The sequence below is a fragment of the Oncorhynchus mykiss genome, chromosome 17 (assembly GCF_013265735.2).
Source record: "Oncorhynchus mykiss isolate Arlee chromosome 17, USDA_OmykA_1.1, whole genome shotgun sequence".
NCBI lineage: Eukaryota > Metazoa > Chordata > Actinopteri > Salmoniformes > Salmonidae > Oncorhynchus > Oncorhynchus mykiss.
This window is the reverse complement of record NC_048581.1, coordinates 52,167,523-52,455,880: the sequence shown is the minus strand read 5'-3', so window position 1 is coordinate 52,455,880 and position 288,358 is coordinate 52,167,523. Positions and strand designations below refer to the sequence as shown.

General features: G+C 42.8%; 11 protein-coding genes across 18 annotated transcripts; 2 read left to right on the top strand and 9 right to left on the bottom strand.

The window, feature by feature from the left end:
• Positions 1 to 1,017: 1,017 nt before the first annotated feature.
• Positions 1,018 to 11,166, bottom strand: zgc:113307 (uncharacterized protein LOC553753 homolog). 2 transcript variants are annotated; one of them, XM_021568766.2, is made up of 8 exons: positions 10,844 to 11,166; positions 10,248 to 10,320; positions 9,643 to 9,855; positions 9,244 to 9,385; positions 8,563 to 8,887; positions 8,213 to 8,363; positions 7,740 to 7,906; positions 1,018 to 1,808 (listed from the first exon to the last, which is right to left on the bottom strand). In XM_021568766.2, the coding sequence occupies exons 3-8, from the start codon at positions 9,834 to 9,836 to the stop codon at positions 1,657 to 1,659; spliced, it is 1,131 nt and encodes a 376-aa protein (XP_021424441.2). In that variant the 5' UTR covers positions 9,837 to 9,855; positions 10,248 to 10,320; positions 10,844 to 11,166; the 3' UTR covers positions 1,018 to 1,656. The 2 variants fall into 2 exon arrangements, with proteins under 2 accessions (XP_021424441.2, XP_021424442.2); XM_021568767.2 differs by lacking the exon at positions 10,248 to 10,320 and having other exon boundaries at positions 10,844 to 11,165.
• Positions 11,167 to 31,797: 20,631 nt separating this feature from the next.
• On the top strand, positions 31,798 to 36,127 carry LOC110494069 (fibromodulin). Its single transcript, XM_036950115.1, has 6 exons — positions 31,798 to 31,941; positions 32,871 to 33,300; positions 33,591 to 33,713; positions 34,271 to 34,411; positions 34,657 to 34,924; positions 35,312 to 36,127. The coding sequence occupies exons 2-6, from the start codon at positions 32,929 to 32,931 to the stop codon at positions 35,461 to 35,463; spliced, it is 1,056 nt and encodes a 351-aa protein (XP_036806010.1). The 5' UTR covers positions 31,798 to 31,941; positions 32,871 to 32,928; the 3' UTR covers positions 35,464 to 36,127.
• A 17,330-nt stretch (positions 36,128 to 53,457) lies between these two features.
• On the bottom strand, positions 53,458 to 57,326 carry LOC110494068 (acidic mammalian chitinase). The gene is made up of 11 exons (XM_021568764.2): positions 57,241 to 57,326; positions 56,795 to 56,824; positions 56,448 to 56,649; positions 56,007 to 56,063; positions 55,757 to 55,922; positions 55,454 to 55,578; positions 55,192 to 55,315; positions 54,849 to 55,034; positions 54,514 to 54,636; positions 54,043 to 54,181; positions 53,458 to 53,885 (listed from the first exon to the last, which is right to left on the bottom strand). Exons 1-11 carry the CDS (start codon positions 57,278 to 57,280, stop codon positions 53,602 to 53,604), a joined length of 1,476 nt encoding a protein of 491 aa, XP_021424439.2. The 5' UTR covers positions 57,281 to 57,326; the 3' UTR covers positions 53,458 to 53,601.
• Positions 57,327 to 62,742: 5,416 nt separating this feature from the next.
• LOC100301636 (gastric chitinase) lies at positions 62,743 to 66,655 on the bottom strand. Its single transcript, NM_001160474.1, is given in 11 exon segments — positions 62,743 to 63,178; positions 63,343 to 63,481; positions 63,802 to 63,924; positions 64,139 to 64,324; positions 64,467 to 64,590; positions 64,727 to 64,851; positions 65,134 to 65,299; positions 65,388 to 65,444; positions 65,824 to 66,025; positions 66,172 to 66,201; positions 66,618 to 66,655. Coding segments are annotated over 11 exon segments (1,440 nt in total). The 5' UTR covers positions 66,643 to 66,655; the 3' UTR covers positions 62,743 to 62,915.
• Positions 66,656 to 74,756: 8,101 nt separating this feature from the next.
• On the bottom strand, positions 74,757 to 78,716 carry LOC118936244 (acidic mammalian chitinase-like). Its single transcript, XM_036950114.1, has 11 exons — positions 78,644 to 78,716; positions 78,209 to 78,238; positions 77,859 to 78,060; positions 77,423 to 77,479; positions 77,169 to 77,334; positions 76,740 to 76,864; positions 76,480 to 76,603; positions 76,152 to 76,337; positions 75,815 to 75,937; positions 75,356 to 75,494; positions 74,757 to 75,191 (listed from the first exon to the last, which is right to left on the bottom strand). Exons 1-11 carry the CDS (start codon positions 78,681 to 78,683, stop codon positions 74,929 to 74,931), a joined length of 1,455 nt encoding a protein of 484 aa, XP_036806009.1. The 5' UTR covers positions 78,684 to 78,716; the 3' UTR covers positions 74,757 to 74,928.
• Positions 78,717 to 86,038: 7,322 nt separating this feature from the next.
• LOC110494065 (zinc finger protein 570) lies at positions 86,039 to 88,255 on the top strand. Its single transcript, XM_021568761.2, has 2 exons — positions 86,039 to 86,357; positions 86,691 to 88,255. The coding sequence occupies exons 1-2, from the start codon at positions 86,171 to 86,173 to the stop codon at positions 87,896 to 87,898; spliced, it is 1,395 nt and encodes a 464-aa protein (XP_021424436.1). The 5' UTR covers positions 86,039 to 86,170; the 3' UTR covers positions 87,899 to 88,255.
• On the bottom strand, positions 87,531 to 91,786 carry LOC110494066 (gastrula zinc finger protein XlCGF48.2). The gene is made up of 2 exons (XM_021568762.2): positions 91,219 to 91,786; positions 87,531 to 90,019 (listed from the first exon to the last, which is right to left on the bottom strand). Exons 1-2 carry the CDS (start codon positions 91,442 to 91,444, stop codon positions 89,136 to 89,138), a joined length of 1,110 nt encoding a protein of 369 aa, XP_021424437.1. The 5' UTR covers positions 91,445 to 91,786; the 3' UTR covers positions 87,531 to 89,135.
• Positions 91,787 to 91,887: 101 nt separating this feature from the next.
• zc3h11a (zinc finger CCCH-type containing 11A) lies at positions 91,888 to 113,824 on the bottom strand. Of its 6 annotated transcripts, none has more exons than XM_021568759.2 (19): positions 113,694 to 113,824; positions 112,935 to 112,981; positions 111,600 to 111,670; positions 109,230 to 109,350; positions 108,992 to 109,111; positions 108,461 to 108,584; positions 108,051 to 108,233; positions 107,588 to 107,677; positions 100,937 to 101,017; positions 100,725 to 100,832; positions 100,527 to 100,601; positions 100,068 to 100,166; positions 96,393 to 96,455; positions 95,685 to 96,215; positions 95,485 to 95,552; positions 94,802 to 95,381; positions 94,516 to 94,685; positions 93,816 to 93,994; positions 91,888 to 93,690 (listed from the first exon to the last, which is right to left on the bottom strand). In XM_021568759.2, the coding sequence occupies exons 4-19, from the start codon at positions 109,281 to 109,283 to the stop codon at positions 93,462 to 93,464; spliced, it is 2,754 nt and encodes a 917-aa protein (XP_021424434.2). In that variant the 5' UTR covers positions 109,284 to 109,350; positions 111,600 to 111,670; positions 112,935 to 112,981; positions 113,694 to 113,824; the 3' UTR covers positions 91,888 to 93,461. The 6 variants fall into 6 exon arrangements, with proteins under 6 accessions (XP_021424434.2, XP_021424432.2, XP_021424433.2 ...); XM_021568757.2 differs by having other exon boundaries at positions 111,600 to 112,190; positions 113,694 to 113,823; XM_021568758.2 differs by having other exon boundaries at positions 111,600 to 112,153; positions 113,694 to 113,823.
• A 43,795-nt stretch (positions 113,825 to 157,619) lies between these two features.
• On the bottom strand, positions 157,620 to 164,655 carry LOC110494062 (acidic mammalian chitinase). Its single transcript, XM_021568755.2, has 11 exons — positions 164,580 to 164,655; positions 164,002 to 164,054; positions 163,598 to 163,859; positions 163,341 to 163,397; positions 162,585 to 162,750; positions 160,566 to 160,690; positions 160,309 to 160,432; positions 159,775 to 159,957; positions 159,501 to 159,617; positions 159,189 to 159,321; positions 157,620 to 158,967 (listed from the first exon to the last, which is right to left on the bottom strand). Exons 2-11 carry the CDS (start codon positions 164,024 to 164,026, stop codon positions 158,723 to 158,725), a joined length of 1,437 nt encoding a protein of 478 aa, XP_021424430.1. The 5' UTR covers positions 164,027 to 164,054; positions 164,580 to 164,655; the 3' UTR covers positions 157,620 to 158,722.
• A 10,981-nt stretch (positions 164,656 to 175,636) lies between these two features.
• Positions 175,637 to 181,627, bottom strand: LOC110494061 (acidic mammalian chitinase-like). The gene is made up of 12 exons (XM_021568754.2): positions 181,559 to 181,627; positions 178,951 to 179,017; positions 178,776 to 178,805; positions 178,309 to 178,513; positions 178,151 to 178,207; positions 177,754 to 177,919; positions 177,416 to 177,540; positions 177,078 to 177,201; positions 176,690 to 176,872; positions 176,432 to 176,548; positions 176,197 to 176,323; positions 175,637 to 176,053 (listed from the first exon to the last, which is right to left on the bottom strand). Exons 2-12 carry the CDS (start codon positions 178,973 to 178,975, stop codon positions 175,845 to 175,847), a joined length of 1,368 nt encoding a protein of 455 aa, XP_021424429.1. The 5' UTR covers positions 178,976 to 179,017; positions 181,559 to 181,627; the 3' UTR covers positions 175,637 to 175,844.
• A 262-nt stretch (positions 181,628 to 181,889) lies between these two features.
• On the bottom strand, positions 181,890 to 265,282 carry LOC110494060 (contactin 2). 2 transcript variants are annotated; one of them, XM_036950110.1, is made up of 22 exons: positions 264,977 to 265,282; positions 207,165 to 207,302; positions 200,745 to 200,886; positions 200,452 to 200,624; positions 200,074 to 200,169; positions 199,091 to 199,303; positions 198,580 to 198,682; positions 197,936 to 198,117; positions 196,255 to 196,391; positions 195,971 to 196,100; positions 195,692 to 195,842; positions 195,296 to 195,423; positions 194,928 to 195,103; positions 192,529 to 192,649; positions 192,104 to 192,262; positions 191,775 to 191,995; positions 191,413 to 191,647; positions 191,091 to 191,206; positions 190,188 to 190,374; positions 189,165 to 189,277; positions 188,548 to 188,716; positions 181,890 to 186,955 (listed from the first exon to the last, which is right to left on the bottom strand). In XM_036950110.1, the coding sequence occupies exons 2-22, from the start codon at positions 207,229 to 207,231 to the stop codon at positions 186,846 to 186,848; spliced, it is 3,129 nt and encodes a 1,042-aa protein (XP_036806005.1). In that variant the 5' UTR covers positions 207,232 to 207,302; positions 264,977 to 265,282; the 3' UTR covers positions 181,890 to 186,845. The 2 variants fall into 2 exon arrangements, with proteins under 2 accessions (XP_036806005.1, XP_036806007.1); XM_036950112.1 differs by lacking the exon at positions 264,977 to 265,282 and adding an exon at positions 208,001 to 208,090.
• Positions 265,283 to 288,358: the final 23,076 nt, after the last annotated feature.

Genomic DNA, 288,358 nt, shown 5'->3' with positions numbered 1-288,358 from the left:
GACAGGTAGATTCCGACAGGACAGGACAAGGTTGCAGCCAACACGATGATAGTCTGGTTCAGGCATGAGACACACAAACAAGAATCCGACAAAGACAGGAGCAGAAACAGAGAGAGATATAGAGGACTAATCAGAGGGAAAAAGGGAACAGGTGGGAAAAGGGGTGACGAGGTAGTTAGGAGGAGACAAGGCACAGCTGGGGGAAAGAGGGGGAGAAAAGGTAACCTAACAACGACCAGCAGAGGGAGACAGGGTGAAGGGAAAGGACAGAAACAAGACACAACATGACAGTACATGACAATTTTGGTATGTAGTTAGATTGGTCAAAACAAATGTATTGTTTGATCTGAAAATGTAACCCCAAAAATTGGTATCGGCATCTGCCCTAAAAAATACATATAGTCATTTATCACAGGCTTTCCATAAACACACTTAGAGACACAGACACACACACACACAGTCACACAGACACACACTCAGCCACAGTTTCCATTGCATGTATGCTGTTGGTCCAGATGTAGTACCCCTTGAACGGCTGGGTCTGCATTGTGCAATGTCACCGGTAAAATGTTGGTATTGACATTAGTACACACACGTGCACATGCACACGCACACACACTTTCCCCTATAGGTTCAGAGGTATGGTAAAGTCATTGGAACACGGCATGTTAAAATTCCACTCATGGGGCAACCTATACCTCTATTAATCTGTGTCTAGGGATAGGGTTATATTATGTGTGATTTCTAGGTCTATGAAACTGATATTCAGGAATAACAAACCTTGTGTTACCATGAATATAACAGCAGGCCGTTATGGGCTGTGTTCATAGTGAAGGTATAGTTTTGTGTCTCTCATACAGAGCGCTAGCTACCCATAGAACAACAGGAACAGGATCTAGCCTAATGAGACCAATCTAGGTTTATAGAGACTAATGCTCTGGTTTGACAAAGGTTTTGTGTTATATGAAACAGATAGTATTTCATTTCTACATCACTAGTAAAAACACAGTAAAAATAATTGATAATGGTGAAGATTTTATTGTTCTGTTCATATTCAAAAACATTGCGTTACAGTCATACATCCAATAAAGCACATCATTTGACCTTTAGCAAAACATTGACGATATTGTAAAACGTTACAGTAACAAAACGCATACAATGTGCGCATTAACACGTGTGTGTTGGATCAGTTCAACTCCAAGTTGACTCTACAGTACTGTGATGTATTAACAAGCCTTGGTGGGTGATGTTTGTGGATGATTTGAATGAATACGTGCTTCATACACTGATCAGACTGTGTTACAGTATAAAGTGGTTACAGTGAGACTAGCAAAACAACATTAAATGAGACTCAGCTCTACTCCTGGAGGATAAAAAAATAACAACAAAAAATACATGTATTGAGTATTGAAGACCTGTTCTGAGAGCATGTAAGCGTTTGCTTGCGTTTGTGTGTGTCCAAACGTGCGTCCGAGTGGGCATGAGTGATGTGTGTTTGAAGGATGTGCGTTTGAATGACCTACTTGTGGGCATGTGTGTGTGTGTGTGTGTTAATTTCTGAATGTTCGGACCTGTGGAATCTTGACAGAATCTTTCCAGGTAAGCTTCAAAGCAGGGTTGTGGCAGGGTCAGGGGGTTAGAGGTACGAGGTCAGGGTTAGATGTATATGTGGTGCAGGACTCGTAGGCAGTAGACCCATTCAGGTGGTAGTAGATGATAGGACATCTTGTTCCCGTCCAGACGAAGGATCCTCATCCTGGAGTACGACAGAGGACCCACCTCCCGACAGAAACTAGAGACGTTAAACTCTGCAGAGGACAAAGAGCAGAGCGAGGACAGAGAGAATAAAACGGATAGAGGACAAAGAGAACAGAGGACAGTATGGTTTTTACATGCACTCACACCCTATACCCAGTAATGACATTCCCACTCATATACTCTTTCTTCACAAAGTATATTTTTACAATATGTGAACATAACTTAAACCCAATTCCTCCAATTGAGAGTTGTCACAGTATTTTGAGTGTACTGCCATCATTGTTCCTGAAATGGCAGACTGTATGAGGAGGATTTGCCTGATCAGAAGCTGGATACAGCTACAGTATCCTATTCTATTAGGAGCAGAAACCACAACATGCTACAGTAGTTGATGCCAAATCCAAAAAGCAGCTACAGCTATCTTAAAAAAGAGGAGGAGAGAAAACATAATCTCCTCTCTACCTCCTGTTCCTGCCTATAGCTATTGGCAGAAGGGTACGTTTGGCAGAGGGTAGACAACAGTAGCTAGCTGTCGGGATGCTAGACAGTGAGGTGAGTGTTTTTCTCTCGGTGAATGTCTTGTGTTTAGCTCTCTGTCAGACCAGACCAGACACACATACCAGGTTATAGTGCTGACTCATGTCTCCTGGAGAGCCTTGCGGAAAACAAGCTCACACTCCATCTTTATTTCTCTTGCTTTCTCGCTCTCTTTTTTATTTCTGTGTCTCTAACCCCACCTCTCTGTCTGTTCCTCTACATTGCCTACAGAATGTTTTCACACCCTTGACTTTTTCCACATTTTGTCGTGTTACAAAGTGCCATTTTTGTCAATGATTGACTTAGAAATACTCTGTAATGTCAAAGTTGAAGAACATTTTTAAAATGTTATTAATGGAAAATAAAATACTAAAATATCTTAATTAAAGGAGTATTCAACCTCTTGAGTGAATACATGTTAGAATCACCTTTGGAAGCTGTCTTTCTGAGTAATACCTTGACTACAGCGCCCGCATCGCATGCGCGAGCATTGCAAAATAAATGTAGAAATCCATATTAATCAATTATTGCACCCACACTGCTTGCGCGCGCCAACGAGCGTCTGCGTTGCCAAGGGCTTAGAAGTCAGTTCTAATTGTGACGCAGATCGCACTGCAAGTCCTGCCACTCCCATCTCCTCATTGGTTTATAGAAGCAGGTACCCGCGTGCCATCTCCTCATCGGTTATACCCACATGGGTGACTGAAAGACGAATGAGGTAGGTGGTGGTAATGCACCTAATTTATGAAAGTTGCCAATCGCAATATAAAATCAAGAGAAGAAAAAGTCTGAAAGGAGGAGAGATGACAGGAAACGATTCGGTTGACCGTTTTATGTGTGGATTAATTTTTGGAGTAGAGGACCTTGTGCATTTCAGGTAAAATAACAACTTAATGTTTATGTCCCAGGACAAATTAGATCGCAACAGCAAGCAAGCTAAATAGTACAAATTATCTAGCAAGTGCAAGCTAGCTAGATAAATTGCCATAAATATTTAATGCTTTTTGACCTGTCCCCAAATTAATGTAATTGGTTGAGATTTTGTTTTGATATTTTAACCTGCGTGTCGTGATCGCGTTTAGTGTGGTTGGGACAAAATACATTTACGCACGATGGAGCACGCGAGCAGCCGGTTTGGGTTCCGTGTAAGTCTCTAAGAGCTTTGCAAACCTGGATTGTACAATCTTTAAAAAATCTTCAAGCTCTGTCAAGTTGGTTGTTGATCTTTGCTAGACAGACATTTTCAAGTCTTGACATAGATTTTCAAGCCAAATTAAGTCAAAACTGTAACTAGGCCACTCAGGAACATTCAATATCACCTTGGTAAGTAACTCCAGTGTATAGTTTGGCCTCACGGTGAAACCCCTGAGTGGTTTTCCTCCTCTCCGTAAACTGAGTTAGGAAGGATGCCTGTATCTTTGTAGTGACTGGGTGTATTAATACACCCTCCAGAGTGCAATAATAACTTCACCATGCTCAAAGGGACATTCAGTAGATACAGTATGTTTCCATGAACTTCTCCCGTGATTTTTTTTGTCGACATTTAGAAAGCTTGCATGGAAAGTAGATGTGACAAATGCTTGCTAGGGTGCATTTCCATGTATCTACCTTGTGTCGATATAAACAGCTGGATGTAACAACGTCACAGCTGGACGTAATGATGTTGAATAAAACTGTAGTGTTTCCACTACCCATTTAGGCAAGTTCCGCATTAATAAATTGGGAACAGCCTGTATGCCCTCCCATCTATCTGTTTCATGTCTCAGGTAGCCGATGAAAGCCAGCATGGGATAGAATTCAAGAATAGACTAGTGTGCAATATAATGTGCCACAATATTGCCACGGTCCGTGCCATTGTGAAACTTGCACAGTAAATAATTGGATGGTGAAACTTGCATCCAGCCAACCAGAAAAGCAATTTGAAGCAATTCAACCATTCTTGAAAGTCAGGACAAGGATCCTGCAAATAAACATTATTTTGATAGTTAAAAAATGGATTTAGCAGGAATTTAGAATGAAATGTGGAGTGGAGACTGTGATGACATCACGTGCCGCGCGTATCTTCAAAATTATTCGGCAATCATCATTTAATCGAAAAAAACAGTTTCCATCATTATTATTGAGCACAGAGTTAGTCAAGCAGCTTATTATCAGTGGTGGAAAAAGTACCCAATTGTCATACTTGATTAAAAGTAAAAGTTAATAAAAAAATGAAAGTGAAAGTCACCCAGTAAAATACTACTTGAGTATACTACTTGGTTTAAAATATACAGTGCCTTGCGAATTTATTCGGCCCCCTTGAACTTTGCAACCTTTTGCCATATTTCAGGCTTCAAACATAAAGATATAAAACTGTATTTTTTTGTGAAGAATCAGCAACAAGTGGGACACAATCATGAGGTGGAACGACATTTATTGGATGTTTCAAACTTTTTTAACAAATCAAAAACTGAAAAATTGGGCGTGCAAAATTATTCAGCCCCCTTAAGTTAATACTTTGTAGCGCCACCTTTTGCTGCGATTACAGCTGTAAGTCGCTTGGGGTATGTCTCTATCAGTTTTGCACATCGAGAGACTGAATTATTTTCCCATTCCTCCTTGCAAAACAGCTCGAGCTCAGTGAGGTTGGATGGAGAGCATTTGTGAACAGCAGTTTTCAGTTCTTTCCACAGATTCTCGATTGGATTCAGGTTTGGACTTTGACTTGGCCATTCTAACACCTGGATATGTTTATTTTTGAACCATTCCATTGTAGATTTTGCTTTATGTTTTGGATCATTGTCTTGTTGGAAGACAAATCTCCGTCCCAGTCTCAGGTCTTTTGCAGACTCCATCAGGTTTTCTTCCAGAATGGTCCTGTATTTGGCTCCATCCATCTTCCCATCAATTTTAACCATCTTCCCTGTCCCTGCTGAAGAAAAGCAGGCCCAAACCATGATGCTGCCACCACCATGTTTGACAGTGGGGATGGTGTGTTCAGCTGTGTTGCTTTTACGCCAAACATAACGTTTTGCATTGTTGCCAAAAAGTTCAATTTTGGTTTCATCTGACCAGAGCACCTTCTTCCACATGTTTGGTGTGTCTCCCAGGTGGCTTGTGGCAAACTTTAAACAACACTTTTTATGGATATCTTTAAGAAATGGCTTTCTTCTTGCCACTCTTCCTTAAAGGCCAGATTTGTGCAATATACGACTGATTGTTGTCCTATGGACAGAGTCTCCCACCTCAGCTGTAGATCTCTGCAGTTCATCCAGAGTGATCATGGGCCTCTTGGCTGCATCTCTGATCAGTCTTCTCCTTGTATGAGCTGAAAGTTTAGAGGGACGGACAGGTCTTGGTAGATTTGCAGTGGTCTGAGACTCCTTCCATTTCAATATTATTGCTTGCACAGTGCTCCTTGGCATGTTTAAAGCTTGGGAAATCTTTTTGTATCCAAATCCGGCTTTAAACTTCTTCACAACAGTATCTCGGACCTGCCTGGTGTGTTCCTTGTTCTTCATGATGCTCTCTGCGCTTTTAACGGACCTCTGAGACTATCACAGTGCAGGTGCATTTATACGGAGACTTGATTACACACAGGTGGATTGTATTTATCATCATTAGTCATTTAGGTCAACATTGGATCATTCAGAGATCCTCACTGAACTTCTGGAGAGAGTTTGCTGCACTGAAAGTAAAGGGGCTGAATAATTTTGCACGCCCAATTTTTCAGTTTTTGATTTGTTAAAAAAGTTTGAAATATCCAATAAATGTCGTTCCACTTCATAATTGTGTCCCACTTGTTGTTGATTCTTCACAAAAAAATACAGTTTTATATCTTTATGTTTGAAGCCTGAAATGTGGCAAAAGGTCGCAAAGTTCAAGGGGGGCGAATACTTTCGCAAGGCACTGTACTTAATAAGTATCAAAAGTAAAAGTATAATAATTTTGAATTCCTTATATAAAGCAAACCAGACGGTATAATTTTCTTATTTTTTTAATTATGGATAGCCAGGGGCACACTCCATCACTCAGACATCATTATAAATGAAGCATGTGTGTTTGGTGAGTCCGCCAAATCAGAGGCAGTAGGGATGAACAGGGATGTTCTGTGTGAATTAGACAACTTTCATGTCCTGCTAAGCATTCAAAATATAACAAGTACTTTTGGGTGTCAGGGAAAATGCATGGATTGAAAATTACATAATTTTCTTTAGGAATGTAGTGACGTGAAAGTAAACGTTGTCAAAAATACAAATATTAATGTGAAGTTCAGAAACCCTAAAAAATTACTTAAGTAGTACTCTAAAGTATTTTTACTTAAGTACTTTACACCACTGCTTATTATCTGACTTTTTAAACAAATTTGTATTCCTGAAGTTATTTAGGCTTGCCTTAACAAAGGGCTTGAATGCTTATTGACTCAAGTCATTTCAGCTTTCCATTTTTTTTATTAATTTGTAAAATGTCTAAAAACCTAATTCCACATTGAGATTAGTATTGTGTGTATGCCAGTGACACTAAATCCACATGTAAACCACTTTAAATTCGGGTAGTCACACAACAAAATGTGAAAAAAAGTTAAGGGCTGTGAACACTTTCTGAAGGCACTGTACCTCTACCTCTGTTTTTCTCTCTTGTCATTCTCTCTCCCTCTCTCACTCTCTCCCCCTCTTTCCCTCTCCCTCTGTAGCCCAAACATCCAAGCCAGAACAGGAATCCAGGAATCCTAACAGTGTTTTGTCAAGGAGACACGGCTGAGTGAATGAGTGGCCAATTGTGAGATTCACAGGTTTGTTATTGAAGATGAGGCAGGAAGTTACATCCACTCCTCATGTGCTGATTTGCAGTTCAAGAGAAGCATTCAGGTGTTCATAATTTGATCAGCTTCGTCATTTGGAAATATTTGGAGGCACAACACAAGGATTGTTTTTCTCAGAGAGAGATGGAAAGAGCATGATATTTGGCTGATCTTACCATCTAGCTCTCAAAGTCTCATGTCAGAATTAGACGTTCATCCATGTGTCTCCAACGTCAAATTCTGCAGTTGTTCCAAACGTCAAATTTTGAAGAGTTTAAGGTTAAGTTTAGGCATGAACTCAAAATTTTAAGTTTAGGGTTAAGTTGAAGCATTAACTCCGAAATCTTGAGGTTATGCATTAACTCTGAATGGTTAAGGTACGTTTTAAGGTTTGGGATAGGCTTAAAACAAAAATCTCAAAATAACTTTCGATCGCTGGATTCGAACAAAAGATGCTTACGCCCCTAGTGGCCGGTTTCCACATCATCTCCCTATGTCCTTCAACATGGATGGACGTCGAATACTGACTTGTTTCACGGGTGACCCTGCTGGATCTTACTCCCCTGGTCAACCCCTCACAGATGTTTTCTCCACTCCTTAGATTGTGTGTGTGCGCGCGTGCACGTGCTCGTGCGTGTGTACGGGAGTGTATGTGTAGTCTTACCTTGTATGTGGTTGGCCTCCAAGTATAGGTACTGTAGTGTGAGGGGAACCAGGGGGATGGTTGTCAGCTTGTTGTAAGAGAGATCCAGCTCCACAAGGGAAGACAGGTTGAAGGATTGGGGGTGGAGGGAAGGGCTCACTAGACCACAGCGGCTCAGACGCAGGTACCTACACACACACACACACACACACACACACACACACACACACACACACACACACACTACATTTACATTAAAGCCACCTTCTTATCCAGAGTAACTTTCAATATTAGAGAACAAAATAACCACAATTTGTGATAATATCAGAGAGGTGTGATGCATATCAGACTGAAATAATGTGTGTGTGTGTGTGTGTGTGTGTGTGTGTGTGTGTGTGTGTGTGTGTGTGTGTGTGTGTGTGTGTGTGTGTGTGTGTGTGTGTGTGTGTGTGTGTGTGTGTTTGCATGCTTGCATCTGTACGTGTGTGTGTTACCTGAGATTAGTGAAGCCCTGTAGACTTTCCTCCCCCAGGCCAGACAGAGAGTTGTTGGAGAGATAGAGCTGCTGGATGGAGGGAGGAAGGTGGGAGGGGAAGGAGGAGAAGAGGTTCCCGCTCAGGCTCAACAGGTTAAGAGACACCAGGCCTGGTGGGCGAGGAGGGAGAGGTGGAGGGAGCGGAAGAGGGGGAGAGAGAGGGGGAGGATGGGAGAGAGGGTACCAGAACAAGCATGTTCAGAGCTGTTACCTTTGAGGCTGTTATTTTTAACATATGTCAGAAAAGGTGTCATATGTTTTGGCATAAAATATAATATCTCAGAATGGAAGCAGAGCGAAGGCACTTACCTGTGAAGTCAGTCTCTGTAATCACGTTCAACCTATTCCCCTGCAGTAGCAGCAATGTAAGATTATGTAAGTTCCCAAAGGTTCCCGGGGAGATGCTGGTGATGAGGTTGTGTGCCAGTCGGAGCTGCCGCAGGCTCCTGGGCAGGCCAGAGGGCACGACAGTCAGCTTATTGTGGTTGAGGAACAGGTATTGGAGCTGGGTCAGGTTCTGCAGCGTGGAGGTCTCCAGCCCGTCTGTCTGCAGACGGTTATCATCCAGGATGAGCCAGCGGAGTCCTGAGGAGTTGGTGAGAGAGGAGGAGGGCAGGGACGAGATGTTGTTGCCCTGAGGAAACACACACACCCATAAACTGTGTGTTACCTATAGATGTAGGATCTTAATTTTGTTGCTGAGAATTTTACTGCACAGCAGTGTATTCAAGGTTTAATAAGGCTTCTAAAGTTTGTCATTTCGACTTTAAAATGTCATATTTGATTTGCTCTAACGAAAAATGTATCTAACCCCTATAAAAAATGTCCATGACTTATAATATACATAATAATTTAAATGTTCTCTTGCTGCAGGATTATTGGCTCAAATTAAGATCCGACACCTGTATAGGAACCGTGTGGTGCCTGGCAGTCTTTCAGACAGGTGTCTCAGACCCCTTTGTGCATGTGCTTGCATGTGGTGTGTATTACCTGCAGGAACAGGTATTGTGTATTGTAAAGCATGCTGTCCGGCAGCTCTCCCAGGTCTCTGTGGTCACAGTACAGAGCTGAGGGCCACTGGATAGGACAGTCACACAGGTCAGGGCAGGACTGGGGGTTGTTGGCTCTGTACCTGGATCACATACAGAGAAATATCTGTCTTTACTCGGATATTACATATGTAAATAAAGTAGGAAATACATGTGATACTTTGCCAGCACAAAGTGTGTGAACTTTCCTTTGAATGATGTTTAAACATTACCCAATCCCGAAGCACCAGCTAAAGCAACTCTCGGATTTGCAAGTGCATTTCATTTATAAATGATTTAAAGTACCACAACCTTCAGACTCTTGTCACAGTAAATTAATGTATCAATGTTTTATTTGTACCATGCCCGGTCCATTCGGCCCCTCAGGCTGAATACAGAGGGTTCCCCCAGAAGACGGTTGATCCAGAGAGGAACCCCTCCATAGTCCAGGTCCTGGGTTGTCCCTGGGGTGCCACACACAGGCCTGCAGACACTCAGCATCAGGCCCAGGGCTAGAGTGAGGACTAGGGACAGCACCGACACTTGTACCGCCATGGTGATACTGTAAGACAACCTGGGGATAGTGATAATAGTTGATATATATTGTTTATCTATATACAAATACAAAGAACCAGTGCAAGGACCAGACCCGACCCACACCACAGCCATGAACACAGCTACTTGGATAATTCCATCGCAGGATCCGAAACACAAGTTTCGATCAAAACAATTCGATGAGAAAAAGAAGAAACCAAACACAGTGCTCTTGCTAGTATCACTGCTCTTTATTGCGCTTTACGTATAGGCCTCAAGGCTTTTTCACAAAAATTCGAAACACTCTGAGCCATAGAAACTTTGAGAGCTAGAAGCTACTGTAACTTGTCACTCCTGGAGAGTCAGTTGACTGGGTGACGCCACAGTGTGAGACAGCGACTAACTTTCTTTGCTTAATTAACATCTTAATACCTTAATACAGCTGAGGAATTGAGGTATGAGTTTGCCCTCCTGCCATTTGTTGTTGTAAGTTGCAGACACACATCTGTGTTGGAGAGAGAGGAATGTGTATCCATATTTTTCCACATGCACAGCTGCAAACTTAATAATACACAGTGGACAAAAATGTCACACATGCACATATTCACAGACACACGCACGCACACAGGCAGCCAGGCACACACACACACACACACACAGACAAAATACGAATACACAAAATAAGCATGCACACGCATAGATGACAGAGACTACATCATCAGGGTGTCCTTAAACTGTAAGTCAACTGGACTTCAGAATGGTAACATTCACATTCACAGTCGCATGATAAACACTTCTCTCATTGAGGTAGGGGCAGTTTGGATTATAGCACAGTCATACACATCAACATTATTCTGCCTGTCAGTAACAACATAAGATACAGACATGTATAGCCTGCAGTAACTGCAATTATACATTTGCCAGTATATTAATCAACGCATTTATTTTCCACTAAATCTCACTTAACACTCACAAAAACATTCACAAACACCACATGTACATGAAGGAAACCGACAAAGCACACATACCTTCTTTATGGGTTCAGGTTTGTGGTTGTTAGTATTCCTGAGCTGTGGTTCCATGTACAGTAGCAGTAGACAGTAGTAGTGGTTCACTGTCTGCACAGATGAGCATGTGGCACTGAATGGGCGTGAGCGTGTGTGTGTTCAGGCTACCTGCAGTATTTACCCACTGCCAAATACATTCCTGAGGCATACACCCCAGGCCTTAGACATCCTCCATATTCGTCCCTCTCTCCCGGCTTTCTCTTCTCCCTCTCTCCCTCTTTCTCTTCTCCTTCTCTTCCCTCTCTCCTTCTCACCCTCTCTCCTTCTCTCCCTCTCTCCCTCTTTCTCTTCTCCCTCTCTCCCTCTTTCTCTTCTCCTTCTCTTCCCTCTCCCTCTTTTTCTTCTCCTTCTCTTCCCTCTCTCCCTCTTTCTCCTCTCCTTCTCTTCCCTCTCTCCTTCTTTCTCTTCTCCCTTTCTCCCTCATTCCACTCAGACACAACACCCTATAGTAACTGTTCAGCCTGCAACATTTGGTGGAAACATGTTCTTCAAAAACAAGAGAGAGTGGGGGGGGGGAGAAGGATCAAAAGGATGAGGGAAAATAGAGGTCTGATATCAGGGCATAGGGTTTGAATTATAATCTGGCAAAGTTTTCAAAGGCTGCATGCCGTCAGGATCACATGGTCTTTGGTCAATACTTTATCTGCACACACTGTACTTTATCAATACGCAAAGGGCCAATGTGATTATGATCCAGGCGACAGCCCAAAGCTTTGTCTGTGTGCGTGTGTGTGTGTGCTTGTGTGCATCTTTTGGGCATTTGGGGATGCATCTCAGCTGAGTACACTGGAAAGATTCCAGGGTTACTGCTGAAAGTTATGGGGACAGAGAGAAAGAAAATAACACAGTAGGAGAGCTGGAGGGAGAGGGAGGAGTGTCGAGAAGAGGGAGGCAGTGGGGACAGAGAGTAGAAGGGAGGGTTGGAGAGAGGGAGGGACTGGAAGAGCGGGATCTTGTGGGAGATTGAGGGAGAAAGGGAGGTTGGGAGGACTGAGGGAGAGAAGGAGAGGGGATGTGGGGACTGAGGGTAGAAGGGAGGGTTGGAGAGAGGGAGGGACTGGAAGAGCGGGATCTTGTGGGGGATTGAGGGAGAAAGGGAGGTTGGGAGGACTGAGGGAGAGAAGGAGAGGGGATGTGGGGACTGAGAGAGAGGAAAACACAGGAATAGCTCCCCCTAGCACAAACAGATGTCATAAGACCATCAGTTCCAAAGTGTTTGTGTGTGCGACTGTGTGTGCACACGGACACATGTGTGAACACTTTCCCCTACCTATTAGTGTCACCCAGGCATGTTTTTTCTGTGTATGTTGACAGAGGGAGAACCACAGGGTTTTACATGACAGTATCCTCGGGGGAGCTGTGTAACCATAGGTCTGACATAATGCCACCCAGGCTAGCCATGACTCACAACAATAAGTGGAGACTAAAATGGGAACTATTATGGGTACTGCTATTAGGGGACTGAGAGAGGGAGCTAAAATAGGGGGTTGTTAATAGGAGACTAAATAGGGGAATATTATTGTGATATCTGATTCCTTAGCACTACAATGATATGTTTAGGTATAAGCTTGTAATGTCATTGAGGGAAAGCTTGATGAGAAAACAACAAGATTGAATAACTTCATAGGATGAGGGAAAATAGAGGGAAAATAGAGGTTTTGAAATCATTTGTCTCATCTTTTCCATCATAACAGAACGTTGGGCCCATGATGGTATTGTTCTTCAATAACATTTGTTATGAAATAGGTTTGGCGCTCTGATTCATAATGGAATGAATGAGGAACTTGTTTCAGAAAGATATTTGAAAAAGATTGACTGAGCTGTGACTTATTTTAGGACAGACTGAGCCTACAGGTAGCACATACCATTCTAGAGTACTACACACACACTATCGCACACACACACATGGACACACACGCGCACTTACATAGACAAGCACGCATGCACTGTTACGCACACACACACACACACGCACACGCACGCATACACACACACTGGCTGGCTGATGGCTTTTCCATAAACAGAAGAAGGAAATGAGGAAACCTTCCATAGTCTCTTGGCCAGGTTCTCTCTGCAGCAAAATCTGTCTTTTCACCAGCAGGCAGCCTGTGAGAGCCAGCAAACCACTAGAATGTATCAAAATCGAATCAAATGTAACTATATTTGTCAAACGCACCGAATACAACTGGTGTAGACTATATAAACAGGGAGTACCAGTACCAGATCAATGTACAGAGGTACGAGGTATTTGAGGTAGATAAATACTGAAGGCGGCATCGGGACAGTGACTCGGCATCAGAATAGATAATAATAAGACTAAAATAAAGAACAGAGTAGCAGCAGCAAATGATGCGTGTAAAAGTGTGTGTTCGTGAGTAATGTGTATGTATGTGTGTTTGTGTTGTGTAGGTATGCGTGTGCGTGTGCGTGTGCGTGTGCGTGTGCGTGTGCGTGTGTGTGTGTGTGTGTGTGTGTGTGTGTGTGTGTGTGTGTGTGTGTGTGTGTGTGTGTGTGTGTGTGTGTGTGTGTGTATGTGTGTGTGAATGTGCATGTGTGTGGGCTTGTGTGGGAGTGTCAATGTAGCGTGTGTGTATATGTTGTGTATATATAGTGTAGTGAATGTGCGTAGGGTCAATGCAAGATAGAGACCAGAGAGTTCAGGTACCATTAATTGACTACTTAGCAGTCGGGCTAAATCACTCCGTCAAACAACTACATGAGTCTACAGCAACAGTAGCAGGCAGTAATATTCACTTTTTTACAACAACAACATTCCTAAATTTGAGTACAGTAACCGTGTATGTTCCAGGCTCATTTTCAAGCAGGACTTGAACCATCAACCTTGTCATTACATGAGACAGGGAGCTAGAGGGCAAAGTCATAAAGAAGAACAGTATACAGTGAAGGAAAGTTAGGACACGCTAAGAGAGAACCAAACCTTGTGAATGTGGGAGGACAAAGTCCATAGGTTTTCTCCAGGCGGACAGTGAAAAAGTGAAGTCATGGCTATCTGCTTAAATTAAAAACGATCTTTCCTCTCTCCCTCACTCTTCCCCTCTCTCTCTCTCTCTCTCGCTTGCTCTCTGTATCTTTCCCTCCCTCCCTCCCTTCCCTCTCTCCTTCTCCACTCTCTCTAAGGCCGGGTGATACCTATCTCCCTGCCCAGACACTCCTAAACCCCACACTCTCCCCGTCTCCCCTCTCTCCCCCACTCTCTCCTCAGTCTCCTATTTCCCTCCATATGTCCCCAGCCAACCCTCCCACTATCTCCATCCTCACCAGACATATCAGATAGTTGGGTGAGTACAGTATGTATGTAGGAGGATGTGTAGTGGTTGCACTACGTCTCTAGAACTCTGCTTATGAGGTCATACATAAAAAAAGAGATAGATAACTGTCTGTGATCTGATGTTAGAACATATTCGCTGACACCCAGAGGCACACACGCAATCCAGATGTACTTCTCTCGCAACTGCTGGGTTGCAGAAAGACAGACCTACCTGCCTTATACAGTGCATTCGGAAAGTATTCAGACCCATTGACTATTTTCAAATGTTATTACATTACAGCTTTATTCTAAAATGGATTAAATACAACATGTTCCTCGTCAATCTACACACAAAACCCCAAAATGGCAAAGAGAAAACAGGTTTTTAGAAATGTTTGCAAATGTATTGAAAATAAAAAAACAGAAATACCGTACTTGCCTAAGCATTCAGACTCTTTGCTATGAGACTCGAAATTGAACTCAGGTGCATACTGTTTCCATTGATCATCCGTGAGATGTTTCTACAACTTGATTGGAGTCCACCTGTGGTAAATTCAATTGATTGGACACGATTTCGAAAGGCACACACCGGTCTGTATAAGGTCCCACAGTTGACAGTGCATGTCAGAGTAAAAACCAAGCCAAGTCGAAGGAATTGTCCGTAGAGCTCTGAGACAAGATTGTGCCGAGGCACAGATCTATGGAAGGGTACCAAAACATTTATGCAGCATTGAAAGTCCCTAGGAACACAGTGACCTCCATCATTCTTAAATGGATTCATTTCGGAACCACCAAGACTCTTCCTAGAGTTGCCCGACCGGCCAAACTGAGCAATCGGGGGAGAAGGGCCTTAGTCAGGGAGGTGACCAAGAACCGGACAGAGCTCCAGAGCTCCTCTGTGGAGATGGGAGAACCTTCCAGAAGGACATAGATCTCTGCAGCACTCCACCAATCAGGCCTTTATAGTAAAGTGGCCAGAAGGAAAACACTCCTCAGTAAAAGGCACATGACAGCCTGCTTGGAATTTGCCAAAAGGCACCTAAAGGACTCTCAGACCATGAGAAACAAGATTCTCTGGTCTGATGAAACCAAGATTGAACTCTGAATGTCACGTCTCATGTGTGAAGGGAACCTGTCACCATCCCTACGGTGAAGCATGGTGGTGACAGCATTATGCTGTGGGGATATTTTTCAGTGGCAAGAACTGGGAGACTAGTCAGGATCGAGGGAAAGATGACCGGAGCAAAGTACAGAGAGATCCTTGATGAAAACCGGCTCCAGAACGTTCAGGACCTCAGACTGGGGCGAAGATTCAACATCCAACAGGACAATGACCCTAAGCACACAGCAGTGGTGTAAAGTACTTAAGTAAAAAATACTTGTAAGTTCTACTTAAGTAGTTTTTGGGGGTATCTGTACTTTACTATACTATTGATATTTCTGACAACTTTTACCTTCACTTCACTACATTCATAAAGAAAATGATGTACTTTTTACTCCATACATTTTCCCTGACACACAAAAGTACTCGTTACATTTTTAATGCAGGTCAGGAAAATGGTCTAATTCACACACGTATCAAGAGAACATCCCAGGTCATCCCTACTGCCTCTGATCTGGCTAAACACATGCTTTGTTTGGAAATGATGTCTGAGTGTTGGAGTGTACCCCTGGCTATCCGTTAATAAAAGTATTTACAAAATGTATACTGTCTGGTTTGCTTAATATAAGGAATTTGTAATGATTTATACTTTTACTTTTGATACTTTAGTATATTTTAACAATTACATTTACTTTTGATACTTAAGTATATTTATAACCAATAAACCAAGTATTATTAAAATCAAACCACACTTTTGCTCAAGTAGGATTTTACGGGGTGACTGTCACTTTTACTTTTTCTATTAAGGTATCTTTACTTTTACTCAAGTATGACTTTTGGGTACCTTTTCCACCACTGGCACACAACCAAGACAACACAGGAGTGACTTCGAGACAAGTCTCTGAATGTCCTTGAGGGGCCCAGCCAGAGGCTTGAACCCGATCGAACATATCTGGAGAGACGCTCCCCATCCAACCTGACAGAGCTTGAGAGGATCTGCAGAGAAGAATGGGAGAAACTCCCCAAATACAGGTGTGCCAAGCTTGTAGCGTCATAACCAAAAAGACTTGAGGCTGTAATCGCTGCCAAAGGTGCTTCAACAAAGTACTGAGAAAGGATCTGAAAAATTATGTAAATGCAATATTTTCGTTTTGAATATTCAATACATTTGCTGAAAATGTATATACTTTTAATATATATTTTTTATCATTATTGGGAATTGTGTGTACATTGTGTGTAAAAAAATATTTATTCCATTTTAGAATAAGCCTGTAACATAGCAAAATGTTAAACAAGTCAAATGGTACGAATACATTCCGAATGCATTGTGCAAGAGCTTTGTGCTGACTTCTGGCTGATTCCCAGTCTTTTTGATTCCAGTTCCTGTCACACCCTGATCTGTACCACCTGTCCTTGTGATTGTCTCCACCTCCCTCCAGGTGTCATCCATCTTCCATATTACCCTCAGTGTATTTATACCTGTGTTCTCTGTGTGTCTGTTGCCAGTTTGTCTTGTCTTGCCAAGTCAAGCAGAATTTTTCCAAGCTCCTGGTTTTCCTAGTCTCTCTTTTTTAGTCTGAAGTACAGATTTTTTTCTAGTCAGAAGTAGCTCTTCATGTATTTTAATGGTGTCTCCCTGCAGGGAGACAACATGACGGACAGGGAGACACCATGACGGAGCTGGTCTGAGTCTGCTGGGTCAGTCATGGCCAGTTCGTACTATAATGACACAAGGCGAGACCCAGATGCAGACACAGGAGGCAGATGGTTCGAGTCTCTGATATTTATTGAACAACGAAGGGGCAGGCAAGAGGCAGGCTGAGTACAGGCAAGAGTTCCTAACCAGGTCAGAGTCCAAAAGGTACAGAGCGGCAGGCAGGCTTGAGGTCAGGGGCAAGCAGAATGGTCAGGCAGGCGGGCTCAGTGTCATGGCAGGCAAAAGGTTAAAACCGGAAGGACTAGAAAAGAGAGACTAGGAAAACCAGGAGCTTGGAAAAACGCTGGTTGATTTGGGAAGTCAAGACAAACTTGCAAGCTGTTGTCATGGAGGAGTACATTGAGGACTCTCTGGCTGCTGGTAGCATTCGTCCTTCTGTATCCCCTGCCAGCACAGGGTTTTTTTGTGGGAAAGAAGGACAAGACCCTGTGTCCATGCATCAGCTACCGGGGCCTCAATGACATCACAATTAAGAATCGTTACCCCCTGCCAATCCTCTCCTCTCCTTTCGAAACTCTCCAGGGGTCTTCCATCTTTTCCAAGTTAGACCTTCGGAATGCCTACCATCTTGTTAGGATACACGAGGGGGACGAGTGGAAGACGGATTTCAACACGGCCAGTGGACACTATGAGTGTCTGGTCATGCCGTTTGGGCTCACCAACGCTCCCGCTGTTTTCCAGGCCCTGGTTAACAATGTGCTGAAAAGCTGAATTGCTCTGGGTTTGTCTACCTCAACGAAATCCTTGTCTTCTCCCGGTCTGACCAAGAACACATCCTCCATGTCTGACAAGTCCTAAGTGCATCCTGGAGAACCATTGCTTGTGAAAGCTGAGAAGTGCAGTTTTCCCCGCTCTACTATCTCCTTTCTGGGATACGTCATCACTAAAGGAAATGTCCAGATGGATCCTGAAAAAGTGAGAGCGGTGGTGGATTGACCCCAACCCACGTCCAGATTGAAATTGCAATGTTTCCTGGGGTTTGCTAATTTCTACCGCCACTTCATCTGTGGCTACAGCACCCTGGAAGCTCCCCTCTCTGCACTCACTTCTCCCAAGGTACCGTTCACTTGGTCCCCAGCTGTTGACAGGGCTTTTGTGGATCTGAAGCATCAGTTAACTACTGCCCCCATCCTTGTCCATCCGGACCCGTCCCGTCAGTTTGTGGTTGAGGTCAATGCTTGGGGGGGCCATCCTGTCCCAGCAATCTGCCCAGGACCAAAAGCTCCATCCCTGTGCCTTCCTGTCCTTTTGTTTCAACTCCACTGAGAGAAACTACGACGTAGGTAACCAGGAACATCTGGCGGTCAAGATGGCACTGGAGGAACTGTCTGGAAGGAGCGGAACATCCATTTTTGGTTTGGACCGACAATAAGAATTTGGAATTTCTCCACACAGCCAAGAGCCTTAACTCTAGGCAGGCCCGTTGGGCTCTGTTATTCACCAGGTTCAACTTCACCATCTCCTAACGCCCAGGGTCTAAGAATGTGAAGCCAGACGCTCTCTCTCGCCTGTACAGTTCCGCTGCCACATCCTCTGACTCTGAGAACATCCTCTCTACCTCTCTATTTTAGAGACACAAGAGAAGAGTGCTTCTTAGGTATGTAGTTAATCCATGAAGTGCTCTTTAATCATAGAATGAGATACAAAATAATACAAATAAGTTGTCGGACACCACTATTGTTTGTCACCCTGATGAAGACTGTTGTGGCCGCAAAGCGTCGGTGTATTTTTATTCTTGCCATGCATAAGCGGGTATAACAATGAAGGCTTTTAAATGTTTTTACTACATGAAAGTGCCTTTTTCGTTCGTTTTGCACAAAGGCTATTTTTGCATTGTTCATTATCCAGCATCAACTTATTTTTATTCTGTTTACTCTATTTTAGTTCCAGCACATTTGATTCAAATAATATTGGCCTTGGTTATTTGAATTGATTAGGTGGTTGATTTGGTTGATTTTTTGAATCAGATGTGTTTGTGATGTGTTTGGAATAAAACGTATTCAACAAATTGAGAAACAACACTGTAGACAATTTGGGTTAGTTTATTGTTTGGCATCACACATCCGAACACTCCCTCTTACTTGGGCTAGAGGGCATCATTTCATCATGAACTATCACTGTAGTCTAGCATAGAACGTGGAAAGAGAAAGGGGATACCTAGTATCCTGAATGCATTCAAACTCAACCCCTCTGAATCAGAGAGGTGCGGGGGGCTGTCTTAATCAATGTTCACGTCATCAGTGCCCGGGGAGCAGTTGTTGTTGGGAGTTATGGGTCAGTCCCATTGAGTGATGTTACATTCAGAGTAATAGTTGTTCTATTCAATGCACTCATATGATGTGGCACTCTACCAATCAGGAAGAGCTTCCATGAGTACACTGTTTAGTGTTTCCAAGAGAGGCTTTTAATCACAAACATCTGTGTGTGTGTGTGTGTGTGTGTGTGTGTGTGTGTGTGTGTGTGTGTGTGTGTGTGTGTGTGTGTGTGTGTGTGTGTGTGTGCATGCATGTTTGCGTACATTCAATGTGTGTAAATGTATGTGTGTCTGGCATGCATGTGTGCTTAAGTGCCTATGTGTATAAGTTTGAAATTGTGTAACATAACTATGGAACATGGCCTGACTCAGTCAACCACACTTCCTCATCGTGTGTGTGATTTTTGGGCTTGTGTCGTCTAACGCTACTTCCCAAACAAAAACGTGAACTGTCGACAGCTCTGCAGGACCTCTGGAACGTTCTAGACACTCTTTTTTTATACTGTTTTTGTATCAATGGATGTCATACCCAGGTCATACGTTAGCCTCAAGACCACTTGGCCCACTGAACTAAAACCTATAGGAATTCATTTGCAGGCAAACACCAGCCTTCAATACATTGTGAAATATGAAATTAATTATAGATCTAGCAAAGATATTATATCACTGGTCTAGGTTTATCCATTGCCATTATTACAGACCGCAGTGCATACCGTTACACTTGAGTTCCTCTGCAACAAGAGCACAAAAGAGAACGTTTAGGGATTCAGACAGTGAAGTTCCTGCAGAGAAGGTGAAGCAGTTGTGTGATGTGATGAACAGACATTTTTGGGGAGAGAGAGGTCTGTCTGACCCTCTGGCTCGGGTTACTACAGGAGCCACTCAGTCCACCCCTTTGTACCCTTAAGGTGTGTGTGTCTGCATTTACGATCTGGTAACCTAGCAAGTGAGAATAGAGGGAGGTACAGTAGCAAAGTAAAGAGGAAGGGGGAAAGAGAAATAAGAAAATGAAAGGGAAGGGAAGAAAAAACAAAGAGAGGGAGGAAATAGAGAGAGAGGGTACAAATGTCGTGTCTTAATTTAATCATCCTGTTGTTGCAGGAATTGTCCTGTACAGCAGGAAATGTATACTTGTTTTGTTTTGTAATTTCCACTTAAAAATGTCAGCCTTGATTGCCCTAGTGAAAAATATATCAACCCCTACAAAAAATGAACATGACGTCTACCCTACAAAACAACTTCCTGTTGCTGCAGGACTTTCTTCCTGCTGTGCGAAACTGGCTCAAAGATACGGCATCTGTAAAAGAAAAAAAGAGGCAGACAGAGAGACGGCGAGAGATAGACACACGCGTGCACGCACGCACGCACACATGCTCACAACAGTCACACACACACACACATATATACATAGACAGAGAGTCTTAGTTGTGTATTGATGAGGGTGCAGTAAAACCAAACAGCCACAAAAAGCCCCATAAAGCTGTAACACATTCCCTGCTGTCCAGAGTGGGTCAATGACACCTAGAGGCAAACACCAGGGGGGCAGAGGGAGGGGTGCTAGTGGCTTTGGGGTGTTGTTTAGGGTGAGTATTTTGGATGGTGTGTAATGTATGTTTTTTTGGGGGGGGGAGTTGTGGTGTTGTTTGGTTGGGTGATTTGTTTATTTTTTCATAAAAAAGCAAAGATGGGTGGTACAGGGAGAAGCGTTGTGTAATAATATCTGTGTATGGACATCTTGAGGGGGAACCCATGTGAAATGGTATATGTGGTTCTGAATGTGTTTCAGAAGAAAGAATGAATTCTAAATTCCACTGTGGAACTGGACGTGTCTCAGCATCACAGTGATGGGATAAAGACCTGTGGAATGAGATGGTCATTGAAAAAGAGAGGAGAGAACGGTCACACACTCTTACCGGTACTCACTCACGCGCACAAACTAGCGCTCTCTCTCTCTCTCTCTCTCTCTCTCTCTCCCTCCTTAAATCAGCTGTCAGTTTTAATTTCATAAAGGAAACACACACACACACACGCACGCACACACACATACACACACACTTCTGTATTTCAGAGCCCTACCCCCTCATGCCCCCGGCCCTTAATACAGAGAGACAGGAAGGAATGTAAAATGTTTCCTGATGCTGCAGAGCCAACTTCAACTCTAAATACAAACACACACACACATACACACATGCAAACACAATCACACACACAGTCCTTCATGCTAGTCTTTCATGCATGACGCATATTTCAGCGTGCAGTCCCCCCTATGGCAGTTCAACACAAACCTAACCCAGTTCAACAAAACCCGAAACCTGTGTGTGCTGGATATGAATACTAAAGTACTGGTCCCCTTGATATAAAAATAAAATCCATCTCCTCCCCAGTATATTTACAGTAAGGGCGAGCATCTACAGCCTATAGCATTCTCCCTCAGAGGTGCTATATAATGTGCGTACAGTGTATAGGAAAGGTTTATGTTCTGATTATACCCCCAGCCAAGTCTTTATCTACACCAGGCCTGTGTCAGAGGACCTGTCACAATCAGCCCTCACAGTTTTATAGGCCTGACGTATTAATTTATCAATGCACTTTAAAATAAATGTAAAAAATGTGTAGAAATGACTGTGTCCAGCACTCTAATAATCACTGAAATGAAAGCTAGACAGTCAGAGAGCATCTAAAATCAAATAAAAACGATGGACATTTTGACAGCGAGGAAATGAAACATACTTTCAGTGCGGCCCTCCGGACCTTGATGAAGACTGAATGCAGCCCAAGGGGCAAAATAACTTTGACACCCCTGCTGTACAGTTTGCTGTGTGTAACCCTGTAGCTAGTTCCAGAGGGGCCTAGTCTTAATAAGACCCGTGGCTAGCTTTATGGACTGTGGGTAGCACAAGGGTACTGAACGGATGTGGATAGCATCTATTTCATTCAACCTTCTTGTATGCAGCACATGCAGCATGTATGCTATATGCATGTAAACACGTACTGTATCAGAGGGCAATGCTAACTAATTTAGCTTCATGGCTTATGGGCCTTGTGAAGGTCTGTGGTTTTGTATTGGACTGTTATTTCCAGTCATATTCTATGTTGTGTTTTCCATGTACAGTGAGATCCAAAAGTATTGGGACAGTGACAATGTTTTGTTGTTGTTTTGGATCTGTACTCCAGCACTTTGGATTCGACATTATACTGTGAAGTGCAGACTTTCAGCTTCCCTTTGGAGATTTTCATCCATATCGGGTGAGCTGTTTAGAAATTACAGCATTTTTGTAATAGTTCCCCTGTTTTAGGAGACTAAAAGTATCGGAACAAATTCACTTATACAGTACCAGTCAAAAGTTTGGACACACCTACTCAATCAAGGGTTTTCTTTATTTTTTACTATTTTCTACAATGTAGAATAATATTGAAGACATCAACTATGAAATAACACATATGGAATCATGTAGTAACAAAAAAAGTCTTAAACAAATATATTTTATAAATAAAGGTGAAATAAAAATAAATACATTTTATGTTTGAGATTCTTCAAAGTAGCCACCCTTTGCCTTGATGACAGCTTTGCACACTCTTGACATTATCTCAACCAGCTTTATGATGTAGTCACCTGGAATGCATTTCAATTAACAGGTGTGCCTTCTTTAGAGTTAATTTGTGGAATTTCTTTCTTCTTAATGCGTTTGAGCCAATCAGCTGTGTTGTGACAAGGTATGGGTGGTATACAGAAGACATCCCTATTTGGTAAAATACCAAGTCGATGTTATGGCAAGAACAGCTGAAATAAGCAAAGAGAAATGACAGTCCATCATTACTTTAAGACATGAAGGTTAGTCAATCCAGAACATTTCAAGAACTTTGAAAGTTCCTTTAAGTGTAGTCGCAAAAACCATCAAGCGCTATGATGAAACAGGCTCTCATGAGGACCGCCACAGGAAACGAAGACCCAGAGTACCTCTTCTGCAGTTCATTAGGGTTTCCAGCCTCAGAAATTACAGCCCAAATAAATGCTTCACAGAGTTCAAGTAACAGCCACATCTTAAAACCTCTTGATACTACCCATCCCGGGTCCGGGAGCGTAATCATCATCTGACACTAATTAGCATAACACAACGGACATAAATATTACTAGAAAATATTCAGATTCACGAAATCACAAGTGAAATATATTGAAACACAGCTTAGCCTTTTGTTAATCACCCTGTCATCTCAGATTTTGAAAATATGCTTTACAGACAAAGCAAGACAAGCATTTTTGTAAGTTTACCGATAGCCTAGCATAGCATTTTGCCTAGTTAGCAGCAGGCAACCTGGCCACGAAAATCAGAAAAGCAATCAAATTAAATCGTTTACCTTTGATGGGCTTCGGATGTTTTCACTCATAAGACTCCCAGTTAGATAGCAAATGTTCCTTTTTTCCCAAAATATTATTTTTGTAGGCGAAATAGCTCCGTTTGTTCTTCACATTTGACTGAGAAATCGACCGGAAATTGCGGTCACCAAATTAGCTCCATAATATCGACAGAAACATGGCAAACGTTGTTTATAATCAATCCTCAAGGTGTTTTTCAAATATCTATTTGATAATATATCCACCGGGACAATTGGCCTTTCAGTAGGACCGAGAGGAGAAATGGCTACCTCTGAGAGCCATCAGGTGACCACTTACGCAAGATAGTCGCTTACGCTCATTCTTCAACATAAATGCGTAAAACTACGTCAAAATGCTGTAGACACCTTGGGGAATACGTAGAAAAGGGAATCTGGTTGATAGCCCATTCACTGCTCAATAGGGACGCATCGGAATGTCGAGCTTTCAAAACATGAGTCACTTCTGGATTGGATTTTTCTCTGGCTTTCGCCTGCAATATCAGTTCTGTTATACTCACAGGCAATATTTTTACAGTTTTGGAAACTTTAGAGTGTTTTCTATCCTAAGCTGTCAATTATATGCATATTCTAGCATCTTGTCCTGAAAAATAGCCCGTTTACATTGGGAACGTTATTTTTTCAAAAATTTAAATACTGCCCCCCCAAGAAATTGTAACATCAACTGTTCAGAGGAGACTGTGTGAGAATCAGGCCTTCATGGTCAGTTTGCTGCAAAAAAAAACACTACTAAAGGACACCAAAAAGAAGAGACTTGATTGGTTGGAAATCTGTCCTTTGGTCTGAAGAGTCCAAATTTTTGATTTTTGGTTCCAACCGCTGTGTCTTTGTGAGACGCAGAGTAGGTGAACGGATGATCTTCGTATGTGTGGTTCCCACCGTGAAGCATGCAGTAGGAGGTGTGATGGTGTGGGGTTGCTTTTCTGGTGACACAATGACACAATGTGTGTGATTTATTTAGAATTCAAGGCACACTTAACCAGCATGGCTGCAACAGCATTCTGCAGCGATACACCATCCCATCTGGTTTGCACTTAGTGCGACTATCATTTGATTTTCAACAGGACAATGCCCAAACATACCAGGCTATATAAGGGCTATTTGACCAATAGTGATGGAGTGCTGCATCAGGTGACCTGGTCTCCACAATCATCCAACCTCAACCCAATTGAGATGGTTTGGGATGAGTTGGACCGCAGAGTGAAGAAAAAGAAGCCAACATTGCTCAGCATATGTGGGAACTCCTTCAAGACTGTTGGAAAAGCATTCCAGGTGAAACTGATTGAAAGACTGCCAAGTGTGAGCAAAGCTGCCATCAATGGAAGGGTGGCTACTTTGAAGAATTTCAAATATAGGGTATATTTTGATTTGTTTGACTTTCTTTGTTACTTCATGATTCCATATGTGTTATTTCATAGATTTGATCTATTCATTCTTATTCTACAATGTAAATAAAATAGTAAAAATAAAGAAAAACCCTTAAATGAGTAGGTGTGTCCAAACTTTTGACTGGTACTGTATGTGTAGTAAAAAGTATTTGGTCCCACTACACTTTTGTTGGATGCATTTGCTGTTTATTTTGGTTGTGTTTCTGATTATTTTGTGCCCAATAGAAATTAATGGTAAATAATGTATTGTGTCATTTTGGAATCACTTTTATTATATATAAGAATATAACAAACTGGTGTGCCTGGCAACTACTACCATGCCCCTTTAAAAGGCACTTAAATATTTTGTGTTAACCATTCATCCTCTGAATGGCATACATACACCATCTGTCTCAATTGTCTCAAGGCTTCAAAATCGTTCTGAGTGTTTGGGGCAGTATTTTGATGTTTGGATGAAAAACGTACCCAAATGAAACTGCCTATTTCTCAGGCCCAGAATCTAGAATATGCATATAATTATCATATTAGGATAGAAAACACTCTAAAGTTTCCAAAACAGTAAAAATATTGTCTGTGAGAATAACAGAACTGATATTACAGGTGAAAACCTGTTTTTCCTGAAATCTCTCTGTTCCATTGCATGTCGTCACTCCATTTAAAGGGATATCAACCAGATTCCTCTTCCTATGGCTTCCACATGGTGTGAACAGTCTTTAGACATAGTTTCAGGCTTGTATTTTGAAAAATGATCGAGAAAGATCACATTGCGTCATTGGATGACTGGGTGCCAGCAGCGTTTTGCATGCGCAACAGCTTGGAGCAGACATTTTCTCTCTCTCTCCTATTGAAGAAGCTACAGTCCGGTTGAAATAATATTGATTATATATTGTAAAAACAACCTGAGGATTGATTATAAAAAACGTTTCTACGAACTTTACGGATACTATTTGGAATTTTCGTCTGCCCCGTCGTGACAGCTTGAGCCTGTGGATTTCTGAACATAACGCACCAACCAAATGGAGGGAGTTTGGATATAAAAATAATCTTTATGGAACCAAAGGAACATTTATTGTGTATCTGGGAGTCTCGTGAGTGCAAACATCCGAAGATCATCAAAGGTAAGCGATTCATTTTATTGCTTTTCTGACTTTCGTGACCAATCTACTTTGCTGCCAGCTGTTTGTAATGTTTTGTCTGCTGAGAGAGATGTCCTTACATAAACGCTTGGTATGCTTTTGCCGAAAAGCTTTTTTGAAATCTGACACGCCAGGTGGATTAACAACAAGCTACGCTGTGTTTTGCTATATTGCACTTGTGATTTCATGAAAATTAAATATTTGAATTTGAATTTGGCGCTCTTCAATTCAATGGATGCTGACGAAAATGATCCCACTAACGGGATGGGTGCATCAAGAAGTTAACCGGTCTCCTCCCCTTCATCTACACTGATTGGAGTAGATTTCACAAGTGACATCAATAAAGTATTGTCACGGATCCCCCGGTACTGCTGCTCATTCCGTTCACCAGTTCCGGAGGTCTACGTCACCGTCCTTCATACTTAATTTTGCTTGTTCATGTAGGCTATTCAACCCCATTTTCAAAGAACTTTCCTCCTCCGATTACCAACGACACGGTCCTCCAAACTATTTAGTCCTCCTACAATGTCATATCAAGAGTGTCCTTTTTTAGAATCTGCCCCACACATAGACTAAGATACAATTGACAGAAGCCTAGTATTTTATATAGATGTACGGATGTTAGGCGTAAAGACATTATGGCCTATGTGAGCTATGGAACAAGAGATGGAACAAGAGAAGCGATTTATGATACCATGCTGACCCCATCCTATTTACAAATATTGGCGTTATAAAAAAAGAGATTGCTTGTTTTACGTTTTTTTATTTTTATAAATGCCTTCTGCAACATGTAAACTTTCTTGTGCCTTTATAACAAACCTGTATGCCATCTGTAAATACAAATAAAATTATTAAATTATGATCCTAGTTGGTTTAGCCACAGAAAAATATGTCAAACTTCCTGCTAGCAATGATTGGCTGAGATAATAAGTGGGCTGGGCATGCCAAGAGATGAGTTCGGATTGGTCGGCAATGTAGCATGCTTCGATCTATAATATGAGCTGGTCAGTATGTGTAGGTAATTCTTTCTAACGCTGCTTTTTTGAAAGATATCGCGTAGTAGAACTGCATAAGTGTTGCTCTCCACTTTCTGGAGGACAGAGTTTTTTAAATCAGTGCAATAGAGTATGAAAGCTAAGGAGATGGATACTATTCTGCCTTTTGATTGCAAATATGCCAACGGAGTCAGCGAGAACACACAGAAGGCCGTTGTATTAAACAACTGTCTCTGGATTACATCTTCAAGCTAAGGGCAACCATGGCATCCGTGACAAAGAGGGAGAAGCGTCCATCCATGTATATGGGTAAGAGAGTCTAGCTAGCAAAATTTTCAGATGTTACATGTTTCACATTTTGTCAGAAAGTCACTTTCATTTCAAGTTAAATTGTACTGTTAGGAGCTAGAAAATGTTAGCTGTCTGGCTAGCTATCTAACGTTACATGTATGATCTGTGTAGTAATATTATTTGTATCTCAGAACAATTTGCATTGCTAATTATAGCCTAATGTTAGCTAGCTAACATTTAACTTTGTTAGTTAGCTACCTGAAGATTAATGGACGGTAGTAAAATTATGAGTTGGGATTATGGTTCATTGTTTAGCTAGCTAAGCTACATGTCTCAACAAAAGACGCAAGTAACTATTTTAATATAATGTTTATGATCTTACTGTGACAACTGTCGATAGATGTAGCTTGTAAATTTGAGCGCAGAATAACTGATGAATTCACAACACCAGTTGAATATGGCTTTTGTCAGTAAAAGTTGGCAAAAAAGCTTCAATAAATTGTTGCCAGCAGCGCAGTTGCAGTCACCAACGCTCTGGATAACATAAAATCAGCAACCAGCTCTGCTAGGGTGAGTAAAATGGTCAGAGTGAGCTGTTCTCTCATTTGTGTCCGGAAGTAGCTAGCGAGCTAGCCAATGTTAGCCAGTTATTTTGGGTGCTTGACTGCTGTTGTTAGGCCAGAACACTCAGATCAGATACTTTTCAGCCAGAGCATTCAGTGTGTGGTCTGAATGCTCCGAGAGTGAAACGCTCTGAATTTACAAATGGCCAAGTGACAACGTCCAGATTAAATTTACAAACACACCTGTAGTACGAGCCAGCCTTTAGTCTTGAAATCTTTGGTTGTTTAGTACATAGCCTCACATGTGAATCCTTAAAGAAATGGGTGGGGCTAATTATTAAAAGGGTGTGAACGATGCTGAATGGGTGTAGACAAAGAAGAGCTCTCCAGGAGGTACCAAAACATTCAAGGGCCATTTTCGCAAAAGTGAGTTGCAAGTTTAACTTTCAAAGCAGAATTACTTTCCCATTGTTCCTTAATTTTTTAAAAAAATTTCGCCTAAAATAACATACCCAAATCTATCTGCATGTAGCTCAGGCCCCGAAGCAAGGATATGCGTATTCTTGATCCATTTTAAAGGAAACACTTTCAAGTGTGTGGAAATCTGAAAGGAATGTAGGAGAATATAACACGTTAGATCTGGTAAAATATAATACAAAGAAAAAACCAACAGTTCTTTAGAATTTTTTTGTACGATCATCGTCAAAATGCAAGAGAAAGTCCATAATGTATTATTCCGGCCCAGGTGCCATTTAGATTTTGGCCACTAGATGGCAGCAATGTATGTGCAACGTTTTTGACTGATCCAATGAACCATTGCATTTCTGTTCAAAATGTTGTATCAAGACTGCCAAAATGTGCCTAATTTGTTTATTAAAACTGAGCAATGGCATGGTATTCTTTCACTGTAATAGCTACTGTAAATTGGACAGTGCAGTTAGATTAACAAGAATATAAGCTTTCTGCCAATATCAGATATGTCTATGTCCTGGGAAATGTTCTTGTTTCTTACAACCTCATGCTAATAGCATTAACCTACATAAGCTCAACCGTCCTGTGAGGGACCCACCAATCCTCAAGAAGTTGATATACCATTTATATATACCATTGAGTCCATAGAGTCCATATACCATAGAGTCTCTACTTTAATCCAATGTAAAAAAAACAGCATTTCAAATGTTGTTATGTAAGACCGAATCGAGCCAGTCAGTCAAAATTGATCCAAAGCCTATAGGCTATAGTCTACGAAGTGCATGCTCAGAGAAGCATAGAGCCAAGTTATATTTCTAAGATAGATGCTAGAATGATCTAAATAAAACTAGGCTGGTATTCCAACACTGAGCCCGGCCTGCTCTGCTCTTGCTGATCCCCAAGAAAGGTGTGTGCTGCCTAACCAATGGTTGCGCTGTCTGGGCCTACGGTGGCAGTTCAGGAGGAGAGTCAAAGGCTTCTTCTGAAATTAATTTTAGTTTAGTCTAAAAATTGTACTCTGTTGTGCACGGACTATTCTATAGCCTATGTTCTGTTCAGCTTGAGAAGAAGAGCACGAAGATGAGAAGGAGGACCGGAGGTCAACTTTGATAGCTTGCTACTACTATGATTTTATGAAAAACATTATGTTTCTTGCCCATGATGTGTTTATCAGAGGTATTGACCTCACAGTAAGTCAGATTTTAGTAACTTACATTGTGGTGCTGAAACTTGAAGCTGCAGCCACAGCACAATCAGTCAGAAATGGAGAGCTCATGGTGCTGAAAGTAAGCAAATTTGAGTAGGCATCACTCATTTCAACCATCTTCATTTTAATTTACTAACAACAAGAGGGCTTTGTATTGGATCCTATTTCTTCTTATTTAAGAAATAGGAGGTAGGCCTACCTGTTTGACAGGCTAAATTAGGGTATAATGCTGATATATCGTAGATTTGTTGGTCAATTCCTGCACCCAACATGCACCCTGTAAATAGCTTACCTCTGTGCCATAGGCCTACTTTTTATTTTAAAAAATTTCAAAAAGCACAGGTATTGACAGTTTAAGATAAAAAAAAAAAGGGATTTGATTACATAAAGTGACCTATAACAGCACTTTGATCCGCAATGCTTTATGCTAGAAATAAACTGTAAAATACCTGTGAAAGACTCCAATGCATAATGGATATATTTGACTTTCTATAGCAGAGGAGACCTAAATTAGACTTTGCTTGGGAAGTCATCTTTTTTTTTTTACTATCAATTGATTAAGCTATTCACTTTATGTACAATAGAAGATGCTTAAACCCAGGCAGCTTTTAGGGAAACACTTGAGACCGTCTCTCTTTGGGTTAAGCCACGGAAGAAGAGTAGCCAGCCGCTAAAAAAAAAAAAATTCTGCGTCGGCACGCATACTCTGTCTGGGGTGGAAAGGTAGGCCTAACTTTTGCTCAGATTCCTAATGACATCTCAGATTTAATTATTTGCAAACAGGGACAGGTTAGATGGAGATATATGATATGACAAACACATAGTGTAGGCCTATCTCTCTGTCTATTCTAATTTAGGTCATTTGTGTGGAATTAAAAAATATTCTGCTAATATGTAAAATGATGTAGAATTGCATGACATTTTTATAAAAGGCAATTTTTTTCGGACAAGCAAATACAATTATTGATTCATGCAATGCTTTTAATATAAAGGAAATATTTCCACCTCTGTTCCACCTCTACTCCACCTCTACTCCAAAGTAGTCTGCGAACCCTCAACCTTCTGGTCCGCAGCCCTGTGCGCAATCAAAATTCCTGCGTTGCATTGTAATGCTTACTGGACGGAGAACAGTTTCTAAAACTGCATATCTAAGACTCTGGTCTGTCCAAGAATTGAGGGTAAACAGTAAACATGTTCTCCTCTATCCACTTGTTTTCTAAGCATTCAGGGAGGATTTAGGTCAAATATATTTTGCTGAAGGTGGGGCCATCCATTTTCATTTCAGAGAGGTCAAATTTTCACCATGTAAACCTTATAAATAATGTTCATTCCCTAAGAGGAAGGCCATGTTGGTGTCAGTTATTTTCAGTTTATCGTCCAAACTCTATTGCAATGCACTTCATTATTACAGATGTGAGTGCTACAGGGTGGTAGTCATTGTGGCAGGATGCCTTAGAGTTATAGCTCTACCACCAGCACTTAGATTTACCATTGTAAATTTGTTGAACCTTCAGCATCTACGAGGTCAATTATAACCTAGGTGTGTTCTTCAACCTTCAGGATAGGTTTATAGGGTAAATATCAACACTTTGGAGAGAGAGGAAGGTTGGGCTGAAGGTGGGACACCTCAAGCAGGTAGGTAAGTTAATGTAAGCCCCTGGGTAAGGGCAGGGGGAATGCCTTTAGAGCTGTTATGAACCTGTAATAAGAACAGAAATGAGGAGATGGGAGGACAATTTGGAACTGACTGTTTAGTACAGGTACAGATGGGGATGTTTAGCGGGGACAGGGGACTGAGGGCCTTAACATGCTCCATAGATGAGAGCAATACCACAGGCACAGCCATCTCACAGCAAAGCACTCCATCACTCTCTTTCCCACACTCAACCTGGAGGAGAAGGAGACCCCGGTACAACTGGGTTTGACAAAGGGAAGGAGAGAGATGGAAGGAGGGGAAAAAACAAGAGCTGGGCAGGTTTGAAGGGGCTGATAGGAGAAGAGAGGAGGGAGCAGAGGGGCAGGGTTGTGTGAGTAGTAACAGGAAAGGGTGAGGTAGGAAAGAAAAGGGAGGGGGAGAGAGGGGGAAGCTAGCAAAGTGTAGAGTGAAGGGGGGTCGAGAGGGAAGGATCGGTGGAGAGAGGGATGGAGGAGGGAATGAAGTCTTGGAGAGAGAGAGAGAGAAAGAGAGAGAGAGAGGTTTTCACAAAGTGTTTGGCAAAGTCCCTCTCAGTCCTGCACAGCCTCTCAAGAGGAGGGACTAGTTCTCACTGATCAGGTAGGTAGGTGTGTGTTGTGTGTGTGTGTGTGTGTGTGTGTGTGTGTGTGTGTGTGTGTGTGTGTGTGTGTGTGTGCCAGTGCAAGTTTGTGTGTCTATTTTAAATCACCACCTAATGTTATAGAAATGGAGAAAAACAGAAGATAACGTCTTTTGTTTTTATTGGATTATTTTCTTTCTTTTTTGCATTAAAGGACACTTGTTCATTAAAGGACACTTGTTCATTAAAGGACACTTGTTCATTAAAGGACACTTGTTCATTAAAGGACACTTGTTCGACATTTCTCTGCAGAGTGTGCTGGTTTGGCACCAGCGTGAATCCTTATATAAAGACTACATTCATGGATATATTCTTCCCTTTTTTTCCCCCCTCTCTGGACCAATTACTTGATGGAGAAAGAACCCTAAATTCTGTCTCTGCAGTAACATACAGTATTTAACATGCAGTATATCCAGTGTTGAGTCAATATTGCCTGTTGTTTGGCTGATCAGCTGCTCTTTGACATGAGCTCTGCACTGGGATACCTTTGATTATGGTTAGTTATGATTGGTTATGGTGTTTTGATGTTTCTAGTCATGTTGCAATAGACTGTCAAAAAATGACAGTATCTTATAGTGCAGAGTCCAGTAGTACATTATGGTGCAGATTCCAGTAGTACAGAATGTGTTGCTTTTACAAAGAGGGGCAGAGAAACATCTATCTATTTAATGGAAATGTATGTATTCAAACTCCTAAAAGGAGAGTCCATGGGTCTTTACAATGTGCTCTCATTTCTTTGGGGCCCCTTTCTTGTAGTAGGGCAAGGTTGGTTAGAATTTTCCACTAATATTTGGAGTATTTACCAGTTTGTTCAGGTATGTTTTACTCACATTTCCGAACTCTGGGTAACTAATCTGTCTCCTCTCTTTCTCTCCGTCTCTCCTTCAAGCTGAGGTAGACTTGTGTGTAAGCTCTTTTCTGCGTGTGTGTGACCTGCGTGTGTGACCATGAGTGGATTGTGTGTGTTCCTCTTGGCGTGCGTCCTGCCGCTGTCCCTCGCCTCGCCAGGCAGGCAGGACCCGTTCCTTTGGCTGTCCGCCCTGCGAGGTCGTGGTTATGTCGAGGGCTCCCTATTGGCTGACACCACCGGAGGGGAGTGTCCTGCAGAGTGTGACTGCCCGCCCTCCTTCCCCATCGCTATGTACTGTGATGGGCGTGGCTTGACAGCCATGCCCAATGTGCCTTCCAGGATGAAGTATCTGTACCTGCAGCACAATGAGATCTCCGCCATGCCAGACTCTGCCCTGGCCAACGCCACCAACCTTGTCTGGGTCATGATGCATCACAACGCTCTGTCTACGGACAAAATCGGCAAGAGGGTAGGTTCTTCTACCCAACACAACATGACACTGGACTTCACAAAAAGTCACTAGGATTCATTACAGTACTGTACACCAGGGTTTTGTTTTTTGCCACATTTTGTTTTTTTGCCACGTTTTGTTTTTTTCCCCTTAGCACTACACCACTGATTCAAATAATCAGTGTGGGTGGGGGTTGGGTGGGGTGGGGGTGGTGGCGGGTATGTTCGGAAACCTGGCTCTGCACTGCACTAGGCCTTGACAAATCAAACCTAATTTTATGTTTGAACAAACATATCCTTATATTCTAGGTGTTTGCCAAGCTGCAGGGGTTGGAGCGTCTGTACCTTCAACATAATAACCTGACTCGTGTTCCCCCCAACCTGCCAAGCTCACTACGGGACCTCAGACTCAACAACAACAACATCAACAAGGTAACAACACTCAGACTTCTCACCACTACTGGCCCTTCAAACACTTTCATTCATCTTCATCTGTCTCCAGATGTTTTTATGTTGTAAAGTGGATCCAGAGGTTTTTCTGTTGATTGTAAAGTGGATCCAGAGGTTTTTCTGTTGATTGTAAAGTGGATCCAGATGTTTTTCTGTTGATTGTAAAGTGGATCCAGATGTTTTTCTGTTGATTGTAAAGTGGATCCAGAGGTTTTTCTGTTGATTGTAAAGTGGATCCAGATGTTTTTCTGTTGATTGTAAAGTGGATCCAGATGTTTTTCTGTTGATTGTAAAGTGGATCCAGATGTTTTTCTGTTGATTGTAAAGTGGATCCAGAGGTTTTTCAATCAAGTGTCCAAGCCACATGTAAAAAAAAAAAAACACAGTCTTGGAAAGACAACATTCGTCCTTGTTTCAAGTATGACGGCACCAGGACTTACTGTTTCTATCAATAATTTAAATACAGCTTGTTTTGTTGTTGTTTTTGCCTAGATGTTTTAAATAAAGTGAATAAAGTTTGTATTTTTGTGAATGCCTAGATAACACCAGCGGCCCTTGATGGCATGGAAAACCTGACCATCCTGTATCTCCACGATAACGCTCTGACAGAGATGGGCACATCTCTGAGGGGTTTGAACTCACTCACTCTGCTTGATGTCAGCGGCAACAAGCTGAAGAAGGTATCGTAATGTAGAGTGTGTGTGTGTGTGTGTGTGTGTGCGCGTGTGTGTGTGTGTGTGTGTGTGTGTGTGTGTGTGTGTGTGTGTGTGTGTGTGTGTGTGTGTGTGTGTGTGTGTGTGTGTGTGTGTGTGTGTGTGTGTGTGTGTGTGTCTGTTGATTGAAGCCAGCAATGGCAATTGAATAGACTTGCAAGATTGATTAATTCATCGAATGATTAATTGATCGACTGACGATCCATGTCCAGGTACCAGATAGTCTTCCAGAGCGCCTCCACCAGCTGTACCTGGAGTCCAACGCCATCAGTGCTGTCCCAGAGGGTTTCCTCAGTAAGTTCTCCCAGCTGCAGTACGTCCGCATGGCCCACAACCAGCTGACCGACAATGGCATCCCCCCCAACACCTTCAACGTGTCTGGCCTGGTGGAGCTGGACCTCAGCTTTAACCAGCTGGAGAGGATCCCCCCCGTCAGCCAGACGCTTGAGCACCTCTACCTGCAGGCCAACCACATCAAAGGTGTGTAAAGTGGGCCTGCAAGCAGTAAACACACTCGTGCACGTACACACGCACACCGTCTTGGCTATTAATCGAAGTCGATGATAACAATTTTTTGTTGGAGTTAGTGGAGGGGTCAGTGACTCTGGTTCCACTTCATGTGGCTGTGGGGAGTGATGTGGCTGCTGCAGGTGGGACACGTTTTGAGTGATTCGTATGACGTGATTTCAGCAACACTTTGAAGTTAAACAAACAAAGTTCCTTTTTGTTTAAATGCCAGAATGTAAACAATAGCTCCTCCCCCTCTCTCACTCCCATTCGTCCCTTTTATTTTTCTGTCTCCCACTCCTTTGTCTCCCTTCCCTCTCTCTCCCTTCCTCGCCATCTCTCCCTCCTCTCTCTCTGTAGAGTTTACACTGGGGAGTTTCTGTGATGTCGTGGACGTAATGAATTTCTCCAAGCTAAGGACACTGCGTCTGGAGGGGAATGAGATCAGCATCGGGGATGTCCCCTCGGAGTCGGCCCTCTGTCTGCGTCTGGCTAACACCATTGATGTGTAAAGCACCAATTTCACCACCGGGCGGCAGCATCATCTCACCATGACTCGTGCAGCAGTCCTTATTTTAGCATAACATTTAAATTCCCCAATCTCACCAAGAAGGGGCAGTAAAGGGCTGTAAAGGCACAAAGGCCCAGGTGCTCCAAGTTAATCTGTTGTTTTATCTCTTATCATTCAAAGGACATTATGATAGATCTCCATATCAGGTCATTTTTCTTTCTCTAAGCTTTAGATGCATAGATCGTTCAAAGCATGTTGAAAGTGCTTCTTCCAAAGTCAACTCTGGAGGAAAGATAACTTTATATAAGCTACGTGAATATCGTATACTTCTGTGGTGATGATTTCAAAGCCACAATTGTTGGTATATGTGAGTGTGGATGCTCACATTTCTAATAGGATGTGTGTACCAGAGGAAGCAGGTGGGAGGAGCTATAGGAGGACGGGATCATTGTAATGGCTGGAATGGAATCAGTGGAATGGAGTCTAACGTGGTTTCCATTGGCTTGATGTGTTTGATACCATGCCATTGATTCCATTCAAGCCATTACAATGATCCCGTCCTCCTATAGCTCCTCCCACAAACATCAACTGGTGTGTACGTTGTCTGTGTGTATGTGTCCCCATTTGACAGTTACTGTCTTTTTACAATAAATGTTATAATATGATGATGGTATGTATGAATATGTATGCAGTTTATTCTGCATAAGCCTTACTGTAAAGAGACTAAGACCACACAAAGGCAGATGAAATGCATGAAGAACGCACTACGCATTCATCTATCCGCCAAAAGTTTAACTTTTGACACTCTTATGGACAAAATTATGGATGAGTGGCGGTTGACTGTCCATCATTTGAAGAGTTTCATTCCAAAACACTATACATCCATTTTCAGAAATGTTAATAAATTATCTTTTATAGTTTAACAACACATTTTTGGAGTGGTTAAAAAAATAGTTTTAATGACTCGACACGCTGCAACTCCTGCCTCTCCAATCTCCTCATTGGTTTTTAGGAGCATATGCCCACATGCCATCTCCTCATTGGTTTTTGCCATTTACCCACGTGGGTGATTGAAAGACGAACTGAGGTTCACTCTCCATTCCAGTTGGTTGTGATAATGCGCCTGCGCCTTAAAGTTGGATGCCAACCGCCATATAACGTCCAAAGAAGAAGCCTGTAGGAGGAGAAATTACTAGAAACAAACTCAGTTTACCGTTTTATCTGTGGATTAATTGTTGGAGTAGAGGACCTTGTGCATTTCAGGTAAAATAACAACTCAATGTTTATATCCCAGGCCAAAGTAGTTGGCAACAGCAAGCTAGCTAGCTAAATTGCCATAAATCTGTAATGCTTTTCGACCTGACCCCAAATTAATCTAGTTAGTTCAGAGTTAGTTTTGATTTTTCAACCTGAGTGTCCTGATCGCGTCTGGTGTAGGGGGACAAAATCAACATGTGCTCGATGGCGCACGTGTGTCTGGTCAGCATCTAAGGTCCAAGGGGAAGGGGTAAAGATTTAATTGGGACTGGCTGTAATACTGTTTTTTTGCTTCTCTCTATGTGTTTTAATTTTGTGTGAGCAGCCAGCCCATTATACCACTGAATCAATCCTATTGACCTTAGGGGAGATTGGTCTCACGTTTATTTAAACAGTGTAGTAATGACTAATGGCTATTAACATCTGCTAACCATGTGTGTGACCAATTATTTATTTTTTATTTTTATTTGACCTGAACCTAAACTCTTTATGGGCAGGAGTTCCGGGAATCTATCCGTACAGCCACAGGGCTAACCCTAACTCTAAGGTTGCCAGTCCATTTATATACCCAACCCCTTGGTTAACCAGTTGCATCTCTAGGGGCGCTATTTCATTTTTGGATAAAAAACGTTCCCGTTTTAAGCGCGATATTTTGTCACGAAAAGATGCTCGACTATGCATATTCTTGACAGTTTTGGAAAGAAAACACTCTGAAGTTTCAGAATCTGCAAAGATTTTGTCTGCCCCAGAACTCATTCTACAGGCGAAACCAAGATGATACGTCAAACAGGAAATTAGCAGAATTTCTGAAGCTCTGTTTTCTAATGTCTCCTTATATGGCTGTGAATGCGACAGGAATAAGCTTAGACCTTCTGCCGTTTCCCCAAGATGTCGGCAGCATTGTGACGTATTTGTAGGCATATCATTGGAAGATTCACCATAAGAGACTACATTTTCCAAGTGTCCGCCTGGTGTCCTGCGTCGAAAACTGGTGCGCAAAGCCATGTGCAAGCATTTTTCCATTTGATTGAGAGGGGAAACCATGCTTCCACGAACGATATATCATCGAAGAGATATGTGAAAAACACCTTGAGGATTGATTCTAAACAACGTTTGCCATGTTTTCAGTCGATATTATGGAGTTAATTTGGAAAAAAGTTCGCGTTTTGAGGACTGAATTTTCGGGGTTTTTTGGTAGCCAAATGTGATGTACAAAACGGAGCTATTTCTTATACACAAATAATCTTTTTGGAAAAACTGAGCATCTGCTATCTAACTGAGAGTCTCCTCATTGAAAGCATCTGAAGTTCTTCAAAGGTAAATGATTTTATTTGAAGGCTTTTATGTTTTTGTTGAAATGTTGCGTGCTGGATGCTAACGCTAATGCTAACGCTAAATGCTACGCTAGCTAGCTACTTTTACACATGGTTGAGAAGCATATTTTGAAAATCTGAGATGACAGTGTTGTTTACAAAAGGCTAAGCTTGAGAGATGGCATATTTATTTCATTTCATTTGCGATTTTCATGAATAGTTAACGTTGCGTTATGGTAATGAGCTTGAGTCTGTATTCACGATCCGGGATGGGGAGATCAGAAAGGTTAACATATGTAACCCTAAGGCCATCCATTTCATTACCCAGCCCCAGATTCAGTGGGTCACTGGGTCACTCTGTCAGACTGGCCTCTACAGGTAAACTGCCAAAATAAAGGAAACATTTGAATAAATGAGGGATACAAATTATATTGAAAGCAGTTGCTTCCACACAGGTTTGGTTCCAGAGTTAATTAAACAATTAACATACCATCAGGCTTAAGGTCATGTATAAAAATGCCCAGTTTCCAATTATTTTGGCTACCATCGCTAGAAGAAAAGGGAAATGGACTGTTGTGCTTACTCAAGCGCCATGGAATTGTCGACCCATTGGCCACCCGTCTTGGAACACCTGATGGTAAAATGTTGACTCATCCACCTCCTGAGGGAGTTTTCAGCTGTTATATTGACTGCTGTATACATTTCACCGCAGGACAAGAAAAATAACAAGCTGACACTTAACGAACTGTACAGGGCAATAAACAAGCAGGAAAACTTACATCAGGAGGCTACTTTTCTGGTTGCCAGTGATTTTAATTGTGTCATTAAGACATGTGATGCCCAACTTCCATCAACCAGTCTCCTTCAACACTAGGGGCGAAAAAGTCCTAGACCACTGTTGTTCTACCCACAAGCAAGCATACAAGGCCCTCCCTATTCCGCAAGTCAGCAAATCAGTTCATGACTCTGCAATCCTGCTTCCTGTTACCAAGCGGAAGCTCAAACAGGAAGTACCCATTACTCGCTCCATTGAGAAATGATCACCAGAATCTTAGATTATGCTACAGGACTGCTTTGCTAGCACTTATTGGAATATGTTTCAGGACTCCGCTGATAACATAGACGAGCTAGACACCTCTGTCACAGGCTTCATTAGGAAATGCATCGGCGACATTGTCCCCACAGTGAAGGTTCAATGCTTTCTCAATCAAAAGCCCTGGATTAACAGTGAGGATGGTGCTAAACTAAAGGACATGGAATGATATTACACAGGCTGCGACGCCCACCGCATGAGGCAAGGGCAACGATGCCTCTCTACCACACAAACCCAATGCATTTTATACACACTTCGACAATAACAACATTGTGCAAGGTGAGGGCCATCACCGTCCCAGAGGACTGGGTGATCTCGCTCTCCGAGGCCGACGTGAGCATGCCCCCATCCACGGGGATGCAGTGGAGCCGGTCTAAGGCTTCAAGTTCCTCGAAATCCAAATCACTGAGGGCTTAAAATGGTCCACACACACTCGTACAGTAGTGAAGAAGGCACGACAGCACGTCTTCCCCCTCAGGAGGTTAGAGGTTTGGCATGGGACCTCAAATTTCTACAGCTGTACCATTGAGAGCATCTTGACTGGCCGCATCACTGCTTGGTAGAGAAATAGCACTGCCCTCGATCGTATGGCGCTATAGAGGGTGGTGAGGACAGCACAGTACATCACTGGGGCCGAGCTCCCTGCCATCCAGGCCCTCTAAAATCAGGCGATGTGAAAGGAAGACCTGACACCAACAGGCTGCTGAACAACTTCTATCCTCAAGCCATAAGACTGCTAAATAGTTAACAAAGTGGCTGAGTTTGCCATTGTAATTTATTTTTGCACTGGCTATGCACACTCACGTGGCCCTACACACTCACACATGCTGACACAATTCATAAATTCCTCACACACACAAAATATGCACACACCTTTATACTGATTACACACACGCACACCCACCATTTATACTGCTGCTACTCTGTTTATCATATGTCCTGATGCCTAGTCATCTTACCCATATACATATCTTCCTCTATCATTCCAGTATCCTTGCACATTGTCAATATGGTACAGGAACTGACTGATCCTGTATATATTATGCTTACTTACTTTCTCATGTTCTTCTTATTTTATTTTGTGTGTATTTTTGTTCTACATGATCTTATGTTTAGTATTACATTGTTATTGATCACTGCATTGTTGGGTTTAGAACTTGCAAGAAAGGCATTTCATTGTACTTGTGCACATGACAAAACATGAGTCTTGATCTCAGTCACTGTAACGGCCGTCGAAAGAACTACACCAAAGCGCAGCGTGGTGAGCGTACATATTCCTTTTATTTAGGATGACGCCGACAAAAACAATAAACACCACAAAACAACCGTGAGGGCTATGTCAAATTTCAAATTAATTTCAAATTTATCAAATTTATTTAAATATAGCCCTTCGTACATCAGCTGATATCTCAAAGTGCTGTACAGAAACCCAGCCTAAAACCCCAAACAGCAAGCAATGCAGGTGTAGAAGCACGTTGGCTAGGAAAAACTCCCTAGAAAGGCCAAAACCTAGGAAGAAACCTAGAGAGGAACCAGGCTATGTGGGGTGGCCAGTCCTCTTCTGGCTGTGCCGGGTGGAGATTATAACAGAACATGGCCAAGAGGTTCAAATGTTCATAAATTACCAGCATGGTCCAATAATAATAAGGCAGAACAGTTGAAAGTGGAGCAGCAGCACGGCCAGGTGGACTGGGGACAGCAAGGAGTCATCATGTCAGGTAGTCCTGAGGCATGGTCCTAGGGCTCAGGTCCTCCGAGAGAGAGAAAAAAAGAGAGAATTAGAGAGAGCACACTAAAATTCACACAGGACACTGAATAGGACAGGAGAAGTACTCCAGATATAACAAACTGACCCTAGCCCCCCGACACATAAACTACTGCAGCATAAATAGTGGAGGCTGAGACAGGAGGGGTCAGGAGACACTGTTGCCCCATCCGAGGACACCCCCGGACAGGGCCAAACAGGAAGGATATAACCCTACCCACTTTGCCAAAGCACAGCCCCCACACCACTAGAGGGATATCTTCAACCACCAACTGGGGGGGGCGCCAACCCAGACAGGATGACCACATCAGTGGTCTTGTCCAGTATTTTCAATTTTACATTGCTAAACATGTAAAAACATTTTCCATTGTGTGCTTTAATGAACATGACCCAGGTGAACCAGGAAAGAGTGCCCAGTAACTCTGCCACTTTGACCAATGAGTTCTGACCTCTACAGAAGTGTGCAATGTTACAAGAGTTTCCAATTGGAGTGTGCCAGTACTTACAGCCAACATGACGCAGTGGGACCTGCCCAGAGGGAAACGTCAGCATTCCAGTACAGAGTCCCAGCGAACAGTACTGGGAGTGAGTATCAAACCCACACACACACACACACACACACACACACACACCTCAATTCTATTTCATTTTTGCTCGCAGTCGAAAATACTTCAGTGGGAGCACAGGTTGTGTTGAATGCCAGGTTGCCTGTAATGCAGTGGGTAAGCTGAGCCTGTCTGTAAGACAGGTTAGTGTTTTTCACCATGAATCTTGTTCTGGAGGTAGCTAGCTATACAGAGTGGTCAATAGTTGACACAGCCACAAAGTCATACAATTAGATTGTATACCTAACCCTAACCTTAACCACACTGCTAACCCTAAGGCCTAACCCTAACCTTAAATTAAGACCAAAAAGCACATTTTAGTTTTTATGAATTTTTACAATATAGCCAGTCTGTAAGGTGGTCTATCTGTCTGTATGTCCCTCCCCAGCCTGGTGGCCTTACAAAGATCTAGTAGTCTGGATGAGACTGGTCCGGTGGTCTGGCATCTGGCTCTCTGCCTGCTGCTAGGATGGCTGCTCATTGCTGCTGCCCTATACAAAGGCATCAAGTTCTCAGTATCACCCAGATCCATTTTGTGTGTGTGAGTTGGTCCTGTCTTTCTGATGTGTGTGTGTGTATCTTGTCAGTCTAATAATTGTTTGTGTGTCTGTCCCCAGGTAGTGTATTTCACCGCTACGTTTCCATATGTGGTCTTGCTGATCCTGCTGATCCGTGGAGTGACACTAGAGGGTGCCAGAGACGACATTGTGTTCTATATCGGCTCCCAGTCCAACCTCGCCAAACTGTGTGAGGCAGAGGTCAGGGACTAAAATAATAGAGACACTTCAGATCTGTCAGCAGATCTCAACCCAATTGAACACTTATGGGAGATTCTGGAGAGGTGCCTGAGACAGCGTTTTCCACCTCAATCAACAGAATATAAAATGTTGGAATTTCCCGTGTTAGAATGGTGCCCAATGCCGAGCTACCTAGCGATGGAAAGCCCACCTGACGAGCTAAATGCCTTCTATGCAAGCATCACTGAACCATGCATGAGAGCACCAGGCTGGTCATGGCTCACATCAACACAATCATCCTAGACACCCTTGACCCAACAAGTCTAGAACCAACAGGACCCTGAACAGCTTCTACCCGCAAGCCATAAGACTGCAAAACAAGACTGCTAAATATCTAATCAAATGGCTAAATAGCTAAACAAATGGCTAAATAGCTAATCAAATAGCTAAATAGCTAAACAAATATCTAAATAGCTAATCAAATGGCTAAATAGCTAATAAAATGGCTAAATAGCTAATAAAATGGCTAAATAGCTAAACAAATATCTAAATAGCTAAACAAATAGCTAAATAGCTAAACAAATAGCTAAATAGCTAAACAAATAGCTAAATAGCTAAACAAATGGCTAAATAGCTAAACAAATGGCTATATAGCTAAACAAATATCTAAATAGCTAAACAAATAGCTAAACAAATAGCTAAATAGCTAAACAAATGGCTAAATAGCTAAACAAATGGCTAAATAGCTAAACAAATATCTAAATAGCTAAACAAATAGCTAAATAGCTAAACAAATGGCTAAATAGCTAATCAAATGGCTACCCGGACCACCTCCATTCCCAGCTAACAATTCTAGGATGAGATAAAATAAATGTAAAATAAAGTGTCCAGTTTTCCATTTGTTAGCGGAACATTCTCTCTATGCTAGCAAAATCCTTCTGAGAACCTTTTGAACATGTTTGTGTTAAAGTTGGAATATTCCCTTAAAGCCAAACAGAGTGGATATAATGTTCTCAGAATATACAGCACAAATGTTCTATGTGTGTTTTATGGGACGTTGCAAGAACATTCATGTGTCCAGTCTTCTGAGGATTAGGAGAATATTCCATCAATGTCCCACCAAACATACACAGAACATGGTTGCCATATTTTCAGATTATACAGTATTAATGTTCTAGATGCGTTTCATGGAAATGGTGCAAGAATATTCCTGTGTATCAGTTGTCTGGCCGTCGCCATGGAAACGTTCTCCAAAACTATGCATCATGCCTTGTTACTGTTGCCAAGCACATCAAGGCCCTGATTGGTGAACCACTGATCCGTCCACAGTTCTTTATTTTTGTTTGGCAAGTTTACGGATACACACACACATTGATTTTAACATTGTCTTTTCAATTTACATATTTGACACACTTTGACATACACGATTACATTGTGCATGTTAATTTATACATTATTATTGAACATGTCCTCACCTGGGATTTGCACTCAAATCTTCCTGCTCTGCCTCCATGTGTCACGCTTGTTAAAATGGATGGACCAAGGTGTAGCGTGATCGGAGTTCCACATCTTTATTAAAAGTGAAACTTCTTAACAAAAACAATAAACAAATAACGATACGTGAAGTAACGTAGTGCAACAAGCACATACACTAACAATATCCCACAATTGCAGGTGGGAACAGGGACACCTTAAAACTTGTTGAGGCCAGGGGAACTCCCCCCCCCCCCGTTCAGCTGAAAAGGTGGCGCAGGGAATGCAAAAATATTATTTAGAAATAGTTAACCTCCACACATTAACAAGTCCAATACCTCAAATCTACCCAACATGTCAGATTTTTTTTATGTTTTACGGCGAAAACACAACATATATTTATGTTAGACCACCACCAAACTAAAGAAAAAAACGTAGCCATTTTTTCCATCAAAATATAAAAATCACAAAAGCAGGATAAAAAAAAAATCAATCACTAACCTCTTGAAAATCTTCATCAGATGACAGTCATATGACATGTTACACAGTACATTTATGTTTTGTTCGATAATATGCATTTTATATCCATAAATCTCGGTTTACATTGACGCCATGTTCAGAAAATTCTCCAATACATCCGGAGGAATTATAGAAAGCTACGCCAGATAACAGAAATACTCATCATCAACTTTGACTAAAGATACATGTTCTACATATAATTTAAAAGATACACTTGTTCTTAATGCAACCGCTGTGTCACATTTTTTTTTACGTTACGGAAAAAGCCTAACATTGCAATAATCTGAGACGTCGCTCAGACGTAACAATATTTCTCCGCTATGTTGGAGTCAACAGAAATACAAAATTACAACATAAATATTCCCTTACCTTTGATGATCTTCCATAAGAATGTAGTGCAAGGAGTCCTAGTTCAACAATAAATCGTTGTGTTTCATAATGTTCAATTCTAGTGTCCAAGTAGTAGCATTTGCTACCACTTTCAGCTCAAATGCCCCAAAAATTACTTCTGGTCCAGGATAACTTTGCATCAAAACTTCCAAATTACATATTACAGGTCGACGAAACTGGTCAAACTAAGTGCAGAATCAATCTTCAGTATGTTATAATCATACAGATCGAATAGCATTCCAACCGGACCATTCATGTTCATCTGGGGCTGATTGGAACAGCCGAAGCACTCGAACGCAAACGCGCCTCAAGCACATGGAAATCTTTTGCGACACATACTACTTTCCTTCCCATTAGGTCAAAGTTCACAGCAAATGCTCCATTACACTTTCTACAGAATGAGGACATCTAGTGGAAGACATAGGAAGTGTTTCCAGATCCATAACTTGTTGGGAAGGGAGGGGGCGATGACGTCAAAGTTGCCCCAACGTTCAGGATTCCAAAACTAGTTTGGAAGATTGCCTGCCCTGTGAGTTCTGTTATACTCACAGACATAATTCAAACGGTTTTAGAAACTTCAGAGTGTTTTGTATCCAATAATAATAATAATAATATGCATATATTAGCAATTTAGGACAGATTTTGATGCAGTTCACTATGGGCACGCAATTCATCCAAAGGGGAAATACTGCCCCCTTCGCCCCAAGAGGTTTTTAAGTATGATCCCCAATTAGAGAAAACGATAAACAGCTGCCTCTAATTGGGAACCATACTCAATCCCAAACATAGAAATTAATTGACTAGAACACCCCCTAGTCACGTACTGACCTACAACACCATAGAGAACCAAGGGCTGGCTCTCTATGGTCAGGGCGTGACAGTACCCCCTCCAAAGGTGCGCACTCCGGCTGCAAAACCTGAAACCAAATGGGGAGGGTAGGGGGGGTGACTAGTGTTGGTGGCGGCTCCGTTGGGTGTCGTAGCCCCCGCCCAGACTCCCGGATCTGGCCATGGCGTCGGGCTGAACGCCATGCCTGGACTGGGCATCGGTGCAGAGGAAGGCTCCTGCCATGGAGTGGGACTGGACACCCTAGACCCAAACTGTTACAGACCTATATCCATCCTGCCCTGCCTATCTAAATTCTTCGAAAGCCAAGTTAATAAACAGATCACTGACCATTTCGAATCCCACCATACCGTCTCCGCTGTGCAATCCGGTTTCCGAGCCAGTCACGGATGCACCTCTTTTTTTAGTATTTATCACTGATGTCGCTCTTGCTGCGGGCGATTCCCTGATCCACCTCTACACAGACGACACTATTCTGTATACATCGGGCCCTTCCTTGGACACTGTGCTAACTAACCTCCAAATGAGCTTCAATGCCATACAACACTCTTTCCGTGGCCTCCAACTTCTTTTAAACGCTAGTAAAATCAAATGCATGCTTTTCAACCGTTCGCTGCCTGCACCCGCCCGCCCGAGTGGCATTACCACCCTGGACGGGTGGTACATAACTATAAATTCTGGGTGATACCTAACTATAAATACCTAGGTGTCTGGTTAGACTGTAAACTCTCCTTCCAGGCTCATATTAAACATCTGCAATCCAAAATCAAATCTAGAATCGGCGTTCTATTTCGCAACAAAGCCTCCACTCATGCTTCCAAACTTACCCTAGTAAAACTGACTATCCTATCGATCCTCGATTTGTTACCAAATCACCTTATACCACCCACCTCTGCGACCTGTATGCTCTAGTCGGTCTGGCCCTCGCTACATATTTGTTGCCAGACCCACTGGCTCCAGGTCATCTATAAGTCTATGATAGGTAAAACTCTGCCTTATCTCATTTAACTGGTCACGATAACAACACCCACCCGTAGCACACATTCCAGCAGTTATATCTCACTGATCATCCCCAAAGCCAACATCTCATTTGGTCGCCTTTCCTTCCACTTCTTTGCTGCCAGTGACTGGAACGAATTGCAAAAATCGCTGAAGTTGGAGACTTTTATTTCCCTCACCAACTTTAAACATCAACTATATGAGCAGCTAACCGATCGCTATATATATGTATATAGTATATATGTATATAGTATATAGTCCATCTGTAAATAGCCCACCCAATCTACCTACCTCCTCCCCATACTGTTTTTATTTTATTTACTTTGCTGCTCTTTTGCACACCAGTATCTCTACCTGCACATCATCATCTGCTCATTTATCACTCCAGTGTTAATCTGCTAAATTGTAATTTTTCGCTCCTATGGCCTATTTATTGCCTACCTCCTCATGCCTTTTGCACACACTGTATATAGACTTTCTTTTTTCTACTGTGTCATTGACTTGTTTATTGTGTTATTGGCTTGTTTATTGTTCACTCCACGTGTAACTCTGTGTTGTTGTCTGTGTCACACTGCTTTGCTTTATCTTGGCCAGGTCGCAGTTGTAAATGAGAACTTGTTCTCAACCTGCCTTCCTGGTTAAATAAAGGTGAAATAAAAAATTAAATAAATTAAATACAAAATCTCTCAACGTGTGTGCGATCAACTTTCCAGGTGGTCCTATCTCTATGGAGTGGAGACTGCACCCCTCGGTTGGGAGCCGAGATATGGGATCGGGCCCAGACAACCCTGGTTCCCGGAGATCATCCGCCTGGTTGGTTCCGTTTCTTCCTGATGTATTGTCCCAGGCGCACGTGAGGATTTGGCACCCATGAAGGTTGAAGATTTTTATGGCAGCCATTTTGGCGTTTCATGTAGGGATGGCTCTACCCTGGGTTCTCATCCTCTGGTGGTGTGGTTCCTGAAAGGCCCGGACTATAGAGTCTAGGCGTATGACACCGACCTGGGACCTGCCGTTGGTCCTGGACACTTTGTATGAGCCTCCGTTTGAACCATTGGAGTCTGTGGACCTGAAAGTCCTTTCCTACAACACTGCCCTGCTCATGACCTTTGCGTCGGCCAAGCGCGTTGGGGGTCAGTACACTCTTCCTGTTCAGAGATTGCATCTGTCTACTCCAAAGTGTGGTTAAGTCCTAATGCAGTTGCTCCTAAGTTTATGCCTATGAGTAGGGTGGCTCCTGTCTAACTATCTTTCACACCTCGTTGATTTATGAGGGGGGCGGGACTTCTCTCTATGATTTGAATATCACAACCAGGTGTGATTTCACACCAGGATGTAGTAAATATCATACCCATTGTTCTGAGTGGATGGGGCATAACCACATGTTCTATATAAACATCACACCCCACTGTTCTGATTACAGTATTGTGGATGTGAGGAGGGGTGCTAGTGTCTATGTGCAGACATGTTGTGAAATGTGTAGGTGGGGTGACAGAGACTATTGTGTTGATCAAGGGGCTATTGTATTGGGGCCTATGGTGACACCATAGGGGTTGATGTGATGGGTTAGTTAGGATGAGGGTTCCATGTCTTGGCATAACACTTATACTCCTTTGTCCACATTTCTTAAGTGAGAATGCTTGAAGTTGTGATGGGCTAGTCAGGATGGAGGTCTGTGTGTTTGTGTGTATTGGTGTATTGGTGGGGAGAGGCTGGTGATGTGGGTCTGGACAGTTCAACTCTAAAAATGCTTGGTTGACAAATCTTGTGATTTATTAGGGGGTGTGAGGTCATACCAAGATGTACATTTCACACCCATTGTTCTGAGTGGCCGGGGCTTCACAATAGGATGCAAATATCTCACCCATGTGACTTCCCATGAGGATGTGAATATCACATCCTCACGTTTTGAATTTATTTACCACGATTTGTATGTAAATATCATACCCCACTGTTCTGATTATTATAGTCTGGATATGATGGGTTAGTTAGAAGGGGGTCCATATGTCTGTGTGTGACATGTTGTGAAAGGTGTTGGTTGGGGGACCGAAACTATAGTGTTGATCAAGGGCTAATGTATGCATGCCGCGTCTGTGCATGAACACTGTACATTTCTATATTTTATAACTCATAAATGTATCAAATTGACATCAATTTATGTTTCCATTTCCATTTGAGTCATTTAGCAGACACTCTTATCCAGAAAGACGTACAGAAGCAATTAGGGTTAAGTGCTGTGCTCAAGGTAATCAAGTCATATATGGATGTGGCTGCACTACATCATCATTCTCCATCTGCCAGTGTTCTTCAATAGGACAAAGTGGCAAGAGTCACTCATGTGCTACCATTTGGAATTGTAGCGTACTATAAACTGGGTGGTTCAAGCCCTGAATACTTATTGGATGAAAGCTGTGTTATGTCAGACCGTATGCCACAGGTATGCCAAAATATTTATTTGTACTGTTCTAATTATGTTGGTAACCAGTTTATAATAGCAATAAGGCACCTCAAGTGTTTGTGGTATATGGCCAGTACACCACGGCTATGGGCTGTGTACAGGCATTCCGTGTTGAATTATAAACTTGATCTCCACTATAAAAAAACACATAGACTTTCAATCTCCAGCTGTCCCATAGTAATGAATTTGTCAGGAGTCGGGACAAGACAGACAGGCAGACAGCTTTTCTCAGCCATTCGAAATCATGAATCAGCTGGCATTATTTTTATGGATTTAAACAAAGAAATGTCAATAGAAAACAGGTAAAACCAAACGACATGTAGCTAGTTTGCAGTCTTTCCAGCTTCAGTTTGAAGTGATTGTGTTAGCTGTGCTGTTGGCTAGCTCCTCTGAACAAGTGTCCTGAGGAGAGAGCACATTTTCTATGCCAGGCGAAATCGTGCATCATTTGCTCATTGTTATGGATGTATCCAAATAAACGTCACTAGAAAACAGCTTAAACAAACACAAATGCAGCTACTTTGCTCTTATTCTGGCTGCACTGTATGATGTGACCAGCCAGTATGACAATGGAACATTTAGAACAAACGACTGGGTCATGTTCATAGATACAGAACAAAAATAATTAACGACTTTGTCCCATCTCTGGCAACTGAACCGATAGAACGAACGACTAGCCAACTTGGGTAGCAATCTTAGATTCATGTCAGGACTATATCTCATGGAAGGATGAAGTAGTATGAATAAATTCATCTAAATAGTGTTTTTTATTTATCTTAATTTAACCAGGCAAGTCAGTTAAGAGCAAATTTAAATGTACAATAACGGCCTAACCCGGCCAAACCCTCACTTAACCAATTGTGTGCCGCCCTATGGGACTCCTGGTTGTGACACAGCCCGGGATCGAACCCGGGTCTGTAGTGACGCCTCCAGCACTGTGATGCAGTGCCATAGTCTGCTGCGTCGCTCGATCCCCGAGTTAAAATATGTCAATCATTATTTGAATATGTTGGTGACCCGGCTTCGTCTTGGGCCTATCACCCGTACCAATATATCCTCCAAACACCGGCTTCGAGGGAATTATCACTTAAATGCCACACCCCCTCGTGCTTTATTTCTCAAGTGTTAAATTGCTTAAATTACCTGAGTTATATAAACTCTGCTTAAAAAGAAACGTCTCTTTTTCAGGACCCTGTCTTTCAATGATAATTCTCAAAATCCAAATAACTTCACAGATCTTCATTGTAAAGGGTATAAACACTGTTTCCCATGCTTGCTCAATGAACTATAAACAATTAATGAACATGCACCTGTGGAACGGTCGTTAAGACACAGCTTACGGACGGTAGGCAATTAAGATCACAGTTATGAACATTTAGGACAGTAAAGAGGCCTTTCTACTGACTGAAAAACACCAAAAGAAAGATGTCCAGGGTCCCTGCTCATCTGTGTGAACGTGCCTTAGGCATGCTGCAAGGAGGCATGAGGACTGCAGATGTGGCCAGGGCAATAAATTGCGATGTCTGTACTGTGAGATGCCTAAGACAGCGCTACAGGGAGACAGGATGGACAGCTGATCATCCTCGCAGTAGCAGACCATGTGTAACAACACCTGCAAAGGGTCGGTACATCCAAACGTCATACTTGTGGGACAGGTACAGGATGACAACAACAACTGCCCGAGTTACACAAGGAACGAGGAATCCCTCCATCAGTGCTCAGACTGTCCGCAATAGGCTGAGAGTGGCTGGACTGAGGGCTTGTAGGCCTGTTGTAAGGCAGGTCCTCACCAGACATCATCGGCAACAACGTTACCTATGGGCACAAACCCACCGTCGCTGGACCAGACAGGACTGGCAAAAAGTGCTCTTCGCTGACGAGTCAAGGTTTTGTCTCACCAGGGGTGATGGTCGGATTTGCGTTTATCGTCGAAGGAATGAGCGTTACACCGAGGCCTGTACTCTGAAGCGGGATCAATTTGGAGGTGGAGGGTCCGTCATGGTCTGGGGAAGTGTGCCACAGCATCATCGGACTGAGCTTGTTGTCATTGCAGGCAATCTCAACGCTGTGCGTTACAGGGAAGACATCCTCCTTCCTCATGTGGTACCCTTCCTGCAGGCTCATCCTGACATGACCCTCCAGCATGACAATGCCACTAGCCATACTGCTCGTTCTCTGCGTGATTTCCTGCAAGACAGGAATGTCAGTGTTCTGCCATGGCCAGCGAAGAGCCCGGATCTCAATCCCATTGGGCACGTCTGGGACCTGTTGGATCGGAGGGAACTTGCAGGCGCCTTGGTGGAAGACTGGGGTAACATCTCACAGCAAGAACTGGCAAATCTGGTGCAGTCCATAAGGAGGAAATGCACTACAGTACTTAATGCAGCTGGTGGCCACACCAGATACTGACCGTTACTTTTGATTTTGACCCCCACTTTGTTCAGGGACACATTATTTCATTTCTGTTAGTCCCATGTCTGTGGAACTTGTTCAGTTTATGTCTCAGTTGTTGAATCTTGTTGTGTTCATACAAATATTTACACATGCTAAGTTTGCTGAAAATACACGCAGTTAACAGTGAAATAACCTTTTTTTTGCTGAGTTTATAACAAAATATTCTACTCATTATCTGAATTTCATTCATACACATATGATGTTCTTGTCATTTGTTAACAATACAATTAACTATCACTGGCCTAAACCCACTCTAATTCACATACCGCCCCAACAGATCCACAGATCACGTAATCAATCGCACTCCGCACTGCCCTTTCCCACTTGGACAAAAGGTACACCTATGTGAGAATGCTGTTCATTGACTACCAGTCAGCGTTCAACACCATAGTGCCCACAAAGCTCATTACTAAGCTAAGGACCCTGGGACTATACACCTTCCTTTGCAACTGGATCCTGGACTTCCAGATTTGCCACCCCCAGGTGGTAAGGGTGGTAAGGGAAGCCAAAAACACGTCTTCCATGCTGATCCTCAACACTTGGTCCCCTCAGGGTTGCATGCTTAGTTCCCTCCTGTACTCCCTGTTCACCTACGACTGAGTGGCCAAACACGACTCTAATGCCATCATTAATTTTGCTGATGACACAACAGCAGTAGGCCTGATAACCGACAACGATGAGACAGCCTATAAGTAGGAAGTCAGAGACCTGGCAGTGTGGTGCCAGGACAACACCCTCTCCCTTAATGTGAGTAAGACAAAGGAGCTGATCATGGACTACAGGAAAAGGCAGAGTGAACAGGCCTCCATTAACATTGACGGGGCTGTAGTGGAGCGGGTTGAGAGTTTCAAGTTCCTTGGTGTCCACATCACCAACAAACTATCATGGTCCAAACACACCAAGACAGTCATGAAGAGGGAGCGACAACACATTTTCCCCCTCAGGAGACTGAAAAGATTTGGAATAGGTCCCCAGATCCTCAAAAAGTTCTACAGCTGCACCATCGAGAGCATCTTGACCGGTTGCATCACTGCCTGGTATGGCAACTGCTCGGCATTTGACCGTAACGCGCTACTGAGGGTAGTGCATACATCCCAGTACATCACAGGGGTCAAGCTTTCTGCCATCCAGGACCTGCATACTAGGCGGTGTCAGAGAAAAGCCCAAGAAATTGTCAAAGACTCCAGCCACCCTAGTCATAGACTGTTCTCTCTGCTACCGCATGGCAAGCGGTACCGGAGCGCCAAGTCTAGGTCCAAAAGGTTCTTTAACAGCTTCAACCCCCAAGCCATAAGACTGCTGAATAATTAATCAAATGGCCACCATGGACTATTTACATTGACCCCCCTTTACCCCTACCTACATGAGCAAATTATCTTGACAGTACCAGTAACCAGGAACCCTGCAAATTGACTCGGTAAAGGTACCCCATTTTTATAGCCACGTTATTATTTTATTGTGTTACTTTTAACTTTATAAATATTTTCTTAACTCTTTCTTGAACTGCATTGTTGGTTAAGGGCTTGTAAATGAGCATTTCACTCTAAGGTCTACCTACACCTGTTGTATTCGGCGCATGTAACCAAGAGTTTGATTTGATTTGAAATAAAACAATGTGCATGTCAAGTTATATTCAAATTCTGTAAAGAAAATAACATTTACCATATATTCTTTCTTTTCAGCATTTCAAAAACAACAGTTTTGAAATGTGTGTCTTGTATTTTTGAATTTGGATTAAATGGTAGTTAAAAAGACAAATGGTGAGCCTATCATTACGTCATGTTAATGATGAGTCAGTCTAAGCACTGCGCGGTTTATACCGTGTCTGTCAGCCTGGTAAAGTTTGACTGCAGTAAAGGACTTATATTTTACTGCGATTCTCTGTGGTGGAATGAATTGTATAAAAACGAAACTGACAAAAGGTGTTTGAGGGAATCAGTTTGAGAACGGCGAGGAGCAGAATTTCTAATCTTGTTCAGATAATGACTAGCTATGTGGGATACAAGGTGATTCTGCTCAAAGTGCATTGAAGTTGACCTCAAACCCACACAGAGCGGAATAAATACAATTCATGAAACAATAGGATGCATTCATATGTTGGGAGTTTATTAGAGTGGATTTGACATGTTACATGGAGCTGATGTTAGAATAGGACATGACAACAGTGGCCCTAACAAACACATAACCTTCAGACCCAGCTCCTTCATTAATAAGGGGAATTCTGGTTTCTTAGGCCCAGTTGCAGCACTTGCAGCTGGCGTCGAACACCAGGCCGGCAGCACACTGCTGGTCATAGGTCTTGCCCTGGCTACAATTGTAGAAGTGGTTGGAATTGGTGGGGTCAGGGTATATTCCGTCAGCCTTCCCGGCGCAGAAGCCAGATCCGCTGCTACTACTGCCACTGCCACTGCTGCCACCGCTGCTGCTGCCACCTTGACCGCCGGGCTGTGGGGGGTTAAGTGGGTGCTGGGTAGGGGTTACTGGGGCGATGGGGACCGTACGGGCGGCACAAGCTGGGAGAGATGGAGGACATAGGAGTGGGGGAAGGGGGTTGAGAGAATTTTTGATAATTTCAACTACATTTCTACTACTATTTGAGAGAGTGATAGAGAGGATTGCTGTTGAATGTTTGTGTGTGCATGCAGGCATGCATGTGTCTGTGTCACTCACCGGCTCCGGTTCCCAGTCCAGACTTGAGGGTGTTGATCAGTGGGTATCTGCCCTGTCCACAGAAGGTTCCAGAGAAGTCATCCAGATCCAGACTCCACACCATGGCTCCTCCGAAGCCAGTGTTCTTCAGCCACTCGATCTGTAAGGGAGACAGAGAGGGGAGAGGAGGGGAGAGGAGGGTTTACTTAACGGGGTGAAATTGGATAAATATGTATAGGTGATAGAACTTCATCATTTGCCCTATGTTGCTCAGTTGGTAGGGAATGGATCTTTCATTGACAGGATGGTGGATTCGATTCTCACTGGGGTCACCTATAACAAAATGTATGCACTCACTACTGTAAATCACGAAGATAAAAGCTACTGTTTAATTCCTTATATTATTAGGCTTATTGTACAGAGTAGGATGCTACGCCATTACCTGCTAGTTATATCTTTCCTTCAACAGACAAACACCCCACAAACACAGACCTTGTCCTGGTAACTCTTGACGTTGTCATATCCAACCCAGATGTTCTGCTGGGTGTAGGCGTAGGGCACCATCTGGGCAGAGTCCCAGGCCTGGGTAGCTCCCTGCTTCAGTAAGGTGCAGATCTAATGACACACACACAATTACGTTAGGGTTGCAAGTTGCATGATTCAGGAAGCTGCAGATGTAATCACTCAAAAACATACACAAGGTTTGTGTCCAAAATGACACCCTGTTCCCCAGGACAATACCTTTGACAAGAGCACACAAGTAGTGCACTGTGTAGGGATTGGAATAGGGTGTAATTTCGGACCTATCTTAATCCTGTGTCAATTACCTCGTAGTAGGCCAGGAAGCCAGACTGTCTGGTGAATGGTCCGGCCGGGCCGGGGCCATTGGCGGGAGCGCCCACTCCAGTGTTAGAGCCACTGGCCAGCTGGAAGGTGTGGCCGTAGGTGGGGAATCCAACCAGGAGCTTCTCAGCGGGGGCACCACTGCTCTTCCAGTACTTCATAGCATAGTCCTGAGAACACACAGAGTATGTTGTAGTGAGAACTGGAGCGAGAATAATTATTAAGAAATGTGGAACTCACTCTCAGCTCAAAACTAAATAGGCAGGAAGAGATAAATGAGCCGAGGAAGAGAGAGAGGAAGAGATGGGCACGGAGAGAGAGACTCACCACATCGAAGTAGATGTAATCTCCCTGATCAGCTGGTCCTCTGTAGAGAGGGCTGTTTTCTCCAGTGCTGTGTTCCCAAGATCCATGAAAGTCATAGGTCATCACATGCAGGTAGTCCAACACACTGAGAGGGAGAGAGAAAGAGAGGGAGAAAGAGAGTTTCCAATATAACAAGAAGTATTTGATAGATCATGCATGTTTTAATGTACACATTTTTCCTAAGAAATAATATATGAATGAGATCCAGTGTGTATGTACTGACGATCCAATCTCGGCGATCTGGTATCCGGAGTCGATGGTTCCCTTTCCGGCAGAAACAGCTGCAGTCAGCATCAGACGAGGACGGTTGGTGTTCTTTCCTTCAGCCTCAAAGGCAGCCATCAGCTCCTAGAGGGAGACAGTGCACAGAGGGATGTTTGTGTTCATTTGGGAGTTCAGGTGTTCATTCTTGTCTGTGTGTTCATTTGTGTGTGCATGAGCTATTTTGTGCGTGTGTGTGTGTTTATTCATGTGTTTGTTCATTCGTGTGTGTGTGTGTGTATGTGTATGGGTGTTTGAGTCTAACCTGCAGCAAGGTGGTGAATCTGGCCTTGTCTGCGGGTGGGGAGCCTCTGGATCCGGGATACTCCCAGTCAATGTCCAGGCCGTCAAACTGGTACTGTCTCAGGAACTTGATAACGCTGCTGATGAACGTCTGACGGTTGGCTGCACTGGACACCATTGCTGTGAACCTGGGTACACACACACAGCTCAGACACAGGGTGTGTGTGTAAATGTGTGTGTGCACTTGCATATTTATACGCATCTCCACTTACGGCTGAGTGCCAAAATTCCATCCTCCAATGGCTAGCAGAGTCTTCAGGTTGCTGTTCCTGTTACCAAATACAAGACTTAGGGTTATTACTGGCTTAGGCGTGCATGTGTGTACCACGGAAGGCTGCTGAGGGGAAGAAAGCTCATAAAAATGTCTGGGATGGTGGAAATGGAATGGCATCAAACACATAGAAACAATGTGTTTCACATATTTGATACCATTCCACTAATTCTGCTCCAGCCCTTACCACGAGCCCGTCCTCCACACTTAAAGTGCCACAAACCTCCTGTGGCGTGTACATGCCTGAATGAGAAAGTGTTTGCCTGCATTTGTCTATGTGTGTGCGTGCCTGCATGCATGCATGCGTATGTGCATGTGTGCATGCCTGCTTGAGTGTGTGTTTGTGTGTGAGTGTTTGTGCATGTGTGTGTCTCTCTCTCACTGGTTCTTGAGAGCCTGGAACTGTCCGTAGAGTTTCTCATCGTCCCATTCGTAGGTCTTGATCTCGTTGTTGGCCATGCCGGCAAAGGCATAGATCAGATGGTCACAGAGACAGGGGTCCACGTTGGTGGGGAAATACTTGCCTGCTCCTGGCCGGTACTGGCCCCAGTTAGTGAAATAACAGGATAGGATGTAGGAGGATCCTATGGAAGGGTAGTAGTAATGTTAGAGTTTGGAGTTAGGCAGTTTTAGTCATGGTTGTCATGCTCTGTAAGTTGAGTTATTGTTCTCTGATTGGCTATTTAACTAGCTGCTAGCTAAATGTAAATGAAATGTACTTAAACTTACCTAGCTGTGCATGCAGCAGGAGAGCCAGTCCTAGAGAGGGAGAAAAGGAGAATGGTGAGAGAAAGCGAGAGAGACAGAAGTAAAGAAAGGAGAAAGACAAAGGGAGAGATTTTATTTTACTTTTTAAAAAGTCAACATAATTCAGAACTGTAATGATCATGATATAAAGTGCAGTTCTTCCCCTCAGACATGAATATAGATGGGTCATGGTGCTGGCAACCTCAGTCCTTAGAAACAGACATTGAACACAGTAGCATTGACAAAATGCATAGCTAGAGGACATTCGTCAGTGGCCAATTCTCTCCACAGGGAGCCAAAGCCTTAGCATAGAGCATAGTCTCTGAATGTTGCTAATTGTCATTACAATGAAAATGTAAATAACATGTTTGAAATAAAGACCAATAGTACAGTTATACGCTAAGTAAGTCAAAATAAATTCCACTTACCAACGCAGATGAGTAGTTTGCCCATGGTTGCTCTGTACATTGCTCCTTGGGCTGCTGAACCCTTTTATACTCTCAACGACCACTCCTATCTCACTCATATATCTATGACTTTCCCATTCCGCAGCAAAACTCAATCAATCTCAGTCACTTGTTTGAACAAGGGTTTCCACTGCCTTAACAAAAACACTGATAAACTTCATATGTCCTTGTTTTAAGAAATGATAAGCTGACAATTATTATATACTTGTGGAGATTGCTTATTGTTCCTCTATATATTTGTATATGTATATATTCTTATTCGAATCCTTTACTTAGATGTATGTGTATTAGGTAGTTGTTGTGGAATTGTTAGATAACTTGTTAGATATTGCTGCACTGTCAGAAATAGAAGCATTTTGCTACACTAATAATAACATATGCTAACTATGTGTATGTGACCAATACATTATAATTTGATTGAGATTGACCTAGATAGATGTAAAGAATATGGTGACCATTCTACCAAGTCAAGCGCAAGGTTGAGATGTCCCCATAATTCATTTCTCTATACTTTGTTTCAGTTGTACTAGCAGTGGGCTGAAGATTGGGGGAAGTGAGAGATATTGTTATCCACGTCGGCACCAACGATGTTAGGATGAAACAGTCAGAGGTCACCAAACGCAACATAGCTTCAGCGTGTAAATCAGCTAGAAAGATGTGTCAGCATCGAGTAATTGTCTCTGGCCCCCTCCCAGTTAGGGGGAGTGGTGAGCTCCACAGCAGAGTCTCACAACTCAATCGCTGGTTGAAAACTGTTTTCTGCCCCTCCCAAAATATAGAATTTGTAGAGAATTGGCCCTCTTTCTGGGACTCACCCACAAACAGGACCAAGCCTGGCCTGCTGGGGAGTGACGGACTCCATCCTAGCTGGAGGGGTGCTCTCATCTTATCTACGAACAAAGACAGGGCTCTAACTCCTCTAGCTCCACAATGAAATAGGGTGCAGGCCAGGCAGCAAGCTGTTAGCCAGCCTGCTAGCTTAGTGGAGTCTGCCACTAGCAGAGTCAGTGTAGTCAGCTCAGCTATCCCCATTGAGACCGTGTCTGTGCCTCGACCTAGGCTGGGCAAAACTAAACACGGCGGTGTTCGCCTTAGCAATCTCACTAGAATAAAGACCTCCTCCATTCCTGCCATTATTGAAAGAGATCCTGATACCTCACATCTCAAAATAGGGCTACTTAATGTTAGATCCCTCACTTCCAAGGCAGTTATAGTCAATTAACTAATCACTGATCATAATCTTGATGTGATTGGCCTGACTGAAATATATAAAAAAGGCTGCGTAAGTATGATCCCCAATCAGAGACATCGAGAGACAGCTGCCTCTGATTGGGAACCATACCCGGCCAACAAAGAAATAGAAAAACTAGAATGCCCACCAAAATCACACCCTGATCTAACCAAATAGAGAAATAAAAAGGCTCTCTAAGATCAGGGTGTGACAACTAGAGGGTAAGGGGCAAGGGGTCTATTTAAAATTGAACATCAGGCTTGAGACAAATGTCACGTTCTGACCTTAGTTATTTTGTTATGTCTTTGTTTTAGTATGGTCAGGGAGTGAGTTGGGTGGGTTGCCTATGTTTGTTTTTCTATGATTTGAGATTGCTGTGTTTGGCCTGGTATGGTTCTCAATCAAAGGCAGCTGTCAATCATTGTCCCTGATTGAGAATCATACTTAGGTAGCCTGGTTTCACTTTTGAGTTGTGGGTGTTTGTTTTCAGTGTCAGTGTTTGGTCCACACGGTACTGTTTCGGTTTAGTTATTTCACGTTGTCGTTTATTGTTTTTGTTTCAGTGTTCACGTTTCTTATTAAATATCAAGATGAACATTTACCACGCTGCGCTTTGGTCCTCTCCTTCATCCAACAGCCGTTACAACAGACATGTATAACCTCATGGTCTGCCTAGCAAAAATGTTGGTCCTTGGTGTAGCGTAATTGATAATAGTAATAATGTACTACAATGCAGCCATATAACAAGTAATTATTAAGAAATCAAGTGTACTTTTCAGCATGTTACCATATTTGTTTTAGTGTGTTGGAATCTGTTATTATTACTAATAGTTATGATTTATCGAAAAAGTAAAAAAAAACAATTGTCAGAAAAAAAAGAAAAAAAAATCATTACAGTCACAATCAGGTGAACTTGTTTGTGCTGGTGTTGCTGTAGCTATACCATGAATTGTTCAAAAGGAGTTAAGTGCTCTGATATCTACCTTATCACATTTAACGCAGTGTATCAGTCCTTATAAGTACCTAGAATCCAATCAATGCCTAAGTTGATATCTTGGTTGAAGGATAGCATGTGCACAGCATACTCTGAGTAAGCGTTTTGCTGTCTGCAAAGTTTTTAACACATACAAACTCTGCCTTCTTTGCCCAACGCAGGAAATGAATCAGGAAATAGTCCATGTCAAAGCATTGCCTGAACAGCGATGTGAAGCCTGAAAAGTCAGATTAAAAGTCTGATGACATACCGATTACACAACAGCTGTCTCTGATTCGTTGGTGATGGGAATTCTTAGTAATGTATTGGTAGCAAGAAGTGATATGATTGGTTGTCGCAACCCAAAATATTATAGGCTCAACATTGTCAGTGGGTGCCATACGGGCTCTGGATGTGCTGTCACATACCTTTTGTGCCAGGGGGGAAGCACGTTCCGATGGCGAGGAATTGTCTCATGGATAAGTTCAATTAAATCATGCCTCCCCTGCACATCTGGTGGTCAACCAATAACTAAAACTGACTACAGATTAGAAGGTTGCATATTCAAATATGTTGGGGTGAAGGTTTTTATAACCTCCGCCCTGGCTTAAGCTATGTAGCTTTTATTCCTTTTATTGTATTATTCTTGTTTTTGTTTTATGGTCTTTGCTGTAGGACAGTGTCCTTCAGTTTTTTGAAGGACAGTGTCCTACAGCTTCCATCTCAAGGTCATCAGACTGTTAAATAGCCATCACTAGCCGGCTACCACCAGGTTACTCAACCCTGCACCTTAGAGGCTGCTTTCCTATATACATAGACATGGAATCACTGGTCACGTTAATAATGGAACACGAGTCACTTTAATAAGGTTTATATATATATATATGTACACTGTATTCTATTCTACTGTATTTTAGTCAATGCCACTCTGACATTGCGCGACCTTATATTTTTCTTAATGCCATTCTTTAACTTTAGATGTGTGTGTATTGTTGTGAATTGTTAGATACTACTGCACTGTTGGAGCTAGGAACACAAGCATTTCGCTACACCCGCAATAACATCTGCTAAATATGTGTATGTGACCAATAAAATTGGATTTGATTTGATGGCACTGTAAATCCCATGTATTGTTTTTATTAATCTTACTATTATTTAGGAGTTAGGGACATTAGATCACAGGTGTGGAGGACAGCACAGATGTGGAGGACAGTACAGGTGTGAAGGACAGCATAGGTGTGGAGGACAGCACAGGTGTGGAGGACAGCACAGGTGTGGAGGACAGCACATGTTTGGAGTACTGCACAGGTGTGGAGGACAGAGGTCTAGGTGGTGGAGTAGAACGTAGAGGAACGGAGGACAGCAGACTGACTGATGCGTGTTGAGGTGTGGACTGGATGCTGGCAGATGGGGTGGGAGCTCCAGGTGCTCCTTGAAAGTAATATTATTGGCAGAATGTTTTTTTGTGTTACTCCTAGCTGGCTGAGAGACAGATTCTCAAGTTTTTTTCATGTTTTTCATGCTTTTGTATTGCGGAGCGCTGTCCTCAGATAAGAAGTTAACTTCATTAGGGTAGGGTGCACTATTTTCACCGGATGAAAAGCGTGCCCAAAGTAAACAGCCTGCTACTCAGACCCAGAAGCTAGGATATGCATAATTTGTAGATGTGGGTAGAAAACACTCTAATATTTCTAAAACTGTTAAAATGATGTCTGTGAGTATAACAGAACTGATTTGGCAGGCGAAAACCTGAGAAAGATCCATCCAGAAAGTGGGATTTTTTTAGCGCTGGCAGCGCTGGACTAAGGAGCTCTGGCGCCTCTGGAATGAGGGGCTCTTGCGTCTTTGGACTGAGGGGCGGGAGCTCTGGCAGCGCCGAACAGGCGGGAGACTCCGGCTGCGCTGGAGAGGAGGGAGCACCTGTAGGGATGAGACGGAGAGACAGCCTGGTGCGGGGGGGCTGCCACCGGAGGGCTGGTGCGTGGAGGTGGTGACGGATAGACCGGACCGTGCAGGCGCACTGGAGCTCTTGAGCACCGAGCCTGCCCAACCTTACCCGGTTGAATGCTCCCGGTCGCCCTGCCAGTGCGGCGAGGTGGAATAGCCTGCACTAGGCTATGCAGGCGAACCGGGGACACCGTGCGCAAGGCTGGTGCCATGTAAACCGGCCCAAGGAGACGCACTGGGGACCAGATGCGTAGAGCCGGCTTCATGGCACTTGGCTCAATGCTCACTCTAGCCCAGCCGATATGCGGAGCTGGTATGTACCGCACCGGGCTATGCACCCGCACTGGGGACACCGTGCGCTCCACAGCATAACACGGTGCCTGCCAGGTCTCTCTCGCCCCCCGGCGAGGAGCTTCGGTATTTAAATATGAATTTCTATTGGGCACAACATTATCCGAAGCTCGACCAAAACAAACTGCAAATGCAGCCTACAAGTTTGTAGAGTCACTAACTTGAAGTAGTCATTGCATGCTTGGAATATGGGACCAAATACTAAACTTTTGACTACTTTAATACACATAAGTGAATTTGTCCAAATACTAGACACATTCAAATGGGTAGACTAGATACATACAGTGCTTTCATTTCTAAGCGGTAAAACAGATACTGTATGTATGAAAATACCCTCAAATAATAAGTGACATTGTGTACTGTCCCTCATTTAAAACATTTGATCTCAAATTGAGTACAGAGCCCAATTAAAAGTTTTAGCTTCACTGTACAAATAGAAATGCAGGAGAGTGTATGTGTGTATTTTATACCAAGGTGTGAACACTACGATTTACAATTATGAATGTTTAGTTGCACTTTGCACCTTGGTCTTGTCTGTTGTTTTACATTTTTGGAAATCACAGATTTTACATTAAGTTGAAGTACTTTTCTATTTACTGTTGTCTATATGTTGTTTATGTCAGTGCTTTAACTGTCATGGTAATGATGAGTCAGTCTAAGCTCTGTGTGCTTTGTACTGTGTCTGTAAGCCTGGTAAAGTTTGACTGCAACAAAGGACTTAACTTTTACTGCAATTCTCTGTGGTGGAATGAATTGTATGAAACTAAACTGACAAGGGAATAAGTGAGGGAATCAGTTGAGAAGGCAAGGAGCAGAATTGCTTGTCTTGTTCAGATAATGACTAGCTATGTGGGATGCAAGGTGATTTGTAGATTACTGATTTTTTGCAGTCAAAGTGCAATGAAGTTTAATAACTAAAACCCACACAGTGTGGATGAAATAAAGTGACAGAGACAGCAGGATGAATTTATATGGTGGATGTTTATTGGAGTGGATTTTAAATGGTAAGTGGAGCTGATGTTAGAATGGGCCATGACATCAGTGGACCTAACAACCACAAAACCTTTAGACCCAGCTCCTTCATGACATACGAGAGGGGGAAGGAAACATTAATAGGGGGGAACCGTGGTTTTTTTAGGCCCAGTTGCAGCACTTGCAGCTGATGTCGAACACCAGACCGGCAGCACAGTGCTGGTCGTAGGTCTTGCCCTGGCTACAATTGTAGAAGCTGTTCTTATTGGTGGGGTCAGGGTACATGCCGTCAGCCTTGCCGGCGCAGAAGCCAGATCCCCCACTGCTACTGCCACTGCTGCCCCCTTGACCTCCGGGCTGTTGGGGGTTGAGTGGTTGCTGGGCAGGTGTCACTGGGGCAATGGGGCCCGTACGGGCGGCACAACCTGGGAGATATGGAGGAAATAGGAGTTGGGGGAATGTAGAAGAGAAAGGGGGTTGAAATCTTTTCAACTACTATTTGAACCCAGGTCTGGCTGAGATAGTGAGAGAGGGTTGTTGTTGAACGTTTGTGTGTACAAGCAGGCTTGCGTTTGTGTCTGTCTCTCACCAGCTCCGGTTCCCAGTCCAGACTTGAGGGTGTTGATCAGTGGGTATCTGCCCTGTCCACAGAAGGTTCCAGAGAAGTCATCCAGATCCAGACTCCACACCATGGCTCCTCCGAAGCCAGTGTTCTTCAGCCACTCGATCTGTAGGGGAGAAAGAGAGGGGAGAGGGTTTACATAACAGGGTGAAATTGGATAAATATGTATAGGTGATAGGGCAAATGATGAAGTTCTATGTTGCTCAGTTGGTAGGGAATGGATCTTGCAATGACAGGATGGTGGATTCGATTCTCGCTGGGGTCACCCATTACAAAATGTATCCACTCACTACTGTAAATCACGAAGAAAAAAGCTACTGTTTAATTCCATATATTATAAGGATTATTGTAACAGAGTAGGATGCTACGCCATTACCACCTAGTTATATATTTCCTCCAACAGACAAACACCCCACAAACACAGACCTTGTCCTGGTAACTCTTGATGTTGTCATATCCAACCCAGATGTTCTGCTGGGTGTAGGCGTAGGGCACCATCTGGGCAGAGTCCCAGGCCTGGGTAGCGCCCTGCTTCAGTAAGGTGCAGATCTAATGACACACACACACAATTACGTTAGGGTTGGAAGTTGTATGATTCAGGAAGCTGCAGATGTAATCACTCAAAAACATACACTGGGTTTGCGTCCAAAATGACACCCTGTTCCCCAGGATGATACCTTTGACAAGAGCACACAAGTAGTGCACTCTGTAAGGATTGGAATAGGTCCGAAATTACACCCTATCTTAATCCTGTGTCAATTACCTCGTAGTAGGCCAGGAAGCCAGACTGTCTGGTGAATGGTCCGGCCGGGCCGGGGCCAGTGGCGGGGGCGCCCACTCCAGTGTTAGAGCCACTGGCCAGCTGGAAGGTGTGGCCGTAGGTGGGGAATCCAACCAGGAGCTTCTCAGCGGGGGCACCACTGCTCTTCCAGTACTTCATAGCATAGTCCTGAGAAGACACACATTATGTGGTAGTGAAAATTTTTAAGAAATGTTTTACTCCCTCTCAGCTCAAAACTAAATAGGCAGGAAGAGATAGGTGAGCAGAGGAAGAGAGAGAGGAAGAGATGGGTACAGAGAGAGAGACTCACCACATCGAAGTAGATGTAATCTCCCTGATCAGCTGGTCCTCTGTAGAGAGGGCTGTTTTCTCCAGTGTTGTGTTCCCAAGATCCATGAAAGTCATAGGTCATCACATGCAGGTAGTCCAACACGCTGAGAGGGAGAGAGAAAGAGAGAGAGAAAGAGTTTCCAATATGCCAAGAAGTATTTGATAGATCATGCATGTTTTAATGTACACATTTTTCCTAAGAACTAATATATGAATGAGACCCAGTGTGTATGTACTGACGATCCAATCTCGGCGATCTGGTATCCGGTGTCGATGGTTCCCTTTCCGGCAGCCACAGCTGCAGTCAGCATCAGACGAGGAAGGTTGGTGTTCTTTCCTTCAGCCTCAAAGGCAGCCATCAGCTCCTAGATGGAGACAGTGCACAGAGTGATGTGTGTGTTAATTTGGGAGTTCAGGTGTTCATTCTTGTCTGTGTGTTCATTTGTGTATGCATGAGCTATTTTGTGTGTGTGTGTGTGTGTGTGTGTGTGTGTCTGTATGTGCGATTGTTCATCTGCGTGTGTGTGTGTTTATTCATGTTTGTTCATTTATGTGTGTGTGTGTGTGTGTGTGTGTGTGTGTGTGTGTGTGTGTGTGTGTGTGTGTGTGTGTGTGTGTGTGTGTGTGTGTGTGTGTTTGAGTCTAACCTGCAGCAAGGTGGTGAATCTGGCCTTGTCTGCGGGTGGGGAGCCTCTGGATCCGGGATACTCCCAGTCAATGTCCAGGCCGTCAAACTGGTACTGTCTCAGGAACTTGATAACGCTGCTGATGAACGTCTGGCGGTTGGCTGCACTGGACACCATTGCTGTGAACCTGGGTACACACACACACACAGGTCAGACACAGGGTGTGTGTGTAAATGTGTGTGTGCACTTGCATGTTTATATGCATCTCCACTTACGGCTGAGTGCCAAAATTCCATCCTCCAATGGCTAGCAGAGTCTTCAGGTTGCTGTTCCTGTTACCAAATACAAGACTTAGGGTTATTACTGGCTTAGGCGTGTATGTGTGTACCATGGGAGGCTGCTTAGGGGAAGAAAGCTCATAAAAAATAACTGGGATGGCGGAAATGGAATGGCATCAAACACATAGAAACAATGTGTTTCACATATTTGATACCATTCCACTAATTCTGCTCCAGCCCTTACCACGAGCCCGTCCTCCACACTTAAGGTGCCACAAACCTCCTGTGGTATGTACATGCCTGAATGAGAAAGTGTTTGCCTGCATTTGTCTATGTGTGTGCGTGCCTGCATGCATGCATGCATATGTGCATGTGTGCATGCCTGCTTGAGTGTGTGTTTGTGTGTGTGTGTTTGTGTGTGTCTCTCTCTCACTGGTTCTTGAGAGCCTGGAACTGTCCGTAGAGTTTCTCATCGTCCCATTCGTAGGTCTTGATCTCGTTGTTGGCCATGCCGGCAAAGGCATAGATCAGATGGTCACAGAGACAGGGGTCCACGTTGGTGGGGAAATACTTGCCTGCTCCTGGCCGGTACTGGCCCCAGTTAGTGAAATAACAGGATAGGATGTAGGAGGATCCTATGGAAGGGTAGTAGTAATGTTAGAGTTTGGAGTTAGGCAGTTTTAGTCATGGTTGTCATGCTCTGTAAGTTGAGTTATTGTTCTCTGATTGGCTATTTAACTAGCTGCTAGCTAAATGTAAATTAAATGTACTTAAAACTTACCTAGCTGTGCATGCAGCAGGAGAGCCAGTCCTAGAGAGGGAGAAAAGGAGAATGGTGAGAGAAAGCGAGAGAGACAGAAGTAAAGAAAGGAGAAAGACAAAGGGAGAGATTTTATTTTACTTTTTAAAAAGTCAACATAATTCAGAACTGTAATGATCATGATATAAAGTGCAGTTCTTCCCCTCAGACATGAATATAGATGGGTCATGGTGCTGGCAACCTCAGTCTTTAGAAACAGACATTGAACACAGTAGCATTGACAAAATGCATAGCTAGAGGACATTCGTCAGTGGCCAATTCTCTCCACAGGGAGCCAAAGCCTTAGCATAGAGCATAGTCTCTGAATGTTGCTAATTGTCATTACAATGAAAATGTAAATAACATGTTTGAAATAAAGACCAATAGTACAGTTATACGCTAAGTAAGTCAAAATAAATTCCACTTACCAACGCAGATGAGTAGTTTGCCCATGGTTGCTCTGTACATTGCTCCTTGGGCTGCTGAACCCTTTTATACTCTCAACGACCACTCCTATCTCACTCATATATCTATGACTTTCCCATTCCGCAGCAAAACTCAATCAATCTCAGTCACTTGTTTGAACAAGGGTTTCCACTGCCTTAACAAAAACACTGATAAACTTCATATGTCCTTGTTTTAAGACATGATAAGCTGACAATTATTATATACTTGTGGAGATTGCTTATTGTTCCTCTATATATTTTTATATGTATATATTCTTATTCCAATCCTTTACTTAGATGTATGTGTATTAGGTAGTTGTTGTGGAATTGTTAGATAACTTGTTAGATATTGCTGCACTGTCAGAAATAGAAGCATTTTGCTACACTAATAATAACATATGCTAACTATGTGTATGTGACCAATACATTATAATTTGATTGAGATTGACCTAGATAGATGTAAAGAATATGGTGACCATTCTACCAAGTCAAGCGCAAGGTTGAGATGTCCCCATAATTCATTTCTCTATACTTTGTTTCAGTTGTACTAGCAGTGGGCTGAAGATTGGGGGAAGTGAGAGATATTGTTATCCACGTCGGCACCAACGATGTTAGGATGAAACAGTCAGAGGTCACCAAACGCAACATAGCTTCAGCGTGTAAATCAGCTAGAAAGATGTGTCAGCATCGAGTAATTGTCTCTGGCCCCCTCCCAGTTAGGGGGAGTGATGAGCTCCACAGCAGTCTCACAACTCAATCGCTGGTTGAAAACTGTTTTCTGCCCCTCCCAAAATATAGAATTTGTAGAGAATTGGCCCTCTTTCTGGGACTCACCCACAAACAGGACCAAGCCTGGCCTGCTGGGGAGTGACGGACTCCATCCTAGCTGGAGGGGTGCTCTCATCTTATCTACGAACAAAGACAGGGCTCTAACTCCTCTAGCTCCACAATGAAATAGGGTGCAGGCCAGGCAGCAAGCTGTTAGCCAGCCTGCTAGCTTAGTGGAGTCTGCCACTAGCAGAGTCAGTGTAGTCAGCTCAGCTATCCCCATTGAGACCGTGTCTGTGCCTCGACCTAGGCTGGGCAAAACTAAACACGGCGGTGTTCGCCTTAGCAATCTCACTAGAATAAAGACCTCCTCCATTCCTGCCATTATTGAAAGAGATCCTGATACCTCACATCTCAAAATAGGGCTACTTAATGTTAGATCCCTCACTTCCAAGGCAGTTATAGTCAATTAACTAATCACTGATCATAATCTTGATGTGATTGGCCTGACTGAAATATGGCTTGAGCCTGATGAATTTACTGTGTTAAATGAGGCCTCACCTCCTGGTTACACTAGTGACCATATCCCCCGTGCATCCCGCAAAGGCATTTACGATAGCAAATTTCAATTTACAAAAAAAAATGAAGTTTCGTCTTTTGAGCTTCTAGTCATGAAATCTATGCAGCCTACTCAATCACTTTAGCTACTGTTTTACAGGCCTCCTGAGCAGGCCTCCATATACAGCGTTCCTCACTGAGTTCCCTGAATTCCTATCGGACCTTGTAGTCATAGCAGATAATATTCTAATTTTTGGTGATTTTAATATTCACATGAAAAAGTCCACAGACCCACTCCAAAAGGCTTTCGGAGCCATCATCGACTCTGTGGGTTTTGTCCAACATGTCTCTGGACCTACTCACTGTCACTCACAGTCATACTTTGGACCTAGTTTTGTCCCATGGAATTAAAGCTGTGGATCTAATTGTTTTTCCTCATAATCCTGGACTATCCGACCAACATTTTATTACATTTGCAATCGCAACAAATAATCAGCTCAGACCCCAACCAAGGAGCATCAAAAGTCGTGCTGTAAAATTTCAGACAACACAAAGATTCCTTGATGCCCTTCCAGACTCCCTCTGCCTACCCAAGGACCTCGGAGGACAAAAATCAGTTAACCACCTAACTGAGGAACCTTGCGCAATACCCTAGATGAAGTTGCACCCCTAAACTAGCTTCCTGGAATACAGATAATGCCCAAGCTCTGAAGCAAGCTTCTAGAAAATTGGAACGGAAATGGCGCCACACAAAACTGGAAGTCTTCCGACTAGCTTGGAAAGACAGTACCGTGCAGTATCGAAGAGCCCTCACTGCTGCTCGATCATCCTATTTTTCCAACCTAATTGAGGGAAATAAGAACAATCCGAAAAGTATTTTTGATACTGTCGCAAAGCAAACTGAAAAGCAGCATTCCCCAAGAGAGGATGGCTTTCACTTCAGTAGTTATAAATTCATGAACTTCTTTAAGGAAAATATCATGATTATTAGAAAGCAAATTACGGAGTCCTCTTTAAATTTGCGTATTCCTCCAAAGCTCAGTTGTCCTGAGTCTGCACAACTCTGCCAGGACCTAGGATTAAGAGAGACACTCAAGTGTTTTAGCACTATATCTCTTGACACAATGATAAAAATAATCTTTGCCTCTAAACCTTCAAGCTGCATACTGGACCCTATTCTAACTAAACTACTGAAAGAGCTGCTTCCTGTGCTTGGTCCTCCTATGTTGTACATAACAAACGGCTCTCTATCCACTGGATGTGTACCAAACTCACTAAAAGTGGCAGTAATAAAGCCTCTCTTGAAAAAGCCAAACCTTGACACAGAAAATAGAAAAAACTGTCAAAATGTTTTGGAAAAGCTGTTGCGCAGCAACTCACTGCCTTCCTGAACACAAACAATGTATACGAAATGCTTCAGTCTGGTTTTAGACCCCATCATAGCACTGAGACTGCATTTGTGAAAGTGGTAAATTACCTTTTAATGGCGTCAGACCGAGGCTCTGCATCTGTCCTCATGCTCCTAGACCTTAGTGCTGCTTTTGATAGCATCGATCACCACATTCTTTTAGAGAGATTGGAAACCCAAATTGGTCTACAAGGACAAGTTCTGGCCTGGTTTAGATCTTATCTGTCGGAAAGATATCAGTTTGTCTCTGTGAATGGTTTGTCCTCTGACAAATCAACTGTAAATTTGGGGTTCCTCAAGGTTCCATCTTAGGACCACTATTGTTTTCACTATATATTTTACCTCTTGGGGATGTCATTCGAAAACATAATGTTAACTTTCACTGCTATGCGGATGACACACAGCTGTACATTTCAATGAAACATGGTGAAGCCCCCAAATTGCCCTCACTAGAAGCCTGTGTTTCAGACATAAGGAAGTGGATGGCTGCAAACTTTCTACTTTTAAACTCGGACAAAACAGAGATGCTTGTTCTAGGTCCCAATAAACAAAGAGATCTTCTGTTGAATCTGACAATTAATCTTGATGGTTGTACAGTCGTTTCAAATAAAACTATGAAGGACCTCGGCATTACTCTGGACCCTGATCTCTCTTTTAATGACCATATCAAGACTGTTTCAAGGACAGCTTTTTTCCATCTATGTAACATTTCAAAACTCCGAAACTTTCTGTCCAAAAATGATGCAGAAAAATGAATCCATGCTTTTGTTACTTCTAGGTTAGATTACTGCAATGCTCTACTTTCCGGCTACCCGGATAAAGCACTAAATAAACTTCAGTTAGTGCTAAATACAGCTGCTAGAATCCTGACTAGAACCCCAAAAATGTGATAATATTACTCCAGTGCTAGCCTCCCTACACTGGCTTCCTGTCAAGGAAAGGGATGATTTCAAGGTTTACTGCTAACCTACAAAGCATTACATGGGCTTGCTCCTACCTATCTTTCCGATTTGGTCCTGCCGTACATATCCACAAGTACGCTACGGTCACAAGACGCAGGCCTCTAATTTTCCCTAGATTTTCTAAGCAAACAGCTGGAGGCAGGGCTTTCTCTAATAGAGCTCAATTTTTATGGAATGGTCTGTCTACCCATGTGGCAGATGCAGACGCAGTCTCAACATTTAAGTCTTTACTGAAGACTCATCTCTTCAGTGGGTCATATGATTGAGTGTAGTCTGGCCCAGGAGTGTGAAGGTGAACGGAAGGGCTCTGCAGCAACGAACCGCCCTTGCTGTCTCTGCCTGGCCTGTTCCCCTCTCTCCACTGGGATTCTCTGCCTTTAACCCTATTACAGGGGCTGAGTCACTGTCTTACTGGTGCTCTTTCATGCCGTCCTTAGGAGGGGTGCGTCATTTGAGTGGGTTGAGTCACTGACGTGATCCCCCCCATCCTTGGGTAGAGATCTTTGTGGACTATACTCGGCCTTGTCTCAAGATGGTAGGTTGGTGGTTGAAGATATCTCTCTAGTGGTATGGGGGCTGTGCTTTGGCAAAGTGGGTGGGGTTATATCCTTCCTGTTTGGCCCTGTCCGGGGGTATCATCGGATTGGGCCACAGTGACTCCTGACCCCTCCTGTCTCAGCCTCCAGTATTTATGCTGCAGTAGATTATGTGTCGGGGGGCTAGGGTCAGTTTGTTATATCTGGAGCTCTTCTCCTGTCTTTTCCGGTGTCCTGTGTGAATGTAAGTATGCTCTCTCTAATTATCTCTTTCTCTCTTTCTTTCTCTCTCTCTTGGAGGACCTGAGCCCTATGACCATGCCTCAGGACTACCTGACATGATGTCTCCTTGCTTTCCCCAGTCCACCTGGCCGTGCTGCTGCTCCAGTTTCAACTGTTCTGCCTGCGGCTATGGAACCCTGACCTGTTCACCGGACGTGCTACCTGTCCCAGATCTGCTGTTTTCAACTCTCTAGAGACAGCAGGAGCGGTAGAGATACTGTTAATGATCGGCTATGAAAAGCCAACTGACATTTACTCCTGATGTGCTGACCTGTTGCACCCTCGACAACTACTGTGATTATTATTATTTGACCATGCTGGTCATTTATGAACATTTGAACATCTTGGCCATCATCTGTTCTAATCTCCACCCGGCACAGCCAGAAGAGGACTGGCCACGCCTCATAACTTGGTTCCTCTCTAGGTTTGTTCCTAGGTTTTAGCCTTTCTAGGGAGTTTTTCCTAGCTACTGTGCTTCTACACCTGCATTGCTTGCTGTTTGCGGTTTTAGGCTGGGTTGCTGTACATCACTTTGAGATATCAGCTGATGTAATTTTTTGTTTATTTTAAATGACACTGAAAAAACAACATAATACAAAAACAACCGTAAATCTACATGCAGTGCAGAAAGCAACTACACACAAACATAGTCAAGATCCCACAAACTAAAAGTGGAAAAAAAGGCTGCGTAAGTATGATCCCCAATCAGAGACATCGAGAGACAGCTGCCTCTGATTGGGAACCATACCCGGCCAACAAAGAAATAGAAAAACTAGAATGCCCACCAAAATCACACCCTGATCTAACCAAATAGAGAAATAAAAAGGCTCTCTAAGATCAGGGTGTGACAACTAGAGGGTAAGGGGCAAGGGGTCTATTTAAAATTGAACATCAGGCTTGAGACAAATGTCACGTTCTGACCTTAGTTATTTTGTTATGTCTTTGTTTTAGTATGGTCAGGGAGTGAGTTGGGTGGGTTGCCTATGTTTGTTTTTCTATGATTTGAGATTGCTGTGTTTGGCCTGGTATGGTTCTCAATCAAAGGCAGCTGTCAATCATTGTCCCTGATTGAGAATCATACTTAGGTAGCCTGGTTTCACTTTTGAGTTGTGGGTGTTTGTTTTCAGTGTCAGTGTTTGGTCCACACGGTACTGTTTCGGTTTAGTTATTTCACGTTGTCGTTTATTGTTTTTGTTTCAGTGTTCACGTTTCTTATTAAATATCAAGATGAACATTTACCACGCTGCGCTTTGGTCCTCTCCTTCATCCAACAGCCGTTACAACAGACATGTATAACCTCATGGTCTGCCTAGCAAAAATGTTGGTCCTTGGTGTAGCGTAATTGATAATAGTAATAATGTACTACAATGCAGCCATATAACAAGTAATTATTAAGAAATCAAGTGTACTTTTCAGCATGTTACCATATTTGTTTTAGTGTGTTGGAATCTGTTATTATTACTAATAGTTATGATTTATCGAAAAAGTTAAAAAAAACAATTGTCAGAAAAAAAAGAAAAAAAAATCATTACAGTCACAATCAGGTGAACTTGTTTGTGCTGGTGTTGCTGTAGCTATACCATGAATTGTTCAAAAGGAGTTAAGTGCTCTGATATCTACCTTATCACATTTAACGCAGTGTATCAGTCCTTATAAGTACCTAGAATCCAATCAATGCCTAAGTTGATATCTTGGTTGAAGGATAGCATGTGCACAGCATACTCTGAGTAAGCGTTTTGCTGTCTGCAAAGTTTTTAACACATACAAACTCTGCCTTCTTTGCCCAACGCAGGAAATGAATCAGGAAATAGTCCATGTCAAAGCATTGCCTGAACAGCGATGTGAAGCCTGAAAAGTCAGATTAAAAGTCTGATGACATACCGATTACACAACAGCTGTCTCTGATTCGTTGGTGATGGGAATTCTTAGTAATGTATTGGTAGCAAGAAGTGATATGATTGGTTGTCGCAACCCAAAATATTATAGGCTCAACATTGTCAGTGGGTGCCATACGGGCTCTGGATGTGCTGTCACATACCTTTTGTGCCAGGGGGGAAGCACGTTCCGATGGCGAGGAATTGTCTCATGGATAAGTTCAATTAAATCATGCCTCCCCTGCACATCTGGTGGTCAACCAATAACTAAAACTGACTACAGATTAGAAGGTTGCATATTCAAATATGTTGGGGTGAAGGTTTTTATAACCTCCGCCCTGGCTTAAGCTATGTAGCTTTTATTCCTTTTATTGTATTATTCTTGTTTTTGTTTTATGGTCTTTGCTGTAGGACAGTGTCCTTCAGTTTTTTTTCGGGGCTGCCACCGGAGGGCTGGTGCGTGGAGGTGGTGACGGATAGACCGGACCGTGCCAGGCGCACTGGAGCTCTTGAGCACCGAGCCTGCCCAACCTTACCCGGTTGAATGCTCCCGGTCGCCCTGCCAGTGCGGCGAGGTGGAATAGCCTGCACTAGGCTATGCAGGCGAACCGGGGACACCGTGCGCAAGGCTGGTGCCATGTAAGCCGGCCCAAGGAGACGCACTGGGGACCAGATGCGTAGAGCCGGCTTCATGGCACTTGGCTCAATGCTCACTCTAGCCCAGCCGATATGCGGAGCTGGTATGTACCGCACCGGGCTATGCACCCGCACTGGGGACACCGTGCGCTCCACAGCATAACACGGTGCCTGCCAGGTCTCTCTCGCCCCCCGGCGAGGAGCTTCGGTATTTAAATATGAATTTCTATTGGGCACAACATTATCCGAAGCTCGACCAAAACAAACTGCAAATGCAGCCTACAAGTTTGTAGAGTCACTAACTTGAAGTAGTCATTGCATGCTTGGAATATGGGACCAAATACTAAACTTTTGACTACTTTAATACACATAAGTGAATTTGTCCAAATACTAGACACATTCAAATGGGTAGACTAGATACATACAGTGCTTTCATTTCTAAGCGGTAAAACAGATACTGTATGTATGAAAATACCCTCAAATAATAAGTGACATTGTGTACTGTCCCTCATTTAAAACATTTGATCTCAAATTGAGTACAGAGCCCAATTAAAAGTTTTAGCTTCACTGTACAAATAGAAATGCAGGAGAGTGTATGTGTGTATTTTATACCAAGGTGTGAACACTGCGATTTACAATTATGAATGTTTAGTTGCACTTTGCACCTTGGTCTTGTCTGTTGTTTTACATTTTTGGAAATTTTACATTAAGTTGAAGTACTTTTCTATTTACTGTTGTCTATATGTTGTTTATGTCAGTGCTTTAACTGTCATGGTAATGATGAGTCAGTCTAAGCTCTGTGTGCTTTGTACTGTGTCTGTAAGCCTGGTAAAGTTTGACTGCAACAAAGGACTTAACTTTTACTGCAATTCTCTGTGGTGGAATGAATTGTATGAAACTAAACTGACAAGGGAATAAGTGAGGGAATCAGTTGAGAAGGCAAGGAGCAGAATTGCTTGTCTTGTTCAGATAATGACTAGCTATGTGGGATGCAAGGTGATTTGTAGATTACTGATTTTTTGCAGTCAAAGTGCAATGAAGTTTAATAACTAAAACCCACACAGTGTGGATGAAATAAAGTGACAGAGACAGCAGGATGAATTTATATGGTGGATGTTTATTGGAGTGGATTTTAAATGGTAAGTGGAGCTGATGTTAGAATGGGCCATGACATCAGTGGACCTAACAACCACAAAACCTTTAGACCCAGCTCCTTCATGACATACGAGAGGGGGAAGGAAACATTAATAGGGGGGAACCGTGTTTTTTTTAGGCCCAGTTGCAGCACTTGCAGCTGATGTCGAACACCAGACCGGCAGCACAGTGCTGGTCGTAGGTCTTGCCCTGGCTACAATTGTAGAAGCTGTTCTTATTGGTGGGGTCAGGGTACATGCCGTCAGCCTTGCCGGCGCAGAAGCCAGATCCCCCACTGCTACTGCCACTGCTGCCCCCTTGACCTCCGGGCTGTTGGGGGTTGAGTGGTTGCTGGGCAGGTGTCACTGGGGCAATGGGGCCCGTACGGGCGGCACAACCTGGGAGATATGGAGGAAATAGGAGTTGGGGGAATGTAGAAGAGAAAGGGGGTTGAAATCTTTTCAACTACTATTTGAACCCAGGTCTGGCTGAGATAGTGAGAGAGGGTTGTTGTTGAACGTTTGTGTGTACAAGCAGGCTTGCGTTTGTGTCTGTCTCTCACCAGCTCCGGTTCCCAGTCCAGACTTGAGGGTGTTGATCAGTGGGTATCTGCCCTGTCCACAGAAGGTTCCAGAGAAGTCATCCAGATCCAGACTCCACACCATGGCTCCTCCGAAGCCAGTGTTCTTCAGCCACTCGATCTGTAGGGGAGAAAGAGAGGGGAGAGGGTTTACATAACAGGGTGAAATTGGATAAATATGTATAGGTGATAGGGCAAATGATGAAGTTCTATGTTGCTCAGTTGGTAGGGAATGGATCTTGCAATGACAGGATGGTGGATTCGATTCTCGCTGGGGTCACCCATTACAAAATGTATCCACTCACTACTGTAAATCACGAAGAAAAAAGCTACTGTTTAATTCCATATATTATAAGGATTATTGTAACAGAGTAGGATGCTACGCCATTACCACCTAGTTATATATTTCCTCCAACAGACAAACACCCCACAAACACAGACCTTGTCCTGGTAACTCTTGATGTTGTCATATCCAACCCAGATGTTCTGCTGGGTGTAGGCGTAGGGCACCATCTGGGCAGAGTCCCAGGCCTGGGTAGCGCCCTGCTTCAGTAAGGTGCAGATCTAATGACACACACACACAATTACGTTAGGGTTGGAAGTTGTATGATTCAGGAAGCTGCAGATGTAATCACTCAAAAACATACACTGTGTTTGCGTCCAAAATGACACCCTGTTCCCCAGGATGATACCTTTGACAAGAGCACACAAGTAGTGCACTCTGTAAGGATTGGAATAGGTCCGAAATTACACCCTATCTTAATCCTGTGTCAATTACCTCGTAGTAGGCCAGGAAGCCAGACTGTCTGGTGAATGGTCCGGCCGGGCCGGGGCCAGTGGCGGGGGCGCCCACTCCAGTGTTAGAGCCACTGGCCAGCTGGAAGGTGTGGCCGTAGGTGGGGAATCCAACCAGGAGCTTCTCAGCGGGGGCACCACTGCTCTTCCAGTACTTCATAGCATAGTCCTGAGAAGACACACATTATGTGGTAGTGAGAATTTTTAAGAAATGTTTTACTCCCTCTCAGCTCAAAACTAAATAGGCAGGAAGAGATAGGTGAGCAGAGGAAGAGAGAGAGGAAGAGATGGGTACAGAGAGAGAGACTCACCACATCGAAGTAGATGTAATCTCCCTGATCAGCTGGTCCTCTGTAGAGAGGGCTGTTTTCTCCAGTGTTGTGTTCCCAAGATCCATGAAAGTCATAGGTCATCACATGCAGGTAGTCCAACACGCTGAGAGGGAGAGAGAAAGAGAGAGAGAAAGAGTTTCCAATATGCCAAGAAGTATTTGATAGATCATGCATGTTTTAATGTACACATTTTTCCTAAGAACTAATATATGAATGAGACCCAGTGTGTATGTACTGACGATCCAATCTCGGCGATCTGGTATCCGGAGTCGATGGTTCCCTTTCCGGCAGCCACAGCTGCAGTCAGCATCAGACGAGGAAGGTTGGTGTTCTTTCCTTCAGCCTCAAAGGCAGCCATCAGCTCCTAGATGGAGACAGTGCACAGAGTGATGTGTGTGTTAATTTGGGAGTTCAGGTGTTCATTCTTGTCTGTGTGGTCATTTGTGTATGCATGAGCTATTTTGTGTGTGTGTGTGTGTGTGTGTGTGTGTCTGTATGTGCGATTGTTCATCTGCGTGTGTGTGTGTTTATTCATGTTTGTTCATTTATGTGTGTGTGTGTGTGTGTGTGTGTGTGTGTGTGTGTGTGTGTGTGTGTGTGTGTGTGTGTGTGTGTGTGTGTGTGTGTGTGTGTGTGTGTGTGTGTGTGTGTGTGTGTTTGAGTCTAACCTGCAGCAAGGTGGTGAATCTGGCCTTGTCTGCGGGTGGGGAGCCTCTGGATCCGGGATACTCCCAGTCAATGTCCAGGCCGTCAAACTGGTACTGTCTCAGGAACTTGATAACGCTGCTGATGAACGTCTGGCGGTTGGCTGCACTGGACACCATTGCTGTGAACCTGGGTACACACACACACACAGGTCAGACACAGGGTGTGTGTGTAAATGTGTGTGTGCACTTGCATGTTTATATGCATCTCCACTTACGGCTGAGTGCCAAAATTCCATCCTCCAATGGCTAGCAGAGTCTTCAGGTTGCTGTTCCTGTTACCAAATACAAGACTTAGGGTTATTACTGGCTTAGGCGTGTATGTGTGTACCATGGGAGGCTGCTTAGGGGAAGAAAGCTCATAAAAAATATCTGGGATGGCGGAAATGGAATGGCATCAAACACATAGAAACAATGTGTTTCACATATTTGATACCATTCCACTAATTCTGCTCCAGCCCTTACCACGAGCCCGTCCTCCACACTTAAGGTGCCACAAACCTCCTGTGGTATGTACATGCCTGAATGAGAAAGTGTTTGCCTGCATTTGTCTATGTGTGTGCGTGCCTGCATGCATGCATGCGTATGTGCATGTGTGCATGCCTGCTTGAGTGTGTGTTTGTGTGTGTGTGTTTGTGTGTGTCTCTCTCTCACTGGTTCTTGAGAGCCTGGAACTGTCCGTAGAGTTTCTCATCGTCCCATTCGTAGGTCTTGATCTCGTTGTTGGCCATGCCGGCAAAGGCATAGATCAGATGGTCACAGAGACAGGGGTCCACGTTGGTGGGGAAATACTTGCCTGCTCCTGGCCGGTACTGGCCCCAGTTAGTGAAATAACAGGATAGGATGTAGGAGGATCCTATGGAAGGGTAGTAGTAATGTTAGAGTTTGGAGTTTGGCGGTTTTAGAGTCAGGGTTGGCATGTTCTGTAAATCGAGTTATTGTTCTCTGATTGGCTACTTACCTAGATGCTGGCTACATTTAAATGAAATGAACTTTAAACGTACCTAGCTGTGCATGCAGCAGGAGAGCCAGTCCTAGAGAGAGAGAAAAGGAGAATAGTGTGAGAGAAAGCCAGAGAAATAAAGAAGGGAGGAAGAGAAAGGCAGAGGTTTTGTGTTATATTAAACTTTTTTTAAAGTCAACATAATTCAGAACTGTAATGATAATGATATAAAGTGCAGTTCTTCCCCTCTGACATGAATATAGGTGGGTCATGGTGCTGTCAACCTCAGTCCTTAGAAACAGAATTTGACCACAGAAGCATAGACAAAATGACAGTCGTCAGTGGCCAATTCTCTCCACAGGGAGCCAAAGCCTTAGCATGGAGCATAGTATGTCTGAATGTTGCTAATTGTTATTACAATGAAAATGTAAATAACATGTTTGAAATAAAGACCAATAGTAAATAAGCTAAATAAGCCAAAATAAATTCCACTTACCAACGCAGATGAGTAGTTTGCCCATGGTTGCTCTGTACATTGCTCCTTGGGCTGCTCAACCTTTTTATACTCTCAACGACCACTCCTATCTCACTCATATCTCTATGACTTTCCCATTCCGCAGCAAAACTCAATCAGCCTCAGTCACTTGTTTGAACAAGGGTTTCCACTGCCTTAACAAAAACACTGATAAACTTCATATGTCCTTGTTTTAAGACATGATAAGCTGACGATAAAAAAAAGCAGGTCTGTTTTCGGTGAAATTGACAACCATAAAGATGGGTCCATTAGCCACCCCTTAGACTCTTCAGTATATCCTCTACGACTATCCCCTGCACCCTAGCTAGCACCTTTCTCCTACCACCAAACCCCCTATATACTTGTGGAGATTGACCTTGAAATGGGATAGATGTACAGAATCTGGTGACCATTCTACCAACTCAAGCTCAAGGTTGAGATGTCACCATAATTAATTGATCTATCTTATGTTTCAGTTCTTCATGCAGTGAGTTGAAGGTTCGGGGGAAGTGCCTAGGGGATAGGAATAAAAGGTGTGACTTGAGGGTAAGGGGCAAGGGGTCTATTAAAAAATCAAGCATCAGGCTTGAGACAGACCTGTTTCACCTCATGGTCTGCCAAGCATAAGTTTTGTTACTTGCCGTAGCGTAATTGATAATCGTTATAATGTATCACAATGCAGCCATATAACAAGTAATTGTTAAGAAATCAAGTGCACTTTTCAGTGTGTTACCATATTTGTTTGAGTTTATTGGAATCTGTTATTATTACTGATAGTTGTGAGTTATCCACAATGTGGATAAATCAGTCTGATAGCCTTGAGATAAAAGCTGTTTTTTCAGTATCTTGCCATTAAAAAAAAGACACTGTACAGCAAACTAGAAAACAAGAATGATACAATAAAAGGAATAAAAGCTACATAGCTTAAGACAGGTGTGAGAGCACAATGTCAAAAAAACTATTGTGAACAAATAAAAATATTTTTACATTACAGAGTCACAATCAGGTTAACTTTTTGTACTGGTGTTGCTGTAGCTATGCCATGAATTGTTCAAAAGGAGTTAATTGCTCTGATATCTACCTTATCACATTAACACAGTGTATCAGTCCTTATAAGTACCTTGAATACAATCACTGCCAAAGTGGATATCTTGGTTGAAGGACGGCATGTGCACAGTATACTCTGACTAAGCGTTTTGCTGTCTGCAAAGTTAACGCATGCAAACTCTGCCTTCTTTGCCCAGCGCAGGAAATGAATCAGGAGCTAGTAGATGACAAAGCAATGCCCGAACAGCGACAAAAAGCCTGGGAAGTCAGATTAAAACTCTGATGCCATACCGATTACAGCTGTCTCTGATTTGTTGGCGAGGAGAATTCTTAGTAATATTTTGGTAGTAAAATTGTTATTTGATTGTCACACACCTTTCGTGCCAGGGAGGAAGCACGTTCCCACGGCGAGGAATCATCTTATGGAACAGTTCCATTAAACCATGCCCCCCCCTGCAGATTTGGAGGTCAACCTAGACCTTGTCTTGCAACAGTAGTGGGCCTGACTCAAGATTAGAAAGTTGCATGTTCAAATCATGATGGGGTCAAGGTTTTTATGCTCTCACACCTGGCTTAAGCTATGTAGCTTTTATTCCTTTTATTGTATCATTCTTGTTTTATAGTTTGCTGTACAGTGTCTTTTTTTTTAATGGCAAGATACTGAAAAAAACAGCTTTTATCTCAAGGCTATCAGGCTGTTAAATATCCATTACTAGCCGGCGACCACACGTTTACTCAACACTGCACCTTAGAGGCTGCTAAACTCAGCAAAAAAAGAAATATCCTATAACTGTCAATTGCTTTTATTTCAGCAAACTTACTAGATTTGCAAGTTCTGGAAGTGAGATGTTACCCCACTCTTCCAACAAGGCACCTGCAAGTTCCCAGACATTTCTGGGGGGAGTGGCCCAAGCCCTCCCCCTCCAATCCAACAGGTCCCAGACGTGCTGATTGGGATTGAGATACGGGCTCTTCGCTGGCCATAGCAGAATACTGACATTCCTGTCTTGTGTCGTGGAAATTTCCTGTATTACCAAATCATGAGAGAGCAAACCACACACAAGTCAGAGTTATCATAAAGTCCATCTTTAATTATATGAGCTTCACCATAGCCCTGTGACTCTGAGATCAATTCAGTGTCTATAAATTAATTCTCTGAGTGTCAACATAATGGCAACTGAGATCCTTTATAGCAAAGACACACCCATCTAAACATGACAAATAAAAGATCTTCGGAACATTACACAAAGAAAAATTTTACTTCAGAGAGGGGTATCCCATATAAATTATTGTTCAGTTTGCCCTCTTAGACGAAGTTCTTATCTCGTTCTTGGTACCACTTAGGACCAAAACATTACTTCGTCCAATGGCATACAGTGGGGCAAAAAGGTATTTAGTCAGCCACCCACTTAAAAATATGAGAGAGGCCTGTAATTTTCATCATAGGTACACTTCAACTATGACAGAACAAATGAGAAAAAAAATCCAGAAAATCACATTGTTAACCTAACCAGGAAAACTTTGGACACTATAAGGTATGACTGATTACTCAGGTTTTATGAGGGCTATGATGGGACCAATTTTTCCTAATCAGGTCACATGTTTTTTGTAAAAAATGAAACAATGTCCTATACTTGTGGGGATGAAAACCCTGTCAAACTGCAGCAACCTTATACTTGTTCATATGAATTATATTTAGACTAGAATAGGAGGGTGGATTTCCTCTACCCAGACACAGAGACAACAACAGAGAGACAATAGAACTTACAGGGCTGAGCTTGATTTATGCATGTTTGCATCATGCAGGCCTATACAACTGTAGGCCTCATAAAACATTAACACATATGTCATCACTATTATGTTGATTAATTAATTCCAGTTCATCATTTTGGATTGAAAACATATAGGCAGCCTAGCCAGCACAATTTTGAATATAAACCAAATTTGATCACATTCACATTTTCTCCTGACACACAAATGGAATATAAATCCATAACACGACCAATTAGTTACCCTGACCAAATGGACAGCGCGCATTGGATGTATGCAGCTGCTCTTATTAGTAGCCTACAGTTGATCAGACTGAAAAATTGTCTCGTTTTCATCCCATCCCATGTCAGATCTCTAATGTTTAGGTGTAGCCTAGGCTGCTGTAACGTTCATGTAATGAGTGCTTGCTTGTGTCTGTCTGTGATTATGTGTTATAATCTTTGCAAAATAAATAGTGGAGTGTGAAAAGCCTCAAGTAGAGCGCACGTGAATAAATGCGCTGCGTCAGAGTCTTTCGGTTACTGGCCAACGCTCTAACCTGTCTTTCAATTACTGGCCCAACGCTCTAACCTGTCTTTCAATTACTGGCCCAATGCTCTAACCTGTCTTTCAATTACTGGCCCAACGCTCTAACCTGTCTTTCAATTACTGGCCCAATGCTCTAACCTGTCTTTCAATTACTACCCAACGCTTTAACCTGTCTTTCAATTACTGGCCCAATGCTCTAACCTGTCTTTCAATTACTACCCAACGCTTTAACCTGTCTTTCAATTACTGGCCCAATGCTCTAACCTGTCTTTCAATTACTGGCCCAACGCTCTAACCTGTCTTTCAATTACTGGCCCAATGCTCTAACCTGCTGCCCCAAATAAGCATCTTGAAAATATCCCTGTTTCTCCTTACTTTCTTGTTGTGTTAAGCAGTTTGAATAACCAGACTTTTGCCATGATCGATGCGGCGTTTTCCCAGAAGCTTGAATCTGATGTGGGCATTTATATCCTCCCTGCTTTGTTTTGCCATTTAGCTGAACGATCACTGTACCCCCATTTCGCCCAAGACTTTCCAAGAAACAGACAAGGCCTGCAATACAAGCAGATTGATGAACTGCTCCATGTTAACCAGCTATACTTTTGATAACAATTGTTATTGAATGTCCTAACATTTGCATCATTCTTCATGAATCTGATCTCAGGCAGAGGTCAACCCTCGGTTTTAATTCACACTTTTTCCATGTACCCCAGAGAGTGAAAGGGGTTCTTCAACAAAAAAGTCAACAAAATTTGCGGTAGTGTTGGCGACGAAAACAGCACACTTGAGCAGCTAGATAGCTAGCTACTGAAGTTAGCAAGGCACATTTTAATAAATTACACTAACTGGACGCAAAATTAAAGTTCTAAAACCAAGAAAACTATTTATAATCTACCTCCTCCATCTCCTGTAATTTGAAGAAACTAATTTGAATTGAATAGTGTCCCAAAAATGCTCAACTATCAATTTTCAATCTCTATCCAATAATGTAATCCCCCATAATGCTCGGTGGTACAACCCCAATTCAACACACTAGGTTAATTCTCTGATCCTAATACTATGATTGGATGAACAACATATCAGTTCATACTGATTGGTTGTTTGGAGGTCATCCTCTGGAAGTGGTCATAATTACCATGTAGGTCCATGGAAGGGGCTGAGGCCTATGAGCCTCCTAGGTTTTATATTGAAGTCATTGTACCCAGAGGAGAACAGAAAATCGCTGTCCTCCGGCTACACCATGGTGCTACCCCAGAGAGTGCTATTGAAGTTACTATAGACCTTCATTACAAAACAGTGTGTTTTAATCAATTATTTTGTGACATTTGAATCAATATAGTTTTATCTAAAAAGGATAGCTTTTTAGTGTTTCGCTATTTTATTTTTATAAAATTTCACAGAGGATGATGGTCCTCCCTTCCTCTTCTGATGAGCCTCCACTGTATTGGCATGGGGTCTGGGGTTCCGTGAGTAGCTTTTGACAATTGTTTTGGGTTCTTCATGTCTTACTCATTGATTTGAAGAAGTTTGGGCCGGATGCTGGGTACTATATTTACTGAATATAATATTATGTGTCGCTCAGAGTGAAAACAATGAATGTGTCGATGATGTGGAGAGTGGAGTGCTACTGTCAGGGTCAGAGCCGCTAATTGACAAGGAGAGCACGGACAAGGAAAAGCAAAAGACATGACAACCACAAATTTGCTCCCCCTGAAATCACCCAGTCAAAGCCATGCTCCTTATTGTTGCAAGGCATGTGGGAGGTATTTTCATGTTTAAAAAAACAAATTTAATATGAGGAAACATTGTGGGTATTGCATCAACTCTGAGAAAGCATTCTGACAAAATGTTTAAAATCCCACACCTTGGAGAAACCACATAGCTGTCATGTGTGCAGTAAATGTTTCCTTACAGAGGAATACCTTCAAAGACATACAGTATGCCAATACATACAGGGGAGAAATAATTTCATTGCCATGTGTGTGGCACTCACTTTACCCGGAAGGGACACTTGGCAGAGCATTTCAGGAAGTTACACCCAGAAGAGAAACCATTCCACTGCACGGTAGGTAGTAAATGTTTCAAACATGCTAGTATTTTGAAGGATCATATGAAATTACACAAGGGGATACACCATATACATGCTCCCAGTGGGCTGCAGCTTCATATCTCAGAGTCAACTAAACATCCACCAGCTAGTTCACACAGGGGAGAAGCCTTTTTGCTGCAATGTGTGCAGCAAATATTTCCCTATGATGGGATACATTAACATACACTACATATGAGGATACACACAGGAGGGAAACATTTTGTTGCCATGTTTGCCATAAAGGCTTCCATCCAAAGGCACACCTGACAGAGCATATGAAGAAGACAAGACACAAGGGTGGAAGTGCTCTATGAGGGGAACATAGTTCAGGCAGAATATCTGAAGAAACAGTTTAGCAATGTAGGACATTCCCCTCATGTCACTTCTGTTAGTCGAATGAATCGAATGTATTGATATATGTGGGCAATTGATATGTGTTAGAGTATTTCTTGACTTCTATTTGACACTATATCAATTTATCACAAAGCATAGTACATTTGTACTGTTTTGGCATATCCAAGGAAGACAATATCAAACAGGGTAAACGTCCATGGTTGAACTATTGGTGTCATTCATAAGAAAACTGCAAATATTGACACTCCTGTCCATATATAAATAAATAGGCCTAGATATGTTCTTCTGCAACTATCTTTTAACAGATGACTTTATCCAACAAGGAGAAGGCTGCACAACACAGGGCACAGATAAATGCTGATCCAAAAGAGGAATACTTTGCCAAGAGAACAGCATGGTATTATTTTCATGAATTTCATTGTACACTGAGTGTACAAAACATTGGGAGCACCTTCCTAATATTGCGTTGCAACCCCCTTTGCACTCAGAACATCCTCAATTCGTCAGGACATGGACTACAAGGTGTTGAAAGTTTTCCACAGGGATGCTGGTCCTTGTTGACTCCAATGCTTCCCACAGTTGTATCAAGTTGGCTGGATGTCCTTTGGGTGGGACACATGGGGAAATTGTTGAGCGTGAAAAACGCAGCATTGTTGCAGTTCTTAACACACTCAAACAGGTGCCCCTGTTCAAAAGGCACTTAAATATTTTGTCTTGCCCATTCACCCTCAAAATGGCACACATACACAAACCATTTCTCAGTTGTCTCAATGTTTAAAAATCCTTCTTTAAACATGATTGCCGTAGATTTAACAAGTGACATCAATAAAGGATCATAGCTTCCACCTGGATTCACCTGGTCAGTCTGTCATGGAAGGAGCAGGTGTTCCAAATGTTTTGTAGACTCTTATGCCTGATCATGAACTACCACGGCTATCTTCAGCACCAGTGAGAGACAGAGACATCAGTTAGCTACGGAGGGTCAAACAGCAATTGCAACAAAACAAAAGAAAGGGAGGGACATTACCAAAATGTTGAGAGGTCAAATAAAATGAAAGCAAGTGAGCGAGCGAGCGAACATAAGAGTAGAGGGGGGAAACTATTTTGAGAGAAAAAACGTCAATAAGTTCTTATGAAAACATGAAAATTGTGGGATTGAATTCTACTGTATGTTATAAACCACAATGCGTTTATGGTGCAAAAACTAACCTTGGGAATATGAACTTGACATGGCCAGAAAAGGTGAGGAATGTATCTGCAATGGTTATGATATATTCGAGAAATTTGACATTACAGTATTCAGACGTGCAATACTTCAACCACTTAAAACTGTGCTTAGGCATGGTCTAACGTTTGCAGGAGGATAAGCACATTCTCACCTCAAGTTTTTATAAATTCCAACTTTTGCGTGAAAACTGGCGCACGCATGTTTTGTGCGTATGTATGGCGTTTATAAAAATAGGCACCTGGGTAGAAAATGTGTTGTTCAGTCTCATCCATAGATCAGATCACACGAACCTAACAGTGCAGAGGCCTGGCATGCCTGCACAGTAGGTGGCGGTAATACAAATACTTTCAACGTCGTGTAGGCTACATCACTGACTGACTCAAAGGGAGCAAATATACAGCCATTGGAGCAAACCCTTATCGCTTCTCTGTATGATATCAATGGTATACACTTTACTGTATCGGACATAAGAGGTCAACTGCTTCTTTAGAAAATGTCTAGACTACAGTTGTTACACCTATTTGTCAGTGAGCGGCTAAGAGCGGCTGCTGCTGAAATATTTGGGGCCGTGGAAAAAACAATAACGGATTACCAGGAAGAAATCTCCCGTTCAAAGGAGGACAACGACCGTTTACGATCGCTGTTCGATATCGCTTTCCAACCTCAGTTACCGAAAGCAGGTTTGCAGTTTATTGATTTTCTTTTCTTTAACTAAAGCCACATTCCGTCTATCTATGTCTGATGTGCCTTCCAAAGGGCTTAGCAGTGGAGAGAGTGTGTATTCAAATTTAATTTAGGATTGCTATGGCAAAGACATTTTCTTTTAAAGCTATACATCAAGTCTCATACACAAAAACAAATGTTTATTTTTGTGATGATTTGGTCACAGAAATCAAGGGAAATTACCAATAAGCATCTGGAACTTGTGTCAGGGCATATAGTCTAATTATATTTAGATTGTATGTCTCATGTCAGCATATGTGAGTTAGCTATGTTTTTGTTCTTCCCTCCAGACCCACTCCATCTCACTCTCTCCAAAGAGCTTCTCCCTGAGCATCAGCACCATGAGCAGGAGTGGAGCCCCAGTCTGGACCAGGGGGACCCAGAGCCCACGCAGGTTAAAGAGGAACCAGGGGAGTTTGGGACCAGTCAGAGGGAGGAGTTAATAACCAAAGACTCCATTTTGAGGGACTGTAATCAGAAACCACCTGAGCCACATCTTTACCACATCCAAATAGTGGAGAACAGAGAGAGGGACTCACTATCGATCAACACAACAGGAGAGATCAAAACAGAACCTGGTGAAGAGTGTTATGGAGGGTCTCACTGGGAACCAACCAGTGACTCTCAGTCCCTCTCTGCAGTAAATCCTGACAGTTCTGCAGCTCAGACTGAAAACAGTGAAAGTGACGATGGGGTGGACAGTGGAGGACTACCATCAGGGCTACAACCATTACAATCAAACAACACCCAAACCACTTCTCAAGATAATAAGATGTTTCCATGCCGTACGAAATCACGCCGCCAAAGACTAGCCACACCGTGTTTTTGCAAAGTGTGTGAAAAGTCTTTTGACTTCATAAATCATTTAATCAATCATGTGCGAATGCATGCAAAGGATAAAGATCATGTCTGTGGTGTATGTGGAAATGGCTTTGAGTCCACAGACAGCATGCTGGATCACCTGCTAACACACATTGGAGCCAAACCTTTTTGCCAGATGTGTGGTAAATGTTTCACTAATAAGGCGAACCTGAAAGTGCATATTGTGAGGGCTCATGCCGGTGAGAGACCATTTGAGTGTCCTGTGTGTGGAAAACGCTTTCAAACATCATTCATTTTAAAAACACACCAAGTCATTCATACTGGGGAGAAACCATTTCAGTGTCAAGATTGCGGTAAACATTTCAGTCGAAAAGGAAGCTTGCAGATGCACCTGAGGACACACACAAAGGAGAAGCCGCATCGTTGCCATGTTTGTGGAAAGGGCTTCCCTGTGAAGAGATCCCTGACCACACATATGACAAGTCACACAGGGTTGAAACCGCATCGCTGTGAAGAATGTGGCAAGGCCTTCGCTGTGAGTGAAGCCCTGACAGTGCACATGAAGACTCACCTAGAGGAGAAACCGCATCCATGCCATGAATGCAGCAAACGCTTCAATCGGATGGGATCCCTTAGAAGGCATATGAGCTTGATTCACAAACCGGAGAAATCGTGATATGCGTGGGGAAAATGTATCGGTTTAAACTAGATTTGAAAAGTACTAACTGATATCTAGAATTATACACATACTGTATCGCAGAAGTCACTGCTTTAGGTTGAAAAAGGTAGACAATAATGAATGCATGAACTTGCATAACATCGTGGGGAGCCACAGAGTGGTGTGTCTAACAAAGACCTGTTACTGGATTAATTCAAATTGCATGTTTTGAAAATGTGTATGTGACTGCTTGAACTGAAAGACCTTCCATGTGTGGTTTGAGAAGGAGGCTCTTTGTTGAAATATTGAAATATGTCAAATCTATTTTGACTGTGTTGCACAAAATGTAATAGTTTAATAAAACAGATGTTGACATTTTTGTTTTTGAACAAAGGTCATTTTGGGAAAGGCTTTTTCCCTTGCCGTTTTATAAATGAAATTGGGTAGGACTTTTGGTAATAGTACGAATAGTGTAACAGTGAGATTCTTATCTACAGAAGACGCCACCACAGTACACACTTGACATAATACTAAACCCACACATATTGCTGCTGCCTGGTGGTAGAAGATTGCACAAATAGTCATCCTGACTTGAAACAGACCAATTATTTATTAAAACCGTTAAAGATGCACTATGTAGAAATCACTCCGCCATTTCCTGGTTGCTAAAAAAAGAGCATTTAGCACCGCTGCCCCCAAACTCTGGAAGTCTCTCCCCCCCAAGCCACCTGCAATTCAGACTCCATCGCCATTTTCAAAAACAATATCAAAGCCTACTTGTTTAGTCTCGCATTCCCCTAAGCTTAGCTCACCCTTACTCAGCCCTAGCCTAAGATAAGTAGCTTTTATTCATTTTATTGTCTTGTTTCATACTCTTCGGTGTGCAGTGTTCTTATGGTTTCTGAAAGGTGCTTAAAGTCCCATGTATTATTATCATTAGGGATAAGGATAACTGTGGCAAGACCCTAATAGGCTAGTCATACAGCCCAGCAGTCAGGTCCAAGTCCTAAAGGGAAATAGATAAGGATGATCTAATTAATTGATTGATTGCATCTAGTTAGGCTGAATAAGATGGATTTTCTACCCTCTGCATCTAATATAATTACAAAAGAATAACAGCACCAGTCCTCAATGTATTGTAATGCATTGTTCAAACATCAATCACGGGTTCTTCTAGTGTCTTAAATCCTGAACAATAGTTCTACTGCCCAGATGTACATGTTACTCTCCCTTCTGAGTGTAGATGTCTCTGCTGTTAACGTTTTGACTGAGCCATTTTCCAGCTGTGTGGTCTCTCCCCTGGGTGAATTTTAAAGTGGGTGTTCAGGTGAGCCGACTGATTGAAACATTTCCCACAGATGTGACAGCGGTAGGGTTTCTCTCCAGTGTGAATGCGGTGGTGTCTCCTCAACAGGCTGATGGTGGTGAAGCTTTTTCGACACACAGAGCAGCTGAATGGTCTTTCTTTGCTGTGCCATCGCATGTGGACTTCTAACTGACAAGAGAAATTGAAGCACTTCCCACACTCCCGGCAAGGATACACTCTCTGTATGCCTTGGGCTTGATAGGGGGATCTCTGTTGAGGAAGCTTGGTGGTGTTCTGGTCTCTAACATGTATGTGTAGACCAATACTTTCTCTTTCATATGTTGCCTGTGGCTGTGGGGCCTCATATTCTGAGAGTCCTCTCTGAATTATATTGTTGATATTGGGTTGGGCACTGTTTTCACTCCGAGCTGCAAGACAGTCTGAATTCACGGTGAAGACGTGCTGTAAGTCACTGGTTGGTTCTGATGTGCTGTAGCCTTCTCCTTCATTCTCTATTTTGATATGATTATTAGATATGGTTCTGGCTAAAGAGTCTCCTTCTCTGTTGTTCACAGTTTGGGGAAGATGTGAAGGTGGAGGTGGGTCCTGATCACAGTTACTTTTCACAAAAGAAGGCGTATATATGGATTCTCCTTCGGTTTCAGACTCCAGCCCTTGAAGCTGCTCTTCCTCTGGACTGTTTCTGAGCTCCTGTTCCTCTTTAATCTGTGTGGGCTCTGGGTCCTCCTGGCCTAGACCGGGGGTCCACTCCTGCTCACGATGCTGCTGCTCAGGTGAAGATGCATCTTCGGTGAGATGGATAGTATGACAGTCTAGAGGAAAAAGAAATTAAGAAAGTATTTTAAAGGCAATTCTATTTCAGCAAACAACACAGCATACACAATCAATTCTAACTGAAGCTGGAAAGACAGTAAACTACCAGTTTTCTATTGATAGTTCTTTGTATATATATCCATAACAATTATTCTGATATATGGCTGAGAAAAGCTGCCTGCCTGTCTGTCTCATCCCGACACGTTCATTATTATGGGACATCTGGAGATCGAATTTAAATATTGAAACAATGTTGCAAATGTCAGACACAGACAGCAAGGTTTATACAAGTCTCTGCTGTTGAAAACGAAATGTTAGTCTAAATTAAATGTGAGATAATATCTAGATGCTTTTTATAGTGGAGACCAAGTTAATAAATTGTCTGGCTGGGCTGATGAGACAGTGGATTGTGCCATCAGATGGAATAGAGTAAATAGGCATTTTAACGTAATAGCGTTAGCTGGTGAGAACTTGTGGAATAAAAGACACCGGCTGGAATGCGGGTTTAACCAATCAGCATTCAGGATTAGACCCACCCGTTGTATAAGGTGTCTTAAGAGTGTGTTAGTCAATTTAAACTGGAGTGCCAGAGTGCGCTCGTAAATTTAGCTCACTGAGCATTCAGAGCGCACACTGGACGCTCTGGCCGGGGAGGAAGGTTGAGCCGAGCTCTCGGACCTCAACTCAGACAAGCACCCAAGCTAACTGGCTAACATTGGCTAGCTACATCCAGACACACAATGAGAGAACACCCCAGTCTGACCATTTTACTCACCCTAGCAGAGTTGGTTTGGCTGTTTTCGTGTTATACAGAGCATTGGTGACTAACTGTGCTGCTGGCAACAATTTAAATTACGCGTTCGTAAATTCATCAGTTATTCTGCCCTCTGGCACACTCTGACGCGAGTGCCCTTAAATCAGTAGCGAGATTGAATTTATGAACGCATCCTTAATGTAACGATGAATGCGTTCAGACCCCAGTGCAGCTCAGTGTAAACAAGCGTAATGGCAGGGTCGGTATCTAACGTTAGTAGGCTTTTCATTTTCTCAAATACTTAGCAATATCGTATAAACAAATTCTTGTAATGTATTTTCAATAGATAAATTCATGGAGTCCAACAACAACCAATTCCCTCATTTTGAGAAATAAAAATAGGTTGGTTGGCCTAGCGTTCATTTAGCTAACTAGCTAATATACCTGTTTGAAGTAGAACGCGCTGAACAGCGATATCCAGCAGCTTTCGGAGATGATTGTTCTCCTCCTTGGAGCGAACGATTTCTGTCTGGTACTCAACTATAGTACCCTTCACAGCCCCAAATATCTCATTGGCAGCCGTGGTTAATTTCTCGGTGAGAAATATATTCAACAATTCCAATTTTTTCATTTTGTTTTCTGTGTGAGTAGTATTTTCACAATCCACCATCTTTGTTTACGTTTAGTTTCACGGAAGTGACGATGATTGTGATCTTTGTTTCCGCTCTGATAGCACTGACGGAACTAAAGAGCACCATCTGTGTATTGAAAAACTGTAATAAAATCAAATAGGGCAATTCTCCAGATTTGTCTAGTAAGGGTTCTCAAACCGCTCAAGAAATCCTAGCTATTCCATATATTTTAACTATTCCACAGCTAGCACACCGGATTCAAATAGTCAAGCCCTTGAGTTAGTTCAGGGCTACAACAAAATTGTGGGGTGTCCCCAAGGAGAGGCTTGAGAACCTTCGACATAATGAACTGAAACATGACCTCCACGGCACTCAGTTTTACAAATGTAGCTGTAAAGGAAACACGTTCTCAGTAAGATCAACATGTCTTTGAATGTCTATTTGTGGGACATCTGGAATAAACAGCCTGGATGAAAGCACATTTTCATAAAAGCATTTTTATTTAGTTTCAACGCCCTTTAGAGATTTAGATCATGAATATCAGGACAGGCCCAAGCAGGTACAGATACACAACAGGCTCTTCGCTCCAGATCGTAAAACTGATCAGCATATATAATCTGATCACAGTCAACATGGAACAGGAGGTACTCAAACAACGAAATGTCACATGCTAGCAGAGAAAAATGGAAATTGTCTGTTGAATTATAACATTGTGTATGAACAGTACAAATAGGTTCAAACTCGGACAGCAAATAAGTACTCCCTGAGAAGCTGCTTTTCACATTTTAAGAGCAAAAAAACATTTGTAACAAAAGTTAAATATCGAACAAGCTGGATGTTGAACAGTGAAAGGAGTAATGTTTCATATTCAACTGTTTTGAGTGGGTCATGGTCAGATAAATTGGATAGGTTAAAATGTGGTCCAAACACATTTCTTTGGACCAAAAATACACGGAGCAGAAACAGAGGAACATCGGTGTATTTTAAAAAATTGACATATTTCAGTGAGTTAGCTTTTCTGTTTTGTCTTACAGAAGCTAAGTTTGACAGCCAAAAATGGTACACACCTTAATTTCATACTTCAAACCATCGTTCCATGCTTATTTAATTAACCTCAAATCCAACTTAGTCCGTTCCAACAGTTCCACATTTACCGTGATCAGTCCAAAACTAGGAGAACAAAAACTTTGTACATTAGTTTGAGTCAGTAGATGTGGGACATGACAGATACAGGAGGCAAAGCAGGTTAACTATTTTAAGTGCAGTAGAATGTGTAGTTACTGTTACTCCATTTAAAGCAGTCTAGGCATACACAGTACACAAATTCACTCTTTCTGCAACAATGATTTAACATCCATAGGTGACAGGCAAAACATGCTTTTGTCCTTACAATGCAAGATGGGGAATTACCTGAGGATGTTAGATTTTTTTTTTTTTTTATGTAATTCTCCAAACGGTTGCTTTTTCATGTTCTCTTTCAGGACAAAGAAAAGGGCATAAAAGGAAAATGTACAAAGATAGAATCCTTACGAGTATATCACTAGCACTGTAAATCAAATAATAATAAAAGGTGCAGAAATTAAAACACATGAAGGATTGTTTCTCCAGGACAAAAAAAAGGTAATCATGAATTAAAAAGAGTAAAAACAACACCATCTAAAACACAAAATACAATGTGTTTTAATTGAAGAAAAATAAAATAAGCCCACCAGTCCCCTCTGACATATTGTAGCAACCTTAGTCTACTCCGATGACATGGGCTGATAGACAGTGGTTGGGAATCAGTAACAAATACATATATCCTCCCCAAATCAATGAAGACATGTCAAATCAACCCTCTATGGCAGTGATAGGTGATACCCAGCCAGTTGCGCTGGTAATAGGTTGACGTTCAACTGGTGTTTAGTTCTGGTGATCATTTGAAATTATATTGGTGTTGATGAATGTAGGAGTTACTGTAGGTCAAAGGTCGGTCAGGGGTCGTGAACAGGGTATCAGGTGACATTAACATAGGCGTTGGTCAAGGGTCACGTAGGGGGTATCAGGTAGGCCAGTCTAGCTGTCAATCATCTCAGACAGCTCCAGCAGGTAGTCATCCTCTCCCTTGCCTGGATCCAGCTCCAAGTCATCGTCCAGACGGTCATCTGTGAACTCGTTCATCAACTCGTCGAATTCATCCATGGCGGAGGTTGAGGAGCTAGTGGAAGGGGCTGTTGCGGCCGAGCGAGACATCGCAACGCTGGGCCGCCGGGGCTTGGGCTGGATGGGTGTATTCACCACAGAGCTAGAGAGGAGAGAGGGGAACAGAGTTCAAGCTCATTTAGCCATTGATGTTTGGCTTTATGCTAGGTTTAACCATATGACAGTATATGGGTGAGTTGTAACCGCAGAGCAGTTTGCAAGTGTTACCTCTGTGGGACTATGCAGGTCTCTGGGGCTGCTGTGGTGATGGCTGGGCTGTGTTGGTTGACAGGGACTGCCTGGAACTCCTCTCTCAGGGGGCTGGAGCTGAGGCCAGGGATGGTGGGGGGTCTCCTGGAGACCACAGGGCTTATCTGCACCTTCACACTGGAGGAAGTAGAGGACACCTGGAGAGAACAAAGTTTACACAGGTTACAATAACAGTGGTTGTTCAAAGTACATCTCCATAACATCACAAAAGGAAACCCTACTATGCTGAGAGAGCAACTTACTCTGTTTCACTTCGGAATTTGACGAAATTGGACAATCGGCTACTTTTGACCAATTAATTTAACGTGGTTACAGGGTTAATTATGCATGGTTACAGGCTTAAAACAGAAACAAAGGAGTTTAGGTATTTATTCAGAGTGGTTAAGGTTAGGGCTATGGTTTAGGGAAAGCATAAAACTAAATTAATGAAGTACTCTCCCTGTTTGCTGGACAATTTTGAATTGTTGAGGTGCAGTGGTCTGAGCAGAGTACTCTGGTTCTGAACGTTGTGAGTTTGAGCCCAGTGTGTGTATAAATATATGCATTTTGTTGTGAGCGTTGACGACTGCATATATATTGACGTTCTCAGGACCTTTTCAAACATCCAAAATCGACGTGTTTTCTAGTGACCAGCCTGAGAGTGAGCTTTGAGACATACCTCTCTCCGTTTGCAGGGAAGTTCCTGCAGTGGCTCCTCCTGCACTGCATAGGTGCTATTGAGGGGTTTGACTGCAGCGACAGCAGATCTAGCGGATGTTCTCTTCTGGCCTGGTTTCACCTGGGCAGCCAGCTTCATAACAGAAGGCCTCACGTTCAGCTTGGGCCTCACTGCAACAACAGCACACAGGATGTCAGACTAATACTTTGGAGTTGATCTTTGCATAGGCTTTCTAGATAAGTGTAGAAAAGAGCTTGCGAGAGGATTTCTCTCTGGAGGCATATACCTTTAGCTTCAGTAGCTTGCCCTGGGGACTTCTTCTGGGCTCCATCCTGAGCCTTCTCAACCGGAGAACCTTTCACAGAGGGCCCAGGGGAGGCCGCTGCTGCGGCAGCCTGCTTTGGGGGACTGGCACCGCCTGGGGAGCCTCTCTTCCTCTTGCCTGGGGCAGTGCTGGAATTCCTGGGGCTGAGTGAGGGGGAGTCTGCCTCTGCCTGCCTCAGTGGAGACCCCTGGTTGGGGGAGGTGGCGCAGGGCAAAGGAGAGGCAACCTTGGGTTTGAGGGTGATGCGCTGGCGAACGGGGGCTTTGGGTGCCTGGGCATGTGCCTCCAGGGTGATTGAGGGGGGAGAGGAGGCGGCAGGGGTGCTCACACACACCCTCTTCTCCCGCTGGTGGGCGGGGCCTGTGGCCTGTTTTGGGAAAGAGTCTGCCTCGGCAGAGCCCTCTGGTTGGCTGGGGGACGAGGCCTGCTCTTCCTGCAGCTGTTGCCTGCGGAGCCTCTTCTCACGCATGATCTCCTCAAAGGTCTTCACCTTCACACTGTCACCAGACACAGCATCACTCCTACCGTTAGCAGGGCTCGCCTAAGGACCAGAGGAATAGTGACATTCAGTGACTAACAGAGCTGATTGAGTATAACTACATATTTGGATGTACAGTATTCATACAGAAGGACACAATTCTTACCTCAGTAGCAACAGAAGACTCCCTCTTCTCGGTCACCTCAGATGTCTTCTGGGTGGTAGTGCTGGCAGCTGTCAGGACAACAAAATAATGTCTTAGAATTATACAAGACACTACAGCTAGTTGGGTCAAGCCACCTTACAACGTAAATTACTATGAGCAATTCTAAAAGGTTTATATCAAATCAATAATAAACTCCTTACCAGAAGAAGCTGCTTTGTTGATGCGCAGTCCCAGGGGCTTCTTGGTGCCTCCCTCTCCAGAGGCTGAGCCTGGGATTTTTCTGTTGGACGCCTCCTGTCCCCTGGCCTGCATCTTGGCTGCCTTCTCCCTGCGGATCTCCTCCAGGGTCTTTACCTTAACTCCACCTCCAGGAGGTGCGCCCCGGCTGGGCATGGCTGGCTCAGTGGGTCCCTGGGCCTGGGAGTTCCCTGGAGATGCTTCCATAGCCTCCTGCATGGCCTTTCTGAGGCTGGGTCCTTGCTGCTGGTCCTGCTCCAGCTTTCTCTTGGCGTGGAGGATCTCTGAGAAGGTCTTCACGTGGAGGCTGACTGCAGGTTTGCCAGTGGTGCCTCTCTTTGGGGCCTTGCTGGTACTGGTGGTATCAGGAGTTGAAGGGAGAGGGTGGTCCCCCAGAGCTTGTCCTTGGGACTTAGCCAACTTCTCCCCCCTGATTTCCTCCAGGGTTTTGATGCGGATTATTTCCGGTGCTGTATTCTCACTGTTGTTCTCAGCTGAGGGAGAGGTTAGAGATTAAAATACAAACAATAATACATTTCATTCAACATTTACAAACAAAAATAATTGTATACTGTTAAAAGATACCCATTTCTAATGAAGATTGTACGAGCCACCCAAAGCACTTTTTGAAAGACATTTGTTAATTGTGAGAGGCAAATTAATGATTTTACCTGATTCAGAGGCAGAAGTGGGTTCAACAGGTAATCCCAATCTATCCCTGACAGGTTTCAGAGCTAAGGGTTGAAAAAACAAACATGAGATGAATTCAAATGATCAATGACAATTTCTTTAAACACCGCTTTTACTTAGTATCTAACAATTATGCATCTCCTGTGGCACAGATGGTCCTAGAGGGAATCTAACGTGGATTCCTTTGTTCCAGAACAGACACCGGATTCTGCTTAACCACTAATCAGGGACTTTAACCAATGATGGGATTCAATTCACACCCTGGGCATGCCCCAGGTGAACCTGGTTGGTGTTGATTGCATTCAATTTGGAAGCAGGCTGCCTCCCAGGTGTGAGCCAGGGGTGTAATCATTAGTCCAAACAGTAAAACAAGTTTGTTTGACAAATTCAGGTAGGTCCCTCCCTATTTAGTTTACTTCCATTTAAAAAACATTTTGCAACAGAATTGGCATAATGAATACACCACAGGTGCCCCATTCTAAAAGTGACCTAGGTTGAAGGGCCACTGCCCCTAAAAAAACAACTAATCCCTTTGAAAATGGCATCAATACGAGTCAAACATTTAATCTCATCTCAAAATTGACTACAAAGTGTAAATGGGATGATTTGTCAGTCTCACCTAAAACAAAGGTAAGGTTGGGTTTGAATTACATCAACAATTCATGGCCCCCTTTGCCATGCTCCACATACAAATCGCCCCTTCACCTACCTTCATTGAATGGGACTCTGTTTCATCGCCCCAAGCACATTAAAAGGATCACTGCCCTTTGAGAATGAATAGCCCTATACAGATTGACTATGGCGCTCCAGTTTGCATGCCCTGCTGAAGGACCCTAGTACCATACCATGCGGAATAAGTGGTTGAAGCTTGTTGGTCCCCAATGATGGTGAGTATAATGCTAGCTAGACCATACTGCTGGTTATGTATATTTTGACAATCATTATCATCGCTAGCATAGCTGACGTTACCTAGCTACCTAGCCAGAAACAGACTAGACCTTCATTACATTCTCTCTAGTCGGAACGTAGCTATGCCACGACCAGAACAGTGCGGAGCTGGCGTGAGATATGACTTGGAAAAACGTGCCTCAATTCAGGTATAGGAGATTATCCCATTACCCGAACTGACAAATCAAGAAGCTTGAAAGACTGCAAGTTTTTAATGACTGCTAGTTTTTGTCAGCATGCTAGGCTAGCTAATGCTATAACAGCCCATTGGATTCAACAACAGTTCTGGTAGCTACTCACCTCAATGCTAGACGTCACATTTTAATGGAATCCAATGGGCTGCTATAGCATTATCTAGCCTGGCATGCTGACAAAGCTAGTAGAAAAACCTTTGTCATGATTGTGATGTTGCCAGATTAACTTTAGATGCACTATAAATTCAGCCAGCTAACTAAGATTGAGAGGACCACAGTATTTCAGCTAGCTAACATCAATCAAATTTGATTTGAAGCATTGCTAACTATTTTTTGACAAACTTAAGTCATATAATGGCAACATTGCCATTTCTCTCAAGTAAATTTGACATATGGCAAAGTTGTTTCCTACTAACTATTTGCCTACTTTAGCAATGTCATCATTTCTATGCCACTTTAAATTAGTGGAATTTATACTAAACAGTCAGCCTCCGAGGTGCAGGGCACAAATTAATTGAATGCAGCTATGGCTAATACAATATTTTCTTGTGTTAAATCATTATAGTGAATAAATTGCATATAGGCTGTGATTTACTTAGAATTAAATAAACAAAAAGCCTCGGTCTTCAGTGCCTTTGAATTCACTTTTAGAAACACGTTTAGCCAGTCTGTGGTTTCAGGCTCATGGGAGAGCAGGCCAGCAGTGGAGAATACCATCTCCACAGTTGCAGAGCTACTGGGGATGCTAGAAATCCTTCTGGCCACTCTTGCCAGGCTGGGCAGGGCTGCAGAGTTGTTTTTAAAAAAAATTATAGGTAGGCCTAAAGGTTTTTAGGCAAATTAACCCTATCAAATCAGAAAGCTCCTTGAAAAGAGGTGATGTCAGGCCTAATGAGCCAAAATCCAGAATAGCCTTTTGTATAGATAATAGAATGAAAATTAATGCAAGAGATCAGATTATTTATAAATACTTTTCTACAATGACACAGCTAGCAAAACACCTCGTTACTTTCTGTTAACATGTGTACGTAGTACACTATCATGCTTTTGGGATTTGGGTCTTTTCAGATTGCACAATGATTTTTTTTAGTTGTGGACACTACATCACTACACTCCCTCTCTTGCTTTTGGTCCTCACCTTGACTTAGTACCTGTATGTTTAATCACTTCCTTTATGAAAATATTTAGCAAACTCAATGCCAGTAGCTATAGCAGCACACAAGTAGCCTACAAATGCATACTGGGGCGGGCATGCCCTGAGCTCCTGAAGTGAGCACTACTGGAACTCTCCAGTCAAATTGGGCACGCTCTGCTCCAGCTCCGCTCACATACTATGGTCCAGGGCATAGCCTAGCCCAGTGGAACCAGCCTGATCACTGTGTTAGGTAGGTTTAGTCTGACCTGTTCAGACTTCAACTTTAACATAGGTGGTATCTGATGCACAAACATATACTATCTCTGCCATTTGTAATAGAATATTCAAAGCATCCGCCGGCATTTCCCCATACATCTGCTTGTAGTTATTGAACTCAACCTGCAGGAAGTTTGTTTGTTGTGATTGAGTGGGAGGAAACAGCTGAAGGCAAGGTTCTGACAGATCGGTGCGACTTGGTGGTGGCAAAGACACATCAAACGATACCCCCAAGCCAACTCATGTTTGGCTTCTGTCATGGCCCCTAGCATTTCTATAGGAGCAAGTCAAAAAACGAGGCCAAATCAGCGGGTGCAGTTCACCTTTAAGCGAGTGGAGTAATGAATAGGATTCTTTGATTGCTTTTGTTTAAAACACTATCTGCCTTCCAAATGAAAACCAGACTGAAGAAAAATAAACGCAACATGTAGTGTTGGTCCCATGTTTCATAAGCTGAAATAAAAGATCCCAGAAATGCTCCATATGCACAAAAATCTTATTTTTCTAAAATGTTGAGTATTTCTGTCTTTGTGCCCTCCAAGGCCGCTTCCATTGCAGTCATCTGAAATCAAAAAATTAGGGCCTAATTTATTTATTTTTAACTGACTGATTTCCTTCTATGAACTAACTCAGTAAAATCTTAGAAATTGTTGCATGTTGTGTTTATATTTTTATTCAGTATAGTTGGAAAAGTCTAACATGTTTTATTGGAAAGAGTTGTTTCTGAACAATACGACAGACTGGCACAGATTACCGTTCCATTCGAGCAGGCAGTGTGCCTCCCTCACTGGTTTCGCTTGGTCATGTGATGAGCCATAGCCTGGTTCAACCCAGTTCCATCTTAATGTAACTCAATTAGTACAACCAGGGTCATTTTCATCAGGCACAGAAGACAAACCGGGAGGGACCACTAATACCTGTCCAATAAACGCAAATTTTTGTTTTCCATTGCCAAAAATGTCTAAATGTTTTCTACAGCAAACAAAGAACAAAGGCAAACATGCCATTTCAATTATATTTTCTAAATTAAGAACTAGTATTCCTGATAGTCTGAGGTAAATCAATCCATTGGGGATATTTGATTGTCATTTCCCTTCGCATACCTTTCTGAGGCGGCAGGTCCATTTCACCCTCGTCCATTTTCCTCCCGAGGCGCTCGGCCAGACAGCGTTTCATTGGCAGGTCACCCCCGGCAGGAACTTCTAAAAGGTCAGAGATCATGGAAGCTTAGTGTTGGTGACCAATGGTACCACCAATAACGAGTGTAATTTTGTAGTTAATTTAACACTGTACACACTAACAATTATTATTATTATTTGGGGGTCCTTACATTTTTCCACTTAGACTTGACAAATATGTAATGGAAATGTGTTTTTTGCATGTCACAGCCAGCATCAATTGAGGTTAAGTGCCTTGCTCAGGGGCACAGCGACAGATTTTTCACCTTGTCAGCTCCGGTATTCGAACCAGCAACATTTTGGTTACTGGCCCGACACTAACCTCGAGGCTACCATTGACTTCCTTACATTTTATAGATAAACAAGATCATTGAAAACATTTACCTTTGACTATTATTCTCTTCCCAAGCCTGTCTGCAACATTGCGTCTCACGGTCTCTTCACCAAAGACCACAGTGTCTGAGGGGGCAGCAAGTGTGTGTTCATATGTACTTGTGCGATTCACTTCAACAACATAAAATCTGGGATCTTGTGTTAATCTATACACAAGGCTCAGTTAGATCAGTGTTCAATGATTCTTACCATCCTTGGCTGTAAAGAGAGATGGCCGGATGAAGGATCTCATGTTCTCCTTCTCTCCGCTGGCACCATTGTTCCGCTGATCTGAGCCCTGGCCAGGAACTGGATAACCTGACAAAGTACAGTTGATAAACTCACACCTCATCATTTACACCATAATAACACAAAAGGCAATAGTAAATGTATTTGGGAGGTAAGAGGAAGGATGAACTCACCAGCTCTCCTCATACTGGCTTTCAGCGCTTTCCTCAGTCTGATCTCCTCCAAGGTTCTGACACCAAAGTCCAGTGAATCATCTGTGCCAAAGAAACACGGTTAGCCAATCAGTCATAGAGGCCGCTCAAAGAACATGGGGTCACTCCAGTCTCCTTTTCACCTCATTTAACACCTGATTTACTTAACAAAAGGAACACCTCAATATGTGGTCCAGGTACAGTGTCTTCAGAAAGTATTCACACCCCTTGACTTTTCCCACATTTTGTTGTCTTACATCCTGAATTTAAAATAGATTCATTCAGGGTTCGTACAGACAGTGGCAAGTCAAATTCAAGGACTTAAGTACTTTTTAAAGCAGTAATATTTATTTTTAAAGACCATTAATTTGGCCAGGTCGCAGTTGTAAATGAGAACTTTGTAATAGTTAATATTATGCAATTGTTTCTAGTCGCCATCAGATGGCAGTATATAGCTACAACCTCATGAAAAAATGAACTTCATATTCTTCACTACCTTGCAAGTTCTACTCAATAATACATTTTCACCACTTATTTAATACATATGAGTGTTAGCACTGATAAGAAGAGAATTGGGACATGTCCACTGGTGAACACACTTCCTATTTGCATTACTAGACAATTCCAGCTCAATGACGACTTTATAATTGGGCATTTGGGAAGATACTATTTAACTTCTTGGTGACAGGGGGGCAGTATTGAGTAGCTTGGATGAATAAGGTGCCCAGAGTAAACTGCCTGCTACTCTGTCCCAGATGTTAATATATGCATATTAGTAGTATTGGATAGAAAACACTGAAGTTTCTAAAACTGTTTGAATGATGTCTGAGTATAACAGAACTCATATGGCAGGAGTGGGAAGTGGGAAATCTGAGGTTTGTAGTTTCATTTAAGTGATTGCCTATCCAATATGCTGTGTCTGAGGCCAGATTGCACTTCCCAAGGCTTCCAGCAGATGTCAAGTCTTTAGAAAGTTGATTGAGGCTTCTATTGTGGAAGGATGTCGAATAAGAGTTGTATCAACAAGTGGACTAGGCTGAGGCCAATCAGTTGTTTACTGCGCGTTCCTTTTTCCTCTAATGAATACGCAATTGTCCGCTTGGAATATTATTGAAGATTTATTATAAAAAGACTCTAAGGATTGATTGTAAACATCTATAAACTAATGGAACTCTTGACTTTGTCTGGATTTTGCGTTCGTGCATTGTGCCTTTTGGAATAGTGAACTAAACGCGAACAAAACGAAGGAATTTGGACATAAATATGGACGTAATTGAACAAAACAAACATTTCTTGTGGAAGTGGGAGTCCTGGGAGTTCATTCCCGACAAAGATCAGCAAAGATTTATAATGCTATTTATGACTTTTGTTGACTCCACAATTTGGCGGGTAACTGTATGGCTTGCTTTTGTGGCTGAACGCGGTTCGCAGATTGAATATTGTGCTTTTGCCATAAAGCTTTTTTGAAATCTGACACAGCGCTTGCATTAAGAACAAGTTTATCTTTAATTCTATGTAAAACATGTATCTTTCATCAAAGATTATGATGAGTATTTCTGTTATTTGACATGGCTCTCTGCAATTTCTCTGGATGTTTTGGAGGCATTTCTGAACATGGCGCCAATGTAAACTGAGGTTTTTGGATATAAATATGAACTTGATCGAACAAAACATACACGTATTGTGTAACATTGAGTCCTGGGAGTGTCATCTGATGAAGATCGTCAAAGGTTAGTGATTCATTTGATCTATTTCTGCTTTGTGAGACACCTCTCTTTGGTTGGAAAATGGCTAAATGCTTTCTGTGACTAGTTGGTGACCTAACATAATGACATGTTCTGCTTTTGCCGAAAAGCCTTTTTGAAATCGGACACTGTGGTTGGAGGATAACGAGAAGTGTATCTTTAAAATGGTGTAAAATACTTGTTATGGTTGCGGAATTTTAATTATGAGATTTCTGTTGTTTTGAATTTGGCACCCTGCAATTTCACTGGCTGTTGGCGAGGTGGGACGCTAGCGTCTCGAACGATTCCAGAGAGGTTAATAGCATCTTGCTTCCGACTGGCAGTAATAATTCAAGCATCAATGTAATATATTCTATATGCAATTGTTTCTAGTCACCACCAGACAACAGTACATCTCCACAGCCTCAAAAATAACTGACTATTCATTACCTTAAACCTTCTACTCAATAATACGTGTTTCACTACATAGCATAAGTGGTAAGTCAGTACTGATGATGTTGACTGATTTCCTTATGAATTGTAAGTCTTTCAAAAATCTTTGAAATTGTTGCATGTTTCGTTTATATTTTTGTTCAGTGTACATATTAAATTGTCTTTATTTAAAATGTTCTTTATTTCACAATTTTAGGTCCCACAGGCTTTCCCAACACATGACATGAATGTGAATTCTGACAGTGTAAAATGCCTTTAGTTGACTCTAAAATGTATTCTATACCCATTTGAAGAAAAACAAGTTGTGTTTGATAAGATTAGAGAATCTATCAGGGGGACCCTATTTAAATTTTAGGGGACCCCACATGGGTCCTGGACCGCAGGTTTGGGAACCCCTGTACTTCCCTGCGTCCTCTCTATTTGCAGCCTCACTCACCACTGTCTCTAACTAATCTCTATAAAATAAAATAAATTGTTATGAGAACTTATAGTAACCCATCTTTTGATTATAGCCAGCTTAATTTCAGTCAAATGCTGCTTTCGAGGTCAGGCTCCATTCAACGTTAGCTTCTAACTTCATCCTTCTAGCAAGCTAGCTACCTACAGTGGGGCAAAAAAGTATTTAGTCAGCCACCAATTGTGCAAGTTCTCCTACTTCAAAAGGTGAGTGAGGCCTGTAATTTATCATAGGTACACTTCAACTATGACAGACAAAATTAGCAAAAAAAAATAAAGAAAATAACATTGTAGGATTTTAAATGAATTTATTTGCAAATTATGGTGGAAAATAAGTATTTGGTCACCTACAAACAAGCAACATTTCTGGCTCTCACAGACCTGTAACTTCTTCTTTAAGAGGCTCCTCTGTCCTCCACTCATTACCTGTATTAATGGCACCGGTTTAAACTTATCAGTATAAAATACCTGTCCACAACCTAAAACAGTCACACTCCAAACTCCACTATGGCCAATACCAAAGAGCTGTCAAAGGACACCAGAAACAAAATTGTAGACCTGCACCAGGCTGGGAAGACTGAATCTGCAATAGGTAAGCAGCTTGGTTTGAAGAAATCAACTGTGGGAGCAATTATTAGGAAATGGAAGACATACAAGACCATTGACAAATCTCTCTCGATCTGGGGCTCCACGCAAGATCTCACCACGTGGGGTCAAAATGATCACAAGAACGGTGAGCAAAAATCCCAGAACCACACGGGGGGACCTAGTGAATGACCTGCAGAGAGCTGGGACCAAAGTAACAAAGCCTACCATCAGTAACACACTACGCCGCCAGGGACTCAAATCCTGCAGTGCCAGACGTGTCCCCCTGCTTAAGCCAGTACATGTCCAGGCCCGTCTGAAGTTTGCTAGAGAGCATTTGGATGATCCAGAAGACGATTGGGAGAATGTCAAATGAAACCAAAATATAACTTTTTGGTAAAAACTCAACTCGTCATGTTTGGAGGACAAAGAATGCCGAGATGCATCCAAAGAACACCATACCTACTGTGAAGCATGGGGGTGGAAACATCATGCTTTGGGGCTGTTTTTCTGCAAAGGGACCAGGACAACTGATCCGTGTAAAGGAAAGAATGAATGGGGCCATGTATCGTGAGATTTTGAGTGAAAACCTCCTTCCATCAGCAAGGGCATTGAAGATGAAACGTGGCTGGGTCTTTCAGCATGACAATGATCCCAAACCCACCGCCCGGGCAACAAAGGAGTGGCTTCGTAAGAAGCATTTCAAGGTCCTGGAGTGGCCTAGCCAGTCTCCAGACTTACAGAAAACGTTTGACCTCTGTCATTGCCAACAAAGGGTATATAACAAAGTATTGAGGAACTTTTGTTATTGACCAAATACTTATTTTCCACCATAATTTGCAAATAAATTCATTAAAAATCCTACAATGTAATTTTCTGGATTTTTTTTCCTCATTGTCTGTCATAGTTGAAGTGTACCTATGATCAAAATTACAGGCCTCATCTTTTCAAGTGGGAGAACTTGCACAATTGGTGGCTGACTAAATACTTTTTTGCCCCACTGTAGCTAATAGCCAGAGCCCTTGAACTACATTGAAATTGGACTTAAATATAAGCAACTATTTGCCAGTTGTATACTCATTCTACGACTGAATCTACATTTGCCCAGCATTTTAGCTATCGATGTGACATTTGGAGGCACTTAGTCAGTTCTGCACCTGGCTGGCTGAGTGGCAGTGTTGGTGGAATGAGCGAGTTCGCCTGGTAACCAGAGAGCAAAACACGTAAAAAAAACATCTGCAGTCTGCCTGGAAATTATTTTACAAGACCAATATATTTTTCATAAACAATTGTTCTCTCATTTTAATTCAAGTACTAACTAACTTGAGAAAATGTTATTTAAGGTATTCCAGTACTTAATTTCAGAGCGCCAAATTTAAGTAATTTAAGCACCTCAAGCACCTTGTGCGAACCAAGTGTGTTCAAGTGGCTCTTCATGGCCGACTGAAAAAATATATAAAACGCAACATGTAAAGTGTTGGTCCGTGTTTTATGAGCTGTAAGAAAGTGAAACACGTGAGAAAATACAACTAAGTAGTCTGCCTGGAAATTCATTTGTAAGACCAATACAGATATGAGGTGGTCATTCTAAAACCATGTTAAACCCTATTATTGACAGTGAGTGAGTCCATGCAACTTCTTACGTAACACCCAATAATGTCAAAGTGGACTTATGTTTTCATTAAAAGAATTACACAAATTATTTAAATAAAGCTGATTGGTCTTGAGTCATTAAATATACAACCCCTTTGTTATGGGAAGCCTAAATAAGTTAAGGAGTAAAAATGTGCTTAACGAGTTACATAAGAAATTGCATGGACTATGTGCAATAATAGGATTTAACATGTTTTTTAAATGACTACCTCATCTCTGTACCCCACATAGAATTATCTTTAAGGTCCCTCAATCGAGCAGTGGATTTCAAACACAGAATCAACCAAACACCAGGGAGGTGCCTTGCAAACAGTTGTATGAGAGGAAGAAATCCGCTCAGGGATTTCACCATGAGGCCAATGGTGACAAACAGTTAGTTTACTGTGATAGGGGAAAACTAAGGATGGATCAACAACATTGAAGTTACTCCACATTTATAACCTAATTGACAGAGTGAAAAGGAAGCCTGTTTACAAGGTACTAACATAATACTGCAAAAAAAATGGCAAAGCAATTCACATGTCCTGAATGCACCATGTTATGTTTGGGGCAAATCCAATACAAAACCGAGTACCACTCTCCATATTTTCAAGCATAGTTTTTGGCGGCATCTTGTTATGGGTATGCTTTTAATCGTTAAGGACTGTGGAGTTTCAGGATAAAAAATAAACGGAATGGAGCTAAGCATAGGCATAATCCTAAAGGAAAAACTGATCTTGTCTGCTGAAACTTGTTATCTAGTAATTATCAATTTGACAGAACTTGAAGAATTTTGAAAATAATAAAATGGGTAAATGTTGCACAATCTAGGTGTGGAAATCTCTTAGACTTGCCCAGAAAAACTAAACTCTTATCTCTGCCAAAGGTGCTTCTACAAAGTACTGACTCAGGGGTGTGAATACTTATGTAAATGAGATATCTGTATTTTATTTTCAATGCATTTGCAAACATTTATAAAACACATGGGTTCACTTTGTCATTATGGCGTATTGTGAGTAGATGGGTGAGAATCTATTTAATCGATTTTGAATTCAGGCTGTAACAAAATGTGGAATAAATCAAGGGGTATGAATACTTTGAAGGCACTGTATGTCATGACATAGAACAAGTGGTGGGATGGGCCTTTCCTCTTGTTCTCTATTGCTCCTTAATTTTTGTATTTATTATTATTTAACTTTAACTCAGTTAAGAACAAATTCTTATTTACAATGACGGCCTATCCCGGCCAAACCCTAACGACGCAGGGCCAATTGTGCACCTCACTTTGAGACTCCCAATCATGGCCGGTTGTGATACATCCTGGAATCGAACCAGGATCTGTAGTGACGCCTCTAGCACTGAGATGCAGTGCCTTAGACCGTTGCGCCACTTGGGAGCCCTTAAGGGGGAGGCCAATGACATACCGGATTCCCACCAGAACAACTCCTTGAATGCTCAACTCTTTGAAGTTAACAAAAAAATACTACTTTACTCAAAACATATTTTTATTACACCTTAGTATGTGTACTTTTATGAATTTATACTTGGGATATCACTTTTCAACAGTAAAAATAAAAAATAGCTGGCGGATGTCTTTTAAAGGGATTGTTCCATTCGAAGGTCTTTCAATTACAACACTGTTATCAATGAAGCACTGAAAAGCGAAGCCGTCAACTGAAGTTTGAGCCTACCCTTGTAGCGTTTCAAACTAAATCTGTGTTAAAACAGGCATTGTTTAAGATGTTAATCTATTCTATGTGTTGTGTCTTTGTCCTCTTCTTACCTGAGGTGGAGCCCACGGCCATCTTCCTGGGAGAGACCACTCTGGATCCGTCTGAGCCAGACCTGCTGTCCTCCCCCTCTGACAACTGATCTGCACGCACGCACACACAAAAAATACCCTTTAAATGGTATTTCTCAAATTATTCTGGAAAAAAACTATTGTACTGTACCCAAAAATATCCATATCATTTTCACCTAGCACTTTTAATCACCTTAAAGGTCTGCTCCACTGTCTCTGCGCAAATGCCCTTTTAAGAGCTCCTTTCTGTGACTGCGCTGTCTATCTTTCCACTGTGTATCTTTCCATTGCCGAGCTCCTTCTTGCCCTACGGACTACATGCTGTTCAAATTTTATATTGCTTTTTATTGTTTCTTTCTACATTGTTTGCTCTTCCTTTCTAGTGGTAAAGTGTGTTGTGACCTTTGTAAATTGCACTTTAAATAAACTTGATGACGTTTCTCACCATCTTCATCCTCATCTTCGTCATCTGCCGGGTTAATAACCACAGGCGGGTGAGTGGGGCTGGGAACATTCTCCTGAGTCTCAGCCTTAATGACCCCACGGAGCTGGGGATTGGCTGGGCTGGGGATGGGTACAGGAGGCAAAGAATCCTCATGAGGCTCCTCCTCTTCTTTCAGGACCGAACCTGGGTGACAAGACAATCAAGCTCAGAAACTATGGATAAACTCTGGTTGTGGTGAAGAATAGGTTCATAAGTGAATCCAAATATGTTATTCATCTCAATCATAATTTATCTGCTGATACACAATCATGTCAATAATGTGTTCATGAGCCATGCGATGCTAAGGAGATAAAGATCAGTAAGCTAATGGTGGCTTGGTTAGGATCGACCTCTTCAGAGCGACTACTCACTTTTGTTGGGCGGTACGTATTGGCCGTCTATTAAGCGTGGTTTCTCGTGGTGGAAGGCACAGTGCGGCTTCTGGCAGCCAGCAGGCTGGTTCTCCCAGTAACAAGCAATCTCCTTCCTGTTTTTCTGTAAGAGGGGAAGAGAGCAGGTCAGAAAATATAGCATAATGTCTTGCAACATATGAGTCTTTATGAAAGCTCACTTTAAAAAACAAAGTGAAATTCATCCCTTAAAAGCTATAACCGAGTGCCTCAAAATGGCCAGGTTAAAAACTAGGGAATATGGTATTACTGCGAGGAGACCCCCAAAAAGGTTTAAATGTCCCCCCGACAAGTCCAGAGGCACACAACCCCTGACCCAGGTTAAGAGAGGATATTTCTCTACACTTCCATAATGGCAACTCAAGACACACACAGCCTTGAGTATGCAAAGCTTTAAGGGGATATTCCTGAAATACTTTTTTGGTTTGTTTGACAAAATTGAGGCAAGAATGAGCAAAAATGGTCTACTGAAAAAGAGAGCACTATCCTAACCTTGATCTCCATGTGGCGGAACTTGCAGACCTGTCGGAAACAGCGGCTCTCCTGCCACAGGCTGCAAACGACCTCACTGCCCATTGCGGCTTCACAGTGTCTGAAGGGGCAACTGTCACCCTGCACCAGGAGACAAAAACACAACCATGTTAATACTTACTTCTGAGAGCTGCATTTACACCACAAACACAGCAACACAGAAAATGCTACAGTGCTAGTTTCTCTTTATGACCCATACCTTAGCGCAGTTGGAGTAGTAAAAGAAATAGCAGTCATCTCCATGGTTAGTCATGTTCAGGATGGTGGACTGGATTCACGTCCGGGATGTTCTCTTCGGGGCCAACAGGACTCTCCCTAGGCTGGCAACAGTGAAACAGAAGCCATGGTCATTTCTCTGCCATTAGTGGACTTGATTGCTTCACTGTGGTGGCAACAGAACTCCACAGAGTTGAATTTGAATTTCTTTGAGGACTATATAAAGGAAACACCAACATAAGTGCGCCTTAATTAATAGGGTGTTGGTCCACCACGAGCCGCCGGAACAGCGTCAATGCTACTTGGTATAGATTCTACAAGTGTCTGGAACTCTACTGGAGGGATAAAACGGCACTCTTCCACAAGGAATTCCATCATTTGGTGTTTTGTTGGTGGTTAGTGCTGAGCGATTAACCCAAAAAAATGTTAAAGCACAAATTGACTGACATCGGTTCAATTATTTGAATTCCACTTCATTACATCTTTTTCTTCCTGTGAGCTCAATGTGCAGTTCTTGTCAAGATAAATCAGATGAAGCCTGAACTATGCGATGTAGAAGGGAGTTGTAGTTTCCAGTAGGCCAACATTCTACATAGTTTAGCTCAGAAAACATGGTAATTAACTACAATGATCATAATCCATTGTACGTTCACTTAAACCCAGAAATCTGCTCCTTTTATTCTCTGTTCCCAATGCACTAGACGACTAGTTCTTACAGCCTTTAGCTGTACCCTCATCCTACTCCTCCTCTGGTGATATAGAGGTTAACTCAGGCCCTGCAGACCCCAGTATCACACCTATTTCCCCAGGGACTATCATTTGTTGACTTCTGTAACCGTAAAATCATGTTAACATCAGAAGCCTTCTCCCTAAGTTTGTTTTATTCACTGCTTTAGCACACGCCGCCAACCCTGATGTGCTAGCCGTGTCTGAATCCTGGCCTATGAAGGCCATCAAATTCTGAAGTCTACATCCCCAACTACAACATTTACCACCAAGATAGAACTGCTAAAGGGGGCAGGGTCGCAATCTACTGCAGAGATTGACAAAACTCTGCAGGCTCTCTATCCAGGTCTGTGCCCAAACAGTTTGAGCTTCTACTTCTCAAAATCCACCTTTCCAGAAATAAGTCTCTCACTGTTGCCGCTTGCTATAGACCCTCCTAAGCCCCCAGTTGTGCCCTGGACTCCATTCGCGAATTGATTGCCCCTTATTTATCTTCAGAATTCGTACTGTCAGGTGACCTAAACTGGGATATGCTTAACATCCCAGCCGTCCTACAATCTAAGCTAGATGCCCCAAATCTCTCACAAATGATCAAGGAACCTACCAGGTACAACCCCAAAACCGTAAACATGGGCACCCTCATAGATATCATTCTGACCAACCTGCCCTTAAAATACACCTCTGCCGTCTTCAACCAGGATCTCAGCGATCACTGCCTCGTTGCCTGTGTCCGTAATGGGTCCGCGGTCAAACAACCACCCCGCATCACTGTGAAATGCTCCCTAAAACACTTAAACTCATTCTTTCCTTACAGTTCTCTGCTGCCAATGACTGGAACGAATTGCAAAAATCACTGAAGCTGGAGACTGATATCTCCCTCACTTAATTCAAGCATCAGCTGTCAGAGCAGCTTACCGATCACTGTACCTGTACACAGCCAATCTGTAAATAGCCCACCCAACTACGTCATTCCACAAATTGTAATTTATTTTTGCACCCCAGTATCTCTACTTGCACATCATCATCTGCACATCTATCACTCCAGTGTTAATGCTAAATTGTAATTACTTCACTACTACGGCTTATTTATTGCCTTACCTCCCTAATCTTACTCCATTTGCAAACACTGTATATAGATTTTTCATTGTGTTTTCCCCCCATTGTGTTATTGACTGTACGTTTGTTTATCCCATGTGTAACTCTGTGGTGTTGTTTTTGTCGCACCGCTTTGCTTTATCTTGGCCAGGTCGCAGTTGTAAATGAGAACTTGTTCTCAACTGGCCTACCTGGTTAAAAAAATTATTATAATTTAAGTAAAAAAATTGGGGTGGGATCTGGTGACTGACACAAACACACCCTTTAAACCCTACGCTCCTTTGAGACCCCCTTTCAAAGTCACAGCTCTTTTCTCCTAGCCACGGTAGCCAAAATAATGGACAACTGGCTCTAACCATGATGTGATGCTAATTGCTTAATTCATTCAGGAACCACGCCTGTGTAGAAGCACCTGCTTTCAATATATTTTGTATCACTCATTTACTCATATGTCCACGACAGGAATATGACCCAGAGTAGAAGTTGCAGAGAAACTAAACTCTGCTTGAAAGGGTTGTGAGGCTAAACTCACCTGTAGTGGCTAAGAAGATTCCTCCTTTCCTCACACACTTCTGATAGGGTGTCTCCGTGGCAACAAAGGTCCTGAAGGAACACTTGATCCGTGAGATAAAAGGAAAAAGGGATTGTCCAGAGACACTCGTCGTCCTATGACCTCCCTTATGACTCCTTCCAGCCAGACTGCTAAGATTTACAGATGGATGGTGCAAGAATGTCCATTCTTTTGTAGATTATTTTTTGTTAATGGGGGGAATGTGAGATAGAAGCGAATCCAAAAAGACAGCCAGAGGAAAAAAGGAGAGGTTTTGAAAGAGAAAAAAAATGGGGTGAAGAGAGGGGGGGGAAGAAAAATCTTCGACTTCTTCTTAAACTTGATGGCATAAAGGATGCTGTAGAAAAATATAAGTAAGGGTGGGGCATCTAGGGATTCCAGCAGGCAAAAAGTTTGGAGTGGAAAAAAAGTGGTGGGAATTTTGCATAAAATCTTCTGGGAATCTACTTTCTTTATAATGAACTCTATCCCACATCCAAAGATCTTCAGGAACGGACAAGAAGCTGCTTCTTAACCTAGATTTAAATCAAACAAAAACACTCCCCTGGAGAACTGAATAGAAATTGGTTAGAGTACAGGACAGAGAAAGACTTGCACACAAACACAGTATCTGAACTGCAGTTTCTCACCAAAGTGTAGTTAACATCAAGAGAGAAAATGTATAACATGACAAGGATGTGCCAACACCATCCACAATAGCGTATGATTAACCATTGTTTCCCAACTCCGGTCCTGGAGTATCCCCAACAGCACACATTTTTGTTGTAGCCCCTGACAAAAACATCTGTTTCAACTTAGCAATGGCTGGATGATTAGTTGACAAGTAATATCAGGTGTGCTTGTCCAGGGCCACAACATAAATATGTACTGTTGGAGATAGAGGAAAAGAGTTGGGGAAACATTGTAGAGCATGGGTCAAACTGAACTTGACTATAACAGACTACACAACTGGGTATTGTGTAATCCATTATTGGGAGCTCAATCAGATCATAATACTTGATATGTTTGGATATCAACCCATTGCTTCAATTTTGTGTATTTCATTTGGAATAATAAAATGTTAAACTGTATGTAGTTTGTAACATTTGACACATCTGTCCAGAGGCCCCCAAAACATCTTAACTTGGAGGGCCTCGATGTAGGTTTGCAATTTCGATGAGTAACATACCGCACTGTTATCGTACAATCCAGGACAGACATTTCGAACAATGTAATTAGGTAATTAAACAGCTAAAAAAACACGTTATTTAAAACGTAAAATTATAAAACATTAAATATATTGGCAAGACGAATTACCAGAATTACTGGGCGAATGCGAGTTTCATCTTCATACGTGGTAGTTACTGAAAACACAAAATGCATTGCAACATTTAGATAGCTAACGTTACTCATGTTATATAGGACTGATTTAGAAAAAGAACGTTCCAAATTACGATACACGCGTTTGTAACTTTTGCCCCACATCAAAATACAAAATATCTAACGTTAGCTAAGGTAACTAGAAACAAATCGTTCTGGTTGTATTTATATTGGCGTGTGTATTATGTAAATTGTTCACATTCAGGGTTCCCTGACATAAGACTACCTGATCAAATAAAGGCTGAATAAACTCCAAAGCCAAGTTACCTGACTAACGTTAACTAGTTACAGTAACAGTTAGCTAAACAATAGAAACAGTCACTTGCTATTGTAGGTACGTTATTACAAATTAAATGTCTAACCTTCCTTAGCTAGCGAACGATAAACTCAGTCACCGTTATGTCATTGGCAAAATGAACTGGGTGGTAATTGTATTCAACAAACGTTAGCTAGTTACCAGCTATGTATAGACTCTGGTTACAAGGCCTCGATGCTAGCAACTAATATTATACTTCTTGGCCTAGCCAAACTCTGTGGCCTAGTTGATAGCGACGAGGCTCGAGCTAACTCGTTGTTGCTAACATTAGCTAGCTAACTCGGACGTTTTACACCTCGCTTCCAAGTAACGATCTACTCTTAAATAGTAATACAATGACATCAAGACAAAACAATGATTTAATAAAGCGAGTTAGTTACCAGTATTACAAAAAAGGTTAAAATGTTTGTCCCACTACAAGAGAACAACACGTCCGCCGGGTTCCTTGCTGCGCAGCACTGGAGCCTGGAACAAAATGGCGACGACTCACACAAAGAATAGACATAGAAAATCAATGCTAGATCAGAGATGAATGATTCAAAGTGAACTTTTTGGAGCTTTACAGACATAACTATAACGCACGTGCCTAATTTTAATATACGATCTCAAACTTTATGGATTTAAAAAATAAGTTGACTTATTTTAAGTTTCCTTATTTTTTTTATCCTTAAAGTCTGAGATCTTATTGGAAAATGCATGCACATTCTATTTACTTTTTGTCTATGGTCAATAGTCACCACAGACAAAAGGGAAATCAGTATCTTCAACGTCACTTACTGTATATTACGTCATGATTTATGTCAGTCTACCTGCTAGTTGAACAATTCAAAGTGAACTTGTTAGACCTTTACAGACATAACTATTATATGTGTATTTTAATAACTATTATATGTTATTGTAGCCGGTGCTATTCTGCACCGCTGTAACTCTGCGTTGTGTGTGGTTGATAGAGACTATGAATGTGGACTTTGGAGATCAGGTAGTTTTAATCAAGCAGAACTGACTCTCTGCATCCTGCATCTGCATCCAAAAGGAAATAAAACATTTGTAGAGCACATATGTTCTGAGAATCGTCACCTCTTTCTCTCTCAGTGCATCAAAATGATTTTCGAATACAAAAATTAATACACTCTCTCCTTATTATACACAACATATTTTACATAGATAAAACCACATACCTGCATCCAAAAGGAAATAAAACATTTGTAGAGCACATATGTTCTGAGAATCGTCGCCTCTTTCTACAACAGATGCACAATAGGAGGGATTGGGATCATTCGAGGAGCTAGCATCGTTCACACATACAATAGCCTGCTAATACCTTAGCTATTAACCACATGTTGAATTCAGAATATTGACATCATCCTAAAAAGTACAATTACAAGTGCATCTTAACAATACCATCCACTTATGAGTAACCTGTAAATATACATCATTATTCATGAACAAAACACTGTGTGTATGACGTTGTACTTAAAATAATCAAACTTTTCTGAAGACAGAAAAAGCGTGCCTACCTCTCTCAGTGCATCAAAATGATTTGAGCAGGAGCACGCCGGGCAAAATATAAGTACACACTCCCCTTCTCCCAGGATGCAGGCATGCATAACAAATCAACACAACATATTGATATATGAACCTGGTGAAATTCACATAGTACTTTAACAACTGTTACATTCACCCCTCCTGAATTTCACCAACCTTGTAAAACAACAAAATAACCTACCAAGCTCAAGGCTTAATTCTGAATTCAGCTCAAAGCTACCCATAGGGTTCAGGGCAAGTGAAAGTTGGTCAGGCCTTCAACTGCCCCTAGATGCATAGTGCCTCTTACACTATATCTACATTCTTTTCCTTAAAAAAAAATCCTGTACTAAATCATATCTGTACTATGTTAAACTTACACCTTCTGGTGGATTGACTCTATTAGTCTCTTTACTGGTTTAACTACCCTCCCCGCCCTTGTGCGACCTGCCACTGGGCTAGGGGCCATAGTAACTAACGGTGGCTCTGGCCTTGGATCATTGATCAGAGGTGGGTTTGAAGGAATCAGCTCCAGAATCTCAGAGGTGCTTCCCCGGTCATTTTCCTCAAGAAAACAAGGTTCTTCTGGCTCTGACTTTCCATCCGATGTCCAGAGCTCGGAGTAATCGCTTGAATCCTCCGCCAGCCAGGATGCACTTTCCTCCCCAGAGTCCTCCATGTCTTCCCTGTCCAGTCCATCGCCGGAGTGGGTGACCTCTCCTGCATCTACATTGATTGAAGGCCCTGCAGCATCACTGTCATTGAAGTGCACTGAATCATCAATTTCAAATGGCAGGAAATTCACCTGCAGCAGTAGATTCCTGTGAACCACTTTCTCTCTGCCGTAACGGTCTTTGATTATGTACGTGTGAGTTTGTGGATTGACTGAAGTCACTGTGAAAATCTTGGGGTTCCACTTGTCAGCCAACTTGAGGCGGCCCCTTTCACCCTTGTTGGCGATGAGGACACGATCCCCCATGGACAAACCGATGCCTTTAACCCGCTTGTCATACTCCCGATCTTGTCGTCTCTGTTGCTTGTCAATGTGCCTTTGGGCAACAATCATAGCTTCCTTCAGCCCAGTGATCAGAGTCTCGACATACTTGTTGCAATCCACAACACTGGAGTCGTCCAAAACATTGCGGAACATAACATCCACTGGTAGCCGAGGAACTCTACCAAACATGAGAAAGAATGGAGCATAGCCCGTAGTCTCGTGAACAGTGGCATTGTAGGCAAATGTTAATGACTAGATTTGTTCAGGCCAATGTTCTTTGGTTTTCAAGGGCAGACTCCTGAGCATGCTACCTAAAGTCCTGTTGAAGCGTTCAGTTTCTCCATTCCCCATTGGGTGATATGCTGTGGTTCTTGACTTTTGGACACCGGAGAGCTTAAGCAGTTCTGCTATTAGCTCACTCTCAAAATTTGTGCCTTGATCAGTATGGATCCTTGATGCAAAGCCGTAGACACAGAAGACATGATCCCACAGTTTACGAGCTACTTGCTTGGCTGTCTGGTTTCTGCATGGCCATGCATGGGCCAGTTTAGTGAGGTGGTAAGTCACCACCAGAACATCAACTGAGTTCTTCTTACTGTCTTCCGCTGTCCAAAAATCCAAACACACCAACTCCATGGGAGAGCAAGTTTTGATGCTCTCTAACGGGGCTCTAGCCGCTGGCTCTGGAGTCTTTGCTAGAACGCATCTCTGGCAGCAGCGCACATACTCCTTGATGTCTCTCTCCATTGCAGGCCAGAAAAATCTCTGTCTGGCCAGAACTAGCGTTCTAGCTTGGCCTTGATGTCCTGCAAGGTCGTGAATGCCAGTCATCGCTTTGAGTCTCAACACCTCTGGCAAGACATACTGGAACCTTCTCCGGTTTGTGTGACTCTCCTTAATGACACGATACAGAACTCCCTCTCTTAGGATCAAGCGATCCCACTGTTTCATCAGCAACAACACTTTAGAAGAAACATTGTATCGATCTCGTCTGGTGGGCTGTTTCTTATTGAAGACGAAAGGGATGACCTTGGAAGTCACAGAGTCTTGCAGCTGGAGATCTCGAAGTTCCTCGTGCGAGAGTTCAGGCAAAGTGTCAATACCAGGAGAAAGCAGTCGTTGGGTGTTGGAACCAAGCTGGATTGCTTGCATCTCCGTTGAACATTCCCAGTCAATATGGAGCTGACATTTGGCCTTCACTTTAGCAGTGGTCAAAGAGGTTATCTCCTGGGGATAAGAAGCCCAACGGAAGGCATCTTGGACATCATCATTCAGTGTCCCAACAGCCTCAGACAGAAGTGCTAGGTAGGACTCCCTCATCAGTCTCTGCGCGACAGTCACTGCAAAGGGATCGTGGCTCAGTGCATCTGCTACTGTATTCTTGCTGCCTGGGATACGCTTCAAATCAAAGTTGTCAACTTGGCAACCCATCTTTGCTCGCAAGCGTCCAGCTTGGGTTTTGTCATGATGTACGTTAACGGGTTACTATCTGTCCAGACAGTGAACTCGTGCCCCTTAACCCAGTGACTGAATTTCTCACACACACTCCATTTCAGTGCTAGAAATTCAAGTCTGTGTTCCGGGTACCTTCTCTGCGACTTACTCAGTGTCTTGCTCGCAAATGCTATGGGCCTTGCCTTATCTTCACCTTCAGGTACTTGGCAAAGCACAGCCCCAAGACCATCCAAGGAAGCGTCAGTGAAGAGAATGAACGGCCTCTCAAAATCAGGGTGAGCTAGCATGACACAATTCAAAAGAGCATCCTTCAGCTTCTGGAATGCAACGACACACTCCTCAGTCCAATCCGATAGCGTCAGCTTCCGGAAAATCCCACTGTTGCCCTTCTTCCCATCTCTTCCTCTTCTCTTTTGACCCCCAGTGAGTGCAAACAAAGGTCTGGCTATAGCAGAACAGTCAGGAATGAAGTGCTGGTAATATAATACCATACCAAAGAAGGATTTCAGCCTCCGAGCAGAGGGAGTGCATCCATCTGCCTCCATCAGCTGGGCTTGGCTCATCTTGGCAATGGCCTCCACCTTCTCAGGATCCACTGACACACCGTCCTCTTTAATGATATGTCAGAGGAATTTCACTGTTCTTCGTAGAAAGTGGCATTTTTTGGGTGCTAGCTTGAGATTGTTGGCTCTTAGACGGCTAAACACAACTTCAAGTCGCTGTAGAGCCTGTTCCTCGGTGGGTGCAAAGACCAACAAGTCATCTAAGTAACAAAGGAGATTTGAGAAGTTCAGGTCCCCAAATATACTCAACATCATTCTCATGAAAGAGGCCGGGCTGTTACACAGACCTTGTGGCATGCGATTGTACTCATAAAGTCCCATCGGTGTGGTAAAGGCTGTGTACTTCTTGTCCTCTTCGTGAACTGGAATGTTATAAAATCCTGAGGTCAAGTCCATGGTGCTGAAAAATGCACTGCCACCAAGGGCTGCGAGGCAATCTGCTTGATGAGGAAGGGGATGAGCGTCCTTCACCGTTCGTGCATTCATCCACCTGAAGTCAGTGCATAACCTCAGACTCCCGTCTTTCTTCCATACCATGACTAAAGGGGAGGCATACTCACTAACTGACTTGCGTATAAGACCTACTTCTTCCATATCTGTCAATACCTTCCTCAGCTTCAGGTAATGAGCAGGCGGAACTCTTCTGTATGGTAGCCGGAAGGGTCTGTCATCAACCAGGTGGATACGGTGAACATAACCCCTGGCTTCTCCGCAGTCCAGATTATGTCTTGAGAAGATGTCTTCATATTTTGTGATGGTATTCACAAGCTTTTTCTTCCACTGGTCAGCTACCTGGCATCCATCAATGTCAATGTCTACTAATCCTAGATCAGACAGTCTTTGTTTCAGATTGTGGCAGCCATTGTCATCCTGCTTCTGTTCCATTGGGGTTTTCCTCACTTCATGAAGGCCCTGAAAGATTGTTGCATCCTCAACAGCCAAGCATGTAGACACATCTGCCAACTTCATGTTACGTCTTAGGGTGAGATTTTTGTCAGAACAGTTTACTACCTTTAAAGGGACCCAGCCATCTCCCCACATGGGTGTAATAACTCTACCCACGAGTATGTTTCTGGGCATGACCTTTGACCTGGTAGGTTCGACTATTACAGTGCTGCCTGGAGACAATGCCACATTTTTAGGAAGTTTACCCCAAACTAAGTGTTCAGTCTTGGGCGAAAGAGTCACAGCTTGAGTGAGCTTCACTGTCCCAATCTTGCCATCGACTTGCTGTCCCTTCCATCTTGTGACACTTGTCATCATCTGCAGAAACTGCTCACCCTCTGGTGAGTGGGTCTGGCCATCCATGTTGTTGACGAGCTTCCAGTATTCGTCAGTGCCTTTCATCTCACGCAATAGATGCTTAATGACATTCGATCCCAGGATGAGATCATCACGCTGTCCAGGAACAACTAGAGTGGGCACTTTAACATCAATCCCATAGATTTGCATCTCCAAATCATAGAAACACTTTGTTGAGGTCTTCTTCCCCCCACACCCCACTAATACTAACTCTGTGGGAGGCTGATAATGCTGAGGAAGGGCACCTGCTTCCAAAAGTCTCTGCTCCGCATGTTCACTTAATGTACAGGCCATAGACCCAGTGTCAAGCATGCCCTTAAGCTGCTCTTTCCCATGTACAGACACAGAAGTGTAAAACAAATCTGAAAAAGCCTCAACCTCTTGTGAACCTAACACAACAATTTTCTCTCCTTCTTTCGCATCAGAGCACAAAATCTCATACGTTTTCTCGAGATCATCAAATTCTTTCCTGGGGTAGACAGTTGAACACCCACATTTCCCCCCTTCACCTGTGGGCGTGTCAGTTTAACGGTTGCTGCTGTGGTGGTGAGTTTCTCTGCTGTTGTGGTGGGCGTCTTTCACCACCGGGATTGGCAGTGTTCCCCCGGTTTAGGACAATTTGACTTCCAATGATATGGGGAAAAGCACAGGAGGCACAGGCTCTCATGTCTACAGTGCATCACAGTGGAGTGATCTGTTGAGCCACAAACCCTGCATTCCCTACGCCTGAAGGGCTGGGTGGGGAAAGATGGTGCCTTGGCCTGTGTCTGTGAAACCATAACGGGTTGTATGCTCTTCTCTAAGGTACGTTCAAGCAGGTGAATGAGTCTCTCGATACTTGCACTCTGCCCATCTTGTTTGGCGCTTGATGTGAGAGAAGTGTCACTGCACGTACCAGCATTGACCCCGCCTTCACATGGAGTTATCTGGGGATGTACTGTTACTTGCTTTGAGGATACAGCGGTAGATTGACACATGGTGGCCTTCCTGCGACGTTCATGTTCATAGATTCTCTCCTGTACTTCACTCGCAGTCCATTTCTCAGCAGACTTGTATTGGAATACTGCTGCCAGTTTGGAGTCAGGGCAGTATGTTACAAACATCCTAACGACATCAGAGTTGGAGCTGTCAATCTTCTTACCTTGTCTCTTAAGGCCCTCGTCAGCGACATCTACGGCCTTGTTCAATCGAAACCAGTACTCCATAACAGCCTCTCCGGGTACAGGTTTAGTATTGTAAAAATCAGCCAAGGGCATACATGAAAAGGCCAATTCACTGAAATTCTGTTTCAGAATGTCAAATACAATCTCTGGCTTCTCTGTAGGATCAACGGTTGTCTCATTGCGTAAATGTATCTTTACCATGTCTCTTGCTTTGCCAGATAATCGACTAATCATCTCATCTGATTGTTCCCCAACAGGACATCCCTTCCTCCTCAAGTATATTTTCATCAACTCCTCCCATTCATGAATGGGGCATTTGTCTGTACCATCTCCTCTATATGTAGGAGGTTCCTTTATGTCTGATTACATGATGAACTTAACTTGACTGAGATCTACATATCCTACTGACTCTGAATGATGATCACTTATCTTTTCTGTACTTACTGGTGGCTCATAAGTACTGGACCTGCCACTCTGTAGTTCTTCCCTAATGGAGCTCCCTATTTCCCGGGCTAGCTGAGTGACCAGCTCAGCTAGACCATCTACAGGGGCATTTGGATTAACACTAGATGAAGGGCTTTCATCCATTTTTTTGTGGAGCAAAACATGGGGGAACCTCCTGCACCTACACACTTTACAGGGGTTTGATCAGAGTATGAGAAAAACCTCCCCCTCCCAGCAGTGAATTTGGGTTCATCACCATTATAAGATGCCATGCCACTAAAGTTACGTTAAAATGTCTGTTGATGAACACACTTCTATGTTGGTTAACGATAAACAGCGCTCTCAATACATCGTTGTCAGAAAAAAATAAACAGGAAAAAAGACTGTAGTTACGATTTTTGCCACAAGGCGGCAAGAGTACCTCAATTATATAATTAGTCTCGAGAGCAGCTGCGCCGCGGTGATTGAGCTGACGTCGATCAACGATGAATCCGGGTCTAGAAGGCACCAATGTAGCCGGTGCTATACTGCACCGCTGTAACTCTGCGTTATGTGTGGTTGATAGAGACTATGAACGTGGACTTTGGAGATCAGGTAGTTTTAATCAAGCAGAACTGACTCTCTGCATCTGCATCCAAAAGGAAATAAAACATTTGTAGAGCACATATGTTCTGAGAATCGTCGCCTCTTTCTCTCTCAGTGCATCAAAATGATTTTCGAATACAAAAATGAATACACTCTCTCCTTATTATACATAACATATTTTACATAGATAAAACCACATACCTGCACCCAAAAGGAAATAAAACATTTGTAGAGCACATATGTTCTGAGAATCGTCGCCTCTTTCTACAACAGATGCACAATAGGAGGGATTGGGATGATTCGAGGAGCTAGCATCGTTCACACATACAATAGCCTGCTAATACCTTAGCTAGCTATTAACCACATGTTGAATTCAGAATATTGACATCATCCTAAAAAGTACAATTACAAGTGCATCTTAACAATACCATCCACTTATGAGTAACCTCTAAATATACATCATTATTCATGAACAAAACACTGTGTGTATGACGTTGTACTTAAAATAATCAAACTTTTCTGAAGACAGAAAAGGCGTGCCTACCTCTCTCAGTGCATCAAAATGATTTGAGCACGCCGGGCAAAATGTAAGTACACACTCCCCTTCTCCCAGGATGCAGGCATGCATAACAAATCAACACAACATATTGATATATGAACCTGGTGAAATTCACATAGTACTTTAACAACTGTTACATTATCAAGTTTATGTGTAAACTAACTTTTTTCTCCATAAACTCTGAGATCTTATTGGAAAATGCATGTGCATTCTATTTCACTTTTTGTCTATGGTCAATAGTCACCACAGACAAAAAGGGATAACAGTATCTTGTCACTTACTGCATTGTCATAATTTATGCCCCCCAAATGTATTTGATTTTATTTCCAATCTGATCACAAGCTTAATATCATGCCTACCATGTGTACATGATTTTTGGTGTATGAATACAATGGGGGATGTAATATATGCCTTGTACACTAGACTCAAAAATAGAGATTGTGTATACTGTTATTTGCCTAAAAATATCTAGACATACTTTATATGTTTATTCCATGTGTAGCTGAGGTAAGCAACATATACATTATGTGTTTGTCTGGATTGTTTTGGAATGAGGGTCTGCACAGACCACCCTTTTTACATGAGTAATTTTAGCACATTTTACACTTCATATCCGCTCTGGGCTGGGTACTGTAGCCGGACGCTCTGGGCTGGGTACTGTAGCTGGACGCTCTGGGCTGGGTACTGTAGCTGGACGCTCTGGGCTGGGTACTGTAGCCGGACGCTCTGGGCTGGGTACTGTAGCTGGACGCTCTGGGCTGGGTACTGTAGCCGGACGCTCTGGGCTGGGTACTGTAGCTGGACGCTCTGGGCTGGGTACTGTCGCCGGACGCTCTGGACTGGGTACTGTTGCCGGACGCTCTGGACTGGGTACTGTAGCTGGACGCTCTGGGCTGGGTACTGTAGCCGGACGCTCTGGGCTGGGTACTGTAGCTGGACGCTCTGGGCTGGGTACTGTAGCTGGACGCTCTGGGCTGGGTACTGTAGCCGGACGCTCTGGGCTGGGTACTGTAGCCGGACGCTCTGGACTGGGTACTGTAGCTGGACGCTCTGGGCTGGGTACTGTAGCTGGACGCTCTGGGCTGGGTACTGTAGCCGGACGCTCTGGACTGGGTACTGTTGCCGGACGCTCTGGACTGGGTACTGTAGCCGGACGCTCTGGACTGGGTACTGTTGCCGGACGCTCTGGACTGGGTACTGTAGCCGGACGCTCTGGACTGGGTACTGTTGCCGGACGCTCTGGACTGGGTACTGTAGCCGGACGCTCTGGGCTGGGTACTGTAGCTGGACACTCTGGGCTGGGTACTGTAGCCGGACGCTCTGGGCTGGGTACTGTAGCTGGACGCTCTGGGCTGGGTACTGTAGCCGGACGCTCTGGACTGGGTACTGTTGCCGGACGCTCTGGACTGGGTACTGTTGCCGGACGCTCTGGACTGGCGAGGCACACTGTAGGCCTGGTGCGTGGTGCCGGCACTGGTGGTACCGGGCTAGGGACACGTACCTCAGGGCAAGTGCGAGGAGCAGGGAGTACTGGACCCTGGAGGCACACTGGTGGCCTGGTGTTTTTTTATTTATTTTTATTTTACCTTTATTTAACCAGGCAAGTCAGTTAAGAACAAATTCTTATTTTCAATGACGGCCTAGGAACAGTGGGTTAACTGCCTGTTCAGGGGCAGAACGACAGATTTGTACCTTGTCAGCTCGGGGGTTTGAACTCGCAACCTTCGGTTACTAGTCCAACGCTCTAACCACTAGGTTACCCTGCCGCCCCGTGTGTGGTGCCGGAACTGGTGGTACCGGGCTGGAGACACGCACCTCAGGGCGAGTGCGGCGAGAAAGAACAGGGCGTACTAGACTGCCGAGTCGCACTATAGGCCTGGTGCGTGGTGCCGGCACCGGAGGTACCGGGCTGGGGACACGCACCTCAGGGCGAGTGCGAGGAGCAGGAACAGGGAGTACTGGACCCTGGAGGTGCACTGGTGGCCTGGTGTGTGGTGCCGGCACTGGTGGTACCGGGCTGGAGACACGCACCTCAAGGCGAGTGCGGGGAGGAGGAACATTGCGTACAGGGCTCTGGAGACGCACAGGAAGCTTAGTGCGTGGTGTTGGCACTAGTGGTACTGGGCTGGGGACACGCACCTCAGGGCGAGTGTGGGGAGCAGGCACAGGAAATACTGGGCTGTGGAGGCGTACTGGAGGTCTGGAGTGTAAAGCTGACACAACCCGTCCTGGCTGGATGCTCATTCTAGCCCGGCCAATACCAGGAGCTGGAATATAGCACACCGGGCTAGAAATGCGCACTGGAGACACCATGCGCATCTCTGCATAACACGGTGCCTGACCAGTTACACGCTCCCCACGGTAAGCACGAGGAGTTGGCTCAGGTCTCCTACCTGACTTAACCAATCTCCTCGTGTGCCCCCTCCCAAAATATTATTGTGGCTGCCTCTCGGCCCTCCGTGCTAGCCGTGTACCCTTATATCTTCGTCGTTCCTCCATTCTCCTGTATCCCTCCTCGCACTGTTCCAAAGAATCCCATGCAGGCTCTGGCACTCTCCCTGGATCGATCGACCAACTCTCAATCTCCTCCCAGGTTGTTACCCATTCGTCCTTCTCCCAGGTCCATTTCTCCATTAACTTCATGAGGATAGGGGGCAGTATTTTCACTTTGGATGAATTGCGTGCCCATAGTGAATGCATCAAACTATGTCCTAGATTGCTAATATATGCATATTATTATTACTATTGGATAGAAAACACTCTGAAGTTTCTAAAACTGTTTGAATTATGTCTGTGAGTATAACAGAACTCATAGGGCAGGCAATCTTCCAAACAAGGAGTGAAATTCTGAAAGTTGGGGCAACTTTGACGTCATCGCCCCCTCCTTTCCCAACAAGATATGGATCTGGAAGCACTTCCTACGCCTTCCACTAGATGTCCTCATTCAGTAGAAAGTGGAGCATTTGCTGTGAACTTTGACCTAATGGGAGGGAAAATAGTCAGTGTCACAACAGAATGCCATTTTGCTGTGGCGCATTTCTCTGTGGCTGCTACGGCTGTTCCATTCGGCCCCAGATGAAAACGTATGATCCGGTTGGAACGTTATTGGATATATATGATAATAACATCCTGAAGATTGATTCTCTACTTAGTTTGACCAGTTTATTCGACCTGGAATATATCTTTTGGAAGTTTTCGTGCGAGTTATCTTGGACCAGCAGTCAGTTTTTGGGCACGTGAGCTGAAAGTGATAGCAAATGCAGCTACTTGGACACTAGTATTGGACATTATAGAACAAAACAACAATTTATTGTGGAACTAGGACTCCTTGCACTACATTCTGATGAAAGATCATCAAAGGTAAGGGAATATTTATGTTGTAATTTCGTATTTCTGTTGACTCCAACATGGCGGTTACGTCTGAGCGCCGTCTCAGATTATTGCAATGTTAGGCTTTTTTCGTAACGTTTAAAAAAAATCTGACACAGCGGTTGCATTAAGAAAGTGTAATGGTGGTGTATCTTTAATTATATGTAGAACATGTGTAGAACATGTATCTTTAGTCAAAGTTTATGAGTATTTCTGTTATCTGGCGTAGCTTTCTATAATTCCTCCGGATATTTTGGAGGAATTTCTGAACATGGCGTCAATGTAAACCGAGATTTGTGGATATAAAAATGCATATTATCAAACAAAACATAAATGTACTGTGTAACATGTCATATGACTGTCATCTGATGAATATTTTCAAGAGGTTAGTGATTCATTTTATTTCTAATCCTGCTTTTGTGATTTTATCTTTGGCTGGAAAAAATGGCTGCGTTTTATCTTTGGTTTGGTGGTGGTCTAACATAAATATATGTTGTGTTTTTGCTGTAAAACATTTAAAAAATCTGACATGGGTAGATGAACAAGGTGTTTATCTTTCATTTGAGGTATTGGACTTGTTAATGTGTGAAAGTTAAATATTTCTAAAGAATACTTTTTGGGGGGAGGGGGTGGAGTTGAGTTGCCCCAACAGGTTTTAAGCGCTGTTCCTCCCAATCACGCTGCTTGGTCCTTTTATGGTGGGTTATTCTGTCACGTTCGTTGTACAGAGAAGACCAAGGCGCAGCATAATGTGAATACATGATACTTTTAATAAAGATAGACACTAAACAAACTATACAAAAATAACAAAACGAACGTGACGCTATGATGCAAACACAGGCAACTAGACCTAGATAATAACCCACGATATACCCAAAGAAGATGGCGGCCTAAATATGGTTCCCAATCAGAGACAACGATAACCTGCTGCCTCTAATTGAGAACCAATCTAGGCAACCATAGACATACATAAACACCTAGATGGTAAACACCCCCATAAACATACAAAACCCCAGACAGTACAAAAACACACACATCACCCATGTCACACCCTGACCTAACCAAAATAGTAAAGAAAACAAAGAATACTAAGGTCAGGGCGTGACAGGCATAAAGGGACAACGAGCAGATAAGAGGCAATCCGTAATTTCGATCAAGACATTAATGAGCTAGCTAGGATGGACGTAGTTACTATTTGATTTGATATTTGTTCAACACTTGTTAAATGTACAGCGACAGAATTCAGAACATGGGCCATTCTTACAATATTCACCCTGTGCACTAAGTCAGAAATGTAAGATAAAAAGGAGGGCAAAAAGCAGACAATGAAAGCTCTTACAATATTCAATGACAACATTTCTCTAAAACAGGCTAAAGGCTGAATATGCACCACCAAGTCAGAACTGTAGGCTAAGTTATGAGGTGAAAAGGGAGCAAATTATTAGGGTGAAGCACATGGCCTACTAACACCTTACTTCACAACATACACTTAGTATTACTTTCTTAGCTAGAGTATACATATCTCCCTGGCAAATTACATAAATTATGCAGCAGCGTATAATAAATTTTTGGACTCACCCTTGTTGGTCTGTGCTCACTTGAACAGGAATGTGGCGCCTTCTTGTGAGTCCTTCTAGAAAGAGGCCCGAAATCCCAACTGTTCAAAACTATTTTCCCAGGCGGAACTAGTTTTATCCCCATTCCCAGTTGTCTCAGACTTACTGAAGTCTGAGATTTCCCAGATCTGAGTTTCCAGTTGTTTAGAACGTGATAGAAGTCATGTTGGATTTAGAGCATGACCAATGTATTCAATATTTTCTGGCCCATTGCGTTACTCTCTTTTTCATGATATTCAATTGGTCGTTACGATCTTGTCTCATCGCTGCAAATCCCCTACGGACTCGGCGAAGGTTCGATAGGCAAGCCGCGCTGCTTATGGACACACTACCCGGAAGCGACCTGTTGCAATGTGTTGGAGAAAACACTGTTGAACTGACGAACAAAGTCGACCGACCGGCCCGCCACAAGGAGTCGCTATAGCATGATGAGACAAGGACATCCAGGCCGGCCAAACCCTTCCCTAACCCGGACGATGCTGGGCCAATTGCACGCCATCCCATGGGTCTCCCCGGGGCAATAGTGGCACCTTAGCACTCAATGTTGAATTTGTGATTTCCAAATTGTTGTGTAATGTTTATGTCCAATGGCTGATAAGCACCAATACGTTTTATCTATCATTTCTCTTCATATGACAAAGCTTGAAAAGGATTTACCAGTAGATTGCTTGACTTGATGCATGATGATGACTGCTTGTCTCGCCTGCTAGCTAAGATTTTGAAAGCATGATGTTGACATGGTCAGTCCAATCAAAGCTAATGTAGATATAAAGTGATTTGATGTTATTTTATCTGTGGCCAATGACCTTGAGCCTTCTCGGATGGGCATTTGTAATTTAAGTCTATGACAGCACCCAAGGGGCTTGAATTTTCGAGCTCTACCCGTAGATTTTGCGGTGACGTAGTGTCCCCATGAGTGAAGGAACACTGAGCCAATCACGGCGCAACTAGAGAACATTACCAACCCCTACGCTCCATATTTTCTGCTGGCTGCCCCACCACCACAGAAAGCAAAAAAGAGACCATGTTTGTATGCGGCTTTATTAACTCAATTATCTTTTTTTTTTTTTACATTGTTTGCAAACTGATATGTAACACGTATTAATAACCTCTACGGGATCGGTGTCCCTATACCAGGATGGTTGTTGCTAACTTGAGTAAATGTAACTAGAACGATGTTGTAAGTCACAGCCAACTTTCCAGGACATAGACATGTCTTATATGGGCAGATATCTAAAATTCTTGTTAATCTAACTGAAGTGTCCAATTTACAGTAGCTATTACAATGAAAAAATACCATGCTATTGTTTGAAGAGAGTGCACAACAACAATAAACTTTTATCACGGTAGCTCATTTCATACTTTCACCTCTGAAAGTAAAGGTACTTCAATTCAGTAATCTTGCTCTGATTTGTTATCCTGAGGGTCCCAGAGATAAAATGTGGTTTAGTTTTGTTTGCTAAAATCTATTTTTATATTCAAATGTAGGAACTGGGTGCTACTGTTTGAACCCCTGCTGTGTCTTCTACCAGATCTAATGTGTTATATTCTCCTACATTAATTTAACATTTTCACAAATTTCAAAGTGTTTCCTTTCAACTTGTTTCAAGAATATGCATATCCTTGCTATAGGTCCTGAGCTACAGGTAGTTAGATTTGCGTATGTCATTTTAAAATTGAAAAAAAAGGGTCAGATCCTTAGCCAAAATAACATTCAAAACAGTCCGTAGCTATGTTTCCATTAACTTGTTGTAACAACATTCATAGGAAGAAGGTGAGGACCAAGGTACAGCGTGGTACGTGTTCATCTTTATTTATGAAATGAACACTGAATGAAAAAACAACAAAAGAGAATGAACGAAACAGTTCTGTCTGGTACAGAATACAAAAACAGAAAACAACTACCCACCAACACAGGTGGGAACAGGCTACCTAAGTATGGTTCTCAATCAGAGACAACAATTGACAGCTGCCTCTGATTGGGAACCATACCAGGCCAAACACATAGAAATACAACACACAGAACAAAACAGAATGCCCACCCCAACTCACGCCCTGACCAAACCAAAATAGAGAAATAAAAAAGGAACTAAGGTCAGGACGTGACACTTGTCTTTTTTACATTTAGAAAGTTTGCATAGAAAATAGATGCAACAATTGCCTGCTAGGTTGTGTTTCCATTTAACTATCTTATGTCAAGAAAAGACAGCTGGATGTAATGACATCACACTTGAAAAAATAGAATACAGTAACCAGGTTTCCATCCAACCTTTTTATGCAAGTAAAGTAGGGGAGACCGGGGATGGTCGAAACACTTTTAGCAAGTTTGTCATTTTCTCAGAGATTGTTTGAGCTACTACATTCAAAATGGGATAGGAACAGCTTTCATCTGTCTGCTACAAATGAGTGTAGGTATTACCTCTCTAAATCAAACAGACAAGTTGTGACTTTGTCTCAAACACAAGGAGTGAAATGTTACACTCCCGGGTCAGTTGTAACAGGGATTGCTGTGAAATGTAACAGTTTGAAAAAAATGCAGAAATCATGCAACGAAAAATGTAAAAACCTTTAACAACATTGCCATGTTGAACATTTTGTGCAGCAGAAACAAAATAATAATACAAATCATAAAATTGTTAATATTTTGTACATTATGTTAATCATTTTAACTGGCCTTTCTCGACTAAACAACAATCAACAACAATTAAATGTTTGTGGTGTCCCTAATGGAAAAAAACTAATGAATTCCACGTGATCAGATTTTTGTCAATAAAATCTGCAGTCTATCACAGGGTCTTGCTTCTTCACATGAGGGTTGAGGACTAAACTCACCATTTGCATAGTGAGTCAAATGATTCTAGCTTGTTCCTGATTAGAGATATTGAGAGTGTTATAACTATCAAGGAAAAACTCCCTAGAAAGGCCAAAACCTAGGAAGAAACCTAGAGAGGAACCAGGCTATGTGGGGTGGCCAGTCCTCTTCTGGCTGTGCCGGGTGGAGATTATAACAGAACATGGCCAAGATGTTCTAATGTTCATAAATTAACAGCATGGTCAAATAATTATAATCACAGGCAGAACAGTTGAAACTGGAGCAGCAGCACGGCCAGGTGCACTGGGGACAGCAAGGAGTCATCATACCAGGTAGTCTTGAGGCATGGTCCTAGGGCTCAGGTCCTCCGAGAGAGAGAAAGAAAGAGAGAAAAGAGATAATTAGAGAGAGCAAACTTAAATTCGCACAGGACACTGGACAGGACAGGAGAAGTACTCCAGATATAACAAACTGACCCTAGCCCCCCCGACACATAAACTACTGCAGCATAAATACTGGAGGCTGAGACAGGTGGGGTCAGGAGACACTGTGGCCCCATCCGATGATACCCCCAGACAGGGCCAAACAGGAAGGATATAACCCCACCCACTTTGCCAAAGCACAGCCTCCACACCACTACAGGGATATCTTCAACCACCAACTTACCATCCTGAGACAAGGCCGAGTATAGCCCACAATGATCTCCGACACGACACAACCCAAGGGGGTGCCAACCCAGACAGGAAGATCACATCAGTGACTCAACCCACTCAAGTGACACACCCCTCCTAGGCAAGAGCACCAGTAAGCCAGTGACTCTAACCCTATTACAGGGGCTGAGGCAGAGAATCCCAGTGGAAAGAGGGGAACCGGACAGGCAGAGACAGCAAGGGCGGTTCGTTGCTCCAGAGCCTTTCCGTTCACCTTCACACTCCTGGGCCAGACTACACTCAATCATATGACCCACTGAAGAGATGAGTCTTCAGTAAAGACTTAAATGTTGAGACCGAGTTTGCGTCTCTCACATGGGTAGGCAGACCATTCCATAAAAAAATGGAGCTCTATTAGAGAAAGCCCTGCCTCCAGCTGTCCTGTGTTACAACCATCCCTGGTTTCCTCTACATCTCAGATAAAAACATGTAGGCACAGGCCTGATGGAAACAGAACAATTGTCAGTAAACTTGTTGACAAAACAAAATACGCTAGAGAAGGTGGGATATTTTTGTGTTGGTAAAATTAATTACGTGAGAAATGTCGGTGGAAACGATTTTTTGTGCAAATATATATATGATAACCATCATATCGAATTAAACCTTGAGTAACACGATGACATGTTGCGTGGTACTCCACTCATTGGGAAAGCATACCGTTATTAGGCTACAGATTAAATTAATTCTGAAGAACTTCACAGGGTGGTGAAAGTGCAAGGTGATGAGCTTGATGCTCCTTTCCAATACATTTTGAGGGACTTATTCTGTTGACATGATCATCAACGCTTGGCTGCCATTTGACAAATAAAAATAATCTTGCTCTTTTTTCCCAGAATAATCTCATCATGTAGGCTATAGGCCTACCCGCACTGTATCTGCAAGCTGTTAGCTGGAGTGCACTGGCCAAGACCAGAGTAGGCACATTTGCTATTCAATGCAACAGTTATTTTGACTATAGGTAGAGTTACAAATGTGATGGAAGCAGATTGAAGATTTTTATTCAATACATGAAAACGTTCATTTTGTGTGCACTATGTCATCATGCACTGATTTGTAACCACAACAAGTCCATTTGGTGGAAACACCACTGGTGGGAAAATGTTAATATTTTCTTCATGCAGATTTTAGAATATTGGCATGAAATTCTGTCGCCAATTGGATGTAAACCTAGCAACTGCCAAAGAGACTGGCCTTTCAGCAATCTCAACATTCTATAGATGGGTTAGCTGACAACATCAGGAAAACGAGGTGCATGCTTAAATGGGACAGAATTGTTGTGAGCTGAGTTGAAGTAAAATGGCAGAAGTGGATGCTGAGATCAAATCTGTGTGAAAACTGGAACAAAGAAGGACTAGTCTAAAATTCAGAGTTGAGGATACATCTATGAATCATAATGATTTGATTCTTGTTGGGATGCGTTTGTTGAGTAAGAACGCATATGTTGGAAATCCATTTGAGGTGTCAAATGGCTGGGAAAAGTGGAGTCTAACAGAGTGACCGGGACTCAGGAGTGGTCTTATTTTGATTCATTGTATTTCTAAAGAACAGAGGAAGATTGTGAGGGCTTATGCACCAAAGCCTTTAAGATGTTATAACTGCCAGAGGTTTGGGCATGTGGAAAAAGCCTGTAGAGAGAAGAGGTAGTATGCCAGATGTGGAGGGGAGCACGAGTATGGGAAATGTGGGTATGGTGTACAACCATGGTGGAAAGAGGAGTTTGGGGCAGTGGTGAGGAGTAGGAACAGGGCATTTGGAGTACTGAAAAGGAAGCATAACTTCCAACATCTGATACAGTATAAGCAGGCCCAGAACCTGGTGAGGAGAATGATCCGTCAGGCAACGAGGTCATTTTGGCGTCGGTTCTGTGACACCATTGGAAGGGCGACACCTGCGGGAGAATGGCAGTAACAGATGAGAAGGCAGAGATCATGACCAAATCGTTTGTCCAAGTGCATAGCTCTGGAAATGTGTCAGAGGGGCAGAGGGGGAAGGAGAGAGAGAATGAGAGAGGGGCACCCTGGAGTGCTGGGTAGTAGGGAGGATGTAAATGATGCATGGAAGAGATGAAAAAGGCAACAGGTAAGGCTGGGTTAACTTAATCTGGGAAAGAGGAGGTGAGCAATGTCATTTTGGCTCATCTTAGTGATGAGGCACTGGATAAGGTATTGGTGTTGCACAACAGAGTGTGGGGGGAGGGAAAATTACAAGGCAGCTGGAAAGAGGGAGTAGTGGTACCAATCCGGAAGCCAGGGAAGGAACCAACGAAGCCGACAAGCTATCGGCCAATAGCTTTAACATCACATGTACTGTATGTAAGATTATGAAACGTATGATTATGGAGAGGCTAACTTACTTCCTGGAGAGCAGGGGGCAAGTATCGCCACACCAGAGTTCAGGAAGGGGAGGGGAACTATGGACCCAGTGCTCTGCTTAGAAGCAGATGTCGGGAGGCTCAGGAGACAGGACAAGGAGACAGTTGTAGCTTTCTTTTTTGATGTGGAGAAGGCGTATATGATGTTGGAGGGGTTGTTAATCAAGCTTGATATTATGGGGGGAGGAGGAAGAATATACAACTGGATAAATCATTTCCTGTTTGGAAGGTCTATCCAGGTGAGGGTGGGGAAGTCTCTATCAGGCTACCTGGTGGATAGAGTACACTGCATGGGGAGCTTGATTAGGAGACAGCAGCTGGCAATTAATTATTAAGTCAACCTACCGTGACATGGGGTGTCTCATCCTGCATGCTGGGAACATGAGTGAGGACAGAATAGGAGCTTTGGGTGTGTGGGTAATACCCAGGCGAGGGAGATGGGACTGTATGTAAGGGAGATTTGTCCAACTTTAGCTATTCCTGTAAATCCACCATGGCTACTCCTGCCTCCAGTAGTTGATTTAGAAGTGCTGGAGAGACTACAGAAAGACAGGGAAGGTGTTGATCCATCTGATTTGTTTAAGAGATGTCTGGATACTGTGTATTAGGATTTTGTGCCCGTTTCCAAATATGGTTCAAAAGATCCAAGGACAGGACGTACTTGGCCAGCATTTGTAGTGCAGGAATGGGGAGTGGAAGTCAGGAAACGTATTACAGATAATCTGGCTGTATATACGGCGGAGCTGATGGCTACTGTTGGCCTTGCAGTGGGTGGAGGAAGTCAAGCCAGACAAACTAGTTATTTGCTCTGATTCATGTGCAGTGATGATGAGTCTGCAATCCTTTAGAGCACGTAGCAGACAATACCTGCTTTATGACGTGCTACGAACCCAAGGCAGGATTAGACAGATTGGTATACAGATAAGATTTACTTGGGCCCCAGCCCATATGAGGGTGGAGGGGAACGAGGCAGTTGATGCACTAGCTGAACAATCACTTAGTAGTGGGAATGTTGAAGTTGTAGTTTCAATGAGCAAGGCAGAGGCAAAAAGCCTGATATGAACAGTGATGGTGCAGAAATGGCAGGAGCAGTGGAATAGAGATACTAAGGGCAGGCATTTATTTCAAGTACAGAGGAAAGTTGGGGAGGGGAGGACGGCAGGAAGGCACAGAAGAGAGGAGGCTATTTTTACAAGATTAAGGGTGGGACACAGCCAGTTGAATAAGACTTTGAATGTGATAGGAAAGAGTCCAGCAGGAAAGTGTGATTATTGCCAGGAAACAGACAGTGGAGCATTTATTGATACAGTGTGGGCAGTATGAGAGGGAAAGAGAGAGGCTCAGCTCTAGTATGAGGGAGAAGGGGATACAGGAAATTAGTTTAAAGAGTATATTGAGTAAAGCGTCATTAGGTACAGTCTCAAATATTTTGTTATATTTTAAGAGAAATGGGGCTGCCAGGTAGGATTTAGTCTCTGGCCCACACTCCAGTACAGTAGGTGGCGGTAATGTACCATAACATTGGATGACGACAACTGCCAATAAACCCCACCGCAGAAGGAGGAGGAGGAGCAGCAGCAGTTGTTGGTTGTTGTTGTGATTTTGGATGGCTACAAACAATGATAAACTCCCCAAATACAGGTATGCGAAGCTTGTAGCATCATGCCCCAAAATACTCTAGGCTGTTACCACTGCCAAAGGTGCTTCAAGAATGTAGAGTAAAGGGTCTGAATACTAATGTAAATATGTTTAATTTTTTTGTAATAAATGTGCTAACATTTCTAAAAACATGTTTTCACTTTGTCCTTAGGGGGTATTGTGTGTAGATCGCTGAGGATTTTTTGTTATTTAATCCATTTTAGAATAAGTCTAACATAACAAAATGTGGAAAAAGTCAAGCGGTCTGAATACTCACCATAACTAACCGGTCAGTTATTAGGTATACCACCCCGTTCACGGAAATGGATCGCTCCTACAGACACTGAGTCATGTGGCTTGCTACATAAATCAGGCAGACAGGCATTGATTCATGCATTCAGTTACTGTTCGATTGAATGTTAGAATGGGCAAAACGAGTTGTGTTGATCACCGTCGGTACCAGGGGCGCCGGATCCAGTGCCTTAGAAACGGCCAAATGGTGCAACAAACTAACAACATCCAGTCAGCGGCAGTCTTGTTGGCAAAAACAGCTTGTTGATAAGAGAGGTCAAAGGAGAATGAAAAGAATCATGCAAGCTAACAGGTGGGCCACAAACAGACAAATAACGGGGCAGTACAACAGTGGTGTGTAGAACGGCATCTCAGAACGCACAACTCGTCAATCCTTGTCATGGATGGGCTATTGCAGAAGATGACCACACCGGATTCCACTCCCATCAGCTAAAAATTAGAAGAAGCGGCTCCAGTGGGCACGTGATCACCAACATTGGACAACTGAGGAGTGGAAAAACATTGCCTGGAACTTGACAGCGAATTCAGTTTACTTGAGTGGCCTGCGCATACCCCAGACCTCAACTCAAAAGAGCATCTTTGGTATAAAATGGAAGGGCTGTTCGCAGCATGAAGATACCGCCGTCCAATCTGTGGTAGAATAAGAGGTGATGTTAGGGTCTTCCAGTCTAACAAAGAATATCAGAAAGAGAAATAAACATTTACCCATAATGTCGAAGTGGAATTATGTTTTTTCTAAATGATTTCAAAATGAAAAGCTGAAATGTCTTGGATCAATAAGTATTCAGCACTTTGATATGACAGCCTAAATAAGTTCAGGAATTAAAATGAGTTGCATGGACTCACTGTGTGCAATAATAATGTTTAACATGATTACCTCATCTCTGTGCCCCACACATACAATTATCTCTAAGGTCCCTTGGTTGATCAGTGAATTTCAAACACAGGTTCAACCACAAAGATCAGGGAGGTTTTCCAATGCCTCACATAGAAGAGCACCCAATGGTAGATGGGTAAAAAAATAAGAAAGCAGACAATGATTATCCCTTTGAGCATGGTGAAGTTATTAATTACACTTTGTGTGGTGGATCAATACACCCAGTCACTTCAAAGATACAGGCGTCCTTCCTAACTTAGTTGCCGGAGACGAAGGTAACCGCTCAGGGATTTCACCATGAGGCCAATGGTGACTTTTTTCTTCAGGATTTTGGAAAATATCCCACGGCCCCATTTTCATATCAGGCTATTTTTTTGTACATTATGAAGGGCTTGACATGAATTAATGAATGATTTTTATAATTGGTCTGTAACACCATGGGCCAAATAGGTGACTACAACTTGCATTATATTGTTTTTAGGGCTGACCCCAATTAGTCAACTGGTCAATGGTTTGGTCATTAAGCTGTTGGTCGACCAACATTGTTTTAGTCACAACACAAACTCACTTCTTTGACAACAGCTCTGCACTGCTCCACAAAGCACAATAAGTATGAATGCCCTGACTTCTGCTGAGAACATAAATGCTGCATGGCCAATGCAGACTTCGGATTGACCATGCACCCAGATTCACTATGTACTTCTCTCCAGAACGCGCTCTCTCCCGCCAATTAGTGCACATTCCATGTTTCATAACTTCATTGTGTGAATTGTTTGGTTTTGATTGTATATCAATTACCCATCACATATCACCAGTAGTACATTTACCTTTAATTCCTATAATTTCAAGTCTACAATGTTTCTTACTTTGCATTAAATATTATTATTCCAGTCTTCCCGTTCTCATTGTCAGAGTGGACACATTGTTTGCAGAGTTCACAACCTATGCTACAATTGTGAGAAACAAGTTTTGGTTTATTTCATTCCATTTTCGAGTTGTGTCAATTTAGACATGGTCTTTCGTTTTGAGCGCACTTAGTATTACTTTCTCAGCTCCAGTATACACATCTCCCGGCATATTACATAATTTATGCAGCAACCAATACAATACATTTTTGTACTCATCTTGTTGTGCTGTGCTCACTCAACAGGAAGGTGGTGTGGCAGTCCTTCTTGTGGGCAGATTTCGTCATTAAAGTCTGGCATTCTCTGGATTTATGGTTCTTTCAAGACAACTGGGAACTCCAAAAAAAAAAAAAAAAAAGTTGAATCATGACGTCAGTGATCTTCAGGTCGGAGCTCTAGAAAGAGGCCTGTGTTGGATGACCATTCAAAACGTATTTTCCGAGTCGGCGCTCATTCTTTTATGATTTCCCAGTTGTCTTGAGCTCACAGAAGTCTGATATTTCCCACTTCAGAGTTTCCAGTTGTTTTGAACATGGCAGAAGTCATGCTGGATTGACAGCATGGCTAATATATACAACCTTTTCTGGCCCATGATTTAGCATGTGAATGTTTATCCTGTCAAGCTTGGAAAATAGATGCTTAAACCCAAACATGGATCACACACCCTCTCCACTGAATAGCAGGCTAGTGATGGCTTTGCAACACTTGCAGTTAGCCACTGATTCCTTCCAAACCACTCAATGTTGAATTTGCGATTTCCAAATTGTTGTGTAATGTTTGTTTCCAATGGCCGAGGAGCACCGGTACGTTTTATCTATACTTTTTCTTCGTATGAAAAGGATTGAAAAGAAATTACCAGTAGATTGTCGACTTGATTCATGACGATGACCGGTTGTCTAGCTTGCAAGATGAGTACGATGTTGACATGATCAGTCCAATCAAAGCTAAGGTAGATATAACGTGATTTGTCATGATTTTATCTGTGGTCAATGACCTTGAGCCTTCTTGGATGGGCACTTCTAATGTAAATCTATGGCAGCACCCAAGGGTTTTGAATTTGAGCTCTCCCTGTAGATTTTGTGGTGACGTAGTATCCCCATGAGTGACAGAACACTGAGCCAATCACGGCGCAACTAGAGAACATTACCAACCCCTAGGATCTATATTTTCCTCTGGCTGCCCCACCACCACAGAAAGCACTGAGCTAGGCTGAAACACCTGCATCTGGGAGCTGCCTAACTCAAGAAAGCAAAAAGAGACCATGTTTTACGCTGCTTAATTTTTTACTATTTCTGAATTGTAGAATAACAGGGAAGATATCAAAACTATGAAATATTACATATAGAATCATGTAGTAACCAAAAAAGTGTAAAACAAATTAAATTTATTTTATTTTTGAGATTCTTCAAATAGCCACCCTTTGCCTTGATGACAGCTTTGCACAATCTTGGAATTCTCTCAACCAGCTTCAACAGGTGTGCCTTGTTAAAAGGTAATTTGTGGAATTTCTTTCCTTCTTAATGCTTTTGAGCCAATAAATGGTGTTGTGACACGGTAGAGGGGTATACAGAAGATTACCAAATAGGGTTAAAGACCAAGTACATATTATAGCAAGAACAGCACAAATAAGCCAAAAGAAATGACAGTCCATCATTACTTTAAGACATGGTCAGTCAATATGGAACCTTTCAAGAACTTTGAACGTTTCTTCAAGTGCAGTTTCAAAAACTATCAATCGCTATGATAAATCTGTCTCTCATGAGGACCGCCACAGGAAAGGAAGACCCAGAGTTACCTCTGCTGGAGAAAATAAGTTCATTAGAGTTACCAGCCTTTCAAATTGCAGTTCAAATAAATGCTTCAGAGTTCAAGTATCAGACACATCTCAACATCAACTGTTCAGAGGAGACTGCATGAAATCAGGCCTTCATGGTCGAATTGCTGCAACGGAACCACTACTAAAGGACACCAATAAGAAGAAGAGACTTGCCTTGGCCAAGAAACATGAGAAATGGACATTAATTTCTCCTTTGGTCTGATGAGTCCAAATGTGAGATTTTTGGTTCCAACCGCCGTGTCTTTGTGAGACACAAAGTAGGTGAACCGATGATCTCCGTATGTGTGGTTCCCACCGGGAAGTATGGACGAGGAGGTGTGATGGTGTGGGACTGCTTTACTGGTGATTTATTTATAATTCAAGGCACACTTAACCAGCATGGGTACCACAACATTCTGCAGCGATATGCCATCCCATTTGGTTGACCCAACATGCTATTTGACCAAGAAGGAGAGTGATGGAGTGCTGCATCAGATGACCTGGCCTCCACAATCACCCAACCTCCACCCAATTGAGATGGTTTGGGATGAGTTGGACCGCAGAGTGAAGGAAAAGCAGCCAACAAGTGCTTAGCATATGTGGGAACTCTCAAGAATGTAGGAAAAGCATTCCAGGTGAAGCTGGTTTGAAAGAATTCCAAGAGTGTGCAAAGCTGTCATCAAAGCAAAGGGTGGCTACTTTGAAGAATCAAAAATATATTTTGAGTTACTACATGATTCTGTGTTATTTCATAGTTTGATGTCTTCACTATTATTCTACAATGTAGAAAATAGCACAAATAAGGAAAAACCCTTGAATGAGTAGGTATTAACAAACTTTAGACTGGTACTGGTTAAAACAAGTAATATGTTTTAAATGGTCTTTCCTGTTTCCAAAATATGTTGTTCAAAACAAGCTGTTCAGTTTCTAGGTACTCTGCCAGCTCCAACTCCATGGGGGCGTAGGTCTGAAAATTGCTTCGATATAAGTGGGAACTGCCCCAATGAAATCACACTATTTCATCAGAACTTCGGAGTCTGCTCTAATCTTCTCCTCCTCCCAATGTGTCTCTCGTGCCAGACAGCTTACTTCCACACGTGAGACTGGATCTGCTCTCAGGTACAGATGGAGCTAAAGCAAACATCAAATTGCAGTTGACTTGTAAATAAATAAGCATATAACAGTCATGGGAGGCTGGGACCTGATAAACAGGGCAACTAACATCCAACAAGAAACGAAGGACAGAGGGATACAGTAGCTAGATCCTTCTCGTTGCGGATCTGTTGGGATATAATCCACAACCAATTTTATTGATCCTCCAACATTAACATGTTGGGACTAATCCAGCATAAAACCGGGTGTATCACAAAGAATGATCAAATTAATTTGCCAGCTACAGAAACATTGAGAAATAGTTTGGTTGAATTTATTTTTTGGGGTCAAATTCACCAGCTACAGTGCCTTGCGAAAGTATTCGGCCCCCTTGAACTTTGCAACCTTTTGCCACATTTCAGGCTTCAAACATAAAGATATAAAACTGTATTTTTTTGTGAAGAATCAACAACAAGTGGGACACAATCATGAAGTGGAACAACATTTATTGGATATTTCAAACTTTTTTAACAAATCAAAAACTGAAAAATTGGGCGTGCAAAATTATTCAGCCCCCTTAAGTTAATACTTTGTAGCGCCACCTTTTGCTGCGATTACAGCTGTAAGTCGCTTGGGGTATGTCTCTATCAGTTTTGCACATCGAGAGACTGAAATGTTTTCCCATTCCTCCTTGCAAAACAGCTCGAGCTCAGTGAGGTTGGATGGAGAGCATTTGTGAACAGCAGTTTTCAGTTCTTTCCACAGATTCTCGATTGAATTCAGGTCTGGACTTTGACTTGGCCATTCTAACACCTGGATATGTTTATTTTTGAACCATTCCATTGTAGATTTTGCTTTATGTTTTGGATCATTGTCTTGTTGGAAGACAAATCTCCGTCCCAGTCTCAGATCTTTTGCAGACTCCATCAGGTTTTCTTCCAGAATGGTCCTGTATTTGGCTCCATCCATCTTCCCATCAATTTTAACCATCTTCCCTGTCCCTGCTGAAGAAAAGCATGCCCAAACCATGATGCTGCCACCATCATGTTTGACAGTGGGGATGGTGTGTTCAGGGTGATGAGCTGTGTTGCTTTTACGCCAAACATAACGTTTTGCATTGTTGCCAAAAAGTTCAATTTTGGTTTCATCTGACCAGAGCACCTTCTTCCACATGTTTGGTGTGTCTCCCAGGTGGCTTGTGGCAAACTTTAAATGGCACTTTTTATGGATATCTTTAAGAAATGGCTTTCTTCTTGCCACTCTTCCATAAAGGCCAGATTTATGCAATATACAACTGATTGTTGTCCTATAGACAGAGTCTCCCACCTCAGCTGTAGATCTCTGCAGTTCATCCAGAGTGATCATGGGCCTCTTGGCTGCATCTCTGATCAGTCTTCTCCTTGTATGAGCTGAAAGTTTAGAGGGACGGCCAGGTCTTGGTAGATTTGCAGTGGTCTGATACTCCTTCCATTTCAATATTATCGCTTGCACAGTTCTCCTTGGGATGTTTAAAGCTTGGGAAATATTTTTGTATCCAAATCCGGCTTTAAACTTCTTCACAACAGTATCTCAGACCTGCCTGGTGTGTTCCTTGTTCTTCATGATGCTCTCTGCGCTTTTAACGGACCTCTGAGACTATCACAGTGCAGGTGCATTTATACGGAGACTTGATTACACACAGGTGGATTGTATTTATCATCATTAGTCATTTAGGTCAACATTGGATCATTCAGAGATCCTCACTGAACTTCTGGAGAGAGTTTGCTGCACTGAAAGTAAAGGGGCTGAATAATTTTGCACGCCCAATATTTCAGTTTTTGATTTGTTAAAAAAGTTTGAAATATCCAATAAATGTCGTTCCACTTCATGATTGTGTCCCACTTGTTGTTGATTCTTCACAAAAAAATACAGTTTTATATCTTTATGTTTGAAGCCTGAAATGTGGCAAAAGGTCGCAAAGTTCAAGGGGCCCGAATACTTTCGCAAGGCACTGTATCTACCTTTTGATAAGAAGCTAGCTATAGCTAGCTGGTAACTTGCTACCTAGTTAGCTTCCATGGCAATTGTAAGTCTTTCTAAACTCATATCTGACTAACTCGGAAATATGAAGATATTAAAGAATGAAAGTTAAATGTCTAGTGCATCATGCTTTGTGACATTATGTTAGCTAGCAATCCTGGTGCACTCGCTCTTTTGTGAGAAGGCAGCTCCTTCTAAACAGCATAATTGAATCCAGTGGAGGCTGGTGGGAGGAGATAAAGGAGGACGACCTCATTGTCGTGGCTGTATTGAAATAAATGGAGTCAAACATGCGGTTTCCATGTCTTTGAAACCGTTCCATCAATTCCATTCCATTAATTACAATGAGCCTGTCCAGCTTCCACTGATCTAATCTGTTCAAAACAGTGGCAGCATGTGCAGCTGTGGTCATGAGTTATTTTCACATGCAAATGTGAAATGGGTGTATTTATGCTGTTGTTCAAATTCACAGATAGCTGTGTGTGTGTGTATATATGTATATGTATATATATATACACACACATATATACACACATACACACACAGCTATATATATATATATATATATATATATATATATATATATATATATATATATATATATATATATATATACACATACATACACACACACACACACACAGCTATATATATATATATATATCTAATGGTTGATCGAAAACTTGGCATCATATGTCTGTCAGCCAATCAACGACCGCTGCAGGTATGTATGTGTCCATCCTCACCGATAGTCAGCAGAGTCTTTAGGTTTGTGATCAGAGGGTTTGTCCCTTGACCACAGAACTGCCCAGAGAAGTCATCCATGTCCAGAGCCCACACATGGGCACCGCCATACTGGCTTTCTTTCAGATAGCGGACCCAATGGAACTAGATAGAGGATAATACTGGTCTTTATCTTTGTAAAAGATATGCATGAAAGAAACACAATCACAAAAAAAATTATCCTCAGATTTAGATAGAGGTTGAGTCTGTTGGTCATGCATTTCTGGAGATTTGGTTAGAAGATCTTACCTTTGCCTCATAACTCATCTGAGGGGAAAAAAACAACAACATTGGATTATGATTAAATGGATTTCAGTCTTTGAAAAAGAGGAGTGCAAGACTTCAGAAAACGTGTGAACCCTATAAGCAGGGATTCACAAACTCAGTTGTCGGGACCCCACGGGGTGCACATTTGAGTTTTTTTGCCCTAGCACGACACAGCAGATTAAAATAATCAACTAATCATCAAGCTTTGATCATGTGAATCAGCTGTGTAGTGTTAGGGCAGAAACAAAAACGTGAGTTTGGGAAACACTGCCTTATAGTAAGCCCAGAGGCCCATCTCCTGAGTGTAGGGCCCTGGAGAAGCGGGTCCACTGACAGGGGCCCCACATAGTCCTGCAAAGGAGGAATAGAGTTAGTTTAGCAAAATACTACCCTAATCTGAAGGCTTCATCAAAACAGTAAACAAGCAAATGTACTTTTTGCAATTTTACCAAAGAGACATTTGCAACTGTGTTTTTGACTCTTGCCTCAGAGTCCTGTTTTCCTTACTGTGTTAGTGTATTTGTCATCTCCAGTTCGCCCTGATAGTGGGGCGGTGACACTCCCCGATGCTCCATGGAGGTTGAACCTCACTGATGAAGTCCAGATTACTTAGACACGCAACAACAGAGACATGTAACTCTAACAGTGACCGAGGAGTGAGACTAAACATGATCAACATGAAATCTTCAAAATGTTGATGTATCACTTGATCAACCAGATGCAGGCCATACTCGGACAGCGCAGTGATTTCATATACTCCATCAATGTCATCTCTCCCAGCTGCCAGTGCAGTTGACAGGATCAGTCTTGAGGCTCCGCTGGCCTTGCTTTCTGCGACATAAGCCTCAAAACTCCTGTGGGTGGAGATAAAGACGCACAAAGACACAGTAGTGCGCACAATGGATGCGTTTCTATTTCTATCGTACTAGTTAATGCATTGTTTTGTGAAACATTGTTACTTTAATCAATGCTGAGCTAGAACAAAAACATGCACCACATGGGTCCAGCCGGAATGGATTGAGAAGCTAGGTGTAACTCAGAGCAGAGTAGAGCAGAGCAGAGTAAACCTCTTCTTGTCCTCTGGGGGGCTCCCTTTGGACCCGGGATGCTCTGTCCAGATCCAGACTCTCAAAGCCATGTCCTCAGGAAGCTGATGGACGGTGAGGATAATTACCCGTAACACCCTGTTTTTTTATGTGAGGATAACTAAGATGTGACATTTCACTTTATACTATGTGAAATGTGTAAAATAAACTTTATAGAAGTTTAGAAGCGCTGAGATATTCCTTTCCATTATAGCGCAACATGTCAATGTTCTTAGTTTAGTCTCTAGAGGGAGACCTTTCAAAGGGAGTAGATGTGCTCTGCTGCTTCTGCGTACCTTCCATTGTAGAGTTCATGGTTCCTCCCTCTCACCAACAGTGAAGTCATCAGTTTGGGGTTTCTGTACACAAACAAGAAAAAGAGAAGAACTCTTAAATATGAATATCATAATATGTGTATCTCTCGCTCTCTCCCGGTGTGTGTGTGTGTGTGTGTTAGAGAGAAAGGAGAAAAAAAAGGTAGCAAGAGGTGGCAGGTAGCCTAGTGGTTAGAGCATTAGGCCAGTAACCGAAAGGTCACTGGATTGAATCCCCGTGCTGACATGGTAAAAAATGTGTCGTTCTGCCCTGAACAAGGCAGTTAACCCACTGTTCTCCGGTAGGCCATCATTGTAAATAAGAATTTGTTCTTAACTGACTTGCTTAGTTAAAAAAAAGAGAAATGTAGTGTTTTACCAAATCAGCAACAAATTACCTTTTTAATAGATAGAACATTTATTTAATTGTATTCATCATCGTAAACTATTACTTGGCCGTCAAGGCGGTGAAATACTTGTAGAGGGAGGGTCTTGTCGTTCCACTCGTAGGTGATTATTCGACCATGCTGGTCATTTATGAACATTTGAACATCTTGGCCATGTTCTGTTATAATCTCCACCCGGCACAGCCAGAAGAGGACTGGCCACCCCTCATAGGCTGGTTCCTCTCTAGGTTTGTTCCTAAGGTTTTGGCCTTTCTAGGGAGTTTTTCCTAACCACTGTGCTTCTACACCTGCATTGCTTGGTGTTTGGGGTTTTAGGCTGGGTTTCTGTACAGCACTTTGAGATATCAGCTGATGTACGAAGGGCTATATAAATCAATTTGATTTGATTTGATGACCTCATTAGCATAATTAATGACGGCAAATGTGTAGACCAGGTGGGGGCACAGGTAAGGATCCACATTCTCACCAAATAAGTAGACTCAGACCTATAAGACACATTACAGATAGAATTGTGTGCTTCTAAAATAAATGTATAGGGTTTGGTAAATAATCAATAATACGACATGACAAAAGCAACAGCACAACCAAAAATATGTAGCGATATACAAAGAAAACAAATTCTGTGGAAATCGCACCTGCTGAATATGCTATGCCTCATTATTTTATCTGTCCTGGTGTGCTCCTGGCTCTGGCAGTGTGTAAAGTCCCATAGAGAGGTACCTGGGAGAGCAGAGAGGGAGAAAGAGAGAGAGAGAGAGAGAGTGGGAGGAAGATGCATACATCGCATAACGCCAAATGAACATTACCTCTCCGGTTACAGACATACGGTGAGCCAGTTGGAATGCTATTCCACTGGTCAGAACATTTATACAACATAGCCTAAAATAGACTTCTATTTGTCTTGTTGAGAAGTACAATGACAGACTGCATGACATGTAGACGAAAGTACAGGGTGTGGACCAAAATATTTTTTACTCAGTTGACAACCTCATTTATCAGTTTAAATAGTAGGCCTATATAATCCTACATGCACAGTACAGCTTGGGTTGGCCTGACTGGTCTAAGACCAATTTATAATTTTAGGTCATACAGAGTGTATGTCACTGTTTGCGCCTTTCCTTCGGCCGGCGGGCCATTTAGCAAAGACCCAGAGTTACCACTGCTGCAGAGGATAAGTTCATTCGAGTTACCAGCCTCAGAAATTGCAGCCCAAATAAATGCTTCACAGAGTTCAAGTAACAGACACATCTCAATATCAACTGTTCAGAGAAGACTGCTTGAATCAGGCTTTCATGGTCGAAATACTGCAACGAAACCACTACTAAAGGACACCAAAAAGGACCCAAGCCTATGATCACCATGCGCAATGCCAAACGTCGGCTGGAGGGGTGTAAAACTTGCCACCATTGGACTCTGGGGCAGTGGAAATGCCTTCTATGGAGTGATGAAATCATACTTCACCATCTGGCAGTCCGACAGACAAATCTGGGTTTGGTGGATGCCTGGAGAATGCTACTCGCCTGAATGCATAGTGACAACTGTAAAGTTTGGTCTGGGGCTGTTTTTCATGGTTTGGGCTAGGCCCCTTAGTTCCACTGAAGGGAAATGTTAACGCTATAGCAGACTATGTCATTCTAGACAATTCTGTGCTTCCAACATTGTGGAAACAGTTTGGGGAAAGCCCTAGCCTGTTTCATCATGACAAGGCCTCCATGCACAAAGCAAGGTCCATAAATTAATGGTTTGTCGTGATCGGTGTGGAAGAACTTGACTGACCTGCACAGAGCCTTGACCTCAACCCTTTCGAACACCTTTGGAATGAATTGGAATGCCGACTGGAGCCAGCCTAATCGCCAAACATCAGTGCCCAACCTCACTAATGCTCGTGGCTGAATGGAATGCTCGTGGCTGAATGGTCTTCCCAGAAGAGTGGAGGCTATTATAGCAGCAAAGGGGGACCAACTCCATATTAATGGCCATGATTTTGGAATGAGATGTTCGACTATCAGGTGTCCACATACTACATTACCAAAAGTATCTATTTTTAGAATTGTGGGAACGCTTGAACAGTTTTCCTAAATGGAACACATTTTTTGCTGAATTCCTGTTGTTTTTTTGAGCCCAAAACTAAAATCTCCCTTTTTTTTTGTTGTGCTAAAGGACATTGTGAGCAGCAATTATTCAGGATGTTATGGTTATGTATTTTTTAACCATTTTAATTTACTCCACTAGCCTCATCTGCACATGTATCATAGAATGCTATCACTTACTGCTACAGTTTAGTGTCCACACTACCTGATAGCACTGGTTTAGCACACACACCCACGGCTGTCCCATTGCATGTATCGGTCATCAACTGTGGACTACTAAACTATGCTGTGATATCAGACAGTTTTTCTTATCCCTTTTATTTGTAATTTCTATTATGCCCCTATCACCCTCTCCCATGGTTGGAGGACTGAACACAAATATAAACACTATGTAAAGTGCCGGTCTGATGTTTTATGAGCTGAAATAAGAGCTCAGAAACGTTCCATTCACAAAAAAAGCATATATTTCTCTAAACTTTTGTACACAAATGTACTTTGTTGTAAGTGAGCATTTCTCTTTTGCCAAAATAATCCATCCACCTGACAGGTGTGGCATATCAAGAAGCTGATTAAACAACATGATCATTACACAGGTGCACCTTGTGCTGGGGACAAATCCAATACAATGCGCAGTTTTGTAACACCACAGATGTTTTGAGGGAACGAGCAATTGGTACGCTGACTGCAGGAATGTTCTCCAGAGCTGTTGCAAGAGAATATGTTAATTTCACTGCCATAACCCACTTCCAACGTCGTTTTAGTGAATTTGGCAGTACATCCAACCTACCTCACAAGCATGTGTTACGCCCCCCAGCTAGAAAACCAAATAATGTCACTCGAACAGAAAGGGGAACTAACAGATCTCTGACAACAACCAAAACAGAACAGGTGAGGTTATAGGAGGGGTTTCTGAAAGACACTCATGGGGGTGTCCACATGAGGGTGTAGGTTGGCCTGACTGTATTCGGAGCATTTCAAAATCATCTGTCAATCAAATGACATGCACACATTATTTTTGTTCTTCTTCTTCTTAGTCTGGTTGCACGTTCCTCTTGGCTTTCCCTGTGCTCCAACTTCTCGTCACATTGTTTTTACCCTTTCCTTGTGCTCAAGCTCTAATCTCTCCTCACATTCTCATTCCTTGTGCTCGAGCTTTGATTTCTGTTGATCAAGATCATTTTTTTGTGGAATGCTGTCAACACCTTGAAGAGTCCATGTACTGACGAATTAAGGCAGTTCTGAGGGCAGATGGTGGGGGTTGAAACTCAATATTAGGAAGGTGTTTGGTATACTCAGTGTATGTATTATGTTGATAAATTAAATGTTGTCTAGGCTACCAGAGAAATTTGACATTACAATATTCAGATGTAGCCTAAAAATGCCAATGGAAAAGGTGAACCGTCTGTTCTACCGTTATACTGCGCTTTGGATCAGACCTCGTAGAGCCAAATACTTGAAATACTGGTAGCTCATCTATTTACTATTGTGAAGTGGGTCCAATTTAACTGCGATGTGGGATGAATTATAGCATATCCTAATTTATGGGCCTATAGGCTATTTTGTGAGTATGAAACCATCAGTAATGGAAATGATCATGGTAATGAAATACATCATCGGAAAAAGATTTCTAACGATTTTAGAATGCAAAGATAAAATAAATAGATTTTCACTTCTCACTAACAGAAAGTTATTCCATCTTGTTATAAAATTTAGCTACCTATATTTTTGTTATGAATAAGTCATATATTCCTCATTTACACAAGGCTACTTTTGCCTTCTTGCAATGCAGTACTTCAATCACTAGAAACTGTGCTTATGCATGGTCTAAAGTTTGGAGGTGAAGCACATTTTCACGTCAAGTTCAGTTTTTATGAATGCCAACTTTTACGTGAAGAAGTGAGCATTCTTTTTTTGGTGAATTTCAAATAATAGTTACATTTGAAAAGAATGGACTGATGCTTCAATTATTTTTGCATATCAGTTCATGAATCCTATGCCATGGTACTGGGACATAAAAAACATGTTCCAACTATCTAGAATTTTATACTGCGTAGTTGTCAAACTAGTGAAACAGATACATCCTACGATTTACACTAGTCATTTTTAAGCCATGCATGGTTTATCATTGGAGGCAGACAAACCAATATATTCCTTTCTCTTTTGAGTAATTGCCCTTTCTATTTTTGTGGCAGAGCTGCGACGAGTTGGTTATACTTTCGTACTGAGCATATATCTCCATAAACTTTTGTTAATGGCTTGTGTGACATAAATTTACAATATCATTCTTAAATATTGTACCTTCCTTACACAGTACCAGTCAAACGTTTGGACACACCTACTCATTGCAGTATTTTCTTTATTTGTACTATTTTCTACATTGTAGAATAATACTGAAGACATCAAAACTGTGAAATAACATATATCGAATCATGTAGTAACCAAAACTGTTAAACAAATCAAAATATATTTTCAATTTGAGATTCTTCAAAGTAGCCACACTTTGCCTTGATGACAGCTTTGAACACTGTTGGCATTCTCTAAACCAGATTCACATGGAATGCTTTTCCAAGAGTCTCGAAGGAGTTCCCACATATGCTGAGCACTTGTTGGCTGCTTTTCCTTCCCTCTGCAGTCCAACTCATCCCACACCATTTCAATTGGGTTGATGTCAGGTGATTGTGGAGGCCAGGTCATCTTATGCAGCACTCCATCACTCTCCTTCTTGGTCAAATAGCCCTTACAGAGCCTGAAGGTGTGTTGGGTCATTGTCCTGTTGAAAACAAATTATAGTCCCACTAAACGCAAACCAGATGGGATGGTGTATCGTTACAGAATGCTGTGGTAACCATTCTGGTTAAATGTGCCTTGAATTCTAAATAAATCACAGACAGTGTCACCAGCAAAGAACCCCCACACCATCAAACCTCCTCCTCCGCTTCACAGTGGGAAAAACACATGCGGAGATCATCCGTTCACCTTCTCTGCATCTCACAAAGACACGGTGGTTGGAACCATAAATCACAATTTTCATCAGACTCATCAGACCAAATTTCCAACGGTCTAATGTCCATTGCTCGTGTTTCTTGGCCCAAGCAAGTCTCTTCTTCTTATTGGTGTCCTTTAGTAGGTGTTTCTTTGCAGCAATTCGAACCATGAAGACCTGATTCACGTAGTCTCCTCTGAACAGCTGATGTTGAGATGTGTCTGTTACTTAAACTCTGTGGAGCCTTTATTTGGGTTGCAATCTGACTTAACTGTAATGAACTTATCATCTGCAGCAAAGTAACTCTGGGTCTTCTTTTCCTGTGGCGGTCCCCATGAGAGCCAGTTTCATCATAGCGCTTGATAGTTTTGGAAACTACACTTGAATAAACTTGAAAAGTTCTTGAAATTTTCCAGATTGACTGACCTTCATGACTTAAAGTGATGATGGAATTTCGTTTCTATTTGCTTTTTTGAGCTGTTCTTGCCATAATATGGACTTGGTCTTTTACCAAATAGGGCTAACTTCTGTATACCACCCGTACCTCGTCACAACACAACTGATTGGCTCAAACGCATTTAAGAAGGAAAGAAATTCCTCAAATTAACTTTTAACAAGACCCCTGTTAATTGAAATGCATTCCATGTGACTACCTCATGAAGCTGGTTGAGATTAAGCTAAGATTGTCCAAAGCTATCATCAAGGCAAAGGGTGGCTACATGAAGAATGACTAAAATTACTTAAATTACTGACAGTGTTACCAGCAAATCACCCCCACACCATCACACCTCCTTTATGCTTCGCTGTGGGAAAAACACATGGGGAGAACATCCATTCACCTACTCAGCGTCATACAAAGACATGGCGGTTGGAACCAAAAATCTCAAATTTGGACTCGTCAGACCAAAGAACAGATTTCCACCGGCCTGATGTCCATTGCTCGTGTTTCTTGGCCCAAGCAGGTGTCTTCTTTATATTGATGTCCTTTAGTAGTGTTTTCTTTGCAGCAATTCAACCACGAATGCCTGATTTACGCAGTCTCCTCTGAACAGTTGATGTAGAGATGTATCTGTTACTTCAAGTAGCTAATGTTGAATATTTCAACCCTGTTGATTTGCTGATGGTCTAAATATGTTACAAAAATAGTGGTGAGAAAATCCTGCATAAACTTAATTTCATGTTTTTTATTTGTCATGCCTCTGGAAGAACAGTCCACCTTGCACTGCCTTCTGGTCAGTCAGCTGAGATGAAGGTACACAGACAGTGAGTGGTCCCATAAAGACATGGACTGACCATAACATTGTTCTACATCTTACAATTTTCTCAAGGATTTTGATGCATATAACCATTGCTAATACACCACACGGACTCAGATGCAGCTGCAAATCGGTATTGGACTGAAAGAGAGAGGCATAAGTCGCCGTCTGACACTCCACACAAAGAGAGCAAAGGAACGGGAAATAAAAAAGTATTTAACACTTTTTTTGGTTACTACATGATTCCATATGTGTTATTTCATAGTTTTGATGTCTTCACTATTATTCTACAATGTATAAAATAGTAAAAAATAATGAAAAACCCTGCAATGAGTAGGTGTGTCCAAACTTTTGACTGGAACTGTACATTTATTTCAAGAAAATTGGTCTTTCCTCTGTCAGTGCATTGGAGTTCAGCCATATTATTTGTTGTAATATTTGTTCTTCCTCTTCCGGAGGAATTTTAGCCAACTAATTTAAAAAGGAAGATACTTTAAACAAGGTTCCATTGTCAAGCCTTGAGAAAGGGTTGGTTTTACTCTGTATAATGGCAAAAACACTGATTTTGAACATTGGATGTACCTCTCCTAGTAGCCTGCTGGAAAACCAATTTGGATTTAGATATAATTCCTGTATAATGGAGGCTTTAAGATAGAGGTTTAATGCCTTAATATTTAATAGTTTTAACTATCCAAACTCATGTTCGTTATATAAATATGACTGTTTAACTTGATCTGGTTTGCTGTCCACCCATTTATTTGGGAGATAACATGCCAATTTAAAGTTAGCATGTTTTAGGAACCCAATGCATAATATAGTTCTTATCATAGTTGGGTTTTACTCCAGAGAAACTCGAGAAATTATCCAGGTCCTCAATAAGGCCCTTCAAGGTTGAAGATTGAGGAAAACTTAAATCATTGGCATACATTGATACTTTAGTCTTTAATCCCAAAATGTTTTGCCCCTTAATGTTATCGTTAGATATTTATATTTAACAGTTCAACGGCCATAATAAATACGTACGGTGACAGAGTGCAAATGTTTTTTACCTCTCTTGATAATTCAAAGTTCTCAAAAAGGAACCGTTATTTAGGATTTTACATAAAGGATTGTTGTACATTACTTTTACCGATCTCATGAGAGATTTTCCAAAATGGAAAAAAAATCCAGGCACTTGTAAACAGATTCTAAACATACTGTATGGAAAGCTCTCAAAATTTAGATTGTAGCTGGTTTCTCTGTATTCTCATAGTTTTCGATCATTTCTAGTAGTTATCTCAACATTGAACGGTGAGGGGGCCTCCAATTTCTTGCTTCAGTAGGAGAGACATCAGTCCCTCTTTTTCTGTGTTCAAAAGTTTGCCATTTATATACAGTACAAGTAATTAAAACATGATAGTAATGACTCTTGCAGTAGTTCATAAAAAGTATTGGAATGCCGTTGAGGCCAGGGGTTTTCCCCGCCCTAAATAAATCAATTGTCAATCATAATATGCCCTGTGTAATTACTCCTTCATAATATTTTTTGGTGGTCGCAGATAGTTTAACATTATTTTTTGGGAGAATGATATCACAAAACTCAACGTCAAGTGAGGTTGGAGGAACTTGACAAGAGAACATTTGTTTAAAATATTTTACTTCCTCATTCAAAATCTTTTTTTTTTTTTTTTGAGATAAGTATTTCTCCATAATTTGTAACTATTTTCTGTAGGTTCCTTTTGGTCGAGTTTCTATCATGAAGGTTTAAGAAAACCTTCAAACCTTGCCGTTCTCCATCCAGTTTGCCCAGTTTTAAAAAATAAATGAAACCCGATATTTCCTGAATAAAATCCTCAAACCCCTTTGGTTTTTTTAAGTCTAGATTATTCAGTGCTTCTATAGTACATTCATCAACACCATTGATATGTAATGTTGTTTTTGAGATGAACATTCAATTGAATGGCCTCTAAAGGCACATTTTAAAGTCATCCCCTACATTAAGTGGGTCCGCTGATCCTGTATTGTGCAAGAAAATCTCATGAATTCCATAGCTTTCTGTTTAGAGGGTACTGCCAGTCTATAAACCTTGGTTAAATTTCCAATATCTCCATCCTCATGATAGGTCTGTCATAGTTACTGTATATGGAGGGATATAAGTTGATCTGATCTTATTCAAATCTCAATCATTACTTTTTTTCATTTTTGGCACCATGGAAACGGATACCAGGAAATAATCAATCTGACTAGCTTGATTAAGCCTCCACCAAGTATATCTTATGAGATCCAGGTTTTTAAGCCTCCAAATAGCAGTAATTTCCAATGTGTCCATAATATTCGTAATCTCTTTGAACGCCAGAGGTTGATAGTTGGTAGTATGATTGCCTTTACGGTATATTGGCAGACTTACAACTGTGTGGAGACGAAAAATATTTTCAAATAAGTTGGGATCGTCATTAGTCGGTCCATATAGATTTATGAGCTATATCTTTATATCATCAAGTAGAACAGCACCTTCAGAAAGTATTCACACCCCTTGACTTTTTCCACACTTTGTTGTGTTACAGCCTGAATTTAAAATGTATTAAATGTAGATTTGTTGTCACTGACCTACACACAATAACCTGTACTGTCAAAGTGGAATTATACTTTTCAAAATGATTACAAATGAATAAAAAATGAAAAGCTGACATTTCTTGAGTTAATAAGTATTCGACCCCTTTTGTTATGGCAAGCCTAAATACGTTCAGGAGTAAACATTTGCTTAACAAGTCACATAAGACATTGCATGGAATAGTGTTTAACATGATTTTTTGAACGGCTATCTCATCTCTGTACCCCACATATACAATTATCTAAGGTCCCTTAGTCGAGCAGTGAATATCAAACACAGATTCAACCACCAAGAACACAGAGGTTTTCCAATACCTCGCAAAGATGGGCACCTATTGGTAGATGGGTATAAATTAAAAAAGCAGACATTGAATTTCCCTTTGAGCATGGCGAAGTTATTAATTGCACTATGGATGGTATATCAATATACCCAGTCACTAAAAAGATACAGGCATCCTTCCTAACTCAGTTGCAAGAAAGGAAAGAAACCGTTCAGAGGTGTCACCATGTGGCAATGGTGACTTTAAAACAGTTACAGAGTTTAATGACTGTGATAGGAGAAAACTGAGGATTGTAGCTACTCCACAATACTAACCTAATTGACAGAGTAAAAAGAAGGAATCCGGTACAGAATAAAAAATATTACAGAACATGCATGCTGTTTGCAAGAAGGCACTAAAGTAATGCTTTTTAAAAATGTGGCAAAGCAATTAGCTTTTTTCCCTGAATACAAAGTGTTATGTTTGTGGCAAATCCAATACAAAACATTACTGAGTAACACTCTCCATATTTTCAAGCATGGTGGTGGATGCATCATGTAATTGTTAAGGATTGGAGAGTTATTCAGGATAAAACATTTGTGGAATGGAGCTAAGAATAGAACACATCCTAGAGTAAAACCTGTTCAGTCTGCTTTCCACCAGAAACTGGGAGATTAATTCACCTTTCAGCAGGACAATAACCTACAGCACAAGGACAAATCTACAGTGGAATTGCTTACCAATAAGACAGGCAAGTGAACGAGTTATAGTTTTGACTTAAATGTACATGAAAATCTATGGCAAGAGTTGAAAAAAAAATTCAGTTTGAAGAATTTGGAAAATAATAATGGGCAAATGTTGCATAATCCAGGAGTGGACATCTCTTAGAGACTTTACCCAGAAAGACTCACAGCTGTAAATGCTGCCAAAAGTGCACCTGAAAACTTATGTAACTGAAAACATTTCTAAAAACATGTTTTCACTTTGTCATTATGGGGTATTGTGGGGTATTGGTGAGAAAAAAATGATCAATTTAATCCATTTTGAATTCAGACTGTAACAAATACATTTAGAATAAGTCAAAGGGTATGAATACTTTCTGAAGGCACTGTATACAGTGCATTTGGAAAGTATTCAGACCCCTTCACTTTTTCAAAATGTTGTTACATACTGGCCTTATTATGAAATTGATTAAATCATTTGTTTTACTAATCAATTTACACACAATACCCCATAATGACAAAGCAAAAACAGGTTTTGGGACTTTTAACTTATTTATTGAAAATCCTGCAGATCCTCTCAAGCTCTGTCAGGTTGGTAGGGGAGCGTCGCTGCACAGCTATTTTCAGGTCTCCCCAGAGATGTTTGATCAGGTTCAAGTCCAGGCTCTGGCTGGGCCACTCAAGGGCAATCAGTGACTTGTCCCCAAGCCACTCCTGCATTGTATTGGCTGTGTGCTTAGTGTCATTGTCCTGTTGGAAGGTGAACCTTTGCCCCAGTCTGAGATCCCGAGCACTCTGGAGCAGGTTTTCATCAAGGATCTCTCTGTACTATGCTTTATTCATCTTTCCCTCAATCCCGACTAGTCTCACTGTCCTTACCACTGACAGCATGATGCTGATCCCCACAGCATGATGCTGACACCACCATGCTTCACCGTAGGGATGGTGCCAGATTTCCTCCAGACATGATGCTTGGCATTCAGGCCAAAGAGTTCAATCTTGGTTTCATCAAACCATAGAATCTTGTTTCTCATGGTCTGAGAGTCATTTGGCAAATTCCAAGAGAGTGCCTTTAGGCAAATTCCAAGTGGGCTGTCATGTGCCTTTTACTTTTATCTGGCCACTCTACTATAAAGGTCTGATTGATGGAGTACTGCAGAGATGGTTGTCCTTCTGGAAGGTTCTCCCATCTCCACAGAGGAACTCTGAACTCCAAACAAGTCTTGGTTGTTCCAAACGTATTCCATTTAAGAATGATGGAGGCCACTGTGTTTTTGGGGACCTTCAATGCTGCAGAAATATTTTAGTACCCTTCCTCAGATCTGTATCTCGACACAATCTTATCTCTGAGTTCAACGGACAATTCCTGTGACCTCATGGCTTGGTGTTTACTCTGACATGCACTGTCAAGTGTGGGAACTTATATAGACAGGTTTGACTTTTGCAAGTCATGTCCAATCAATTGAATTTACCACAGGCGGACTCCATTCAAGTTGTAGAAACAGGATGCACCTGAGCTCAATTTCGAGTCTCATAGCTAAGGATCTGATTACTTATGTAAATAAGATATTTCAGGTTTTATATGTAATAAATGTGCAAAAAAAAAAAAAAAAAAGGTTTCGCTTTGTCCTAATGGGGTTTTGTGAGTAGATAAATGAGGAAAATGTTTTATTTAATCCATTTTAGAATAAGGCTGTGGTGTAAAAAAAAAACGTGTGAAGGCATCTGAATACTTTCCGAATGCACTGTATATAAACATAAAAATAAATTATTTTAAAACTTTCCCAGATTTTGTGGTTTGTATCTTTATTAGACGTGTTATGTTATTTTCCCCGATTTTAAAGACAATCCCAGACATGCATAGTGTAAGGCAGTGGAGACTGATAGGAGGCACTATAGGAGATCTGACTCATTGTAATGGCTGGAATGGTATCGATGGAATGGAGTCAAACATGTGGTTTCCATATGTTAGATATGTTTGATACCGTTTCATTAATTCCATTCCACCCTTTACATTGAGCCCGTCCTCTTATTTAGAACAGCCATGGAGTTGTCTTGGTGTCCCGGATCAGTTGCTTTTCAATGTACAGTTTATCGACTATGAGAGCGACACAACTCCCTTTAAATGTATTCTCTTTGAAGAGTGGGTTCAGTACTTTGCGGCGTTCTGCAATTTCCTTAGGTAACGGATCGGTCATGCCTATTTAAGTGCCGGCGAGTGATTTGCCCAGGAATCTGACCGTTGTTTTGTCTTTAAAGGATACAAATTAGGCAATGATTGGGCGCTCGTAACGATGTACTGCTCTCTGTTCGAAATGATGTTCGCATTCAAGTTTGATTGTGATGTCAGTCAGTTGTCTATACTGTTGTTATAGTGATCTGGGGCGACTCTTGAGGAGCAGGTGTTAGTTGATTTGTCGTCTGTCACTGGCTGAATGGTTCTCACTTCCTGCATTGTGTTGGGTGGCAGGATCCTTGTAATCCCTGTCACTTCCTCAGGACTATGCTGTCAGCCCGACTGCTGCTCACATAGCTAAGGGCTGCTGTATACTGTCCTGTACATAGAAACATAACCTAAAATGTCACAATGTATGTCAGTCCAAAAATGTTGGTGAACTAAGGAATATTACACTGCAATTTATTTCTAAATATATTTTTAATTTTGTGTTTTGTGTTCAAATGCTGTGTGTATGTGCATTTGATTGAGATTGCAAAGCTTTTAAATAAAACATCTCTCTGGGATGTTTTTCATTAATGTTTGTATATGAGGAATTTCAACGCTTGTATTCTACTGTATGTAATTCACATTGCAAGGTTCCCCAATCCTGAAGTTAGTGGCTATGAATTCCAACACCAACATGGAGGTGTTTACTACTATGTTTTCACTCCCCTTTCCATTGCCTTGTGTCAGTCGCAATATAGGCCACATTCATTTCTGACTTGGACCTGCCCCTGTACTGTGATTTATAAACATATTTTCATGACTAAACCCCACACCAGAGACAACCCACATAGACCATTGACATAATCTGCTCAAGTTCTCCCATAAACCATTTGATTTCCACTGATGCTTTGTCCTTCACCACGTGACCGGCTGTAACACTTTTTGTCCACTATGTAACCCAACCCTTTTTATACATGGCCGATTTGGCTGGGTCTCCAAAATAGCTATTATCGTTTGAATAGTATATTGTATCACCAGTGTATTTTCAAATGCCATTTGATGAGGAGTCATTAATTAGAAGGGAAAATAAACTGATATTCAAGTAGAATAAAGACTATAGAGATACAGTATATGGCACTGGGTTTGTAGAAGTATCGCAACACAAATGCGTTTGTCATGCAAAACCAAGAAGGTAATACATGTTTTAGTGTAAGAATTAAAAGTATTAAACATGTCGAACGAAGGGAAAATACAAGATAAGGCAGAATCTTTTATTTTTTGAACTCATTCAAAACAAAACAGTTTTCACTTCTACAAAACTAAGCGCGAGACTCAACTAATTGCATCTCAATTACTGTCTACATTCAGCATTCTTCCCTTCCCACACAACATGTTTTAGCACCACAGTAACACTTAAAGATGCACTATGCAAAAATCGATCCACCATTTCCTGATTGCTAAAATTCTAATAGTTCGCCTAATTTCAGTTTATGTGACAAAACAAGCAAGTATAGTGTAGAGAATCATTGTACCATCTAAACCATTGTGAAATATATTTTCAGCTGTATGAAGCTGGTGTACAAAACCGAAATTAAAAGACTCAAAAACTAAACTTGCGCATCAGAAGTATAGAAATACCACACATAGAACAGATCTACCACTTCTTAGACTTGCTTTCGATGAGCATGACATATCTATAACTCACAGTTCTATGTGAATTTGTTGGGTCACCCAAAAAGTTTAATATAGCATCTTTAAATCCCTAATGCAGTCTTTTTAATTACATTTTCAAATCCTCACTGGATGTATAATAAATCACTGTGTTTTTCATGAATATAAGTAATAAAATAACTAAATATATTGTTTCCCTGTGCCTCCTTTTCCATTTGAAATACTCAGTCTGGTCATGTGGGCGTGTTGATACACATTTAAATATATTTACATACACAGCCCTGATTGGTGGTTAGGAGCATCAAGACCATACAGTTAGAAACTAAAATACAAATTTAGTAGAACCTCTATGGTCTAGAATCTAGAGCCTACCCAACTTACCCCAAGGAGGAGGATACATATGCAAATAAAAGATGACTGGTCATTGGTCAGAATAATCAGATCAGATTGTGATGTCAAATTGTGGACCAAAAACTTCATCCCATCTGAACAGGCTAAAATTCCAAGTGTACGCTGAAGGGCATTATCATAACACTTTACCATTTCCTAGTGTTATTTTGACCTCATATTGTGGAAATATTTATTTTCAAAAAGTAAATTAAAGGGGCAGTGCAGTCAAATTTAAAGTTGGTAAATACAAAGTTGGCATTAGCAATGCTAATTCACACCCTTACTTCCTCACAACGCGCTTAAGGCCACACGCAGATCTTGGAGCTGGGGTCGAAGACCGAGCCGTTGCTGCAGGTTTTGAGGTGGGTGAGGCCATGGGCGCACATGTAGAAGGTGGTGATGTCGTCTGGGTTGGCGTAGATGCCATCAGGCTTTCCGTTGCAGAAACCTGTCCCAGGGGCGTGGGTGGTGACGGTGGTTGTGGGGCGGGTGGTGGTGACTGAGCCAGGTTTGGGGGTGGTGGTAGGGGGCAGAGGGGGTAGTACTGGATGGAAGGAAAAATAAAAGGAGAGAGGGTTTTACCATGAAGGAGGGAGCTGAAGGTGATGAAAGTGATGTCATTTCGGGACATTATTTCATCTGACTGGATTTATCATAATGGCCCATCACACAGTGGGATAATCTGGTCTAGTAGTTGATTAATTTCAGATTACACTTTAGTTTTTGAATATCAGGTTTGCTCCTTCACTAAAACTTCAGACTTACCGATGTCAAGAAGTTTGCGCAGATGTCCCAACAGAGGGTGGTTGCCCTCAGCGCAGAACTGGTTGGCGAAGTCATCAAGATCCAGGGCCCACACGAAGGCACCGCCAAACTTGTTGTCCTTCATGTAGCGGACCTGTGCAGCGGATCGAATGAGGAGACCGCGGTAGATAGACATAGATAGAGAGGGTGAATATATTTAGAGGATATGTCACAGAAGTATCATACCAGACTTTTTGTTGACCACTTTAATGACTATGGGCAAAAATTTCTTATCTAAATTACAATATTATGTAAACTGATTGGGGAAATGACCTTGGTCTCAAAGCTCTGCCTGGAGTCAAATCCAACCCACTCATTGCCCCTGTAGGCATAGGGAACCATCTGGTCTGCAATCATCTCAACTGTTGCGCCATTTATGAAGGTGCAGATCTGAACAAAACACACAAAAAGGGAGTTTGTTTTGTGAAAAACTCATGCATAGGTCTCCGTTGTACAGCGTTCTTGGAATAACAATGAAAAATTGATTTCTAATTTTTCTTAACATTTTGGTGTTGAATGTTTTGGCCCCCAGCAGCCAGGCTCTCACCTCATAGTAGGCCCAGAAGCCAGCTTCACGGGTGTAGGGCCCGGCGGAGGCAGGGCCACTGGCTGGTGCTCCAACGCTGGTGTCAGATGATGTCAGGCGGAAGGTACGACCATAGGTGGCGAAGCCCATGTTCAGCTTCTCCACTGGGGTGCCATTGTCTCTCCAGTACTTCATGGCGTAGTCCTGAGAGAGAAAGAGGGGGTTAAGAGGGTTGGAGGGATGGATGGAGAGAGAAGTGAGAAATGTAGCAAGTACTTCAGCAGTGCTCGAGTATTTATTGTTGTGGAATAGCACACAGCAGTAAAGTGGCACTATACTTTTTCTATCATGGTGAAAATGTGTAGCAAATGTCATGATTATACCACACCATTATAAGTAAATAACATCAGTAAAGCTGTATGATGTTTAAAACCTATTTTCCTTTATAAAGATGGAATGACAAGGATTTTAAACACACTACTTGCATACTATGGGTTTACAATAGTATCATTATACACACTGATAAATATTCAGTCAGTCTGTGTTTTTCCTTACAGTGTTGAAGTAGATAAGCTCTCCCTCGTCATGAGCACCGCGATACAGGGGGCTGTTGTGTCCAGTGAATCTCTCCCAAGTTCCGTGGAAGTCGTAGGTCATCACGTTGATGAAGTCCAGAGACCTGGAGACGCACGCACAAACTATAACCACTGAGAACAAATGGCACCTGGAAACCTGGTTTCTAAAGCGCCATAGCTATTTCAACTGATTGACCTCAGGAAACATTTGTTATTCAAAATGGCCGGCAGACTCACTTGGCAATCTCGGCAATCTCATATCCAGCATCGATGGTTCCCTTTCCAGCGGACACGGCAGCGGTCAGCATGAGCTGGGCATTACCGGTGGACTTGGCCTCAGCTGCGTAGGCTGCCACTAGCTCCTGTAAAATACACACACACACACACACACACACACAAAACATCATGTGTCAGAGAGGGTTGGGGATGCACAGTGAAGACGTATTATGGGGAACATATGAATATATGAATAGTATGCCCCCAGTATGCTAGTGAATAAGGAGAGTTTATCTTATTTTGTAAAGCTCTTTGAACGCTTGGAAAAGCACTATATACAGTGCCTTGCGAAAGTATTCGGCCCCCTTGAACTTTGCGACCTTTTGCCACATTTCAGGCTTCAAACATAAAGATATAAAACTGTATTTTTTTTGTGAAGAATCAACAACAAGTGGGACACAATCATGAAGTGGAACGACATTTATTGGATATTTCAAACTTTTTTAACAAATCAAAAACTGAAAAATTGGGCCTGCAAAATTATTCAGCCCCTTTACTTTCAGTGCAGCAAACTCTCTCCAGAAGTTCAGTGAGGATCTCTGAATGATCCAATGTTGACCTAAATGACTAATGATGATAAATACAATCCACCTGTGTGTAATCAAGTCTCCGTATAAATGCACCTGCACTGTGATAGTCTCAGAGGTCCGTTAAAAGCGCAGAGAGCATCATGAAGAACAAGGAACACACCAGGCAGGTCCGAGATACTGTTGTGAAGAAGTTTAAAGCCGGATTTGGATACAAAAAAATTTCCCAAGCTTTAAACATCCCAAGGAGCACTGTGCAAGCGATAATATTGAAATGGAAGGAGTATCAGACCACTGCAAATCTACCAAGACCCGGCCGTCCCTCTAAACTTTCAGCTCATACAAGGAGAAGACTGATCAGAGATGCAGCCAAGAGGCCCATGATCACTCTGGATGAACTGCAGAGATCTACAGCTGAGGTGGGAGACTCTGTCCATAGGACAACAATCAGTCGTATATTGCACAAATCTGGCCTTTATGGAAGAGTGGCAAGAAGAAAGCCATTTCTTAAAGATATCCATAAAAAGTGTCGTTTAAAGTTTGCCACAAGCCACCTGGGAGACACACCAAACATGTGGAAGAAGGTGCTCTGGTCAGATGAAACCAAAATTGAACTTTTTGGCAACAATGCAAAACGTTATGTTTGGCGTAAAAGCGACACAGCTCATCACCCTGAACACACCATCCCCACTGTCAAACATGGTGGTGGCAGCATCATGGTTTGGGCCTGCTTTTCTTCAGCAGGGACAGGGAAGATGGTTAAAATTGATGGGAAGATGGATGGAGCCAAATACAGGACCATTCTGGAAGAAAACCTGATGGAGTCTGCAAAAGACCTGAGACTGGGACGGAGATTTGTCTTCCAACAAGACAATGATCTAAAACATAAAGCAAAATCTACAATGGAATGGTTCAAAAATAAACATATCCAGGTGTTAGAATGGCCAAGTCAAAGTCCAGACCTGAATCCAATCGAGAATCTGTGGAAAGAACTGAAAACTGCTGTTCACAAATGCTCTCCATCCAACCTCACTGAGCTCGAGCTGTTTTGCAAGGAGGAATGGGAAAAAATGTCAGTCTCTCGATGTGAAAAACTGATAGAGACATACCCCAAGCGACTTACAGCTGTAATCGCAGCAAAAGGTGGCGCTACAAAGTATTAACTTAAGGGGGCTGAATCATTTTGCACGCCCAATTTTTCCATTTTTGATTTGTTAAAAAAGTTTGAAATATCCAATAAATGTTGTTCCACTTCATGATTGTGTCCCACTTGTTGTTGATTCTTCACAAAAAAATACAGTTTTATATCTTTATGTTTGAAGCCTGAAATGTGGCAAAAGGTCGCAAAGTTCAACGGGGCCGAATACTTTCGCAAGGCACTGTACATCCAAACCATTTATCTATCTACATTACTATCATTGAGTAATAACTGTAGTGGAGGAGCCACACCCACCTGGCAGAGCAGAGTGAACCTCTTCTTGTCCTCCGGGGGGCTCCCTCGGGCCCCGGGGTACTCCCAGTCCAGATCCAGACCGTCAAAACCATGGGTTCTCATGAAGCTGATGGACGACTGGATGAATGTCTGACGGTTGGCAGCATTACTCACCATGATGGAGAACCTGAGGAGAGGAAGACGGTTTTATCATGAGGCTGTATTACAATACACCTTATGGTTTCTAAATACTACCTTACTACTTCCACAGATATACTACTTGCTAGTCTCTCATGGACAAACTAGGTAAACATAAATCAAGCATATGACCAAATTATGCAAGATTTTAGTTCTGGGAGTTCTGAGAGTTTTCTATATACATGATGGAACACCTGAGAGATGATCAAGGTTCTATCATGACGCCATAACATAATACACCATACAGTTGCTAAAGTGTACTGAACGTAAATTAGTACAGATACCAGTAGTCATATAGTACTGATAGTCATGATCAAAGTTATCTTGACAACACAAACGTGTTGTCCTCTGTCAAAAGCACTTTGAACAGCATCTTCACTGAAAAACATGGTAGTTGTGTTATTTCACATGCCCTAGAAGCTATAGTTAACACAGTTCCAGAGAACCTGAATGTAGCTGCAGAGATGATCTCACAAACACTACGATACAGTAGGTACTGTTGCAGATACTCTAAATCTACGTAATCCAAATGTATGGTGCTTTTCATAGCCCTGTAGCATGACTAAGGGAGGTGCTCACTGGGAAGAACCAAAGTTCCATCCTCCGACGGCCAGCAGAGTCTTAAGATGAGGGTTCCTGCAGAGAGATGGCAAAGAGATTTGAGATTATTCAGCAATTTTGTATATGAGTAGATTGATAACTCTGCAAGTGGCTACTTAAACAAGCTCCAGTTCAGAGGAGAGATGAATAAAACCAAAGAAATATCCCTGGACACTTGGGAAACTAAATTCCTCATTCAACACCAACACTAATAAGTTGTGAAGCAAGCTATTTACTTGGTCTTCAAGGCGTTGAAGGACTTGTAGAGGACGTCATCATTCCACTCGTAGGTGACCAGCTCATTGCGGTGGTTGAGGATGGAGAAAGCGTAGATCAGGTGAGTGCACAGGTGGGCGTCCACATTCTCAGGCTTGTACTTCCCTTTGTCTGGTCTGTACTGAGACCAGTTGGTGAAGTAGCACACCATTTTGGGAGAAGCAGCAGCTGCGGTGGAAACTGAGGTGGAAGCGCCAAACTGGCACAGCACCAGGCACAAGCCTAGAGCGAGTGAGAAAGAGTTTTGAAAGGTTAAGCAAATGTCTATGTAAATAGCCCCAAAAACATTTGTCAAAGCGTATCATTTTATTGCACGATAGAAGGCAGTGATAGTGCCTGATGTAAATGATGGAGTCATAGTCACCTGCTAAGATTGTCAGCTTAGACATCTTGACTATTCAACAATGATACTTGGACCTGTAATCAGGATGTTTACACTGGGTTATGCCAGCATGGAACTGATGCAAGTTTTTGAACATTACCTGCTCACAACAGACAGAACAACAATAAACTACCACCTCTCACATTTCCCCACATTAAATTAACATTACCCACTGCACTGTCCTACTGTCCTAAACAAGTGCCACAGTATTTAAATATTGAAATAATTGTTAAATAATAATTTGTGCATTCACTGACTCTCATTACTACATTGATGTAGATACATTATTTACTAAACTAATTTAGCAATGTACTTAGATTCACACCAAATCCTTTCCAATAGCTATATTGCAACAGTTGTTGTCAGAGTCCAATACAAATAATAGCCAGAGACTAAAGGTATACAGACCAAGAAATTGAAAGCAACAGTTGCTAGCTACTGAAACAAAATCGTTACTAACATCGAAGGCCCATTTATCCAATTACACAATGAATCAAGTTGGTCCTAATATGACCAAGGAAACTGTCAGCTGTCACTAGTGAGTTTCTTTCTTAGCTTACCGTGGGAACTTCACCGATGAAACCGTCAGTGATGAGAAGTTAAGTCTGGCTTTTTATATAGTTTATCCAGTGGTGGGTGGGCCCCCATGGAACCAAATGGGAGGGGGGGTTAAACAAATGTGCAATACAATCAGATAAGTGCAGAAGAGTCTGGACTGTGGTGGTGATTAATTTATGACAGGCCAGGTAATGTACAGTAATCAGCTCAGAAACACTAAGCAAGACAGATAAGACACGAACCACATAAGAAGACACATGACCTGAGCATAAACAGATGAACAACAGTGCACGATAGATTGGTAATGTTGATTCTCTGTTCATTTCCCATTTTAGTAGAGATTTTGAGGTCAAAGTAATTAATACGAAGCATATACACCGTGAGAATGTTCATTCTGTATTTGCAAAACAATGTTATGTACAGTATTATAAAAACTGTAGCTGGGATTATACAGTGAGTGGACAAAACATTAGGAACACCTTCCTAATATTGAGTTCCACCCCCTATTGCCCTCAGAACAGTCTCAATTTGTCGGTACATGGACTCTACAACGTGTTTTGAAAGTGTTCCACAGGGATGCTGGCCCATGTTGACTGCAATGCTTCCCACAGTTGTCAAATTGGCTGGATGTCTTTTGGGTGTTGGACCATTCTTGATACACATGAGAAACTGTTGAGTGCGAAAACCCCAACAGCATTGCAGTTCTTGACACACTCAAATCGGTGCACCTGGCAATTACTACCCTTCCCTGTTCAAAGGCACTTAAATCTTTTGTCTTGCCATTCACCCTCTGAACATACACAATCCATGTCTCAATTGTCTCAAGGCTTAAACATCCTTCTTTAACCTGTCTCCTTCCCTTCATCTATGCTGATTAAAGTAGGTTTAACAGGTAATATTAGTAAGGAAGCATATATTTTACCTGGATTCCTCTGGTCAGTCTATATCATGGAAAGAGCAGGTGATCGTAATGTTTTGTACACTCAGTGTGTATTGCAGGCATTTAGAAAAATGTTAATCATAATTGGCACAACTATCCATTTGTTGGAATTGTGATAACACATTAATTAGTCATTATGTTGGCAAGTTTGATAATAATGACCATTATTTGTTCAGATTACGCTATCTGTGTCCCGAGGTGTCAAAAACATCCCAAAAGTTAAATAGTTGACACTTCTCAAATGTATATTGGCATGTCTAATTGTCTTTGATCCAGCAGGTTCCTAGCTGTACTGAATTATATACGCTGCTCAAAAAAATAAAGGGAACACTAAAATAACACATCCTAGATCTGAATGAATGAAATATTCTTATTAAATACTTTTTTCTTTACATAGTTGAATGTGCTGACAAAAAAATCACACACAAATTATCAATGGAAATCAAATTTATCAACCCATGGAGGTCTGGATTTGGAGTCACACTCAAAATTAAAGTGGAAAACCACACTACAGGCTGATCCAACTTTGATGTAACGTCCTTAAAACAAGTCAAAATGAGGCTCAGTAGTGTGTGTGGCCTCCACGTGCCTTTATGACCTCCCTACAATGCCTGGGCATGCTCCTGATGAGGTGGTGGATGGTCTCCTGAGGGATCTCCTCCCAGACGTGGGCTAAAGCATCCGCCAACTCCTGGACAGTCTGTGGTGCAACGTGGCGTTGGTGGATGGAGCGAGACATGTCCCAGATGTGCTCAATTGGATTCAGGTCTGGGGAACGGGCGGGCCAGTCCATAGCATCAATGCCTTCCTCTTGCAGGAACTGATGACACACTCCAGCCACATGAGGTCTAGCATTGTCTTGCATTAGGAGGAACCCAGGGCCAACCGCACCAGCATATGGTCTCACAAGATGTCTGAGGATCTCATCTCGGTACCTAATGGCACATGTGCTCAGTGTGAACCTGCTTTCATCTGTGAAGAGCACAGGGCGCCAGTGGCGAATTTTCCAATCTTGGTGTTCTCTGGCAAATGAAAAACGTCCTGCACGGTGTTGGGCTGTAAACACAACCCACACCTGTGGACGTCGGGCCCTCATACCACCCTCATGGAGTCTGTTTCTGACCGTTTGAGCAGACATGCACATTTGTGGCCTGCTGGAGGTCATTTTGCAGGGCTCTGGCAGTGCTCCTCCTGCTCCTCCTTGCACAAAGGCGGAGGTAGCGGTCCTGCTGCTGGGTTGTTGCCCTCCTACGGCCTCCTCCACGTCTCCTGATGTACTGGCCTGTCTCCTGGTAGCGCCTCCATGCTCTGGACACTACGCTGGCAGACACAGCAAACCTTCTTGCCACAGCTCGCATTGATGTGCCATCCTGGATGAGGTGCACTACCTGAGCCACTTGTGTGGGTTATAGACTCCGCCTCATGCTACCAATAGAGTGAAAGCACCGCCAGCATTCAAAAGTGACCAAAACATCAGCCAGGAAGCATAGGAACTGAGAAGTGGTCTGTGGTCCCCACCTGCAGAACCACTCCTTTATTGCGGGTGTCTTGCTAATTGCCTATAATTTCCACCTGTTGTCTATTTCATTTGCACAACAGCATGTGAAATTTATTGTCAATCAGTGTTGCTTCCTAAGTATACAGTTTGATTTCACAGAAGTGTGATTGACTTGGAGTTACATTGTGTTGTTTAAGTGTTCCCTTTATTTTTTTGAGCAGTGTATTTAAAAAGCATACTTTTTCAACTTTGATCTCTTATGATAACGATATGAATTTCTGGCAGTGGTTTGTTAGGTACATTTGGTCAAGTCACTGCCAACTGTTTTTGGCATATGCCTTGGAGCAAAGTTGACTTGGATATTTAATGTCAGCAGAATTGTCGTTTTTTTGGCGCTCTGCCACGCATGTGCACTCACAAACGTAATAAAATCAACGTAAGAAATAGAAAGTTGTCAGCAATATTCTTTCATTAGATCACCACCTTAGTGGGATTATTTCTTTGTCACATAAATTACAACATTTACAAATCTCTTACTACTGCTGAGACTACTGATTAGAGTAATAGAAAACAGAGGTGCAACAACCTTTAGTATCTGTCTGTCAATAAATATGAAAGCCTTATGTAAACTGTCATTGTGGAATATGGCACAGATTGCAGTGTTGCATTTGTTTGTTATTTTTTATTGCATTGACATGTATTGTTCAGTGACAGGAATGACAGTTCATATTAATCATGTAAATATATATTTTTGGCAATATCTACATAACAAAACAGTTACTTTGGTGTCTATTTGAAATGTCATAACCTGAGCAAAAACAGATGAACAACAGTGCATGTTAGATTGGTAATGTTGCTTTTCTGTTCATTTCCCATTTTAGTAGAGATTTTGAGGTCAACGTAATTCATATGAACCATATACACCGTGAGAATGTTCATTCTGTATTTGCAAAACAATGTTATGTACAGTATTATAAAAACTGTAGCTGGGATTATACAGTGAGTGTACAAAACATTAGGAACACCTTCCTAATATTGAGTTGCACCCCCTATTGCCCTCAGAACAGTCTCAATTTGTCGGTACATGGACTCTACAACATGTTTCGGACGTGCTCCACAGGAATGCTGGCCCATGTTGACTGCAATGCTTCCCACAGTTGTCAAATTGTCTGGATGTCTTTTGGGTGTTGGACCATTCTTGATACACATGGGAAACTGTTGAGTGCGAAAACCCCAGCAGCATTGCAGTTCTTGACACACTCAAATCGGTGCACCTGGCAATTACTACCCTTCCCTGTTCTTTTGTCTTGCCATTCACCCTCTGAATGGCACACATACACAATCCATGTCTCAATTGTCTCAAGGCTTAAACATCCTTCTTTAACCTGTCTCCTTCCCTTCATCTACGCTGATTAAAGTAAGGTTTAACAGGTAATATTACTAAGGAAGCATATCTTTTACCTGGATTCTTCTGGTCAGTCTATATCATGGAAAGAGCAGGTGATCGTAATGTTTTGTACACTCGGTGTGTATTGCAGGCATTTAGAAAAATGTTAATCATAATTGGCACAACTATCCATTTGTTGGAATTGTGATAACACATTAATTAGTCATTATGTTGGCAAGTTTGATAATAATGACCATTATTTGTTCAGATTACGCTATCTGTGTCCCGAGGTGTCAAAAACATCCCAAAAGTTAAATAGTTGACACTTCTCAAATGTATATTGGCATGTCTGATTGTCTTTGATCCAGCAGGTTCATAGCTGTACTGAAATACTGTATATATTTAAAATGTGTACTTTTTCAACTTTGATCTCTTATGATAACGATATGAATTTCTGGCAGTGGTTTGTTAGGTACATTTGGTCAAGTCACTGCCAACTGTTTTTGGCAGATGCCTTGGAGCAAAGTTGACTTGGATATTTAATGTCAGCAGAATTGTAGTTTTTTGGCGCTCTGCCACGCATGTGCACTCAAGTGCGTAATAAAATCAACGTAAGATATATAAAGTTGTCAGCAATATTTATTTCATCTTTCATTAGATCACCACCTAAATGGGATTATTTCTTTGTCATATACAGTTGAAGTCAGAAGTTTACATACACTTAGGTTGGAGTCATTAAAACTTGTTTTTCAACCACTCCACACATTTCTTGTTAACAAACCATAGTTTTGGCAAGTTTGTTAGGACATCTACTTTGTGCATGACACAAGTAATATTTCTAACAATTGTTTACATACAGATTATTTCATTTATAATTGTCACGTTCTGACCTGTATTTCCTTTTGTTTTGTATTTATTTAGTATGGTCAGGGTGTGAGTTGGGTGGGCAGTCTATGTTTGTTTTTCTATGTTTTGGGTTATTTCTATGTTTCGGCCTAGTATGGTTACCTAAGTATGATTCTCAATCAGAGACAACTAATGACACCTGCCTCTGATTGAGAATCATACTTAGGTAGCCTGGGTTTCACTGTGTGTTTGTGGGTGATTGTTCCTGTCTCCGTGTTTTGCACCAGATAGGGCTGTTTTTGGTTTTCCACATTTATTGTTTTGTAGTGTTCGTGTTTTTCGTTTTGTCATTAAACATGAATCAAAGAAACCACGCTGCATTTTGGTCCGCCTCTCCTTCACCACTAGAGAACCGTTACAGAATCACCCACCACAACAGGACCAAGCGGTGTGGTGAAAGGCAGCAGGAGCAGCGCGAGGAGTACTGGACATGGGCGGACGAATTAGACGGAAGAGGACCCTGGGCTCAGCCAGGAGAATATCGCCGCCCCAAAGAAGAACTGGAGGCGGCGAAAGCGCAGAGGCGCTGGTATGAGGAGGCAGCACGGCGGCGTGGATGGAAGCCCGAGAGTCAGCCCCAAAAAATTATTGGGGGGGGGGCACACAGGAAGTGTGGCGAAGCCAGGTAGGAGACCTGCGCCAACTTCCTGTGCTTACCGGGGGGCTGGAGAGACCGGGCAGGCACCGTGTTATGCTGTGAAGCGCACGGTGTCCCCAGTGCGGGTGCATAGCCCGGTGCGGTACATTCAGGCTCCGCGTATCGGCCGGGCTAGAGTGGGCATCGAGCCAAGTGCCATGAAGCCGGCTCTACGCATCTGGTCTCCAGTGCGTCTCCTTGGGCCGGCTTACATGGCACCAGCCTTGCGCATGGTGTCCCCGGTTCGCCTGCATAGCCCAATGCGGGCTATTCCACCTCGCCGCACTGGCAGGGCGACCGGGACCATTCAACCGGGTAAGGTTGGGCAGGCTCGGTGCTCAAGAGCTCCAGTGCGCCTGCACGGTCCGGTCTATCCGTCACCACCTTCACGCACCAGCCCTCCGGTGGCAGCCCCCCGCACCAGGCTGTCTCTCCGGCTCATCCTTACAGGGGCTCCCGCCTGTCCAAAGCGGCCGGAGTCTCCCTCCTCTCCAGCGCTGCCAGAGCCTTCCTCCTCTCCAGCGCAGCCGGAGTCTCCCGCCTGTTCGGCGCTACGAGAGCTACTCAGTCCAGCGCTGCCAGAGCCTTCCTCTCCAGCATTGCCGGAGCTTCTCGTCTGCCCAGCGCCATCTGAGCTTCCCGTCTCTCCAGCGTTGCCAGAGCTTCCCGTCTGCCCAGCTCCATGTGAGCCACCCGTCTGCCCAGCGCCGCCTGAGCCACCCGTCTGCCCAGCGCCGCCTGAGCCGCCCGTCTGCCCAGCGCCGCCTGAGCCGCCCGTCTGCCCAGCGCCGCCTGAGCCGCCCGTCTGCCCAGCGCCGCCTGAGCCGCCCGTCTGCCCAGCGCCGCCAGTGCCGCCAGTCTGCCAGGAGCCTCCAGTGCCTCCAGTCAGCCAGGGGCCGCCAGTGCCGCCAGTCAGCCCAGAGGCGCCAGAGCCCCTCAGCCCAGAGGCGCCAGAGCCCCTCAGCCCAGAGGCGCCAGAGCCCCTCAGCCCAGAGGCGCCAGAAACAACGCTGCATTTTGGTCCGCCTCTCCTTCACCTCTAGAGAACCGTTGCAATAATTCACTGTATCACAATTACAGGGGGTCAGAAGTTTACATACACTAAGTTGACTGTACCTTTAAACAGCTTGGAAAATTCCAGAAAATGACGTCATGGCTTCTGATAGGCTACTTGAAATCATTTGATTCAATTGAAGGTGTACCTGTGGATATATTTCAAGGCCTACCTTCCAACTCAGTGCATCTGTGCTTGACATCATGGGGAAATGAAAAGAAATCTGCTAAGACATCAGAAAGAAAATGTAGACATCCACAATTCTGGTTCATCCTTGGGAGCAATTTCCAAATGCCTGAAGGTACCACGTTCATCTGTACAAAAAGTAGTGCGCATGTATAAACACCATGGGACCACGCAGCTGTCATACCACTCAGGAAGGAGACACATTCTGTCTCCTAGAGATGAACGTACTTTGGTGCGAAAAGTGTAAATCAATCCCAGAACATCAGCAAATGACCTTGTAAAGATGCTGTAGGAAACGGGTACAAAGGTATCTATATCCACAGTAAACAACTCCTATATCGACATAACTTGAATGGCCGCTCAGCAAGGAAGAAGCCACTGCTCCAAAATCGCCGTAAAAAAGCCAGACTACGGTTTGCAACTGCACATGGGGACAAAGATTGTACTTTTTGAGAATTACCCTCTGGTCTGATGAAACAAAAATACAACTGTTCGGCCATAATGACCATCGTTATGTTTGGAGGAAAAAGGGGGAGTCTTGCAAGCCGAAGAACACCATCCCAACCGTGGAGCACGGGGGTGGCAGCATCATGTTGTGTGGGTGCTTTGCTGAAGGAGGGACTGGTGCATTTCACAAAATAGATGGCATCATGAGGTAGGAAAATTATGTGGATATATTGAAGCAATATCTCAAGACATCAGTCAGGAAGTTAAAGCTTGGTCTCAAATGGGTCTTGCAAATGGACAATGACCCCAAGCATAGTTCCATAGGTGTGGCAAAGTGGCTTAAGGACAACAAAGTCAAGGTATTGGAGTGGCAATCACAACAGCCCAAAAATGTGTTGGTAGAATTGAAAAGTGTGTGCGAGCAAGGAGGCCTACAAACCTGACTCTGTTACACCTTCTCTGTCAGGAGGAATGGGCCAACATTCACCCAACGTATTGTGGGAAGCTTGTGGAACGCTACCCGAAACGTTTGACCCAAGTTAAACAATTTAAAGGCAATGCTACTAAATACTAATTGAGTGTATGTACACTTCTGACCCACTGGGAATGTGATTAAGGAAATTAAAGCTGAAATAAATCATCCTCTCTACTATTATTCTGACATTTCACATTCTTAAAATAAAGTGGTGATCCTAACTGACCTAAGAAAGGTAATTTTTACTAGGATTAAATGTCACGAATTGGAAGTGAAAGGAAGTGAAAAACTGAGTTTAAATGTAGTTGGCTAAGGTGTATGTAAACTTCTGAATTCAACTGTAAATGACAACATTTACAAATCCCTTACTACTGCTGAGACTACTGATTAGAGTAATAGAAAACAGAGGTGCAACAACGTTTAGTAACTGTCTGTCAATAAATATGAAAGCCTTATGTAAATATGACACAGCTTGCAGTGTTGCATTTGTTTGTTCTTTTTTATTACATTGACTTGTATTGTTCAGTGACATGAATGACAGTTCATATTAATCATGTAAAAATAGAAAAAATAAATATTTTTGCAATATCTAAATGACAAAACAGTTACTTTGGTGTCTATTTGTAATATCCTTAAATTGTGCGCCCTTCATTAAAACATTGAATGAACACTCATCTTCAGTCCCTGTGGGATGCATTTTGCTGTGTACAGGGCTGCATTGTGGCTGCAAAAAACAGCACATTTATCCCACTAGACGTTGTTGGTTATAATGAGAGAAATCAATATCACCATGCAGAAGTTTTCACATAAACAGCTATATTTTTTGGTACCCTCATTACTGGGATTTACACTGAGATGTCATTGAAACTTCTTTATTGCATTATCATTACCGGCTAATTAATGCTTTTTAGTTTCTTTGGGAATGATTTGATTGAAATTAAGTGCCATTTGTACATATGGTAACATGTAATAATAATACGGATTCTATTGAATTATATATTTTTTCACCCTAAATGCCTCATCCTTCTAAACTGTAACATAAATGAATTAGCCACTATGACCTCATTCGGAATCCATTTGAATCATGTAAACAGAAAGTGTGCTATCTACGCTGATGTACAAAACATTAGGAACACCTGCTCCTTCCATGACATAGACGGACCGGGTGAATCCGATTGAAAGCTATGATCCCTTACTGTTGTCACTTGTTAAATTCAATTCAATCAGTGTAGAGGAAAGGGAGGAGACAGGTTAAATAAGTATTTTTAAGCCTTGATACAATTGAGACATGGATTGTGTATATCTGCCATTCAGAGGGTGAATGGGCAAGACAAAATATTTAAGTGCCTTTGAACAGGGCATGGTAGTAGGTGCCAGGCACACTGATTTGAGTGTGTCAAGAACTGGAACACTGCTGGATTTTTCCCAATCCCCGTGGAACGCTTTCTGTCCGACGAATTAGCGCTGTTCTGAGGGGAAAAGGGGCTCCAACTCAATATTAGGAAGATGTTCTTAATGTTTTGTACACTAAGTGAATGTGCAGACATCCGGGAAGTAATAATAATGCAGCACTTTGGACAAAGGCATGACGTTTATTACTCTCCTGATGGCCATTATCTGAGGATAAGTGTTGGCAGTGTAAACCACAGCATACACTCTGACTGCTCTGCTACCATGGGAGCACAGTTTTTATTTGCCATGTTTTCTGGTAAACATCCAGGTTTGTTGGAATTAAAATATAAAATGTTGCTTTATTTTTTTGTCTATGGTATTAACTTAGAAATGACTTGGTAAACTGGTAGTAAAATAACATTATGGACGTTTGCATCATCTTGTGTGAGATTACTTGACCCCCTAACAATGTGAAGTTCTCTGAGACCAAGTGGAAAGTGCTAAACTACAGTTGTAGTGATTCTAACACATTCTTATACTGTATGTCTGTGGTTGTATTTGCAGGGTGGAGAGGGGCCGTTGACCAAATGCTTAATATATGCAGTTTAATCATAGCTAATAAAAGTGACAAGCTGACATTACAGTGTATGTGCTTTAGTGCCATGACATGCAAGATTTGTTTCCACCATGAATCACGGGTAACAGGTTGAAACATTACAGCACTCTTCAACTTCATGTAAAAATACAAACATTTGACATATGTGAGCTTATATACAGTACCAGTTGTAGTTTGGACACACCTACTTATTCAAGGGTTTTTCTTAATTTGTACTATTTTCTACATTGTAGAATAATAGTGAAGACATCAAAACGATGACATAACACATATGGAATCATGTAGTAACCAAAACAATTGTTACAAATCAAAATATATTTTAGATTTGAGATTCTTCAAAGTAGCCACACTTTGCCTGGAGGTGTGTTGGGTCACTGTCCTGTTGAAAAACAAATGATAGTCCCACTAAGCGCAAACCAGATGGGATGGCAAATCTCTGCAGAATGTTGTGGTAGCCATAATGGTTCAGTGTGCCTTGAGTTAATAATAAATCAAAGACAGCGACACCAGCAAAGCACCCCCACACCATCATACCTCCTCCTCCATGCTTCACGGTGGGAAATACACATGTAGAGATAATCCGTTAACTCACTCTGCGTTGGAACCAAAAATCTCAAATTTGGACTCATCAGACCAAAGGACAGATTTCCAACGGTCTAATGTCCATTGCTCGTGTTTCTTTGCCCAACTAAGTCTCTTCTTATTGGTGTCCTTTAGTAGTGGTTTCTTTGCAGCAATTCGACCATGAAGGCCTGATTCACACGTTCCCTTCTGAATAGTTGATGTAGAGATTTGTCTGTTACTTGAACTCTGTGAAGCATTTATTTGGGTTGCAATTTCTGAGGCTGGTAACTCTAATGAACTTATCCTCTGCAGCCAAGTAACTCTGCGTCTCCCTTTTCTTGTGGCGGTCCTCATGAGAGCCAGTTTCATCATAACACTTCATGGTTTCTGCGACTGCACTTGAATAAACGTTCAAAGTTCTTGAAAGTTTCCAGATTGACTGACCTTCATGTCTTAAAGTAATGATGGACTGTTGTTTCTCTTTGCTTATTTGAGCTGTTCTTGCTATAATATGGACTTGGTCTTTGGCCAAATAGGGCTATCCTCTGTATACCCCCCTACCTTGTCACAACCCAACTGATTGGCTCAAATGCATTAAGAAGGAAATATATTCCACAATTTAACTTTTAACAAGGCACACCTGTTAATTGAAATGCATTCCCGGTGACTACCTAATGAAGCTGGTTAAGAGAATGTCAAGAGTATGCAAAGCTGTCATCAATGCAAAAGATGTCTACTTTGAAGAATCTCAAATATATTTAGATTTGTATAACACTTTTTTGGTTGCTACATGATTCCATATGTGTTCTTTTATAGTTTTGATGTCTTCACTATTATTCTACAATGTAGAAAATAGTAAAATAAAGAAAAACCCTTGAATAAGTAGGTGTGTCCAAACGTTTGACTGGTACAGTATGAAAAACTGACAAGCAAAAATGAAACATTCACAATATTGTATTCAGTCTTACATGGTATTTTTTTTATTTGAGAAAGACAGTAACCCGACAAATAGAAAATGACAAAATGAAAATTAGTATATTTTGTAACATTTTGCCAGTTGCAGTTCAGGATCAGATCCTAGGATAAGTTATTGCCGTTACAGCTAGTTGTCATTGAAGGTTGTTATAGCATTCTAACTAATTGGTCCTACATAGCTAGCAGTCATTCAGGGCCAGTCACAGCACTTGCAGGAATCAATATAGACGAGGCCGGGCTGGCATCGGTGCAGGTAGGTGTTTCCACGGAAACACTGGAAATAGGTGGTGTTGTCGATGACGTTGACGTACAAGCCATCTGGGCGTCCGGAGCAGAAGCTGAGGATGGGGTCAGGGGTGGTGGTGGGGGCCCGAGTGGTTGTGGGCTTGGGGGCGAAGCCTGGGAGGGAGAAAGGGAAGGAGGGGTGGAGGGAGGGAAGAGAGTGGGAGATGAGATGATATAAAAACCTACCTTTACTGTACTTGACTTATGGGTTTATAAAAAACAAAACTAGAATTTAACTTCAATGGAACTGAATTTACCCAGAGAGTTGCGGAGGTGATTGACAAGAGGGAAGGAACCATCAGCACAGAAAGCACCAGTGAAGTCATCCATGTCCAGCGTCCACACGGAGGCTCCTCCCAGGTTCTTGTTCCTCAGCCAATGGACCTGATGGAAACAAAAGGGGACAAAGACAGATGTGTAAACATGGACATGGGTATATAGAGAACTTGATTGGTTGATGGATCGATTGACTGAGATGTTCCTGGCATGCACCTTGGCAGCGTAGCTCTCCTTGTTGTCATAGCCCACCCAGGAGCTGCCCTGGACAGCATAAGGGACCTTCTGCTCATCAATCCACTCAACAGTGGCGCTGGAGGTGAAGGCGCAGACCTGGGAGGAGAGAGAAGCATCCTGTTAGCTAATGACAAACAAACAGATAAACAAACAAACAACACAATATAACATAGTGTTTTGAGATCCATGGCCTGTATGCTTTGAGTTTGAGTAAAAGGCCTCATAGATCAAATGTACCTCGTAGTAGGACCAGTATCCTGCTTCGCGGGTGAATGGGCCGGCGTCAGCAGGGCCTTTGGCGGGGGCTCCCAGGCCAGTGTTGGTGGTGGTGAGACGGTAGGTGCGGCCATAGGTGGGGAAACTCATCAACAGCTTCTCAGCAGGGGCACCGTTGTCCAGCCAGTAGGTGATGGCAGAGTCCTAAATCACATGGACAGGTGGTTAGGACAAGGCAGCGAAGTTGAAGGACATCAACACCAATATTTCCTATATGTAAATAGTTTATTTACAAGTTTCCTTTATATAATCATGGTCAATAACACAATGGTTTACAAGTACTTCCTGGTTTAATACTCAGCATGGAATAGAATCAATCCTAATAAAATCAAGTGTGTGTTAGTCTTACGACGTTGAAGTCGTAGTGTGTCACTGAGTCGTGTCTGCTGCGGTACAGGGGGCTGTTGTGTCCGGTTGCTCTCTCCCAGTGTCCGTGAAAGTCATAGGTCATCACGTTGATGAAGTCCAGAGAGCTGCAGAGACATAAAGAGACAAGTATATGGAGTATAGTGTGCCTGTTGAGTTTGTAAGATTCATGAATTGGATGTATGGTGTTATTCTCTATTATAAGGTTTTCCTTCATTGACTAATTTGTCTTTTTTAGATCAAATGTAATTTACCCCAACTCGGGTATAAAATCATTTCAAAATGTGTTTGACGAATGTCTCTCAGTCACATGCTGCCTACCTGGCGATCTGGGCCACCTCGTAGCTGGAGTTGATGGTGGGCCGTAAAGCAGCCACACTGGCAGACAGTAGCAGCTGTGTTAACTTGGTGTCTTTGGCATCGTCCATAAAGGCCTTCTGCAGCTCCTGTAAAGCCATACAGAAACATAACGTTCTGACAGAAAGTAATATAAACTATTTGGCCCTTCAGGCCGAGCTAACCCCTTCAGCAGGTGGTAGATCGCTATACAACCATACATAGTCCCAGAAAATGACAGTAACACATTGAAAGATATTGTTGCAAATCCTCACTCATGTTATAACTGTCAGTAAAAAAAAAAAGGTTCTGTGCAAGCTTACCCTGACGAGCTCGGTGAACCTCTTCCTGTCTCCGTTGGGGCTGCCGTTCTGAGTGGGGTACTCCCAGGCCAGGTTGAGACCATCAAAGTTGTGGGAACGCAGGTAGTTGATGGCTGACTTGATGAAGGCCTGGCGGCTCTCAGGTTTGGACACCATGCCGATGAATCTGGAGGGGGAAGGAGACATAATTGAACCATTATTCTGGTTGTGAGCCTATATGAAAGGACTGGAACCCAACAGACACAGCAGTCCTCCAGATTAGGACAAAAACCGGGAAACACTATGATAATTAGAATTGATTTCCCAGGTGCTGGGTGCAAAAAGACAAAATCTGCCTTATGTGGAATTGCGCAATATAATATCGTTATCAACCAATAAGAATCATCACTAGACTTACGGGCTGAGTCCGTTGACTGTGCCTCCGACAGAAAGCAGAGTCTTCAGCATTGGGTTCCTGCGGATCAGCGAGATAAGATGAGGAGTCAAACCCAGTGTTCATCATGGAGTTATCAACTAAGGCCCAACTCTCACTGAAGTACACCCAGAGTCACTCACACGTTCTTCAGGTTGTTGAGGCTGATGTATAAGGTTTCGTCGTTCCACTCGATGGGGGCGACCTGGTTGAAGCTGTTGATGGTGGCCAGGCTGTAGATCACATGGGTGCAGAGGAAGGGGTCGATGTTCTCAGGGGTGAATTTCCCACTGCTGGGGCGGTACTGGGCCCAGTTGGTCATGTGGCAGACCAGTTTGGTGGAGGCGGCTGAAGGTAGAGAAGGAAAACTATTCAGAGACAGAAGTTCACATTGACCTTTTGGGGTACCTTAAAATAGCGGGCTGGACATTGTGGTCATTGGGATGCTCTCTTTATTATTCCAAATGCTTATGGGGGATCTGTGGTTTTTGATGGGATTGCCAAGCATCTTGAGTATGAACCACATAATTATTTAGCGATAAATGATGTATTCTATGGTCTAAACATTTCAACTGAGAAATGTAAAAAGGTTGATGAGGGAAATGCTTACCAATCTGCACCATCAGCAGAAGGCCCAGACCTGAGGAGAGATGACAATGTTTTCATACACTGAATGACCCAGGCACAGAGGATCATATTGAAGAATAATGATAAGAATATGATGAGGATGATGATAGGGATTATAATGACTGAAGAAGCCTGCAAGCACAGTGATTCTGTGGTACCTGCAAGCACAGTGAGTCTGGCCATTGTGTTGTGAAATCAAGTCGGTTATCCTTAGAAACAATGTACCTGTATAAATAAATACAAAATATGACATAAATGCATGAATAGACACACATTTTGTATTATTATTATTATTATTTTATTTTTTTAACAAATGAACTAATACAGAGTTACTTAAATATAGATATACAGTGCCTTGCGAAAGTATTCGGCCCCATTGAACTTTGCGACCTTTTGCCACATTTCAGGCTTCAAACATAAAGATATAAAACTGTATTTTTTGTGAAGAATCAACAACAAGTGGGACACAATCATGAAGTGGAACGACATTTATTGGATATTTCAAACTTTTTTAACAAATCAAAAACTGAAAAATTGGGCGTGCAAAATGATTCAGCCCCCTTAAGTTAATACTTTGTAGCGCCACCTTTTGCTGCGATTACAGCTGTAAGTCGCTTGGGGTATGTCTCTATCAGTTTTGCACATCGAGAGACTGACATTTTTTTCCCATTCCTCCTTGCAAAACAGCTCGAGCTCAGTGAGGTTGGATGGAGAGCATTTGTGAACAGCAGTTTTCAGTTCTTTCCACAGATTCTCGATTGGATTCAGGTCTGGACTTTGACTTGGCCATTCTAACACCTGGATATGTTTATTTTTGAACCATTCCATTGTAGATTTTGCTTTATGTTTTGGATCATTGTCTTGTTGGAAGACAAATCTCCGTCCCAGTCTCAGGTCTTTTGCAGACTCCATCAGGTTTGCTTCCAGAATGGTCCTGTATTTGGCTCCATCCATCTTCCCATCAATTTTAACCATCTTCCCTGTCCCTGCTGAAGAAAAGCAGGCCCAAACCATGATGCTGCCACCACCATGTTTGACAGTGGGGATGGTGTGTTCAGGGTGATGAGCTGTGTTGCTTTTACGCCAAACATAACGTTTTGCATTGTTGCCAAAAAGTTCAATTTTGGTTTCATCTGACCAGAGCACCTTCTTCCACATGTTTGGTGTGTCTCCCAGGTGGCTTGTGGCAAACTTTAAACAACACTTTTTATGGATATCTTTAAGAAATGGCTTTCTTCTTGTCACTTCCATAAAGGCCAGATTTGTGCAATATACGACTGATTGTTGTCCTATGGACAGAGTCTCCCACCTCAGCTGTAGATCTCTGCAGTTCATCCAGAGTGATCATGGGCCTCTTGGCTGCATCTCTGATCAGTCTTCTCCTTGTATGAGCTGAAAGTTTAGAGGGACGGCCAGGTCTTGGTAGATTTGCAGTGGTCTGATACTCCTTCCATTTCAATATTATCGCTTGCACAGTGCTCCTTGGGATGTTTAACGCTTGGGAAATCTTTTTGTATCCAAATCCGGCTTTAAACTTCTTCACAACAGTATCTCGGACCTGCCTGGTGTGTTCCTTTTTCTTCATGATGCTCTCTGCGCTTTAAACGAACCTCTGAGACTATCACAGTGCAGGTGCATTTATACGGAGACTTGATTACACACAGGTGGATTGTATTTATCATCGTTAGTCATTTAGGTCAACATTGGATCATTCAGAGATAAATTTTTCAGTTTTTGATTTGTTAAAAATGTTTGAAATATACAATAAATGTCGTTCCACTTCATGATTGTGTCCCACTTGTTGTTGATTCTTCACAAAAAAATACAGTTTTATATCTTTATGTTTGAAGCCTGAAATGTGGCAAAAGGTCGCAAAGTTCAAGGGGGCCGAATACTTTCGCAAGGCACTGTATAACAACATGTTATTATTATACAATTTTAACATTTCATTATTTAACTACTTTTTAAAAGTATAGAGCAGCTCAGTTGTTATGTTGTTAATTCAGATGAAACAAGTTTGTAAATATTAAGTATTGGATACTGTTCGTAATACACAATCCATTATATTTAGCAATGAACCTATGTTTCTGTAATAGCGAGATAGCAAACAAAGCCAGATGTATGTATGTCCAGACTAAGGTCAAATGTATAAACAATTTAAAATACTTGAGGTGCACTTTACATAACTTGACTGGTACAATGGAATCGATAAAATGTTCCCAAAAGTGCACCCACCCCGCACTGTGTTCAATAATGTATTTGAACCAAGTCTGTTGCATGCATCCAGATGTAGGATCTTAAGTTGATCACTCTTTTACTGCTGAGAATTTTCCTGCACAGCAGGAAATTTAACCTTCTAGTGTATTTCAGGTGTAAAAAAGCTTCTAAAGTTTATCATTTCTACCTTGAAATTTCAGAATTATTTGCCGTAGTGAAAAATGTATGTATCCTTACGAAAAATATCCTTTAATTATAATTCACATAATAATTCACATTTCCTGTTGCTGCAGGATTATTTTCCAACTGTAGCAAACTGGCTCAAATGAATATCCTACATATGTACACACACTCATTCACTGTTAGCAAACCTCCTCGATCTCTTTACATGCAATTCACAAGTTAATTAATGAACACACGTTCATCACTATGTCATCCGTGATAAGTAAGGTGCAATATAGTAGGGATATTACCTCTGATATCACAAGCAATGTTACATAAATGAATATAAAGTTACATATTACATACAATACATGAATACCATATTACCTTTCTCCACCAGTGACAGAGGGAGAGTTCCTACAGTAGCTGTGCTGTGTTCTTGCTGATTTATACTTCTCATTTTCCCTAATAATAATTGGTACCAAAGTGCAAGTGATAAGATTCCTGAGTAACCCGGGAAGTGGGAGACGAACTGATTACCTAATAGATTCAATTACACACACTAGGTAAAATGGCAAGTGTTATGACTTACTTGAAAAGGGGATATTCACGCCGCTAGGTCACAACTGACATAATAAAGCAATCTAATATGACCATGCTACATCTGCCATGCAAATTCAACAGTGGTAAGGAAATAAAAAACACAGTGGAACAAGCATGATTTAAATACAATCCCAAGGTGTTTATTGAGTAATATTTACAAGTGCCATACCTCCCCTTCACTTTCCCGTTTAATCACAGATTTAGAAGGACCCAATGGTATCAGAACATTTCAACATTTCAGCCCAGCCAGCTGACAGACAAACACATCCTAGCAAACTGGTTGCCCTTAACCACTGATACAGGGACATATTTGTTTTCATCCCTTTATTGTTCAGGTTATGATTCCTAGATCTGTGGTTAAGGGCAAGCTCTACCTCAATAGCCATTGTAGCTTTCACCAGGAAGTGTGATTTGAACCGATCAATCAGACTTCTTGAAAATGACACATAATATTCAGAGAACAGGGGTTTGAAAAGATGTCACCTTAGTATTACAGAGATGCTGTAAGATGATAATTACTTTTAATGTGTATTTTGCCGATGGGAACTTTGCATATAAAAAGCGTTGTGTTAACAAAAACATTCACACACACACATACGCAAATGAGCTAGCATTACGCAAATAAGCTAGCATTAAGTACATAACCAAAAAGGCAGTGTTTCCAATATTTGCCATTGGGTTAGAAACCAAGCAAGGGCAGATCACGTGTACTTGTGAGTCTTTCAAGCCTATACAGGTGCTGGGTGAAGAAGGAACAACACTAGCCACCAGAGAGTAAGCAATTGTTTTCTGAGTATGTGAGCTAAGTGTGCGCTAACAGCTGTACTCTAGCAGTACAGCACCGCACAGTATCTACAGACCGATGATGAGTGAGATCCAGTGTTTATGTATTTCTTTACTACAATAACTCCTATCCTGCTCTTGAGAGAACATAGGCTGCTTTCCCAGTTGGCGGCTCTATCAGTTTATCTTGAACAGTATTGAACAGCTAGATGAGATATAGTGTATAGTGATCTCCGAGCTGGGTGATCCAGTGGCTTACAGCATTACCGGCCATCTGTTAGACCCTGCAGTTGCTGCCACATGGAGGAGAATGAGATATCATATCACCATCAACGTTTGACTACAGTTTGACAGGCAGGTTGAAAGAGAGTCAAGTTGACTCCCTTGTCCTGCAGTTTCGTATAGCCAGCCGGTAGTACCAATCACACCTCCACTGTCTTCAACTACGAAGTGTGGGTTTGAGTTTCCCCCCAAGGAAGTCATCACTGCAAGACATCTGGATATTTCACGTGTTTTTAAGCTGCCCTCTTTCTTTTAAGGTACATTGAGCCACGTACAAAAACAGTTTATAAAACACAACACTCCCAATCCAATATAAAATTACCCTGAACACCGTCAGGCACAGGGTTAAGTGGCTTCACCCACTAAAATCAAAACAACATCATTGGTCTAAACATAACAACTGTCAGGTGGGGACTAGTGTGGTGCTGAATATGTCTATGTATTATAAAAGCAACACTACTGTCACTACTGGGGCACTCTGGGTATACACGTTGACAAAAAATGCTCTCTGGAACCTAAAAGGGTTATTCGAATGTCCCCATATGAGAACCCTTTGAAGAACTATTTTTGATTCCTGGGAGAACCCTTTTGGTTCCAGGGTTCTACTTGGAACCCAAAAGGGTTATCCTACGGGGACATGGGAAGAACCCTTACGGAACCCTTTTTTTCTAAGATTGTACTGGTGTTGCTGCTGTACTAACAGATTGTCATCAACATGTTTCATGGCCAGAGTGTGTTTGTATCTTGCTCATTCTGATGTCGACAATCAATCGATGTCTGTGTAAGAGAGTCAGTAACATCATAATAACTTCTATACAGTTGTGGGCACAACAAAGGGAGATGTAGCTAACAACCAAACAACACCAGAAAAACCATCATCCAACCACTTACTCAACAAACCTTTTTCACCTCCCAGACTTTTACAAATGACAAAACACTATGATTTTGGCTTCTCCAGACCGCTTGCAAACCATAAAAAGTATTGTTTGATTCCTACACTCCGGAGATGTATCGAAATCATGAGCTAACAATTACAATTTATGAGGACCCACAAACCCTGAAGTGCCGCAAAACTTCTTGATACCTTGCACTGTTCTACTGCATAGAACAACATGTAGCAGCAGAACTGTGCTGCCACTGGCCAACCTGCCTAGGAATGTTTCAGAGCAACAGAAATGAAAAAAAATGAAAAAACAAGAGACAACATACAGTAGTTGCCATTTTGTTTCCTGTTGCCTAAGCTTCATCTACCAGTGGTTATATTCAGAACAGACACACTGTGTTGAAATGGCTGTTTACCATTGAACTACTTGACTATGCCCAAAATCAATAGTTCAAGGTATTATACAGAACACACATTCCACAGACTTTACAGGTGCAAGGTGGTATGAAATATGGAAAAAGAATATCCACTGTTCAAATGCTGCCATGGTTTTAATATACAGTGGCAATAGGCTTGACAAGGACAGTGGTTGACATGTTAGTATTGTAACATTGGGAACATCTAAACAGTGTGTGGGTATTATTCTTGCTTTCCACCCAAATCAATCCCTCTGGGGCTTCATGATTAACTAGCAGACGCGGTATGTTCCATAGATGACATATCCTTGCAGTGAACTCTCCTCAGACAGGCAGTGTTTATGGCAGAAGTGTTGCATGATTAACAGTTAATGAACAACAGGACATGTTATGTAAGAGGTGAACGATAACACTGTACTTTGTGATCCGTCTTCAGTACCTGCTTTCATCGTTTTATCGCAACAATTGCCATTGCGAAATACTCCTCTTATACTTCAACATAGATGGGTTTCATAACCAACCCAAAAACACTGAATTGAAATTGTTTTCCATTTGTGTCTGAATCTTCTAAACAATGCAGGCACAAAACAAAGTGTAAACAAAGAACTGATAAATATCTTTATCAAGTTGAGTTCCCAACATAAACATAAAGGTAAACATTCATTTGGACGAGTGAAGTTATTCATTCAGACGCTGTCACCGCCATAACTACATCACATAAAACAAACAAACCAACACACAGGCAGAAAATCCTAGGACGAGACAAAAAGTTGTGTCATAAGAAAGTAAGCAAGCGTCCATTCACAGGGAGTTCCATTTGAAGTAGACTTCCTGAAGAACCATGAGATGTATGAATGAGGTCACTGTTTAATCTCCCCTTCATCTTATTCAAGAGACAAAGAGTTGGTCAGTGTCTGAGTGAACCAGAGATGTCTACTGTTCTGTATGTACACATGATGTTCTACATACAGAAGTTAAGTTGGGTGACATATAGTGCTAAGCGATTGACCAAAATGTTATTTTTAGTTTTTTAATTAACTAACTGACCAATGTCGGTTCAATTACTTGAATTCCATGTATTTTTATGTTTTTACTGTAAGCTCAATGCACTGTTTCTCTACAAAGAAATCAGATCAAGCGCAAACTGTGATGTAGTAGGGAGATGTAGTTTTCAACAGCCCAATATTCTATATAGTTTACTGCAGAAAATGTGGTAATTAACTATAATGACCATATATCCGGTCAAGTTTGTGGAGCAGATACTGAGAGGGAGAGAAGAGAGGGATAGAGAGAGCAGTTGTTTCTTCGCGAGGTATATCTACCCGACAATACAAGTGTTTGATAGTTGGTATTCAGCAGTCATAAAAGTATGGTTTATTTACTTGGAAGAACTACTAAAATAGTGATTTCGTCAGACAATGTAGGCAGCAGCTCTATAGAGCCAGATAATATATAGGATGACTCATTGGGGAGCACAGAGATAGTAGGCTGGCTGGCTGCAACTGCATGAGCAGAGATGAGACAATGACTTGGATTTTTTTTTTTTTTTAAAGGGCCCAATCAGATCTGCTTTAGCCAACATCCGCAAAACTGATGTTTTGACCGTGTAGTAGGTAGAACTGTGTTAGAGCTGTCAAATCCCCAAGCAGCTCCCGGCATTATACCTAAAGTGGACATTACCATTGGCTGCAATGAGTCGCAATAAGAGAAATCACATGCAGCCTTGATTACAAATTTGAACACTAGAATGTGAGATGTAATCTACACCTTGATTAGTCTGATGGAAATCCTTATTATTTAAGTTGAATGATTTTACAATTTCAGTGTAATTATTTCTACATAGCCTACACTTTCTTATTCGGAACTTCTAACGCAAATGGGGCGGGTGTAGCTTCATGATGATGCCAGAGCAGCTGCTCACCGATTTGACTGCAGTACAGTTTCACCTCTGACACCTCCAAAACATCCACCCGCATGGGTGTCTGCTAGTGCCAGTTACTGCTTGATCTGATTGAATCTAGTCCGAAGTTATCAAATAAAACAAATGTATACATACACAACAGACATATTTTATTAATAAAGTAATGTGAATGGTTAATAAGTGGTACGCAGTATTGGGTCGCCACTACCATCATGGGGCTTTAAAAAAAAAATGTCTGTGTTATTACAGCATTCAACCCAAATTATGCATAGTGCATTTATTGTAAAAAACAACAACATTAAAACCGAAAACCATTTTTTCCATTTTTTAAACTACACGAAACTGAACCGACTTCAGAAAGCACGACTGACATACCCTATCGAGCTTAGAGTTCATAGCAGAGTAGGGGAAGCCAGGAGACATGGCGAGTGTGACGAATTGCCCTGCTGCTGTGAAGGAGGACAAAAGCCTCTCGTATCCCCATAAGGCATGGTTCTAATGACACCAATGTAATTGACAATCAGGTAGTCTGACCCCTCCCTTAAAACCCATGGACACACACACTTAAAAAATGTCCCAGTTTGATGTTCTTATAAAAAGAAGAATAAAATAACCATCATTTTAATTCCCCCCATCCCCCTTGCTTCAAAATATTACCCCACACACCCCTTGTCCACCTGTTCAAAATCCCCTCCCCTCCCCGCCACAACAAAACAATAGATAGGTGAATCTGAACAATAGGCTTTACACCATGACTATGACACAATGTCCAGGGACTGGCGGAGATCACAGGTCCAGTAAGCCAATAAGAGTGAGGGAGAGTGTGGCGGTGAGAAGGAGGGGAGCATGATTGGACCATGGGGATCTTGCTTGGTTCTGCACCATCATTCCAGTTCCTGTTTGATAGAGAGAGCGACAGAGCGAGAGAGAGAGAGGTGGGGTGGGGGGGGGGGGGGGGTCAGAATTGCAGACATGATCTAGTACAGTATTATCCCAACAGCTGCCTACTTGCCTCCTTGGCTTTTTTGAGGAGTCACAGCTAGGGTCTCAGAATAGTGAAAGACAGGTCCTAATATGGAGCACAATGGAAATACTAATTGACTCACTTAAACATGTCTCTCTGACTGGCTAAAACAGCTCTATAGTGTTCTAACTTTAAGCCGTCTTAAAGGTGCAATATGTAACTTTTTGGGTGGCGCAACATAATTCTCATAGAAATGTGAGTTATAGATCTGTCATTCTCATTGAAAGCAAGTCTAGGAAGCGGTAGATCTGTTCTATGTGCTCTATTTCTAAGCTTCCATTTTTAAGTTTAGTTTTTGTCTTTTTACTTTCAGTTTTGTACACCAGCTTCAAACAGCTGAAAATACAATATTTTTGGTTATAGAAAATATATTTCACAGCGATTTTGATGGAACAATGATTCTCTACACTATACTTGCTTGTTTTGTCACATAAACTGACATTTTTGCAACTAGGAAATGATGGAGCGATTTCTGCATAGGTCAAATTTAAGCAGAATCTAAGTACTAATGTGTGTGTGGTGCCGGCGCACACGTGTGTACAGTACAGATGTAGGATCTTAATTTGATCACTCTTTTGTTGCTGAGATGTTTCCGCACTAACACACGGTTATATTAACAGCATTTTACTTTTCATGTGGCCTCGTTTTGACCAGACCTACAGATCAAGCAACATTTAAGGACTAAATGTTCAAATCCTGCTAATACAGGATTATTTTGCTGAGACAAATTACGATCTTTCATCTCTATGTGCATGTCTGCGTGCACTAATACAGAGCCCAGTGAGGCAACACCCCATTAACCCTCACTGCCTCTCACTAAACCCTGTCACTCAGTGACAAACCTCAACTTCCATCAGCAGCCTATCAACCTCACAGGCAGATGTCGTATGTGGCCGCCAGTTGATACAAAATACTAATTAGTCCCTCTTGGTTCAAATGAGCACTTATGCTCTTGTACCCTTCTGTGTGTGACAGCTAGCTAATCCTGTTAGCCTCAGGCCATGCTAGCTGTTGGCGGTAGACTTGGTGAAGAACAGGAGGAGAGATTTGGATTATTTCCTCGTGTAGTGAGTTCTAGTCACAGCAGGAGTGGTGTTGCTGCTAGGCAAGTCCCAGGTGGGGATGTAACTTAAACCTGACACAAAACCTTGCCTGGATAAGCTCTGGGGCTATGTGGTGTGTGACTGAAAAACATGTGTTGTGCCGAAGTCTCCCTTCCATCAAACCTCAGTGTCAGTGGCTACGTCCCTATTTCATCTCCTTCCTCTCAAAAGGTGCAATTGTTCACTTCTCTTCACTGATTTGAAAGGAAATGACTGGCATATAAATATGGTGGAAATTCCCTTTAGTATAGCCCATCCTTCCACCAATCCAATGCTTTTCGATTTGTGGGAAGTAGGGAATGAATGTACACTTCAGGAAGAAAGAGATATTATTGCGACATACCCAGTCAGTCTCTCTCACCTGAGTCGCGGGAAACAATGGTCTCGTGTGCGGCTCCGTCTCCTCCCTCCCCCCAGGAGCGTATCTCCAGGACCACATAGCCGTTGTCTTTGGGTAGGGGCAGGGTGACGGACGTCTTCCCCTTGTCCAGAACCTTCAGTGCAGACTGGCCCTCATGCTTATACAACACCTGAAAGAAGAGAGAGGGAGGGAACCGCTTCATTTCAGATTCTGACAAACTGTACAGAGGAAATCAGTTATTTCAGGTTTTTCCTTTGCCCCTTTGTTCAATGTTTGTTGAAGTATTTTTGGTTTAAGAAGCTAATGTTCCTATTCCTTTTCTTTTTTTTCTCTCTGCACACTATCACATTTATAAAAACAATAAATGATTGTTAATGTTATCTGTTGATGATATGCCGTATCATGCTCTAAGAGTTTTACTGCTCTGCAAATCTGATTACTTACAGAAGTAGCTCATTATGATTTATCCAAACAACATGAATCATTTTGACCGCATATCCCCTTTCCCTTCACACATTTTAACATTCTTTTAAACATTTTGACCGTGCATTTTCAATATGACAAACACATATCCACCTGCACACACACACCTCTCCTTCAAAACAGACACCACTCACCTTGTAGCCCAGCACAGCTGATTCGTTGCCGAGGGCCTTGACATGATCCCACCTCACAGTTACCCATGAGCCATCAGTCTTCCAGAACACGTTGCCAGGGGGGCGATTAGGAGCTGTTAACATAAAAGAACAGACAACCACTTACTGGCCGGTCTCTCACCTTCTGAAACTTACTTGACCAAGACATGACCAGGAAGTTATTGAGGAATTACACTTAGATACTTAATAACTTGGTAATACAAAGGTCTCGCGCACAAATTATAGATACAGCAACGTTATGATGCAAACTGTAACCGAACTGCAAACTAAAAGGCATGATATCATATATAATATATTAATATAGCTATGTTTGTGCGTAATGTTGATGTCCGTGTGTTCCGAAAGGGTTCGTCAGCTGTCCCCATAGGAGAACCCTTTTTAGTTCCAGAGAGAAGAGAAGAGAGAGGAGTAGATCCTCTGTATCAGGATCTAAATCCCCTACTAGAATCCCTTTACACACTTAAAAGGAAAACTCCACCCTCAAACTATCTTTTGGTATCTGTTTCATCAGTCCATTGTTGATATAGACCCAAAATGTTTTGTATATCAGCGATCAAGTTTTCAAGAGATACGACAAAACGCATCTGATAGGCTGCATTTCTGCATTTTAAAAGTGACATATCTTGAAAACATGATTGTGGACATGCAAAACATTTTGGGAACTACAGTGTATATCAATGGACTAATACCCAAATATTTTTTGCCTTTCTTGAAGCCCAGTGCATGCTGGTAGTCAGGTGCATGGTGGATATCTCCCCTCCCAAACACACTGTGTGTTTGAACCCCTGGGGTATTCTCAGCCGGTAGGGACAATCCATCTTATCCCACATGGGAGAACTCATACTTGCACTGCTGGCCTAACCCAGTTATGTCACATCTGATCCCTCGAAGAGGGTTGGGGCCAGGGGACTGAAACAATATTTGAGTGTGTGTGTTTGTTGGTGGTGGAAATTCTGTGTGTGTGTGTGTGTGTATCCTACATACGTGGTCTCCTGGTAGTGACAGTAGATTTGGGTGAGGCTGGTCCTGTGCCAGCGCTGTTGTAGGCCAGCACGGTAACATGGTACCGGGTGCTGGGTCTCAGTCCTGCCACGCGAGCCGTTGTCTCCAACCCGGCTGTACGCACACGGTCTGCAGCTGCCTCCCGCTCATGCTGACGCCAGTACCGGATCTGTAAACAACATTTTAGTGTGCTGATGCCACAAACAGTACATCTCTGTGAAAAACTGGGGGCCTTCCCCAAAAAAGAAACTATCAAATAATTCTGACAGTTTTTTTCTCAAAATATTCTGTGAGGTAAATATGAACAGATCACTTGAAGGCCCTAAAATGTAAGCATTTTGTTATCTCTTAAACAGTTTCCTTTTAAATGTGTACAATGAACATTAACCAGATTAATGAGCAAAGTTTCCTCCAGCTGCCCTGTCATAACATTAATGACTCTCACTCTGACTCTCCCATTTTCCTCCCCCTCAGGGCCATCATGATAACCAGCCAGACCTAATCTGCCTGGCGACGGATCCCAAACAAACAACACATCAAATAAATGAATAAAACCTTTATTAGTCGGGGGATATAAGATATCAAGGCTGAGGAGATGAGGTGAGGTCATCTCCAGGGCAATGTCACTGTTGCCTCAGGATGGTAATAGCATAGCTGTTACCTCAGTTAACTTTCACACCAGTACTGACTGGTTCAGACTGGTTTGAACCTGAAGTCTAGATATGGGTCCCAAATTGCATGCTATTCCCTTTATAACGCACAACTTTCGACCAGGGCCCATTGCTTGTCACATTGTTTGGGGTAAATGCACATGTCGGGGTATATCATATGATATATTTCATGGTATATGTATATGTTCATGTGTATGTTGTGCAGGTCCTTAACCTCGTAACCTCTGAGGATGCCATTGGCGCTGAGGTGTTGGACCGGGTCCCATGACACCTGCATCTCAAACGCCGTCAGAGCTGTGGCGTTGATCCTCGAGGGCGCCACCGTGGGCTCTGCATGGAGGGGCAGGGGTCAGAGGTCAGGGGTCAGGGGTGAAATTAGGGTTGAGGATTATATCCAACACACACAAGTACGATAAACACAGTGAACAAATGTGGTTGGTAACATTTTGTTTTTTGTGTTTTTGTTCGCCCTCTTGTGGCAATGTAGCATAATGTTCCTCATCCTTCTTGTATAACCCAGATCTGTTCTGACTCACCCTCCTCTGCAGAGTGCACCAGGGCAATCTGGCTGAAGGGACCCTCTCCTTTACGGTTGTAGGCTTTGATCTTCACCTCAAATGGGCAGTAGGGGGACAGGCTCTGGTTTGAGTACACATAGCGAGACGACTCCACGTTGGAAACACGCTCCACCACCCATGTCGGAGTGTTCCGCTTCCGGAATGCCAGGATGTAGCCAAAGCCATCTCCATTCTGGTACTCTCTGGCCATGGGCTGGGATCAGATTCAAACAAAACTTCATGTCAACTTTGACAAAGCTCTCCATCTAACTCTCTCTCTAAATTGCGCACACACACACACACTCAGGCATGCGTACACATACACAGACAGACACACTTACGGTCCAGGTGATGATGAGTTCGTTGCGGTCTCCTCCTCCTCCACCTAGTCCACTAGGGGCCACTGTGGGAGCTGCTTGCTGGGTGCGTACGGTGTGAGAGGACATGCTAGGCTCTCCACTACCCAGGATGTTACTGGCGATGACCTGGAACTCATAGTCCATCCAGGGCAACAGGCCAACCACACGAGCCGATTCAGCATTGCCTTCAATGTTAGATGGTTCTGCGGGGGGAGAGGAGTATGGAGAGAGGGAGAGGTGAGGGACTGATTGATTGATACAAAAACATACATTCATACGCACGCGTGCACACACAACGGTGGTCCTCTCACCTGTCCTCATCGTCCTCCATCCGGATGACAGTGGGGAGCAACCCATGATGACATACTTCCCGATGGGGCTGTGGTTGTCATAGCCACGACTCCACCGCAGCTCCGCCGACGTCTCAGCAACGTTCTTCACCACTAAACCACCAGGAGGTCCCGGGGGGCCTGAGGAGAGACCGTTGGAGAATGCATGGTCAGGACATTCATCCAACTTCCTTCATTTACATGCAACTACAAATCCTCACCCAGAAAGTAGTGGACGGAGCTCATTGTGGCCTGGGGATGAAGAGGATTACGCAAGTAAGTAATTAAGTAAAAATCCTCATAAAATGTAGAATCGAAATCCTGCAATGCTGTAACACAAACATTTCATGAGGATGACCATCATAGAAAAAGGACAGGTGAGTTGTTGTGATATGATCGGGTCTTACCTCTGACTACCAGTTTAGCGGAGGCTGAGGCGCTGTCCACCACGGTCTGAGCTGTACAGCTGTATGTACCGGCCTGACTCAGCTGACCACTCACTATCAACAGATCCCCTATGGTCTCCTTCTGTTAGAGAGACAGAGAAAGACAGAGAGAGAGAGAGACAGACAGAGAGAAAGACAGCGCAAGTAAGAGAAAGAAGGAAAGACAGAGAGAGAGACAGACAGACAGGCAGACAGGCAGACAGACAGACAGACAGACAGGCAGACAGACAGACAGACAGACAGACAGACAGACAGACAGACAGACAGACAGACAGACAGACAGACAGACAGACAGACAGACAGACAGACAGACAGACAGACAGACAGTGAGAGAGAGAGAGACATAGACAGAAAGACAGAGACAGAAAGACAGAGAAAGAGACAAAGAAAGAGAGACAGAAATAGACAGAAAGAGAGAGAAAGAAAGACAGAGACAGAAAGAGCGAGACAGAGAGAGAGAGAGAGAAAGACAGAGAAAAAAATACAGAAAGAGAGAGACAGAGAGACAGAGAGCGTAAGTGAGAGAAAGATAAGCACAAACACAAAGCAAAATGCAGGTGCTATCTGGCCCTAAATCGACAGTACACTGTGGCTAAATCAAAACCTTAGAAAAACCTTTACAAAGTACAGACTCCATGAGCACAGCCTTGCCATTGAGAAGGGTAGACACAGAAAAACCTGGCTCCCTGTAGAGGAAAGGCTGTGCAACCACTGCACCACAGCAGAACCTGAGACGGAGCTGCATTTCCTGACAAAATGTAAAAAATATAAAACAATTAGAGTGTCATTTCCCCAAATGTGAAACCCTTATTCAAGGTTTCAAAGACTTCTCTGATGAGAGTAGGCTACCTGTCCTGTTGGGGGAGGACACAGAGAGCTGTGGGTTGGCAGCGCACTACATTGCTGCCTGCCATAAGTTGAGGGACAGTGTCTGACAAACCAATCAACCTGCACATGCACTCTACTGTATGCTTATTGTTATTGTTCAATGTAAGGTTATTTTGTCACTTGGTTGTTGTTGTTACTGTTCTCATTTTTATTTTATATTGTAAATATCCAAAATAAGCTTTGGCAATATGTACATTGTTAGGTCATGCCAATAAAGCACATTGAATTGAAAGAGAGCGAGAGAGAGAGAGAGAGAGAGAGAGAGAGAGAGAGAGAGAGAGAGAGAGAGAGAGAGAGAGAGAGAGAGAGAGAGAGAGAGAGAGAGAGAGAGAGAGAGAGAGAGAGAGAGAGAGAGAGAGAGAGAGAGAGAGAGAGAGAGAGAGAGAGAGAGAGAGAGAGAGAGAGAGAGAGAGAGAGAGAGAGAGAGAGAGAGAGAGAGAGAGAGAGACAGACAGACAGACAGACAGACAGACAGACAGACAGACAGACAGACAGACAGACAGACAGACAGACAGACAGAGAGACAGAGAGACAGAGAGACAGACAGACAGACAGACAGACAGACAGACAGACAGACAGACAGACAGACAGACAGACAGAGAAAGACAGACAGACAGAGAAAGACAGACAGACAGACAGACAGACAGACAGACAGACAGACAGACAGACAGACAGAGACAGAAAGACAAAGAAAGACAAAGAAAGACAGAAATAGAGAGAGAGACAGAGAAAGACAGAAAGACGAAAGACAGAAATAGAGAGAGAGACAGAGAAAGACAGACAGACAAAGAAAGACAGAAATAGAGAGAGAGAGAGAGAGAGAGAGAGAGAGAGAGAGAGAGCTTGTTCAGAATTAGAGACATACTCAGTAATTGGAGACATGGTCTGCCTGATACAGAGAAACAAGCCAGGTATTCATATAATCACAGTTTCACAGCAGTACTGAAGGTAATTTGAATTCAAATGAAATTCAATTATATCCAACACTCTGCTTTGAAAGTCTATCCCATTATAAGACGACTCCAGTGGCAGTGAAATCATAGTGCTGACCATAATTTGTTTGGGTCAGGATTATAAACTCTAATCCCCAATAAACCAAGGGGCATAGAAAATGTCAATGTCACGTCATCAACATAGAAGTGTTTCATCAGCAAGACGTGAACAGTAGGCTGTGACTCTGCACATTAAATGGATAGTTTCCTTGATATGGTCTGCAACATATATCTGACTAATGTCTTGTAAATACACCCTGATTCATGGTAATTTTCATTAACCCTACTATTCACTCAAAAAATCATACCAAATGTCTTTTTGATTTAAAAAAAAAATAATCTGTTAAGCAATTTGATTCAATTTCAAACGGTTTGATTGAAAATAACCCCAAGTGAACCTGTGGATTTTTTTTGTCTTATTCATCATGACGCACACCCATTCCTGCAGTGGTACATTCTACTGTAACCTGACTAACTCACCCCCTCCACACGGTGGTATGGTCCGGCGGGGTCCTCCAGGTCCAGCAGAGCTCCGTTATGAGCCCAGGTGAAGGTGAGGTCCATGGTGGGGTCATGTGACGCGTGACACTGCAGCGTGACGTTCTCTTCCTGGTTGATGTCAGCGTTGGAGGGAGCTAGGGTGATCTTAGTGGCATCTGTGGAAGAGAGGGGAAGGAGAAAGTGAAGGAGGAGAGTAGGGGAGGTGTGAAACTGTCTTAAAACAAACACTGGTGTTTCAGTGGGCCAGTGTGTGTGTACACGTGTGTAAGAATGTGCATGCCATGTGTGTGCAAATGTGTGTGTGTTTTTGCGTGTGTATGTATGTGTGCATCCATGCTTTTGTGTACCTCTAACTGACAGGTGTCCAGTGCTGTTGGCCTTGCCCAAGTAGTTCTCAGCAAAGCAGGTGTACTTCCCCTCATCTGCCCTGCTGATGTTGTGGATCCACAGGATCCCATCTGGAGTCACTGTCACCCTGGGAGAAGAAGCAGGAAATGTAATCTTTATTATCCCAAATGTTTCCATGTGTTTGCAGTTTGCACTTGTTGTTAGGTGGGAGTATTGGACAAAATCGAAGCTAAAACATGAGACACTTTTCCTTCAGGTCACATTTATCTTTTAATCCCCCCCCCCCCCCCCCCCCCCCCCCCCAGAACTGTTGAGGCTTTCTGAATCAAGCCTCAGTAAGTCTGAATCTAAGGTTAAAGTGAGGTTCAGGGTCAGGTGTGTGTTTGTGCGTGTACCTGCTGCTGTTGGTGAGGAGCTCAGTGCCACGGCTCCAGAACAGGGTAGGTTTTGGGGCGGCTCGCGGCCGACACTCCAACATCACCTGCCCCCCTCGGGCTGCTGGGACCAACCTCCTCACCGGGTTGGAGCGGAAGTCTGGGGCCTGGACTGGAGACCACAACACAGGGGGGAGGACAGGGAGTTAGAGAGGTTAGAACTCGGGTGTTAAGTTACATTTCTCTTGGGCTGCAGTGTTTACGGGGTTTGGTTTTAACCCTTGAACCCTGACCTCTCACCTTGCACCCTCAGTTCGGCATTGGAGTAGATGGTGTCGTGTTTGTTTTCAGCCACACACTGATACATCCCAGAATCCTCCAGTGCCAGGTTGATGACCTTCAGACGACCCCCATTGACCTCCACTCGGTCCTGATGTCAGAGGGATGGATGGAGAGATAGAGGAATGGTTGGAAGGAGATATAGGTAAATGAATAGGGAGGGGAAAAAACCTCACACAAGGGAGGGTAGAGACGAGCGACATGGGCTTGTGTGTCTATGTGTACGTGTGTGTGTGTGTATATACCTGTGTGCTAAGGGGCTGTCCATTACGTAACCAGCGTATGGAGGGTCTTGGTTTGCCAGCAGCCACACAGGTCCAGTGCAGTTCTGAACTGATCTCCACCTCAGAGTCACTCATCACCTGCAGCCACTCTGGCTGGGCTGAAGGGACCAAACAGATACAGGGACAAGTTCACAGACAAATTCAGGTAAACACGAATGGTTCTGATGGTCATATAATGGTGATATTCAGGGGGAACAGGGTTTCAGACTTGCTGCTGGATACTACACTGAACAAAAATATAAACATGTAAAGTGTTGGTCCCGTGTTTCATGAGCTGAAATAAAAGATCCCAGAAATGTTCCATATGCACAAAAGGCTTATTTCTCTCAAATGTTGTGCACAAATTTGTTTACATTCTGTTAGTGAGCATTTCTCTTTTGCCAAGATAATCCATCCAGTTGACATGTGTGGCCTATCAAGAAGCTGATTAAACGGCATGATCATTACACAGATGCACCTTGTGCTGGGGACAATAAAAGGCCACTCTAAAATGTGCAGGTTTGTCACACAACACAATGCCACAGATGTCTCAAGTTTTGAGGGAGCGTGCAATTGGCATGCTGGCTGCAGGAATGTCCACCAGAGCTGTTGCCAGAAAATGTAATGTTAATTTCTCTACCATAAGCCAACAGGCCTCACACTCAGACCACGTGTAACCACGCCAGCCGAGAACCTCCACATCCGGCTTCTTCCCCAGCGGGATCGTCTGAGACCAGCCACCAGGACAGCTGATGAAACTGTAGGTTTGCATAACCAAAGAATTTCGGCACAAACTGTCAGACACCGTCTCAGAGAAGCTCATTTCATGCTTGTTATCCTCACCAGGGTCTTCATCTGACTGCAGTTCAGAGTCGTAACTGACTTCAGTGGACAAATACTCACCTTCGTTTACCACTGGCATGCTGGAGAAGTGTGATCTACACAGATTAATCCTGGTTTCAACTGTACCAGGCAGATGGCAGACAGCGTGTATGGTGTCGTGTGGGCGAGCAGTTTTCTGATGTCAACATTGTGGTATGGGCAGGCATAAGCTACGGACAATGAACACAGCTGCATTTTATCGATGGCAATTTGATTGCACAGAGATACCGCGATGAGATCCTGAGGCCCATTCATCCACTCCCTCCACCTCATGTTTCAGCATGATAATGTACGGCCCCATGTCGCAAGGATCTGTAGACAATTCCTGGAAGCTGAAAATGTCCCAGTTCTTCCATGGCTTGCATACTCACCATACATGTCACCCATTGAGCATGTGTGGGATGCTCTGGATTGACGTGTAAGATGGCGTGTTCCAATTCCCGCACATATTCAGCAACTTCACACAACCATTGAAGAGGAGTGGAACGAAATTCCACAGGCAACAATCAACAGCCCGATCAACTGTATGCGAAGGAGATGTGTCGCGCTGCATGAAGCAAATGGTGGAGACACCAGATACCGACTGGTTTACTGATCCACGACATACTTTTTTTTTTTTAAGGTATCTGTGACCAACAGATGCATATCTGTATTTCCAGTCATGTGAAATTCATAGATTAGGGCCTAGTGATTTTTCAATTGACTGAGTTCCTAATATGAACTGTAACTCAATAAAGTCTTAGAAATTGTGTGTGTGTGTGTGTTTGTGTCTCTACCCTACCTTGCACGTTGATGCGTCCCTGGTGTTTGTCGCGGCCCTCAGAGTTGTAGGCCTCACACTCGTACACGCCCTCGTCATGGAAGGTCATCTCAGGCAGAGTGAGGATGGGTCCCTCTGCACTGGCCCCGGCCTTAGACGGCAACAGACCATCCACCTTCCTCCAACGCAACTTTGGGATGGGACTAAGGTGAGGGAAGGGAAGCAGTGGTGGATAAAGAGGGAGAGAGGCATGGGCAGAAAGAGGGGACGGTGGAGGAGGAAGAGGGAGAGAGGCATGGGTAGAAGGGAAGGTGGAGGAGGAAGATGGAGAGAGGCATGGGCAGAAGGAGGGGAAGGTGGAGGAGGAAGAGGGAGAGAGGCATGCGCAGAAGGAAGGGAAGGTGGAGGAGGAAGAGGACATTGGAGGAGGGAGAGGCAAGAAAAGGGGAATGCAGGGCGAGAGTGTGTGGATACAGTATACAACAAATCGTGTATAGAGAATGCTTACATACTTTATCGCGTTCCTCTTATTTTTATTTATTGTGTGTTTTTGTTCTAACTTGTTATTTTTAGTATTACATTGTTATTGATTACTGCATTGTTGCAAGCTTGCAAATTGGAGATATTTTAACAATATGGGATAATAACATGGATCAGGGACTTACTTTCCATAGGCAAAGCACTCCAGCTGGGTGGTGTGTCCTGCCAGGGCGTAAGTCTCTGCTGGAAAACGCACTTTGATAGCAGGAGCTGACTTCCTGGTATTGGCTGTGGTTAATAGAGAGGACATGTCAACAACAGCGAAAATGGCTGATGTGAAATAAAGCAAATTATAAACTGCACCTGCACTTCAAGTCTCTCCTCTTAGAGGAGAAATATACAGCACTGTATTCTTTGTAGTTCCTTGTCAATTGAAATGTCAAACGCTTTTCAAAGCTGCACAATTACCGTGTAAGAGGAACAGAGTACTTGAATAGGCCTTTTCTCTCTCTACACACACACACACACACACACACACACACACACACACACACACACACACACACACACACACACACACACACACACACACACACACACACATACTCACACTCACACTCACACTCACACTCACACACACACACCACGCACCACACACACACACACACACACACACACACACACACACTCCTGTACCGTCTGGCTGCACGGTGAGTTGGTTGGCCTTGCTGAAGGTACTCTTGGTACTGATGTCCATGTCGATGGTGGTGAAGCAAAAGTAGCTTGCTGTATCGTTAGGCTCCGCCTTGGCCAGGTACAGGTTGCCCGTTACCTGGGAGACGAACCACCTACCCCCGTCAGGCTTCACGAAGCTGGGGAAGTCGTTAACGAACCAGCGGTAGGACAGCGCTAACAAGAGGAGAAAGGGACAGAAAGAGAGAGAAGGGAGAGCAAGAGCGAGAGAGAAGACGAGGAGGAGAGTGAGACTTAATCAATGTGCCATAAATAGGGGCTTATCAATGAAAACATTCCACAAACTAGTTCAAGGGAGCACTCAGAGAGAAAGCAGAGATTGGAATAAAAGGCATCCCAACAGTTTTTAACCCCCAAACCATAAGACTCCTGAACAGGTAATCAAATGGCTACCCAGACGATTTACATTGTGTGCCCCCCCCCACCAACCCTGCTCCTCTCTGTTTATCTCATATGCATAGTCACTTTATTAACTATACATTCATGTACAGACTACCTCAATATGGCCGACCAACCAGTGCTCCCGCACATTGACTAACCGGGCTATCTGCATTGTGTACCGCCACCCACCACCCGCCAACCCCTCTTTTACGCTACTGCTATTCTCTGTTCATCATATATGCATAGTAACTTTACCCATATCTACATGTACATACTACCTCAATCAGCCCGACTAACCGTTGTCTGTTTTGTAGCCTTGATACTTTTATCGCCTCGCTACTGTATATAGCCTGTCTTTTTACTGTTGTTTTATTTCTTTACCTACCAATTGTTCACCTAATACCTTTTTTGCACTATTGGTTAGAGCCTGTAAGTAAGCATTTCACTGTAAGGTCTACACACCTGTTTTATTCGGCGCACATGACAAATAAACTTTGATTTGATTTTGATTTGAGCATGTGAATTGTGTGTGTGTGTGTGTGTACCTGGGTAGTGGGCGGGGGCCTGACAGGCCAGGAAGGCACCTGCACCCTCGTACACTGTCTGCGGGCTCTGCCCTTCCCCAGAGAAGTCATGGAGGTCTAGAAAAACAGTAAAGGAGGATATCACAAGATAGAAAACAAACTACATGAGACAATTAAAAAAAAACTCAATTAAATTCAGTCAAGAGTACCACAAGACGAAAGTGTACTTCTCACTGAGCAATTTCTTCTTTTCACTATATAAACCAATCAATGGAATGAGATGAGATCCACAGAAAAGAGAGTTTGATGAATAACAACGGGGATCCAATACATCTTGATTACTATGCAGCAACACAGAGAATGGTAAATACATAAATATGAATAAATGAATGTACTCACAGCCGAACTTGAGATTGGCGACGCGGCTGAGTACGGTGCCACAGCGGTTCATGGCCAGACACTGGTAGGAGCCTCCGTCACTGCCGTACTGGGGACCACTGATCACCAGGTTACCGGCTACCAGTGTATACCGGAGGTCCCCTACCGGGACATTCGTACCATTCACATGCCACCTACCGGACAGGGAAGGGAAGAAGTTACATAACGCTGTAGAGATGAGCACTTAGTACCTGTACCACCTCTCTGATGACTGCTTCTCTGATGTGTGTGTGTGTGCACATGTTTGTTCTTACCTGTACGTAGCAGCAGGGCTGGCTCTAGCCTGGCAGTTGAGAGTAACTGTTCCCTTACTGAGACCTTCTGGGTAAACCACACTGCTGGGCTGCTCCTCAAACACTGGCCCACTGTCATGACCCGTTATGCACACGTCCCCACCTGTCAACACACACACACACACACACACACACACACACACACACACACACACACACACACACACACACACACACACACACACACACACACACAATCAGAATGACCAACCACCCAATTTCCTACTACCAGCCCCTTCCAACCAATCAGAATTAAGAGTAAACAATTAGATTCAAGATTTTAAAAAAAATCCCTTTTCAAACTGTATTCAACTGAAACTGTGTTGTGCTGCGACTGTTGAAAGACACTAACATTTCAAAACAACTTGTTCTGTATCACTATAACATATTTTTTCTTAATTAAACACCATGTATCACCATTCAGAAATTCAGTTGGTGGTAAATACGAGTTTCATCTGTGCTTTGGGAACCCAAAGTCAGAAAATGTGGAATTGTCTAATTGAATGAGAAATGTTCACAAATTACAGTGGAAGTATTTGATTAAATGTAATCTAATCCATTTTAATCTCATCTAAATCATGTACTCTGGGATGGTGTTGAGATGGCCTGTTTTCCCCTATTCCCTGTTCCCCTGACAGAAAACCCATAATTATGTGTTCATGGCTCAGAGATGTGTGTGTGAGTGTGAGTGTGAAGCAGGAGTTGTGCAGGCAAGCATTATGGTAAAACAACCATCTGCACTGAAAGTGAGATCCAAAGGGTGGGAGTCTGGAGGGGATACAGGCTGTCAGGGGCAATACTGTTCGGTACGACAGTGATGAAGAGAGAACGAGGGGAGAGGGACTTAAATGGGGAGAGGACATAGAGGTGAAGAGTGAAAAAGAGATTGAGTGTTGGGGTGGCTAGAGGGAGGAGAGGCACGGGTAAAGGTGGAGAAGGGGATGAACAGAGGAGAGTAGAAGAGTGGAGGGGTGGAGAGAGAGGGAGATGAGAGAAACAGAAGGTTCAGTAGAAACAGCCGGTTGGAACAGACAGCTAGCTATTCTCCAGGTACACAGAGAATCTGTCCGTGTTATACAGCGCAAATTGGGTTAGAGACGCCTCATGAACATATGGGAATCTAATGCTGAATCCTTGTGGCACAAAAAGTGTGTGCGAGAGAGAGGGAAAGAGGGAGGGAGGAAATAAGAGATAACAGGAAGAGATGGTACGTGTGCACATGAGCGTGCGCGCGTGCGTGTGTGCGTGTGCGTGTGTGTGTGTGTGTGTGTGTGTGTGTGTGTGTGTGTGTGTGTGTGTGTGTGTGAGAGAAGGGGAGCTCTCAAAGTCCCAGTGCAGTCAAAAACTATGAGGTTGGAATAACACTGTAAAATGTTGACAATTATGATAATGCCCTTATAGTGAAAGAGTTGTTTAAAAACACTGCTTTAAATTTCAGTCTGTTTTGGTGGGATGGAGTGTGGGCTTGCCTGGTGACAGCACCAGGCAGTACAAGTTAATAGACCAATAACAAAGAGAAAGTTTCAAACCTCTGCCAAAAACAGCACATTTTCTGGTATTTTTGTTTGTTTTCAATTAAAATGGTTAAAAAAAATCAGAGTAAGGTACTTCAATTATTACCCAGAAATTATCTGATATTGAGATAAAAATAGCTGCATTGGACCTTTAAATCTGGGGCAGTGAGAGACACACAGGCTGTTTGGGGACTCTCTAATCAGTCTCTCCTCTCTCTGGGTGTTTGCTATGCTGGGGTGCTAGGATGCTGTGTGTGTGTGTGTGTGTGTGTGTGTGTGTGTGTGTGTGTGTGTGTGTGTGTGTGTGTGTGTGTGTGTGTGTGTGTGTGTGGAGGGGGACGGCAATCCCCCAACCATACAGAAGATACATTTCCAAATCATTTCATACCCTGGAAACATCCTAACCTACCAGCTGACAGTGCTGCATGTTAGAAACCTGCCATACAAACCACTGTTCATGTTCATTTTGAGGTGTGGCAATGAGAGAAGACAACGAGTTTCTCTCAATATCTAAATATCAAATAGTTTTGACTCTCACTCTCTCTCTCTCTCTACTGCACCTGCTGTCCCGACCTCTGAATGCTCGGCTATGAAAAGCCAACTGACATTTACTCCTTAGGTGGTGACCTGTTGCACCCTTTACAACCGCTGTGATTATTATTTGACCCTGCTGGTCATCTACGAATGTTTGAAGAACGATCTGGCCTTTAATGGCCAATTACTCATATAATCTTTACCCAGCACAGCCAGAAGAGGGCTGGCCACCCCTCGGAGCCTGGTTCCTCTCTAGGTTTCTTTTTAGGTTACTGTTTATCTAGGGAGTTTTTCCTAGCCACTGTGCTTCTACATCTGCATTGCTTGCTCTTTGGAGTTTTAGGCTGCTATGTTTTTAAGCACTTTGACATCTGCTGGCTTTATAAAATACAGTTGATTGATTGATTTGATTGAACGAATAGGCCCATTCTTTCACAGCAACAAAACGGAATAACCTGAGGTAGGCTAACTATGAACTTCCCAACCAAACAGACCAACAGTTCTTTATCGTCAGATACATTCAATGTTCTTGTTGTGTCCTTGGGTGTGTCTGTGTGTGGGGTAGTATGTGTACTGGTTTTCCTACATTCTCAGGACCCCAATATCCCAACATTTCACCTGAAAGAATCATTATTCTACGGTGTAGATCCTCTCACAAGTTGCCTGATCCGCTGCTCCATCATTGGAAATATGACAGGTAAGCTTGCATGCATGATACAGGCTATGATTTTGTTAGCTAGCTAAATAAGCCATTTTAATGGCCATTTTTCGAATGTGATTAAATCATACAACTATCACACCCGTGCATATTATTTAAAAAGACACTGATGTTCAAGATAACATACAGTTCATCGGAAAGTATTCAGACCCCTTGACCTTTTCCACATTTTGTTATGTTACAGCCTTATTCGAAAATGCATTAAATTGTATTATTTCCCTCAATCTACACACAATATCCCATAATGACAAAGCAAAAAAAGGTTTTTAGAAATGTTTGTAAATGTATTAAAATGAACACTGAAATAATCACATATGCATAAGCATTCAGACCCTTTACTAAATACTTTCTTGAAGCACCTTTGGAAGCGATTACAGCATCAAGTACTTTTGAGTATGACGCTACGAGCTTGGCACACCTATTCTTCTCCGCAGCTCTGTCAGCTTGGATGGGGAGAGTCGCTGCACAACGATTTTAAGGCCTCTCCAGAGATGTTCGATCGGGTTCAAGTCCAGGCTCTGGCTGGGCCACTCAAGGATATTCAGAGACTTGTCACAAAGCCATTCCTGAGTTGTCTTGGCTGTGTGCTTACGGTCATTGTCCTGTTGGATGGTGAACCTTCACCCCAGTCTGTGGTCCTGAGCAGGTTTTCGTCAAAGACCTATCTGTACTTTGCTCCGTTCATCTTTCCCCTCAATCTTGACTAGACTCCCAGTCCCTGCCGCTGAAAAACATCTCCACAGCATGATGCTGCCACCACAATGCTTCACCATATGGATGATGCCAGGTTTCCTTCAGATGTGACACTTGGCATTCAGGCCAAAGAGTTCAATATTGGTTTCATCAGACCAGAGAATCTTGTTTCTCATGGTCAGAGAGTCCTTTAAGTGCCTTTTGCCAAACTCCAAGCTGGCTGTAATCTGCCTTTTACTAAGGAGTGGTTTCCGTCTTGCCACTCTACCATAAAGGCCTGATGGTATGTGTTTATGAGTGTGGCCTTGTATATGATTGTCTGTGTGTGTTATAGAAAGTTAACACATACTGCGTGTCAAAGTGTGTCCATTGGGATGTATGGGCGTGTGTGTCTGTTTCTGGGTTTCTGTGGCCTTGCATCTTTTGCCAGAGTATGTATGTATACTCAGCAAAAAAAGAAAAACGTCCTCTCTCTGTCAACTGCATTTATTTTGAGCAAACTTAACATTTGTATGTATTTGTATGAACATAACAAGATTCAACAACTGAGACATAAACTGAACAAGTTCCACAGACATGTGACTAACAGGCATGGAATAATGTGTCCCTGAACAAAGTAAAGGTCAGTAAGTATCTGGTGTGGCCACCAGCTGCATTAAGTACTGCAGTGCATCTCCTCCTCATGGACTGCACCAGATTTGCAAGTTCTTGCTGTGAGGTGTTACCACACTCTTCCACCAAGGCACCTGCAAGTTCTCTAACATTTCTGGGGGGAATGGCCCTAGCCCTCACCCTCCAATCAAACAGGTCCCAGACGTGCTCAATGGGATTGAGATCCGGGCTCTTCGCTGGCCATGGCAGAACACTGACATTCCTGTCTTGCAGGAAATCACGCACAGAACGAGCAGTATGGCTGGTGGCATTGTCATGCTGGAGGGTCATGTCAGGATGAGGCTGCAGGAAGGGTACCACATGAGGGAGGAGGATGTCGTCCCTGTAACGCACAGCATTAAGATTGCCTGCAATGACAACAAGCTCAGACCAATGATGCTGTGACACAACGCCCCAGACCATGACGGACCCTCTCCAGAATACAGGCCTTGGTGTAACGCTCATTCCTTCGACGATAAAAGCGAATCTGACCATCACCCCTGGTGAGACAAAACCGAGGCTCGTTGGTGAAGAGCACTTTTTGCCAGTCCTGTCTGGTCCAGCGACGGTGGGTTTGTGCCCACAGGCGACGTTGTTGCCGGTGATGTCTGGTGAGGACCTGCCTTACAACAGGCCTACAAGCCCTCAGTCCAGCCTCTCTCAGCCTATTGCGCACAGTCTGAGCACTGATGGAGGGATTGTGCGTTCCTGGTGCAACTCGGGCAGTTGTTGTGGCCATCCTGTATCTGTCCCGCAGGTGTGATGTTCCGTTGTACCGATCCCGTGTAGGTGTTGTTGCACGTGGTCTGCCACTGCGAGGACGATCAGCTGTCTATCTGGTCTCCCTGTAGCGCTGTCTTAGGCGTCTCACAGTACGGACATTGCAATTTATTGCCTGGCCACATCTGCAGTCCTCATGCCTCCTTGCAGCATGCCTAAGGCACGTTCACGTAGATGAGCAGGGACCCTGGGCATCTTTCTTTTGGTGTTTTTCCAGAGTCAGTAGAGAAAGGCCTCTTTAGTGTCCTAAGTTTTTATAACTGTGACTTTAATAGCCTACCGTCTGTAAGCTGTTAGTGTCTTAACGACCGTTCCACGGGTGCATGTTCATTAATTGTTTATGGTTCATTGAACAAGCATGGGAAACACCCATTACAACGAAGATCTGTGAAGAAATTTGGATTTTTACGAATTACCTTTAAAGGCAGGGTCCTTTAAAGGACGTTTATTTATTTTTTTACTGAGTTTATGTATGTGTGACTCCTCCTTCATGTTGAGTATTGATTAATACTATACTAAGTTTTGTTTATGCAGATTGTGTGTGTGTGTGTGTGTGTGTGTGTGTGTGTGTGTGTGTGTGTGTGTGTGTGTGTGTGTGTGTTCGTGTGTGCATGTGTGATTCACTTCATCAACAGTCCAACAGAGCATTGATGAGGCTAATAATTACAATTTCACGGACTGTGTGCTGTCCACAGGGATTGACTATGAGTAACTGCACATTTGGCAACAGTGGAAAATCTTGTTCATTTCAACAAAGGAACGCTACATCATCTTCATCTATCATTCATGAGATCGCTGAATTATTTCAACTCTGTCGTCAAGTAAATAAATAAACAAAAAAAAATTGAATCCCTTGTGCCCGCTGGTCTAAAATAACAACATGAAATTTTAATCTGGCCTGAAGCCCCCCAGAGGCGCAGAACCCTTACTTTTGGTTCTCCAGACACACACTCAACCCCCAAACCCACCCATCGCACACCAAACCATCAGTCTGATAAGATGCATGGTCATGTGTGTGTGTACGTGTCTGTGTCTGGAGTGAGAGGCTGTGGGGGCTAGGGGAGCACAATAACTGAAAGAGGTTGCATGTGGGTGGGAGAGGGAGATTTTAATAACAACGACTGCGATAGTGGATGTGTTCATATTGATGGGGAAGTAGCCCGGAGCTGAAGTCCATCCTAATTTACTAGTCAATTCAGGAAGTGAACAGCACTCTTATGGAAATGTCATTTTATCCAATTCACCATCCAGGACTGACAGTAGCCACATTCCTTGGTAGTATTGAAAGATTCAACTAATGGAGTGGACGTGAGAGGAGATCTGACAGTAAGTGGTGATGTGAGGAGGAACGGAACTGACATTGGAACATAGGGTAAGGAGAATAAAAGAGAAAAGGGAGGAGAGGGAAATAGAGAAGACAGGAGGAGATGAGTGGAGAGGAGGGAGGAGTAAACAGAATATATAACAAAAAGAGAGAGAGAGAGAACTCACCGACAGCGTAGCTCAGAGCTAATGAGCGGAGGCTCAACAGAATCATTCTCACGCTCCAACGCACCATTCTCGCGCTCAGATCAGAACTGAACCGGATCAGAACCACACCAGGAGGAAGGAGAAAAGGCTTATCAGTGCCTGTGGAGAACAAAAAGAATGACAGATGTATTATTTATTTATTACTACAAGGCTAGCTCTCTATTGCTAACACATGATCTATAAGCAGCCACACTCTCTTTTTCTAAACATCCTCACAGTACAGGGTCTCTAATGTCTGTGGACGGAAGCAATGTGTCACACTACAGCGGGGGTTTGTCCAAATGGCACACTATTCCATACATAGTGCATTACTTTTGACCAGAGCCTTATGGGCCTCGGTCAAAAGTAGTGCTCTATATAAGCAGTAGGGTGCCATTTGGACAAGCACCCCTGCTAAGTATGCTCCAGTGGCCTTCTCTCTTCAATAGCTATATCTCCCGCTGCCTTTCACACACCCAGGAGACTGTCTTCCCGCGCTCTACTTCAGGTTACATTACAGAATAAACACTATAGCCTAAGGTAGATAGACAAACAGTACGGGTCATTCTTGGTACACAGCATTGCAATTATCTCTCTCTGGCAATGTGAAACAGCAGCTTGGGGGAAGAATGGGCGAGGTAAGAGCATTCGCAGTGATTTAAGATGGATTTTTGTTGAGATTACATAAAATGTATTGCTCTTAAATAAATCGTAGTGCTCTTACGTTCAATTTATAACTCTTTCACAAGGTGCAAACAGAACAACTCCTTGACAATGTCTTCTCTGACCTTCTTATTCTCCCTCCCTCTTTCTCTTACCCTCCTCTCCTTTCCTGTCTCGTTTTCTCTCTCTCAGCTGGAAATGCTGGCAAGCCACCCACCTAATCTGAAAATCAGCATTGCATGACAAAAAAATAACTTAAAAACACAATAGCCTAACACGATTGTGGAAAGCAACGAGAGGGTTTTCATTCGTTAAGTGTTTTATTCTCTTCAAATCCAATAGGTCCAAGGTCTTTAGAGAGAAACATAAATAAGCCAGGAATGTTCTGGCTCTTTAACTCGGAAGCTGGCACAGAAGGTAGAATTAGATCTAGTACATCTGTCGGAACTTCTCCAGACAGCTCACAGCCTAGTGGGCTAATTTACAGACCAGGAACAAGTTACTCCATGGCAGAATTCCCTGGACAGACCCGGCTAACATAATCTACTCTGTCAGTCTGTGTTCTCCCTCTGTGCTCTCCCTCTGTGCTCTCCCACTCTCCCCAAACTGTCACCTTCTGACACTTCACTGGATACTACTGTTATTAAACACAGAGAGAGAGGGGGGGGGGGGGGGGGGGTGAGATAGAGATATGAGAGGGGGGATAGGGAAGAGCGAAAGAGAGAGATAGCAATAAAAAAGAGCAGAGAGAGGAGAGAAAAACAGACAAAAAGCGAGCCAGGCAAAGACAGAGAGATATATCTCATCAAATCAGCTCACAGCTTAATGACTGTGGAAGGAGGAGATGAGAGCATATCACATTGCTCTCACGTCTTCATCGCACCACAGCCAAACAACTGGGTCTGGTTCAACAGTCAGCTCAAAGTAGATAGAACCATTCATATGACATGCTTTAATAGGGCTTGGATACACTGAAAGGATGACATGACAAGACAATTAGGTAGTAGTGACAACCAGGAAAAGTATCTGGTTGCTTTGCAATGGAGCATGACTCCTTCATGACTCCTGCAGATGCAGGTGCGTCACTTTAAAGATCAACGCCGTCAATTTGTTGCGCCTGATGATTTCCATACGGCATCTCATTGCCAGCCAAACCGACTACCAACAACCAGGTGTTGTGCATTTAGCAATCAACAGAACCACAACTGAACAAAACACGTCTCAACCCTCAGGGAATGAGAGTTTCCTGTAAATCGGTCCATATGAATTGTCGTATCAGGGTAAAATCTGTCCAATATGTGCAGTTATTGCAGACCCTTCCATTTCTGTGTGTAGCGCTGGGGAATATTGTGTCCCATTGACGATCCTCAGGGTGAGTCACCCATCAGTGCACACCTCTTCCTCTCTTCCCCGCTCTTCCTCGCCTCCTCATCTCTCTGCTCCTGTAATTGGAACTCAGAACTCTGACACATTCTGACAGATAACAGTAATGGAACCAGCACTGTTCCAGTCTAGACAGGAAGCGTTCCTCCCGTGAGCACTGATCTAGGACCTGCTTTACCCTCTCCAAATCCTATGACCACAAGGGGGAAATCACAAAACTGACCTTAGATCATTGTTGTCTGTTTTGATCTCGGCTGTGTTATTTTGGGCTGTTTCTGGGGGCCGGCTGGTCCAAGTAACTTAACCAAGGACCACAGATGGGTTGTTTATGAGGAGTGGTTAAAAACTGATTGTGTCTCTGGAGAGGAGAGGGCCCAGATTGGTGATTCTACAGTTTAGAGTGAGCAGGAAAGAGAGGGTACACACACACACACACACACACACACACACACACACACACACACACACACACACACACACACACACACACACACACAGGTCCTGAAATTAGAACCATGTGCGATTGATTTTATTATTAGTGTCATGTAAGGATGCACAGCCTACATGGGCTTATAAGACACTGTTTTCGCTGTAGCAAAATAAAATAATTTGTCTGAGTGTCTCTGATGGCTGAATGCAGACTCAATGTGTACCACTCTCTCACTCAGATGCTTGTTTCCTCAGTTTGAGTTCAGCCGGCTATACTGCAGCGCTCTTAGCAGCCCCTTCGCTAACAACAAAACGCCACACACACGCTCTCCACACAGTATGGAAGACTGGAGACCGAGCTAAGCCTTTTAAGGATCCTCCTCTGTCAGTGTGGGTTTTTTCCCAGAGGCCCCTCAGTTATCCACCATTATCTGCACATTCTTCACATAATATGGATGACTGGGTCCAGATCACAGTAAAGGGCGGCTGGTACTGTATAGGACGGCTGGTGCTGTATTCCATCTTTGCGGTGTGCAAGGCTAGTGTGTGTGTGAGGGGGAGGGGGGGGGGGGGGGTATGCTGTAGTTGAGTGCTTGAGTTAACACCGACTTCACTTGTGTGGAGTGGAGTGTTGGTCTGATTGCTGGAGAAATCTCTGAAGCTTACTCCCTCTCTTCTCTCCCCTCCTTTTCACAGTATTATCCTATGTGTTCCTCTCCTCCATCCATATACACTGAGTCAACACAGACTGAGCAATGGCGCTAGCAGAGATGGTCTCCTCGTTTCAGGTTCTTAGAAATCTATGCAGCTCTTTGTTATTTTATGTATTATTTCTTACATTGTTAGCCCAGAAAATCTCATGTGTTATTACATACAGCCGGTGAAGAACTATTGGATATTAAAGCGACGTCAACTTACCAACATTACGAAGAGGAATATGTCTTTCCTGAAGCGTATCCTTTGCTCGGACCTCCACCCTGGACATGGGATCTTAACCCAGAGGCCGACCCAAAACAACTCGGTCGCCGCAGGAGAGGCAGACGGAGCGGCCTACTGGTCAGACTCAGAAGGCGAGCACAGGATCCACCGCTTCCGAGCATATTACTTGCCAATGTCCAATCTCTAGATAACAAGGTGGACGGAATTAGGGCACGAGTTGCCTTCCAGAGAGACATCAGAGATTGTAACATTCTCTGTTTCACGGAAACATGGCTCACTCTGGACATGTTGTCAGAGTCGGTACAGCCACCCGGTTTCTTCAAGCATCGCGCCGACCGAAACAAACATCTCTCTGGTAAGAAGAAAGGCGGGGGTGTATGCCTTATGATTAATGACTCATGGTGTATTTACAACAACATACAGAAACTCAAGTCCTTTTGATCACCTGACCAAAAATTCCTTACAATCAAATGCCCACTGCATTATCTTCCAAGAGAATTCTCTTTGATTATAATCACAGACGTGTACACACCCCCACCCCCAATCAGATCCCTTGTCGGCCCTGAAAGAACTTCACTGGACTCTATGGAAACAATACATCCCAAGGATGCATTTATTGTAGCTGGGGATTTTAACAAAAATAACCTAAGAACAATACTTCCAAAATTCTATCAGCATATCGAATGTGCAACACGAGCTGGTAGCATTCTGGGTCATTGCTACTCGAACTTCCGCGATGCATACAAAGCCAACTCCCGCCCTGCCTTCGGCAAGTCTGACCATGACTCCATTTTTCTAACAATTGCTGTACAGCTTGGAAAATTCCAGAAAATTATGTCATGGGTTTAAAAGCTTCTGATAGGCTACTTGACATCAATTTAGTCAAATGTAGGTGTACCTGTGGATGTATTTCAAGGCCTACCTTCAAACTCAGTGCCTCTTTGCTTGACATAATGGTAAAATCAAAAGAAATCAGCCAAGACATCAGAAAAAAAAATGTTGACCTCCACAAGTCTGGTTCATCCTTGGGAGCAATTTCCAAACGCCTCAATGTACCACGTTCATCTGCAAAAACAATAGTATGCATGTATAAACACCCTGGGACCACGCAGCCATCATACCGCTCAGGAAGGAGATGAAGGGATGAACGTACTTTGGAGCAAAAAGTGCAAATCAATCCCAGAACAACAGCAAAGGATCTTGTGAAGAGGCTGGAGGAAACAGGTACAAAAGTATCTATATCCACAGTAAAACGAGTCCTATATTGACATAACCTGAAAGGCCTCTCAGCAAGGAAGAAACCACTTTCAAAACCGCCATAAAAAAGCCAGACTACGGTTTGCAACTGCACATGGGGACAAAGATCGTACTTTTTGGAGAAATGTCCTCTGGTCTGATGAAACAAAAATAGAACTGTTCGGCCATAATGACGATTGTTATGTTTGGAGGAAAAAGGGGGAGGCTTGCAAGCTGAAGGACACCTTCCCAACCGTGAAGCACGAGGGTGGCAGCATCATGTTGTGGGGGTGCTTTGCTGCAGGAGGGACAGGTGCACTTCGCAAAATAGATGGCATCATGAGGTGGGAAAATTATGTGGATATATTGAAGCAAAATCTCAAGACATCAGTCAGGAAGTTAAAGCTTGGTCGCAAATGGGTCATCCAAATGGACAATGACCCCAAGCATACTTCCAAAGTTGTGGCAAAATGGCTTAAGGACAACAAAGACAAGGTATTGGAGTGGCCATAACAAAGCCCTGACCTCAATCCTATAGAACATTGTGGGCAGAACTGAAAAGTGTGTATGAGCAAGGAGGCCTACAAACCTAACTCAGTTACACCAGCTCTGTCAGGAGGAATGGGCAAAAATTCACCCAACTTATCATGGGAAGCTTGTGGAAGGCTACCCAAAACGTTTGACCCAAGTTAAACAATTTAAAGGCAATGCTACCATGTAGTAATTGAGTGTATGTAAACTTCTGACCCACTGGGAATGTGATGAAAGAAATAAAAGCAGAAATGAATCATTCTCTACTATTATTCTGACATTTCAGATTTGAAAAATAAAGTGGTGATCCTAACTGACCTAAAACAGGGAATTGTTTCTAGGATTAAATGTCAAAAATTGTGAAAAACTGAGTTTAAATGTATTTGGCTAAGGTGTATGTAAACTTACAACTTCAACTGTATACGCTGACTTGGTGAGCGAGTTTATAAGCAAGTGCATCGGAGATGTCGTACCCTCTGTGACTATTAAAACTTTCCCTAAACAGAAACCGTGGATTGATGGCAGCATTTGCACAAAACTGAAAGAGCGACCCACCGCTTTAATCATGGCAAGGCGACCAGAAACATGACCGAATACAAACAGTGCAGCTATTCCCTCCGCAAGGCACTCAAACAAGCAAAGCGTCAGTATGGAGACAATGTAGAGCCGCAATTCAACAGCTCAAACATGAGACGTATGTGTCAGGGTCTAGAGTCAATCACGGATTACCAAAAGCAAACCAGCCCCATCGCGGACATTGATGTCTTGCTCCCAGACAAATTTAACAACTGCTTTGCTTACTTTGAGGACAATACAGTGCCACTGACACAGCCCACTACCAAAGCCTGTTGGCTCTCCTCCGGACCAACGTGAGTAAAACATTTAAACGTGTCAACCCTCGCAAGGCTGCCGGTCCAGATGGCATCCCTAGCCGTGTCCTCAGAGCATGCACAGACAAGCTGGCCGGTGTGTTTACGGACATATTCAATCAATCCCTATCCTAGTATGTTGTCCCCACATGCTTCAAGGTGGCCACCATTGTTCCTGTTCCCAAGAAAGCTAAGGTAACTGAACTAAATCCCTATTGCCCCATTGCACTCACTTCTGTCATCATGAAGTGCTTCGAGAGTCTAGTCAAGGATCATATCACCTCCACCCTACCTGATACCCTAGACCCACTCCAATTTGCTTACCGCCCCAATAGGTCCACTGACGATGCAATCACCATCACACTGCAAACTGCCCCTATCCCATCTGGAAATGAGGAATACCTATGTAAGAATGCTGTTCATTGACTACAGCTCAGCATTTAATAACACCATAGTACCCTCCAAAGGTGCAACAGCGCCTCTTCAACCATCAGGAGGCTGAAGAAATTTGTCTTGTCATCTAAAACCAATCAACTTTTACAGATGCACAATCGAGAGCATCCTGTCGGGCTGTATCACCGCCTGGTTCGGCAATTGCACCGCCCTCAACCGCAAGGCTCTCCAGAGGGTAGTGCGGTCTGCACAACACATCACCGGGGGCAAACTACCTGCCCTCCAGGACACCTACACCACCCGATGTCACAGGAAGGCCAAAAAGATCATCAAGGGCAACAACCACCTGATCCACTGCATGTTCACCCCGCTATCATCCAGAAGGCGAGGTCAGTACAGGTGCATCAAAGCTGGGACCGAGAGGCTGAAAAACAACTCCCATCTCAAGGCCATCAGACTGTTAAACAGCCATCCCTAACATAGAGAGGCTGCTGCCAACACATAGACTCAAATCTCTGGCCACTTCAATAAAGGGACTGAAAATGTATTACTAGTCACTTTAAATAATGGCACTTTAATAATGTTTAAATATCCTACATTACTCATCTCATATGTACATACTGTATTCTACACCATCTTGCCTATGCCGCACGCCATCGCTCATCCATATATTTATATGTACATTACATATTATTATTTATCCCTTTACATTTGTGTGTATAAGATAGTTGTTGTGAATTTGTTAATTACTGTTAGGTATTACTGCATAGTCGGAACTAGAAGCACAAGCATTTCGCTACCACGCTACCATTTTGCTAACCATGTGCACGAGACCTATAAAATTTGATTTTAGTGTGGTTGATGGTACTTTTGGCAATTGACATTCATATTCATATGTGTCATAATGCTGCCTCCCAAACCACATCCCACAGACAGACACCACAACACCTCTTTCTCCATCTATCCCACCATCGTTCAGTACTCTCCTTGTCTACCTTCTCCTCCCTCCATCCCTCCATCCCTGCATCCCTCCCTCTAAAGTTGTCATGCTCCATAAAGGAGGGAAGGACTGCCTGAGGCCATGGAGATTTTAGCTCAGCCCAGACATCTGCCAACAGGACACACACTCCCACAAGGACCACACACACACACAGGACACTCTCATAATGGCACTTACCACCCCAGGTGGGCTGTTTGGGACACCGCTCTGTGCAGGGGGAAGGAGAGAGGGAGGAGGAGAGGATGAAAAGGAGGTGGGAAGGGGATGACTGACAGGGACACCAGAAGACAAAACCTTTAATTATTGAAGTCATTTTTTATCAGCTAAGATCCCAACAGTCCTGCCCTACCCTCTGTGGTGACAACTAATATCCTGTCTGCTCTGGCCTTGGAGCGTGACACACACGCACACACACTCTGCTCTGAAATGTCCCGTCTTCTTGGCGATAACCATCTCTTTAGCAGGTGTTTGATGACAAAGCAGAGGGTGTTAGCTGTCCCTGCCAGGACCCCTGAGAACATCAAACATAACACTGATCTGGTCCCTAAATCCATCTCTGGGATGAACTGTGGTGATTGGGAGCTCTGGATGGCTTCTACATCATACACCTCTGTGAATAGCACACACACACACACACACACACACACACACACACACACACACACACACACACACACACACACACACACACACACACACACACACACACACACACACAGATCCCTAGCTGTTGATTCAAAGATAAAGAGGCTTGAAGATGGAGACGGCTGATATTGCAGCGTGAGATGACAGCCACTGGCAGCATGACTGGAATCATAACTTAGTCATCCCATCAAACACACACACACACACACACACACACACACACACACACACACACACACACAAAGGTAGAGATCATTACCACACCTTAGTAAGGAAGGTCAGGGACAGCTTAGCTGCAATTTCACAGGTAAATTGTTAAATAGCTCCAGATTTCAACACCTAATAATATAATGCACATTACGTCAGTTTCACAGCTGGAAGATGTAGCACCTCAGAAAGATATCTGTGACAGTCACATTAGCATTATCCTGCACATGCACACACAGTATATCCTCTGGGGTATATGGAATTCACACTCAACCTGACTTTAATGGTTTGACTACAATTCACACTATTGGGCTTGCAAATCTGACAGACAAAGAGTACTCTACACACATACATTGGCAGGCACAGACTGTAATGGTTTTGACTTGAGGTTATTGTTTGTGGGGGTGCCAGGTAGGTTGTGCCTACCAGAGAAAATATTGCTTTCTCCTTTTTGTGTGTGAGGGAATGAGTCCCGTCTGGTCCGTGAAGTTTACACCGATACAAAGGACTCGTACGAAGGACTCGTATGTAAAAGTCAGTATGGACATACCCTTTTCATAAATCCTTAAAACATTGGAAATAACTTCAAAACAACTGTTCTGTTGCATGGGTTGTATTACCAACATAAATAATCACACATAATAATATAACAAACAATAAGCTCTGGTTCCTCAAGAAAAGTCCTGTACCTCAGGCCGAAAAGATTCCAGCCCGGTAAAGGAGTTCAGTGAACTCAAGTGACCTTAGTCACGCAATGTTTGTCCGTTCATAAAAGTGTAGGGTAAACCCAGTCTCTATCATACAATCAAAATATCTAACGCTTTTACCACAAAACCCTAAAGAGTATCAAATCTCAGTAGTTTTCAACTACAACTTGTCACACCCTGATCTGTTTCACCTGTTCTTGTGATTGTCTCCACCTCCTCCAGATGTTGCTTATTTCCACAGTGTATTTATCCCTGTGTTTCCTGTCTCTCTGTGCCAGTCTGACTTGAATGTTTTCAAGTCAACCAGCGTGTTTTCCGATGCTCCTGTTTTCTATTCTCTTTTTCTAGTCTTCCCGGTTTTGACCCTTGCCTGTTTTTACGGGACTCTGTACCCGCCTGCCTGACCCTTCTGTCTGCCCTGACTTCAAGCCTGTCTGCCACTCTATACCTATTGGAAACTCAGAATCTGGTTTTGACCTTTTGCCTGTCCACGAACATTCTCTTGCCTACTCCTTTTGGATTATAAATAAACTACACAGACTCTAACCATCTGCATCTGGGTCTCGCCTTGTGCCCTTATAGTACGAACGGGCCATGACAGACCCAGCAGACCAGCTTCGGACCAGCTTCGCTACGCTGTCCCCCTGGGAGCCATGATTGGGAGACATGAGGAGCTGTTACAGGACCTTTTGGAAGGGCTCCGTTCCTTGATGGAATGCAATGACCAAGGGTTTAAGGAGATTATAGAGCAAATCAGGGAGTTAGCTCAGAGGCTGCCTGCTACCTCTAAGAAACCCCAACCACCCAGTAATTATTTCCCCTATTAGTGGTGAGCTTGTACAGCCTACCCCGAGAACCCTGCTTACCTCCTCCGGAGTGATATTCTGGGGGTCCTGGTACCTGCCAGGGTTTTCTTTCTCAGTGCTCTCTTATGAGCTACAGCCATCTTCGTTTCCTTCAGACCGATCAAAGATAGCAGATGTTATTACGCTAATGTCGGGAAGGGCGCTCTCCTGGGCTACGGCAGCTTGGGAGCAACAATCCACCATTTGTTGTCACCTGGAGCATTTCATGGCAGAAGTGAGGAAGGTATTCAATTCTCCGGTATCCGGGAGAGAGGCGGCCAGTAAACTTCTTGAATTACGTCAACTCCCGTAGTGTGGCAGACTACGTGGTTGATTTTCACACGTTGGCCATCGAGAGCCCGGAATCCGGAGTCTCTTTTCTAAACGTTTCTTCACAGATTATCTGAGGTGGTAAAAGATGAGCTAGCTGCTCGGGAACTACTGGTAGACCTCAACTCCCTCATTGCCCTCATCATTAGAATTGATGGACGCCTAAGGGAAATACAGGTGTGAGAGGAGGTCTGGTCTCGGGCACACTTGTTCATCCACAGTGGCTCGCTCACCTCTGAGGGAACCCGGAAGTCCCCGAGAATGGTTTTTCCAAGAGGATCCGAAGCCACCCGAACTCCCTCAAGAATCATCGACGATGTGTGAGTCGGATATACCAGAACCTATGCAACTGGAAAGAGCTAGATTATCACCTAGGGGACGTTCACATATGCTAAGCTCCAACAGTTGTCTGTATTGCTGTGCTGCGGGGCATTTCATTGCTACCTGTCCAGTGACCTGGCGACTCCCCTCTCTGCACTCACCTCTCCCAAGGTACCGTTCACATGGTCCCCAGCAGCAAACAAGGCTTTTGTGGATTTGAAGCAACGATTCACCACTGCCCCATCCTCATTCATCCGGATCCAACCCGTCAGTTTGTCGTGGAGGTTGACACTTCCGACATGGGAGTAGGGGCCGTTCTTTCCCAGCGATCTGTCCAGGACCAAAAGCTTCATCCCTGTGCCTTCATATCCCATCGTCTCAACTCGGCGGAGAGGAACTATGACATTGGCAACCGGGATCTCCGAGCAGTAAAGATGGCCCTGGAGGAGTGGAGGCATTGGCTGGAAGGGGCGGAACATCTTTGGTTTGGACCGACCACAAGAATTTGGAATATCTCCGCACAGCCAAGTGCTTTAACTCTAGGCAGGCCCGGTGGGCTCTGTTATTCACTAGGTTTAATTAAACCATCTCCTGCCGCCCAGGGTCCAAAAATGTGAAGCCGGACGCCCTTTCCCGTCTGTACAGTTTCGCTGCCAAACCCTCAGAATCAGAGACCATTCTCCCTGCCTCATGTTTGGCGGCTGCGGTTGTCTGGGGTATTGAGGCTCTGGTTCGCAAAGCACAACGTTCCCAGCCGGACACTGGGGGAGGCCCGGCTAACCGGATGTTTGTTCCTGTCTCTCTGTGCCAGTTTGTGTTGTATGTTTTCAAGTCAACCAGCGTGTTTTCCGATGCTCCTGTTTTCTATTATCTTTTGCTAGTCTTCCCGGTTTTGACCCTTACCTGTTTTTTTCTGGACTCCGTGCCCACCTGCCTGACCCTTCTGCCTGCCCTGACTTTGAGCCTGTCTGCCACTCATTACCTATTGGACTCAGAATCTGGTTTTGACCTTTTGCCTGTCCACGACCATTCTCCTGCCTACTCCTTCTGGATTATAAATAAACAACAAAGACTCTAACCATCTGCCTCCTGTGTCTAGCCTTGTGCCCTTATACAACCAACCACAAATCAACACGGTATAAATCACACTCAAACAAATGAAATACCGTTTGCAAAAAAAGTTGTAGTCAGACAATCCAATCCGCCAACAGATCTCCAGCACAGAAAGGCCATGACAAAACAGCGGAGACCAAATGGGATGTGTAGTCCAAAGGAAGAAATGAGTGGATCCGATCCTCCTTAAACTTGAGACAAAGCTACAAAGCACACTTTTAAATACTACAAAACTAGCAGAGTAAAGAAGCTTTGGAACTGACGGTTGAACATATCTTCATTCGCACCAGCATCACAACTACCTTTTTCGCATCTGATGCTGGCTATTTAATTGGGAATTAAAGGGGAAGCGCCCTATTGGAAGGAGAAGCAGAGATGGTTCAGACAAATTCACGGCCGTCACAAGACACACAGGCACTTTTTTATATACTCACTCAGTGTCCTTCCCTGACTCTCTCTCTCGCTTACTTACTTTCTCTCTCACACTGTGAACTACTCCCCACCCGACCCAATCCCCCACCCCAGCCGCCACATGGCACAGAATTATGTTGTCAGAGTTGGCAAGGATGTGTGTATCACATTCTCTCTCTGTGTCTGGCCCTGGGCATCTCAGACCGGTAGTCACTGACATGGTCAGACACTGAAGGTGACTCCAGTCATGACCAAGTCTGAGCTAATACACCCAGAGATGCGCACACACACACACACACACACACACACACACACACACACACACACACACACACACACACACACACACACACACACACACACACACACACACACACACACACACACACACACACACACACACACACACACACCCCACAGAAGGCAGAAACTGTGCTTTTCATGCATTATGTATTGAATCCTTCTAGGATGTTCCACATTGGCTGTCAGTTAGTCACTGGGGCAGTAACAACCAGAGTGAAGTATGAAACTACGAAAGGGTTAGAGGGTTTAAGAGGGTTTTCCACATTCAAACTGATGGACACACACACATATACACTGTCAAACACAAACACAATTATACGCTTGGCTATCCACACACCCGCCATTCCTGCACACACCACTTCTAAGGGCAACGTTTGATCATGCTGAGGACAGAGTTCAGAAAGCTCAGATGTGACTACTGCAAACCTATTGTTGAAAAGACATAAGCACCAATAAATACCACCATTATAATCACAGCTCTATATCATACAGATAGAGTTTAGAGTTAGGATTTAGAGTTTCCATTTTAGTTTAGAGTTGGGATTTAGAGATTAGAATTTATGGCCAGATTTAGTGTTTACATAGTTTAGAGCAGGGCTATTCAACTGGTGTCCCTCCAGATTTGGACATGTTTTTATTTTATTAAACTGGCCCTTTGATAAATTCTGTAAATTAAAAAAGGGTATGCAAAAAAATCCCAGCCAAAATCTGCCGTTCAATTCCAAAATGACAAGCTCTATTGTGGTTGTCTATAGTGTGCTTTCTAGTGGGTTTTAGAGGTTTCTAGAGCCTACAGTGCATTCGGAAAGTATTCAGACGCCTTGACGTTTTCCACATTTGTTACGTTACAGCCTTATTCTAAAGTGGATTTAAAAAAAAAATCCTTGTCAATCTACACACAATACCTCACAATGACAAATCAAAAACAGGTTTTTAGACATTTGGGACTCGTTTCAGGAAACAAGGCCTATGTCGCCCATCTCTACTTCACAGATGAGCCGTTTGAACTTAAAACTTTTTTGAAAAATCTAAATGCGTTTGTTTGGCAGAAATGCCTTCTGGAACTTTCATGTGCCTTAATAACAAACTTGTATGCCATCTGTAAATACAAATAACATTTTTAAATTACGAGCCTAGTTGGTTTAGCCCACGAAAAAGACATCAAACTTCCCGCTATCCATGATTGGCTGAGATAATGGGTCGGCTGGATATGCCGAGAGATGAGTTCGGATTGGTCTGCCATGTAGCATGCATCTGTCTATAACATGAGCTGGTCAGTTTGTGTAGGTAATCCTTTCTAAACTGCTTTTTTGAAAGATATAATTTAGTAGAACTGCATAAGTGTTGCTCTCCACTTTCTGAAGGACCGAGTTTTTAAATCAGTGTTATTAGAGTATGATATCTAAGAGATGGAGAAAATTCTGGTGTTTGATTGCAAATATGCTGACGAAAAGTCAAAAAGAGAACACACAGAAGGTTGTTGTATAAAACACCTGTCTCTGGATTACATCTTCAAACTAAGGGTAACTCCATATTGGGGAGCATATAAGATTTGTTTTATTCAGTTCAGTCTGGTATGAGAATGGTAGCCCATATCTGCAAAAGCAGAATGTCTGCGGAATGCTGAATATCTTGGCCTTTGATCTGTGCCTTAAAATCTTTGGTGTGACTTATTACCATATATGGACATACAAATGTATAAGTGCAGGCCGAGCCGATGATGATGACTGCTACCTACATTCCAGGGTTGCCATCCAAACACTTAAAAGACACACTCTCGTCCACTTACCCTCGCTTTATGCACTTGGGGGAATCTCCATCGCCATCTTGGAGGGCGGTCCAAATGATTAGCCAAGCAAGGGAAGTTTGGAACACAAGCCCCATAGCCCTCATTTTTAGTTGGCTTTGCAAGTGTACAATTATGTTCATTTCGGGGCCTGAAACTACCCATTATTCAATTTGCAACAATTGTACATCCGCTAAGAAAAGTTTGCAAAAACTTAAAAACAACATTAAGGGTGCATCTTGGACTGCCAAAATATGACGTATGCAACCATTACACAGGGGATTGGCTACTATGGCACCTTGATAGTCTTGTAGCCAATGAGATAAGCTTTCCAGGGATATGCAGTTGACCTGGGTGGGACAAAGCAAGGCCTAAAACCCTTTATGTGTAATGTGAACTATTGCTACCTGGCTTAGAGACAAGATGCACCGAGCATGCTACATTACATTGTAAACAGATTTCATCGCTTTACTTTAATTGCTTTCATAAAAGATCGTTTCTCAAGGGGGGAAAAAAGCTAAAAACTAAGAATATTGAACAGGGAGCTAAAAAAAGGCAATTATGAATAAGTATAGCGCCATAGAAGCTTTGAATAAAATACTGGTTGGACTCGGATCAGGGGAGCGATTTGAACAACGAGTACTTCGACTCGGTCGATGAAGATTGCTTTCTACAAGGATTGGATCCATTTTTAGATCAGTAAGGAAATTATTTTTATAGCTAATGTACTATATGTATTTTGTTTTTTATAAATTGTCTGCTTTTTGTGCTTTGGATTTAGTTTACGTAGGCTTATGTAACTAGTAATTTCATTGTTATATAATTCCAAAGTAGTCATTGTCTATGTTTCATATTAGTTCACTGTTTGCTGTTCTGTTCCATCCTTGTATCTTTGGAGAGGCCACTAAATTCTCATGGCCATTATTTATTTGTGGTTCTCACCGCTGTCTTGGTCTCTCTTACTGACAGTTGTGGCTGCTTTGCATGATGTATTATTGTCTCCATCTTCTCGCCCTTTGTGCTGTTCTGTGCCCAATAATGTTTGTACCCTGTGCTGCTGCCATGTTGTGTTGCTAACATGTTGCTGTCATGTTGTGTTGCTACCATGCTGTGTTGTCATGTGATGCTGCCATGCTATGCTATTGTTTTCTTAGGTTTCTCTTTATGTAGTGTTGTGTTGTCTCTCTTGTTGTGATGTGTGTTTTGTCCTATATTTTATTTTATTTTAATTTAATTTTTAATCCCAGCCCCCATCCCCGCAGGAGGCCTTTTGCCTTTTGGTAGGCCATAATTGTAAATATGAATGTTTTCTTAACTGACTTGCCTAGTTAAATAAAGATGAAATAAATCAAATAATAAATACAAGTCTTCAAAGTGTTACTGTTTGCATTGTGTGTGTGCTTCACACCTTCTATGTGAGCCACTGTACAGATACAGTTTAGGCTTCATGTTTTGACATTACAGTAATGTTGTTTTGTAAATTTAGTCAACTGTAATTCTGTCTGTTTTAGAACAATATATCCCTTTATTTTATTCACCACAGAGTGTAGAATGCAGATTTTTGGATGATGACATTTTGGGAGCCACCCCTCCCCAGCAAGCACCCCCTGCCGGTCAAGGCCTTCACTCACCACTGCTATGTCAATCACCCTGTCTGATGGTTCTACATCCACTTTACATAGACCTCTTGAAAAATAAAATAGGGGCTTGTGGCACCATTCGTCCTAATATAATCAGTTTCCCCAAGATCAAGGTAAATGACATGACAAAGACAGCGGAGATAGGGACCATACATTGGTATGCTTTTTGTGAAATGGAAGGACACTAGGGAAGTAACCATGCTCACCACACAGCATAAGGCATTTAATAACAACCAAGGAGGGTGAAAGAGGAAGAATGTCCCCATTTCTGTGAAGGACTACTATGCCACTATTGGGGATGTCGACCTATCTTGTGCTCTGAAAGGCCACTCACTACCAGGTCCTCCACAAGACCAGGAATAGGTCTAATACTTTTTTTTTACCACTTTGTGGACCATGCTACAGTAAATGCTTTCATTCCCCACAAGCAGATGGCCAAAGCAAAAGGTCAAACCCCTCTCTCCCAGTTGGCATTCCGAGAGCAGCTAGTTCAATTCATTTGTATGTGGGACCAATACATTGGATATGCCAAGACTAAACTTTCAGGCACTTTGGAGAGGTTGAATATCCCACTTGGATATCCCCTGTCTGTCCCCCGACACCACCACAATGTTTGAGAGAAGTTGGTGTTAAATACATTTTGTTTTTATAGTGAACAACAACTTTTAGACACATCCAGTCTGCAAAAACAATGCAATTACCACATTCAGACACGTTGGTGAGGTTGAAAGGACACTTGAATGTATCCTGGAAACCCCATAACACCACCACAATGTTTGAGTGAGGCTGATATGGTAGACATTGTTTTTATACTGAAGAAATTGCATGTAGGGATTGCAAATATGTAATAGCACTGGAATGATCTAATTTACAGACATATGCCACTTTGGAGAGGTTTAGGGACACTTGGAAACGTCCCGTGTCCACACCTGACACCCCTTACTAAAACATATGTCCATTTCTAGTTGTTAGGTCTATCAATACAATTTTTTTCTGATATTTTTCACATCTTGTGGAAGCCACCTGTTGTGGTTCCAGTTCTGGGAATCAATAATTCACTTATAGCTTGTCAATGAAAAATGTTAATAAAAGGTTATTTTGTGTGTCACTGATCTTGTGTATTCTGAACTATGTATCTTCTGATCATTTCCTCATTATCTCCCAGATGTCTTCTTTCCAAATATACCACGTTTTGTCATATCAGAATCATGTAATTACACATGAATAGCAGTTACTTTTGTGTATGTCTATTTATACAGAAATCTACATTTTGCCATTAAATTTAAGAGGTTAAAGTGTACTGTTAGTTGGCTGGCTCGCACTCTAGCTAACGCTACATGTATGATCTGTGTATTCATGATATTCTTATCTCAGAACCATTTGCATTGCTAGTTATAGCCTAATGTTAGATAGCTAACATTGAACTTGGTTAGTTAGCTACCTGTAGATTCATGCAGGGTGGGGGCATAATGTCACGTGTGACAATTTCTTCACTTCTTATGAACTCAGGCAGCAGCTCCTAAAGAGGAAAATCACCATGGTTGGCACAGTTAGAAAGAACAAGCCTGCGCTCCCCCCTGCAATCCTCTCAACAAGGGAGAGAGAGGCGTTCTCATCAAAGTTTGCCTTCACCCCCACCACCACCTCTAGTTTTTAACTCCCAAAGAGGAACAAGAATGTGGTCCTCCTGAGCACACTGCACAAAACAGATGAGGAAGCCAGTCATCATCCTGGACTACAATCACAACAAAGGAGGCGTGGACAACCTGGACAAGGTGATTAGAGCTTACAGCTGCATGAAGATGAATGCCCGCTGGCCCCTGGTCATCTTCACAACATCATTGATGTGTCCTCATACAATGCCTTCGTGATATGGGTCAAGACCAACCGTAATTGGATGCCTGATAACCAGAATAAGAGGTGCGTGTTCCTGGAGCAGCTGGGAAAGGCACTTGTAACCCCACACATTCAAAGATGGGAGGGACTCCCCCGCACAGCAGCCTCTGCAGCGCTTGTGAAAGCTGTTCATGGGGCTGGATCTTGTCCTGGTCCACCTGAGGCTGCAGCTGGGGCAGGCAAGAGGAGGAGATGCCAATTCCGGCCCTCGAAGAAGGACTGTAAAACAAATACTATGTGCTGCAAGTGTGATAAATACATCTGCAAAGTCCATGCACACATACATGTACTTGCATACTGTCCCACATGTGCTCATTATAGTTATTTGGATTTATGTTCATCACGTTTTTGTTTTGTATCTGTTATCTTATTTTATTATTATTTATTGTTGTTGTTTATACACCTTGTGGGTGGGGCAATGGTTAAAAAAAATGGGAGAAGACTAGTATTTTGTAGTTGAATTCCTTATTGTACAGTATATAAGAATATACCACTATGTTGCCCAAAAAGTTCAAGACTGCTGTTGTTTCCCCTCAATAAAATGCATTCAAAACTACTTTCTGCACATTTCTTCTACCTTCTAAGGCTATACAAGTGCTATCTCTTGCTAAAAATGTTATGTTTACGCCTATTCAGTACCTTTGGCAATAATAATAATAATAATAGTAAACCTCTACTTTAGTAAAGAAAACAATTATGACAGGTGTGTTGTAATAAAACAAGCGGTGTCCACTGATTAAATGCAGTCTTTCTGCCTTGTGGAGACAAAACACAGATATTCACAAAGTTTGTGATGAACGACAGGTTATTTCTTCATGCAAAATAGATTTGGGGTTTAAAATTCAATTAAGCTGCTTTATTTCAGGTGTTTAGTGAAGGCGGGTCATTTTTTACCCTTAAGAGACGGGGAGTATAGAGAATGTTAACACTACACAAGCGTTAAGAGGGTGTGAACGATGCTGAATGGGTGTAGACAAGAAAGATCTCTCTAGTACGTGCACAAAAACATTCAAATGACATTTTCTCAAAAGTGAGTTTGCAAGTTTAACTTCAAAGCAGAATTACTTTTCCATTGTAGTGAATGCATTCCGAGTACATGCGAGTGTAGCATTTCGCTACACTCGCACTAACATATGCTAACCATGTGTATGTGACAAATAAAATTTGATTTGAATGATAAACCATTTAGCTCTACTTTAGCTCTAGCTCTACTTTTATCCAATGTAAAAAACACCATTTCAAATTTTGAAATATAAAAACCAAGTAAAACCAAATCGAGCCAGTCGGTCACATTTTTGCAAATGTATAGAAAAAAAACACGGACATATTATACAGTGGGGCAAAAAAATATTTAGTCAGCCACCAATTGTGCAAGTTCTCCCACTTAAAAAGATGAGAGGCCTGTACTTTTCATCATAGGTACACTTCAACTATGACAGACAAAATTAGATTTTTTTTCCCCCAGAAAATCACATTGTAGGATTTTTTATGAATTTATTTGCAAATTATGGTGGAAAATAAGTATTTGGTCACCTACAAACAAGCAAGATTTCTGGCTCTCACATACCTGTAGCTTCTTCTTTAAGAGGCTCCTCTGTCCTCCATTCGTTACCTGTATTAATGGCACCTGTTTGAACTTGTTATCAGTATAAAACACACCTGTCCACAACCTCAAACAGTCACACTCCAAACTCCACTATGGTCAAGACCAAAGAGCTGTCAAAGGACACCAAAAACAAAATTGTAGACCTGCACCAGGCTGGGAAGACTGAATCTGCAATAGGTAAGCAGCTTGGTTTGAAGAAATCAACTGTGGGAGCAATTATTAGGAAATGGAAGACATACAAGACCACTGATAATCTCCCTCGATCTGGGGCTCCACACAAGATCTCACCCCGTGGGGTCAAAATGATCACAAGAACGGTGAGCAAAAATCCCAGAACCACACGGGGGGACCTACTGAATGACCTGCAGAGAGCTGGGACCCAAGTAACAAAGCCTGCCATCAGTAACACACTACGCCGCCGGGGACTCAAATCCTGCAGTGCCAGACGTGTCCCCCTGCTTAAGCCAGTACATGTCCAGGCCTGTCTGAAGTTTGCTAGAGAGCATTTGGATGATCCAGAAGAAGATTGGGAAAATGTCATATGGTCAGATGAAACCAAAATATAACTTTTTGGTAAAAACTCAACTCGTTGTGTTTGGAGGACAAAGAATGCTGAGTTGCATCCAAAGAACACCATGTTTTTCTGCAAAGGGACCAGGACGACTGATCCGTGTAAAGGAAAGAATGAATGGGTCCATGTATCGTGAGATTGTGAGTGAAAACCTCCTTCCACCAGCAAGGGCATTGAAGATTAAACGTGGCTGGGTCTTTCAGCATGACAATGATCCCAAACACGCAGCCCGGGCAACGAAGGAGTGGCTTCGTAAGAAACATTTCAAGGTCCTGGGGTGGCCTAGCCAGTCTCCAGATCTCAACCCCATAGAAAATGTTTGGAGGGAGTTGAAAGTCCGTGTTGCCCAGCAACAGCCCCAAAACATCACTGCTCTAGAGGAGATCTGCATGGAGGAATGGGCCAAAATAGCAGCAACAGTGTGTGAAATCCTTGTGAAGACTTACAGAAAACGTTTGACCTCTGTCATTGCCAACAAAGGGTATATAACAAAGTATTGAGATAAACTTTTGTTATTGTCCAAATACTTATTTTCCACCATAATTTGCAAATAAATTCATAAAAAATCCTACAATGTGATTTTCTGGATTTTTTTTCTCATTTTGTCTGTCATAGTTGAAGTGTACCTATGATGAAAATTACAGGCCTCTCATCTTTTTAAGTGGGAGAACTTGCAAAATTGGTGGCTGACTAAATACTTTTTAGACCCACTGTATTTACATAAGCATTCAGACCCTTTGCTCAGTATTTTGGTAAAGCACCTTTGGCAGCGAATACAGCCTTGAGTCTTCTTGGGTATGATGCTACAAGCTTGGAACATTTGCACATCCTCGCAAGCTCTGTCAGGTTGGATGGGGAGAATCGCTACACAGCTACTTTCAGGTCTCTCCAGAGATGTTCCATCGGGTTCAAGTCTGGGCTCTGGCTGGGCCACTCAAGGACATTCAGAGACTTGTCCCAATAGCCACTCCTGCATTGTCTTGGCTGTGTGCTTAGGGTCATTGTCCTGTTGGACGGTGAGCCTTCTCACCAGTCTGAGGTCCTGAGTGCTCTGGAGCCAGTTTTCTCTCTTTACTTTGCTCCATTCATCTTTCCATCGATCCTGATTTGTCTCCCAGTCCCTGCCGCTGAAAAACATCCCCACAGCATGATGCTGGCCAAAGAGTTCAATCTCGGTTTAATCAGACCAGAGATTCTTGTTTCTCATGGTCGGAGTCCTTTAGGTGCCATTTGGAAAATTCCAAGCTGGCTGTCGTGCCTTTTACTGAGGAGTGGCTTCTGTCTGGCCACTCTACCATAAAGGCCTGATTTGGTGGTGCTGCAGAGATGGTTGTCCTTCTGGAAGGTTCTCCCATCTCCACAGAGGAATTATGGAGCTTTTTTACAGTGACCATTGTGTTCTTGTGCACCACGACCTCATGATTTGGTTTTGGCTCTGACATGTGGGATCTTGTGTGCCTTTCCAAATCATGTGGGAACAGAATGCACCTGAGCTCAATTTAGAGTCTCATAGTAAAGAGTCAGAATATTTCTGTACATAAGGAGTTTCAGTTGTTTTATTTGCAATATATTGGCCAAAAAAAAAAACTGTTTTTGCCTTTTCATTATGGGGTAGTAATTGTAGATTGATGAGGAACATTTTTTATTTAATACATTTTAGAATAAGGCTAAAATGCATTGTATGTGGCATGTTTATGATTTTTTTTTCTTCATTTGAAGAAAAAAAATTATGACCCCATTCCTGAAAGTTCCCAGGAACACACGCATGCTTTCTCTTCCTCTCTGATGCTCACTGGGAAATTCATTAAAATAATACTCCCTTCAGACTGGAAATTGCATTACGTGATTGGATGTATCTTTGTATTACTTATTTAGATGCTTAGTTTTAAAATTATCTAATTACATTAAAAAAGCTTTTAATAGCTGTTTTAAAATGACTGTTTGTTCACAGACTAATTTCTGTTCGTAGTGTGTAGAGATGGCTGGGTAAATACAAATTCTTTATCAACAATACATGCAGTAGGTGTGTTGTAGAAGGGATTGCTTTATCTAACACAGAATGTGTGTGTGTGTGTGTGTGTGTGTGTGTGTGTGTGTGTGTGTGTGTGAGAGAGAGAAAGAGAGAGAGAGACAAACAAAGATGAGATAGTATGTACAGAGTGAGAGTGAGAGAGAAAGTAGACTGAGCAGGGGAAAACATAACAGCTCTAAACAGCAGAAAAGTGTAAATCAATCCATTGGTTCATATTTCACCCCAAACGCAAACTGTCTTTTACGTGGTTCTTCTATTTGGAGCTCAGTGTGCTAGGGTCCATGTTAAGAGAAAGAGGGCTTTTTAAGCTCTAATGATGGTACCATCACTCCGTGCGTATTTGAACAGTGCTCTGCTGAGGAGCAAGGGTTAGAGGGACAGACACTGTATGGAATACTCCAATTTAAAGTTTCAGATTTAAAACATTCGTCCGTGGAACCAAATATTCCAGAATGTTCTAGCAAGAATCTAAATGCTGATCTTCATTGCCTGATATTTACTCGAAGACATATGTCAAAGGTTAATTACATTACTACGTGTGTGTATGGGGAGCAAAAAAAGTCAAATCTGAGGAAACGCTACCAAAGTTTTATCAACACATCGCATGCGTTACTAGCTCATCAATAATTCTTGACCATTGCTACTCCATCTTATGGGATGGCTACAAGGCACTCCCCCGCCCTCCCTTTGGAAAACCTGATCACGCCTGCATTTTGCTCATCCCTTCCTATAGAAAGTACCCGTGGTAAGGACTGTTCAACATTGGTCTAATTAATCGGAAACCTATTCTTCAAGATGGTTTTGATCACGCGGACTGGGATATGTCCCGGGATGCCCCTTCAAATAAAATAACATACACTGACTCGTGTCTGAGTTCATGAGGAGGTGCATAAAGGATGTTGTTACCACTGAGACGATTGGAACTTATCCAAAAATTAAATGTACGAGGCAAGGACACCAAACAATCACAGATTATAAAGGGAACACCAGCCACAGTCCTCAACAAGCTAAACACCTTCTTTGCCCGCTTTGAGGAAAACAGTGGCCGGCCACCGCTGCTCATGAGGACAACGCCTACAGAGATTAGGTGAGGGCCCTGGCAGAGTGGTGCCGGGAAAATAACCTCTTCTTCAACGTCAACAAAAAGGAGCAAATTGTGGACTTCCACATCGACGGAGAGGGTGAAAAGCATCAAGTTCCTCTGCATGTACAACCTGAAATGGTCCATCCACACAGACAGTGTGGTGAAGAAGGTGCAATAGCGCCTCTTCAACTTCAGAAGGCTGAAATTTCTCTGCTGCCTGTGACTGGAACGAATTGCAAAAATCGCTGAAGTTGGAGACTTTTATCTCCCTCACCAACTTCAAACATCTGCTATCCGAGCAGCTAACCGATCGCTGCAGCTGTACATAGTCTATTGGTAAATAGCCCACCCATTTTCACCTACCTCATCCCCATACTGTTTTTATTTATTTATTTTTATTTTTCTGCTCTTTTGCACACCAATCTCTACCTGTACATAACCATCTGATCATTTATCACTCCAGTGTTAATCTGCATAATTGTAATTATTTGCCTACCTTCTCATGCCTTTTGCACACAATGTATATATAGACTCCCCTTTTTTCTACTGTGTTATTGACTTGTTAATTGTTTACTCCATGTGTAACTCTGTGTTGTCTGTTCACACTGCTATGCCTTATCTTGGCCAGGTCGCAGTTGCAAATGAGAACTTGTTCTCAACTAGCCTACCTGGTTAAATAAAGGTGAAATAAAAAAATAAAAAAATAAAAAAATTCATCTTTGCCCCTAAGACCCTCAAGAACTTCTACAGATGCATGATTGAGAGCATCCTGTTGGGCTGTATCACCATCTTTTACGGCAACTGCACCGTCTACAGTCGCAGGGGAAGTTGTATGTGTCTGGCTTAGGGTTTTAGTTTCTGTAATACTAGTCTGACAGTCAGCAAGACAGTATGTGTGAGTGTCTGTGTGCTCTAGACTGATATTGGTTCAAATAGGGCTGCAGAGCATTCTGCCTCTATTGAATGGTGATTGTGAACACTTGCCCTTTCAGAAAACAGGAAGAAAAAGACGTCTAATAGCTCTGACCTTTAAATAAGACCACAAGAGGGATGATTTTGCATTCAGACTAAATGTCTGGAAGTTTAGTAGCCCAAGGAATGAGCTAAGTTTAGCTAGCGGACATTTTTACATGATTTAAAATCTACCTCATGATTTAAAATCTACATACACCCTTCATAGAAACGAAGAGAGGCCTGTTTTACACATTCACATACAAACACACGAACAAACACACAAACAAACACACACCCCTGCTCTAGAGAACAAAATGTCACGGGGATGAATGCTAGATCAGAATGTCAAAATGTCATGGAGACAAGTGTTTTATTTGTCCACCAATAAATAAACAACACAGGAATAACAAACAAACATACACAACCAGACTATTTCCTTCCTCTATGACCTTAATCAAGACAACAATGGATTTCCAATATGAAAACATCATGATTGTGTTCTTCAGTTTGTCGTGGTCAGGAGTTTTTCATGGCCATGTGGCCAAACCATGAAAAACTCTAGGCCATTGTTGAATTGGTAATTTCTTAGAAAAATAACACCATTGCTTCGATGGCACTAACACTCGCACTTATCGTAAATTTTTTGCCGATGACTTTCCTGGTTGCTACTTCATTGAGGAAAAATGTAGTTACTACGGTTGTGATATGTGGTTGACTCACTTAACTATCTTAAGATGTATGCACTAACTAAGTCGCTCTGTTAAATGACTAAAATGTAAATGTTCTCAGTCCGGTCATGTGATCAGGAAAACCCTCCTGGTCCCCCTCATTGAATACACGCAGTAACTATTCAGATATCAGTTCTACATTCTCTGGGTCTAACACACGCAGAACAGCAGTGAGTGATGGGAAGGGTTGATACCAATAGTGACTTCATCTGTGGATGGACGATCCCAGCATCTGTGTTTGTGTGTGTGTGTGTGTGCTGTTCATTGGGGAACAATGCAGGGTTTATGGGTCCCCTTAGCTCCTTCTGCTTCAGTTAAACAGAGAACCATTTACAGGATTAGCACTCTACTTTAATGACCGGGTCACAGAGGGACACAAAGTAAGACATGCGCTTATGCACACACACACTTCCAAAACGCACAACCACACACAGCTCGACGGGGCCACAGTGGAGAATGTCCAAAGCTTCAAATTCCTATGTGTACACATTATTGACGACCTGAAATTGTCACACAGTCACACAGTGAGCATGGTGAAGAAGGTATAACAGCGCCTCTTCAACTTCCGGAGGCTGAAGAAATTCAGCATGTGAGATGTATTCATTTTTTAAAATCATGACTAGAGAGACTCAATGAATGAAGCAAAGAGCTGCTGTTTTTAGGAGTATGCTTATGTTGAAGTTGTTATTCAGCACTGTCAACCCTTTGGTCAACACTTTTATAAGCCATAAATTGTGCGTTTCCCTACTTCCACTCACACTACAACCAGTGCTGCAGTTGCAATGAATGAGTATAGGACAGCAGTCAATAAACTTGTGTTGTTATTATTAGTGGCTTGTCGAGGAATATTTTACTTTCTCTTTTCATAGGAGTAACAACATGAATTGGTGCAGGAGGCAGAAATAATGCAGTGCGACTTAAGTTTCGCCATCAGCTGGAAGACTGTGTCCCCTTTTCTTAGCGGCGGGAGGGCGAGAGGAGGGACAGTGAGTCGGGTGAGAGGCAGCCTCAACGCTGCTCCCTCCCTCCCTTCTGACTGACCATCAGATGCAGGTCATCAGTCCAGTAAAAAAAGCACATTCTTATGCTCACTTAGGTGTGCCTCACAAGTAATGCAATAAATGATCTATTGCTAGTGTGATCTGTGACGTCCATGCCACTCTGTCTGCTGGGATCTCCTGTTTGGTAGTCTGCTTGTTACAAGAGGCCAGTGGGTAGAGCTAGGAGGATGTGGCGCACCAAGGTAGGCTAGGCCTGTAGGCTATAAAGTGTAGCCACATCAGCCAACACCCTCTCTCTTCCCTGACTGGCAGGCTGGCTTCCACCACCTTTTGGGTTTTTGGTCTGCTTTCACCATACAACACCCTCTCCACTCATCCACACACTGCATACACTACTGATCCTACAGATGTCCACAGCTTATGTTTAATTTTTTTGTTAATATTTAGTTTAATACATTTACTTCTTTTTACATTTAAGTAATGTGTGGTCTCCCTTTGTTGCTACAAACTATGAGTCAGGTCGTAACTCATTGGGGGCTTGTCCAAATTAGACATGTTGGTTATGTGGTAGTTTTGGTAGTATGTTATTTGTAAATTTGGCTAATTTGTTTTGTTTGGATGGCATTTGGTTTGGACTCCCTGTTTTGTGCATGGTCAGCTTGGAGCACCGTGAAGGGGTAGTAATTGGGGCCTAATTGGGTTGAGCTGTCCTGGGGAGGTTCCATTTTGTCTTGGTTGTCCTTTACCCTATCAGTGTACACTATGTACCAACACTAGTTTTGTAGGGTTTTGTCTTAGTCTAAATTGGTAATTTAGTTGAGTTTATCACGGCTAGTAATGTAGACAAGTTTGAGTGCCCGTCTGACTCACTTCTTCAGCAGTGCACTACAGAGCAGACAGCACAGATTGAAAGTGATTGAAAGACATTATGAAGGTCAGTCTAAAAGCCAAACTAGTTGAGGAAGGAATCTTAGCTGTTCGAGATACAGTTTGTTACTCCAGTTGCGTCACCAGGTGTTGCTGGTTTAAGTTTTGAGCAATAAAGAGATGTTAATGCTACAACTAGCAAAATAGCAGATTAAACACATTGAGTTGACAAATTGAGCTACACCTAATCAGAGAGGGTAAGCTTAAATGAATCATCAGTTTTGCCAGTAACAAACTATCCAACTGAGGACTTTGTAAGAAATGTGCGTTTATTTCCTAAATTGAATGAAAAGGACCAAGAAACATGTTTCTGTTTGTTTGAGTAAGTAGCTGAATCTAGAGATTGCTGTGGTGAAGATAGTACTTTACTGCTACAGTGTGTGTTAACTCAAAAGGCCTTTTCAGCGTTAGATTTAGCTCAGAGTAAGGTCTCTGAAACATTGACAAAGGCAGTGTTAAAAGTCCACGATATTGGTTCCAGATTCGTATAGGCAGCGTTTTCACAATTACTAAATGACATGACAAGTCAACCTAATTTAGTTACATCCAATTGGTAGTTACAGTTTTGTCCCATCGCTACAACTCCCGCACGGACTCGGGAGAGGCAAATGTCGAGAGCCATGTGTCCTCTGAAACACGACCATTCCAAGTCGCCCTGCTTCTTGACACAATGCACGCTTAACCCAGAAGCACCAATGTGCTGGAGGAAACACCATTCACCTGGTGACATTGCCAGTGTGTGTTGCGCCTGGCCCGCACAGGAGTTGCTAGATCGCAAAGAGACAAGGACAACCCGGCCAGGCCAAGCCCTCGCCTAACCTGGACGACGCTGGGCCAATTGTGTGCCGCCTCATGGGTCTCCTGGCCGCAAGCCAACTGCAACACAGCCTGGGATCGAACCAGGATCTACAGTGATCAAGTTAGCACTGTGATGCAGTGCCTGCACCACTCGGGAGGCCCCCAACCTATGTAGATTTTGCAGGTAATTTTGTGTCTCAGTTTAATTGTTGGTGCTCTGCCTCAGAGGTAGATACATTTCAGGAATTGTCTGATCTGGTTGTCATTGAGCAGTTCAAAAAATTCAGTACCAGAACGTGTTGCAACTTATATCAGTGAGCACAAGGTGAAAACTCATAATGAGGTATCAGTTCTATCAGATGAGTATGTCTTGATACATAAAAGCTTTTTTATGGGTCCTGTAGTCATACTGAAACTGCCCGTAAAGAGTACTCTCCCCTCGCTAAAAGTTTTCAAGGTTGGGAGTAGATCAATGTTTTCCTATGGTTGTTTGTTTGTGGTCTAGAAATGATCTAAAACGAGTTTAACTACTGTCAAGGTAAGGGACACTGGAAAAATGAGTGTCCTGTCCTTAGAGCAAAAGCTCAATTCTGGTGGCAACTCAACTATTGGGGCCTAGCTATATCACTTAGTCCAAATACTGTATCTCTGCTTGAGAAGCATGCATGGATAGACTTTATAGAAAATCCAGTGCTTCTGCCTATGCTGCATACATTTATGAGGGTTAAATGTGACCGACCAGCTCGATTCAGTCTTTTGTCGGAAATTTTTTAAATTGTGGTTTTTACATTGGATAAAAGTAGAGACTCAGCTCTAGAAAATGGTATATCATACACTACAGTTAAGGGACAATGGGAAAGTAATTATGCTTTGAACGTTGATAAACTTTTGAGAAAATGGCCTTTAAATGTTTTGGTACACCCACTGGTACACCCATTCAGCATCGTTCACACCCTTTAAGCTATAGCCCCGTCCGTAAACGCAGAGTGTTGTCAGATTGTCCGTTCGTAAATCCAGAGCGTTTCGCTTTCGGAGTGCTCAGACCGCACACTGGACGCTCTGGCCGAGGTGTAGGGTTGATCCGAGCGTTCTGTCCTAACAGCAATCAAGCACCCAAGCTAACTGGTTAACGTTGGCTAGTTTGTTAGCTACTTCCAGACAAAGGAGAGAACACTCTGATCATTTTACTCACCCTAACAGAGCTGGTTAGTCTGTTTTTATGTTATCCAGAGCTTTGGTGACTGCAACTGTGCTGCTAGCAATAATTTTATTGATACTTTTTTGCTAACGTTTACTGACACCGGCGATATTCAACGGGTGTTGAACGTTTGTAAATTCGTCAGTTATTCTGAATCATAATCCCAACTCATGACGTTACTACCCTGCATGAATCTGCAGGTACCTAACCATCCAGGTTCAATGTTAGCTAGCTAACATTAAGCTATAACTAAGCAAAGGAAATGGCTCTGAGATACAAATAATATTGCTACACAGATCACACATGTAACGTTAGCTAGCGAGCCAGCCAGCTAATGTTAGCTATACAGATAACAGTACACTTTATCTTGAAATGAAAATTACTTTCTGACAAAATTAGAAATGTGTTATATCTGAAAATGTAGCTAGCTATACTATTTTACCCGTAAACATGAAAGGACGCTTCTCCCTCTCCGTCACGGATGCCATGGTTGCTCTTAGTTTGAAGATGCAATCCGGAGACAGGTGTTTTCTCCATCTCCTTAGCTATCATATATTATATTCCACTGATCTCTTGGCATGTCCAGCCAACTCATTATCTCATCCAATCATGGCTAGCGGAAAGGTTGCTGGCTTTTTCCAACTAGGCTTGTCATTTTAGCAATTTTATTCATATTTTCAGATGGCATACAAGTTTGTTATAAAGGCACATGAAAATTCACATGTTCCAGAAGGCATTTCGGCCAAAAAACACATTTTGATAAAAATAAAAAAAGTTTACTTTCAAATGGCTCTCCTGTGAAGTAGTCATATGCCTAGTTTCCTGAAACGAGTCACACACCTCCCTGGTAGAACGTGTTGAGAAAGTGCCAGTCAAAATATTGTGCGACACAGTCTCTGTGGAATTATTTGTTTGTGAATCCATATTGCCATTCTCGTCTGAGTCCAATACAAATGATTCTATACTCATATGTGGGATGGGGTTGTTCATTTTTCCTGTTCCTGTGTATACATTTCAACTTGACTCAGATCTTGTGAAAGGAAAGGTGTGAGTCCTCATCTACCATTTGAGGGTATTCATCTCATTCTGGGTAACCAGTTAGCTGGTGCACAGGTCTGGGTTGGGGTGCCACCACCTTGTGGCTACACAGCAAACCCATATTCTCCCTGCTCCTGAGGAGTCAGAACTCTCCAGATAGTACATTATCAATACAGCTTGTGCTGTATAGATAACTTGTGCCGTGAGCTGTGAGGTGTCAGTAACTGAACAAAATTGTGTCTGTTACATAACTGTGACTCGCCTGAGCACCTTTTGTCTGCTTCTCGTGATGAATTGGTGTAGGAACAGCAGCGTGACCCCTCTTTGAAGGAGCTGTTTGACAGTGTTGCCAGCTGATGCACAGCTCTGCACAAGGTTACTTGCTTCAAAACAGCATGCAGGTGGGTGCCTAATGGGGAAAGATTTGTAGGTGATCCTATCATGCAGATTGTAGTGCCCTCTATGTTTCGCACATGTAGCCTACATATACATGCGCAGGATATATATCTAGGTTAAATAGGGGACAGGTGTTGTGCCGTGAGGTGTTGCTTTATCTGTTTTTTGAAACCACTTGAGCAGTATGAGATGGAATTGAGTTCCATGCAATAATGGCTCTATAATACTGTACGCTTTCTTGAATTTGTTCTGGATTTGGGGACTGAGAAAATACCCCTGGTGGCATGTCTTGTGGGGTAAGTGTGTGTCAGAGATCTTTGTACGTTGACTATGCAAACAATTTGGGATTTTCAACACATTGGGATTTTTAACACATTAAGGTTTCTTTATAAAAATAAGTGATGCAGTCAGTCTCCTCAATTCTTAGCCAAGAGAGACTGGCATGCATAGTATTTATATCAGCCCTCTGATTGCAATGAAGAGCAAGACGTGCCGCTCTGTTCTGGGCCAGCTGCAGCTTAACTAGCTCTTTCCTTGTAGCACTCGACCACACGACTGGACTATAATCAAGATAAGACAAAATTAGAGCCTGCAAGACTTGCTTTTTGGAGTGTGGTGTCAATCTCTTTATTACGCACAGACCTCTCCCCAGCTTTACAACCATTTAATCTATATGTTTTGACCACGACAGTTTACAATCTAGGGGAGAGGTCTGTCCGTAAGGCCAAGCAATTTCGTCTCAACTTGTCAACATCCACAACATTAATTACCAGATTCAGCTGAGGTCTAGCACTTAGGGAATGATTTGTACAAAATACACCCATTCCAAAACAGACTGCAACTCTTTTTTTGTGTGAATTTTACCCCTTTTTCGTGGTATCCAGTTGTTTTAGTAGCTACTATCTTGTCTCATCGCTTACAACTCCCCAACCAAGCCTCACTGCTTCTTAACACAGCGGCATCCAACCTGGAAGCCAGCCGAACCAATCTGTCAGAGGAAACACTGTGCACCTGGCAACCTTGGTTAGCGCAAACTGCGCCCGGCCCGCCACAGGAGTCGCAATGAGACAAGGATTTCCCTACCGGCCAAACCTAACCTGGACGACAGTAGGCCAATTGTGCGTCGCCCCACAGACCTTCCGGTCACAGCCGGTTATGACAGAGCCTGGGTGCAAATCCAGAGTCTCTGGTGGCACAGCTGGTGCTGCAGTACAGCACCCTTTACAACTGCGCCACCCCGGAGGCCCTGCAACTCTTTGTTAAGGGTTTCAGTGACTTCATTAGCTGTGGTTGCTGATGAGTATATGGTTGAATCCTCAGCATAGACACAGCATGGACACACATGCTTTGTTTAATGCAAGTGGCAGGTCATTGGTAAAAATAGAAAAGAGTAGAGAACCTAGAGAGCTACAGTACACCACACTTTACATGTTTGACATTAGAGAAGCTTCCATTGAAGAAAACCCTTTTGAGTTCTATTAGATAGATAGAGGCAGAGGTTGAAAAGCCATAACACATACGTTCTTTCAAAAACAGGTCATGGTTAATAATATAAAAGGCTGCACTGAAATCTAACAGTAAAGCTCCCACAATTTTATTATCAATTTCTTTCAACCAATCATCAGTCATTTACAGTGCATTGCGAAAGTATTCGGCCCCCTTGAACTTTGAGACCTTTTGCCACATTTCAGGCTTCAAACATAAAGATATAAAACTGTATTTTTTTGTGAAGAATCAACAACAAGTGGGACACAATCATGAAGTGGAACGACATTTATTGGATATTTCAAACTTTTTTAACAAATCAAAAACTGAAAAATTGGGCGTGCAAAATTATTCAGCCCCCTTAAGTTAATACTTTGTAGCGCCACCTTTTGCTGCGATTACAGCTGTAAGTCGCTTGGGGTATGTCTCTATCAGTTTTGCACATCGAGAGACTGACGTTTTTTCCCATTCCTCCTTGCAAAACAGCTCGAGCTCAGTGAGGTTGGATGGAGAGCATTTGTGAACAGCAGTTTTCAGTTCTTTCCACAGATTCTCGATTGGATTCAGGTCTGGACTTTGTCTTGGCCATTCTAACACCTGGATATGTTTATTTTTGAACCATTCCATTGTAGATTTTGCTTTATGTTTTGGATCATTGTCTTGTTGGAAGACAAATTTCCATCCCAGTCTCAGGTCTTTTGCAGACTCCATCAGGTTTTCTTCCAGAATGGTCCTGTATTTGGCTCCATCCATCTTCCCATCAATTTTAACCATCTTCCCTGTCCCTGCTGAAGAAAAGCAGGCCCAAACCATGATGCTGCCACCACCATGTTTGACAGTGGGGATGGTGTGTTCAGAGTGATGAGCTGTGTTGCTTTTACGCCAAACATAACGTTTTGCATTGTTGCCAAAAAGTTCAATTTTGGTTTCATCTGACCAGAGCACCTTCTTCCACGTTTGGTGTGTCTCCCAGGTGGCTTGTGGCAAACTTTAAACAACCCTTTTTATGGATATCTTTAAGAAATGGCTTTCTTCTTGCCACTCTTCCATAAAGGCCAGATTTGTGCAATAAACGACTGATTGTTGTCCTATGGACAGAGTCTCCCACCTCAGCTGTAGATCTCTGCAGTTCATCCAGAGTGATCATGGGCCTCTTGGCTGCATCTCTGATCAGTCTTCTCCTTGTATGAGCTGAAAGTTTAGTGGGACGGCCAGGTCTTGGTAGATTTGCAGTGGTCTGATACTCCTTCCATTTCAATATTATCGCTTGCACAGTGCTCCTTGGTATGTTTAAAGCTTGGGAAATCTTTTTGTATCCAAATCCGGCTTTAAACTTCTTCACAACAGTATCTCGGACCTGCCTGGTGTGTTCCTTGTTCTTCATGATGCTCTCTGCGCTTTTAACGGACCTCTGAGACTATCACAGTGCAGGTGCATTTATACGGAGACTTGATTACACACAGGTGGATTGTATTTATCATCATTAGTCATTTAGGTCAACATTGGATCATTCAGAGATCCTCACTGAACTTCTGGAGAGAGTTTGCTGCACTGAAAGTAAAGGGGCTGAATAATTTTGCACGGCCAATTTTTCAGTTTTTGGTTTGTTAAAAAAGTTTGAAATATCCAATAAGTGTCGTTCCACTTCATGATTGTGTCCCACTTGTTGTTGATTCTTCACAAAAAAATACAGTTTTATATCTTTATGTTTGAAGCCTGAAATGTAGCAAAAGGTCTCAAAGTTCAAGGGGGCCGAATACTTTCGCAATGCACTGTATGTCAGTGCAGTACATGTTGAGTGCCCCTCACCATAAGCATGCTGAAATTCTGTTAATTTGTTTACAGAGAAATTGCACTGTATTTGGTCAAACTATTTTTTTCCCATCAGTTTGCTAAGAGCTGGCAGCAAGCTTATATGTTTGCTGTTAGAACCAGTAAAGCTTTACCACTCTTGGGTAGTGTAATTACTTTGGCTTCCCTCCAGGCCTGAGGACAAAGACTTTATTCTAGGCTTAGGTTAAAGATATGACAGCAGTGGCTATAGTCAGCTACCATCCTCAGTAGCTTTCCATCTAAGTTGTCTAAGCCAGGTTTGTCATTATTGATCAATAACAATTTTTCTACATCTCCCACACTTACTTTACAAAATTATTTTTCTTTCATTATTATTATTTTTTTTATGCATGGATACGATGGCTCACTGTTTGGCATTTCCAGCCTAAGTTTGCCCACTTTGCCAAATGAAGTAATCATTATAGGAATTGGCATCATTAAATGCTTTAGTGATGAATAGGCCATCTGATTCGATGAAAGATGGAGTTTAATTTGTCTTTCTGCCCATTTCATTTAAAGTACTCAAGTTTTCCCCCCCATTCTTTATATCATTGATCTTGGCTTCATAATACAGTTTCTTCTTTTTCTGTTTGTTGTTTCTCAATTTGCAGTAAGTCAGCCAGTCCGATGTCCAGCCAGACTTATTAGCTGTTCCTTTTGCCCCAATTCTTTCAATCATATAGTTTTTCAAATCTCATCAATCCTTGGAACCTTAACAGTTCTAACAGTCAGTTTCTTAACAGGTGCATGCTTATCAATAATTGGAAGAAGCAATTTCATAAATGCATCAAGTGCAGCATCTGGATGCTCCTTAATAATCACATCAGACCAACAAATATTTTTAACATCATCCACATAAGAGTCACAGCAAATCTTTTATATGATCTCTTATACACTATTTTAGGCCCAGCTGTTGGAAATTTGGCCTTTCTCGACATAGCCACTATATTGTGATCACTGCATCAAATGGGTACAGATACACCTTTAAAACAAAGTTCTACAGTATTAGTAAAAATAAGATTGACATATGTGGATGATCTTGTTCCTGTAATGTTTATAAACACCCTGCTAGGTTGATTAATAATCTGAATCAAATTACAGCCACTGGTTGGTTACAGTGAAAAGGTTCCTCTTGAGCAGACACCTTGATGAAACCCAGTCAATATTCAGGTCGTCAAGACTGTAGACCTCTGTTTACATCACATACACTATCAAGTCTTTCACACACATTATTTAGATACTGACTGTTAGCACTCGGTGGCCTATAGCAACACACCAAAAGAAGAGGATCTAAATATGCCAAGTAAACCTGCAGCCACAAGATATTTTCTAAGCATTGCAGGGATATGGCTCTGAATATATACAGCAGCACTGCCCCCATAAGCATTTCTGTCTCTTCTATAGATGTTATATATTGCTACTGCTGTTTCAGTAAATTATCTAAGTGAGTCTCAGAAATGGCTAATATATGAATGTTATTTTATGTTAGCAAGTTATTGATTTCATTAACCTTATTTCTAAGGCTACATACATTAAAATTGGCTATTTTCAGCCCTTTTCTGGGTAGCTTATCAGAGATGGACATAATATGGAAAACAGCAAACAAAGCAATAGAAATAATATACATTAATCAAGTGTGTGTGTGTGTGTGTGTGTGTGTGTGTGTGTGTGTGTGTGTGTGTGTGCGCGCTGCGGGGGTTGAAGCTCCGAACCCATAGGCTGTAAACTTCTGACTTCAACTGTACACATGTTTAACAGATGTTATTGCAGGTGTAGCAAAATGCTTGCGTTTCTAGCTCCAACAGTGCAGTAATATCTAACAATTCACAACAATACACACAAACCTAAAAGTAAAATAATGGAATGAAGTAATATATAAATATTAGGAGGAGCAATGTCGGAGTGGGATAGACTAACATACAGTAGAATAGAATACAGTATATACGTACATATGAGAAGAATAAAGCAAAATGATGTAAACATTATTAAAGTGACTAGTATTCCATAATTAAAGTGGCCAGTGATTTCAAGTTTATGTTTACAGGGCAGCAGCCTCTAAAGTGCAGGGTTACGTAACCGGATGGAAGCCGCCTAGTGATGGCTATTTAATAGTCTGATGACCTTGAGATAAAAGCTGTTTTCAGTCTCTTAGTCCCAGTTTTGATGCACCTGTACTGACCTCGCCTTCTAGATGATAGCGGGATGAACAGGCAGTGGCTCAGGTGGTTGTGGTCCTCAGGTGGTCCTTGATTATCTTTTTGGCCTTCCTGTGACATTGGGTGCTGTAGATGTCCTGGAAGGAAGGTAGTTTAAGCCCAGTGATGCATTGGGCAGACCACACCACCCTCTGGAGAGCCCTGAAGTTGCGGGCAGTGCAGTTGCCATACCATGCCCGACAGGATCCTCTCAATTGTGCATCGGTAAAATTTTGTGAGGGTATTAGGTGCAGAGCCAAATTTCTTCATCCTCCTGAGGTTGAAGAGGCGCCTTCTTCACCACACTGTCTGTGGACTATTTCAGATCGCCAGCGATGTGTACGCTGAGGAACACCTTCTCCACTGTGGTCCAGTCGATGTGGATCGGGGCGTACTCCCGCTGCTGTTTCCTGAAGTCCACGATCAGCTCCTTTGTTTTGTCGACATTGAGTGGGAGGTTATTTTCCTGGCACCAAACTCCCAGGGCCCTTACCTCCTCCCTGTAGGCTGTCTCGTCATTGTTGGTAATCAGGCCTACAACTGTTGTCGTCTTCAACAGAGGCATGTGTGGTCATGCAAACATGGGTGAACAGGGAGTACAGGGAGTACAGGAGGAGGCACAGGAGGGGGCTGAGCATGCACCCTTGTGGTGCCCCTGTGTTGAGAATCAGCGAAGTGGAGGTGTTGTTTCCTACCTTCACCAACTCGAGGCGGCCCGTCAGGAAGTCCAGGACCCAGTTACATGGGGCGGGGTTCAAATCCAGGGTCCCGAGCTTAATGATGAGCTTGGAGGGTTCTATGGTGTTGAATGCTGAGCTATAGTCAATGAACAGCATTCTTACATAGGTATTCCTCTTGTCCAGATGGGATAGGGCAGTGTGCAATGCGATGGAAATTGCATCATCTGTGGATCTATTAAGAAAATTGAAGTGGGTCTAGAGTGTCAGGTAAGGTAGAGGTGATTTGATTCTCTCAAAGCGGTGAATTGCCTCTCAAAGCAATTCATGATGACAGAAGTGAGTGCTATGGGGCAATAGTCATTCATTTCAGACACCTTTGCTGTCTTGGGTACAGGAATAATGGTGGACATCTTGCAGCAAGTGGGGACAGCACACTGGGATAGGGAGAGATTGAATATGTTTGTAAAAACTCCAGCAGGCTGGTTTGCACATGCTCTGAGGATGCGGCTAGGGATGCCGTCTGGGCCGGCAGCCTTGCGAGGCACTGTTATCCTCATAGAGGGCTAAGAAGGTGTTTAGCGAGATGTCATTGTCCGCAACATGGCTGCTTTTCCCTTTGTAGTCCGTGATTGTCTGTAAACCCTGCCACATACCTGCAGTGCATTCTCTGTTTGGCTTGTCCCCGTCTCCATTTCTAAAGAGCGCCTCTTGTCCAGTTACCTGACTCAGTCCTCCAAAACATATTCAAAATGTTCAGTCCTGTAACGCCATATAAACTGTAGGTCTAGGCTATATCTTCCTTACTAAGAATGTTTATTCCAAAACATATTCAAAATGTTCAGTCCTGTAACGCCATATAAACTGTAGGTCTAGGCTATATCTTCCTTACTAAGAATGTTTATTCCAAATGAGGGAGGGGTGGTAGGGTTTGCGGGGAATAATAAAGGTATGTTCTAAAAAAAAGTGTGTGTGTGGATATATATATATATATATATATTAGTCCTTCCTCTCTATATATATATTTACTTGAAAAATAAATGGGGGATTGGAAATGATGCAGACAATTAGATTTATAGAAGCAGCAATCTATCTGCAATATTAAAGCTGACCACCGTTTTAAAATTATATATATACTGTATACAAAATATTTAAAAAATGTAAAAGCCATGGAACGCCTTGATTGGCCAGTGAATTGCCAAGTCCACGTCGCACCTACAACTTGTCTGTTCATCAAAACCCAGCCCCTTTGTGACACCGCCAGCTGTTGTGCTCAAAATTCTGGCTGTTAAAATTGCTAAAATATTTCTGACACACCCACGGATCTATAGAGCTATTGCCAGCGCTTAGATTTACCATTGCTTTAGGTTTGTTATCGTAGAGCCCTCTTTCTCATTCCCCAGAACACCTCACAGAGAGAGGGAGTGTGTCACATGCACAGGAAATAGCACTGGCTATTTTCAAAGCCAGATTTACTCACAAATGAACCTTGATGAATCACAAGTTCACCATACAACAGATAGCTCCAACATCCAGAGTGACATAGGCTATTAACCAAATGTAAATACCAATGTTGCCAAGATACACAAGTGAGCATACTTCAATTTCATCCGACAAAATGAAATAATGCTCAACTCAGCTCAGCCTTAGACCAATGTAGCATTCACAGATACAACTGATAGGTGGCACTAAATGACCAATATGGTCAAATCAAATCAAATGTATTTATATAGCCCTTCGTACATCAGCTGATATCTCAAAGTGCTGTACAGAAACCCAGCCTAAAACCCCAAACAGCAAGCAATGCAGGTGTAGAAGCACGGTGGCTAGGAAAAACTCTCTAGAAAGGCCAAAACCTAGGAAGAAACCTAAAGAGGAACCAGGCTATGTGGGGTGGCCAGTCCTCTTCTGGCTGTGCCGGGTGGAGATTATAACAGAACATGGCCAAGATGTTCAAATGTTCATAAATGACCAGCATGGTAAAATAATAATAATCACAGGCAGAACAGTTGAAACTGGAGCAGCAGCACAGCCAGGTGGACTGGGGACAGCAAGGAGTCATCATGTCAGGTAGTCCTGAGGCATGGTCCTAGGGCTCAGATCCTCCGACATGGTCACATGTCATACAAATAATTTGCAACACAAACTCCATAGCCTTTCATAATGAATTTACAATTACAAAACGACCCATGTTCGCACTGCGAACAAACACAAAATAATATTATGTGAAATATTATTACACACACATATATAATAAGGATCTAACAACATTTCCATATCAACAAGTTGAAATGACAAAATAAATTGTTTAAAACATTAAAAAAACATACAAATCAAATGCATTCAAAGGGATGTTGTCTATGCTCATGATTCAACAGCATCCCCAAGGCCCATTATGTCCACAAAGCAAAAGTAAATGTCCTAGATGGGTAAAAAGTATTAGTTGGTAATGAAGAAGTGGACAGTCCAGTACTCACTTTGCCTGCCTGACAGCTAGCAGTGAGGGTTATGGTGACATTGTGGTTGCCTGTAATGTCACGTCTTGTGTGTAGAGATCATGTATGCTGCCTCTGTCTGGTCTTAACTTTCATTAAAGTTGATGTTCCACTCTTTCACTCTGACATTTCCAATTGCATGTTATATTATTCCAAACTGGAAAATTGTTTTAGGACCAGAGAAAAATGGCGGTCTGAACACAGCAGTGTAGATCACCTCAAGAAAAAAATGGAATGTGTGACTCACCACCTGGATTTGGTTTTATGTAGCAAAATATTGAAATTGTGTTTTTAACATTTAATAAAAGTAGGGAAGTTTACTAACACCAGACATTTTCAATGGGTGCTGTACACTTTAGCTTAAGACATGTAGCTAGCTAGCTAGGTAAACAATGAACCTAGCTATGTAAACAACGTGCAAGATCACACACGTCATGTAACGTTAGCTAACGAGCCAGCCAGCTAACATTAGCTAGTTAAACAACAAGAAACATAGTGCCAAATCATGTTGTTACTACCCTCCATGATTCTGCTGGGAGCTTACCAACCTGGTTCAATGTTAGCTAGCTAACATTAGGCTCTAACTAGCAAACGGCTCTGGAATTCGAATAATAACATAATACATGTAACGTTAGCTAGGGAGCCAGCCAGCTAACTTTAGCTAGCTATCTAACAGTACACTTTAGCTTGAAATGAAACCACTTTCTGTCAAAATTAGAAATGTGTAATATCTGAACATGTAGCTAGCTAGACTATCTTACCTGTATACATCATCATGCATGATGAAAGTGTCTCCCTGTCACAGATGCCATGCCACAATTGCCCTTAGTTTGAAGATGTAATCCGGAGACAGGTGTTTTCTCATTTTCTTTAGTTATCATACTCTAATTCCACGTTTTTCTAAACTAGATCTTCCAGAAAGTGGAGAGCAAAACTTGTGCAGCTTCACTACTTGTAAAAAAAAAATTAAAGCCACGTTCGACAGGATTACCAACACAGACTGACCAGCTCAAATAGACAGAAGCCTTCTAAATGGCAGACCAATCCTCTCTCGGCATGTCCAGCCCACTCATTATCTCAGCTAATCATGGCTAGTGGGTAGTTTGCTGACTTTGTGGCTTTACGAACAAGGCTCATAATTTAACAATTGTATTATTATTTACAGATGGCATACAAGTTTGTTCACATGTTCCAGAAGGTATTTCTACCCCCAAAAAATGCATTTTGATATACATGTTGAAATGGCTCACCTGTGAAGTCGTGACTTGCGACATACGCCTAGTTTCTTGAAACGGGTCACATATTCAATATCGGTAAGTTAGACTAAATATTATCACTTCACAAACTGGTGAGTTATAGCCTTCAATCTGGCTAACAACACAAAACAAATTTTAAGGCTAGAGAAATTTATCGAAAAATATTATGAAAACAAGCAACACATTTTGGAAAGTAAAACAGGGGAACCAATCCCGAAAAGAAAATGTTACTTTTTGACAGACACAGACAATTTAGTCTTTTAGATGGTAAAAGATGGAAACCGATCTCTTAAAATAAATAACTGACAAACTGGGCAAACTTGAATTAGTCAGTAAGGATATAAAGGAGTTGAAGGCAAACCTTGAGATGAGTGGCGAAAAAGCTGCGACATTGGAGAAAGATGCAAACAAGCTGGAAGGGACAGTTATTAAGATTGAAACCGATGTTAATGAACTTAACATTTTCACACGTACCAACACACAGGTGTGATCATTGTACAGTTGTCCCTGTTAAGATCAAACCGGTGTGATTAGAATGCTTATTTAGAATGTCCAGTTTCGGTATGATGCAACAATCAGCATTTGAGCTGGCCACACTGTTTTTTTCAGAAACATTTTGCACAAACACAGTCCTTACAAAGTTATGTCCAGAATGTGAGAAGTTTATTTTTGGATGCAATGTTCAGACATTCACAGAAGGAGCTACAGCTTAACACAATCAACAAAATAGGAACAATGTAGGCTACATTTGTCTTAGCGCTAACTGAGGAAAGATTGACATAACACAAGCGATCACATTTTTAAAACTCTAGGCTGAAAGAAACTACAATATAAATTAGCTAATTGCAATTACTATTTAGAATTAATCTCATCACGGGTGAGCTCACCAGTGATGAAAATAATTGACTAATACACTTTCTAGAAATCATGTTTGTTTTTTCACAGAAACCAAAGATAAGAGGAGACAAGATGAGTTTGGTCTGTTTTATAGTATGCATGTTGAAGGGGTTGTGTCGTTCACATCCCGGAAGTTCTCGAAAAATGAGTGTACCCTTACTCACCTCATTTTTCATAACATCTTTGGTACGACAGACAATTACGTGAAACCCAGAATGCATTGTATGTCAACAAACATGGCTCCACACATAGCTGGAATTAGCTTAGCTCATCACAATCAGTACAAACTTCTAAAAAGTATTTTACACACACTGTGTTCATTACAATCTATGCAAGAATCGGAATACATGTTTTGTCACCAGTGCTTGAAAACGTGAATAAAACAGTAAATATATAAATAATTACCACACAAAAAAATTCTGATAGTGATCTATTGATACAAGTGGCGCGTGGTGGCCGTCAATCACATAACCTCTCACTCCCAATCTGAGCCATTCAGTGTTGTTGTTTATGTATGCAGCTAGTGAGCTAAGCTGTAGCAATAGCAATGTCTTTCAAAAGGAGAAAACACACAAATGCGGGAATTCTGGAGATTTTTAACAATTCTGACAATGAATGAGTATGAAAGTGAGGAATTAGATTCTGACAGTGACAGTGAGGAGCTGCCCCCCAACCTTGTAGCCATTGAGGACCCTGAATCTGAGGACCCCTTGTCCACTGACAAAGTCCCAGGTCCCTTTGAAGATGCTGTTGGTGATTGAAGCAGACCGACAGTGGATGAAGTACAGGAGTTCTGTGGTAGCTGGAAGGCCACCAGTCATTTCACCCCTCCTGACCCTGCTGTTTGCTTTGATGAGTCCCAGTTTGGAGTGCAAAGCCCCTTGCCATTTCCATCTGAGGCTTCAAGTGCTTCAAGTTGTTTCTGACTGTGGAGCTGGTGGGAGACATAGCAGACGAGACCAATCGCTCAGCCTTGGAGCTACAGGAGAAGAGGGAGCCAGGAGTGTGGGGGAAACTCACTAAATGGGTGACAACCACAATTAGTGAAATGTATACCTTCCTGGTGACAGTCCTTCTCTTGGGAATAGTAAAGAAGAACTCCCTAAGAGAATACTGGAGCACAGATACCTATGTTTGTTCAACCAACCACCACCAATACTGCAATAAAATAGGTCAATACGTAATAGTCATCTATGTGTTTTCTTGCTGTGTTTTCATCCAGTAAAACTGTACTCCAGCATACAAAAGTGTGTACTCCAGCATGCAAAAGTGTGTACTCTAGCATACAAAAGCTGGCCTCAATCTTCAGCTCAAAAGAGCTCCAGTTCCAATTATGATATTGGCAAATACTGTTTGTGTGTGTGTGGTTTCTGAAAGTACAGAATAAAGAGGAGTTATTAGTCATTAGAATACAATATCAGGATATAGCAATAAAACAATATTACAAAGAAGTAACATAATAAACACTGCTATAAAAATAATATATTGCATTGACAAAATCACTCATTTGAGTTATAACGGTAAGAAACAGTAACTGTTGAGCTCTACAAGGGGGCAGGGCAGAACAGAGTGATGCTAAATATGTCAAATGAAAACAAACCAGTCATCTATTTTTATTTTATTTAACTAAGCAAGTCATGTAAGAACATATTATTATTTACAATGACGGCCTACACCCTGGACGGCGCTAGGTCAATTGTGTGCCCTATGACACTTCCAATCACGGCCAGTTGTGATACAGCCTGGAGTCAAACCAGTGTCTGCAGTGAGGCCTCCAGCACTGAGATGCAGTGCCTTAGACCGCTGTGCCACTTCGGAGTCATAAGGCCAGGATAGCTTCAAAATACAACACAAGCTAATACTTCTCTGACGCAATTAGCAATGTTTTAAAGCGCTAATAGAATAATGTAGCTAGCTACTTAAGCACGATTGAATATAACACCATAAAGGTTATGAAATGAGTAACTGTTGCCTCGCGTGTCCGCGGTTATAAGGAATATACACAAATATATTGTGCTCCATACACACAGTGAACTACAGTAGAAACGACATAACACGAAATACAGAAACTATTATAACGTAATAAGGCACTTTGTTAGAAAGGCACACATTTCCAAAGTTATTATTGGTAATAAAAACGACTGCGATGTGGGTACCAGACAGAAAATGTGAACACGTGTGTGCAGATCCTGTTCTAACGGGAGATGCGCAAATGTCTGCAGACTTGAACTGCACAAACAATTGGGAAGTGCTTGGGGAATTTTGTCCGGGTCAGAAATTCCTAATAAATCAATTGTCCGCAAAAGTAAAAAGGCCTGCTTTCATGTGAATTAATGAGGAGGCAGAAGGCATCTCAATTCAAACATTTTTTTGAAAATGTTAAATGTTTTAACTTTAAAGTTGAAACAGCCATAAAATAAAAACAGGCAGCGTGCCTTGGTTTGAGGGCACCGCGGATTAATTGTACAGTTGCGTAACAATCACATTTTGGAACCGTGAGTGCATTCTAACATCACATGCATAAAAAAGTAATGCTGGGGCGACCCGTTAGATATTTGGAACTCACGTATGAAAAGGTTCAAATGGAGAACATCTTTCTGAGTGCAGCCTTACTTGACATACAGACTAGGAAAATAGATTCAAAGGGAAACATGTAGCTCTCGTAGTCGATAAACTGTATATTGATAACCAAATGTTGAGAGACACAAAGACTACTCCATGGCTATTCTAGATATTACAGTTCCCATAGAGGAGTCAAATAATAATGGAATAATAATAATAATGGAACACACAATACTAGACATGGTAGGGATTGTAATAAAAAATATATATAGAAAAGCAATAAAATACATTCTAGATAGGGAATGTTGGAAAATAATTGGTTTTACACTTTCCAATTATAGTATTTCATAAATTGAAAAGACCGCATTAGAAGAAAGGATAATAGGCTAAATAATATGTCTTCAAATTTAAGGAACTGGAACACAAAAGTACTCAATCAACATGGTAGAGATAAACACAGAGGACATAGAAGGCACAGTATGTGGGTATGTGCGCATGTTTTGTGATGGAAGGTGGGGTGTTTTTTTTTGTGTTTGGAAAAGTGTGGAGTTAAGTGAAAAAGGATACGGGTTGAAAATCCCAGAGACCATGTGCGTTTGTGAGCAGGGATTATGAGAAAGAGCTTTCAATTTTGTGCAGATATGGGATATACATTTTAAAATAAATTATTAGTATTTATTTATTTACTGTCCTATCATGATGGAATGGTCAACAACCCTATACCCTAGACACGCACCTGAGAGACCCATACACTAAGAAGTCCTTATCTGTTTTATGGGCCTACTGTACGTAGCCTATACGCAGTCAAATCAGAAATATGAATGTGGTCAGAGACCTACTAAAGCAGCACCTCCCCCTCAATATTCTGAGACTGCCTGGCAGGGTTGGTCCTACAAAGCCAAAGCCCCCTAAAGGGAGAGCATAATATACAAGGAAATTCTCAAAGCTGCTAATGAGAACCTTGTCGACCTTGTACCTAGCTGGTGGGGATTCTGGTGAGGTGCCCTCACCCAGGCAGTGGCAGTGCTGGCAACACTAGCTGCAGTAACCCATGAGGAGGGGGTCACACTCATACATTCAGAGAGGGGGCATATTATTTTGGCCCTGGTGGCACAAAATCATCAAAGGTCTGACTGCACAGAGATGCTTGGGAATAAGGTCACAATGGGCAACCTGTTTTTTAACCTCTCTGGGATAGGGTCTAGCTTCCTGAATTTCCTACTGACTGACGTGCCCAAAGTAAACTGCCTGTTACTCAGGCCCATAAGCCAGGAAATGCATATAATTGGTAGCATTGATAGAAAACACTTAGAATGTTTCTAAAAACATTAAAACAATGTCTGGGACTATAAGAGAATTTATATGGCAGGCACAAATCCGATGAAAAACCAACCAGATTTATTTTGTTGAGGTCCCAGGCTCTTCCAATGGAAAGCTATGTAATTCCGGCTCTCATATTTCAATTCCTATGGCTTCCAGTAGATGTCAACCGTCTTTATTCAAGGTTTCAGGCTTGTTTTTTGAAAAACAAGCAAGAATTTTGAGTTTTGGTGAAGAGAGCACTGGAACAATATCAGTCTACGGCTTGTGGTGAAGACGGCATGCACTTACTAATTTTACTTTCCTATTGAACATACTACTTTCCGTTTGAGATATTATAGTTTATTTACATTTTAGGGTACCATGAGGATTTAATAGAAACATTGTTGGACTTGTTTGGACGAAGTTTAGCGGCAGCTTTTTAGACTCCTTTGTCTGCAAGTTGAACGAGTGGATTACTGAAATCGATGGCTCCAACTAAACAGACTTTTTGGGATATAAAGAAGGATTTTATCTAACAAAACGACCATTCATGTTGTAACTGGGACCCTGGGATTGCAAACAGAGGAAGATTTTCAAAAGTAAGTGATTTATTTAATCGCTATTTGTGATTTTTGTGAAGCCTGTGCTGGTTGAAAAATATTTTCATGTGGGGCACCGTCTTCAGACAATCGCATGGTATGCTTTCGCTGTAAAGCCTATTGTAATCGGGCAACGCATGATATGTGATACATGAATGTTTAATATTACGATTATTTATTTGAATAGCATGCCCTCAATTACACAGGATGTTGTCAACAGGTGTTCCGTCTAGCGGGACGCCTATTAAATTACATGAGCAAAAAATATAACATTTTATTTGGTATGGCAAGCCAGACAAAATTGTAAGGGCCTATTTAAATAATGAATATGAATGGAGGGCATAAATGATTATATAGTAAATCATTAGAGCTCTCACTAAAGGCATCAGTCATACAAAAGTTACACTTAAATCCGAACTGGTTCTCTAGCAAATTAGTAAGAATGTCTCACCCCATGGCCCTTTTCCCTTTATTCAGATTACAACTGCTCAGTGTCGGTTATTTTAAATTAAATCATCTCCAAAATATCGTTAAGCCATAGAAAGTTGGTTGCAATTTCAGTTTAATCCACCAGAAAAGACCAGAACAAATAATACAACAAATATTATACTAATTGATAAAAACTTTTTTTTTAATAAAAACATATATTTTTTAAAATATCATAAATAGACTGGTGGAGTTATGCCACACATGCAGCTAACACAAATATATTGAGTGTACATTTTCTATTATTTGTTAAAATGTCACCAACAAAACAAGAAATAACAAAAACCACTGTGAAGCTTACAAGGGCTATAGTACCCCTAAAAAAGACAACTTCCCACAGTGACGAAAGGGAAAAGGCTAGCTAAGTTTGATTCCCAATCAGAGACAACGACAGACAGCTGTCCCTGATTGAGAACCATACCCGGCCAAAACATAGAAATACAAAAACATAGAAAACAGAACATAGTATGCCCACCCAAATCAAAATGAGACCAAACCAAATAGAGACATAAAAAGGCTCTCTAAGGTCAGGGTGTGACAATACCCACCCCCAAAGGTGCGGACTCCGGCCGCAAAACCTGAACCTATAGGGGAGGGTCCGGGTGGGCATCTATCCTCGGAGGCGGCTCTGGTGCGGGACGTAGACCCCGCTCCACCTCTGGCTCACCCCACTTTGGTGGCGCCTCTGGTGCGGGAACCCTCGCCGCCGACCCCAGACTGGGGAACCTCGTTGCGGGCCCCGGACTGGGGACACTCGTTGCGGGCCCCGGATTGGAAACCCTTGTTATGGGCCCCGGACTGGAGACCTTCGCTGGAGGCTCCGGACTGGAGACTTTCGCTGGAGGCTCCGGACTGGAGACCGTCGCTGGAGGCTCCGGATTGGAGGCCGTCACTGGAGGCTCCGGACTGGAGACCGTCTCTGGAGGCTTCGTGCCATTGATTATCAATGGAGGCTTCTTGCCATGGATCATCACTGGAGGCTTCGTGCCGTGGATCATCACTAGAGGCTTCTTGCCATGGATCATCACTGGAGGCTTTGTGCCATGGATCATCACTGGAGGCTTCGTGCCATGGATCATCACTGGAGGCTTCTTGCCATGGATCATCACTGGAGGCTTCATGCCATGGATCATCACTGGAGGCATCCTGCCATGGATCATCACTGGAGGCTTCGTGCCATGGATCATCACTGGAGGCTTCTTGCCATGGATCATCACTGGAGGCTTCTTGCCATGGATCATCACTGGAGGCTGGGGACCCTTGTTGCAATGTTCTTTGAAGGGAGTAGTACACAGCGTTGTACGAGATCTTGTATGAGATATTCTCACATGGAATAGCTTTCATTTCACAGAACAAGAATAGACTGATGAGTTTCAGAATAAAGTGCTTTGTTTCTGGCCATTTTGAGCCTGTAATCGAAACCACATATGCTGATGCTGATACTCAACTACTCTAAAGAAGGCCAGTTTTATTGCTTCTCATAATCAGAACAACAGTTTTCAGCTGTGCTAACATAATTGCAAAAGGGTTTTCTAATGATTAATTAGCCTTTTAAAATTATAAACTTGGATTAGCTAACATAATGTGCCATTGGAACACAAGAGTGATGGTTGCTGATAATGGGCCTCTGTACACCTATGTAGATATTCCATAAAAAAATCTGCCGTTTCCAGCTGCAATAGTCATTTACAACATTAACAATGTTTTAATGGACAAAAAATGTGCTTTTCTTTCAAAAACAAGGACATTTCTAAGTGATACCAAACTTGAACGGTAGTACGTATCTTCGTATGTACGTATGTACGTGTGTATACAGTTGAAGTCTGAAGTTTACATATAATAAAATCACTTCAGTTAGTCAGTGTGCAACAGATGAAATATACATTCATAGGTAACAAAACATACCAGAATTCTCTGCAACACAAGTAAACTCGTTTTTCAACTACTCCACAAATTTCTTGTTAACAAACTATAGTTTTGGCAAGTCGGTTATGGCATCTACTTCGTGCATGACACAATAAATGTTTCCAACAATTGTTTACACATGGATTATTTCACTTACAATTCACTGTATCACAATTCCAGTGGGTCTGAAGTTTACATACACTAGGTTTATTGTGCCTATAAACAGCTTGGAAAATTTCACAAAATTATGTCATGGCTTTAGAAGCTTCTGATAGGCTAATTGACATCATTTGAGTAATTTGGAGGTGTACCTGTGGATGTATTTTAATGCCTACCTTCAGACTCAGTGCCTCTTTGCTTGACATCATGGGAAAATCAAAAGAAATCAGCCAAGACCTCAGAAAAACAAATTGTAGACCACAAGTCTGGTTCATCCTTGGGAGCAGTTTCCAAACACCTGAAAGTACCACGTTCATCTGTACAAACAATAGTATGCAAGTATTAACACCATGGGACCAGACAGCCGTCATACCGCTCAAGAGGAGACGCGTTCCGTCTCCTAGAGATGAAATTACTTTGGTGCGAAAAGTGCAAATCAATCCCAGAACAACAGCAGAGGACCTTGTGAAGATGCTGGAGGAAACAGGTACAAAAGTAACTATATCGACATAACCTGAAAAGTCGCTCAGCAAGGAAGAAGCCACTGCTCCAAAACCACCATAGAAAAGCCAGACTATGGTTTGCAACTGCACATGGGGACAAAGATCATACTTTTTGGAGAAATGTCCTCTGGTCTGATGAAACAAATGGCCATAATTACCATTGTTACGTTTGGAGGAAAAAGGGGGAGGTTTGCAAGCTGAAGAACACCATCCCAACCGTGAAGCACAGGGGTGGCAGCATCATGTTGTGGGGGTGCTTTGCTGCAGGAGGGACTGGTGCACTTCACAAAATAGATGGCTCATGAGGCAGGAAAATAATGTGGATACATTGAAGCAACATCCCAAGACATCAGTCAGGAAGTTAAAGCTTGGTTGCAAATGGGTCTTCCAAATGGACTATGACCCCAACCATACTTCCAAAGTTGTGGCTTAAGGACAACAAAGTCAAGGTATTAGACTGGCCATCACAAAGCCCTGACCTCAATCCTTTAGAAGACTTGTGGGCAGAACTGAAGAAGCATGTGCGAGCGAGAAGGCCTACAATCCTGACTCGGTTACACCAGCTCTGTCAGGATGAATGGGTCAAAATTCACCCAATTTATTGTGGTAAGCTTGTGGAAGGCCACCCGAAATGTTTGACCCAAGTTAAACAATTTAAAAGGCAATGCTACCAAATATTAATTGAGTGTTTGTAAACGTCTGACCCACTTGGAATGTAATGAAAGAAATAAAAGCTGAAATAAATGATTCTCTCTACTATTATTCTGACATTTCACATTCTTAAAATAAAGTGGTGATCCTAACTGACCTAAAACAGGGACTTTTTACTAGGATTAAATGTCAGAAATTGTGAAAAACTGAGTTTAAATGTATTTGGCTAAGGTGTATGTAAACTTCCTATTTTAACTGTAAATTTAAATATACATACAGTGAGGCAAAAAAAGTATTTAGTCAGCCACCAATTGTGCAAGTTCTCCCACTTAAAAAGATGAGAGAGGCCTGTAATTTTCATCATAGGTACACTTCAACTATGACAGACAAAATTTGAAAAAAAATCCAGAAAATCACATTGTAGGATTTTTAATGAATTTATTTGCAAATTTTGCTGGAAAATAAGTATTTGGTCAATAACAAAAGTTTATCTCAATACTTTGTTATATAGCCTTTGTTGGCAATGACAGAGGTCAAACGTTTTCTGTAAGTCTTCACAAGGTTGCTGGTATTTTGGCCCATTCCTCCATGCAGATCTCCTCTAGAGCAGTGATGTTTTGGGGCTGTTGCTGGGCAACACGGACTTTCAACTCCCTCCAAAGATTTTCTATGGGGCTGACATCTGGAGACAGGCTAGACCACTCCAGGACCTTGAAATGCTTCTTACGAAGCCACTCCTTCGTTGCCGGGCGGTGTGTTTGGGATCATTGTCATACTGAAAGACCCAGCCACGTTTCATCTTCAATGCCCTTGCTGATGGAAGGAGGTTTTCACTCAAAATCTCACGATACATGGCCCCATTCATTCTTTCCTTTAGTCGTCCTGGTCCCTTTGCAGAAAAACAGCCCCAAAGCATGATGTTTCCACCCCCATGCTTCACATTAGGTATGGTGTTCTTTGGATGCAACTCAGCATTCTTTGTCCTCCAAACATGACGAGTTGAGTTTTTACCAAAAGTTATATTTTGGTTTCATCTGACCATATGACATTCTCCCAATCTTCTTCTGGATCATCCAAATGCTCTCTAGCAAACTTCAGACGGGCCTGGACATGTACTGGCTTAAGCAGGGGGACACGTCTGGCACTGCAGGATTTGAGTCCTTGGCGGCGTAGTGTGTTACTGATGGTAGGCTTTGTTACTTTGGTCCCAGCTCTCTGCAGGTCATTCAGTAGGTCCCCCCGTGTGGTTCTGGGATTTTTGCTCACCGTTCTTGTGATCATTTTGACCCCACGGGGTGAGATCTTGCGTGGAGCCCCAGATCGAGGGAGATTATCAATGGTCTTGTATGTCTTCCATTTCCTAATAATTGCTCCCACAGTGGATTTCTTCAAACCAAGCTGCTTACCTATTGCAGATTCCGTCTTCCCAGCCTGGTGCAGGTCTACAATTTTGTTTTTGGTGTCCTTTGACAGCTCTTTGGTCTTGGCCATAGTGGAGTTTGGAGTGTGACTGTTTGAGGTTGTGGACAGGTGTCTTTTATACTGATAACAAGTTCAAACAGGTGCCATTAATACAGGTAACGAGTGGAGGACAGAGGAGCCTCTTAAAGAAGAAGCTACAGGTCTGTGAGAGCAAGACATCTTGCTTGTTTGTAGGTGACCAAATAATTATTTTCCACCATAATTTGCAAATAAATTCATTATTTTTTTTTTCAAATTTTGTCTGTCATAGTTGAAGTGTACCTATGAGGAAAATTACAGGCCTCTCTCATCTTTTTAAGTGGGAGAACTTGCACAATTGGTGGCTGACTAAATACTTTTTTGCCCCACTGTATATTTACCCCACAACTATATGAGGGATTGGAAATGACGCAGACAATTACACCGATGAAAAGCTACAATCTATCCGCAATATTAAAGCTGATCCACCCACATCAAAAAGTGCAATAGTCACCATTAGTCTGGTACCAGGTTGTTTTTACTCTCCAACTTTGTTCAGTTCAAGGGGTGTTGCGAGCTCCAAATTATGTAGACACACGCACATGTGCACAGCTTTCCCAAGGGCAATACCCACACAACATGTTTAGGCTCTACGCATGCACAAAATATGACATTGGCTCGATTTAAGCTACTTCAAACTAGGCAAAGCAGCAACGCCTATGCTGACCCTGTCCATTAACATTGACTAGAATCAGGAAATTCTGCGCACTTCAAAGATTGTGGTGGCTTTGATTGGATGGAAAGAAATGCACGAATACCCTAGCACCTTTCCTGAGGTTTTTATGCCGTTTCAAAACACCAGAAGCATTGAGAAAAAAACTTTTTTATATAATACATTTTTTTATTTGTTTTTTTCATAACATCTTTCCTCATTAGATTATCACAGGGTAAGCACTGCCTACCCTGCCTACCCTGACTGCACGTCACTGTAAGATGTGTTGCACGTGTCTTGGCCGAGCTAGAACGTTTTTCATAAGTGCTCTATTTAATACTGTAGGAAAATATGTCTGTGTGGTGGGCATAGTGTTGGAGAAAGTGTTGTGTGGATCAACCTTGAAATAATTTGAGATTCCCTATTGAATACAGATATGGTCATCTCGGACGGAGGTAGCAACTAGCTACTGTAACTAACAATCACTTCCCAAATGAGATGGAGTTATATCAGGCAGTAGGCAGTTTTCCATCTGCAGCGACAGAGCCCAGTGTTCTATAGGGCCTCTCAGCTCTAACAGACACACATGAGAGCTGCAGCTTTGAGATACAGTAAATGAGGTCTGATTGAAGTGAGCTGATGCTAAGTGCTTTGTTACGGCTATCAGAAGCACAGGCTGGCTGAGTTAGAAGAAGAGATCATTCAGAAGAACAGCTCATGCCTCAGCAAGGAGGAAGAAAGGCAGGCAAAGATTTAAACATCCATGTTCAGGGTGGAAGACTAACAGGCTTAGGGAAGAGAGGGAAAATGTACTGAAGGACATGAAAAGTTGTGAAAGAGAGCGGAGTCCTCAAAAATGATCTGCAAACGAATAGCTGCACGCAATGTTTTGGATGGCTGATTGATTAGCAGGCACTCAAAATACAAATCTGGCCTGCAATTGTCAGTCATCCAAAACCTCCGCAAATTCTAATGACCATAGATCATATTCACAATGCACAATCATTTCAGGGACATTTCTTCTCATCTAGGGAAATCTTACTTACTTTACATTTTCATAGTTCTGGTGCCAAGGCCCCCAAACCCCAAATCAGCACAATGTCCTTTAGAAATAAGTACATCATCTTATTTCTGCCCAATAACTGAAAACGCATTAGCTGTATCCATTATGCAAATGGTTTTCCTTGGTTTTAGGGAAACCCCAGTTGGATTCTGTGAGGCAAAATCTGTGTCAAATGAAATGAGAAATATAATTTCTAAATGTTACTCGCTCCCCCAAAAATGCTTTCAGAGGTGCAGCCTAACTTTGGTGATGTAGCAGAGGGCCTCTCTGAACCTATCTGAAACAGTTAAAGTTTAATGAGGCTGTGTGTCGACCTTCCCTTCACAGGTAAGCTCACTGAGAGCACAGCAATGATCTGGAGTAGAGTTACAGGGGAGGAGAGGAGAATAAAGGAGAGGAGAGGAGAGCTGGGCTAGCTGGGCATTATTATGTTAGTGTAGCAGTATGAGCTGCCAGGTTGGGAACTGAGCCAACCAGTACACTGGGGTTTAGTACACCCACTCCTGTGACAGGTTTTTAATGACTATTGAGTCGGGACCTTGGTTCAACGTCTCATCTGTTGCCTGTGTGAATGAATAGCCTTGCTAAAAAAAAATGGACAGATCTGGGATCAGCTTCCCCTCACCCAATCTTCACCTTCAAACACAAAACAAACCTTAGACCAACATTTAGGGGTAACTTCCTCCTACTGTGTGTATGCAGTATGCTGCCTGTGTGAATGTGAATGGCCGCCTGGTGCAGTGTGGGTGGCTATATATATGTATTTATTTGTTAAATAAATGATTCAAGGTCAGACAGCACTGGCTCTGAGCGAGACAGTGGTGGACCATTAAGGTTGTGAGACTTCACTGACTGTACCAATGGAACTATATCTCCATGAAAGTGTCCCAGTAATAGGGCCCTCACATTGTTTATGCAAGTGTTGTGTGGATGTACCGGTGAATGATATTTGCTCTCTCTATCTAAAGTATCTCTGTTTGTGTGTTTGTCCTCTCTTCCACTCTCCTTGAGTCACGCTCTTTCTCTCTCTCTCGCTCTTTCTCTGTCTCTCACTCTCACTCGCTCTCTTCTAGGCCTATGCCTTGTTCTTTCTAAGTATGTCTCTCACTCTCTTTCCCGCTTTCCCTTAAATGTTCTTCTCCTTGTAAACACCCAGTGCTCTGTCCTGCCATGGCTCGGTGTTAGTTTTCTAGCGCTGCCCTGACATTACCAATGTAGTAGTTAGCTACGCTGCCCTAACATTATCAGTGTAATAGCTGGCTAGCTGTGCGTGGACATAGCATTAGCAGTCTGCATCATGTTCTCCTATAGCGCTTCAGTGACTTTTAATTTGCACTTCTGCTGCTGCTGGGCTTCTATCTGCTGCCCTGACAGTCCCAGTACTCCCACACCCCTCCAGCCAACCAGTCCGCACTCAGACAGGCACACACATTGGAAAGCATGCGCACATTTGTGAAGCAGATCACACAAACACACACACACACACACACATATTTATGGTGTCAAAAAAAAGAACACATACATTGCTCTTCCTTTCACACATTTCAAACCCATTTTAACATGTGTGGTTAAAGGCACACACATACACACAGCTCTCTGTCTCCCACTCAGCTATCCATTTGCAGAGTGCTTTAGGTGGCTAATTCATAGGGACTTGTGTGAACTCCCCAGCAGTGTGAGACCAGATCAGAGCTCAGTCAGACGGAGGTCACATCTAATCACCCGGGGTCATAACTCTCAGCCCTTATCTACTGCACTGAGCTAGAAAGAACAAGTGTCACAGTCTCAACAGTCTCACCCCTCCAACTATTAGTCACGCACGTTATCACACTGACCACGATAGTTTCATGAAAAAGGAGTGTGTGTGTGTGTGTGTGTGTGTGTGTGTGTGTGTGTGAAATCAGAACCATTGAAATCATTCATCTCTGCAGGAGAGATAAGATGACCGGGAGGGATGGCGTGTAGTCAGGATAGAACATTCTCACCAAACTACTGTCCCCTACTGGGGGTTGGGAGTTCAGATGAGGAATTTTACAAGTGAGGCCACAGCAGAGAAAGAAAAGAGACAGAGCAAGAAAGAGAGATAGGACGACAGACAGACAGAGCTAGAGACAGTCAGAGACAGGGAGAGTTTTTGCTACTTAGAAAATGCACTGTATGTTTTCAATGGATAAGAAGTATCTCCGTTTGATAACATGTTCTCCCATTCCATGCCTTCTGAACACGACCCAGCCAAACACTACGACGTCATCGCTCTAGACAGAGACTAGAAGGTCTGGGCACAGATGGTCCAGTGGAATCATCTTGAGCAGGGGTATTCAACTCTTACTCTATGAGGTCCGGAGCCTGCTGGGTTTCTCTTTTACCTGGTAATTAATTGTACCCACCTTGTGTCCCAGGTCTAAATTAGTCCCTGATTAGAGGGGAACGATGAAAAAACGCTGTGGAATTGGCTTCGGTGTGCAGAGTTGAGTTTGAGGGGTCTAGAGGGACTATCAAAGAGGAACTTGCAGATCATCCCCAAATCCTTCAAAACATTGCTGTGAACACCCCCATAAAGAGTTAGTTGGTCTAGTCCACAATTTCCAGGACAGTTACAACAGTCATTGTATAATTCAGACGCTAAAGGGGACCATTGTACCATGCAGCCAAAACAGTCTGTCTGGTATCACAGGATACTGTGGAAGTACTACTGTAGTCTAATAGTTCTATATCTGAGAGGGTTCCATACAGAGCAAAGCATTCCACCAACATTCTATCTGCCAGTCTGAGACAAAGAATTCCTCTCACTTCCATTGGATGTTGATTTAAGATTCTGAGATGTTCTGACAGCTCCACAAGTCACTGGTTGGTGGCATGAGTCACTGAGTAAAACATGCACACAAACAGTACAAGTCAAAAGTTTGGACACACCTACTCCTTCTTGGGTTCTTTATTTTTACTAATTTCTACATTGTAGAATAACACTACGAAATAATACATGGATTAATGTAGTAAGCAACAAAGTGTTAAACAAATATATTTGAGATTCTTCAAAGTAGCCACCCATTTCCTTGATGACAGCTGTGCACACTCTTGGCATTCTCTCAACCTGTTTCATTAGGTTGTCACCTGGAATGTACTTCAATTCAAATAAAAACAAATTAAATCAAATTTTATTGGTCACATACACATGGCTAGCAGATGTTATTGCAAGTGTAGCAAAATGCTTGTAATTCTAGTTCCGACAGTGCAGAAATACCTAACAAGTAATATCTAACAATTCCACAACAAAAACATTATACACACATATCTAAGTAAAGGAACAGAATAAGAATGTATAAATATATAGATGAGCAATGTCAGAGCGGCATAGGATAAGATGTAAAATATTGCATAAAATACAGTATATACATATGAGATGAGTAATGCAAAGTAGGTGAACGGATGATCTCAGCATGTGTGGTTCTCACCGAGAAGCATGGAGGAGGAGGTGTGATGGTGTGTGGGTGCATTGCTGGTGACACTGTCAGTGATCTATTTAGAAATTAAGGCACACTTAACCAGTATGGCAACCACAACATTCTGCAGCGATGCGCCATCCCATCTGGTTTGCGCTTAGTGGAACTATCATTTATTTTGACCCAAAACACCTCCAAGCTGTGTAAGAGTTATTTGACAAAGAACGAGTGTGATGATTTCTGCATCAGATGACCTGGCCTCCACAATCACACAATCTCAACCCAATTGAGATGGTTTGGGATGAGTTGGACCGCAGAGTGAAGGAAAAGCAGTCAACAAGTGCTCAGCATATGTGGGAACTGCTTCAAGACTGTTGGAAAATCATTCCAGGTGAAACTGGTTGAGAGAATGCCAAGAGTGTGCAAAGCTGTCATCAAGGCAAAGGGTGGCTACTTTGAAGATCCTCAAATATAAAATATATTTGGATTTGTTTGAAAATGTTTGGTTACTACAACGGGGGAAAGACAGACACTCCAGCCAAAGGAATATCCAGGGAGGGTTAACCTTGTCAAGTTCAAAGTGAGAGGAACCCCAACATATCATCAGCAAAATAAGAAGAAAGGGAATGTGCACAGCGGCTGGCCACACAGTGTGGGCCACTCCCAGGCCTCACCCTGATCGTTATTCAGGTGGTAGTGATAAACATAAGGTGACCTTGCTGGCTTTCACATGGGAGACGGACCCTGCTGCTACAGCAACACAGAGAAAAACACTAGAGAGGTCCTCGAGGCTAAGTAGTATATTCACTCTGTAGCTAACATCTTAACTGGAGGATAACCAGGGGCATTCTCCTCACCACAATGCAACACTTTCACAGGTGTACAATGCCTAGATTATGGTTATTCTGAGTGATGGAGAGAGACCCATCTCTACCATCTCTATCCCTCTATCCTTGCCTCTCAGCCTTCCCAGTTTCTGCACTCATCAACGCTACAGTGTTGCCTTGCCAAATAGACCAGAGCCAAAAAGCAAAAACATACACCTTCACCCTCCACTCTCCACGTTTGTGTTTCTATTTCATCAATTCACAGTACTATTCATGTTATTAAAACTCACTTTAGAGGCGTTCTGTTGATGTTATGGAGACGTTTTATGCACTGACTGTGCTGTCCCTCCAGATAAATAGAAAGCTGAATAGGCTTTTATATAAAAAGGGTCATATTAACATACACAATGAACTGTCTGGAGTGGTGCTTTAACATCTGGGAGAAAGACAGCGAGATATGCGTACCTTCTGAATGCTGTATGTTCTTCACCATTATATTAGTCATTTGATATGTATCAATAAATTGCAAGTGCCCTTTCCTACTCTTGCTCAGCAGACCTTTAAAGGTAAACATCACTGTCAGAAGGTAATTTATGCTTGAGTGCGTTCATATTAATGTGTGTGTGTGTGTGTGTGTGTGTACCCACGCACGCACGCGCAAGACACTGTGCGCGTTATACCAGCCTGCCAGCACACAGCGCCAGCCATACGCACCTGCCCGCGAAACGTGCTCATCAGCGGCGCATGATGATGGTAGGGCTGACGGTATAGCGCCCCGGGAGCAGCCGTGGGGTTTCTTTGCCCCTGTACCACTAAACTGGGCTGCATATCTATCACTTTAGGTGTAACAGACCCGAAACACAACCTACCGTTTTACTTTTTAGCAATCAGGGGTCTGTCAATGGAGCATGAACCACCCCACTGGACATACACTGGTTGAATTAAATTACGTTGTACCAACGTGGAATATCCATTGAATTGACGTCTTTGCCCGATGGGATGCCCCTGTTTGATCCTGCAAACTATTGGAATAATCCATAATGTGTCCCAAAACCAGATGAAACATTTAGCCCCTCATGCCAAATGGTGTATAAGTGCGTATCTCTATCCCATGCACAGTTGCGTCTAATGAAATGAAAACGGAAAATGGGAACCCTTTCATAACAGTCGAACACCAACAACTGCTCTAGCAACATCATGCTTTTTGAAACCCTTACCCTTAACGATAGGCAATGACAACCTTTAAACTGCACAAATCTTTACAGGTCAGAAAACAGAAATCTTATCTGATAGTGCGACAAGGAAATGCAAATGCGTGTTTACCTACCTCAATTAGCGGAGGAGAGCGGGTGTTTTTCTTTCTGTCTCTGGCGGAGAGATGCTGAGATATGTGTTGACTCCCGGCAGAAGGGATGCGTAGACAGCTGATCATGCGCAAGAGACACACTGATGCTACCCGTTCAGAACGCCCTGTAATAAAGGAGACCACACAGAAAATAGAAGCGTCTCAAGCCTCATCTGACAGATCTTTGTTGCCCCTCCCACCCTCTCTCTTCTTTTGTCGTTGCTCACTCGTTTTTCCTGTCTCCCCCTTCTGCACTAAGCAATTTAGTCAAGCTGCAGCCGCTGTCCTGTTAGGATGATCTGTCTCTCGAAAAGCAGCCGCTTTTCTTTCGCTGCTTGTACTCCCTGCCCACCGTCCTCCTCTCTCACCTTCTGTTCTCTTCTCCTTTAAAATGAAACGAAGAAAAACAAAACAGCAGCAGCCTGTGCATCTCACTCGCCTTTGTTGCCCGCCTCTCCTACACAGTCAACCTGGACACAGAGTTAGACATAACATGGAACATCTAAATCTGTCTCTCTCTATTTAGTATGATATCATGTTTCATATGGTAAGCATTAATTTGTGGATGTCCATCATCCATTTTGTATGATATGTTAAGAATTGTATGATATGTTACAAATTGCAAGGCATACAATATGTTACAAATTCCAATTTGTTGTGGCTAATGTTAGCTAGGCTAGCGGTTCTGTGCTTCGCAATTGACTCAAGCTGCAGCCCCTGTTATGGTTAGGGGTTAGGGTTAGGAGTTAGGTTAAAGGGTTAGGGGAAGGGTTAGCTAACATGCGAAGTAGTTGCAAAGTAGCTAAAAAGTAGAAAGTAGTTGCAAAGTTGATAAAATGCCAAAGTTGTCCGTGATGAGTTTCAAACACGCAATCTTTGGGTACTTGATGTTCTCGCTATATATGCCCACCCATCCACCCCGACCAACTACTCTCCTTTCGTTTTTGCTTTAAGTAACCTTCTGTGTTACGTAACCATACCAAACATAACGTATCATACTAATTTGAATGTCCTGGATCTACATTTACTATGTTACTGACACAGCAGCTACTCATTTTAGAATATTAGCCATATCTCCAAATGTGTGGGCTGCGCACGCCCTCCCCCATGCTCCCATTCCTCATTTCACACCTCACTAATGAACATCTCATGCCACAATATGCACACAATCTCATCAATGAGCGAGACCTGCCTGTCGCACGGGGTACTCGAGCGCTTTCCTTAATGATTTCCTCAGACGTTCTTACACCCAGGTCTCATCTACCCACACCTGAGCTCCCTGCTCATAGCCAATAGGCCACATATGGCGCTGACACTCACAGTACTGATGGCAAAAGAAAACGCACAATATGAATACGTGCATTTGGAAAGTATTCATACCCCTTGACCTATTCCACATTTTGTTGTTACAGCCTGATTTCAAAATGTGTTTCTTTTTTCACGATACACAATACTGCATAATTACAAATTGAAAACATGTTTTTGGAAATGTTTTCACATTTATTGACAATTACATGCAGAACTATATCATTTTGAGAAGTATTCACATCCCTCTGCACCCCTTTGCTATGACACTCCAAATTGACCTCAGGTACATCAAATTTCCTTTGATCATCCTTTAGATGTCAATACAACTTCATTGGAGTCCACCTGTGGCAAATTCAATGACTCAATGACATGACTTAGAAAGAAACACACCTGTCTATATAAGGTCCCACAGTTGACAGTGCATGTCAGAGCTGAAACTATACCATGAAGTTCAAAGAACTGTCCGTAGATCTCCGGGATGAAATTATGATGAAACATACAATACCAGTCAAAAGTTTGTACACCTACTCATTTAAGGTTTTTTATTTATTTAGACTATTTTCTACATTCTAGAATAATAGTGAAGGTATCAAAACTACAAAATAACATGGAATCATGTAGTAACCAAAAAAGTGCTAAACAAATCAAAATGTATTATAGATTTTAGAATCTTCAAAAGTAGCCACCCTTTGCCTTGATGACAGCTTTGCGCACTCGTGGCATTCTCTCAACCAGCTTCACATGGAATGCTTTTCCAACAGTCTCGAAGGAGTTCCCACATATGCTGAGCACTTGTTGGCTGCTTTTCCTTCACTCTGCGGTCCAACTAATCCCAAACCATCTCAACTGGGTTGAGTTCGGGTGACTGTGGAAGCCAGGTCATCTGATGCAGCACTCCATCACTCTCGTTCTTGGTCAACTAGCCCTTACACAGCCTGGAGGTGTGTTGGGTCATTGTCCTGCTGAAAAGCAAATGATAGTCCCACTAACCACAAACCAGATGCGATGGCATATCGCTGCAGAATGCTGTGGTGGCCATGCTGGTTAGGTCTGCCTTGAATTATAAATAATTCACAGACGGTGTCACCAGCAAAACACCCCCACACCATCACACCTCCTCCTCGATGCTTCATGGTGGACCCTACACATGCAGAGATCATGTGTTCGATCATGTGTTCATCTACTCTGCATCTCACAAAAACAAGGTGGTTGGAACCAAAAATCTCAAATTTGGACTCATCAGACCAAAGGACAGATTTCCACCTGTCTAATGTCCATTTCTCGTGTTTCTTGGCCCAAGCAAGTCTCTTCTTGTTATTGATGTCCTTTAGTGGTGGTTTCTTTACAGAAATTCGACCATGAAGGCCTGATTCATAAAGTCTCCTCTGAACAGTTGATGTTGAAATGTATCTGTTACTTGAACTCTGTGAAGCATTTATTTGGGCTGCAATTTCTGAGGTTGGTAACTCAAATGAACTTATCCTCTGCAGCAGAGGTAACTCTGGGTCTTCCATTCCTGTGGCGGTCCTCATGAGCGCCAGTTTCATCATAGTGCTCAATGGTTTTTCCAACTGCACTTGAAGAAACTAAAAGTTCTTGACATTTTCCAGATTGACTGACATGTCTTAAAGTAATGATTGACTGTTGTTTCTCTTTGCTTATTTGAGCTGTTCTTCCATAATATGGACATGGTCTTTTACCAAATAGGGCAATCTTCTGTATAGAATGCCTACCTTGTCACAACACAACTGATTGGCTCAAACGCATTAAGAAGGAAAGAAAATCCACAAATTAACTTTTAACAAGGCACACCTGTTAATTAATTTAAATGCATTCCAGGTGACTACCTAATGAAGCTGGTTGAGAGTATGCCAAGAGTGTGCAAAGCTGTCTTCAAGTCAAAGGGTGGCTACTTTGAAGAATCTCAAATACAAACTATATGTGTATTTGTTTAATGTTCTTTTGGTTACTACATTTCAAAGTTGTGATGTCTTCACTATTATTCTACATTGTAGAAAATAGTAAAAATAAAGAAAAACACTTGAATGAGTAGGTGTGTCTAAACCTTTGACTGGTACTGTCACACCCTGATCTGTTTCACCTGTCTCTGTGATTGTTCCCTGTTGGTCTGTTAACAGTTTGTCTTGCTTGTTCGAGTCAACCAGCATTTCCCCCCCTGCTTTTTCTAGTCTCTCTTTCCTTGCCCTCCCAGTTTTGGCCCTTGCCTGTTCAGACTTTGAGCCCACCTGCCTGACCACTCTGCCAGTCCCTGACCTTGAGCCTGCCTGCCGTTCAGTACCATTGCCCGACCTCTGGTTTTCTGCCTGTCCTGACCTGTCTTTTGCCTGCCCCTATTGAAACATTAAACTATGGTCTGCATCTGGGTCTACATCTTGGTCTCCCTTCATACCTGATAGGTACTGTATATCTGGGGAAGGGTATGCAACCATTTTTAGTGTTGAAAGTTTCCAAGAGCACAATGGTCTCCATTATTGTGAAATGGAAGAAAATATAGGACTACCCAGACCTTGCCTAGAGCTGGCCGTCCGACCAAACTGAGCAACCAGGCAAGAAGGACCTTGGTCAGGGAGGAGATCAAGAACCAAATGACCACTCTGACAGAACTACAGAGTGGTTGAGATGGGAGAACCTGCCAGAAGGACAACAGTCTCTACCACCCTTCACCAATCAGGGCTTTATGAGAGAGTGTCTAGATGGAAGCTATTCCTGAGAAAAAGGCAAATGACAGCATACCTGGAGTTTGCAAAAATTCATGTGAAACACTCTGAGAGTATAAGGCAAATGATTCTGTGGTATGATGAGACAAAAAATGTCTGTATTAAACCAGGCACAGCTCATCACCCGTCTAACACCACCCCTACCGTGAAGCATGGTGGTAGCAGCATCATGCTATAAGGATGCTTTCAGTGGCAGGGACTAAGACTGGTAAGGATAAAGGGAACAATGAATGGAACCAAATACAGGCAATTCCTTGATGATAAACTGTTTCAGATTGTAAACAACTTCAGGCTGGGGCAAAGATTTATTTTAAAACAGGACCCCAAGCATACAGCCAAACCAATGCTTAAATGACTTCAGAACAAGAATATGAAAGTTGTTGAGTGGTCCAGCCAAAGTCCGGACTTGAATCCCATTGAAAATCTGTGGAAAGACTTGAAGATTGCTGTATACTTCAACTCCCCATCTAACTTAACAAAGCTTGAGAAAATATGCAATGAAAAATGGGAGAAAATCCCCATATCCATATGTGCAAAGCTGATAAAGACGCAATCAAAGGTGATTACAGCTGTAAAAGCTGTAATCACCATCAAAGGTGCTTCTACAAAGTACTTACATACATAGATTAGATATTTCTGAATAAAAATGTCAATACATTTTCTCACATTTCTAAAAACACGTTTTCCTTTCAAAATCAATTTAATCCATTTTGAATTCAGGCTGTACCACAAGTAATGTGGAAATTATTTTATATTTACTTGAACCTACATTTAAATAGGCAAGTCAGTTAAGAGCTAAATCTTATTTACAATGATTTCCTACCCTTGTCAGACCCTAACCCTGCATTCATGAAAATACAAGGTTCATACATCACTTAAAAGCTTAACTTCTTGTTAATCCAGCCGCTTTGTCAGATTTCAAAAAGGCTTTACGGCGAAAGCATACCATTGGATTATCTGAGGACAGCGCTGGCATACAAAAGCATTACAAACATTTTCCAAACCAGCAGAGGTGTCACAAAAGTCAGAAATAGTGATCAAATAAATCAGTTACCTCTGAAGATCTTCCTCTGTTTGCAATCCCAAGGGTCCCAGCTACACAACAAATGTTCAAAAAGTCCTTCTTTATATCCCCAAAAAGTCTGTTTAGTTGGCGCGTTTGATTCAGTAATCTACCCGTTCCACTCGTTCAACGTGCATACACAGGAATCCCAAAAGTTAACAATAAACTTTGTCCAAACAAGTCAAACAACGTTTCTAATCAATCCTCAGGTACCCTAATATGTAAATAAACAATCAAATTTAAGACGGAATGTAATATGTTCAATACAGGAGATAAATAACAAAATGCGCGCCCTCATCCACACGCGCCACAAGACAACAATCCAAAATGAGAGCCACCTTGAAAAACTACAATTACGAACTCAGTCCTCCTTTTGCTGTAGTCCACAATCATCTCCTTAGTCTTGATCACGATGAGGGAGAAGTTGTTGTTCTTACAGGTCTTTGACCTCCTCCCTATAGGCTGTCTCATCAGCAAACGTAATGATAGTGTTGGAGTCGTGCCGGCAGTGCAGTCATGGGTGAACAGGGAGTACAGGAGGGGACTGAGCACGTACCCCTGAGGGTCCCCAGTGTTGAGGAACAGCGTGGTGGATGTGTTTTTGCCTACCCTTACCACCTTGGGGCGGCCCGTCAGGAAGTCCAGGATCCAGTTGCAGGGGGAGGTGTTTAGTCCCAGGGTTCTTAGCTTTGTGATGAGCTTTGAGGGCACTATGGTGTTGAACAATGAGCTGTAGTCAATGAATACAATTCTCACATACAGTGGGGAGAACAAGTATTTGATACACTGCCGATTTGGAAGGTTTTCCTACTTACAAACCATGTAAAGGTCTGTCATTTTTTATCATAGGTACATTTCAACGGTGAGAGATGGAATCTAAAACAAAAATCATGAAAATCACATTATATGATTTTTAAGTAATTAATTTGCATTTTTTGTTTGCAATTACAGAGATCATACATTTCCTGTAGTTCTTGACCAGGTTTGCACACACTGCAGCAGGGATTTTGGCCCACTCCTCCATACAGATCTTCTCCAGATCCTTCAGGTTTCGGGGCTGTCGCTGGGCAATACGGACTGGCTAGGCCACTCCAGGACCTTGAGATGCTTCTTACGGAGCCACTCCTTAGTTGCCCTGGCTGTGTGTTTCGGGTCATTGTCATTCTGGAAGACCCAGCCACGACCCATCTTCAATGCTCTTACTGAGGGAAGGAGGTTGTTGGCCAAGATCTCACAATACATGGCCCCATCCATCCTCCCCTCAATATGGTGCAGTCGTCCTGCCCCCTTTGCAAAAAAGCATCCCCATAGAATGATGTTTCCACCTCCATGCTTCACAGTTGGGATGGTGTTCTTGGGGTTATACTCATCCTTTTTCTTCCTCCAAACACGGTGAGTGGAGTTTAGACCAAAAAGCTATATTTTTATCTCATCAGACCACATGACCTTCTCCCATTCCTCCTCTGGATTATCCAGATGGTCATTGGCAAACTTCAGACGGGCCTGGACATGCGCTGGCTTGAGCAGGGGGACCTTGCGTGCGCTGCAGGGTTTTAATCCATGACAGTATAGTGTGTTACTAATGGTTTTCTTTGAGACTGTGGTCCCAGCTCTCTTCAAGTCATTGACCAGGCCCTGCCGTGTAGTTCTGGGCTGATCCCTCACCTTCCTCATGATCATTGATGCCCTACGAGGTGAGATCTTGCATGGAGCCCCAAATCGAGAATTGATCGTCATCTTGAATTTCTTCCATTTTCTAATAATTGCGCCAACAGTTGTTGCCTTCTCACCAAGCTGCTTGCCTATTGTCCTGTAGCCCATCTCAGCCTTGTGCAGGTCTACAATTTTATCCCTGATGTCCTTACACAGCTCTCTGGTCTTGGCCATTGTGGAGAGGTTGGAGTCTGTTTGATTGAGTGTGTGGACATGTGTCTTTTATACAGGTAACAGTTTAAACAGGTGCAGTTAATACAGGTCATGAGTGGAGAACAGGAGGGCTTCTTAAAGAAAAACGAACAGGTCTGTGAGAGCCGGAATTCTTACTGGTTGGTAGGTGATCAAATACTTATGCCATGCATTAAAATCCAAATTAATTACTTAAAACTCATACAATGTGATTTTCTGGATTTTTGTTTTAGATTCCATCTATCACAGTTGAAGTGTACCTATGATAAAAAACCTCTACATGCTTTGTAAGTAGGAAAACCTGCAAAATTGGCAGTGTATCAAATACTTGTTCTCCCCACTATAGGTGTTCCTTTAGTCCAGAGGGTTATTCATATTGAATTAGTTTGACATTTCACTCACTTTGTTTGCTGCCGCTGCCACCTACAACACTTCCCCATTCACATGGTTTATGTCCTTCTTATAGGCAAGCAATGGGCCTATTAATATTATAACTTACATGAAGGGAACGATTTGGCATTTCCCATATGACTGATGAGGATCTCCATATGGCAAATGTACGGTCCCTTACTAGACGTCCGCAAATGTTTTTAAAATAGGTCGAAGGCCTCGGGTCAGACGCCAGGGCCTGCTCTTCTGGGAAGTCATCAAATGAAGTCTCTCGAACATTTGTTTCCTTTTTATAACATTTTCAATTTTTTTTAATTTTTCCTCTGTACCGGAAAATTCCACCAGATGGTGATTGGCAGCTTAATGCAAATGGCCAAAACAGCACCAAAGTGACATGGCCATTTCTCCTAAATGGAAAAGCCTTTGAAGACGGAACTTGGTGAGCACAGGTTTGACCAAAAGGGCTTTTAACCCAGAAACAACATGGCGTCGAGGCCTCAACACTTTTTGAGGTAAGACCCTTTTTCTGAGATTAAAGGTCAAAAACGGTAATTGAACGCTAATTTGACCACTTCATGTCAAAGTACATGAACCGACTGAGTAAGGAAATAAAGAACCAGCCATTTATCTATCGTAATTTATGATAAATTGTACAATGTACAATTGGTGATGGTTAATAACGAAATGTAGTTGTTTTTTAAGTTGCAGATCCCATTGCGGCATGTTCAGACAAATCCGTTAAGGTTGGTTTCAGAGCTCTATGTGATTTCTGTGATTTTCTGAACTCACACACACATTCAATAGGGAGTAACACAGTATGTGGCTTATAGACACGCAGAGCCTGCAATAGTTACCTGCGTTCGAACTATCAAAGAACCGTCAGACCTAGAGCTCTGACATTATATATACATGTTATAGAGCTTAAGTCGAGAGTGCACAGTGAGTTATGTGGCTCTGGAAGGTTCTCAGGCCGAGAAACAGCCAAGTATATTTGTAATGACTTCAATTCATTTTGACCACTCCAAAAATTATGACATTTAGAAAAGTCCCAGAGTCACAAGACTTTGTGCATTGAATCCGCCTCGGTCCATAGCGACGGACCCTAAAGTTTCTTTCCGATAGCTCATTCAGGGATCCCGTAGCAACGCCTGGAAAAAGTGTATTTTCAGCACTAATTAAGGTTGCTGCTCGGGCTCCAAATGACCTATCGAGCCAAATCTCGGGATTCGGGGTCGCCTGAGCTAGGCCTACACATAATGTCAGAACTGGACCCCACCGAAGTGACATGCTGGAAGCAACACCAAGGAGCGATGGAGAGGAACCACTATTAATGCCCGGCAATCCTGAGTTCAACGGGCCAGTCAATTTGACATTTCTGCAGTATATTAGAGCATGTCAAATTCGTGATGGTAAATGCCCATTGTAAGACATTGCAAATGGACAGCCGTGCACCTGTTTACCTGAACAGGTTACCTGTAGGTCGGGTAGGGAGCACGCCCAACACATGCCCAACCAATATAAGGCGCTCCTGGTCATTTTGGATGTTTTTCAAAACAATCTTTAAAAATCGACAGAGTCCCACTTCTCTCTCATTGCACCAATGAGCGATGGAGAGGAACAAATATCACTGCTCAACCATCCCGAGTTCAACGGCCAGTTAACTGGGCATTTCTGCAGTATATTAGAGCATGTCCAATTCATGACGGTAAAAACCCATTGTAAGACATCGCAAATGGACAGCCGTGCACCTAGTTAACTGAATGGGTTACGAGTAGCACATTTTTGTAGTTTTTTCACCTCCATGCTTCATAGTTTTTAATGCCTTTAGGGGGGTGCAAGGGGTCCATGTCTGGGTAGGGAGCACCCCCCACCCGGGCCCATCCAATAGGGGGCGCCCCTGGTCATTTTGGATTTTTTTTTCAAAATATCTTTAATAAAAACAACAGTCCCACTTCTCTCTCATTGCACCAAATTCTTACTTCCTATGGCTTTCTATGATCAAACATGACAAATAGACCTTCTAGGTTGATTCATAGCTTAACATAGTGATATATATAATTTGGTCAGTATAAATGCCCTTTGGACATTTCTTATGCCATTTGGAAATGGTTTACTGACTTTTGGGTTCATATATGGCAAATGGACATAACATCCTGATTTGGTACTTTCAATACTTATGTATAGCATTTGGACATTTCTTATGCCATTTGGAAATGGTTTACTGACTTTTGGGTTCATATATGACAAATGGACATAACATCCTGATTTGGTACTTTCTATAATTATGTATGCCATTTAGACATTTCTTAGGCCATTTGGCCATGGTTCACTGACTTTTGGGTTCAGAAGCCGACTTCCTATGATCATATATTGCAAATGGACAAAACATAGGCCTTATGGAAAAACTCAAGAATATCAGACAAAGGTATGTTTATATGGTTATTATACAGTGCCTTGCGAAAGTATTCGGCCCCCTTGAACTTTGCGACCTTTTGCCACATTTCAGGCTTCAAACATAAAGATATAAAACTGTATTTTTTTGTGAAGAATCAACAACAAGTGGGACACAATCATGAAGTGGAACGACATTTATTGGATATTTCAAACTTTTTTAACAAATCAAAAACTGAAAAATTGGGCGTGCAAAATTATTCAGCCCCTTTACTTTCAGTGCAGCAAACTCTCTCCAGAAGTTCAGTGAGGATCTCTGAATGATCCAATGTTGACCTAAATGACTAATGATGATAAATACAATCCACCTGTGTGTAATTAAGTCTCCGTATAAATGCACCTGCACTGTGATAGTCTCAGAGGTCCGTTAAAAGCGCAGAGAGCATCATGAAGAACAAGGAACACACCAGGCAGGTCCGAGATACGTTTGCCACAAGCCACCTGGGAGACACACCAAACATGTGGAAGAAGGTGCTCTGGTCAGATGAAACCAAAATTGAACTTTTTGGCAACAATGCAAAATGTTATGTTTGCCGTAAAAGCAACACAGCTGAACACACCATCCCCACTGTCAAACATGGTGGTGGCAGCATCATGGTTTGGGCCTGCTTTTCTTCAGCAGGGACAGGGAAGATGGTTAAAATTGATGGGAAGATGGATGGAGCCAAATACAGGACCATTCTGGAAGAAAACCTGATGGAGTCTGCAAAAGACCTGAGACTGGGACGGAGATTTGTCTTCCAACAAGACAATGATCCAAAACATAAAGCAAAATCTACAATGGAATGGTTCAAAAATAAACATATCCAGGTGTTAGAATGGCCAAGTCAAAGTCCAGACCTGAATCCAATCGAGAATCTGTGGAAAGAACTGAAAACTGCTGTTCACAAATGCTCTCCATCCAACCTCACTGAGCTCGAGCTGTTTTGCAAGGAGGAATGGGAAAAAAATTCAGTCTCTCGATGTGCAAAACTGATAGAGACATACCCCAAGCGACTTACAGCTGTAATCGCAGCAAAATGTGGAGCTACAAAGTATTAACTTAAGGGGGCTGAATAATTTTGCACGCCCAATTTTTCAGTTTTTGATTTGTTAAAAAAGTTTGAAATATCCAATAAATGTCATTCCACTTCATGATTGTGTCCCACTTGTTGTTGATTCTTCACAAAAAAAACAGTTTTATATCTTTATGTTTGAAGCCTGAAATGTGGCAAAAGGTCGCAAAGTTCAAGGGGGCCGAATACTTTCGCAAGGCACTGTATATGTATAATTGATTAAAAAAAATCTAAAGACATTAAATAAAAACAGTTCAGAAAGCACTTTTTTAGAGTGGGTTGAATTTGAGGTGCTCTTTTTTTTGATTTTCAAAATTTTACCCTTAGGTCTTGACGATGTGACCATTTGCAATGTGAAAATCTACGGTGGAGTGCGCTCGCCATCTTTGGGATTTTTGTTGTATGACAATTGGCATTTGCCATGTCACTTGCCATATGGTTTAGATGAACTTCCGTCCATGTGAGTTGTATTTGCGATTATGTATATGTTTCGTCCAATGACAATATGTTGCCATTCATTTTTGTCCATTTCATGGGAGTTTTCCCTTACATTACATTCTCCATTGCTGCGTTGGAAAGTCAAAATCAACAAATGGTTAAAGGTGAGTGTAGTTGAGATGAAAATGTACAAATATTTACTTTCACCTCATAAACTCCAATAAAAAGAGTTCACGTTTGAAATGTATAGTCTGAAATGAGAAAGGAAGGAATTCAGCCCAATGCCGTTTGGAGAATGGGAAAGTGTTGTAGGCGGCAGCGGTAGCAGACAAAGTGAGTGAAATGGAGTAGAACTAATTCAATATGGAGACTCACAGTGCATCTACAGTATCAAACAGGGCACGCCATATTCCAAGACTGTCGTCTCTGCGGAGAGAGAGCGAGAGAGAGAGAGAGAGAGAGAGATGCTACTGTGGAGCATACAAGAACACCAGTGTACTGGAGTTTCTTTTTCAAATATATATATTTTTTTCTCAATGCACCTAAAACTATACCATGTGTGAATAACCCTGTTTTTCAATCGGATGTTAAAAAGATGAGATACATTCTCAGCCAAATAATTTATCAGTTCTTTGAAGAAGTCTACAGGGAAAATGACTAAATCATTAAAACCAACTTGTACATATCCAAATTATTTGAAATGTGTTTTCGATACTATCATCTTACACATCAATGGTGCTTAACGGCTGTTTTAGTTATACTATTTGGTCCACCTAGGCATTGGCATGTCCAGAGCATTTTGAATGAGGGTGGCAAAGGGTGAGCACAGACCCAGTTTAGGGGGGCCATAAGATTTTCAAGTTTCAACATTTTAGTCGTCATATGGTTTGGGGATAGAAGCTGTTCAGGTGCATGTTGGTGTCAGACTTGATGCACCACTTGCCTTGCGGAAGCAGAGATGGCTCGGGTTGCTTTAGTCTTTCATGATTTTCCGGGTCTTCCTTTTACACTGCCTGATATATAGAGGTCCTGGGCGTACAGTGATGTAGTAGGCTGTCCACACCACCCTCTGTAGCGCTATTCAATCGAGGACGGTGCTGTTGCCATACAAAGCAGTGATACAGTCAAGATGCTCTCAATGGTGCAGCTGTAGAACTTTTTAAGGATTTGAGGGCCAATGCCAAACCTTTTCAACTTCTTGAGGGGGAAGAGACACTGTCACACATTCTTCGCAACTGTGCACATGTGAGTGGACCATTTTAAGTCCTTAATGATTTGGATAGTGTGGAACTTGAAGATTCTGACCCACTCCACTGCAGCTCTCGACCCCCCATTTCCTGTAGTCCACGACCAGCTCCTTTATCTTGCTCACATTGAGGGAGAAGTTGTTGTCCTGGCACCATATGCAGGTCTCTGACCTCCTCCCTATAGGCTGTCTCATTATTGTTGGTAAACAGGCCTACCACTGTTGTGTCGTCAGCAAACTTAATGAAGGTGTTGGAGTCGTGTTTGGCTATGCAGTCGTGGGTGAACAGGGAGTACAGGAGGGGACTAAGCACGCACCCCTGGTGGGACCCAGTGTTGAGGATCAGCGTGGCTGACATGTTGTTGCCTACCTTTACCACCTGGGGGCAGCCCGTCAGGAAGTCCAGGATCCAGTTGCAGAGGGAGGTGTTCCCAGGGTCCTTAGCTTAGTGATGAGCTTTGTGGGCACTACGGGGTTGAACGCTGGACTGTAGTCAATGAACAGTATTCTCACATAGCTGTTCCTTTTCTCCAGGTGGGAAAGGGCAGTGTGGAGTGCGGTTAAGATTGCATCATCTGTGATCTGTTGGGGTGGTATGCGAATTGGAGTGGGGCATAGGTATCCGGGATGATGCTGTTGATGTGAGCCATTACCAGCCTTTCAAAGCACTTCATGGCTACCGACGTGAGTGCAACGGGGTGGTATTCATTTAGGCAGATTATCTTCGCTTCCTTAGACACAGGGACTATGGTGGTCTGCTTGAAGCATGTAGGTATTACAGACTCAGTCAGGGAGAGGTTGAAAATGTCAGTGAAGACACTTGCCAGTTGGTCCGTGCAATCTTTGAGCACATGTCCTGGTAATCCATCTGGCCCCGCGACTTTGTGAATGTTGACCTGTTTAAAGGTCTTGATCACATTGGCTACGGCGAGCGTTATCACACAGTCGTCCGGAACATCTGGTGCTCTCATGTTTGCTTCAGTGTTGCTTTCCTCAAAGCGAGCATAAAAGGCATTTAGCTCGTCTGGTAGGCTCGTGCCACTGGACAGCTCGCGGTTGGGTTTCCCTTTGTGGTCCGTAATAGTTTTCAAGCCCTGCCACATCCGACGAGCGTCAGAGCCGATGTAGTAGGATTCAATCTTAATCCTGTTTTGACGCTTTGCCTGTTTGATGGTTCATCTGAGGGCGTAGCAGGATTTCGTATAAGTGTCCGGATTAGTGTCCTGCTCCTTGAAAGAGGCAGATCTAGCCTTCAGCCTGATGCGGATGTTGCCTGTAATCCTGTGGGGACGCGCCGTTGATGCACTTATTGATGAAGCCGATGACCGAGGTCATATACTCCTCAATGCCATTGGATGAATCACTGAACATATTCAAGTCTGTGCTAGAAAAACAGTCCTGTAGCATAGCATCTGACCACTTCCGTATTGAGCGAGTCACTAGTACTTCCTGCTTTAGTTAATCAGAAGGAATCAGGACGATAGAATTATGGTCAGATTTGCCAAATGGACGGCAAGTGAGAGCTTTGTATGCGTCTCTTATGTGGAGTAAAGGTGGTCTAGAGTTTTTTCCCCTCTGGTTGCACATGTGACATGCTGGTAGAAATGAAGTAAAAACAGATTTAAGTTTGCCTGCATTAAAGTCCCCGGCCACTAGGAGTGCAGCATCTGGATGAGCAGTTTCTTGTTTGCTTATGGCCTTATACCGCTGGTTGAGTGAGGTCTTTGTGCCAGCATCGGTCTGTGGTGGTAAGCAGACAGCTACCAATAATATAGATGAGAATCTCTCTTGGTAGATTTTGTGGTCTACAGCTAATCATAAGGTACTCTACCTCAGGCAAGCAAAACCTAGAGACGTCTGTGACGAGTCTGACCGAGGGTGTTTCCCTTTCCCAGGCAGGTGGCGCTCGGCGGTCGTCGTCACCGGCCTATTAGCTGCCACTGATTGTTTTTCCTCCCCCTCCTTGTATGTTGAGTGGTAGCACCTGTGTTGTTTAATTAGTTTGTCTTTATTAGACAGCCGGCCCGTCTGGTTGTTGTGCGGGATTATTTCTATGTAACCTTCGGCTCTGTGGTATAGGCACGTGTTAGTGCCCGGTCGGGATTGTTTCCCATTGTACATTTTGATTCCCTGTGTTTTGGGAACGTAACTTTTGTGAGCACCCTGTGGTGCGTTGGTGCGATTAAAAGACGCGCAGCATTGAACTCTCGGTCTCCTGCATTTGACTCCACACCCACGACACCCGGAGCATTACAGAATCCCGCACCTATCAAATTGAATGGAGTCAGCAGGAGCAGCGGCCAACCCTCTCCCATCGATGGAGGAACGGGTTCTCCACCACACCACCGTCCTCCATCGGATCGGATCCGCGATGGATCAAGTGATGGAGAGAATGGACAGATGGGAGAGGAGTGGTCTCCTCTCTCCACCTTCGGCACCCACGGTTCCGGACTCCCCATCTCCCGACTCCAGCACCCTCCGTCTGACGCTACCGAGGGCTTATGATGGAGCGGCGGCGGGTTGCCAGGGGTTTCTGCTTCAGCTGGAGCTATACCTGGCCACCATCAGACCCACTCCCTCAGGAGCAGAGAGGGTGAGTGTCCTCATCTCCTGCCTCACGGGTCGTGCCCTGGAGTGGGCGAACGCAGTCTGGAATGGCCCAGACTCAGCGCGGGAGCACTACCCAGAGTTTTCCCGCCGCTTCCGTGCCGTGTTTGATCACCCTCTAGACGGGAGAACGACTATTTCACCTCAGGCAGGAGAGGAGGAGCGCCCAGGATTACGCGCTGGAGTTCCGGACCTTGGCAGCCGGATCTGGGTGGAACGACAGGGCCCTTATGGACCACTACAGGTGTAGTCTCCGAGAGGACGTCCGCCGGGAGTTAGCGTGTCGGGACACCACTCTGTCACTGGATCAGCTGATTGACATGTCCATTCGACTGGATAATCTGCTGGCTGCCCGCGGGCGTTCAGAGAGGGTCCTGTGCGTTCCACCACCCAGCCCCTCCGCTCCCATTCCGATGGAGTTGGGAGGGGCTGCGCCGAGGGGTACCGGAGGAGGAGGCCTTCCCTGCACCAACTGTGGTCGGAGAGGACACACGTCTGATCGGTGCTGGGGGGGTCCGTCTGGGAGTAGAGATGGCAGGCGGAACGCTTCTCGGTCACCCCAGGTGAGTCAGCATCAAACTCACCCAGAACCCCCTGTTGGCCACATGTTTGTCTTAACTTTTTTCCTTCACTTTTTCCCCTCTTCCCAGCATAGGGCGCTAGTCGATTCAGGCGCAGCTGGGAACTTTATGGATCGCGGACTTGCCCTTAAGTTAGTGGTTCCGCTGGTGCCGATAGATTCTCCTTTCCCCGTGCACTCCCTAGATAGCCGGCCTTTAGGGTCAGGGATGGTCAGGGAGACCACGGTCCCACTGGACATGGTGACGCAGGGGAATCATAGGGAGCGTATCAGTTTCTTTATTATTGATTCGCCTGCATTTCCAGTGGTGCTGGGGACTCCCTGGCTGGCCCGGCACAATCCTAAAATTTCGTGGAGACAGGGGGTTCTCCAGGGGTGGTCAGAGGAGTGTTCTGGAAGGTGTTTGGGAGTTTCCATCGGTGCTACGTCGGTGGAGAGTCCAGACCAGGGTTCCACGGTGTGCATTCCCCCCGAGTATGCCGATTTGGCAATCTCTTTCAGTAAAGTGAAAGCGACTAAATTACCACCTTATCGACCGGGAAGGGATTGTACGATAGATCTCCAGGTAGACGCTGCGCTTCCCAAGATTCACGTGTACCCGCTGTCCCAGGAGGAGACGTTGGCAATGGAGACATATGTCACGGAGGCGCTGGGACAGGGGTACATTCGGTCCTCCATTTCACCCGTCTCCTAAAGTTTCTTTTTTGTGAGGAAAAAGGAGGGAGGTTTGCGTCCGTGTATCGATTATAGTGGTCTAAATGCCATCACAGTGGGGTATAGTTACCCTCTACCTCTCATCGCTACGGCGGTGGAATCGTTCCACGGAAAGCAGTTCTTCACAAAACTGGATCTCAGGAGCGCATATAGTTTGGTGCGTATTCGGAAGGGAGACGAGTGGAAAACCGCATTTAGTACTACATCAGGCCACTATGAGTACCTCGTCATGCCGTATGGGTTAAAAAATGCTCCAGACGTTTTTCAATCCTTTGCAGACGAGATTCTCAGGGACCTGTGCGGGCAGGGAGTGGTTGTTTATATCGATGACATTCTGATCTACTCGGCCACTCACACCGCGCATATGTCTCTGGTGCGCAAGGTGCTTGGTAGACTGCTGGAGCATGACCTATACGTCAAGGCTGAGAAATGCGTGTTCTCTAAACGAGCCGTCTTTTCTGGAATATCGCATTTCCACCTCGGTGGTAGTGATGGAGGGTGACCGCATTAGGGCCGTGCGTAATTGGCCGACTCCGACCACGGTAAAGGAGGTGCAGCGGTTTCTGGGTTTTGCCAACTACTACCGGAGTTTTATCCGGGGTTTTGGCCAGGTAGCGGCTCCCATCACCTCACTGCTGAAGGCAGGCCCGGTGCGTTTGCAGTGGTCAGCAGAGGCGGACGGAGCATTCAACAAGTTGAAGGCGCTGTTTACTGATGCGCCCGTGTTGGCGCATCCGGACCCCTCTCTAGCATTCATAGTGGAGGTGGACACGTCCGAGGCTGGGGTGGGTGCCGTGCTATCACAGCGCTCGGGTACGCCACCAAAACTCCGCCCCTGCGCTTTCTTCTCAAGGAAGCTCAGCCCAGCGGAGCGTAACTATGATGTGGGGGACCGGGAGTTGCTAGCGGTGGTTAGAGCTCTGAAGGTGTGGAGACACTGGCTTGAGGGGGCTAAACACCCCTTTCTCATCTGGACCGACCACCAGAATCTGGAGTATATTCGGGCAGCTAGGAGACTTAACCCACGTCAGGCAAGGTGGGCCATGTTCTTCACCCGGTTCCGGTTTACTTTGTCTTATAGACCGGGCTCCCAGAACGTGAAGGCTGACGCACTGTCCCGCCTTTATGACACGGAGGATGGGTCCACCGAACCTACTCCCATCCTTCCCGCCTCGAAGCTGGTAGCCCCAGTGGTATGGGAGGTGGACTCGGACATCGAGCGGGCGTTACGGGCTGAACCCGCGCCTCCTCAGTGTCCAGTGGGGCGAAGGTACGTGCCGCTTGGTGTTCGGGACAAACTGATTCGGTGGGCTCACGTCCTACCCTCCTCGGGTCACCCTGGGGTGACGAGGACAGTGGGGAGCCTTCAGGGGAGGTATTGGTGGCCTACGTTGGCTAAGGACGTTAAGGGTTATGTCTCCTCCTGTTCAGTGTGCGCTCAGAGTAAGGCTCCTAGGCACCTTCCTAGAGGGAAGCTACGACCCCTCCCCGTTCCACAGCGGCCATGGTCACATCTGTCCATAGATTTCCTAACCGATCTCCCGCCGTCTCAGGGGAACACCACGGTTCTAGTGATTGTGGATCGGTTCTCTAAGTCCTGCCGTCTCCTCCCGTTGCCCGGTATCCCTACAGTCCTACAGACTGCGGAGGCGTTATTCACCCATGTCTTCCAGCACTACGGGGTGCCGGAGGACATCGTTTCTGATCGGCGCCCCCAATTCACGTCTCGGGTATGGAGAGCGTTCATGGAACGCTTGGGTGTCTCTGTCAGCCTGACCTCCAGTTATCACCCCGAGAGTAGTGGGCAGGTGGAGAGAGTGAACCAGGAGGTGGGTAGGTTTCTGCGGTCGTGTTGCCAGGATCGGCCAGGGGAGTGGGCACGATACATTCCCTGGGCTGAAATGGCTCAGAACTCACTACGCCACTCCTCTACTAATGTGTCCCCTTTTCAGTGTGTGTTGGGGTACCAGCCGGTCCTGACACCATGGCATCCGAGCCAGACCGAGGCTCCTGCGGTGGAGGAATGGGTACAGCGCTCCAAGAGGACCTGGAGGGCCGTCCAGGAATCTCTACGACAAGCGAGTGGACGGCAGAAGAGGAGTGCTGACCGCCACCGCAGTGAGGCCCCCGTGTTTGTACCGGGGGACAGGGTCTGGCTCTCGACCCGAAACCTACCTCTCCGCCTGCCCTGCCGGAAGCTGGGTCCGCAGTGTGTAGGGCCCTTTAAAGTCCTGAGGAGAATAAACTAGGTGTGTTATCGATTACAACTCCCTTCCTATTATCGTATTAACCCCTCGTTTCATGTGTCCCTCCTCAGGCCGGTGGTAGCTGGTCCCCTGCAGGACAGTGAGGTACCGGAGGTCCCTCCCCCCCCGCTGGACATCGAGGGGTCCCCGGCGTACACGATCCGGGCCATTCTGGACTCAAGACGCCGGGTGAGGGGCCTGCAGTACCTCGTGGACTGGGAGGGGTACGGTCCGGAGGAGAGGTGCTGGGTACCGGTGGGGGACATCTTGGATCCCTCCATGTTGAGGGATTTCCATCGCCTCCCTCCGGATCGCCCTGCACCTCGTCCCCCGGGGCGACCTCGAGGCCGGTGTCGGCGCGCTGCGGGAGCTGCGCGTCAGGGGGGGGGGGGGTACTGTCACGAGTCCGACCGAGGGTGTTTCCCTTTCCCAGGCAGGTGGCGCTCGGCGGTCGTCGTCACCGGCCTATTAGCTGCCACTGATTGTTTTTTCCTCCCCCTCCTTGTATGTTGAGTGGTAGCACCTGTGTTGTTTAATTAGTTTGTCTTTATTAGACAGCCGGCCTGCCTGGTTGTTGTGCGGGATTATTTCTATGTAACCTTCGGCTCTGTGGTATAGGCACGTGTTAGTGCCCGGTCGGGATTGTTTCCCATTGTACATTTTGATTCCCTGTGTTTTGGGAACGTAACTTTTGTGAGCACCCTGTGGTGCGTTGGTGCGATTAAAAGACGCGCAGCATTGAACTCTCGGTCTCCTGCATTTGACTCCACACCCACGACACCCGGAGCATTACAACGTCTTTAATATTAAACATCGCGGACCAGCTGTTATTGACAAAGAGACACACACCCCGCCCCTTGTCTTACCAGACGTACAGTGCCTTGCAAAAGTATTCATCCCCCTTGGCATTTTTCCTATTTGTTGCATTAGAACCTGTAATTTAAATTGATTTTTATTTGGATTTCATGTAATGGACAAAATGGTCCAAATTGGTGAAGTGAAATGAAAAAAATTAGTTGTTTCAAAAAATTAAAAAACAAAAAAATCAGGAAAAGTTGTGCGTGCAAATGTATTCGCCCTCTTTGCTATGAAGCCCCTGAATAAGATCTGGTGCAACCAATTACCTTCAGAAGTCACATAATTAGTTACAGTTTTTTCCAACTGCTTACACACAAAATCTTTTCATGTCACATTTTTGAAACCTCTCACTCAAAGTGCAAAACTACACACAAAATATCCAAAACCATAAGCTATTTCTCAGCCTGTGACTCAACTGTCAATTGAATAAAATACTTTTTTCAAATCACTACATACAATTCTTTACCTAAAACACAAAAATCTAACAGGAAGTGACTCGCTTTCCTTTTCCAAACACAACCAATCAAAATGCTACACTTATTCACCAGGTCACACACACACTCCTCACATGGGCAAACACTAATAGCTTAACTGATCACTAACCAATCACTGCTTTACTGTAGTATAGGCCTATAAATAGGTCAAAGGTCAGATTACCTGTTTTGAACAATGGATGCCAACAATGGACAGAGAGCAAGAGGAGTAGGAGGAAGAGGAAGAAGAGGACGAGGGCAAAGAAGAGAAGGAAGGAGAGCCATCTCTGATGAGATTAGAGCAAAACTTGTTGATCATGTGATCAACCACAGTTTGACCATGAGAGAGGCTGGACTGAGAGTCCAGCCCAACTTGAGTCGATTTACAGTGGCGTCCATAATTTGAACCTTCAGAAATGAGAACAGGTATGCAACTATCTAATGATTATTTTAGCATTACAGTAATGTACTGTAAAATACGTATGACTGCATAGTATTGCATAAACATTTGTAACTCTAAGCCATCCATTTACTGCACTGCATTGAATGAATGAGGTTAGTTATCATGCTGTACTACATTTTTTGGTACATTGTTTACAGTTCCTATGCTGAACACTTACGGTGTTTGAATTCTGTACAGAGTGGAAATGCAAAGACATCATGGAGGATGCTTGTTTACAGATGTACAAGAGACGGCAATTATAAATATGGTTTTGGCCAACAATGCAATTAGGATTCGAGAGATAAGAGAGCATATCTTGAATAATGACACCATATTTAACAACATCAATGCTGTAAGCCTGTCGACCATACAACGCATCCTCCAACGGCACCGAGTGACGATGAAACAACTTTACAAGGTGCCATTTGAGAGAAACTCTTGACAGTCAAGAATTTGCGACATGACTTTGTAGAGGTATGTATGCAACATTACTTCCAGTACTTCAGACATACCATATTTACTCATCTGTATATCCTTTTGTCTGTTATAGAGAGCATTGGAGCTGGATGCCCATGTAATTCGCCATGAATTTATTTATGTGGATGAGGTTGGCTTCAACCTCACCAAAACTAGGCGCGGCGGAAGAAATGTAACAGGACAGAGGGCAATTACCAATGTCCCTAGACAGCGTGGGGGTAATATGCTGCCATCACTCAAAACGGGGTCCTCCATCACAATGCCACACTGGGTCCATACAACACCGGCCATATGCTCACTTTTCTGGATGCAATTTACACAATGCTTGTCCCTGATCCAAATCAGGAGCATGCTAGATTTGTGGTTTTATGGGACAATGTTAGTTTTCACCGGGCTGTTCTGGTTCAAAACTGGTTTGCCACCCATCCACAATTTGTAGTTTTGTACCTACCCCCATATTCACCTTTTCTAAATTCCATAGAGGAATTCTTCTCAGCCTGGCGCTGGAAAGTGTATGATTGCCAACCCTATGCCCGCATGCCGCTTCTCCAGGCAATGGAGGATGCATGTGGGGATATAGAGGTTTTCTCTGTCCAAGGTTGGATACGCCATGCTAGGAGATACTTCCCTCGATGTTTGGCAAGAGAAAACGTATCTTGTAATGTAGACGAGGTATTGTGGCCAGACCCAGGCCGGAGAAGAGATGAAGCGTAGCTGCCCTCCCTACCAATTCCTGGACTGCCCCCCCACACACAATTGTCTTCTTTACTGTATTCTAAATAATATACTTTTGGTTTACATATGTTTATGGGGTTGTTGTATGCTACTGTATACAACAGTAATGTTTGGCCTAATAAATATTTTCTGTTTCTACATTGCATTGGTGTTTACAGTGTACTTGTTACCCCTCTCAGCAGATTACTTTCACTATAGAACATTGTATTGAAATGTAGATATAAGCCTATGAAAGACCAAAGAGCTTTAGATTTAGAACAACAGTGTTTACATGGTATATCCAAAAATATACTATTATGAAAGCAGTGTTTGCCATTTGATGCAAATGCTTCATTCTGACATGTGTTTATGGCATTTTGAATGCAGTGGTAGATTTTGAAGGAGATGTGAGGCAGTTTGCATTTTGTGTGCAGTTTTGGGAATTGTGTGTAGAGTTTTGAAAAAAGGAGACAGTTTTGAAAACGTGTTAGCAGTTGGAAGAAACTGTAAAGTCCACGTGTGCAATCTACGTTTCACATGATCTGTCACACGATCTCAGTATATAAACACATGTTCTGAACTGCCCCAGAGTCTGCAACACCACTAAGCAAGGGGCACCACCAAGCAAGCGACAAAGGACTTCTCCAAACCGTTCAGGGAAAAAGTTGTGGGGAATTACAGACCAGGGTTGGGTTATAAAAAAAAAATATCAGAAACTTTGAACATCCCACGGAGCAACATTAAATCCATTATAAAAAAGGGAAAGAATATGGCACCACAACAAACCTGCCAAGAGAGGGACGCTCACCAAAACTCATGGACCAGGCAAGGAGGGCATTAATCAGAGAGGCAACGGAGACCTAAGATAACCCTGAAGGAGCTGCAAAACTCCACAGTTGAGATTGGAGTATCTGCCCACAGGACCACTTTAAGCTGTACACTCCACAGTGCTGGGCTTTACGGAAGAGTGTCCAGAAAAAAGTAATTGCCTAAAAGAATAAAGCAAAACATTTGGTGTTTGCCAAAGGCATGTGGGAGATTCCCCAAACATACGGAATAAGGTAATTTGGTCAGAAGAGACTAAAATTTAGCTTTTTGGCCATCAAGGAAAACGCTATGTCTGGGGCAAACCCAACATCTTTCATCACCCCGAGAACACCATCCCCAGTGAAGCATGGTGGTGGTAGCATCATGCTGTGGGGATGTTTTTCATCGGCAGGGACTGGGAAACTGGTCAAAATTGAAGGAATGATGGATGGTGCTAAATACAGGGAGGTTCTTGAAGGAAACCTGCTTCAGTCTTCCAGAGATTTGAGACTGGGATGGAGGTTCACCTTCCAGCAAGACAATGACCCAAAGCATACTGCTAAAGCAACACTCAGGTAGTTTAAGGGAAACATTTAAATGTCTTGGAATGGCCTAGTCAAAGCCCAGACCTCAATCCAATAGAGAATCTGTGGTATGACTTAAATATTGCAGTACACCAGCGGAACCCATCCAACTTGAAGGAGCTGGAGCAGTTTTGCCTTGAAGAATGGGCAAATATGCAAGTGGTTAGATGTGCCAAGCTTATAGAGACATACCTCAAGGGACTTGCAGCTGTAATTGCTGCATAAGGTGGCTCTACAAAGTATTGACTTTGGGGCGTGAATAGTTATG

Coding starts and splice junctions, on each gene's coding strand:
- LOC110494061 (XM_021568754.2), bottom strand. CDS start 178,975: ATGGCCAGACTCACTGTGCTTGCAG. Junction 177,541..177,753: donor GGTTCACCGAGCTCGTCAGG/GTAAGCTTGCAC, acceptor ATGGCTTTACAG/GAGCTGCAGAAGGCCTTTAT. Junction 176,324..176,431: donor AGGAGAGCTACGCTGCCAAG/GTGCATGCCAGG, acceptor TGTTTCCATCAG/GTCCATTGGCTGAGGAACAA.
- zc3h11a (XM_021568759.2), bottom strand. CDS start 109,283: ATGACTAACCATGGAGATGACTGCTATTTCTTTTACTACTCCAACTGC. Junction 101,018..107,587: donor GGCCGTGGGCTCCACCTCAG/GTAAGAAGAGGA, acceptor TCTTTGGCACAG/ATGATTCACTGGACTTTGGT. Junction 93,995..94,515: donor TTCCCTGCAAACGGAGAGAG/GTATGTCTCAAA, acceptor TGTTCTCTCCAG/GTGTCCTCTACTTCCTCCAG.
- LOC118936244 (XM_036950114.1), bottom strand. CDS start 78,683: ATGTACAGAGCAACCATGGGCAAACTACTCATCTGCGTTG. Junction 77,480..77,858: donor TTCCAGGCTCTCAAGAACCA/GTGAGAGAGAGA, acceptor ATTTGGTAACAG/GAACAGCAACCTGAAGACTC. Junction 76,604..76,739: donor CAGATCGCCGAGATTGGATC/GTCAGTACATAC, acceptor TCTCCCTCTCAG/CGTGTTGGACTACCTGCATG.
- LOC110494062 (XM_021568755.2), bottom strand. CDS start 164,026: ATGTCTAAGCTGACAATCTTAGCAG. Junction 163,860..164,001: donor TAAGCTGACAATCTTAGCAG/GTGACTATGACT, acceptor CACTCGCTCTAG/GCTTGTGCCTGGTGCTGTGC. Junction 160,433..160,565: donor GAGATTGCCGAGATTGCCAA/GTGAGTCTGCCG, acceptor GTGCGTCTCCAG/GTCTCTGGACTTCATCAACG.
- zgc:113307 (XM_021568766.2), bottom strand. CDS start 9,836: ATGGCGGTACAAGTGTCGGTGCTGTCCCTAGTCCTCACTCTAGCCCTG. Junction 9,386..9,642: donor GGCCGAATGGACCGGGCATG/GTACAAATAAAA, acceptor TATGTGATCCAG/GTACAGAGCCAACAACCCCC. Junction 8,888..9,243: donor CACAATACCTGTTCCTGCAG/GTAATACACACC, acceptor GTGTTTCCTCAG/GGCAACAACATCTCGTCCCT.
- LOC110494068 (XM_021568764.2), bottom strand. CDS start 57,280: ATGTACAGAGCAACCATGGGCAAACTACTCATCTGCGTTG. Junction 56,650..56,794: donor CCTGCTGCATGCACAGCTAG/GTAAGTTTAAGT, acceptor ACCCTTCCATAG/GATCCTCCTACATCCTATCC. Junction 53,886..54,042: donor TGGACTGGGAACCGGAGCCG/GTGAGTGACACA, acceptor CATCTCTCCCAG/CTTGTGCCGCCCGTACGGTC.
- LOC110494060 (XM_036950110.1), bottom strand. CDS start 207,231: ATGGTGCGTTGGAGCGTGAGAATGATTCTGTTGAGCCTCCGCTCATTA. Junction 200,887..207,164: donor AGCTCTGAGCTACGCTGTCG/GTGAGTTCTCTC, acceptor GTGTGTTGACAG/GTGGGGACGTGTGCATAACG. Junction 190,375..191,090: donor GCATCCTCAGAGGTTACGAG/GTTAAGGACCTG, acceptor TGTTGTTTACAG/ATCCGGTACTGGCGTCAGCA.
- LOC110494069 (XM_036950115.1), top strand. CDS start 32,929: ATGAGTGGATTGTGTGTGTTCCTCTTGGCGTGCGTCCTGCCGCTGTCC. Junction 33,714..34,270: donor ACAACAACAACATCAACAAG/GTAACAACACTC, acceptor GTGAATGCCTAG/ATAACACCAGCGGCCCTTGA. Junction 34,925..35,311: donor GCAGGCCAACCACATCAAAG/GTGTGTAAAGTG, acceptor CTCTCTCTGTAG/AGTTTACACTGGGGAGTTTC.
- LOC110494066 (XM_021568762.2), bottom strand. CDS start 91,444: ATGGTGGATTGTGAAAATACTACTCACACAGAAAACAAAATGAAAAAA. Junction 90,020..91,218: donor GCGCGTTCTACTTCAAACAG/GTATATTAGCTA, acceptor TTTTTCCTCTAG/ACTGTCATACTATCCATCTC.
- LOC110494065 (XM_021568761.2), top strand. CDS start 86,171: ATGTCTAGACTACAGTTGTTACACCTATTTGTCAGTGAGCGGCTAAGA. Junction 86,358..86,690: donor ACCTCAGTTACCGAAAGCAG/GTTTGCAGTTTA, acceptor TCTTCCCTCCAG/ACCCACTCCATCTCACTCTC.